This window comes from Centropristis striata, chromosome 6 (assembly GCF_030273125.1).
Source record: "Centropristis striata isolate RG_2023a ecotype Rhode Island chromosome 6, C.striata_1.0, whole genome shotgun sequence".
Lineage (NCBI taxonomy): Eukaryota > Metazoa > Chordata > Actinopteri > Perciformes > Serranidae > Centropristis > Centropristis striata.
In genome coordinates, this window is record NC_081522.1 from 10751740 (window position 1) to 11029734 (window position 277995).

The 277995-nt window shown below is 39.9% G+C and overlaps 16 protein-coding genes and 1 pseudogene across 23 annotated transcripts; 8 read left to right on the top strand and 9 right to left on the bottom strand.

The window, feature by feature from the left end:
• Positions 1 to 1318: 1318 nt before the first annotated feature.
• Positions 1319 to 13057, top strand: epx (eosinophil peroxidase). The gene is made up of 17 exons (XM_059335553.1): positions 1319 to 1415; positions 1502 to 1589; positions 5617 to 5713; positions 5803 to 5978; positions 7342 to 7474; positions 7581 to 7710; positions 7793 to 7999; positions 8522 to 8888; positions 8967 to 9127; positions 9199 to 9457; positions 9534 to 9704; positions 10737 to 10974; positions 11416 to 11627; positions 11711 to 11875; positions 12220 to 12303; positions 12398 to 12494; positions 12820 to 13057. The coding sequence occupies exons 1-17, from the start codon at positions 1398 to 1400 to the stop codon at positions 12875 to 12877; spliced, it is 2661 nt and encodes an 886-aa protein (XP_059191536.1). The 5' UTR covers positions 1319 to 1397; the 3' UTR covers positions 12878 to 13057.
• Positions 13058 to 13715: 658 nt separating this feature from the next.
• On the bottom strand, positions 13716 to 24994 carry rab3il1 (RAB3A interacting protein (rabin3)-like 1). Its single transcript, XM_059336038.1, has 12 exons — positions 24742 to 24994; positions 20009 to 20192; positions 19777 to 19872; positions 18828 to 18905; positions 18319 to 18555; positions 18039 to 18158; positions 16882 to 17010; positions 16695 to 16807; positions 16415 to 16438; positions 15254 to 15353; positions 15093 to 15159; positions 13716 to 14968 (listed from the first exon to the last, which is right to left on the bottom strand). Exons 1-12 carry the CDS (start codon positions 24957 to 24959, stop codon positions 14883 to 14885), a joined length of 1452 nt encoding a protein of 483 aa, XP_059192021.1. The 5' UTR covers positions 24960 to 24994; the 3' UTR covers positions 13716 to 14882.
• Positions 24995 to 26439: 1445 nt separating this feature from the next.
• best1 (bestrophin 1) lies at positions 26440 to 30444 on the top strand. The gene is made up of 9 exons (XM_059335847.1): positions 26440 to 26597; positions 27415 to 27509; positions 27603 to 27836; positions 28007 to 28161; positions 28286 to 28363; positions 28519 to 28671; positions 28962 to 29042; positions 29134 to 29285; positions 29370 to 30444. Exons 1-9 carry the CDS (start codon positions 26446 to 26448, stop codon positions 30442 to 30444), a joined length of 2175 nt encoding a protein of 724 aa, XP_059191830.1. The 5' UTR covers positions 26440 to 26445.
• A 612-nt stretch (positions 30445 to 31056) lies between these two features.
• fth1b (ferritin, heavy polypeptide 1b) lies at positions 31057 to 34847 on the bottom strand. Its single transcript, XM_059335849.1, has 5 exons — positions 34718 to 34847; positions 32977 to 33080; positions 32702 to 32848; positions 31857 to 31982; positions 31057 to 31683 (listed from the first exon to the last, which is right to left on the bottom strand). The coding sequence occupies exons 2-5, from the start codon at positions 33076 to 33078 to the stop codon at positions 31525 to 31527; spliced, it is 534 nt and encodes a 177-aa protein (XP_059191832.1). The 5' UTR covers positions 33079 to 33080; positions 34718 to 34847; the 3' UTR covers positions 31057 to 31524.
• Positions 34848 to 35947: 1100 nt separating this feature from the next.
• On the bottom strand, positions 35948 to 46105 carry incenp (inner centromere protein). 3 transcript variants are annotated; one of them, XM_059336132.1, is made up of 21 exons: positions 45948 to 46105; positions 44497 to 44645; positions 44256 to 44366; positions 43529 to 44139; positions 42745 to 42790; positions 42329 to 42398; positions 42097 to 42223; positions 41874 to 41910; positions 41669 to 41756; positions 41430 to 41570; positions 40880 to 40897; positions 39333 to 39442; positions 39124 to 39244; positions 38925 to 39026; positions 38551 to 38699; positions 38244 to 38364; positions 37549 to 37662; positions 37252 to 37287; positions 36877 to 36939; positions 36610 to 36760; positions 35948 to 36460 (listed from the first exon to the last, which is right to left on the bottom strand). In XM_059336132.1, the coding sequence occupies exons 2-21, from the start codon at positions 44634 to 44636 to the stop codon at positions 36285 to 36287; spliced, it is 2532 nt and encodes an 843-aa protein (XP_059192115.1). In that variant the 5' UTR covers positions 44637 to 44645; positions 45948 to 46105; the 3' UTR covers positions 35948 to 36284. The 3 variants fall into 3 exon arrangements, with proteins under 3 accessions (XP_059192115.1, XP_059192114.1, XP_059192116.1); XM_059336131.1 differs by having other exon boundaries at positions 37549 to 37665; XM_059336133.1 differs by lacking the exon at positions 40880 to 40897 and having other exon boundaries at positions 37549 to 37665.
• A 664-nt stretch (positions 46106 to 46769) lies between these two features.
• Positions 46770 to 52749, bottom strand: pgghg (protein-glucosylgalactosylhydroxylysine glucosidase). Its single transcript, XM_059334631.1, has 14 exons — positions 52492 to 52749; positions 51208 to 51516; positions 50927 to 51137; positions 50411 to 50846; positions 50193 to 50312; positions 49214 to 49345; positions 49024 to 49135; positions 48553 to 48625; positions 48309 to 48445; positions 48085 to 48218; positions 47718 to 47813; positions 47537 to 47634; positions 47228 to 47451; positions 46770 to 47088 (listed from the first exon to the last, which is right to left on the bottom strand). Exons 2-14 carry the CDS (start codon positions 51449 to 51451, stop codon positions 47012 to 47014), a joined length of 2094 nt encoding a protein of 697 aa, XP_059190614.1. The 5' UTR covers positions 51452 to 51516; positions 52492 to 52749; the 3' UTR covers positions 46770 to 47011.
• An 830-nt stretch (positions 52750 to 53579) lies between these two features.
• LOC131973005 (tubulin alpha-8 chain-like) lies at positions 53580 to 55534 on the top strand (annotated as a pseudogene).
• A 4018-nt stretch (positions 55535 to 59552) lies between these two features.
• On the bottom strand, positions 59553 to 75811 carry zmp:0000001167 (protein phosphatase 1 regulatory subunit 12A). Of its 2 annotated transcripts, XM_059334629.1 has the most exons (25): positions 75501 to 75811; positions 71020 to 71150; positions 70699 to 70817; positions 69234 to 69390; positions 68950 to 69094; positions 68774 to 68848; positions 68573 to 68652; positions 66071 to 66276; positions 65830 to 65939; positions 65547 to 65744; positions 65312 to 65394; positions 65125 to 65214; positions 64849 to 64950; positions 64658 to 64759; positions 64480 to 64570; positions 64258 to 64392; positions 64063 to 64165; positions 63878 to 63981; positions 63718 to 63777; positions 63612 to 63634; positions 63448 to 63502; positions 62997 to 63101; positions 61775 to 61825; positions 61525 to 61575; positions 59553 to 60128 (listed from the first exon to the last, which is right to left on the bottom strand). In XM_059334629.1, exons 1-25 carry the CDS (start codon positions 75774 to 75776, stop codon positions 60042 to 60044), a joined length of 2739 nt encoding a protein of 912 aa, XP_059190612.1. In that variant the 5' UTR covers positions 75777 to 75811; the 3' UTR covers positions 59553 to 60041. The 2 variants fall into 2 exon arrangements, with proteins under 2 accessions (XP_059190612.1, XP_059190613.1); XM_059334630.1 differs by lacking the exon at positions 65125 to 65214.
• Positions 75812 to 77505: 1694 nt separating this feature from the next.
• pnpla2 (patatin-like phospholipase domain containing 2) lies at positions 77506 to 85593 on the bottom strand. Its single transcript, XM_059336158.1, has 9 exons — positions 85064 to 85593; positions 83286 to 83518; positions 82287 to 82352; positions 81192 to 81401; positions 81033 to 81093; positions 80394 to 80618; positions 79901 to 80033; positions 79503 to 79625; positions 77506 to 78735 (listed from the first exon to the last, which is right to left on the bottom strand). The coding sequence occupies exons 1-9, from the start codon at positions 85248 to 85250 to the stop codon at positions 78447 to 78449; spliced, it is 1527 nt and encodes a 508-aa protein (XP_059192141.1). The 5' UTR covers positions 85251 to 85593; the 3' UTR covers positions 77506 to 78446.
• Positions 85594 to 87923: 2330 nt separating this feature from the next.
• On the top strand, positions 87924 to 99324 carry pidd1 (p53-induced death domain protein 1). The gene is made up of 15 exons (XM_059334672.1): positions 87924 to 88967; positions 89109 to 89522; positions 89650 to 89802; positions 90686 to 90737; positions 90847 to 91048; positions 91894 to 92043; positions 92142 to 92315; positions 92393 to 92540; positions 92619 to 92754; positions 93523 to 93673; positions 94637 to 94760; positions 94923 to 95038; positions 96365 to 96472; positions 96759 to 96955; positions 98178 to 99324. The coding sequence occupies exons 1-15, from the start codon at positions 88322 to 88324 to the stop codon at positions 98410 to 98412; spliced, it is 3006 nt and encodes a 1001-aa protein (XP_059190655.1). The 5' UTR covers positions 87924 to 88321; the 3' UTR covers positions 98413 to 99324.
• Positions 99325 to 99669: 345 nt separating this feature from the next.
• On the top strand, positions 99670 to 115863 carry slc25a22a (solute carrier family 25 member 22a). Its single transcript, XM_059334673.1, has 11 exons — positions 99670 to 99829; positions 106937 to 107116; positions 107211 to 107336; positions 107460 to 107515; positions 107769 to 107859; positions 108457 to 108511; positions 109198 to 109258; positions 109480 to 109624; positions 110331 to 110485; positions 110573 to 110648; positions 111775 to 115863. The coding sequence occupies exons 2-11, from the start codon at positions 107097 to 107099 to the stop codon at positions 111926 to 111928; spliced, it is 939 nt and encodes a 312-aa protein (XP_059190656.1). The 5' UTR covers positions 99670 to 99829; positions 106937 to 107096; the 3' UTR covers positions 111929 to 115863.
• Positions 115864 to 119403: 3540 nt separating this feature from the next.
• Positions 119404 to 211261, top strand: syt7a (synaptotagmin VIIa). 2 transcript variants are annotated; one of them, XM_059335809.1, is made up of 12 exons: positions 119404 to 119577; positions 154982 to 155085; positions 166549 to 166628; positions 168025 to 168159; positions 174820 to 175233; positions 181103 to 181234; positions 192228 to 192330; positions 195198 to 195465; positions 197186 to 197355; positions 197699 to 197813; positions 198469 to 198668; positions 200208 to 211261. In XM_059335809.1, exons 1-12 carry the CDS (start codon positions 119544 to 119546, stop codon positions 200310 to 200312), a joined length of 1860 nt encoding a protein of 619 aa, XP_059191792.1. In that variant the 5' UTR covers positions 119404 to 119543; the 3' UTR covers positions 200313 to 211261. The 2 variants fall into 2 exon arrangements, with proteins under 2 accessions (XP_059191792.1, XP_059191794.1); XM_059335811.1 differs by lacking the exons at positions 119404 to 119577; positions 154982 to 155085; positions 166549 to 166628; positions 168025 to 168159 and adding an exon at positions 171530 to 171590.
• Positions 211262 to 217001: 5740 nt separating this feature from the next.
• On the top strand, positions 217002 to 220746 carry saxo4 (stabilizer of axonemal microtubules 4). The gene is made up of 11 exons (XM_059335911.1): positions 217002 to 217141; positions 217250 to 217373; positions 218393 to 218555; positions 218663 to 218708; positions 218819 to 218919; positions 219727 to 219792; positions 219905 to 219994; positions 220079 to 220144; positions 220243 to 220337; positions 220439 to 220543; positions 220617 to 220746. The coding sequence occupies exons 1-11, from the start codon at positions 217042 to 217044 to the stop codon at positions 220633 to 220635; spliced, it is 975 nt and encodes a 324-aa protein (XP_059191894.1). The 5' UTR covers positions 217002 to 217041; the 3' UTR covers positions 220636 to 220746.
• Positions 220747 to 223680: 2934 nt separating this feature from the next.
• LOC131973924 (leucine-rich repeat-containing protein 10B) lies at positions 223681 to 225088 on the bottom strand. Its single transcript, XM_059336062.1, has one exon. It carries the CDS (start codon positions 225086 to 225088, stop codon positions 223904 to 223906), a length of 1185 nt encoding a protein of 394 aa, XP_059192045.1. The 3' UTR covers positions 223681 to 223903.
• Positions 225089 to 235697: 10609 nt separating this feature from the next.
• fads2 (fatty acid desaturase 2) lies at positions 235698 to 243489 on the top strand. The gene is made up of 13 exons (XM_059334525.1): positions 235698 to 235850; positions 236421 to 236698; positions 237711 to 237821; positions 238138 to 238335; positions 238411 to 238512; positions 239376 to 239501; positions 239587 to 239647; positions 239727 to 239803; positions 239953 to 240050; positions 241293 to 241389; positions 241480 to 241559; positions 241989 to 242114; positions 243022 to 243489. Exons 2-13 carry the CDS (start codon positions 236489 to 236491, stop codon positions 243071 to 243073), a joined length of 1338 nt encoding a protein of 445 aa, XP_059190508.1. The 5' UTR covers positions 235698 to 235850; positions 236421 to 236488; the 3' UTR covers positions 243074 to 243489.
• A 426-nt stretch (positions 243490 to 243915) lies between these two features.
• eps8l2 (EPS8 like 2) lies at positions 243916 to 272607 on the bottom strand. 4 transcript variants are annotated; one of them, XM_059334524.1, is made up of 21 exons: positions 272382 to 272607; positions 266734 to 266784; positions 266225 to 266271; positions 259587 to 259651; positions 254707 to 254868; positions 253776 to 253925; positions 252814 to 252893; positions 252572 to 252681; positions 252394 to 252467; positions 252159 to 252285; positions 250900 to 250988; positions 250741 to 250815; positions 248908 to 249056; positions 248664 to 248817; positions 248543 to 248577; positions 248346 to 248445; positions 247906 to 248025; positions 246423 to 246495; positions 246167 to 246326; positions 245814 to 245946; positions 243916 to 244465 (listed from the first exon to the last, which is right to left on the bottom strand). In XM_059334524.1, the coding sequence occupies exons 2-21, from the start codon at positions 266766 to 266768 to the stop codon at positions 244388 to 244390; spliced, it is 2016 nt and encodes a 671-aa protein (XP_059190507.1). In that variant the 5' UTR covers positions 266769 to 266784; positions 272382 to 272607; the 3' UTR covers positions 243916 to 244387. The 4 variants fall into 4 exon arrangements, with proteins under 4 accessions (XP_059190507.1, XP_059190506.1, XP_059190505.1 ...); XM_059334523.1 differs by lacking the exons at positions 266734 to 266784; positions 272382 to 272607 and having other exon boundaries at positions 246423 to 246492; positions 266225 to 266478; XM_059334522.1 differs by lacking the exons at positions 266734 to 266784; positions 272382 to 272607 and having other exon boundaries at positions 252394 to 252464; positions 266225 to 266477.
• A 1670-nt stretch (positions 272608 to 274277) lies between these two features.
• On the bottom strand, positions 274278 to 276799 carry LOC131973602 (transmembrane protein 80-like). Its single transcript, XM_059335641.1, has 6 exons — positions 276781 to 276799; positions 276563 to 276579; positions 276376 to 276469; positions 276198 to 276290; positions 275368 to 275569; positions 274278 to 274682 (listed from the first exon to the last, which is right to left on the bottom strand). Exons 1-6 carry the CDS (start codon positions 276797 to 276799, stop codon positions 274670 to 274672), a joined length of 438 nt encoding a protein of 145 aa, XP_059191624.1. The 3' UTR covers positions 274278 to 274669.
• Between the last annotated feature and the right edge of the window lie 1196 nt (positions 276800 to 277995).

Consider the following 277995-nt stretch of genomic DNA (forward strand, 5'->3'; position numbering starts at 1 on the left):
TATTATTATCACTATTGCTTATTAATACACATAGTGATACAAACAGAAAAATTTAAAAATATATATTACTACAGAATCATCCATATGTATGATTTGGGTCTATTTGTTGAGGCTTTGAGTGTTCAAAAACAGCTAAAAGAAATTGTTGTGAAGAGTTGGGATGGACGGGGGCACTGGTGCTTTTTTACGAACAAAAGATTTCTACACTTCAGATGTTGAGTGTCACATATAGTAGATGATGGGTAATGTGGGTCAACAGAGATAATACTAATAACATTGTAATGAAATGGGACTGATGACTCATTGATGCTATCACACACCTGGAGCATCAAAGGGAAGATGCGGACAGCCTGGTGCTTCACATTTAGCAGACAAGACCACGCTTTATGAGTCACATCCTCCACACTGGTTTACCCTTTCAGTCTAATCCTTAATGATGTCTTATTTTCATACTCATCACTGGTTCCTCAGACATTTCCCAGAAACCCAGGTACGATCAGATTGAAGGTTTTGGCATGTGGGGAAGACGCTGACGCACTTGTAATGAAAATGATCCACAGAAATATTCACTTTCATGTCATTGTGTCAGATTCTATTTAGCTGCTTAATAAAATAAAACGGTATCTTTTACATTCATTTCTAAAGTTGCTTTGAGATTCAGGGGGATTTTATATTATTATTTAGTTTTATTTTCAACAGAATGGAACATTCCCTGACATAGGACCTCACAAAAAGGATATATAGAATAAATAAATAAAAATAATAATCCTCTAAAATTGCATGGAGATTGTTTTTTTTTTCTTTATTATTATGTTTTAGTTTTTTTTTTAACAGAATAGAGCAAAAATACATATGAAGAAATAAATAAATAGTAAGACAGTCTTTTCATTCTGCTTTTATAGTTGCTCAGACATTCAATATTTTAACTTTTTATTTAATTTTTAACAGAATAGAATGTTGTAAATTCAATATTTCAGCTGCTTGTATTTGTTTGGTTGATTGTATCCACTGCTACGAAGATATATTCTCCTGAGGGATGGGTAAAAAAAAGGTTTGATTTAATTGAAATGATCCAAATATGACAGAAGGTTTTCATCATGAGAACAGAAGTAAATTTGATTTGAAATGTTATGAGGTCAAGGCAGTGAGTCCAGTGTTTGATGTTGGGTTCCTGTCACCAGGAGGACAGATAAGGGGATTCTGCACATACCTGTTGGCCCTGCTGCCAGTGTATAAATGGCAACCTCGACACTCTGCGCCGAACACACACTGACACACACAAACACACGGGTTGGCTCTCAAGATGAGTCACGGTCAGCGCAGTGGTAAAACACAATGAGCCGGATTAGTTATCTAAACCTGAAGTGTGTCTTTACTGCATGGACTTAAAGTTCTAGATGGACGCAACACTCATGGTAAGTTTCTGTTCCCTTTACGTTCATTTAATAGAATCAAGCAGCATATTTCCTAAGATATTGAGTGAGTTGTGTTCTGGTTTCAGGTGTCCGTCTCTCTGCTTGGACTGGCTCTCGTCCTGCTCTCCTTCCCTGAGCATGCTTCACTGAACAGAGTATTTGACAACACCTCAGGTAAGATGTCTGGCTTATTATTTCTGATGAGGCTTTTTCTCTTTTTTCCCCCAGTATATTTATTGGTGTGAATGCTGGAGGCATACACTGATACATTTCAGCTGCTATAAAATCCATTCAAACTTTCAAATGTTCCACATTTTTTCACAAATTCTTGCTATCCCATTAACACTTTTTTAAAAATAATCTACTTTGTTTGAAGGTTAGTAAAGTTATGTACGCCTTAACTAATACCTGATCATCTTAAATTATCTGTACCCTGGTGTGCAAAGGAAACCAATCTGAAACTAGGACTGCAAGCAGTACTGGACGGGCCCTCGCAGTACACGCCTGTCAGGGCATGCTGCCATTGGGGTGTGTGCGTTACAGGGGCCAGTCTATGCCACCTCTATGAATTTCATTGCCTTAAGTGTTATAGTGTGGCCACGGTACCAAATATGAAATTAGACTGCCACCACAGTGTCACCTAGGGGCCGATCAATAAAAACATTAAAGGGTTATCCTCAGGAGGGCATTGACAATAATTGTGCCAAGTTTTGTATAATAATGCACAAACTATCCCTTTAATCCTCATACAGTGTCTGAAGGAGGACTCTTAACTGATATGTATAAGTTAGAAGAGGCAGGTAGCAATGGTGGAAAGTAACTGTACATTTACTCAAGTACTGGACTTGTAAAGTAGTAGAGTAAAATTTTGAGGTACTTTTATGTACATTTTATGTAACTTTATACTTCTACTCCACTACATTTTGAGGCAAATATTGTTATTTTTACTCCTCTACATTTAGCTGACAGCTTTAGTTACTTTTCAGGTCAAGATTTAAAATGAAAAACATGATAAATTTAAAATGATTACCCATTTTTATAAATTAAACCACTTAAAAGTTTATTAGGTAGTTAAAATGAGCGGAGTGGAGTCATTTCACAGTGTGGTATTAGTACTTTTACTGAAGTAAAGGATCTGAACACTTCTTCCACCACTGTCTTTTTTACTTCTTTAATTTTTTTTAAAAACTTTTTTTTACATTTATTTTTCTTTCTTTATTTTATTTTTTTACTATTATTTTTTTTTAATTTGTGATTTTTTAAATTTTTTTTTAAATTTTTTTTTATAATTTTTTATTATTTTATTAATATTGTTTAATTATTAATTATTTAATTATTTTTCCTGCTACTGTGCATGCGCGGTTTTTTGCGGTTCTGCGCATGCGCGGTTTCCTGCGCTTCTGCGCATGCGCTGTTTTTCAGCTTCTGCGCATGCGCGGGTTTCGGCGCATGCGCATTGCCCAGAAAGACCGCGCATGCGCAGAACCGCAAAAACCGCGCATTCGCAGTAGCGCAGAAAACCGCGCAGAAGCGAAAAAAGCCGCGCATGTGCAGAAAAGCCGCGCAGAAGCAAAAAATAAAAAAATTATAAAATTAAAAAAAATAAACAAAAACAAATTAATAAAGAAAGAAAGAAAGAAAGAAAGAAAGAAACCCGCGCCGAAACCTGCGCATGCGCATTGTCCAGAAAGGCCGCGCATGCGCAGAACCGCAAAAACCGCGCATGCGCAGTAGCGCAGAAAAGCCGCGCAGAAGCAAAAAATAAAAAAATAAACAAAAATAAACAAAAACAAATTAATAAAGAAAGAAAGAAAGAAAGAAAGAAAAGAAAGAAAAAAAATAAATAAATGTAAAAAAAAATAAAAATAAAAAAAGTAAAGAAGTAAAAAAGACAGTGGTGGAAGAAGTGTTCAGATCCTTTACTTCAGTAAAAGTACTAATACCACAAAAGTCCAGTACTTAAGTAAATGTACATAGTTACTTTCCACCATTGCTACCTGCCTCTTCTAACTTATACATATCAGTTAAGAGTCCTCCTTCAGACACTGTATGAGGATTAAAGGGATAGTTTGTGCATTATTATACAAAACTTGGTACAATTATTGTCAATGTCCTCCTGAGGATAACCCTTTAATGTTTTATTGATCGGCCCCTAGGTGGCACTGTGGTGGCAGTCTAATTTCATATTTGGTACCGTGGCCACACTATAACACTTAAGGCAATGAAATTCATAGGGGTGGTATAGACTGGCACCTGTAACGCACACACCCCAACGGCAGCATGCCCCGACACGCGTGTACTGCGAGGGCCCGTATTTTTCTGTCTTCTTTTTTTTTTGCTATTCGTATTTTAGTTCACATCAATATCTAAGTATAGTCTGGACCTGTAAGAACTTTTAATTATTTTAAATTTAATATTACATTTTTTTATTTAACTTGCCATTTCTTAACTCCCACTGTCTTAAGTTGAATGATGTGTGATATGTGCCTCTTTTGTGCGTGTGTATGAGGACTCTATACTGCAAACAAAATCTACCTCTGGGTACAAAAAAAGATAAAAAAAACATGATAATGATAATGAATTTCATTGCCTTAAGTCTTATGGTCTGGGCACAGTGGCACTTATTAAATTAAACTGCCGCCAGAGCGCCACCTAGGGGCCGTTCAATAAAATCTTCAAATCTTATCCTCAGGAGGGCATTGACAATAAGTATACCAAGTTCGGTGTTAATCCGACCAACCGATTTGGAGGTATAAAATACTTCAATTTAAAGAGCGCCACCTAGTGGTCATTGCCCAAAATTTTGCAGTGAGCCTCGGGGGCTCATGGGGAAGTAGTAACCTGAGTTTCATGTCATTCAGACACACCAATGTGGAGATATGCAGCACTTCGTCTTTTGTGTTGAAAATAGCGCCACCTGCAGGAAGTTGTTATTTAATAACTTGAGTATTCTTTGGGTTATCAAAATTCTTTTGATAACTTTTTGTCATGAGGGTCCATAGATGCTGTGTGCAAAGTTTGGTGCAAAACGATGAAATTGCCTCGGAGGAGTTCCATTTCGCGAATTTGCGAAAAAAAACAAACTCTAGGTGAAAATGGGCGTGGCCTATATCACGAGATTCAGCAAAACTCAGTGAACGCGTGGATATAAGATTTTTGAATGTTCAATGAAGTATGTGGGAGTTATTAGCCAAAACGCACTTTCCTTTATTATAACGCAACCTAGTGGTGAAAATTCAGGATGACAATTGATTATAAAAAAATTTGCCAGGTGTGACTTATATTTAAAGTTTCATGAGTTTTGGGGTATGTTCAGGCAGTGAAAAATGCGATCATTTGGGACAAAGAATAAAAATAAAGAATAATTTGCAATACAATAGGGACCTCGCAGGTCGTTGCCTGCTCGGGCCCTAATTATACCTTTACAAAACAAAATGCAAATAAATGTATTACTCTGAAGCTGATGCATGAAGATAAGACCAACCCAAACCCAAACTTTCTATTAAACATTTGACTTCGACAATTTTTCAAAATTGTGAATTCCAAGGAAACATTTACATTTCTGACTTGACATGACATCATTCTGAGTGCATAATCTCAAAGAGATGAAATATGATCCACTCAAATATCATATAATGTAAGAAGAAGTGCTTTGGTGAGATGAATGGTTGATGTCTAGCAATGACTGACTTCACACTTACATTATTGGTATTCGTTAACGTTTTAATTACATTCCTGCTAATTTTACTCATTCTCATTATCCCACATATTGCTGTTACTTAACCTTTTACACATTTAGAGTAATCAGCTTTTCAAAAAACTTACATTATTACATTATACATATATACATTACATACATTATTCAACTTTTTTTTATGACATTCATACTAACAAAACCCATTCCCTTTCCACCAACTATTCCTACTACTGCTGCTTCTTCTGACACATTCAAGCCAGCATTGTATTGTAGCGTTGAGATATTCAGCATCCAGCATTCACACCACAGTTTTTTGGAAATTGCTTTCTCTAGTTAGTTTTTACTTTTACAACTATCATCTGAGATACAGATTAGAATACGTTAGGAAATCCACAGGAGTGACATAAAGTCATAGAAAGGCCCAGAGGCCCAGGATGAGGAACACTGAGGCCATCTCTGAGGAGCTTTTCTAACAGCGTCTTTGTTTTCCTCTGTGGAAAATAGAGTCAGGAACTGTGTATCCAGGATCTGTATTCGTGAAGGAGGCTCTCCAGAGGGCCATTGAGCTGACTGATGCTGCTTATGCCCGCACCAGTGAAAGGTAAGGAGGACTGGGTCACTACGGGAAGATTTCAGATCTTCTGCAAAGCATAAATCGTTATCTATAAGGCAGTGTGTTAATGTCTGCAGGGTGAAGAAGTCTCTGTCTGAAGGCGCGCTGAGACCCAGTGACCTGCTGGCTCAGTTTAAACAGACTGAAGCCAGAACCAGGACTCAGATCCGGGCTGCAGAACTGCTGGACAACACAGTGGAGCTGATCAGAGAGATGGTCTACACTCACACAATGGTGCAGCCCGACCCTCAGGGTACCAAACAGCAGCAGAACACAACACATAGAGGTGTTCCTGCACCTGAATTTATTAGGGCCCGAGCGGGCAACGTCGTGGTGCATCGTGCATCGTGCATCGTGCGCATGTGCACCACGCAGCGACCCGCGAATCTTTTATGTTAAATCTTGACCTGAAAAGTAAAAAAAAAAAAAAGTAAAGAATTAAAAAGGACAGTGGTGGAAGAAGTATTCAGATCCTTTACTTCAGTAAAAGTATTAATATCACACTGTGAAATGACTCCACTCCGCTCATTAACTACCTAATAAACTTTTAAGTGGTTTAATTTATAAAAATGGGTAATCATTTTAAATGTATCATGTTTTTCATTTTAAATCTTGACCTGAAAAGTAACTAAAGCTGTCAGCTAAATGTAGAGGAGTAAAAAGTACAATATTTGCCTCAAAATGTAGTGGAGTAGAAGTATAAAGTTACATAAAATGTACATAAAAGTACCTCAAAATTTTACTTTAAGTCCAGTACTTGAGTAAATGTACATTTACTTTCCACCATTGCTACCTGCCTCTTCTAACTTATACATATCAGTTAAGAGTCCTCCTTCAGACACTGTATGAGGATTAAAGGGATAGTTTGTGCATCATTATACAAAACTTGGTACAATTATTGTCAATGCCCTCCTGAGGATAACCCTTTAAGGTTTTATTGATCGGCCCCTAGGTGGCACTGTGAGGATTTACACTCTGGCCTAATTTTTGGGGGTTGCAGTGACCCATAGAGCCCACTGGAGGTCCCCCATTCAAGGTGTTGTAAAGATACAAGCTACAAACACAAAACGTCAGAAGCATGTTTTCTGAAATAAAGCAGGAGCAAATTATCTGATCAGTCACTTCAAACAAGTCATGGCCAGCTTTCTTTCCCTAAATATTGCAGTTACCATTTGTATCAGTGCCACTTTTTCATGTCTGATATAGATACCACAACCTGTCAGGTACTGATATCTGCAAACACTGACACCAATCCAACAGCACCTTCCCCCTCTTTTAAACAACTAAGCTGTTAAGTTGTCAAACTGTGAAATAAATATTCGTTCTAAAGAAAGAAATACAAAGCCCACAACATGACGAGTAAATCATTATGACTATGTTGACTATGACTATGATTAATTTATTGTGACACATCTCTCTTTATGGCATGTTATGCAAAGTTTTGTTAAGCATTTACATGATAGTTTAGGCTAATGAATCATATCAATTAGACATTTTTCCCAAATATCAGATTCAATGATTGTGGCCAGTGTTAGACCGATACGGATACTGAATATGAGATCGGAGCATTAATATTTGTATGATAAAGGTGTTGTGTTTACTGTGTGTTCCCACAGAGCTGCTGAGTGGAGCAGACATGGAGAATCTGCTGCAGGTGACTGGCTGCTCCGCTGAGCTGCAGAGACCCAGCTGTGACACCGACTGTCTGTCTGAGCGCTACAGATCATTCACAGGAGAGTGCAACAACAAGTGAGTGCCAACACAGAAGAGAACATGTCATGACAGAGCTGTGCAGTGATGAATGTTTTGGTGTTTATTAAAACCTGTGCATCTGTTGCACTCATATCCTGTTTAGACAGAATCCCAGATGGGGGTCTGCAAACATCCCATATTCCCGCTGGCTGCCTGCAGAGTACGAGGATGTGTGGGGGACGCCCAGAGGCTGGGACCCAGAGCACACCTACCATAACGCCACTCTGCCTCCAGTAAGTCCTGCAGCAGCACTCAGTCGTCCTCTGTGCCCGTCAGCTGCACTGACACTCACTCCTCACTGTGTTTGTTGTCCAGGTGCGGCTGGTGTCTCAAGAAGTGCTGTACACTCACAATGATAACATCTCTCTGGACTCCACTCTGTCACACCTGCTGGTGGAGTGGGGCCAGTGGATAGACCACGACGTGGTGCTGACACCTCAGAGCCCCAGTACAGCCGCTTTCAGGACGGGAGCTGACTGCACCCGCACCTGCAGCCAGGACACGCCCTGCTTCCCCATTCAGGTGCACGATACTACCAGCTGCTTCTCAGTGTGTTTGCTTTGCGGCTTGATGGTCACACATCTTTAATGTTATAAGATAAGACATAGCTTTTATTTTATTTAAATAAGTAAATATAAATGTCAAATAAATAAATCTTTTTTGTTGTCGTCTTTTTTAAATTTGTTTTTCAAAGGACTTCTTTTATTTTCTTCCAGGGGGCCTTTACTTCATTAATTATTTATTTCAGGTGGGTGTTGAATATTGTGTTAAAAAGAGCAATAATTATAATAATAAAATAAAAATAAATATGGAATTATAAAACTCCCCTGAAATAAGAGTAGTCCTTTGAAAAATATATTCATTAATTTATTTATATATATGTATGTATATATATATATATATATATATATATATATATATATATATATAGTACATAGTATTATATAATATGCATACATAAATGCTGAAATAAAATAAAACAAAATATAAGGAGAAAATAATTAAATTAAATTCAGAGAAATATTAATATGTCCTTTCTCTCAGATCCCTCTGTCAGATCCTCGCAATGGCTTCCAGAGTTGTATGCCTTTCTTCCGCTCTGCTCCCAGCTGTGTTGCTGGAGTCTCCTCTTTCCGCCACCGAGAGCAGCTCAATGCCATCACCTCCTTTGTAGACGCCAGTATGGTGTATGGCAGCTCCACCAATCTGGCTTCGGCTCTGAGGAACCACTCCTCTCCTCTGGGCTCAATGGCCCTAAACTCCCAGCACTCAGACCATGAGCTGGCCTACATGCCATTCCTGCCGCGCCTGCAGGCTCACCTGGACCCCTGCGGCCCCCGAAACTCCACCACCTTGGGAGTATTGGATCGATCCAGGCGCCAGGAGAACACCACATCCTGCTTTCAAGCAGGTGAGCGAGTAAATGCAGTGAGCTCTCTGTTATCTGCAGGCTTCAGTGGAGTTGGTGTTTAAGATTTTTGTGTCACAGGTGATTCAAGAGCTAATGAGCATCTGGGAATGATCGCACTGCACACACTATTTCTGCGAGAGCACAACCGGCTGGTGAAAGAGCTGCACCTTCTCAACCTTCACTGGAGCCCTGATACACTTTACCAGGAGGCACGCAAGATCATGGGAGCCATTCATCAGGTATCACTAGCAGCCATTATAACTCCACTTACAAGAGCACTCCCAGCACTCTGACCTGCTTCCGTTTCCAGATCCTCACATGGGAGCACTACCTGCCACGGGTCCTCGGTGAGAGCGCCATGTCTCGTCTAATGCCTCCTTACGATGGTTATGATCCAGAGGTAGATCCCAGCATCGCAAATGCTTTTGCAGCTGCTGCATTTCGCTTTGCGCATGTCACCGTGCAGCCGGTGGTGAGCAGGCTAGGGTCAGGCTACACCACTAACTCCCAGCATCCCCCACTGCCTCTGCATCATTCACTGTTTGCCTCCTGGAGGGTTGTTCAAGAAGGTAAAACTACAGAGCTGTCAAATATTCAACTTAAATTTAATGTGACCTTACTTGTTTCTATCACTCTCTTCTTCAGGTGGTATCGACCCTGTGCTACGTGGTCTGTTGTTGTCTCCGGCCAAGCTGCAGACTCCAGGTCAGATGATGGTGGAAGAGCTGACCGAGAGACTGTTTCAGGCACAAGGAGGGATGCCTCTGGATCTCGGGGCCCTTAACCTCCAGAGGGGCCGGGATCACGGCCTGCCTGGTACCTGCCTTCTCACTTCTGGCACAGTAGTGTTACTGCATCACTTTATACTAAAAATCTCTTGCTGACATTTTTTCTGACATACCAATGTATCGTCTACCTGTGTGTTAAATGGCTTAGAGCCTGGTACATAGAACTTGACCATAGGGTTAAGGGTAAATTAAACTTTAACAATGAATGAGAACAGTAACCCTAACCCTAACCCTAACCCAGACTTAAAGATCATATGGCAGAAAATAATCAGGCCTTTTCACCGCAAACAGTTTTACCTTAAGGAGTAAAAATGAATTTCAATTTTTACTTAATTCAACTAAAATCAGAAAAGACATAAATCAATACAATAAATATATCCACATTTAAATAAATCATGTAAAAACTATTACTTTTAATTTTAGATTAGGCTGCTGCCACAATCTAATTAAATATACTCAAAAAGTCAGTATGCATACTAAATAATGCAGTGTGCTTTTGATGTAATGTCCCACCATGCAGTGCACACAGGAAACAGAGGAGCTTCCTTCACAGCTGCATAAAATTTAAAATAATGTGGAGGAGGTTGGAGAGCAACAGAAAGGTTTTGATAGACAGTGACATTTACTGTTTGTAATAAACAGTATAGTAAGGGAAGCAGTTTACCTTGAAATAGAGTTTGATAATGCATACTGTATATAGTTAGTAAGTCAACATGTCCAACACCAGGCCTCTAGAACTTGAACACTAAACAAACGCATGTGTCGCTCATGGTGTTCGTTACATCTGTGTTTTTCAAAGTCTGCTGTTAAAAAAAAAAGTGTCGGTCCATGAACCAGTTCCAGATGTAGGAATGTGTGTTAAGAACTGTAGATGCCCACAAGTCGAGTATCAGTTGAGACCAAGTTGTTAGTAGTCAACTGACTTAGACAGGAGAATAGTCTTTAAATATTCGGTATTTGCTGGAGTAGAATGTCCCGTAAAAAGCTTAGTCACTAAAGTGTATTAATTAATCTGATGTTAGAGGTGGTTTCTAATGTATTTAATGCTCTCTCCCCTCAGGATACGGCTCGTGGAGAAGGTCCTGCAGCCTCTCTGTTCCCAACACAACTTCAGAACTGGCTGAAATTCTGAGTAACTTCACTTTGGCTCATAAATTCCAGCTCCTGTATGGGACGCCACACAACATCGATGTGTGGGTGGGGGCCATCTCTGAGCCAGCTCTGCCCGGAGGTCGAGTCGGGCCGCTGCTGTCCTGCCTGCTGGCCAGACAGTTCAGAGCGCTGAGAGACGGAGATAGGTAGATACTAAATCATCTGATGTAACACTGTGAGCAGAATAATTAGGACTGTTTGATTATGCATTTATTGAAATTTTAAAACAATTGTGGATTTTCCTGAACTTTTAACAAATAAATAAATAAATTATACTATTTATTATTATAATTGATAATTATATAGAAAAACATATATTATTATTATTATTATTATTATTATATACATTAAGATAAATATAAAATAATGAATACAAATAAATTAAAGTGATTTATTAGATCAGAGAAATTTAACCAAAAAAAGAATTGATCAAAAATTAAGTAGAGCAAATATGTTGTAGTGCAGTTGCACAACCTACTGAAAAGTCACTGGAAGCTAAAATCGCACTGAAAATAAAATAAAATGAATTAGCCAGCCCTAATTATAATGCAAGAAGAGAAATCTGAATCTGTCTTTTGTCTCCTGAGGTTTTGGTGGGAGAGGGAAGGAGTGTTCACCAGCAGCCAGAGGAGACACCTCCAGTCCGTCTCGCTGTCCCGCATCATCTGTGACAACAGCCGCATCACTCACGTCCCTGCTGACCCGTTCACCCGCACCGAGAGGCCAGAGGACATGCTGGCCTGTTCCCACCCGCTCATCTCTCACCTCGACCTCAGCCCATGGAAAGAAACAGACACAGGTCAGGAAGTGGAAAACAAAATTGTGTGAAATCAGGTTTGTCTTGTTGTGTTTTCACACGGAGCTGCTGACCCTCTCTCCCAGACCCCAGCTGTGGTCCGATACCCAGGATTCAGTCCGGCTACTCCCTCCTCTGTGACTCCGTGATTATGTATCAGTGTCACTCTGGTTTCAAGCTGCTGGGATCTTCGAGTGTCAGCTGTGATCCAAACAGCCAGCAGTGGAGCCCAAAACCCCCAACATGTGAAGGTATGAAGACTGAACTAGGGCCTTTAGACGTGACTGGAACAGTCATCGATAGATTTCTGAAGGGCAGTGCATCACATTATGATTTATGTGTTACAAATCACAATTAAACCTTTACTTCTGTTTCAGTGTATTTCATTTCAATACTGTGTCACACAAGAAAAACAAAACAAAGTTACCTTTTTCTCAGCTTGTATGTTCATCCTCCATTTGCGTATCATCATAAGAAAAATATCTTTAACCAAGATGTGATTTTACTGAAAGATGAGCAATCATTGTTAATAAGTGGTCATTAGAGACAAAATTAATGCGTCATTGACAACAGTATTTTCACCTGATTGTTACAGATATTAATGAATGTGAAGAACAAACTTCTCTCTGCCAACAAAACCTGCAGTGTCTCAACATACCAGGCTCCTTTATTTGCTCAGGTTGGTTCAGAACATTTCATGCTGTACTTATGTAAATAAACATAAAAGCGTCTTTCACTTCTGATCCTGAATGTTCTTTATGTTTGTGGTCCAGAACCTTCCTCGTTGTCGGTCGTCTCTATCGTCACTGCAGTGATCGTAGTGATTGTTGGCGTGGCTGCGCTGCTGATGATTATGTTCTGTTATCGAAGGTAAGTCATTGAAGGAGCACATTTATTTTATGCATCCAGATTAATTTGTACGTTGCATTTTACTGCTGATATGTTTAAAGTTTGTCCAAAATTAACTCCTTTATATACAGTTGGGTAGTTTAATCTACAGCAGTACTTTTCATTTGTACTGTTCTTTGTTACATGTCACCACTTCTAAAGCCACACATATTTATGAAACCAACAACTGAAAGAAATTAGAATGTGTGGGGTGTAAATGATACATTATTTATTTTTCCCTGAAACATAATAAAACATAACAGTTGTTTTAAAATGAAATATGAATAACCAAATGTTTATTTTGCAGATATTTTCCCAAGAAAGAGGAGTTAGTCACTGCTGGATGTTGCCAGGGGAAAAGTTAAAGAGTTTGGCAAATGTTTGTTCTAATTTTCTTCAACAGTATGTTATATAAACATTATCTTACTGTCTTAATTATTTTAAGGTGCAAATATTTGATGTGTGGACTTCCTGTCGATAGTAGAAGAATATTTTATCTTGTTAATTTAGAATTATATAACATTGAGGCTGGTGTTGTAATATTGTTGTAACTGGTAATGTTTTACATTAGTAAGTATTCCTGTTGTTGTTGTTGTTGTCATTGTCAATAACTACAGTTTATACCAATAAACCTGCTTGTGAACGCTGTTTTTCCTCTAACTACTCAGAACTGTCACTCATAAAAGGGATAGTTTAGTTTTTTTAAAGTGGGGTTGTATGATATACATCGTCAGTATATTACCTACAGTAGATGTCGTTCAGCATGCCACCCTCATAAAACCAAACTTCAAATAATCTAATTTTCCCTAAGACTACAAGTCAAACTATTTATTAAGTTTGTAATTTGTATGAAAACAGAATAACAAGCTTACAAAAGACCTTTCAGTCTATAAACCATAATCTTACTGGAATGTCTGCTCCAAAATCAGATTTTCATACCATAACGCCCCTCTGAGCGAGATATGGTCTCAGAATCCCAGTGTATCATGGTAACCAGGCTGTTCCTGCTGATGACCTAAATCTAAAGCCAAACCAGCGAGAAATAGGTCTCTGTGTCATCTGGTTGTTAAAATGAACTACAGTAATGAATCATTGTTCCCGAACTTCAGTCTAAACTCTTGACATCAAAGTCAAAACAGCCGATTCATTAATCTGTTATCAGGCTTTGGTCAGCCTAGAAATCAACACAGTACAAAGGTGATGTAGTGAGGCTACAATGCCTCGTCTTGAATGGAGCGATTTAATGATCAGTACACTGAGGTTACAAACCTCAAAGCCCTAAAGAAGGCTAAGAAGCAGTTATTGCACTTTCTGACACAATATTCTTCATTTTTACCTTCAACACATCGTTTTCTGTAAAAAAATTGCCATTAATAATAATACATCTATACTATGAAGTACAACCAATATACACTGTATAATATGGCTATGTACTGCATTCATGCAAAGTCATTTATGGCTTTTACTGTATGTACATACTCGTCATTGCAAACGTGCAAAACTACAGTTGTGCATACTGTAACCACTCGTATTAAAGCTTGGTCATTTTCTGACTATACTATGAAACTCACTATTTTGAGCTCAGAGGTGTTGTTACTAAGTCGTTAACAATATTTCTGATTATGAAGTGCAGGTCACACTGACATTAAGCAGTTTCATGTGTGTGTTTATATGAGGCATCTAGAACTGGTGGTGCATAGACAAAATTAAGGCCATGCTGAGACAAAAAGTCTGCGGCATTTGAGCCGACGACTGAAAGTAAGTGAACATTATATTTATGCAAGAATAATTGATCTGTGGAATCCACAGGATGGTCAATCTCACAGTAGAATTATTACATTACATAGTTATATAAGTATGTAATACTTGAGGTAAGAGACCAACTACACTCTATACTGCTATTATGAGTTGTGCTCATCTTTTCAACAAATGCCTGGAACATGATGCATAAAGTCCTGTAAATGTATCTTAATGTGTTGATTATTTTTATGTGTATTAACATGAGAAGTTGTGTGCACTCCACCGGGGAGGTTCAGAAACAGAAACAATTCTCCTCACCACTGGAGAGAATTACTGGAGGCCTGCAGTATAACAGAAGAATATATTTTCTGGAAATAACACTATCTTTAAAAAATATGTTTTACTTCTTTCTAGTTGTGCTGGTTCAACTCTGTCTTATTGCATAATAGTGGCACATGAACATTTTCTGCTTCCCTTGTTGATCGAACTCTGCTGCAGCACTAATGCTGTACAACCTCTGCTACAAAAAACTGATCCAAGACTTGTTTGTTACCACAGTTTAACCCTAACCTTGAATAATCAAAGTCCTGGGACCACGCTGTCCCATCTGGTGTTTCAGTGTCAGGTCTTCTAGCCCTGGTCAGTGAGGTAGAAACCTAACTTGGCCACAGTCATCTCTCTGCGGAGACGCATCACCTCCCAGAACATCTGCTCCGCTGGACAAACAACAAAACAGACAACATGTCAGCTGCCTGAATAAAACGCTTGTAGGCAAAGCAAGTAGCAAAGCATTAACACAAAGAAAATAATAATAATTACAACACGTTAGTTTTATCTTACCAGATTGTCTCACCAGGCCCTGCTGGATGTAGCGGATATAAGTAAAGAAATTGCAAACAGCTGTGATCTGGAAAGGTGAAATAAGACTGAGGTCACATGTAGCAACACATAACAAATAGCAGTATGTCTAATAAAGGTTACAGAGATAAAATGATAGTTACCCGTGCTCGGCTGGAAGGAGAGATGTAATAGTAGCTCCCCTTGTCACCAAGTTTAATGCGATGTCGGCAGAGGCGCGACATGCCACTTAACGCACATTTTCTACGAAGAGATAGATGTCAGAGAATTACAGCTAAAAGACGTGTATGTTGATTTTTGTCAAAAATTGTCAAATTTTAAAATGCCTAAAAATGATAGAAATGGCCCATTATACTCTGTTGATACATGCAGTAGTATAGTTTGTCCAAAAATAGTGAAAAAACACTATATTATGGGATGTCCAAAAATGACCCCCTCAAAAAAACTCATACTATATGTTGATTTTTGTCATAAATGGTCAAATTTTAAAATACCTAAAAATGCTAGAAATGGCCCAATTATATATACTCTGTTGGTACATGTAGTAGTAAAGCCATATTATGGGATGTCCAAAAATGACCCCCTCAAAAAATAAATTTTAAAAATAGTCAAATTTTAAAAATGCCTAAAATGTTTTACAAAAATTACAGAAAAACACCATATTATGCGATGCCCAAAAACTGAAAAGTCAGTTTTGCACAAAAAAAAAGAAAAAGAACTGGATGAAGTTATAGCAGAGAAAAAACAGAATCAGAATGGTGTGTAAACCTTCAAAAACATCTCAAATGGGACTAATGCAAGCTACTGCTACTGCTTACATGTTGGACTTATAAAACACATTTAGTATTTACGATACAAAATTTGGGGAGACTTCAATCCAGTTTGTACAGGATCCTTTGGGCAGCTAATCGGTTCAGGACCTACCCCTGCCCCTGTATAAATCGGAGGAGGGGCAAATCAGACCCAAAATCGTCCCAATTATCCTCTAGTGTGTGGCAAACATTAAGTAATGTTGAAATCAGTGATCATCTCTGATCACAAATAAGTGAGAACACATTCCTGGTGTAAATACACTTTAGCAGATAAACAGCAAACAAAATCACACAATATTACACAATCGGAGAAAGTTAGTCACTGGAAGAGGAAAAGGTTCATTAATATACATCCAGACACATGCAGAACTCATTAATTTACAGATTTGTTTACAACATTTCAGAGGTCTGGATAGGCAGACATAATTTCATGCTACAGTGCTTTGTGTTAGTGAAAAGCTGAACGGGTGATTGCTCCTTGAGAGGACTTACGTCTCTATTGCTGCCCTAAAGCCACTGGAAAGAAAAGAGTTTTAAATCAGACAGTGATAAGAAATGTGCCCATTGATTAAACCCCCGATCAGATACGTGGTCAATGAAATAAGAAATGAAAAAGACAATGAAAAACATTCAGCTATATGACCATTAATCATCAGTGGAGAATTCAAAACTACAGAAGACTGGATGGTAAGTGCTGATGTAGCCATGGTTTAGCAGTGAATGGTGAAAGAGAGGACAGGATGAAAAATAATGTGTAGATGTGATAACTCACTTTGGGCCGCCACACTCAACAGCCGAGGCTTTAACCATCGGTAACGCTGACATAGCCACAGGCTCGATAGTCAGAGAGTTGTTTTCCACTGCATTCTGCACTAGCTGCGACAGCTGTGGAGAACAGTGCTAAAAATGTTAGAATCAAACACTGAAATATAACAAACAGGGTGCAGTGAGATTCTGACCTCAGATCTCATGAAGGACAGACAGGGTCCGATGTCTTCTCTGTAGATGCGACTCAGGAAGGCAGAGGAGCGCTCTACACTTGGATTCTCCTTCCACATCAAAAACTCTGCATACAGAACGGAGTCCATCTGCAATAAGAAAATAATCCATCACTCACTTATTAAACTGCCTGTGGGATGTGAAGCAACAGCCCCCATATACCCTAAATATCCTGGTTAAATTAGAGCCTGAGCTGACAAGACAAAATCATATTTTCAAAATGGAGACGTGAACTGAGTAACTAATCTAATATAGTGCAAAACAGCTTGTAGCAAGACAGCAACTACTCCCAGCATCTTTTTAAATGATCATCAAATCATTGGTATTGATATAGATACGCCTACAAACATCAGCTGACAAAATGATTATGATGAAATGGTATTAAGCAACATTATTGTCAAAAAACATCCCTCGCTGCACCGAAAGAAAGATGCCATGTCTACAGACATGCTAGCAGCTCTGTGAGGCTGCATTCAGACACAGAGGTGCTTTTAGCTAAATGTTAACATCAACATGCAGATTTTAAGCAGGTTTAAAGTTTACTACATTCCCCATCCTAGCATCCCACCCCCATTATAAGGCTTAAGCTGCCCAAGCTGTTTTGAGCACGACCTAAGCCAAATAAAGGGGAAAATCAATGTGGAGTGCTTTAAAGCTAACAAAATGACAATTCCCAGATGGTCTAATGGTTGTAGATTGTTCTGTTTGGAAGTCTTTTGTCTTTAAGCTGGTCCAGACCAAAATATCCACTATAATATACAATAATACAACATATCTGCATGGATTGCAATGGTATATAGTAGAAACATAAATGGTTCCCAAAAGGAGATGACTGACAAGTTCAAGCATCAACATCAAGTCTTAACTTTAATTAATAGACAAAATCCATATCTGGCTCGCAGATACAAAGAGCAACACATTTAGTGTATGTCTTTCTGACCAACTAGAGCCTGATGCTCTCAGACAAATAATACTTTTCACCCCAGAGATACATTGTATTTTTGTCTCTTTTTACTCCGGGGAGGAAATAATGTGCCAAATGTCCCGTAAAAGCATAAAAACGGCTACAAGAAACAGATCCGTCTGCTAGCAGCTAAATCGGGAAGACTGCAGTTACCTGTCTGCTGTCAGTGCCCAGCCCCTCCCCCCGCTCCTGCCAGTAACGGTCAATGGTCGCACTGACAGACTGGCCAGGAACTAAGCAGAGAATCAGAGAGAGGAGAGCAGGAACAGCAGGCTGAGAGAGGAAGAGACACCAGAGACAAAAAGGAAGAACAAGTGAAGGAAGAGGTTAGTACTGAGAGAAAAGAATGCAAAGAAAACTTGGAATGAGGGGTAGAAATAGAAACAACCACAAAGGAGAAAAGGGGTAAAAGCACATGCTTCATTCAGGTTACCTCACGGTCTTCTTTAGCTGCAGGCTGAATGGAAACCGAGGAGGGTTCTGGTTTTCCAGGTGAGGATGGAAAGGCACCGCTCGCGCTCTTGTTGCGGACATGGCCCCCGACATGTTTGTACGCTCCTCTGGTTCCTGACGACTGCAGCTGTGGATGCAGCTGGCGGTTTGGTGAGGAAGGTGTTGATGTCAACACCAGAGTCTTTAGTGCTGTTACCTCCGCCTGCAGAACATCAATCTGGGAGCCAAAAACAGAAAAAGAACAGAGAATGAAATTGTGAAAGTGACAAAAGTCTGATGATTGGAGGAGAATTATTAACTTGTTGACATCAAATGTTTCTAAAAAGAGAATAGCAGCTGCCAGTTTTTAAGACAGATCAGTTCAATTCAAAAATAGTTCAGCTGCTATGAAGGAATTTTAATGGGACACAGGGTCATTAAAATCACTCTGCTAATGACACATCACCTTCAGTTTAACCTGCAGATCAGAAACAAAGACACATCACAAACCTTCCCCTGAGCCTCCTTCAGCTGTTTCTCCGCTGCTGCTTGTTTGACGTTAGCTTCATGCACCATCTTGTGAGCTTCCTGTTGTGATGAAGATTGAAACGTTAACACAAGATCTTTATTTATCAGGTTCTCAACATTTTGATGACTGAGAACCAATTTAAAGAGCCATCGTACGATTGTGGACCACACAGAAAAAGTGCACACAGAAGACATAATGATTAAAATATAACGCATGCATTTCTTGTCCCGTTCAGGGAAAACTTTGTACTATATTATGACTTTTATGATACTAACTTTAGTATGACATTTATTATGACTATTATGAAAAAAACAATACAAGAAATAATAATAATAATTATTATTATTAAAAAAAATATTAATTTATTTATTATTATTAATTGTATTTATTACTTTTATTATTTTATTTATTATGGAATCCTTTCTGACATACTATACTTATTTTACTGACATTTTATGGCATTTTTTGTGACAAACTATATTAGATTTATATGGGATTTGGTGCTTTCATTAATTTTATATAATTGTAAATTAAGTATATCTGGGTTTTAGACAATCAAAATAACTAGACATCTGGAAAATGTGCAAACATTTTTTCACTATTCTCTGACATTTTATTGATTCATTCATAATAAAAATGATCATTGAAGTAAACCCTTTCACATTACACATCGTTATTTTAACCCCTGACAATATAATGAAATGTTGATATGTGCAGCTGCTGGTTTTGTTTACTGAACCCTCATCCAAAGTTTGTAGATTCCCTATGGTGGAAAAACTGAAATATTACAGTGTTAAACTTGCAGTAAATGTTTTCACTGCAGTGCAAATTGTGATTTTGAAGACTCGTAATGCATCTCGTCACTTCCCTCATCATTATCTGAGTGTTAAAATTACAGTGTAGTCAGTAAAGAGGATGATTACTGCTTACTTCAAACAGACTGGCAGTCAGCTCCTCCAGCTCCTGCTCCAGCTGATTCCTAACCTGCGACAGACGCTCACACTCCTTGTCCTTCAGTTTCAGTTCCTGAAATGTGTAGGACAAAAGTTCACAACCACATTGAACAAGGAAGGACATTTGCATTGTCAACTTTTTTTCCCCTGCAGGTCATGCAATGCTTTGTCTTTTGTATGAGTTGTTAGCATGAAGTAGGTTACAACACCCTCTTTGCAGCGTCCAGTTGTTCCCTGAGGATCTCTGAGCCTTTTTCTCGGATTTCTTTTTCTCTGATCTCCAGTGAGGAGCTACGGAGCCTGGAGAGGTTGCCATGGTCCCTGCCTGAAGTGGGACCTGCCTGGCCTCCTCCCTCCACTCTGGATTTTGGTTCTGGATCCAGATCTACCAACCTTCCCATGGGCAGAAATATAATCAGAATTGTTAGTGAGAGACATAAAGATTTACTGCTTAAACTGGGTCACGATACAGACAGTTTAGAATATAGGGTTGATGGACTGATAATGACTGATAATAACCCCAAAATTAGCCTGTCCTGTGTGCTTTGTGTTGTATTGTGAGGGACTGCAGATGTAAATCAACATTTAAGATTACTCTGGTACAAACGTCAAAATGCTGCATGCACATGCAATACTGTATATCCTATGAACATTAGGCTTATATTCTTCTGTTTTGAGAGGCAATTTAGGTAATTGTAAGTGTTTCTAATATTTTATTAACCCCACTTATAGCCAATGTTTTAAAAACTGATATTTGCAGGAAGTGAATATCTGCCAATTCATCAGTCCAGATAATTAATTGATCATTGGGGCTGCAACATATATTTTTTATGGTTAATCTGTCCATTTATTATATCTAAATGAATTCTTTTAGTTCTTGTTGTATAAAATCTAGTATTTCCCAAAAACCCAAGATGTCCTCATAAGTCATATGTCAATGACATTTAGTTTACTTTTCTTTAAAAAAAAATAACTCAAAACAATTAATTAGCTTTCAAAATAGTTTAATTTTAATAGTAAACAACTAATCAATTTATCTCTGCAGTTCTTTAACATAATGATTTATTAAAGGGCTGTTGAGACTGCATTAGCTAACTATACTGAATAAACTGACAACTGAGTATGTTTTTTTTAACTAACAAGAATTAATCTGTTAAATGCACATTTTATAATGTTTAAAACATTAGGCTGTACTGAACAACAACACGTGACATTCCAGTATAAAGTTAATTAGTTTTCAAACAATCATTAGTTTAGACAGCTGATAACATCAACATATCTTCTTTCACAGCTTCTCATGATGAATCACTTTCTCATTTAGTTACAGTTAGTGAGAGAAATCTCTTGAGACCTATGAGGGACCTCGAACCACAGCTTTAGACCCTCTCTACTACATTAGCAGTCCAAACATTTTTATAATCATGAAATGTTTTGTCGTTTACCCACAAAGTCCATGCTGCAATAAGTACACATACACATTAACCAGGGCTTTTAGCTAACTAGCTAATTGTTAGCTACAACTTTTTCGTGTGGAGGTTTCCCCTCAGTATCCGCCCTTACCCTGTCAGTGTCCAGGACAGCACATATAAAACCTTCCACCTTGTCTGTCAGCTTCTCCCCTCCAGTGTCCTCCAGGTGTTATAATTATTAAATTAATAAATATCGTACTAACTGAGCTATCGTGAGCTGGTCTCACTTAAACTAATCTCAGCCGTTTTAAATCAGCGGAGGAATGCGGACGCTGACGTAGACAGCTGACAACAACAGCAGCAGCGGCGGTTTGATGGAACAAGATAAACAAGACTTAAAAGTAAAACGTCGACTTTGTTAACACTTTTCCAGCTTGTGTCCTTCACTGTTTTTCTTCTCATCCCCGTGTCCTTATTTCCAGGCAAGAAAAAAACGAGTCTCCCTGCTCCGCTGCTGCCTCTTTCTCACCGGTCACATGACAGGCGCATCCACTCCCAACGCCCTGACCACAGTCTACGGCCCGGACCGACACACGGCCGGAGCCCGCAGAGCTGCACTCCATAGATACATAATAACACATTTAAAAAAATTCTAAAGATATGTACTGTATATTATCCGTGTTTTTGTTTTTTTTAAAGGAAATGATCTGTAAAATAACTTATGGTTGTTAACTGTTGATGGTAAGTGGTTACTTTTGCTGCCAGACTTGTTACCATGTTTTTACGATTGTTATTTCCATGTTTTTACGATTGTTATTTCTGGCCCATTTCAGAATTGCGGGTACATTTGAAGTTTAGACAAAATAAGAATTTTATTTTATTTTTTTCCATAAAACCTTTTTCATTCCCATAGAGAATACTTTAAATTTAACACTTCCAGCATTTGCCAAGCTTAAGCATGTAAGATTTAAAATATTTAATCTGAAAATCATCGTAGTAACAGCAAAATCAGTCAACTCTGTTGCAGACAAATTAGGGTAAATATGTATAGTACTCAAATGTAATACAGTTTAAAACCATGTCTTTCCTAAGAGAACCTTTGTCTTTACATCCACTAATTCAACTTTAAATTTTCTAAGATAAAGATTCTTTTTTCAGGAGTAAAAACATTGACACATTTAATTGGAAAGTTGCCAAAACAGTTTGGATTTTCTCTAAATATTGCTCCAAAAATGAATGAAATGCTTTGAAATTTCATGTATAGTGAGAATGTTAGTTATGACACAGCTTCTGGTTAATTTGTCAACAATAAAACATATTTAATTAGAATTTTTTTAAATAAAACTGTGAGAAACAGAGTTGACGCCTATGTGAACAGAGTTGACATGAATAACAGAGTTGACAAACTGTGTAAAAGGCCAAAAACAGTAACTCTGTTATCATTGAAATTTTGAAACATGTAACAGAGTTGACGAAAACAGAGTTGACATTTTCCACCAGTTTGTGCTTTAACTCCACGTGCTAGCTTAAAACCAGATACCACATGTCATGAATAAAACCATACTTTTATGAATTTTCATCATGTAATTGTTTTTGTTTTTTTAATGACAGATTCACTAGAATATCATAGTAACAGAATTGACATATAATTAATCTACTGTTGGTGTATTCTCAACATTCTGTACAAGTTAATGAGAGAGAAAGTTTAACATTCCATAATTCCCTCCAAATCTTTTCTGCAAGAGGAAGTGACATCACTGGGTGCATGTCACATGTTTTTTATTTGAATGCTGTAGGGTTTTTTATATGGTTTTATAACAGAGATAACAGAGTTGACGTGATCATAGGGACAGATAAAAAATATATATTTTTAATGTTGAAATCCCATGTATTACAGAAAATAAATACTCTGCAACTGTAAGTACAAGTATTTATAGAATTAGCACAAAAAAACTGCTAATTTTAATGAATTATTTTATGTTAATTCAACATGAACATGTGAATCAAAAGCTGAAGACAGCCAATAATTGGTGGGTGGGAATCATTTAATTAATATTTTACATATAAATTGTGCCTAAAATACACACCAAACATTATTATTGGTGAACATTCAATATAATTAGCAATATTATTTAAAACAGATCCAGTAAATACTTTTTTAGGGGGAAATAATCAAAGGTTTTTCTGGGAGACGCGAAATGTACCCGCAATTCTGAAATGACCCATATATATATATATTCTTAAAAGGGACCGTTTACATCAAAATGTACCTGTAGTGATATTTATTAATCTACATTGTTTTGGTGTGACTATAGTTTTGGAGATATCACTTGTGGAGATGTCTACTTTCTCTCAAATATAACATATAAAATATAATGCAACTATATGGCACTTTGCTTGTGGTGCTAAAATTGCTAAAATAAAATAAAAAACACAATGAAAAACTCAACAGTAATGTCTCTTTTCTAGAAATCATGATCCAGTTAGTCAAGATAATCCACAGAACTTGGTGTGAGCAGTTTCGTGTACTGACTAGTTTCCTAGTTAAGGTGAACTATCCCTTTAAAGTATTAAAAGTAAAAGTACTCATAATGCAGGTTGGCCCTTTACAGAATGATGTATACACATTTATACACGGGTGGCAGAGGCTACCATGCAAGGTGCCACCACTTACACACTATTTGGGATTCAGTATATTGCACTTGCACACTATGACCTGTAGACTGCAGGGGCTGGGGATTTAACCCCTACCTTCTGATTAGTGGATGACAACTTTCTACTAACCACACAAAGGGTTTCAATGCAAATTTCTATCCTTCCACTCTACAAAAACCTTAAACACATAGAAGAACTTTGCAACACCCTGGTGGCTGAGGGGTTTAAGGCGCTGAATGTATTCTCATTGAGCCTGGTTTAAGTTTGGCCAGGGAGTTTTCTTTGCAAATTGTCCTTCATCTCTTTTTCTCCCCTCATTTCCTGTCAGCGCTCCACTGTACCATCTAATAAAGGCAGATAGTAAAAGCAAAACTAGTCCTGATCCAACCACGCAGACTGAAATCATGTTTAAATGTGTGCTTTGTTTGCTGCATGGATGCTCTTCACTACATGTTTGCTGGCTGTATTGCAGAAAGAAAAAAATGCATGCAAAACAAGCCTCAGATAACATCAAACATAACTAGTGACTAAATATAGATTTCTATTCGCTAGTTTACATACAGTGGTGGATTGTAACTAATTACATTTACTCAAGTACTTTACTTTTTTGAGGTACTTGTACTTTACCATAGTATTTCCACTTATGTAACTTTATCATTCTACTTCACTACATTTTACTACACTCTCCTGTCGATGGTACCAATATTGTAAAAACAGAAGCATTTAAATCCTCTATATCCAGCCATTGTGGTAATCTTTTAGGAGCTCATTAGTAGTGAAATGATCTAATGCTACACTTCAGGAAACACCTCCAAAATCATGGTTTTATCCAATCATATTAAGCTGATACAGGTATGATCATCTTCTTTGACACTCACCGTCCAACAACACAGCCCTCCTCCTTAGTTTCCCTGCTGCACTTGTGTCTGGCAGCTGTCTGTCTCAGGACATCAGGTTTGCCGAAAAACACCGTAGAGGAATATACTGCTATTCCAGATCTCCCTGTTCTGAGGACTTCATATCCTGGGTTGGCTGCTGTTGAAGATGGTGGAGAAGAGGAAATCTGGACACTGTGGATTCCCTCAAAAGCATCCATGTCTCTCTCTCAGGCAGTGAAGAGACTCAACAGAAACACTGAAGTTAATGATGCTGATGGCTGTGGATGTAAAGTACCTACAATGCAGAAAAGAAAGAGTTACATACTGCAATTTAAGATCACTTAAAACTAAATAAACAAACCTCACAGTCTTGCAGTAGTCAGTGCACGAGTCATGACCTCTACAGTGTTTGAATAACTTCTTCCCTCTTTGAATACTGCAGCGCTAGAGGCTTTTACTTAAAGGTTTTCATGCTAAAGGAATTTTTTTCTTCGTGTGATATCCAGTGTAAACATAACTTCAGCCTTCGTAAAGAAACAGTATCATGCAAGCACTACATATATGAGGAGCGCCAGAGACTTAATCCAGGGTGATTTAAGGACAGAAAAAAACCCACAGAGTTTACTCACCAAGGTGTTCAGAACTGATTCCCAGTTATTGCCAGAGCATCAAAAATCTGCAAATATTGCAGAAATTATGCTCAAGGTTGAACTCTATCCGCACTTCGCCCCACTGTGGGTCTCCTGGTTAGACAGGAAGGGTTAATGACTAACACCTTCTGCTCAGTTAGAGCCCAGCTGTGCACATTTCTTCCAGTAGAGGGAGGAGAACACACAGTCTCACCTGATCAAGAGTTTTCCATGAGTAAACACTGAATGATGCTTCAAATAGAAAATAATCAATTTCCTTTCCTAAGTTATTAAAATCAATAAATGAGAGCATTTTCAAAGGTGTGTGTTTAGCAAAAGACAGAGACAAATTACACTAAACACTGAAAAAGATGGTTTCATAGAGCAATATTTCCAAAATCTGAACACAACTATTGGTGCTCATGCCTTTAACCAACCTACTTGTGGCAGTGTGGGCGCTCTGCTGTCCTCAGATTTGTTCAGATTAACAGGACCCGGCCTCACAATGCAGCTTTGTTGCTGAAACAGATTAACACATCAAGTGACCGGAGGTGTAGGAGTCCCTTGCTCTCTTTTATTTTCCTGCTTCCCTTTTTCCAACACCATTCCAACGGACGCTGCCGCCAAACATCTCGGGCCACAGTGAATGTACAGTGGCCAGGCGTTTTCATATCATGTGGTAAGTTACAACAACAACTTCAGTTCCTTGTGTTTGAGTTGGTAAAGTGGAGCTTTTGGGAGCCTCACATATTGTATTTGTCTGTTGTAGCCCTGAAAACATCTCTTCAGGTGTAGTGATATATTTTAGACCAATAAAATGAGTGAAAATGGTTATTTAAGCACATAGAAAAGGGAAAATCAGTTTCAGCTGATTTAGTGCATCCAAACATATATCCAGATTTAACTGCTAACAGTCTGCTGTTTTACTTTTTATTTTAGATTTGTGGGAAAACTGGCCTTATGAGATCTAGGTTGTTTGCTGACGTTGAGCTCAGACGAAGCAGAGAGAACAACACCACACTGGTTTCCTTCATGTCCCGACACAGTCAGCCAGCAAGTTGGCCAGGAAGCAGCAATGACAGTAACATACTCTCGCAGGGTTGCTGATGCAGGTCTTGGGACCTTCTTTCACCTCCTTCTGCGATGGAAGGGAAGCATCTATAAACTGCTCTACAGAGAGCTCATCATCTTCACTCTTCTCTATTACTTCTTCAGCATCGTTTATAGGTATTCTCATTGTAGAACTCCTTTAATAATCTTTTTTGTGCTCCAGCAGTCTGTGGATAGAGTCTGACCCACACTGGACTTCAGAGGCAGATAACATTATATATTCTCAAATTGAATAAAGTGAAAATTTGTTATAGATATAGGTATATAGATAAATGCTAAAGATATATTATAAGAAGGATGTTTTACAGCTGTGTGTCAGTGTTCTCTGGTGTACAAACTACAGGACAGAGACTCTATTTCTAAATCATCTCAAATGACCCGGATAGATTTATCAGCTCAGTAGTAACATTACTTAAGAATGTTTATTTCCTCAACAAAGTCAGTAAGTCTAAGTGCTGGGATATGGTGACCAGTGGAAGTCTTTGAAGGGGTTGTCATGAGATTGATAGTTTACGGATAGTAAAATCCAACGTTAAAGATGCAGTATGCAATTCTGGAAAAAGATAGATTGTTGAGTTTCTTTCCCAGTTCAGTAAATACTGAAGCTTTGGGATGGCAGATAAGTTGGTATGATGTTTAAGCAGTAAAAGTTTCTTGTTTTAAAGAGATATGTTGTAGTTTGTGATATAACAAAATAAAACATGTCATGTTATCTTTGTATTAACAAATGTGTCATAGCAATATGATCTTGTTATAACACGAAAAGGGTCCTTTCAAAATCAAACAACAAAACATCATGACAAGAAATGGAAATAATTTATTTTATCAGTGGAAGCAATACGCTGCCATTTCTATCTAAACTTGTTAGAGCAGAAAGTGTCACAGGCCTCACCTACCTGTGTTTTCATTGTCAAGAACTTGTTTCCTCCACCAGGTATGTGTTTAATGATGACCAGAAGAGGCTTTTTGAGAAGCTGTCAATTTATTGTGACCGTTACGCAGAGCTCATCCCTGTGTCGTTTGTGCTGGGTGAGTTGATTGTGTTACTACTCTTCGATGTCCAGGTGGATCCAAACATAGAAACCATCTCAAGAGATTCTGATGCTTTACATCTCGTGCCAGGTTTCTATGTCACTTTGGTCGTGTCACGTTGGTGGGGCCAGTTTGAAAACGTCCCCTGGCCGGACCGCTTGGCAGCGTTAGTGGGCGGTCATGTTCGTGGAGCGGACGAGGCCTCAAGGCTGACCCGACGAACCCTGATGAGATACGCCAACCTCTCTGGCGTGCTCATCTACCGCTCTGTCAGCACAGCCGTCTACAAGAGGTTTCCCACCATGGAGCATGTGGTGCAGGCAGGTACGACGTGAAGACCACATGCAGCACAGCCACATCCAAAGCTGCTTGATCTGTTTGGATGGTTTAAAAGCCCTTGAGAAACTGTGTGAAGTGGACCAGCATGGCACTGGTTCAAACTCTATCAGTCTATATCTGTCTGATGTGGAGGTTTCTCTATTTATGCCACTCAGGTTTGATGACATCAGAGGAGCTGAGGCACCTGGAGGAGTTGCGCTCTCCTCACAACAAGTTCTGGGTTCCCTGCATGTGGTTCGTCAGTCTCGCTCTGAGGGCTCGGACTGAAGGTCGCATCAACAACGACGTGGCTCTCACAGCCATTCTCACTGTAGGTCTTCATGTGCATCTGTCTACAGGCCAACAACATTTTCACTTTGTGCCAATTTTAGGTCTAAAACATTTTTAAAACTTGTTTTTCTTTCCCCTCTCCTACTTTTCCCCTCTCTGTACAGGAGTTGAATAGTTTACGGGCAAAGTGTATGAAGCTGTACGGTTACGACTGGATCAGCCTGCCTCTTGTCTATACTCAGGTTTTGTTGATATGCTGTAATGTAACTTGGTGGTAGAACAAAAAAATCTACTAGTTTTTATTAGTGATGAATGGTTAGGTGTCAATGCTGATATTCACCAATATCTAAAAGTAGCAACTCAGTTGTTAAACACACCTGACATGTCTTTTAACTAGGTGGCCACAGTGGCGGTCTACAGCTTCTTCCTGGCTTGTCTGATTGGTCGTCAGTTCTTGGATCCAGCTCAGGGTTACCCTGGCCATGATCTGGACTTCTACCTGCCTGTTTTCACTCTGCTGCAGTTTTTCTTCTATGTTGGTTGGCTGAAGGTAAGGATCAACTCACTCAGTGATGCTGCCAACTTGTTCTCACTGCAAACTTGTCACATAAGTACAGACGGACTATAGATTGTATCAAGGGGAAATTGATAGGCTGTACCGGACATGTCCAAATTTGACGTGAGACATATTGCTAGAGCATCCATATCTGAAACTGAGGGGCAATGACCAAGTGTCAGTATCTGACAAGTTTGGAGTGAGGGTGTGTTGATGCCGCACAACTCACATTTTTCATTTCTCCCTCTGAGCTGAATCATTGTCTTCCCTGTTGGTGGTCTCAGGTGGCTGAGCAACTTATAAATCCTTTTGGTGAAGATGATGACGATTTTGAAACAAACTGGCTCGTTGATCGCAATTTACAGGTTTGGATTCTGCCTATTTGCTGCTTTTTCATCAGCTGCAGACAGAGGCTGTCTTCTTCTTCTACTTGCTGTGGTTTCTGTTGACTCCCAGGTGTCTTTGCTGTCTGTGGATGAGATGTACGACAGCCTGCCGCTGGTTGAGAGGGACATGTACTGGAATGAGTCTGAGCCTCAGCCTCCTTATACTGCTGCCAGTGCTGAACACCGCAAACCATCCTTCATGGGCTCAGCCCTGGATATCAGGTTCAGTACGGCGTTTATCTTTCTTAAATACCTAAACAAATAGTCTCTCAAACATCATATAACCATCTATTTCATCTAAACTAGTGTTCCTAAGGAGGAGATGGAGTTTCAGTCCAACCTGGAGCAAATCAAAGAACATGAGGAAGCTAACTACTCCACCCCGCTGCTCGGAGGCCTGGGCCGTCTCCTCGGTGTCCAGTCCCCTAACTTTCCCCGCTCCTCCCGGGTCCCTCTGCTGCGTCGCCGCCCTGGAGCTCCACTGAGTCGCTTCCCTCTTTACCTGCACCCAGAGGCGCCATCAACTTTGGGTCAAGGCCGCCAGCCTTTGAACCACGAGCGAGATCCAGACTACGCCTTCGGTATGCCCCTGTATGAGAGACCGGGTTTCTACAGCTGCCCACAAACACCCATCCACTGCGTGCCCCCTGCGGTGCCCCGCCCTCGACCTGCCCGGCGAGCTCAGAACGAATGGAACCGCAGCTGCAGCTCCCTCGCTCATCCAATGCTGGGCTCACAGCAACTGCCTCCCGACACCCCCAACCACGTCCCCCCACCGCCGTCCTCAGCTTTCCCCTGGCTGAGTGTGGATGGAGAGGTGCCGAGGTCCCCCACCTTCTCATTCCCCGACCCTCCACCCGAACTATGCCCAATATCTAAACTCAGACCCGGACACGGCCTGCTGTCTCGCCGCCCTCCACCTCCCCGTCTCACTCTGGACACCCTGCCCTCAGCTGACAGCCAGCCCGGACCCCCAAGTGCTCGGGCAGCAGGAAGTGGAGGAGAAAGGGTGTTTTCGTTCACTTCTCCTTCTCGCACAGCGGCAGCAAATCCCAGTAATCCCAACAGCAGCTCTAGCAGCATTAATGCAACAAGCACCAACAGCGCTGGCACGGCGGGAAGCCTCTGCAACGGTACAAGTCACACTAATTTTAGCAGCCATGGGAACTTCAGCACCAACATGAGGGCAAGCAATGGGGGCACCAACGGCGGGCTGAGTAATACCATGAACACAGTTTCCACTTCAGCATCTTCGCAGCAAGAAGCTAATCAGCAACACTCACCCAATGATTCGGGAATCTCATTGGCAGAAGGGGACCTGCTGGGTGTTTTGGTGGACAGTGGTGTGAACAAGGCAGCAGGGGGGAGGGAGCAGGACTGAGAAAAAAAGGTGTGACGGACTGTTTTTGAATCACATGTGGCATTCAAAATATTTCACACAAACAGGCACCGACTATGTTACATCGGAAATGCCCTACACACAATTGAGAAGTATTTGTCGTAACCACTGAGTTAATCTCTACTTTCTGTTAAGCTTATAGAACAATTAACCTACTTGTAACACAAAAAGCACCTTATGAGATTTAACCGTCAACATGAGGAGGAAAATAAGAAAGTCCTTCCAGTTTCTTATGAAACTCAAAGACAAGAAGCCAACATGTGTATATTCTTGAACAAACTAGTCTCCTTAGCATTGTTTCTATCAGTGTACTCTTTAATAAATATTAAATATCATATTTTATGTTGCCTGTTTTTTCAATAAAAAAATTAAAACCTAACATTATTGACCATTTCCTTTTATTATACAAGATGTGCACATAAGTAAAGATATTAATAAATCATATTGTACAAAAATATCTGAATATCAAAATGAGAGATTCAAATTTAAGCCTGGAAAACCTGCAGATCGGATTTGAAAGATGTGGAAAGACAGTACCATATGACTGAAATATTTGATGAAAACGATAATAGAGACAGATATTACAAACTGAAATGGTTTTCATGTATTTATATTTATTGTAAAAGCAGTTTAATATTACATTGGCAGAGTTCAGCCTCCGTACAGCTATTGCTCAAAGAGAAACAAATATTTTTAAAAGATCTAAGTTCAGCTCAGACGTTACAGTATATCGTAGTGTTTTAGCCACCACACTTTATAAACACTAAAAACACTTAAATAGTCAATAAATTATTAGGAAGTATGAACTCATAACTAGCTTATTTAAATGTTTTCACAGTCTTTATTGCTATAAATCATCTCTTAGGTGCATTGTACTCTGGTATGTAACTTGGAGTGAGGTATGCAGTTTAGAGAGCCATCTGTGCCTTTTGCAAAGTTTGCAATTGATTGACAGCTAACAAACATAAATACAGCAGCGTTATCTGTATTACATGTAGTACATGTCAGGGATAGGGCGGCATGCAGTGTCGACCAGGATGATCATGAGTGTCACAGTGTAGTTTAACTGCCCTCGTCGCCCATGGTGTGTTTGTCAAAGAGGTACTCAGCCATGCCGTCCTGGGGGGCTCCCATGTGGCGCAGGTTGGATATCCAGTCAGCGAGCTGTTTGACAGATTTGACCTGCTCATCCAGAAAATGGGTTTCTATGAAGTCACACAACTGTGGGGAAAAAAGACAGAATGTTGTATCTTATTAGACTGTCAGATCCTCCAAATGTTAGTGAGAAACAAATTAAAATGTATCATAATGAATGCTTTAAAGTCAGGTATTCTAGCACTGTCTAGAACGGCAGCAGAACATGTCCAGCAGCCTTGAAACAGTCTGCTACTTACATGAGGATCATTGTGTTCAGTCGCCATTTTTTGCAGGTCCAGAAGGGATTGGTTTACACTTTTCTCCAGTTGCAAGCAGCACTCCAAAGCCTCCAGCGCGCTCCCCCACTCATCTCTATCAGGTTTCTAAGATGGACATAATAAAGTCATAATGATTTCACAAAAAAACAACAACAGATTAATTCATTATTGCATCGTCAATCTGTACTTGCACCTGAAGTATCACCAAAAGACAAGGATTTACTTTGTGAATATACATAAATACATCCTGGTCCTAGCAACCAAATAATTACACTATTAACACAATATACACTACAGCTCAAAAGTTTGGGGTCACTTAGAAATGTCCTTATTTTTAAAAGAAAAGCACAATTTAAAAAAATGAAAATTAACAGACATACAGTCTAGACATTGTTAATATGGTAATGTGATTTTCTTATGAAATATCTATTATATTTTGTCAGCAACAATCACTCCTGTGTTCCAGTGGCACATTGTGTTAATAGTTACGTTTATTGTGTTGAAAGGCTGATTGATCATTAAAACACCTGTGCATTATGTTAGCACAGCTGAAAACTGTTTTGTGCTGATTTAAGAAGCAATAAAAGGATCCTTCCTCAGGCTGGTTGAGTATATGGGGGTAAAGTTGGAGATTTTTACAGGTTAAAATTATTATTTCTACCCTTGTCAATATCTTTACTATATTTTTGATTCATTTTGTAACAACTTTTGAATGAATAAAACAGTTTGTTTTCATGGAAAACAACACAGACATTTTCTGTGTGACCCCAAACTTTTGAGCGCTACTGTAATATAAATTAAGTAGAAGAAGTAGCAGTACATACCCTGATGTCATGCAGAAAAATTCTGCCTCCCCGCTGGTTCTGCAGACTCATCAGCTTCTCTGCATGCTTGCGCTCCTCTTTGGACTGTGCATTGAAGAACTTTGCAAAATTTTGTAGGGATTTATCATCCCTATCAAAATAGTATGCCTAAAAACAAAACAAAACAATAAAAGAAGAAAATCTTTCATGTCTTTGAGCTAACAAACAGCACTGAGCTGTGTGCACAGGGCAGAAAAAGATGCAGATTGCAGTGCTGGATAAAAAGCATTTCTTACCATGGAAAGGTAAACATAAGAGGCATAGAGCTCCAGGTTTATCTGCCTGTTAATGGCGGCCTCACAGTCCTGGTGGAAGTTTTGTCGGATTTGAGAGGTCATTTCTGTATAAATTACAGCAATGATTAAATAAACAAATGAACACATTTCCATGGCACTCTTCTGCAGGCAAATGCAAGTCAATATAGTATTAGATGGACACATTATGCAAGTAATGCTGCTGCTGACCTTACCTGACACATAATTCTTCTAAATTAATATCTACTTGTGTCACTGAATCTACTGCTAAACCTAATGGATTTCCAAAGGACAGCACCTTTAATGTAACATGTAAACCAATCAATTAATAAGGAACTACCATCCACCACTCAAAGGGTTAGTTCACATGAAAACATAGAAACATTTACCCATGTAAAATCTTTCCATATAGTTCATTTTGGATTTACTTGCCCAAATTTGACCTAGATCCCAATACAATGGAAGTGCATATAATTTCTAAAATAATTTACACTTAACTATTTAGTTAACATGTGTTTCAGAAGTGTCTATATCTTGTCACAGGCACTCTTCTGATCTTAAACATTTCGTCACACTGTTAAAATAATGGCCTAAGTCATTTTTTGTCAAAATTGTTTTTGTTTTTTTGTCAGATCATGTGATTTTACCCCTTTAAGATTATGGCCTATGTCAAGTGTGTGACTTAAGCGGATTTATTATGCCTAAGTCAAAATAAAATGTGACTTAGGCAATTTTTTGAACATGTCTTTGTGACTTAAGCAAGATATGGTAACACTTTATTTTGAAGGTGTCTACATAAGAGTGACATGAGCGTGTCATAAACATGACATGGGACGTGTCATGAACATTAATGACACTTTGAAGTAACATTAATGCTCATGATACTTGTCAAGTCATGTTTCTGACAGGCTTGTGTGACTCTTATGTAGACACCTTCAAAATTAAGTGTTACCATATCTTGCTTAAGTCACAAAGGCATGTTAAAAAAATTGCCAAAGTCATTTATTTCTCTTAAGTTACATAATTTACACACAGTGTTATTACTATGCCATAGCCACCCTTTGTTACATCCTTTTTGAGTGAAATGATCAATAAATGTCATATGTTACACTTTTGGTGAAGTTTGGTGAAGTGAACTTGAAAAAATGAGTTAGGCGATTATTTTTAACAGGGTGACGGTTTGGAGTCTCCTTTATCATGTGTCTCATGTCCAAATCCAGCACCTGCATTCTAACGTATCTGGGTAATTAATTTCATTGCGAATAGTTTAATTGGATCACCTGTACCGTATCAATAAATAAATTGTCCTAATACAAACTCCCTCCCAGGCCTGTGGAGGATGCTGATTTGGCTGCATTCATATTGATCCACACACAACTGACCTTCATCTCACAATAACTGACAAACAGACTGGAAATATGATAGCCAAGCTAAAAATAAACTCTTTAAACTGTTGTCTCACTGGCAGCTCCCTAGCTAAGATATTAAGTATTTAACAAATATATTACTAATGAACGCAGCTAAGCAGGGAACAATTAAAGCGGCAGCGAGGCGAAGATTGTTCATGTTTAAGGTTCAGGCTTGCTAACATGGTTGCTAACACCAAATTAAACAGGGACGTTGCCCTGATTGACGTTAATGATGGGACCTGATGCTAAGCTAACTACAATTTAGCTCCGTTGCCAGCTCGGAGGCTGAGCATCAGTCTAATATGTAAACGTACCTCCTGTGTTGATCTCCGATTATATCACAAAAAATACTGGTTGTGTAGCAAACTTAAATTTCCACCGACAGACGCAGGCTGGCTTTTACGTTCTATGGTGCCACAGTGAATGCGCGCTGCCCTCATTACGTAAGGTCACTGTGATGATATTAATATGAGCCGTTAAAGGGGCGGTTACAAAATGACGTTAATAAACAGCCATGTGCACAGTGTACTTAAGGATCATAGTTATTATTCTACACAGTATATCGTCACCCTGTTAAAATGATCGCCTAACTCATTTTTTTTTCAAGTTTTGCAGGAAACACGAAGGTGAAGGTGTTTGAAGGTGTCTACATAAGAGTCACACAAGCCTGTCAGAAACATGACATGACAAGTATCATGAGCACTAATGTTACTTCAAAGTGTCATTAATGTTCATGACACATCCCATGTCATGTTTATGACCCGCTCATGTCACTCTTATGTAGACACCTTAGAGTAAAGTGTTACCAATATTAGTGTGAACAATAAAACAGTGATAAACTAAAATGAGAACTAAACAATCTTCCTCTAGCTCTTCTTTGCTGGATTCTTATCTGATGCCTATGAATGTGGCAAATTGTCAAAGAAGTGATGATCTTAAAAAAAAGGGACTGTTCTGCTTTCAGTCAAATGCAACACATTTCCCTGTTCTGGGTTTGTATTTGGGCAGAACATTATATTGTTTCAGCATCAACATTGCACTGTAGGAATGTACAATAGTAAGATTGCAAAATTTGGTGGGTCAGACATCTGCTGGGTGTGGGAGGATTTTCTCTAGAAGTACACCTGAGTAAGAAATGTATCTTTAAAATGTACAACTATTTCCAGGGAGCATGCCTGTGAATGACTACACATCCGTCAATGCAGACACATTTCCAATTACTGCCTTTCAAAAGTAAATTTATTTAAGGTTTATGCCATTTTGTTATGGGCTGCTGGGTGTCATAAGATAATTTCAAACCAAAATGTCATAGCAGTAAAAACACAGGTATAAAAAAAAAAAAAAAAAAAATCAGCCACTCTACTCAGATTATACTTTTATCAGCCTTCTTTGTGCATGAAGTCCAGTGACCTGAGCAATGACCTGGGCTAAAATGACTGAAAACTAAGTCTGCGGGGACATTTAAGCTGCATAAATGTTCAGCTGTAAAAGCATTTTTCTGAAGTGTCATGCATTATTAAATCCAATCAAACGCTGAAACCTACTATTTTCAAACATTTTAATGCACCTGAATAAATCCCAAACATAAGAATTGTACTTCAAGCATTTACAGTTGGTACACGTTACCAATGAAAGTTTTTACTGAAACGGCAAAAACGTTCACATCCCAGTGGTTTATAATATACAACCAGTTTCAAGTCCAAGTGTGAAGCATCACTTAAAGCCATGATAATTTACATACTAGTAAGAATATTTCTAAAATGTCGATGACAAAACCTTAAACAGAAAAAAAACATTTAAACAGGTTACTTTATTGGACAAGACTTTAAAACAAAAATGATACTTTATACAGCATTGTGTATCTGTATCAGTGTACAGACTTTACTTGCTTCCAATCGGAGGAGAGTGCCACACAGCAGAGCTGGTGCGTTTAAAATAGCGAGGCTTGCTCTTGTAAAAGATGTTTTCCAGTTTTGGTGGTTCAATTGTTCCGAAGAAAGAGTCTAAATCAGGAGGGCTGAAATACTGCTTCATTATTATCTGCTGCAGATTGTGACCTGGGAGGGGAAAAAGTTTGAATGACATGAGACTGACATCACAGATTTTCAGGCATGCAACATTCACAGTTATATTTGGAACACTTCACATTATTACAATTGAATGTTCACTCTGATCATCGTAATAAATTATATCTAATTATTCATACCTTCCGCCCAGGATGGGATAGGTTTCCTTGGGGCTGATTCGTCATCAGTAGAGTCGTCACTGTTTTGGTCCATCCCGTAATCCTCTGCACTTTTGGGCATAATAGGTCTGTTGCCGCCCTTTGGAGTGATGGAGTATGATTGTGGGGATTGCTGAAGAGGATAAAAAGCATGTTATGAGGCTTTGCACTGATGAGGCGTTATTCCCATCATGCTTTAAAACATTTAATTCAATACGTGTCCAAAAAATAATCATAATTTAAATTTACCTCAATATCCACAGTCACATTGAGGCCACCACCTTTTCCTACAGGCGTGCTCATTACAGAGCGCTGTAAAGATGGAAAATGAAAATAATATTTTAGGAAGGGAATGCACTTGACATAAAACTACATAGGGCACTTTTAACAATCCAGAAGGGACCGAACCAACACAGATACCTTTAAACATTCAGGTACAGGATTTTGTGTATCCCAATAACAATTAAATTAAAAAAAAAAAAGCTATCTAACCATAAGCCTGCCTTACATGCACAAGTGGGGATCATTAGAAATAAGGTTCAATTCTAAAATGTTCACATTTATCCAACTGTACCACCAAAAGTAAAAACTGAATTTCAGAGTAGTTATAGATTAGATTCTTACCTCAATGTCCACAGTTACATTCAGAGCAGCAGCGGCCTTAAAAAGAGATAAAAGAAGAGAAGCACAGTTAGGCCCAAAGTGTGGACTGCTACAGTATTCTCTAAAGTCTGTTCATGCAAAGAAAATGTAGATACTCCAGAAAAAGCCACCACTTTTATAGGAACTATTTGAGAAAGTGTTGGAAAGCAAAGCCTTTGAATATTAAAGCTGAACCTCCCATTTTCATTTAGAGAAATTAACTTTTAACACTCCCTTATGTTAAACTTTGCAAAGCCCCATCTCCCCCTGCAGGTTTACCTTTGCTTCAGCAGCCTTTTTAGCAGCAGCTTCTCTCTCTTTAGCAGCCCTCTCTTCTGCAGCTTCTCTCTCTTTAGCAGCCTTCTCTTCTGCAGCTTTTCTCAGCTGTGCCTCCTGCTGGTACAAAAAGCATGTGCACAAAATAACACACCCAGAACTGCTAAATATAGTGACATTAACTTGCCGTTTCATGGTGGTAAACATGGACATGCAACAGAGGGGTCCTTGCGAAATTAAGTCAACAAAATAGTTCCCCAAAATTCACATTAAATCAATAGTACCTTTAAGTCATGTGGGCTTCTGGATGATTCACCAAGCTCAAAAAGTGATAAACCAATTCATTTTTCTCTAAAAAAAAAAAAGCACTTGGCCATTATAGTTTTTTAGCTACCGTACTGTAAAGGTCTGATGGCAATGACTATTTTTTGTCATTGCCAAAAGAAAAAAGGATTTAACGACTTTCTGCCCAAGCAATCCATTATCAGTTTATTGCTGTGTAATGTCATCCAACAGCCCGCAATTAGATTAGAAGTGTTTAAAAACTTCCATTACAGTCTGTGGGAAGTAAAGGAAAAATTAAGTTTTGGAGTCTATTTTAAAGTAAGGCAATGCTTTAAGACGCCAAGACCTTCAAATACCCTGACTAAATACTTGATTTTTTTAAAAGCCATTTGGTCCCAAACGTTTTTTTCTACCTGTCGTCTTTTTTCCTCAAGTGCCCTTCTTTTCTCCTCCAGTTCTCTCCTCTCCTTCTCTCTCGCTGCTCTCTCCAGTTCTCGCTGCAGGGCGATGGCTTTTTCTTTTTCCACCCGCTCCCTGAAAAACAAGAAATTAAGTCAGTAAAACACACTGAGTGAATACAAAACCTCTTTCATCGTCTGCATTAATGAAAGTTTCAATTTGATACAGATAGCATGTTAAATTGATGATCGTGTTACTTAGTTTATAGAGTAGCTGTTATGGTACTATTGTTAGTATTTAAGTATTCAGGAAATAAATAACCTTTCAGCAGCAGCTAGTCGCTCTCTCTCGAGCTCCTGCTCCCTCTTCAGCTCCAGTGCTCGGCGAGCTTCAGCCAGCTTACGAGCTCGCTGTTCCTCCTCCTCAGCCTTCTTCTTGGCCAGTAACTCCTGCTGCCTCTTCTCTTCCTCCTGAGGTTTAAAAACAAAACAAAAAAACATGAGAAAAGCCTAAATGAAGATGATAAGATTTACAAAACTCTTCCCAGTACATGACTAGATGAACATTTTTTAAGGCTCATTCTTGATATTTTGCTCTATGTTACATCTTCATCTGTACACCACACTAAGAGTAGCTAGAACAACAAAAATGTCACTTAACAAAAAAAAAAAAAAAAAAAAAAAGCATTTTCTTACCGCTTGCTTCTTCTTTTTAGCCTCTTCTTCCAACTTCTTCTTCAGCTCCAGCTCCTCTTGACGTTTAAGCGCCACCTTCTTCTTGGCCTTCTCGTCCATACGCTGCACAAGGAGGGACAGGAACAAAGATTAGGCAAATTGGTTCAATCTGTTGTTGAGGTGAACATACAGATTCAGAGTTTCTAAATCAGTTGTATACCTTATCGTTTTTCTCATCAATCTGAGCCATTTTTTGCTCAATCTTCTTTTTCTTTTCCTCCTCCCTCTGCTCTTCTTTTACTTTGGCCTCAAACACTCTTCTCAGCCTCTCATCCCTCTTCCTAGAACACAAAATTTCAAAGTTAAAACAGAAAATAAAAATAAATTACGAAACTGTTCGGTCAGTGAGTATAAAGGTTGACTGTTAACCTTTTAAGTTCATCCTGTTTCTTTTTCTTCTCTTCCTCCATTTTCTTCATTCTTTCCTCCTCTTGCTCCTGCTTCTTCTTAAGTGCCTCCAGTTTGTAACGCTCTTTTGTCTGAGGAAAGACAAAACAAGGATTTAGGAAACTTGTGTCGTCAGAAATCAGCAAATAAAAAAATAAAAAAACTGTAATAAGACTCAAAAGAATCCAAAACACCAGGTGGAGTTCATTCATGGGGAAACCATTCACCATACCAAGAGCTGATTGGATGAAGCAAAAATCCACTCTGATTGACTGTCTTTTTTCTATGGTCTTAAAATATAAATTTGACACATTTTATGTGGATGTCCAATCATTGCTGATTGTAATAAAGTCCACTGTATCAATACAATTCTCAGTGTGTGCTATATTGACCTAGAGAGCTGAGTCTTCCTGCTTGCAGAGCTTTGCTAGCAGTGCCTACATATAGTAGGGTGCATTACATGCAAGCTACTGATGCCCAGCCAAAACACAGTGGAGCTGAGGGTTATGAGTTGCACCCTTTACTCATGCAAATTAAAAAAAAACAAAAAAAACAACAACCTAGTTTGTGTTCACAGTTGACCTGCAGTGAGATGATGTAGAGAAAAACATAAATAAGACAAATACTACAAATTAACAGCCATATTTAAAGCCTTCAGTCCTTATAAATGAGTGATAGTCAAAGTCAAGATAGATCCCTTAAAATGCACTACATCGCCCAAAAGAAACATGGCTGCCATCATGCGTATGGTATCTAATGTAATGAATAGTATCTGACAGACAACATTGGACATTAGTCTATCAATAAGCTCAATGCTCATCTAACTACAAGAACAAATACGTTGTAAAAACCCAATCCAGACCCTAAAAAGGAGACAATGAAAGTGATTCCATTATTATCTCCTCACCCTGTAAATCTTAGTCCACTGACACACAGAACAGTTTTATGAACAACCTAAATATTGACATGGCTTCATGTTTAGATGGATTTTTCCTTCATTTTCCAGTTCTTAAGACATTGGGTTTCAACGTTGACAAGCAGTGATGTTACCAGAACCGTTTTAGGTGGTTTGAGGTATTGTTAGATTATAAGATTGCAGAGAATGAGCATTAGTGACATGTGGGATCAGAGACACCATCGACTAACAAGTGCAGTTTGGGGTGGTGTTGAAATCAATAGCCCCTTTCACAGATGTACCCTGCAAATTTGCGAGGCTTAAGTCAATACCTTCAGTCAATTACATGCAAGTCTGTATGGTTCTAAATATTCAGCTGACTGATTTACCCAGGAACATTGCTTCTTATGTTCTCAATAGGGACCAAATTTAACAGAAATTTCTAAATTTTAAAAAGATAAAACTGTTGGAGCCTTAATTTAGCATTTATTGAGACCAATGCCATTTATGTTTAAATGTAGAAGTGTGAAAGAGGCTTATCTAAGGTATGTGGTATAAGAGGAGACATTCAATCCAGTTTCACAATGGGATATTAAGACACCATCAACATACAATGCCTCCACATTACACTTACCACTATACCAGAACTCAACTGCAGAAAGGAGAAAAAAAAACATCCAAATAAGAGGACCACATAATTTGATAGCTTTAAATAAAATGTGAGCCACAATTTTTTCAAACTTAAACAACATTTTTAATATAATAACATTTGGAATATTTGGTTCTTTTTTATTTGCGTCATTGCAAGTTCCAATGTCTTCTAAAAGAATCTGGACAACTTAGAGGACAACTGAAATTCAGTGTTTCTCCTTCTGACCAGAAATATGGGCTTTGTAATTCCTTCCCGGTCTTGCACTGTTGGCTGGTAAAAAGCCCCAACTGATACGCATATTCTGAATGTTTACATGTCCAAAATATGCTCTTAAAACCGAAATGATACTGACAAATGTCACGTGCCTTGATCGGGAAGCCCTACATTCAGAATCTTTAAATTAGAATATGCTGCTTACATGACCTCTATCAAATTGGGAATATTGTCATATATGAGATTATAGTGAATCGTTTGTGTTCATGTTAACAAAGTCAATAACGCTGTTTTGCAAAGAGGTCAGTGTACAACTTACCTTTGGATCAATTTTCAGAGGAGTGTTGTGTTTGATAAAGGACTTGATAACAGCAGTCCGGCCGAGAGAATTTGGAGTCATCATTAGCATCTGATTCTTCTGCACAGTGTGGAGGAAAGATCTCATGTTGGGTCTCATTGCCTGTGTATTAATAACAAGAGATTACCATTAGATCCAATAATTTGATGTATATATCCTGATATTTTCTACTAACGTGAGCACGTGTGTTTTTGTCTTACACTTTGACTTTTTTTGGGAGGAGAGTGCCTCTTTGTGGGGCTTTCATCCACAGTATCCGGTGCTTTTCGTTTGGTACTCTGACGTGACCTGTAGACACAGAAATACATTTTTTCACACGACAGAATTTAAGCATCAGCCAACAAGTTAATGCATCCTTTAATGTCATTTGCACACATCAAACCATGCAAAGCAGACACGACTCACCTCTGACCTGATTGGGACGTCTGTTTCTTCCCTGCAACTGAAACACAAAAATGGATTTAGCACATACAGGTTACATTTTAGGACAAAACCAATATATATATATATATATATATATATATATATATATATATATATATATATATATATATAATTCAAGTTCACATTCAATAAGAACATTAAACTAAAATAAATAACTTCATATCAAAATGGTGAGTTCCCATACCTGTTCTCTTGTTTGGAGTGCTCATGGTTTGTTCTGGGACCGACAATGACGGGGATGCCATGGCGGCCGAGTTTGCAGCCACAGATCGAGTAATGCGTCCAGCAGCCAGCGGTACACTCTTTTTGATCTGAATTAATTACAAATAACAGAGTAAAAACATTAGCTGATCAATAACTAAATGATATATTAAATTTCGATTTGATACTTTAAATAGACAAAAACACATCAATACCTCTGGAGTTTTCTCCAATTCTTCAGATGCAGCATTATCCTCTGCGTCTGCACTTTCGGTTTCTAACATGCTACAGAGGAGTATACATTTATATGGGTAAGAAACATTGAATTCATGCAAATTCATGTGTGAGAGGAATTTACCAGTCACTAGCCATATTTTCATCCAGCCATTTTAATGTGTATTTGTACTCTGTTCACTGGCAGATTACAGCCATGTGCAGCAGGGACTAGAAACTTCTTGACAAAAGACACTGTAGCCTTGTTTTACCATGATTTGAATTTTTATACTGCAACATTTCAAACAACTGCTTGAAAACTGAATGGCAACAAAGTCACAAAAAGTTGAAATTATAGATTTTAATTTTCCATTTAGATGTCAATATGTTCACCCACTCAAAGAAAAAGGTTACTCACGCCTCTCTTTCATCTTCTTCTGCTGAGTCCTGTCCAGAGTCCTCTACTATATAAAAAAAGAAAATATACATATTAAGAACAACCATAGTGTAGAGGAATTTCTAATGTTTTGTATTCCATCTATACTGTCCTTCAAAAAACTGCTTTTAAGTTTTTTAACGTTTTATTAACTGGCCAGCCAAATTGGTTATAGGTAGGTAAGTGATATGACACTTATTTCTACATGTATCGATGAAGTAATTTTTATGCTAAAAAAAAATCAACGATTTGACCTTTGACCCCAAAAATGTAGTTAGTGCATTGCTGTAAAAGGTCCGAATAGAAATGCAAAAACAGTGCAGTAACTACAATGTTGTCTTCTTTCAGCTTTTATACTATAAAGTAATGTTATATTTAGTCTTAAATAATGTTATCTCACTTTTTTACTTAATCACAATCTAGATAATAATTTCCCTATCAAATAAACATAATAATCAAATTATAATATTTTCTATAATTCTTGTCTTCACTATTCAACACAATGAAGAAATACAAGGCTACACTGTATCAAAGTCAAAGCAGACTGTGGTAAGAGCAATTACTGCTGTCTGCTTTGGTTGGATTTTGTAGTTACTGCAAATTTTATATGATCATTCATCTGAAATAAAGCAAAATAGTAATCTAAAACAGACATCAAGGAGTTCATTTTTTATTATAACTCAATTTAGCCCAAAATTGTAGTCACTACAGTTGGGCTTTGTAGGGCAGTATATACAAAACAACCTTATAAAAGGGAATTTCTCACCATCAGCATTGCTGCTACATGTGGAGTTACTCATGTGAGAAACCTTCCTCTTCAGCATGGAGCGGCGTGAGGCACGGCGGATAGACTCCTGTGTCATACTATGCCGCAGACCAGCCAGCGAGTGACGTAGCTTTAGGGAGCATCGCACAGAGCTCCGCCGTGCGCCTTGAGCCGTGCCAGCTATTGCAATCTTAGCAGCTGTACGGCCAGGAGAGGCCTGCAGCTTTTTAGCCAACTCAGCAGACAAGCGGTCTGATTGGGAGATGCTGACAACAACCTCAGGTGAGGGTATCTTAGCTGGTGACTGGTTAGAGTTGGAGTCCTGCTCTTCCTCTGCACTGTTCACCTCGGTATGTTCATCCACCTCTTCATCCTTTACCAGCTCCGGCTTCTTGTTCTGCACCTCCTCAGTTTCACAGCTGCCATTTGATTGGCTCACATCATCTACCACATCAGACTTTCTTTGTTTGTTTTTACGGGTAGTGCGTTTTGGCTGGGTGGTGCTGTCGGGTTCTGAGGTGGAGGCCTCAGGAAGGGTCCCTTCTTCAGCAATGAAGTTCAGTGATTTGACAGAGGAGCCACGAAGGTTACTGCGCTTTCCCTTTGAAAATCTGGACAGGAAATGAAAATGAATTTAGAATTAGAGGTACAACATGTTTAAAGTTTCACTTTTCATCAAACCTGAGTAAATTTAGCCTTTACTAAAACAGTAATAAATGTATCAAACCTTCGCCTGGCTTGATTTTCTTCTTGGCGCCCCAAGGATACACGCTTCCTGCGACTGTTCTTTTTCTGTGATGGCGTTTTTGGCATCAATTCTGGTTCAGCATTAAAATCTCTGAAAGAAAAAGAAAACAATTTCACTGTAAAACATTAAAAACACAATTCTCAAGGAGGGCAACACATTTCTGAAGATAGAAACTTAAGAACTAAAATTTTATTCATTGGGTTTTTACATTCTAACCTACCTTGAGAACATGCGGTTGGCCTCTTGCTGGATCTCCTCAAGCCAAACCATATGGACATTTTCAATGTCACTAGTGAATTCTTGTACTTTGCCCTCAAACATTTGCATGAGGGATCTTGTAGATGATAGTACAGAATTCATGTTGATGGCCTGAGGGAAAGAATGCATGATAACATCAGGATCAGCTGGAACAAAATCAAGATGGCAAGTATAAAAATGAATAATTAAAACATCACCAGTGAATCCAGAAAGACTGGTTGTTTATGTTTGATTGTGTCTTTTGTAAGGATGTCACAATCCTCATAATCCACAATTGGATTAATTTGACTTCCAATTTTAAGGTTACAACTCAGTTTGAATATCTTTTTTGCACTGACTACTATGCCATTGTTAGACTATCAGGTCTTGATTCCTAGAGACAGATCATTGGTTTAATGCCTTGACAACTTTCATAAATCTTGCCGAAAAATATTAAAATTTTAATGCATCAATAAACAATATTGCCTGAGGGTCTGTTATCTACAATGGGGCATCTGGAAAGAGGTCCTTGTGTTTGAATGTGAATTGATACCAAAACATAATGCTTCAAACTGACAATTTAGATGGATAAAAAAAAAACATCCTCTATTCTATTTTCAGAGTAAATATTTCCGTAATCTAATATCACATCGTCTGTGTGGTCAACTGTCCTCTTGCTCACACAGACATATAACGGTGTTACAAGGATAACTTCAAACAAACAAGCAACCTTACCACAAACAATAAGTCAATATGTATTTAACTTGTAGCCAGTTATGGGTAAAATGTTGCCTGACCGTTTTATAAATGTTTTGACTTTGCAAAGCAGGGCCTGATTTTTTTCCTTTTTTTCATAATCACAAATAATTTAACAAATGCCAAATTGCCTTGTAATTTCGGCAGATCACTTATATCGGTCTACCTATTGCCTTGCTAGCGTTTCCTTTGTTTATTTTCAGTATTGTCTTTGTAAAAATCAAGGTAATCGGTGCAGCGCTGCGCAATGTCTTCTATCTTCGCGGAGGGGTCGGTATGGGCCGCAGCGTTGGCTATTTAATAACAATGTGGTTGACAATAACAATAGTTGTTGTTGTTGTTTTCATGCTGCAGCCACGCAGACACTTAGGGAGAACAACACGCCTGATATAAACTCAAGCGGTTTAAGATGTGAACAGAATTAGCAGAGCTAACGTTTCCCAGGGAACACATTAGCTTGCTTAGCTAACATGTAACACTCAAATACGACCAAAGAACATACGACATTAAGTAATCAATGTGCTCAGTGAACATAAGAGACATAGGTTAATTTAACAAAACCGGTGACAAGGTTACTTTTTTAATTTTATAACTGCCCTGCTGTCTCTTAAAGGACAACATCACGATGTTAGCCTAGCTGGCTAACACTGTCTACGACGTCTAAATAAAAAGCGTTACCTTTGTTATTCGAGTCTCTGAAAAGGAAAATCCGATGCTTGTCTCTCCGTTTGACTTAAAGGCTAAATCAGTCGCATGCTGACATAAAATATGCTAAAATATCTCCACTTTCAATTACAGTTTATGTGTAAACTCTAAATGTCCCTGACGGTAACTGCGATCCTCCCACTAAAAACCGCTGAAACCGTTTATAAAGTGTTTGAAACTTCTCCGGCCAATCCCGAGGCTCGGTGACGTCAGAGGCGGGGTTTGTTCGATGTGGGTCTGTGATCATCCGTCGGGGCGGTCCCTGCAGTATGAAGCTATAGCCAGTAATGTTACGGGGTGGTGTGTGAATACAAATCGAGAAACCCAACGAAAGTTCAGGGCGGAGTTACAGCGCTGCTCAGATTTAAATCAACCAATATTACTTGGCCGGATTTGCTAAACCCCGCCCACTGTTCTCAAATACGTTTGAGTGGCGTTATTGTCTTGTATTTATACAGGAAAACATCAATAAAATATATATTAAAATAAACCCTTAAGTTTAACTAAGGTCGGCCACTTTGAGAGGTACAAACAGTTTTTTTATTATAGGCGAATATAGATAAATGTGATGAGCTCTTTCTGTTCTTTGTCACATCCTCTCCTGCAGACTGTAGGACTCTCCTTCCCCTGCTCCCTCTTGTAAACAAAGCCACAGAATATTTAAAATTACACAACAAAGACTGTGGTGGCTCAGCTCACCAAGGTATTTGGGTGTGTTTTTTAATGTGTATTGTTTACTACTACTCAAATCCACAAGAGATGCAAAACAAAGGGAATTCAACTTTCCATAGATTGTAAGGAGTTTTATTTGAATATATTTCATTTACAATATAAACGGTTAATGGCTTTGTAACATGGCACATTACTGTAAGTATTTCTTATATTTTGTCCATAATTGCTCAAGTGAATAACAACAAAAACATTATAGTAGTGTAGATATGAAATAACTGGCTTGACATATGTTGTTTATATTGTGGGTACTGTAAATGTAATGATCATGGTCAATGGTCAGTGGTCAATGGTCATGGTCGCTTGTTTCAGAGAGGCCAACAGGAAGACTCCAATATCACTTTGCAAACAGATCCAGGCTCTCGAGGAAAAGTTACTGGCTGTCCTGAAAATACAGATTTATACAAGTAAATTAACAATAATATGTTGTCTTTTCTTGAATTGTCATTTGGAAGTGTTCTTTTTTATTGATATACAAGCCAGAAATGAGCTGCCACCACTGCATGTCTTTGCGTGTGTGTTACCTGGTGTGAGCGGGATTTTAGTTCCTGATGCCTTCAGGACAACCTGCAGATCACATGCCTTAGTGTTGCCTGCACTGTTTCCTTGCTTTCTCAGTATGATACAGACTTCATCTTTCCTCAGCAGCCAGTCCATCTGACTGCCCAGGTAGTTCACACCACGGATGCATAGCTCAGAAATGTCATTGGGAAGAAGCGTGGAAAATGCCAGACAATCCTTCTGAACCCTAGAAAACAACACAGCAAATCAATCTTTGTATCACTGCCTGCATGCTGTGTACAAATTGAGGTTCCCTTTTGTTATTAGCTGACCTGAAGCCAGTATAGCCAAACAGCACAGCCTGCAGGAACCCGCCCATCCCCGTGAGAAAGTTGACTGCACCAGAGCCATCTGATGATTCACTCCATACCTGCAAGGAGAGTTAACCACACAATTACTGGATATCCAGTTAAGAAGGTATTTATTAGCATTATGTGGCTTTGTGAGTCAGACCTGGAACGGTCCCTGGATGTTTTTGAAGTTCTTCTCCAGTAGGCGTTGAGCTTTCTCAGCCTCCCCCAGCTCCAGCCAGCCGATGGCGAACATGCCCTGACAAAAATAAAAGCAAAAGCATTGATACAAACAAATACTAAATAATAAAGACGTAAGAGCAAAAACAGGCTTTTAAATTCAATAAAAATGCGTTCTTCAATAAAAATCTAATACATTAATACAGTAATCAAATTATTTCCTTTATCTATATTTATATTTAGTACTTTGTTCTTTTGCACCAATACACCTAAGCAAATTCCTTGGATGTGAAAACCTACATGACTATAAAAAATTATTCTGATTCTGATACAAACATGCCGGGTCTTACCCACGTCATGGCTGGTCCATAAGGGTCTGTTACTGGCTCGTACGCTTCGAGGTCATTCCTCCTGATCTCTGTGGACATTTGTAATCCCAGAGGATAACCCAACATCACTGTGTCTGCCTGCTTCACTGGATGACCTGTGAGATGTAAAAAGACTTTCTGACATCATGTAATTTATGATTTAAATTTTCTGATGCAGGGCAGTGTCAAAAGCAGCAAGAGTTAACCTTTGATATAGCCATCAAACTCAGGATGGTACTGGGATTCTTTGTCGAATGGTATTTTGAGGTGCTCGGCCACTTCTTGCCATTCCTTTGGTGCAGGATGTTGGAGGAGGTTAGCCATTTCTACAGCAAACTGGAGACTAACAAAAAATAAATATTTTGTATTATTGGTAATCACGAGTTAATACACTATAGTATTATTATTATAGTAATAGTACACTGCAGGGAAATATTCAAATACTCATACCTGAATTTGGCCACTGCGTTCGTGTACACAGAGTTGTTGACGTTGTAATAATACTCATCAGGTGGCATGACACCTGAATGGCACACAAGGGAAATTCCTCATAAGGATTTTTTTAAATAAGAAATATTTATACTATTTATAATAACAATTGCATGCATGCCATACAGTTTGTATGTATTGTGTGCTTCCAAGTTGGCCACAAATTCTGTATTTATATCTCCTTCTTAGGTATCTAAAATGCAAATATAGAAGAAAGTTAATCAACAAAAGAAAAAAAAATATATATATTATTTTAAAAAATCAATAAAATAAGAAAAAAAAAACATTTAGAAACAATGATAACACATAATTCTATGAGATAATGATATTTTCTGTTCTGATCAATTTGCTTTCATTAAACAATTGGCCTGATAACCATGTAAAGCAAAATAAATTCTGTATAATTATCATCTTTCTAAAAAACAATTTCACCTAAGAGATGGTACATCTGGTCTTCGGGGTTCCATGATGCTCTAGAAACCCAGTAGTCAGCCACACCGTATATCACCTCCGCGCCCTGACCCTCTGTGAACATGGACAGGTCCTGCAACAAAGTGCTCCGATAATTAAATCCCACAAGATGAGACACCATGAGAGAATGAGCGAAGATAAAAGAGTGTACCTCAGTGAGGTGGAAGTAGTGTTGGAAGGCCAGGGTGACGTCTCCATTTATGTGAATCTCCTGTTGTCCATAAATGTCTTCTGGACACACCTCTCTGCCTGACACAGCACTCTCCCATGGGAACTTCAGGCCCTGTAGAGAGAACATATTTTCTTCAGAAGCAGTTTCATGGTTATTGTTAAAAAAGTAGAGCAAGAACACACTTAGGGATCATCTTGCAATGAAATCACACCAATGCCAAATCAGCGTGTATGGTGCGATGGAACACATGACAGGCAAAAATATAGTTTTTTTATGCACTAGTCAATTTTGACCTTTTTTTGTTGCCATTTCTCTCCCTTAACATGTCTTCTTTAAAAGTTGTGCAAAGAAAGACTCCAAAACAAACAATTAGGTGTATATTTTACTAGATTTGATCCATTTGCACCTGTAGAAATTCACAAAAAGTTATTGTCTATGAATGTCTATGTCTATGTCAATGTTTTTCTCATGTTCTGAGACATAAATCTCAACTTCATCTACACTTACATACACCTAACTATATTCTGTTTTTGTGTGGCTTTTGTCAGTATTTCCTGATATTGATAAAAGGAGAAATCCTAATTTAATTGTGTAAAAAAACTTTGAATCTAATGTATCAACAAAATAAAAAATAAAAACTGAAATTTGCTTTTTCCAATATTCAGATTTCTGTCCTGGATATATATGCATATTAGCACATATTTAATGTGTTCACACCCCACTAGCATATCTTAACATACAATTTATAAAAATATATTCATGGTGATATCTATAAGTTAACAAAACTACCCTATTCACCTGCAGTGTCTCCCCTTAATATGTCTAATTGCCTTGCAGATTCAACTGCAAAGATCAACTTCTCTTCCACTTTTGTGAGAAATGTTTTTGTGCATCTACATGCATAGTCAGTGAGGGCAGCAGAGCTTTGAGTGACACCGGAGTGACATCAACATCATACCTTAAAGCCCTGCTTTTGGGCGTTGTCTTTAGCACCGTCTATAGTCCCCACCCTGTACTCCAGCACAGCTCGGGCTAGCTTGGGATAGAAGAGTGCGATGCCAGGATACATCCAAATGTCCTGTCACAGGAAGGCATGGTCATTATGTGATACATCAAACCAACCCAAACAACATCAAAAACATGCAAATAACAAAACACAAATGCCCATAGCCTTACCTGGTCCCAGAAAACGTGTCCCCAGTAGTCCTGACCATCCCCACCATTGGACAGCCCGCCTGGACTGACTCCACCAAAAGAGCTGGAAGTATCATGTATGGACGGGAAGGCGCTGAGGAGGTAAAACATGCAGCCAATCAGAGCTTTGCTGAGGGTCTCTGACCCCGTCACCTCCACCTGGCTCTGCAGCCACAGTTCTTTCCAGGCCTTCTCATGAGACAGACGCAGGTTACCACTCGCCATCAGACTCAGGCCCTCATCGAAAATGGCCTCAGCGGTCGCCACACTGTTGGCCCCAACCAGCATGAAGCCCCAGCGGGCATCGCTCTGCTCGGGGGGCAGTGTCAGAGTGGTGGGTATGGGGGTCCAGATTAGGTGCACCTCAGGACAAGTGCCTCCTGGGAACTCAGCCGTGGTCACCTTTCCTTGGATGTGGCTGAAGAAGATGGAGGGATAAAGACTGGGTGAGATTTCATACTTTTACTATTTTATGCATTTTACAAATGTCTTTTTTACCTTGCTCCTTTGTATTCAGGACCAGCCTCAAAGACAATGTCTTTGCTTTCAGGTGTGAATGAAGTGAGCAGCTTAACAGTGAATGGATGCTCTGACGTCACCTGACGCACCAACAGAATCTCCATCACCATCAGGTTGGGGTAGTGTCGGTGTGAATACAGAGACTGTGAGACCGTTACACCTGCTGAGCTCAGACTGTGGGTAAAAATACCTGCATGAGAAGGTGAGACAATTAGATTCCTGCACAGATTCCTGCAACCAGTCAAACTTTGCAGATATACCTGTGTGGGTGTTCAGGCTGTAGGTGTGCTGGGCTGGTTCATCTGTCTCAACCGTCACTGCCAGAGGACAGGGGACATCTGCTCGGTGGCAGCGCCCTAACTCCCCGTTATACACACCACCCATGTGCATGATATTGTTGTACACCCTCCATCCCAGAAGCCCGTTGGCCAGTGGAGGGAGGAATCGGCGGTCGCTGGGTAGAGTGTCGGTGGAGAAGATGTAAGGGTCTTCTTCACGGGACATGGTGGTCTTTACTTGGTGTACTGGTTTCCCAAATGCAGTCAGGGTTCAGTGAGATGGTTCCGACTCTTTAACAATGAACATTTATTTCATTTACTAAAAGTTAGCAAATCTTAAAAACATCTGCATTCTGACATCAGTTCTCCATTTCTATTATACTCCCTCAAAGAGATTACAATGGTTATGTGCGGTGTTTATGCAATATTTCAGGACTAAACTAAAATGTCTGAAGTTGGATGAGACGTTAGATCATTGCTGGAAATGTTTGTGGTGGAACCACACACACACTTTTCACAGGTTCCTGTCATATGTCAGGTTATTCTTAGATTGTGTACTTTGGCACTTTTGTGTCACAAGATGTGTCATCATGGGTGGATTAATGAGCAGGCCTACCAGGCACAGGTCCCTTGCCTTCACCTAAAAAATGTCACTCAAAGAGACGCATAAAAGGCAATTGCATTATTATTTGATTTCACAGATTGTATGAAACCTGTAATACCCAATAAAAAGTTGGAAAAAAGACACATACCAACCAGGAAGAAACTCAAAACGACAACAAGGAGACACAAAACAGCTATAAAATGATGCAAACAGCTGCAAAGAGACACAAAACAACTGTGAAAAGTGGCAAAAAAAACATACAATGACTAAAAAGCAACTCACAACAACTACATAGAGAGACCAAACACCCACAAGGGAACAAAATGATTATAAAGAGATGCTTAATGACTTAAAAAGCGACAGAAAACAACAAAAAAGAGGCTAAACAACACTAAAGGCTTTTGTATTTCTATGCCCTGGGGCCCTCTGCCTCATAATCATCCCGTGTGTGTCATCCTGAGACATCATCAAGCAAAAGGTGAACAGATGTTTTTCAAATAATGAGTCACTCACTGAACAAAACAAAAAACACACACAAACTCCTCAGTAAATATGCACATGTAAAATTCTTCATGATTTTGCAGGCATTCATTGGTAAAAATCATAACCTTAGAGATAATCTACAGCGTACAGTAACTACAGTGGGAGTGAATCAGCCTCACATGAACAGGAAGACGCATCTGTTTCTGCAACAAAGAGAAATGCTGGAAAAATGCAAACTGAAGATAAAGTCTGCAGAAGTTCCCAAACCGCTTGTTCTGTGCAGCTTAACCTACAAAAAAACAGCTTGTGTAGTGTAATTCCGTTTAGAGTTCATGTCTACTGAAAGCAAAGAACTCAAAAGTTGCTGATAAAGTTGCTCCAACGCAGTAGAGTCGAGTATCATAACTGTGGGAGGACATGCAGCCCTCTGCTGCAGAGAAAACATGGACATGATTATGGGCCTGCTGGAAAACATGGCATGGATCTAATGCGGAGGATTAAGCAGTAGGCCTATGTCCAACTGTTTCTTTTGCAGGACATCAACACCAGTACAGACTGAACATGCTCATTAGAGTTAGTAGATTGCCAGGTGGACTAATGGTGTCGACCCCAGCTTTCAGAAAAAAAGGTCTTAACAATATAAATATACATTTCAGTTACAATTTTGTCTTGTAATGGCTGCCACTTTGTGCGTAAATTTTCACAATTAAAACAGCAGGAGCACTTGGCTGAGAGTGAAAATACTCTGCAGGTCACAGTGAGAGTGTTTACATTTCCATCCTATCCCTTCCAAGAAGAAACACGTCACTCTCTCCAAACTAAATCAAGTCATCTCCACTCTAATCTCTCCACTCTCCACTACCGGTCGCTTTAAACTTTTTACCTTTTTGCTTTAAGCTCTTATTCATTTTACTCCTTATACTGAACTTAACAATCCACATAATAATTTGGGACAAAGACTTTCTATTCAGGGAGCAGAGCCTCCACAACAACAAATAGGAAATTCTTTTTAAAACCTACTTTTATAGGAGAGCTTATTCAACTTGAATTTACCTGAGTAGTAGTGTTGGGTGATATTACTGGACTATCACAATTTGGTTACTTCCATATCCATAAAACTCATGAAAACTTTCTTCTTATGATTTTTTTTCTTTTTAGTAAATATGCATTTACAGACCTCCTCCACCCTGCAATTGAATCCAGTTTTATCTTTTGGGCTGTTGTAAACATGTGTAATCTGAAGCATTTGAGTAAAAGAACTGGCTAAATGTTTGACTTTGACTTTTTTTCCTCTCCAGCTGGGTGTATCTCAGTGTATGTGGGTACGGCTGGTGTCCAGATTGTAAATGCCTGCTGGGAGCTCCACTTCCTGGAACATGGGATCCAGCCTGATGGACAGATGCTGCCCATCGAAGGAGGAGATTATTCCTTCAGCACCTACTTCAGTGAGACTGCAGCTGGAAACCATGTCCCCAGAGCTGTTTTGGTGAACCAGGAGCCCACTTTCATCGGTAAACTCATTATTAAATATAGTTGCTGTTTGATTTTGGTAAGCCAGACCCTTATAATTTTTTATCTAACTTATTTCCTCAGTGTGAATTGGGGCCTACCAGCAGCTGTTCCATCCTGAGCAGCTGATCACTGGCAAGGAGGATGCTGCCAACAACTACGCCCGTGGCAAAGAGATCATTGACCTGGTGCTGGACAGGATCCGCAAACTTCACAGCAGGAGGGGTATTTTAATAATGAAGCCAGGAGCCAGTGATTATTTATTAATCGCAATTACTAATGTATCAGGAAAGTGCAAACAGTACAGTGAATGCGTTATCGACTCAGGCTTAAATTAAGCAGTTCACCTTTGTGTCACCAGAGGGCACTAAATAATTTAAATGTTTTTTGATAAAGGTAATAAAGGTGCCAGCAATAGCTGTCATATTAGACTAAAAAAGATAAGATAAGATGCACCAATGGCCCTGAGTTAACAATGACACTATAAGTCATAGGTACATTTAAGCTTAATGTCAAATTTAGGTTAAATTGTGGCTTTGACTCTATCTTCTGTTTACTGTTCAGCATCTGGTCAGTGTGAAGAGGCCTTTGTTTTTGTTTTGTTTTTTATGTGAAGGACTTAAGACTTACTTAATATTACTGTGTTATACTAGTTAATATTTTTTTTTTCATCTCAAGTGATTCTCATCATCTAAACTGTGTTAAAGCATTCTGTCTCCAGGTGGACCACCGCCCTGGTCTTCAAGGATTCCTGGTTTTCCGTAGCTTTGGTGGTGGCGTCGGCTCTGGTTCTAACCTCCCTGCTGATGGAACGTTTGTCTGTAGACTATGGAAAGAAGTCCAAGCTGGAGTTCCCCATCTACCCAGCTCCCCAAGTGTCCTCAGCTGTGGTGGAGCCGTACAACGCCATCCTGACCACCCACACCACCCACACCACCCACACCACCCTGAGCGCTCTGACTGTGCCTTCATGGTGGATAACGAGGCCATCTACAATATCTGCCGCAGGAAACTGGATATTGAGCGTCCCACCTATACCAACCTGAACAGGGTTGAAAAAACCTCTGTTTTGATGGTGCTCTTAATGTTGATCTCACAAAGGTCCAGACAAACCTGGTGCCGTATCCACATATCCAGTTTCCTCTGACCACCTATGCCCCTATCATCTCTGCTGAAAAGGCTTATCATGAGCAGTTAACAATGTCAGAAATCACCAACATCTGCTTTGAGCCATCCAATCAGATGGTGAAATGTGACCCTCGCCACGGCAAATACATGGCCTGCTGCCTTTTGTACCGTGGTGATGTGGTGCCCAAAGATGTGAATGCTGCCATTGCCACCATTAAGACCAAGTGCACCATCCAGTTTATGGACTGGTGCCCCACTGGTTTAAGGTGGGCATCAACTACCAGCCTCCCACTGTCGTTCCTGGTGGAGACCTGGCCAAGGTCCAGAGGACCGTGTGCATGCTGAGCAACACCACTGCCATCGCAGAGGCCTGTATGGGTTTGATCTGATGTACGCTAAGTGGCTTTTGTTCACTGGTACGTGGGCGAAGGTATGGATGAGGGAGAGTTATCTGAGGCCAGACAGGACACGGCAGCTCTGGAGAAAGATTATGAGGAGGTTGGAGTTGAATTTGTTGAGGCTGAAGAAGAGGGTTTTAGAAAGAACATGAGGCCAAGTTTAACAGGACAGTTAGTCTCATTGTGATTTTAAATACATTCAAATTTTTGTGCTGTAAAATGCCAGTTTGGATATGTTCTGAACAAAATTCCTGAAATCTGTTTGTTCTCAAGTTCCTGTGATAGCTAGGGCCAGAAAAAAAAAACAAGAAGGGAAAGAAAGGGTTGAGGGATTTAAATAGGTCCTGGCTGTGATCTAAATAAAGTTCCTGTGGCATATGAACCTTCTCATCTGTAAGTTGAATCTTTATTACTTTGTTCTTTTGGGTGATGAATGAAAATCAGTAGTTGATTAATTAGTCTTTCAAAATCCAAAAATTTTGAATGTAGTCGTAGACATGATTTTAAACACCTGTATATCTGAGTGAGCGTAGCATGCCACACATGCATGTTTTGCAGAATGTCTACAGTACAGTCCATTTAAAATAAGAGTTATATTTTGTAGTTTACATAGTCACTTTATTTTTATTAAGACATACCTCACCAGATTCACATTGATTTCTGATTTGAGAACTTTTGATTTTTACAAAAAACTGGAAAATATAAACATGTTAGTCATGCCATGGTGCACAATCCCATAGCTACCATACCACTTTACTCAAATAAGTCTTTTTCCCCCCATTCCACTACACAGGAAAGGGCCTTTCTGACTCTGCCCGATTCCAATGCTTTTGTACTGAAACACCAGTTTGGTTACGTTCAGAATAAAACTTATGAAAATGTAAGTTTGGATTTTCCTAAGTTACATTTTCCACTGAAGGCATTCGAAAAGCTGAGACTAATTATGTTAGTCTATAATAATAAACATGCACATTCTAAAACTGTTTTTAGTGAGAAATGAAAATCCAGGCTATTTGATAGAAATTTGAGATAAACCTGCACAATAATGAATGCTGTTGGATATTCAGATTTCAACAATAATGCCTGATTTTAGTTTCTTCCATGACGAACAGTATTTTTTGGCAATCTTTTAAAGAAAACATACATTTCAGAGGGCTGACGTAGTACACCTAGAGATTAAAGTGTAACAACATCCTCCAGTGAGGATCCTTTGCTGCATGTCATTACTCTCTTTCCTCTAATTCCCTATCATTTAACTGCTATAGCTTTAAAATGAAGGCGTAAAATGTCCAAGAATTACTTTTCCAAAAAAATGAAGAACGCAAATTAACAGCTTGTTTGTGATCATTTCATTACATTAAACATAATGTCATGATATTATGACATTATGTCATGATCAGGTTTTTCATCATGGACATTACTTCTGAGCCTGTAAAACATCTGTATGATGTCTCTCTGGGAATGTGGAGTTTAAAAGATGATGGCTTTTCACAGGCAAGGAAGCTATAAGGGAAGACTTAGCTGCATTGTGGGAATTGTAGGATCAGGCATTTGTAAGACTTGATATATACTCGGGCCTAAAAGTCAGGATATCCCCTTCTCTGCAGCTTCAATTCTTTTTAAAGTCTGACTCAGAAGAGCAGAAACAATTTGAAGGACTTTTTTTAAACTGTTCATGAGTTCCTACAGTTTATGACAATGCAACACCAAATTGTCAACTACCCCTTTACAGGATATGCACCATGTAAGCCGAATATCAACTGAAATATTCTAACCACCACCTTTCAGGCGGGGAACTGAAGCTATTATTTATGCTGTCTGTAAATCCATCAAACTAACAAAATGAATAAATTAAATGATACGTGCTATATTCTGCATTGAGAGTCAGGCCTGCTGTGTGCTGGAGTCCCCTTGAAGCAGCTTGACATCTGACCTCAGTCTTTTTTAGGAGTCGTAAATCTGCACCCGTGTCATGAAAGTGGATTTACAAGCCTGTCAGGGCCATATGGAGATGTTATGCCATGTTTGATAAAGTAAGCACCTATCAGTGTGTGTGTGTGTGTGGTATTCCTCATTTGGTGAGAGTTTATTGAAGCTTTTTTTCAAGACATTTTGAACACCAATCTGGTCCCCGGGCTCTCTTCTCTTGCTAGAGAAAGGGACAACTCTGTATGTACTCAGGTAAACTCTGTCCATGGTTTGTAGAGCTTTTCAAGGGTAAAATTCAAGCATTTTAAGTTACCATAATCAAAGATTTCCAGATTCTCAAAGCCTTCATCATCACATCTTAAGTGTTACTATATTTTTTTGATTTACATAAATTATTGTGTGGATGAAACACCTGATCATTTTAAAAAGCAATCATTTTGCAAAGAGTATATTTTAATTCAAACAATTCCTAACTTTAAAAAATATAACTGCTAAAATTAAGGAATTTCCTATTTTTTAACATTTGGTTCTAACCTTCTCTCCAGAATATTCTGTATAATCCAATACAGTTTTTTTAACACATGGCTCTTGTGTGTGTGTGTGTGTACACGACATGGTATTTCTAATTTATTGTCAAATATTCTTGAAAACTATAGCTGTCAAAATTATAGTAATTTAGCAAGTTCATTTTTTCAGCCTCAGCTTCAGCTCAACTATTGCATGTCATCAGTTCCACCACTGGGTGGCGCTGAGGAGCTGTTTGTGCAGCATCTGGCATCATGCCGGGGGTCAGAGCCACAAACCCTGGGAAAAGCAGTGCTTTGTCCATATAAGGCTGCAATCCATCCGCTTCCCTCTTCCTCCCTAGCTCCCTTCCTCTGTCTTTCTCAGACCTGAGGGATATTTACAGAGAGAGCGCCTCGGCCAGCCTGCCCTTCCTTATTAGGAGCTCAGCTTGTTGTCAGTACTTCTACCCTGCAGGACAGTGGTCCATCTCTCTGCTCTCAGATGAGACAAACAGATGGATGACTGGTGTTAACTGCACTTTAGAGCAAATGGACGGCAGCTAAAAGACAACGAGGCTCTCACAGCTTTTTACCCAGACGTCTACTGAGCTCCCGTCCAGCATAATGACACTCACTTCTATCATGTCAGTCATGATGTACTGTCCACCTGGGAGCAGCAGCAGATGAATGTAACAGTCCAAACATACTGTAAATACATCTGTATTGCCCTGTTTCTTCTGTTATGCTCACTGAGTTGCAGCTGTTCTGTTCGTCTTTTTTTGCTCCCCAGTGATGAAGGACATCTGGCTACCAGAGAACAGAACAACTGTACGCAGGGATGACACAAGATGAGTGAAACAGCAAAAAAGGAGGTGACAACAAATCTCAAAAGTGAGAGATTTGATGACTCTATCAGTCACAACACTGGATTCATTGTGGTGGATGGGAACAAAATCCTTGTCAAAGACTCAATAACACACAATATATTACTTGAAACAATATTTTTGTGGGTAAAAATTCTCTCAGTTTACATAATAAGAAGGCAGTTGCTACAAACACTTTTTTTTATTAGGGTGCAGACATCCATTCAATATATTAGAAAACCAACATGTGAAGAAAGGCTACATGGAGTTTTACTTCAAAGGGTATCATCAAGACTAATATTTATACACATATAATATACATAACCATGCTCCCTTGCACGAGAGTTGACGATGAAGAACTATGAAAATAATGTCTTTATCAATGGTAATAATTAAAACCATCCATATCGTGATAGGCTTTGACAGAACAGCATTTCTTTTTTATTTTATAATTGTGCAATGACCTTTGACCTTCAGTTATGGGTAACTTTTCCCCCCACTTGCTAGGTGAGAGGGTGCTGCTCTGAAATTAGTTGGAGGACGGGCAAAGCATCGCACATCTATTATTGCTTTGCAGAGAGTAAAGTGCTGTGGTCGACTGACCCGGTTCTGCGGTCATTTTTAAGAGCATGGAGTGTGTCTGTGGTCACAAAAATAATAAAAAATGTTTGTGGGGAAGTGCATAGGTGGAGAGGTAGGTGGGTTCAAACACTTGCATGTGGAAACAAAACAACCCAACAGAGTTTCGTGGACTTCCCCGTGTTGCCAGGACGGTGTTGAATTTAAAGACAGAGCCTGAATGTTGTTGTTTTTTAAAGAAATACACCAAAACCTTTACTGCTGGACAACACGTTAGATTTAAGTGGGGTAAATTCGTGAATGTGTGACGTGAGTGTGTTCACAAAAAAAATAAATACTAAGTGGGAGCTTTAAGGCCCAAGCTGCCTTGTGCGCTCGTGGAATGTGCATGGAGGAAGTATGTGATGCACGCATAGGAATGTGTGTGCACGTTAATGTTCCCCTGATGCACAGTCGTAGTCGATGTTTTTTGTGTGTTGCACCAGCCGTGGGTTTTCTGGCCGTTGTCGAGTCTCATGTTGCTACTGTGGGAGCCACTGACCATCGCCGCAGGCCTCCATGCCAGAGGTCTTCCTGTGACAAACGGGCAGTAAGGCACACAAAAGCCGCTCCAGCTGTTCAGAGAGGCATCACAGTCCAAGTCAAGCTGTGGTGTTCATGTACATAGGACATTCTGCTGCTTCTCTCCCCTCTCTCTCTCTCTCTCTTTGGCACTGGGAGGAATGTGTAGAAGCAGGGAGGGAGGGAGGGAGGGATGGATGGATGGATGAAGGGGGGTGGTGGGCGTTCCCTGCTCTTTGTGTCTTTCTCTCCTCGTCTATTTGGAGAGTTTGCTGATGACACGGATCAGTGCTCCATTTTCATCTTTAAGACGCTGGTTGTCTGCTCTCAGGTCGACCAGAACCTAAAGGCAAAAATTTAGTTTGATGATTTTATTGTTTTCAAGTTACTGAATTCTGAGGTACTGGATGTTAGCATTATATATTAAAGTCAGTTTTCACAGAAGACATTGGCCAGGCGACCAGCAGAGACAGAAGTTAGTTCTAGTCAGAGCCAAACTAACTGTTTACACTTGTTTCCAGTCTTTATGTTAAGCTAAGCTAAGCTAAGTTAACTGCCTGCTGGTGGTAGATTTATAATTAATTGAAGACATGTGTCAGACTTTTCATTAACCAGGGTTCTCACACTTTCTTAAACATCATATTCAAGGAGTTTTCAAGGACTTTGCAGGCCAAATTCTCACAAATTTAAGGACCAAACACAGCATCATTTTCAGGGTTTACAGAAGCTCACAGACAACCATGAAAAAGAGAGAGGCTGTGGGAGACACATGCAAATAGCAGAACGTAGTCTATTTATTATATAATATATCCATTCTTGCACAAATAAATGTATGAATTCAAGCACTTTCAACATCCATTTTTGACCCTTTTACAAAACCTTTCTAGGTCTTCGTTTTCCCCTCAAATTCACAAACCTACGGATTTCAAGGACCTTTGGGAACTTAACTCTTGGCAAGATGTCAAATAAACATTTTCTCCTAAGCATTGAACTATTCCTTTAAAGGTCCTGTATTGTAAAAAAAAAACAGAGATTCCCTGTTTTCTTTAATTATAAAGCAGTTCAGGTGCTATATGATACTATGAAAATATGAAAATTCTCAAAAAAATATGGTTTTAAACGAGCCATAAGGACTTGTAGGATTGGGATGTCACATATATTATAATAGGCAAAAAGTACGGCTGCAGTGCCATTTACAGTCATTTCCCAGCTGCAGAGATGCCAAAAGCACAGGAGTTGGAGACCTGGAAACGCTGACCAATCAGAGCAGACTGCGCTTTTTTGGGAGGGGTTTAAAGAAACAGGCGCTAAAACTGAGCATTTCAGACAGAGGGTGAGAAAAGGTAAATTCATGGAGCCAGTAGGAGAAAAAAATGTTTCTTTTTACACTAAGGCTTGTAAACATCTTCCTTTACAAACCCAAAAATACAAATATGAACTTGAAAACAAGTGTTATATGTTCCCTTTAAAGAAAAGGACTTCCCTATTCATTCTGTATGAAATATGTGCAGATATCAGATGGGTTTGAGGTAGTCGTTAGGTAGGCAAACAGAAACATTCATTATAGGGAAAAACAACAAAATGAATCACACAGAACAGAAAATAATAACCACACCTCCTGAGGTTAACAGAGGGTTTACTGTATAAACTCATCACTGCTGTCTGCACAAGCTAAAGCCAAGCTAATCAAGCAGAAGCATGCAAAGTGTCTGTGGCCACGATAACACTCGTCTCCTCACCTTTAGCTCCTCCTCCAGCTCTGCCATTCGCCGCTCCAACATCCTCCGGTCCTGACGGCAGGGGAACGTGGGGGGGAGAGTGGGGGGGGCAGAGAGGAGGTGATGTAAAGAAGTAGAAAAAACCAAAAGGTGAGTGAAAAAGGTGAAAATGTGGAGGGGAGAGAGGAGAGAGTGTCATCAGACAGCAGGGGTGGCAGTAGTGAGGCAGATGAAGCTAAGACAAGTATCACCATCAGCAGGGATTCATTACCTTTCTCTCCAGATCCAGCAAGGCTGAACAGTCAGTGAAGCGCTCCTGTCTCTGTTGGATACGATAAATCAATAACATTAACATCATCAACATAACAGCAGATTACATGATCACTACAAGGCCTGTGTGCTGAAAGATAGTATGGATATAAAGGTTACAAAACGTCTTGATAAGGATTCCTGTGTGCAACTGTGGCATGAGCAGTCATAAAGTTAACAACGTCTGTTCCACAGCATTATTTATGTTAGCTAACATTAGCTAGCATTAGCCACCACCAGCTACTAGTCATACCAGACCAAGTAAGGCTGTGAAGGCAGAACTCCTGCGAGCGAGGATGCACTGCTAATTGATTCAACTTTTCATTTATAGGAGGATGACTGAGTTACTTCTTCTTTCCACATTTCCACTTTAATATCACACATAAGTCTAGAACACTTTCCATGTGAATTAAAGGCAATTTATGGGAAAGTAACAGGAATAAAATGGAATACAGAAGTAATTTGCTCAAGCTGTGTTAAGTATGTTATATACAAATAGAAACAAACCTTTTATGTTATCATAAGCAGACATTCATTTACCAAATAAATCCATTCATTTGTCACACACATACAATCTGAAATGTGTCATGTGGTGAGTTAGCTTTCTAGCAAGTTAAGTTAATTAATAGGGAAATGTACTTTGAGCCAGCAGTGTGGGCTGTGTGCAAAGTTAGGGTTTACTGGTGTGCTGCTGAGGGCAGTAAATTGTTACAGTTAAATGAAATTACATGCTTTTATGGGAAAGATGCAATTAGATGGAGTTGCTTTTTAAGTGCATTTCTCTCAACTTTAATATTAAATTGGGCAAAAATTTAAAAAATCTGAGAAATGGAAATTTTTCCAACCCTTTGTAACCCTTATAACACAAAAAATATTTAACCAAGATCCAAATCTTGACCCAACTAACACAAAGAAAGAGATGTTTGTGTTGTTTCTGTCTTCAAAAACAGCAGTTGTGATAAACAGACTGAAGTTTGAGTGACAACTACCCAAACTCAACACAGAAACAGCAATAATAGTCTATACTGGCCACAATTGTAGAACCAGTCAATGACCAGTTTTATGCTTTCTTTCTGTTTTGCATAGAGAAGATTAATAATAATAATAACAATAATAATAATAATAATAATAATAATAATAATGATAATAAAAATAATAATAATAATTTATGTCTGTGTCGTCACCTGTGTGGCCTTTTCAAGGTCCAATCTGGTCTGGCTGATGACCCTCTGGGTGTCCTGCAGCTGAGACTGGAGCTGACTGTTTTCTCTGGAGACCTCCTCGAACAACTGACACACAAGAACACAAACGTTAGTGAATAACTGGAACAAACAAGAAAACACGATTTTCTGACCTCATTATTGGTTCTATTTGTTGACCTTCTTTCTCTTGATTGATTGATTTCTTTTTTTTATTTTGGCACAGCAGTTTATAATACACAGCACTAATCAGGACCACTGGGATTTACACACAGCCAGCCAGTCCTCAATTTGTGAAAAATGACCTCTCTTCCTTTTCTGTAGTGTTTTTTTTTGTCAATAGGCATCCATAAAATTTAGAGATGACACCCTTTTTTGAATAATTTTGGAAGGCATTGAAAAATATTCTCAGTACTGGATCGTCAACTCTGCTGACCTTTTTAAAATCCTTGGAGTCAGAGTCTCCTCCCTGTGTGCAGTCGTTACAGGACCTGAGTAGACAAGCAGAGGTCAGAGGTCAGAGACACAGCTATCACTGAGACTGTGCTGACAGAATGAAGAAAGAGGGAAAATCAATCAGGTCAAAGGCTGAATTCATACCTGGAACTCAAGTGTCGGTCTGTCTGTAAACAGAGAGGACAGGCGAACAGGTTATTTCAGCTGTCTGAGGTAACAGTCCACTGACAACACAAATAAACAAACACACCTGTGGATCCAGCCCACTGCCTGAGAACTCTTCCTCTCCACTGGGATCATTGTCATCACTCTGCAGATGACAACGCAACGTGTTCTTATAAAACACTAAAGACAATTTACAACTTGATTTGTTGTTTCAATCCAGATAAAAAGCTGTTAGTGGTGTTTACCTCCCCAGTCCTCTGTGCCTTCCTTCGGGCCCGTGCTTGTCTCCTCTCCCTGCGCTCCCTAGCCCATCGCTCCGTCTCACTCTCCCCTGTGCTGGCCTCAACATCTGGAAAGAAGCCAGAGAACAGTTGTTTAAGAGCAAATCGCACCACATTGTCAAGCTTTTGTTAGAAGTGGTGATGCGTACCTCTCCTTTCAGACGTCTGAGGCCGTGGAGTGCCGGCTGGCTGTGTGAGGCCCAGCAAGTCAGACTTCTGCAGACTGGCAATACGAGACCTCCAGCTCACTTCCTGTAAACACAGTATCCCCCGCTTTGTGATGTCACATGATGTTATATAAGAGCAGCCAACACAGGCCTATAACTCAGATATATGGCTCTCACCCCCTCCTCTCCCTTCTTCGCTTTAGCCTCCTTCTCTTTCGCCTCTTTCTCCTTCTCTTCCTCCTCCTTCTTTTCCCTCCCTTTGTTGTCCTTCATCGTCTTCTCTGCCTCCTGCAGATCTGTTAGAGTCACCCCCTTGATGTGAAAAAGAGGAAACACCGTCTCATGTAGGGATGTAACAACAACAGAAATTTATTAGGCAATACCAGGTGATGTTTGTACCTGAGTGGAGCGGCGGGACTGCCGTGCATGTCTGGAGCGAGCCTTCCTCTGTGCCTCGGCCTCCTCGTCCCGCACTGGTGTCAGGTAAGATCTACACAAGTCACACACTTTTAGATTAGACACAGCACCATCAGGCCCACAATTTTAGAAAAATCCACACATTAGAGCCTCGACTTACTTGCGCCTCTGCTTGGCCTCCTGTTCGCCTGTGGTCGTGCTGCGAGAGCTGGAGGTGGTGACCGCAGACTGATCCTTCTTTTCTGTCTGTTCCTGAGTAGGTCTTAGGCAGAAAGATAAGAACCAATTATCAGATCTTTCACGCAAATGAGGAAAATTAATAATTGGAAAAATTGTATAAAATTGAAATACCTCTGGGCCGAGACACTATTAAGGCGGCTGAGTCCAGCAGAGCTTGTTCCTGTGCTGGCTGAGGTCACAGTGGGGTCATCCAGTCTCTTTCCATAAGATGAGCTAGAAACAAGACAAAGCCCATTGGAAACACAAAGACATCTTTCACAGCCACACACACACAAATTAGTATTCACTGCTGGGGGATTGTAACAAGCTGTGACACAGCAAAAACAAAATCACACACAAACAGTAGAGCAAACAAATACACAATAGGCAGTGAGCAGCGTGACTGACCTGTGAAGCAAAGAGGGAGTGGAACTAGTGAAATCATTCCCTGATTGACTATGAAGGCGCCGGGTGTAAGAGGAGCTACGACTTAGCCAACTGAGAGAGAGACAGGGTGACAAGGGCACATATGCAGTGACTCAGAAAAACAGATACTGGTTTCACAAGCGCAGAAGCACATGAGAGCACGGCCCACCTGTTGGAGTTGTCAGGGCTGCTGTCTGGAATACTGAAGAGTCTTCGTGTCGGGATGGGCGGTACGCGAGCGAGCCTCGGCTCCTGAGAACGAGGGGTGAGGTCGGTTCGTCAGTTTCTTATGTGACTCAGTGAAAAAGAAGCCTTTATGTGGAGTCACATTAGTTTTATAAAAACAAAAGCTGGTTTCATGGGTGTATAAATCGTTGGATCATGTGAGCGGCTGCGGTGGGTACCTTGGTCTCGGCCTCGGAGCTGAGGCGAGGGCTGGAGGCGGAGCGGGTCATACCCAGGACAGTCTCTGGAGGTCTGCTGGGGTCCTGGCTGGTGTCAGACAGTCCGGCTGAGCCCAGAGTGACCGAGCTGCCAGCCTTCCTCAGAGACGTCCTCCAGGAGCCCGGGGCCTCGGGGGCTGGGGGTTTGCCTGGGTCCTGCTGCAGAGACAACACAAGTCAGGTTCTGCATGGTTCAGTATGATGCAGCTAAAACACACACTTGATGTTCTCTATATAATGTAACCTTTTTCACTTGGCTTGCAGCAGTACTCGCTGACATGGAGGTAGGAAGCAGGCTGGTGGTGTTGCGTTTGTTGTTCAAGTTGTTTATGATCTCTCGGTTTTTGGCTTTTTCTGCAACAGTGCAAAGGTCAGCAAAAATAAATCACTGGTACAATCATAGAACTCAATTTATAAGATTGTTTGTTCTTAAATGCAACTTCTCTTTCAAATATTATAATCAATCACAACACAGATTCTCTTACCCGACTCTGCATCACTCTCCGATTCACTCTCCTCCTCCGAGCTGGAGCTGCTGGAGGCCTTCCCCTGGCTCTGAGGCTGGCTCTGACCCGTCTGGCCTTCTTCCTCCTCGTCCTCGGCCGGGCTGCTCTGCAGGGCAGGAGGTGGGTGCTTCTCACGCTCATGGAGGCAGATCTTCTCTTTACTGCTCATACGAGAGATAGAAGTCCTGCAGGGGCGGGGCCAAGGTGGGGTGGAACAACAGGTGGCATGCAGGGAGCTGATCAGTGGGGGCAATCATTCCACGTGCAGCCAATTCGAGCAAGCATGCGCAGATTAACACATTGGTGGGTGGAACAGTGGGTCAAATTCTGTGATGCCATGTGTGTCGATGCCGTCTAATCACTAGATCACCATTTAGCATGATGGAACTTTAACCTAGAGCCCGACTGATAAGGGATTATTGAGGCCGATATTGTATTGACCTTTATAGTAAAGTTTTTAGCTTGAAGGAAGATAGACCCATTATATGTGGATGGAGCATAATTTTTTTTCTTCTAATTTTTCACCACTTTGCAAAGGCAACCAGATGGCTACTTTCTCAAACATAAACCTTTATAAAATAATATTTAACATCATTATTATACATTATAGAAACAACATATTAATTAAATTGTCATCCAATTATATAAATGATAACTGGGAAAAAATTGAATAAATAGGAATAAAATAAATAGCTTAATAAACATCATCACTGTTGAGTGTCAGTCAATTGCTGACTATTTAGAAAATGAATAGCTAACATTTCCAAATCACACTAATATGCCGCTACATATATTGTTTAAAAAAGTTTTGATAATGGCACATATCGGACAGCATATACACCGATATGCCTTTGATATTAGTCAACCGATATATCTGTCGGGCTCTACTTCAGCCTAAAGCAACTACAAGGAGTTTCTCACTGGTTGTGCAACAGTCAATATTTAATACTGATGCCTCAATATGACATAAGCAAATGAGCCCATCAGCAACGCAAGATTTAAAGTGATTTTAAACAAAACGATTTATGGCACCCAGACCAGAAGAGCCTATGTTTATGTTAGCCAGCTAACAAATAAAAAAAGCATGAGCGAAAAATGTAACAGACGGAGAGAATTGTGGGATTTTAAACTGATCTTCAATTGACCTTTTTCCTCCTCTACAGGTTTGTAATTTGGTGTGTAATTTATGTTGGTGAATACAAAAAGTTTACTCTGTTTCACCATCGTCATATTAGAGTTATTAATCTTACATTGCCTCATTCAGGATTCCTACATCTTTTACAAAGTCAAATTCAAGCATTTTTCAAGCATTTTAAGCCAGCATAAGTTACATTTACCGCAGCTATTTACAAAGTAGATGCTATTGTGCTATAAACAACCAAAATGAAAAAAACAACAACATCGTTTTCAAGTGCTCATCGCTATGCATCCTGCAAACAGGTGCGTTTAAAATATATAATAAAATACTATTAAAAATAAGTTGCATCTTTCTTTAACCCGCTTCCAAAACAAATGTAGGCGCTGGCCAGAGCAAGATCTTCACAGCACGAGGCGGTGGTGCTCATGGGAACACTAATGCTTCTGACTACAGCGGTCGCCAACTACAAAGCTCCTTGTAGTTGCTTTGGACACTTATCTTTTATAATCTGTGCTCTATATGTGATAATGCAAACTTTACACAAGGACGCAGAGATAAAATAGCAACAGAGCATTCACACAAATGTGTGTCCCAACCACATGCTGTACAGTATGTATATAGATAAGTCGTGCTTTGTACTAATTACATAGTGTACTACTTCGGCTTTCAGTATGTAAGAAATTAACTTATATTGTGGTTAACATTCTGAACTACTGCCGGTATAAAATTTGAAAACTTAACGTGAGCAACGCTTGTATAACTTTATTGATTTGTCAGTTATTTAATTGTCTTGGTAATTTAAAATGAATAATGAAGATTGCATTAGATTTTTCAGATGATTCACTAATTATTATTTGATGTTTTTTCCTAATGCATGTTTAATTTTATTTTACCTTTAACTCCCCCCCCCCCTCAAATTTCCCTCCTTTTAGCATCATTCTTTGTGTTGGCAGAGATGTTTTAGTGAGTTTGTTCTTGTTCTCCCTCTCTGTCGCACCATGGGACAAAACTATCCACTAAAACCACACTGGATTTGAGGTATTTTAGAGTGTATATAATATATATTTTTTATTTCCCCAATGTGTACGCATGATTATTGCAAACAGTGACATTTAGTATGAAACTGGGACGGAGAATGTCGCTGCCTGCTACATCTATCCAGTATGATGTCAGTGGATAGAAGCAACAAGGTTGAAAGGAATGCTGGGACTGTTAACATCATACCTGCATGCAAACTACTGGTACTGGGTTTACTGGGATTCAGCTGAGGAACAGCGTAGCGTGTGCCCACATACACACACACAACCACATGCCCACACACCAACCAACACACTGGCACTGACCTGCGTGTGCGAACTGGTACCATGGAGATTTGCGGGCTGGTCTCAATAACAGGAGTCTGTTTCTCTTTCTCGCTGCGTAACTGAAGAGGAATATAAACACACATAAACACAGAGAACATTTGCCGCTGTAACACTATCAATCATATCAGGTTTATCTAACTGAGTGAGATAGTTGCGCAGCCTCTGTGGAGGCGGACTCACAGCGTTCTGCTTCTTCTGCAGCTCCTCCAGAGTGTCCACCAGGTTCTCATCTGCAACATCTAGAGGTGTTTGGCCCTACAAGGACATCCACAGTGCATCGTCAGTCACGCCACAAATAAAGGCTTCATTTTACATAACAGTTTACGCAGAGGAAAGGTTGTTTCTCTCGTGCTCACCACGTTGTTGACGGCACCCATATCGCACATGTTGTCGGCCAGCAGGGAGCACACCTCCTCCTGCCCCCAGTGAGCTCCTGCATGCAGGGGCGTCCACCCGTCGATGTCCCTGCTGTCCACGTCCACCCCACACTGTAACAGCACCCTGACGAGAGCACGGAAACAAACAGAAGCTGAAGAATATCCAGGAGGAGAGGCTGTGAGTGAAAAGCTGCGATACCAAATTAAGACAAAAGCTAACAAGCTGTCATTGCGCTCTCATGTGTGTGTAGACTGATTCTCACTTCAGGACTTCGATGTAGCCTTTGGCAGCGGCAACGTGCAGAGCGGTTGCCTTGGTGTTCGGGTGAGGTGTGAGGGTGCCACTTCCTGCCTGCACTGCCATGGCGTCCTGGAGCATGATCCTCTCTTCCTCCTTCCTGGCCTTGTCCACGTCTATCGCTGTGAAGCACACGTGAATACACACAAACACAAAAATCAGATATCAGACCTTTGAAGACTGAAATGTCACCTGTCAGTTTGATCTACTGACATCTTATATTTGCCATCCTTGATTTCAGTTGCATGATGTATTTCAGCAATGTGTGCATTTGACAGTGATAAAGATATAAGCCTGGAGCCTCAGTACACTTCAGTACTGTGAAGGTCACAGAACATTTGGTGCAGTTTCTTGCCTATTTTTGTCTTCTCTGAGCGAGACATGTGCTCTGAACGTGACCGCTTGTAAAAACAGGAGGAAAATGCAAAGCAGGTTTTGAGGCTAAACATTTATGAGAATGATTTTGGAGTTTTTTAGCTTCACCTGAGGAATAAACAGCCATTTGCAAATAATAATCTGATACTTCATGTACATAATGTGGACATACTGTGTGTTTCAAAGACTTTTTTGTATAAAAAAAAAAAAAAAAAAAAAAGCATCTAAACGTCTCTTTAATTACTTACTGTATAATAATGAAACTTCTGTTCCACAATGAAAAGACTTGGAGCACTGGCCCATTACAACACATTATTGTGATATATTTTTTGACAGTATGGCATGTTGTCACTGGAAGTTGTACAAATTTTGGTTGGAAATGTCTAAATATAGCAAAATAAATGTTGTTCTATAAATAACTGATAAGAATACTGTAACTATTACAAGTGCAAATCATGGAGCCGTGAAAAACAAACAAACACAAAAGGCAGTAACAGGTTGTCAGAATTTAACCCTCTGAACCCCACAAGTAGCTGAAAAGCAAAACATTTATCATAGCCTGAAACTTTAAAGACCTAAATTATTGTAGGATTTTCACATGTTCGCTGGTCCTTGAAAGAAAGAATCATGTGAGAAAAACGCTTCCATCAGGAAACATAACCAAATCTGAGCTTGAAATAGTGACGTTTCATAAAAATAACTTTTTTATACATGTCTTGTGTAAAGATAAACCGTTTCCATGAACCAGATCATATCATGTTATCTCACATTTTTAGCTATAAAAAGTTACCCCTTTCATGTATTAAAAGTCAGTAAACATTAAAACATTTCCATGACAATGTCCTTGAGCCCAAGGTGGCATGTTCTTCTCGCTCTCTCCAGAACTTAAAGATATTCAGTGTTTGATGATATAACAGCAAATATATCACATCTGAGAAGCAAAACCAGCAGATATTTGGCAACCTTTTGATTGAATAATGACATAAATGATTAATTCTGATAATAGCAGAATTATTGTCTAAAGTCGGACTTGGTGTAAATGTTTGTATCCTTACCTTGTTTTTTGATTTCTCCCTTGAGAAGTCTCTCCATGGCGTCTTCTGTGGCCACGTCCAGAGGAAGCTCTCCTTCACTGTTCACCGCCCCGACACGCGCACCGTGCTCTATCAGGTATCTAAAAAAAAAAAAAACAGTAAGTATACAGCGACATATATTATATTTCTTTAATGTATAAACACTCACATCAGCATTGTTTGTACAAAGGAATATACATAATATGCATGATCATAACATTTTAATAGTGACTCAACTGTGGTGTAAACACTTTGGGTATTTAAGTGAAATGGCAGTGATGTGTCAGTGTGATCGACACTCACTTTGCAATCTGGATGAAGCCGCAGGAAGCTGCAGCGTGCAGAGGAGTCCAGCCCTCGTTGTCCCCTCTGTTGACGTCACTCCCGCTCTCCACCAGAAACTGCACCATCTCAGCATTTTCATCAATGCAGGCCTGCCAGAGGACACACAGCCACATGATGGATTGCTATTCAAGTGTTTATTGTTGGTCGTTTATTATGAGAATCCCCACTACGCACATTAAAAACAACAGAAACCAGACAGCACACGTCAGCCCGACTCCAGTTTCAGTACAGTAAAGAAGATCTTCACTTTATTTTGGTTTGTTGTGAAAGTCAAAACTGTAGACATTTCCAAAATCCATTAAAATCATCTAAAGCACTGGGGCTAAAACAATGACTACTGTGTCTACTTGTAATGACTTTCTGTTAAGTGGGCCGCTAAAAGCCCTCAAGTACTTTCCAAAACAGTCATTTTGTGGCGTGAGAGAAACACAGCGCATCTATTTAGCTGCTTTTCCTGAAGCGCAGTCAAGCTGAGATCTCAATGTGATCCGAAACAAGTCCCGAGATGAATCCCATGAGAACCTCATGAGATTATGTTATGATATGTTGTATGTAGAAAAAACTCAGAGGGTAGGATCTGTGAATGCTTCTTTTTTCAAGTAATCAGTTTTTATACTGCAAAAAAACCTCTGGTTATTAAATAAATCATTATTACATTTCCTGGACAAAAAGAGTTAAGACAGAACAAGACATATCTCTGCACAAAGGAAGCTGGTTTGCAGAAAAAGAAAAGACTATAATAACATTCCAACAGTGATCTTTTTTTTGTTTTACTTTAAAAAAAAAAAAAAGGAACTAAGAGTTTTACTCTTGAATTAACACCAAAATGACTTCAAAAAGATACTTTTTAAGAGCCAAAAGTAATGTTATCATATTGTTCATTTTAATCCATAGATATATGATGGAAATTATACATGTAAACAGCCAAAGCAGCAAATTGTCAAATTTGTGAAGCTAAAAACAGAGGATAAAACCGGAGAATATAAGCTTCTAAATGACTTTAACAATTGAAAAAATAGTTGAAAGATTATATGATAATTTTTGTTTGTTCACAAATGTATTTACCACTCATTCCTGCACTGAGCACACAGGTACTTTATTTATTCATTGAAGAAAATAAGGGTTTTAGGAATAAATTATAGACAGAAGCAAGAAAAAGAGTGTCCAGCCATGTTAGCAGCTCTGTGAGGCTATACTTAAACACAGTGGTGCTTTGAGCTAAATGCTAACATGCCAACATGTTCCCAGCGACAATGCTGATGTTAGGCAGTTACAGTGTTTACCATGTTAACAACCTCAGTTCAGTATGGTAAGCACTTAACACAAAGTACAGCTGAGACTGATGGGAATGTCAATAGTTTGCAGGTATTTGGTCATGGGACAAACTCAACGAGCTACAGGTGGGACGAGATAAAAAGTCCAAAGTTATTTTTATCATCCTGGAGGGACTTTGAATAACAAATTTAATAACAATCCATCCAATAGTTGTTGAGACATTTCAGTCAAAGCCACAAATTTAAATGTCATGGCGGTGCTAAAGGAAACGTCATAGAATCACCAAAGTCGGGATTATTTATCCTCTTTCAACTATAAATGTATGTGCAATATGTCATGACAATCCATCAAATGGTTGTCGAGATATTTCGACTGAAGAAAGAGTGGGAGTTACCAACATTGCCATCCATGGACTCATGCGGTTAACATGGCTAAAAATAGTTTGCAGTCTCAACCAGCAAGGAGCTCTAAAACAGAGAGAAATTAACTGGAATGTTAATAACAAAAATATTATTGGTTCGAAGATGAATCTGTACTGGTGTAAAAAAAGAAAAAGAAAAGGCAGGCAGGCACATAACTTACTATTATCTTTCACTGGGTTAAACCTTCATGTTTTCTTAATTTCCCACTGTATTATTAACAGGGAATAATGTTCTATGTTAGATTTCATCACAAACAGCTGATGAGATGACACCTCCTCAGAACAAGACTGCCTCCCCCTGATGTGACAGTCTCCAAGCCATTCATTATCATCAGTTACTCTTTGGCGTGTAAATCGCAGGTTTAATATTAGATTGACTCACTGGACAACGATACGATATTTGCAGATATCACAAAGTCTGCCGCGTTACAACTTCGATTCAGTTCGATTCATGGGCCATCGATCGATATGAGATACCATCTACCCATTTAAAACAACTTAATAAATTCATATCAACTCACAAAAGAACTAAAAAAATATGATATTAGTATTGTATTTCTGAGATCTTCCAGATATTTAAATGAAAAACAATCCATTCTTAAAATGGATCTTCTGTTCCCTATAAAGTGCCACATTTAATTTATGTGCAAATGTTTTATGGGTTAAGTTAAAGAGCCTGTGATGATCTTTCAATTTTGAACATTGGCCATTCCCAAGATAGGTTCTATCTGTCTGCTCAGGATACTTCCCCAAACAAAACGGAGATTGTCAAAATAAAAGCTGATGTTAAAGACTGTGATATGCATCAATGTTGGGGCATTGGATCGATGAAGTTGGATCGGTCACCAATGAATCGATATATCGATGTTTTTCTCACCTCTAGTTACTCTGCAGGATGTCCCAGCAGCAAGTGTCTGTAGTCTCAGAACCGTGTCCATAGTCTTAAGCCACATAAGAGGCTTTGCTTTTGGCTAAATCAACTAATCACAAAGCTGCTACAAGTCTCCACCCTCCTTCATAATATAAGATAATTAGTCAGGTAGTATGGTGGGAATAAGGTGGTCACTTTAAGAGCCTGACATGAGGCTCGTAGTACAAAGAAGAGCCAGAAGCTTGCAAGTCAAAAGCAGCGTTGACTGGCAGCAGAGGGGGATCCCTCCGAACAAGTGGGTGCTCCAAGCTGAATGAATGAACAGAGGGCACTTCTCGCGCCCTCTGCGTTACGAGGGTGCACACACAGCCTCCCAGCAGACTCCTTCACTGGGTCATCAAGTGACTCATTGTGGAGGTCGCCTTTGACAACAGCAGCTTGTGCTGTTTGAGGAATGTTTTCCATTTCTTCATCCGAAATCCCTAAAGTCCCCACCATGGGGAATTGGCAAGGGGGAAGGAGAACGAGAGACAGAGAGAAGAGGAGGAGGAGGGGGGCAAAGGAGAGAGAAAGCATAGTGGAGAAGACAGAAAGGCTTTGGATAGAGAGGATGGAAAGTTTGGAGAGTGTGGGCCTATATTTAATTCAGGTTGCCAGGGAACCGATGAGCAACAGGGGAGAAGGGGATGGCGGGGAGGAGAGGGACCACATTGGGTGACAGTCCAACATGTGGATCAACCAAAGGAGGGGACATTCACCCAACATCCAGGCAGGAACATGCTCACTTAGTCATCTGAACCGGTCATGGGAAGGCAACTTCATCAAATACACACAATTGGCTTAAATTAGGGGGAAAGCACCAATCATCTCCAGGCATGACATCACTGCAGCTGAACCACAATTCAGCTCCAGCGAGCAGGAAAATTAAAAGCACAACATCTTTTTATGTTGACAGGCTTGCCTAGATATCAGAGTTAAATTCATGTGACGGTGAGCTGAATGCACGCAAAGACAGAGGCAGAGCAATGTGTTTATGGCACGCGGTATCATAAAAGCAGAGGAAATACTGCATCAACGAAAGGCCTGTGTGACAGTGATGTTGTCCAGACTGCTCCTCTGTGTTATGACTGAAGTGAAGGGGAGGGAGGGACCTGAAGCTGAGCAGCATTAAGACATGCTCATAAGGAGTTCAGCCAATTTGGACCATGCAAAAGCAACAATCTGCAAACTTAGATTAAAAACAGAAGGTTCGTTCATGCTTTCTGATTCTGCCTCGTTGTTAGTGGTAGTCCACAGGCTTCCATTTTGCTTTCTTCCTTGGGGAAAAACACTAAAGACTTGTTGATCAGATGATGATAATCACCCACTATTTTACTGAGACCCCACCAGTGACTGTGTGAGTGCACTTTAACGTCTAAAAACGACCCCACAGACTCCGAGGAGAGCGGATTTTTACTCTCTGCTGCTCACTTCTCCCCCCATATGCACTGTGTGAAAAGCCTAAAAGTTACTAAACACAACAGTAGGGATGGCCCAGCCTTTCAACAGGCGAATAATACACAGGCCAGAAGTGCTGCTGCTGGGACATTAAAACAATATATCTGTATATCTATCTAGAGATGATAAAGTGATGGGATAAGTTTAAGATACAGTTTTGTGTCAAAAGCAACGACACTTTTTAGATTAACTGTTTCGCTTTTACCACTCACTAACTCCACGATAAGTTATATTGGTGCTTCTTCGCTGTGAGGATCACTAACAGATAAACCGTTGGTCGGTGAGCGACAGTTAGCAGCAACTCAACGGTTAACTCATTTAACACGTAAATCAAACGGGCCGTTAACGGTTAGGGAGTAACGTTAACCGTCCTACCTGATGAAGCGCTGTCAGTCCGTCTATGTTGGCGTGGTTGATGTCAGCTCCCTGCCGGAGCAGCGCTGCCACCTCCTCCCGGTCTCCGGCGGAGCAAGCGGCCATAAACACGGCTCCTTGGGCGAACCGGACTTTCGCCCGCCGCGTCCCGGAGCCGCCCGAAGTTTCCCGGGTTTCCGACCCCGTACGATCCGTCTCCGAGCCCAGCCATCGCTGCAGCTGATCCTGCCGTCGCTGTTTGGCAGCTTCGGACCGGGAATGGTCAGTGGCCGCCATCTTCCCTGGTCTGTCCCGGACAGATTCAGCTCATGGTACGAGGAGAAGCGGAGAGACTGGTTTGGATGGAGCCTGCCCCGGGCTGTGCCCCCTGGTGGAGACACGCTGGAACCGGAGCCATGAACTTCACTGCCAACTTCTGACTGAGTGGCAGTCCTGTGCTGCATTCAAGAGCTACTCGGAAAGTCATAAGTCAGTGGGAGGGACAGTGTATTTTCATCATAATACTGCATCGACAACTTCTTTTCTTTTCTTTTATTTATATATATATATATATATATATATATATATATATATATATATATATTTCCAGTAGGCTACTCTAGTAATAGAAAAATTACCAATAGCTTGAGATTTTAGAATATTACTCTCGATTTAACTTCATGTTTTCAAATAGCTTTAACAGCAATTTATTTTTGAATATATACTGGACCTTGGTGAGAATCAGAATAACGCCGTTTTCTTTAGTAGTGTCACAAAATTTCAAAAATGTTGTTTTTGTAGCTGACTTGTTTGATGCCAAGATTCCCTGAGTTTATCAAGGACACCATGTTAAACAGCTTTCGCAGCAGACCATCACTGATAAGACAGTGTGTGATGAGTGTTGTTATGATTTGTGAGCAGTATGGCTGCAGGGGATTCCCGATATGCGCCTCTAGTAATGACAGTACGGTACGGTGACTGTTGATTGACTGTCTCTAGTTCATACCTTTTGTTAAAGTGCCAACATTTGTTATAAAGTCAATAGATTTGTTTGTTTTAGAATCTAAAATTAATAACAACATAGATGACGCAAATACAAAACAGCTTCTTAAAACAGAAAAAAGTCCCACTATTCCATGTAATAGGCTGTACTAAACGATTTATTATGTTATAATATATCTCAAATACCATATTATATTATACTACTATACCGTATTATAGGCAACTTTATAATTGTAACATTTTATACTGTTTTATTCCTTTATGTTTCTAAAAATAAATTAACATCAATACTGACAAACACTAATTATCATTATACTGCTGGCTGTGATCACATAGTAACTTTAACCTTGACACCTTTGTCTCATTGCCTTTGTATGGTTTCTACTTTTACTTCTGTTCTTGTTTTAGTTTTACCACTTATCATTTATTTTTTACTTTCTTTATTTAACTACTTTTTCTTCCGTCCTTATGCTGCTGCAACAACCAAATTTTATTCCTGTGGATCAATAAATATTCATCTTATCTTATCTCCTACTATTTTATACATCTTTCTAATATCTATAAACAAAACCAAAATAGCTGTCAGTGTCATAGTATTGGCTAAAAATGTATCAGGAACTATTTCCACCTTGTTTTCAGCCTATTTCCAATTTTCAAATGTCACAGTTACCCATGTTACCCTTTAGTTACTGTCAAACTGTGTCCTGCAGTATATAAGAGCTGCAGGAATCCACAGTGGTTATTTGCCATTTTGCTGGGAGCATCTGGAAGCCTCCCAAGAACTCACTCAGGCCCTTGATTCATTGTTTGGTTACTGTTACGGATGTGTACTGTTCCCTGCTATGTGTGCACCTTTCACTATAAGTCACAGCTCTTTCTGGGTAATGTGACGATCACTGTTGTTCAACTGAGAATTCACAGAAATGAGAAAACACTCACTAGCTTCAGTTAATGGTAAACAGTACCAGTTGATTTAATGATCACATAAATATTATTCCCTGCAACATTGTAACAATATGAGAAATTTACCTGGAGATTCATTTATTTAGGTTCAAGGCACAATAGTTAGAACTTCTTGTGATACACAGTACAAGAAAAGTATTAGAACAGGTACGTTTTTATCTAAGAAACTTAGAAAGTGCAATTCAGATTAAAGTGATTCTGTTATTATATATATATATATTAATTACTGTGCTCATTCAAATGTAAAATCTGTAAAATAACTTCATAATCAAAGAAGCAGAAATTCAATTTAGATTCAGAATCTGAAAGAGTTGTAACTTATATGTAGTGTATCAAGATGATAAAAACATGATTCTATGATTGAGAAAAAAGAGCAGAGCAGTTTTCATATAAATAATTTTGGAGACATAGGAAATTGACAAACAAACAACAAACATAAAAACAATGTCTTTTTTCTCAGTACTGCATTGATACTTGCATCGATAAATGGAGTAACTTGCTGTAACAAACAGTTGGGTGCATCCACTGCTGGTCAGAAGTGACTCACAGCTCTTAACTGGATACAGGAGGAACACTGTGATTAACTACTGGTCGGACTACATTCCACTTAAACATAAACACTTGCTTATTTTAACAACGCTACTTCAAGTGTGCATTTTTGTTTCTAGCGTCCTGTAATTCAAGTTTGTACATGTTTGTGCAACATTTTAAATGCACTTTTGTAGTCTGACAGACACGTTGTGTCTATGGGTTTGCCTGATTGAAGTGTAGCTGAAGACTTATTTCAGTGTCATGCATTAGTCAAAAAATATTTTATACACTGAAGATGTAAATTATTACCATTTCCAAACACTGTACAAAGTGGCTGATTAGATTATAAATATCTTCCTGGCATCTTAAAAATATCTAAATGTCAGCATGTAAACAGATGATAATTTCTTTTTAAATTCCTTTAAAATTTTCTTGGATCTACAATGAATATATCTGAACTGTCAGAAGCTCTCAGAAGCTGCTGATGGTTTCTTCAGATTCAGCAGCAGGTGGAATATCAAGACAACCTCTGTCCCTTGCGATGCCTTCAGGTGAGAGGAGGGATGGAGGGCTCTTATCTGGTGACGCTGGTCCAGTTTTGAAGGAGCCTTGCATGTCCATGTTGATACACAGCAGCTGTCTCTTGTACTGGTCGAGACGCATGAAGACATCAAAGACTGAAGAACGTCTCCCGTTCACCCAGCTGGGAAACAAGGTGGTGGAGCTGATGTGGTGGTGCAGCTCCAGCTGCCAGGAAAACCTACAGTAAGAAGTGTTGAAGAGAAGCTGTAACGGCTTCATCTAGCAGCTATAATTCTTATTTTTAAAACAAAGTATCAAATGAGACAGTGTGAAAGGCGTTGCTTGTTGTGAGCGACTTACAGAGAATCATCACCAGAATTTGCTGGTCCCCCCGGTTTTATGTAGCTTTATATCAACATTGCTTGTCCGGTCATAACTTTTGTTAACTCTCACTACTCTGTTTTAACATCAGGTAGTTGTTTTCAGAGAAAAAAACTCCACTGTAAACTATCTAATCAGCACCAAACAGCTGACAGACAAAGTGAGCTACTAGCTCGTGATCACAGTGGAGCATTTAGCAGCTAAAGAGACTATATTTCCCTCAGGAGATGGTGGAGAAAACAAAACAAAAACAGAGCTTAAAGAATATACAGTATATATTCATAAGATGGTCATAAACACAACTCCAAACAAATGACAATGTTGCTCTGTGTCTGCCTGATGTGTAATAATCATCTGTTTGCAAACAAATTCAACTTGTTGAAGCAAGATAAAAGACTTGCTGTCCCTAAGTGGCCAAGAAAGATTTGCTGATTTACTGCAGGTTTAACTAGGTTGCAACCATGTTCCATGTTCACACACTGTAGTTAGTAGCTTGCAGCTAGATCATCATGGAGTGTATAGACTTGAAGTTTAATGTATCCTGGCCTAATTCCATGTTAAAAATTGCCCTAAAAACAGGTAAATGGCAGAAATGTCCATCTGTGTAACTGAACAGTCACCTACCTGGCAGAAACACGTTGGGAAAATCTGTTGGAGGCCTGGCGAAGAACATGCTGTAGGATTTTTAGTATCTGCTCTCGAATCCATCCCACATCTTCTTGCACATCTGGCAGCCACTCCAGAAGTCTACACACAAGATATGTCTCCGTTAGTCGACCGCACAGAGAGAATGTCCTTTTTTTAAATTTTCGAGCCATTTCTATGTATTTATGCAAAACAGTGTTTCTGCTACAGGACAATCAGTTTCAATAATCAATGAAAACATTTGAAAATTCTACTTAAAATATTAGAATTACTTTTGCCTTACACAGCTACAGCTGTAGCACTCAACTGTAGTACTGTTCTAAGTACTCATCAGATAAGGAGGGAATAAGACCAGATGTAATTAAGTCCTACAGCACCTGAGAGTCAAGGACATGGCAGACTCCAGAGGGATCGTGTAGGGGAGCATCATGGCCGAGGCCATCCTGACAAGAAGCAGGTTGCTCAGCGACCGCTTCAGGCTCCTCCTCTCCATGCAGGCCTCCAGTAGAGCTGCAGAGGGAGGCAGAGAGGGTCACAACTGTTTCCTTCAACTATTCACAGAATTAACTTGTACAGAACATGCATAATACCTTAAAAATATCATCAAAGTAAACTATAGTAAAATACAGGAAATCTCCACTGATAAACATAAATTGTGACCTAGTCCAAACAATTTTAACATAATTACCAAACTCTGTAATACAAACTCATTTGCAAGCATTAAGTCAAAAGACTATACTTTAGAACTTACTATTTTCTATTCTCCTAAATCTAAATTTAAATAACAATTAAAAACCCTTAGAATTATCAGAAGCCAAAACTATTACTTTTCTTGCACCTCATTCCATTTGTTCTTCTTTACCATCTTACCTTTGTGCAGAGTGGGTGGAAGGTGTTCAATTAAATGCTCCTCTACTGAGGAACTGCAATGAACCATCACTGCTCCCGCTTCCACACTTGGCTTTTCCTCCTGTTCATCACTTTTATTGACCTCCTCCTCCTCGTTCTCCTCCTCCTCCTCATTACAATCCTCATTTTCTTCACCATTAACCATTAGGGGCCTGTCTCTGAGAGGTTCATTAAAATTAAGCAATCCTGAAAAAAGAAGCAAAATGCCATAGTATTATTTTTTTTAATCATCCGTGATCAATGGTGAGGTCATTTCTTAATTAGATACATTTTTAAGTCATTTATAATAATCAACATATTAGTGAATGATGAGTTTGCCATGCCTTGTTGATTATGTGCTTACCAATTGCTTAAAACATAAATAAATAAACAAATGAGTAACTACAAGGAATAATGTCAATATAATCACAAGCAAAAGCAGTCTATTGATTTAGTGACATGTAGTCACATGATCAAATGTCCTCACAGCATATCAGAGTATGTTTTGATAAGAGGACAAACAAATCAATAAGGCTTGTTATGACTGACTACATTCTTTTAAAGCAGAGCTTAGCATTATTTGGAAAATGTTAGAATAAAAAGTAAAGCATTGTTTCTCACCATTCCTTTTTAAAAAGTGCAGAGCATCTTTATATCCCTGCTTACACATGGTCTTCATGACCTGCACTCAAAACAAACACATTCAAGAAATGCAATGAGTTCACTCAATTAATCTGTGCGTGTGTGTGGATCAAAAGGTTGTAATCAAGCATCAAGTACCATGGGGTCCGGGGGGAAAAGTGCCCTGGAGACTCTGTAGAGGTTGGTGAGAGTGAACTGGATGCTTGTGTTGGTGAATCGCAGCTCGTGTATGTTGGTGGAAGTGTCTCGTGGGCAGATGTCGCTCTCTCCGGAGAACGGGGACACGGAGATGGTGTTTTTCAGCTCATACTGAGGCAGGTTGTCTGAGATTCCTCCGTCGACATATCGCTGAACGACAAAAGATATGTATTAGCCTCAGAACAAATAGAAAAAGATCATAGACTACAGAATTGAATCCAAATGTTGACTATGAATCATAATTGGCCACAGAGTAATCATCACACAGGATATAAAAATAATAATGACATAACATCCTGTGTATTTGTTTTTTTTTTATTGAAGCTGAACTTTTACATCTAAACTGATATTGATTTTTCATTTTGTTGTGGCCCCAATCCACAGTCCTCCTGCCTGCTTCGACAAACTGGGGGCATGCTGACCACCATGACCACAAATAAGTACCCTATTTCACAAACATCTAAACTATCCCATTAAAGCCCGTGCCAACATGGTAACATCTGGCTCTGCCACTCTTCACATTTTGGCCCTGCACACACACAGGCACACATGAACTCTTAAAACCCATGACAAAGGCCACAGAGGGAGGGTGGGAGTGCTGGTATTGCACAATGATATTGCCCAGAAAACCTTTGCTCTAGAAACATGTTCAGCAAAAGAAAATAAATAAATACAAGTTCTGCTTTCCCTCTTTTTAGTTCTGAGATCTGTAACAAACACTCACTCTTGAGGAATTTTATAATCATTGTTTCCACACACGTGCCATTCAACAAACACATTCTTGAGGAAGGGAGGCCTCTGATGGGGGCAGTTACAGATGAAGAAAGTGCCAAATGTAACAACAACAACACAATGAGAGGAAATACAGTACATGCAGCAGGGTAGACTGGCCATTACACCTCTCCAACCTAATGTGCATTTGTTGATTAAAATCAATGAAAGTAATTAAGGTGATTGCTTTTCATTAGACTAAATACAGGATATTGACAACATAAGGACAGTGCACACATGCTGAATAATGCTGAATCTACTCACCACTCCTTGCAGTGTGGGAGGAATGAGGCCACAATAAACAGGGATGTAGGCACTGCAGACACATGCCTGGTTAACACAAGAGATAATATGAGAAACTTTGGTTTTATTTTGTTGGAATTGGAATTACAGGTGGGCGATTCCAGTATATTGTAGTTAAAGTGTAAAACTAATGTCTAATGACTAAATGCTTTAATTTGCCTTACCACATTTTGGTTTCATGTGCTAGTAGTTTTTTTGTGTTGTTATTTTAACAAGCTATTCAATGCTTTTATTATGTTACTTATGTTCTTTTATTCATGTCTTTATATTCATTTGATAATTCCTGTTTTATTTCATCTCTTTGCACAACACATTGGTCAGTGTTTGTTGTTTTTAAATGTGATCTACAAACAAATTCACTTGAGTTTTCCTGTATTTAAATTGTATTACAAAAAATGCATTACTGAAGCTTAATCACATAAACAGTCACTGTCTGTCTTAATCACATAAACAGTCACTGTCTATCATGGTCAGTGTTTGTTGTTTTTAAATGTGATCTACAAACAAATTCACTTGAGTTTTCCTGTATTTAAATTGTATTACAAAAATGCATTACTGAAGCTTAATCACATAAACAGTCACTGTCTATCATTAGGGCTAAAACTAACAATTATTTTATTTGTTCTTTCTTTAAAATGTCAGAAAATAGTGAGATGTTATAATTTTCAAGAGTTTTGGGTGTTTTTCTGTTGTCCAACCAACAGTCAAACACTCAAAGGTATATTCAGTTTACAATGATACCAGAGAATGTTTGTTTTTGACTTAATTGATTGGTCAACTCATCATTTCAGCTCTAAAACCAACAATCATATCCACATTATTAATGGTCATTCTCTGAAATGAAAGCACCCACGAGCCTCCCTGTCACATTATTAAGATAAATCATTTGTATTCTGACATGGTTTCATTGACATACATATACAAAATATTGAGAGTAATATACTCAGACTTGTTTCCCACCTGCACCACCTCCTCCTTGTTGTTGAAATGCGACACCAAGACGTTTTCTCCATCTGTCACTCGGGTGAGAGAGATTCCTAACCGTCCGTTGGCCACATGGTGGGAATCAGCTGGCAGAGTGCGCCGCAGCATGACACTCATAATCTTCACCAGGTTGAAGGAAGGATGCATGGGTCCGAGGAATCGCTTCCTCGCCTCTTTGGCTACATCGATGATGCCTGCTCCAGCCTCTCCTGTGAAGACATTGAGACATTGTTACTCGAAATGAATAAATGAAGATTAGATAAAACTTTTTGGATGAAAAGGTTCTTTTGCAGTCATACTTTGTCCACATTATAAAATTGGGACTTGCAGCTTTAATTAAGTAGATTTTTGATTACACATTGTACTCAAGTATATCTGGAAAACCAAGAATTTCAGATAGCCTAAAGTTATTCTGTTACAGAACAATCCCCTGTATAAGGCAATATTCAAACATGTTTCTATCTATCTATCTATCTATGTATCTATCTATGTATCTATCTATCTATCTATGTATCTATGTATCTATGTATCTATCTATCTATCTATCTATCTATCTATCTATCTATCTATCTATCTATCTATCTATCTCTTGACAAGCCCCACTGAACTGGAGAGGGCTTAGCTGGTATGGTATATTTATTTTAACATGGTTATGATCAGGATGCAACATGGGTCCTTTGGCAGTGATTTATGTAACTATTGGTGGTTGAAAGTAACTACGTTTTGGAAATATATTATTTTGCTCCACTGCTTTTATCTGACAGCCGCAGCAATTAGTTCACTCTGCAGATGAAAATATAAAACATGTGTTACATGTCTCAAGATAAAACTACTCAGAAGTATATACTGTAGTTTGAACAACCTCCACCTCGTCAAGCTACAACACTAAAATGTTGCTAATATGTAACTAAAACAAAAGTAATAATCCATTGCCACATTGGCTGCAGAATAGAATCTTACACCACTATGAAAGGCACAATTATGCATACAAAATCCTACCAGTACTTTGAGATTTGGTGGTAATGCTTCAGTTAAGGTGAGAAACTACAGGGAAAAACATATTTTTTCATGCACTAGTCAATTTTAAGATGGTGAGCTATGTTGCTTCCATAACATTTTTCTTCTGTCAGACTAATGGAAAGAAAACATCCCAAAACTATTTTTGATGTATTTTACTACACTACATGTATCACACCAAAGTTAGCATTAGATAATGCAGCAGTCTTTCCTGTCTCTTTCTTATCTTTATTCTGAAGTTTTTTCACAGAGGGATTTGTTTGTATATTATTTGTACCACAATTTATATAATATTTTATCCTAAAAACATGGCTTTTTATTGGCTGTCAACAGTATTTGATAAAAATAGATATAAAGACATATAAATTTCATTGCATAGACCTTGACTCTAACATTTCAACAAAATGAAACAAGATTAGCATGTATTCAATAAAATAAAGATATCATTCCAGAAAAGTTGCAATACAAAAACAATTGTCTAAATTTAAGTAATCAACTCGGAAAGTTTCATGGTGATATCCATTTTTTATGTTTGGCCCTATTCACCTATTGAGTCTTTCCTTAAGACTTTTACTGTGTGTTGTAAGTGTACCAGAAGTACTTAAAAAATAAGTTACTTGTAATTCAGCAGTTTACAGCACGAGTATTTTACACTTAATACTTGAGTTTACCACTCTAGTTGTCTTTTTTAACAACATGCTTTTCTCCTCTTGGAAATGTTAAGAGCAGATACCTACCAAGACATACTCCTGTGACCAGAGCAGTGGCAGTGAGAGCTCCAGCTGATGCTCCATAAATGTGCCTGGCGTTTTGCACCAGAAAAGGAGCCTGCTCCAGCAGACAGCTGGCAACACCGACGTGGTAGATACCGAGGAAACCGCAACCTGCAAACGAGATGTTCCACGGCGAGTCTAGAGGAAACATACCGGTGACCGTCCGCAGCTTGGAAGTAGTTCACACACAGATACTAACGGCTACAAAATCCCTGAAGGTCTGGAGTTAAAGCTGACCGGCGTTCATGTTTTGATAATGACGCCTCTTATCATGCTCTTTTCAGTATAGCGAACTTTGTCTGCTAGGCTAACTGTTTTTAGCTTTCTAGCTAACGGTAGAAGTAACTTTCTTCGTAACAGGTACAAGTCTGTAAATTCACATTATTTGACAATACAAATACTCCCTTATGCTTCAGCTAACCCCCGTTAGTAAATGTATGAATTAAAAACAGCCCTAACCTAGTTAAATAGCTGGTACATGGTGAGCCACGGGGAGTTGTTGTTATTTCACTCTCCATTGATGTGTATTGGGAAGAGGGCGTGGAGAAAACTAGCTTGTCCAATCATAATCAAGTCCACAAAGCAAAGTAACCAATCATAATTGAGGTAGTTGATACAATGACCAATCACAATCGACACCGCTGTAACTCCGTGAAGTCAATCAGCGGGCACTCCGTTCAATCTGACAGCTGTCAAACGCTGGCAGGACAATGCGTTTTGTTCATGTCCTTTCTAAATTTATCTGCCTGGTAGTGTTCATATTTTTTTTAATATGTTCATATTCACAAGGTTATATTGGGACTTTCTTTCAAAGTGATTGTTATCAGAAAGAAGAAGTATAGATTTCAGGCTATGCAATTTCGATGAGTTTAACTCATTGTTTACCGATCGATTAAAGCGAAACTGCGACAGTGCGCACTAATGGTTTTCTGTTGTTGTTTATTTCTGGTAGTGGTAACACTTTCTACTTTTTCAAGAAAGGACCTGGACATTTATTTATTTACACTTTTAGTGTAAATATGATCATGATCATATAGTACTTGTGCCTCATTTACATGTATTAATATTAATTCTTCTTATTATAACAACAACCATAGTAATAATGTGTAGGTTTTTTTTAAAGTTAAAAAAAAAAAAAAAACTAAAATTAGAGTTTCCAAAAAATAAAGGGTATCTTAGTTTGGAGAAACTTATTTGAAATGTCCTCCTTACAAAATAGTAAACAGTAGTAGGGTTTCCCAAGAAATAGTAATGCAATCACAAATCTCTTGCAATTGAAGTACATCCAACAATAACCATTAAATGTTTTTCTGGACCACTTCCTTGAATAAACTTTTCACAGAAGTAGGCTGTAAATAGTTCAGTTCTGCGGGCACTGATTCAGGTTCTGTTTAGGACATAATTCCTTAGTGAATATATTGTGAAACCACCATCAGCTAGGGATCACTGTCTTAAAACGAAGTACATTCCCACTCATTGAGTGCATTGATTACTGACAGTCGAAATTGGGGGCCAATTTCCACAGGGCTCCAAAAGTCTGCATTACTGTTACTATTAGTAACAACAAAAATCAATGATCTTAGCTTAAACTAAAAGCAACAAAAACGTAACTAGTTTTTAATTTTTAAATTAAGTTAAATGGAGATTTATTTTTTATATCATATATAAGCAGTTCAGAGTTCAAATACACATAGAAATGAATGCATACATAATGAAAAAAAACTACATACACACATGAAAACAAAAATAATGTACAAATAAAGTGTTGTACAAAACACCATGTCGTACAAAATGTTACGTTAAAGTTAACACATTGGTTCCAAATGAGGACAGCTGGACTGGGAGGAGAATTTTGTTATTGTACCCAAGTTGTCTATTTGAACCACTGTCTCTACTTGGCACAGTGTATCTGAATTGAACAAATGCAAATAAGTAAATGGTTTCCACAACAGAGATGAACTTTTGACACGTTCTTTTTGCCAATATGCAGTGCAGTTTGTACTGATGGGTCACAGATGGGTTCTAAAAAAAACTAGATATGTAACCCTTTAAAGGATTAAAGGAAGAATGATAATTCATACAAAATTATCAAACTCATGTGAGAACAATGTGTATATACAATATATATATATATATATATATATATATTGCTATTGATATTGATATGATGATATGCAAGACTAAAATAACAAAATAACCAAAATATTCCTAATTAAATCTTTAAATTAGGTATTTTCAATTTCAAGACAAATTGCAGAAATTATTTTACAAAAACTTTTAAATTAATTTTTTGTTATGTCTGCCTATGTCTGCCTATATCTTTTTTTTTTAAGACAGAGGATATTTTTGTGTAGGATGTAGACATTAAACTAATGAAAATACGCAAAGAAAGCATAACAAGCACAGTCACCAATGCTGTTCTTTATTGAAACTGTAAAAAATGTGATTCAATTTGATCTTTTCCATGTGCAAATAATGCTGGCATTAGCCCATAGACTGTATAAAAGCATTTGCCACAATACCAATATATATGAAACAGCGCCGCCCGCTGGCCGAGCAGGTACTGACAACGACTGCACACGTTGGCACAACTTGTCCCGCCCTGAGTTGAAACTTTGGCGGCGCCAGTATCAGAGCGCTTGGTTTTATACATAACAACAACCGGAGAGGCGGCCCTTCTTACTTATCGGTTTAGGTAAAGACCGTTAGACTCCACCCGTTTCCGTCGGCGCACGCTATACAACAAAACGAACGCCCAACAGTGACGCAAAGCTTTTTCTTTAAAAACATTGTTGGACACAAGGAAGTAAGAAAGCAGAAAGGGAGAGCGAGAGAAACAGGGAAGTTCAGAGACAGCTGTTACACATTTAATTTTTAAACAACACTACACTACTCAGTGTCAGTAAGTAGCATTGGAAACGGTATATAAGGATCACTGAAGTAGCCACTAAAGTCATCGGATATGTATTGTTTTTAGCTTATATTCACGTAAGTAGTAGCTAGCTAAAAGCTGCCATTCAGAAGACATGTAACGTTGTAGTAAAACAAAATAGTCCTCTTTGTTTTTCATGGCCGTCATTTAGCTCTAGCTGAAGTTAATGAAGGTTTATAGTGTAATGAGTGACGTTACAGACACACCATGCAGAAAGAAAACGGACCAGTACTTGACTAGAAAGAACCTGATGACTGGTAAGCTCTCTAGTGTTATAAACCGTCTCTTCAATGGAGAGAGGCAGCGAGGAGGAGGCAGCTGCTGATGAAGAGGATGGAGACCAGGCTGTTGGCTGGAGAGTGAAGCCAGGCAGGTCGGAGGATGAAGAAGTGTCACATGCATGTAACACATCCAGAGGTGGAGTACCAGACCCTTCTATGGACATTTTGGCCCTGAAGCTCTGCAGAGCACTTGTGTGCCAGAATCAGGAAAAATCAGACAGGGACACTGGACCAACAGTATCAAGTGGTGTGATGTCTGAGGACCAAGCAGAGCCAGAAAGGGATGCTCCGTCTTTGTCTCCGTCCAGCCTCATGGACACCTATGGTCTCTCTACATCAAGCCTCTCCTCCTCTTACTTCTCCACCCCTCACCATGCCAATTTTTCTTCATCCTTGTCGTCCTCTTCCTCTGTCTTGTCTCTGACTCCACCTTTGCCCCCCTCTGTGGATCTCTCAGCTGTGTTGACTGACACAAGGCTGACCCTGGATGTGTACCAGGGAGGAGCAGCTGCACTGCCTCTGCTTTGGGGGTCCATCCCAGGGCAGCTGAGGGGCCTCCAGTACCTGAGACTGGGCTCTGAGGATAAACCAGGCCTGGATGGTGCACTGGAAGTTTTGCCCCATCTGACAGAGCTGCGTTCACTGGCTGTTCGGGGTATTTTTCAGATTATTTCATGAATAAACTGCAGTAAATACTGTGTTAATGTATTATAATATGACGTTTTATTTATCTCTATTTTTCCTTTCTTTGCTCAAATCTTTCTGCATCTAACTGCATTTTTCTTTCTTAATCTAGGACACTGTTTTTATGACTTGCACAGTGACCCACTGCCTGGCCTCCTCACCACTTTGCCCACATCTCTGTCCTCCCTCTCTCTTCTGGTGCACCTGGATCTCTCCTTCAACCAGCTCTCCTGTCTGCCATCCTGCCTCCTCAGCTTGCCTGCGCTGTCCTCTTTGCTCCTCTGTCACAACCACATCTCAGCCTTGCCCCCTGATATAGGCCAGCTGTCCTCCCTCACCTACCTCTCCCTCCTGGGAAACGAGCTGGTCTCTCTTCCCCCGAGTCTGGGTCAGCTGAAAGCAATACAGACACTGGATATTTCACATAATCTCCTTCAGAAGCTACCTGATGAAATTGGTTCTCTGGAGGGGCTTGTTAAATTGGAATTATCCCACAACAAGCTGAAGCAGCTACCAGAGAGTATGGGTAAGTGTGTAAGGGTAGGTGGGTGTGTCAGTGCAACACAGTAACAAACTGGGGGTCTCATTTTATTTGATGCAAGTTAAATTCGCTGCATTAAAAAAAGGTTTAAATGTTTTTTTTTGTTGCCCAGGCTCCCTCCTGTCTCTCAGGGAGCTTGTCATCTACAGCAATGACCTCCGCCTGATCCCACATTGTCTGAACAAACTGCCTCTGCTGAAAATAGATGTGCGTGACAATCCTTTGGGACGACCTCCAACCCCTCCTCCTCTCCCTCCTACACCTGGTGAGGAGGAAAGAAAAGGGTTTCCATTTATTTATTCTTAAAGGGACAGTTCACCCCATCTTACCTGTAGTGCTTGTAGGAGCCAAAATGTATTTTTTCCTGTGTTGTTTATTTTGTTAGGCTGCACACATCTGTTTGGTGTATGTCACTTCCAGTTATGGGACAGGGGTGTGGTTTCACCCATTTACCTGGTCAGTTGTTGGCGGGAGGTAGAACAAAGAGGGTGAGTGTAGGCTTTGATATTTTTCTGTTGACCATCTCTGGACCGTCACTTTGAATACTCTTTTGAATCAACTTTTCTGTTAAATTTGTTTTATTTTTTGCTCATATAGCAAGTATAACTGCTTGTCGGTTAATTTTTTGTTAAAACCAGTTTAACGCATCAGAACTTCATGGATTCTTTGGAAGTATTATTTTGAAGGCGTCACAGTGTGGAGCCCACTTAGCCTCGTAGCGGCTTTTTTTAACGGATAGTAGTCGCTATAGTGCTATTTAGCAATCTAGATTACTTTGGTGAGTTGCTGACTGCTCAAGAAATCGACCGTATGTCTGCCTCTCTCGAATATAATGGGACTAAATGGCACTTCACTTGTCATGCTCAAAGTGCCAAAAAATTGATTTGAAAAAGTCAACAGCAATGTCTTTTGTCTTTCTGGTATAGTGGTGTGTAGTACAATTATATTCAAGAGAAGGCTTCTATTCTGCCAATATCTCAACAACACTCTCAGCTCACACCAAAACAATCTAGATTGTTAAATAGAAAATGTATTATTTATTTGGGGGCAAACTGTTCCTTTTAATCCTTTTGACTATTGTATTTTAACACTGTGTTTAAATTTGCTGTCAGGGTATTCACTGTGTTGCATCACTGTTCTCTTACCAGATCAAGCAGAAACAAAACTCCAAGAGTTGCACCTCGGATTAAATCAGCACAGGTACTCTCTTGCTCTCAGAATGGAAATATTACATATATTAATATATTTTCAGTTAAGGCGTTTGTGACTAGATTGAGATTGAATATGTCTCGCTCCTTTTGCTCCTTAGTTTCTGTGTGTCGTCTGCTGGATGTCATGTGTTTCTCCCAGGGGGGGCTGAGCTGCTGTTCCCCCCGGGCTGCCTGGCGAGAACCGCACGACTGAAGTGGGTTGAGAAAAGGCCAGAAAGGAAGTTGGTGTGTCTGCAGGAGCATGACATCTTGCTGAGTCGTCCACTCGAACTTCGTCCTCATGGAATTACGTTTCTAAAGGTATTGAGCTTAATTTGCCTGCTATGTACCACATCTGCTTTACAGTCACTTCATTGATTTTACACATAAAGATGAGTTTTCCTTTCATGTTTATACTACTCTGTAAAAAAACAGTATAATGTTGTCAGTGGCTCTGAAGGAGCTTTCACAAGTCTGAAAAAATAACCTTGATTGTTTGGGCAGATCTGTTACAGAAAGTTTGTACTACATACTTAAGGTGTGGGGTTTAAGAGACAGAAGCATTTACCAATTAGTGAGAATCATGAGTGATCAAAATCTGTGCTTCAGTCGTCCCTCAATTTCAAGTACAATGCTTAATTGGTTCGCAGGACTTCCCAGAGGAGCTGTGAGGCCGAGCTAGTGCTATCGTTTGCTCAGCTTGTTTCTCTGATAACTTCAGATCCAGAAGTTCAATGACTACAATTTTTCATACATTTAAAATATAAAAATTACCAATATCTAATGAGTGTATTGAGAAAAAAAAGTGTCTTAAAACTGAAAAAGGCAAGTTATGACAGCTTCTGGCAGACAACCACGTAGCTGACACAGGCGCAAAGGTGATATGACGCCAATGACTATTACCTTGATTAAAATTACGCCATTTCTCTGTTTTTAAAAATTGTTGGGAACATTTGGAATAGTGTAAGTACACAGAGGTACACAAGTACACATAGGTGTAATTGTTTCAAGACATTTTAATGCAGAAAATGTGCATACTATACTGTGAAGATTTAGATAATCATTTGTGTTTTGATCCTCATAAGTTTTTCTCGTTCTATCTTGTTACTGGGTTCTTACCTGCACTTACATGACATAAACGCACTTCAACTTAAAAATCCTTACAGCCTGTCGAGGTGTGCGTGCCATATCATCGGACAAAAAGAAGGGAGGTGGTGGTGCATAAGTTTGACGGACGGTCATGGAGCACTCTGGCCACTGTTCTGAGGAGAGGAAGCGAGAGCCATAGCAGCCACCCTGGTGGACGTCCAGCCAGAGTAAATTATAAAGCCTGTCGTAATAATGTTATTACAGGTGTGTTCAAGCTTTTTTTTTCGTAGAACAAATTATAATATGAGTGTTTGTGTCCCTGTAGCTGGCCTGCTGCTCAGTGAGCCAGTTCTCCTGGTTCATGGCAGTGGCCCGTCCAACAAAGGACAGTTGCTCTGTTACACAAGCTGGAGCCCTGCTGGTATCCAGCGCTGACCCTGGAGTCAAGCTCCACTTCCCTCCAGACTCCACCGTGCAGACCCGCACTGTAACCTTGCAGGTAGCTCTACATCACATGGAAGTCTGTATCAGTTTGTCATGGTTTGCAAGGTTTTCAGTCTTTCACTCTTTCTGTAGGTGTTGCAGGTGTCTGTGTCAGAGGTACAGGCACTGTGTGGAGATCCTCAGGCCAGAGTTAGCCCCCTCCTCTGCCTCTCACAGACTCCCAGCATGGATTTCCTGCAGCCTATCAAAGTTCAGGTCCCTCTGCCATCTGGAGTCACAGGTACAATATGCCTTCATTCTCACACATGCTTATAACAGAATGTATTAGCGTGTTTTAACATGTCTGGTGCTTCTGCAGGCCATACAGTTGATATGTCCTGTTTGCATCTGCTGCATGGAGACCCCACTGCCCAAACCTGGACTGACATTACATCGCAAGTGTCTCTCTACGTCACCCATCTGTATGCCATTTTCTACATCTCGCATTTCTCCTGGTAAGTTTTTAGAATATAGTCTCATAAAGTATGTTGGGGCTTGCAGGTCAAAAGTTAATAAACATTCAACTTTGACCTGTTGGTGGCGCTAGAGCTCTTGAGCTAGAGTTGCCTACACAGTATCACCACTTGAACCCAAGTAATGGGTGATCTGCTGTTAAATTATTACAATATTTGGGAATTATTACATTATCAGGACTTGCGAAATGAAGGCTAACCTGATAATGTAATAACCTCTCATTAATGTTATATTTTATTACATTATTGGTAAAAAGTGTATTGCATTATTGGGAAATGCACTTTATTACATTATCGGGAAGTTATTACATGATCAGGTTTTATTACATTTTCAATGGACTCAAGTGCAGATTTTTATTACATTATCGAGGTTATTACATTATCGGGAATTTGTTACATTATCAGGTTCTACAGCGCATAATAAATAAGTTACCTAAAAATAATAAAGAAAATTAATCACATCAAGATGAATAAGATCAATTAACTTAGTGCACTTCACAACCTACTGAAAACGATAAAACATATCTTTTTTTAAAAATGACAATAAATTTGACCAAAATAAATTTGATTAAAAATGTTGTTATTCAACAGCAGAAATATAATTGTTTTGTCTAGATTATCTTGTATTTATAATTGTTGGCAGTCAAAATCTCAATGGAAAGTAAAAATTGATAAATAGCCCAACCCTCATGTATGTTTAATTTATGTGATTTCATTGTATTAACACATCTTTGTGGGCATCCATCACAGGTACTGGCTGTGGTACACCACTCATCGCTGTGTGAGTGGAGTTGTCAGGAAGGTCTATCAAAGGCTAAAACAGTTCAAAGTCCAGTTCCTGGTCCTGCAGAGGAAAACTGATCCTTCACAAGTAATGCTGCAGTGTTTACCTGCTAACAAGGTTTGTAATTCTCCTCTCTATGATTTAACTCTGTTACTTTCATAGATATACTTACACCGAGAAAAGAGAGTATGAAAAAATTACGTTACTTATCCCTGAGGGGAAATTCAGTTAGTCTGGTAACTCTGTAGGAGCGAAGGATCTTTTGTATCTCTCCGTCCTGCAACGGAGAGAGAGGAGCCGTCCACTGATGTTTTTTTGGTCCATAAAGGTTTTGTGTAGCGGATGATCTGGGTATTTCAGGATGGCCTTGAACATCTTGACAGTGCATCTCTCCACAACCTCCTCCAGTGTGTCCAACCTGGCTCCAACCACAGAACCAGCCCTTTAGACCAGTCTGTCCAACCGCCCTGCATCTCTGTGTGATGCTGCCTCCCCAGCAGACTGCAGCACACTACCACCAGAGACTGATAAAACATCTGCAGAATCTTACTACAGATGTCCAGAGATCTGAGCTTCGTTAAGAAAAAGAGGTGGCTCTGCCCCTTTTTGTAGAGAGCGTCTGTGTTTAGCGACCAGTCCAACTTATTATCCAGCTAAACACCTAGATACTTATAACTTGGCACCACCTCCATGTCCACCCCACAGGTATTCACTGGCTGAAGAGGGGGCTTGAACCTGCAGAAATCTGTGATCATTTCCTTAGTCTTTGAGGTGTTCAGTAGGAGATAGTTCTTGTGACTCCAGTCACTGAAGGCTTTTATCAGATCCCTATATTCAGATTCCTGTCCATTCCTGATACACGCCACAGTAGCAGTGTCGTCCGAGTACTTCTGGATGTGGCAGGACTCAGAGTTGTATTTGAAGTCTGCTGTGTACAGTGTGAACAGGAATGGAGCCAAGTATATCAAGTATATCAACCCTCTTCTCTCAGCATTGCCACTGTGTGAGTCAAACTGATATATCATGGCATCAAAACATTTATACATAAAGTAAACAGTGATTGTGATGCTTCCTATCCAGGTGGATGGCAGAGTGCAGTCTTTGTCGGAGCAGTACGACGGACCCCAGCCATCAGACCTGTGTGACCTGCTGGAAGGAGAGCAGTTCTTCGCCGGCTTTGAGAAAGGCTTAGACATCAGCACAGGTCTGAAGTCCTCTTTGAGGCTCTATCTTAAATAAACAATTTTTTTCTCCTGCTTCCTTTCCTTCGAGGGTCTTATGATGTGCTGTTATGTAATGATTTTCCTGAAACAGCAATGTGTAAGAAATCTTCTCAAGATTGTATTTTCCTGTTTTTTGTCTCCAGAGAGCCCAGACTGTGTGGCGGGAAGACTGTGTTTTGTGTTTTACTCCAGCCTGAAGAATCTGAAGGAAGTGTTCATCTGTCCAGCTCAGGGTCAGGAGGGGGCAGTGAGGGGACAAGTAAGACCTGCATCATACTCAACAGACAAGAAAGTGCAGTGACTGTGCATTATGATTTCAGCTGGGTTTTCTGTTTGTACACATAGTGTTTATTTATCAGTCACTTTGACTATGTGGCAGTAAACATTGTACAAGAACTGCATACACTTATCTACATTATGTTATAACAAACAGTACATAACAGATTGTTAATATCACTCATAAATACAGTTATAACATTTACACTAACACCCCATTTAGACAGGATTGACATTTTCACCATTGGCAAATTGCAGAGATATGAACATTCATACAGTTTTATCTCATTCAAATCTTAACAAACAGACATGAAACACATATTGATGTCATTCAGAATTAGCTTTCACAAATTCCAGAAGTCAGCTTAAAAAGACCCTTCAGAACTTGCTTGAGAATCATTTAATTTAAAAAATTTCTAGAGTATCAAAGTAATACGGTGATACATCTGGAGTGAAATGCAAATGGAAGCTACTAATAGCAAATTCAGCCTACTTTTAATGGTGTCAATTTGAAAAAATAAAACATGAGTTTTAAAAAAAGAATATACTAATTGACAATTACCCATTTGATGAGCTTACAGGGTCTTGCTTTTTTCTGCTGTCATAGTAGTATTCAAATAGGCCGATTTCAGCATGTTTTTATCTATCAGTCGCATTTTTTTTGACTTACTTAAAAAAAAGTCAAATCAATCAGTGCTGGTTTAAAAAATCACAGCAGCTCTACCTGCAGAAAACACACAGAGATCCACTTTAAAACACAAACACGTTGCTCTGTATGGGATATAAATTACAGGAGGACGAGCGAGAAAGACACTGGGTGATTTAGCTGTAATCATTACTGTAATGTTAGAATCACCCAACGTCCCCTCAAGAAATAAATCCAGCCTGAATGGGACTTTAATACGATTCAAACCGATCCTAAATACTAAAACTATAAATATTACCTTTGTGATACTGTTTTATTGTATTGCATTTTGTGGTAAGGTGTTTCTAATATCTATGTTCATTCATATGTTAAAGAGTTTAAACCTTTCAAAATGATTCATTAAACTGAAAAAATACAACCTCAAATTGTATAAAAGAATTTAGTCAAAACACAAACATCTAAAGTATTGTTCTCTAATGAAGCCAATATAAGCGGGCATTTTATGTAAGTTTATAATTAATTAGTAGCATTTATTGTACTTGTCCACCACGGCTGTACGACTCAGTGCCAGTTAGAAATGCAGTTGTTATTTTGTCTCATTAATCATTCTGTAAGCATTGTTTGGACAACATATTAAAAATAGGTTTTGTACCTCTTTTACAGGTGTCTTTTTATAGAGGGGAGATTCCCAGCAACCTCCCAGAGGAAATAGCAAGAAAGAGGAAAGGACCCGACAGCCAGTGGCTGGCAACTTTACCACTGAGACTTCCTGTCAGTTGAAGTGACGGTTTTCCTTATTTTATATGATATCGCAGATGTTTTTAGTAGAATGTGTGAACCTGTTGTGCATTTGGATTGCATACTTATGATCTTAGAATATCAGTATATATAAATATATTTTTTTAAATGTACACTGTTCTTCCCATACACATTATCATTAAAGCAGATGCTTATTTCTTCCAGAAATAAAGAAACAAAATAGTGTTTGCTGCTACCTAGAATCTAAAGTTAAAAGCCAAAGGCAACACTGCATATATCATGTCTGTTTTTGTCATAGGCTCTAAACTCAGAAAATAATTTCATCATGGACGAGCACCAGTATCCTCCGCTGAACCTGGGTGACCCTGAGAGCGGCTACCTGACAGAGGCCAACCTGCTGTCCATCTCTCTTCAGATCGCACAGGACTGGCGTGTTATTGGCATCAATCTTGGCTTAAGCTACCAGGAGTTGGACCGCATCCAGTACAAGTACAGGTAGGAATGACAACCTGGGCCATGTCCAGCCGAAATTCCTTAGTTCCTATTTTCACATGGAGCACACAGTGCACGTAATGTCCTTATTGTAAAGCACTGAGCTGCAAGTTTATATATTTACCTATGTATAGTTCTGTGATATCGAGCTTGAAATTCAGTGCAGTTATGTGTTTATTTTCAGACCAAGACTCAAATTGTAACAGTTTAAATTCAAATTCACTATTTAGATTCTTTGGGAACCTGGATATCTTGACTAGGAATTAAAGTAAATGGATGTTGGAACAGCTCTTGTCAGTACAACATGATCATAAAGAGCTTAAAAGGTTGGGTATATGTTCCTATGAAAGCAGAGATCAATTATAATTGTAAAATGAAAATACATTTTTAGAATTCCAGTGTTATGTTTTACCTGTTTAACCTCGTTCGTTTTTTAGATGGAGTAAAATGTGTAAACCTGCAAGAGAAATTTAGATAAAATGTTCAGTTTAAAGCACCTCTAAACAAGTGAATGTCGTATGCAGTGCATGCACACACGTACGTTGGCACAGGCAAAGCCTCAAAGGGATGGAGTGAGATGTGACGTGACTGAAGGAAGCAGGCAGTGGGAGAGAAATGGTAGAGAATTTTGATTGTTTTAATCTGCACTGTCAGCCAGCACTAAGCCATCTGGGGCACTGCAGGAGATTACACACATACTGATGCTCATCTGTCCCTCCCCCCCGACTCCTCACGCTCAGAAAACCTTTCGTGACGCATCCAGGAGGTGGAAGTAAAAAAAAGGATTGCATGTTCTATTGATGGGTTTCTGTATAAGTTTTTTTTTTTAGTATTTTACTCACGTCATTTCTTGGTATGTGTGTTTGATGGATGCTGGCTAACAAATGTTTTCTTTTGGAAACAGGTGACACAAAACCTCGTAGTGTATATACATAGTTTTTTGTTACAGCTACATGGAGATACTAATATTACACATAAAAAGGCTGAGTTAGTACATTTCATAGAGTATGTTTTCCTGGAACACTATCTAGAAAACAAGTTTATGTAAGTGTGGTGGAATTGAAAGGTATAATATTGCTCATAGCTGGTAAAAATATTGGTTATGTGATAACTAATATTTTAAATCACAATATACAGTGTAATTACATTATTTATTTTTCAGTCCTTTGGTAGGTGACTGTAGTCAGTGTTTGATGTTTTGTGTATGTTCTTCTCTCCTCACCAGGGACAACTTGGGAGGCTTGGTGCTGGACATGCTGTTCCACTGGGCCCGGGGACAGAAGAACGCAGGACCAGGAGCGGCGTCAAGACTGGTGGCCGCTATGATCGAGAGCGACAGGAAAGACCTAGCAGAAGAGATCGAGGACATTGTCAGTATAGGAAGGAGAAAGTACTCTGAGTCACTGAAGAGGGTGGGCCTGGAAGGAGAGGGCTCCTCCCTCGGTGAAACGCAGCAGTAGATGAACCCACACTGGGTGCAGATGGCTGACTTACACTTGAGTAACCTGTTTGTTTATAATGTGCCCCTACCATCTCATCCAGCTGTCTAAACAAATGTCCTGGAGGGCAAAAAAAAATCTATATTAACATAATCATGACAGCCAGCTAACAGCTGGTGGCATCTTTAGAGGACCTTCAGAAGAGAGGGGAGATGCATAAACTGCACATAGATGATTGCTAAAGAAAAAAACTGTCTTGGTATGGCAGACTATTTCCACCAGGAAAATAAAACATTAATTAAAAGTTATATATTATAAAAATAAAAATACTCATGGTAAGTACAAATAGTGAAATAAACCCATAAATAGCTTAAATACTGCAGGGCTACAATGTCCACTAATTTGTTACACCACTGCTCCTAATTAGACTAAATACTTTTTTGGAGCCCTGCAGTGCAATTATTTGTTTATTTCATATTTAAAAGTCACTTTTATTTATTTTTTAACCAAATATTAAATATTTTTGCTTGGTATCTCAAAAATGTGATTATTTAATCAGGATTTTGTCTTAGTAAATTTTTTTTTTTTTACTCAGGAAGTCAGATCTTTGACTATGCTGTATTATTTTGACTTACCACCAGTATTTAAAAAAAAAAAAAAAAGTCATTTTTTTTCCACAATTCTTGGCACAAAGACTACCATTACCTGTTCAGGACAGAGTTAAAAGGCAAAGCTAACACTGAAACAACACTGAAAATGCAAGAGGAGGCTGTTTTTATGGTTGATTGAATTTCTTCCTTGTGTGCCTTTGGTCACCTAGAAACCGGCTTAGCTGCAGCACATATCAGTGACATATCAGGACCGTAGACTTTTTAAAATGTAGGAATTTCCACTATTTTCATCTCTAGTAAAAACTGTTATGTAAAAAAAAAAGTGCAAGCTGTGTTTTTTAAACTTGATGCTGAGAGTTGTGTAGTGAGTCATTGATGTATCAGACACTTTTGTAGCTGCATGCTGCACATCACCCCCAATATTTCAGCTGTAGCCATTTTTCTATTTTAGTGTTCAAGGTCATAGGGTTGAGATGAATCGTCACGATGACGTTGGTCCCCATCCCCCACCCTCTACACCTTTACTGCAAATAAAAAATATGTCTGTACTTCTACTACATACCACTAGAGGACCCCTTGTTTAAAATCTCTTTTCTATTTTTTTCCTCTTTTTTTTTTTTATCCATGTCCTACTCCATCGCCAGCCCGGCTGCTCCCCCTCCCTCCCTGCTCTAGCTCCCACCTCCTCTACCTCCCTCCACTGGACTCAAATCCTAGTAACACCGGTAGGTTAGCTATTGTCGGTCTGTCAGCCAAAGATACACACTAAAGGCTCTGATTTCACACTTCAACCACACCGGGGGAAATAACGGAAACGGCTCTATGTGGTATGTATAGATACCGGGATGCATTAAAGGTCTTGTTGTGAATCGTGGCGGTTGTCTTGTCCAGAAAATGTGTCTTGTATTGGTTGTAAACCGTTAAAATCTCACCTGGGAATAACGTGAAGGCGACATTTGTTTGCTAAATGTCCTATTTTATAAAAACATGGAGATGAAAAGCTAGCTTGTATTGTGATTGTATGTGTTATCGCTTCGATGTGAGAGACAGCAAAATCATATTCCGTTATGTGGAAACACTAGCATATTTTAACGCTTCATATGGTGGATTATCCATTAACGGCGGACTGTTCTACTGTAGACCGTTAGAATGTCAGTTTAAACGGTTATGAATGTGACCGTTATGAATCACGAATGAATAACGGTTTTACTCGGCTCGTTAATATGCCGGTTAATATGCCTTGTCATATATAACGTTACCCATAAAACCGACGAGCTGTTGCTGACAGGTGTAACGGGTATTTACTATCATTATCAGTTTATATGCTGGGTTTTTGTTACCGCACAGCAACCGGGGGCAGTTCCCGAATGTCTCCCAGCCGTACGAGGGGCCACTGCGGCCGCTTTCTGCCGGCTTCCGCTCAGTAGTAGTGAGGGTGTAATTATCATGTGGGCTCGGATGTTGGTAGTGGAGGGTAAACCCACTTAAACTGTACCCACCTCCTTTTTCATTGGTAGAGAAAACTGAAGGCGTTCGCCTCTGACAGGCAGACTCCGGCTAAACATTAACATACTGTGACTTCTTAGGACAGGATGAAAAGAAGGGCTATTTCTATTTTACCCACCTTGCTATTCTGTTTGCTCCTCCTCTCTGCTGAGGCCTTGAACTCCTCACAGAAGGGAACATTTAACTGCTGAGCAAGATGCCAAAGAGCTTTGAAAAGAAGTAACTTTTTAGCCAGTGTGTTGGGGAGGTTATGATGAGGCCAGGCAGTGTAATAAAGCAACCCTGCAGCCTTGAAATAATTGATGAGGTGAGCCATTCTTGGGTGTAGGGTGACATCCTGTGCTTTCCTATGGAATTGTTGTAGCTGTTTTGTAACACTGATCTTGATTTTCAAAGGCGATGAAAACATTGTGTTACTCTCATTCAGTAGGCAACCTTGTGCAAAATATTAATTCAATCTGCATGCAGGGCTACACCCACATAGCTTTTCCTTAAAGTATGCTAAATCCCAGTGGCGAAACACTGCTAAATGTCACTGGTTTATGGAAATGGCGTAAAAGCCATGCTGTGGGAAAATGTTGTGCCCCTGTGTGAAAGTTATAGTCCTCCAGGCCATTCAAGGCCTTACTGTAATCTGCAAAACTGTTACCAGATACCTCAATTTATCTTTCTTTCTAAAAGAAGTCCAGACACAGTGGTATCATTATTTTCCTATCACGGTTGGGGGAAAGCTGAGAGGTTGGAAAACAGAGGAAATGCTGCCCCAGGTGACTTTAAAACTGGGGCACCAGAGATACCTGTGGTACCAGAGGAGGGACTAAACACTACACCACCTCTCTGCACTGAAGGGGCATTTGTTCTGCTTGAAAGTTAAAGCAAGCTTGTTTTTTTTTATCTACAGCAGGTTGTTACAATGCATAACTGTGAAAGTTTAATGGCTGCAATGTGTAGAGCACCTGTAGTGGCAATGCATCACTGTGTATCCAGATCATAATGTGCACTCCACTGGTTGTAAATGGAGATTGCGAGAGAGCTTTCATAAGTAGGAATTAGGTTGATAATCCTGATGCTGTAGGGAAGAGGGAATAGTAATCAGATTTATCTGTGACACCACAAATTTCATCCCTTGTTTCCACAGTGCTGTAGCTGTCCAAAAATAGACTGCATCTCATAAACAGTTATTTAAAAAAAGCATGATAACAGCAACACAGCAGCTGTCAGGTTTATGTGAAGAACAGTAGACATACAGCTGTCGGTGCATAGAACTATTTAAAACCCAATCATATCCTACAATAGAATAAATGAATCATCATGCACACATGAGCAATATCAAGCTGGATAATACAAGCTTGTAGGAGGTATGCAGATTCAAATGTATGCTTATATAGAAAATAATGTCTCCAGAATGGATGTAAAAGTGGGCAGATTGAGTTGTATTATAGAGATCTGTGCTTTTCAGCTCAGAGAAGTACTTGACATCTGATAGAGGATTGCAGGAACACATTTGTCAGTGCAGCTCTTCTGTTGATGACTTAGAGCTCACAGCGTGTTAATCAAACCAGTGCATGTGACACAGATGGACTGGTAACAACAGACCCTTCCTCATTAGCTCAGAGCAAGCTGTGTAATTTTCCTTTCTCTCACAGTCACGTGAGCGAAGTGCTGACTACCCAAGTGCTTTGTCACCCTAACCAGCCGCTCACTTCCTCCTGTCTTTCAACAAACTGATTGTCATTTCTTCAGCAAGACCTTTACTCTGTTTGGCACTCAGAGACACAGAGGTAGCCAAGGAGCTGTGATGGTTAAGGTAAATTCTCTGGTTGATTTGAATACAAGAGAGGATTTTGCATTGATTTTTGCATTGGAAATTAACTGGCATGGATTTGTCTCCAGGATTTCAGTGTCTGCAGGGTTAGATTTATCTGTTTCTAAGTCTTTTGTCACTGGGATGTGCCTCGGAGAGATTAGTGGAAGCAGCTAGCAACATGCATGCTTTCCACCTAATTTCTTATTTACACGAGTACTGATCCAGTATTGTCAGCTTTGGAATGCACTACTGACATACTGTTGTGTATGTTTGGAAAGAAAAGCTTCTTATCTTTGTTTTGTGAACAGAGTAGATAAAGGCCTGTCACTCTTTCATTTAATTAAACGTTGGATGCTTAAAAATAAAAAATAATTCATTTCAAGAAAAAGGTTACATGAAATGTTACTTTTACCAGCTATTACACCAGTATAAATCTTAATTTCCTAAAATGCACAGTAAGGGCTTGATCTTGTTAATTTGAATGAAAAGTTTTTCCAGAAAAGATCTAATTGCTTTTGTTATGCATACTTTATTATTTGAATTTCTTTATTTCTCAATTACATAATATCTTAATTACACAATAATCAACTGACTTTTCATGTGAGTCAAAAATCAACTCATTGTCATCTTTGTGTTTGACACATTATTCTATTACAGTATTGCACTTCATATAACATGGTTTCATTCATAAATTATATGTAAAGCTGTTTGCAGACACACCCACTGCCCCTCCTGTAGAAGTGGTGGTGCAGAGTGAATCCCTCCCCTGAAAGGTTATGTGTTTATGGGAATTTGAAAGCCACTTCTTGACATTATGATCACCTGGAACAAATCTTGTAAGATGTTTACAATCTAAACTAAGCTTCTTCTTGAGTTTTGGTGAGGATGACTGAGCATAAGTAGCTGCAGATTTTTTTTGCTTTAAGATGCCCTGGTAATTGTTTCGTAATCACATTGTAGCCCTGGATTGGAATCAAATAAAATTGAATTGTGAAGTGCCTAGAGAGTCCCACTCCTTCTCCTCTGAAGGATTACATGAACTGGATCATTGCACACAATACCTATAAGCATTTACCATTATATAAGCATTGGACTGTGAACCTGTTTTTGATATTTCAAAGATTAAGTTGGGAGTTTTAGGGATTTAATATTCTAACATCTAGCAAAAGAAGATTGCCTGCTGCTTACTGAAGGTTTCAGTATCCTTGCCAGTAAAGCAGTGTTTATTGCCTCATTGTTCAAGTTGAAATGATGAACAAGGGTCAAAAACTAACTGTTATCTGTTGCAGTTAGTCCCCCCCCCCCCCCCCCCCTCTAGCCCTCTAATCAAGTGATTTCATTGAATGGCTCAGTTAAGTTGTTAAGTTCAAGGTTTTGCATGGCAGCCGAGTTGCACAATCACCTTGTCTATTATTTACTCATCTGTGCTTATCTGCTCTAGAGGTGAAAACTCAAAATACGACCTCTGTGTGAATGTATGTGTGTACGTGTTGTTGATGATGAAAGTCAGATGTTACAAGTCAGTTGTGGTTGGCCAGTTTGTAGGGCTGTACCAAATGTACCGTTTTTATTTTTTTTCCAAATTAAACTTCAGATGTCTGTCGTCATGTTTAATGATGCTGTTGGCCACTTTGGGAGAGGGATGTGAAGCCCCAGAGGATCCAGGGGGGAAAAAAAGAAGACAAAAATCACCCTCAAAAAACAAATTGGTAATGGTCTCAGCCAAACACGATAACTGAAATATTTGTTCAATTGTCAAACACTAATGCAGCATTTGAACGTTGATTTAGAATTTGACTGTTAATATTATGCTTACAGTTTCAAACTATTTGATACAGCCCTACTAGTTTCATAAAAAAGTTTTCAGTCCTTTTAAATTAGAGTTTTGTCTTGAAGTTAGGGGCGTAATAAAGTATTGATACACTTGAGTAATGCTATATTGCAAAATATGCTTTGTTATCCTACATTATGCATATGCTGGTGCATTCTTTATACAATGACAGTTTTCTGTAATATCAGACTTTTAAAAAATCGCAATATATGACCTTGCTGACAGAGTTGTCATATTGTAACCTCTGTATTATGACATGTATAATATAGACAGATTCTTTCCAATACACAAGCCTTACTTGAAGTGACCTTCCTCTTTGATAGTGAACTGAATTGAAAAGTGACCTTGCAGTCCTTTGCAGACTTTAAAGTGGTGTAGTGATTTGGCTATGTGAGGTTTTGAGAGAAGAAACAACTGTTTCACTGCAGTTTCCTGACAGTTTGTTATTTTGCTCTCCTGCTGTGCGAATACAAGGAATTCCTTGGAGATTTTGATGATGAGCAATGCCACTGTGCTGTGGACTCTGTACACTGAGGCGTGTTGTTTCCATACAGACTCCAATTGTCATGACAAGACAGTCCAGCCAGGCTATGACAGAGGGTCAAATAAATGTCCTGGTGCAGACACAGTGGTGGTGTGCATTAACTGAAGTAGACGAATAAAGCCGTGAGCATGATAGAGAATGAGGGAGATGTCGGTTTGATGGGTGACTCATGTAAGACTGCAGCGTTTCTCACAACCCATACATTATCTCCTCAGTCCCATTACTAACAGAACATATAGCTGTGAATTATTGTTTGAGGAGAATGAGTGTGCTGACTGTGCAGTTAAGTTCAGGAGGAAGTTAGTGGCAGGAAACAGGGAAACAAAAGTTGCATGCTCATAGTGAAATGGTGGGCTCCGTATCACAGCAGGATGAGAAAATAGTGAGGTTGATGATAGATAGAGGAGAGCTGTGAAGTTATCTGTGTGGAGCTCTAGGGAGGAGAGGGAAAACCCAGCCAACAGAGAGCAGAGAGGCGACTCTGTGACCTGCTCTGAATCCCCCTCTCCTCCTCCCTTTTCCACCTCTGGAGCAGCCAGCGGGGGCCTCAAGTCCCCATCCAAACCAAACATAGCAGACCACAGCTGCATTCATGCCTGGATACAGTTATCAGAAACCTAAACATCAATGCATACTGTGAAATCTCTCTGAAACTGAATCTGAGAAATTAGTGATGTTGGAGTCATATGAGCACAGATGCTCTCTATAAAGAAACCCACAAGTCAGCAACGATCTTGGACGGAAAAGCTTTATTTGTGAGTCGTGACTCGTGACTGAGGGAAATGATGGGGGAGGGCCGGTGAGGAGGAGAGAGGAGGAGGCGGGCTGCACTCGCAGAGGAAGGTTGTGATTGGTGGATGAAGGGGGTGGAGAGAATGAAAGGGGAAATGGGAAGCATCTTTTTACAATGAGGGCATTCTGTACCTAAAATATGGAGCATCTTCAGACATATTTCTTCTGTTTGCTCAGAAATGATTGTTTTAGCACGCAGCGAATAGAGCTTCTCCTTTTCAGTACGACTACCGCCTCACAATGAGAGAGCTCATGCATAAAACACGAGTGTTCAAGGACACACACAGATGTTGCAGTGATTATAGGTTTGTTTTAACAAAGTGGTCCTTCTACGCTGATCACTAACACTATTTTTAAGGAGCTGTCAATAATGTCGCCTAGTTATGCTGTGCAGTGGTTAACTATGGACATTTATCTTGTGCTGATGTCCCTTTTTTTGGATACATAAACATAAAGAGTTTTTGCTCATCAACTGTAGGACTGATTCAGGTGGATGATGGACAAAAAAATAATAGCAATTATTCAAGCTTCTCAGTTGTAAGGATTTGCTTCTCCCTTGCTTGGGTTTGATACTGCTTACCTGCCAAACCACCTGTAAGTCAGGGCTTGGTTTAGTCTACAGCACACATGGGAGGAGAGTCACGATTCCTTCCAGGCTTTAAGACTTAAAGGTATACTTCACCCTTAAAATGACCGTTCATATTGAAACGGCTCACACAACTCACACAAGACATGCAGTATAGTCCAAGTCTAATTTATCCATTTGTATGCTCAGTACGTAGAGCCAGAAAGGTCAGACCTCAACCCTCACTGGGAAGGTTTTCGTTTTTGCAGAAATCTGTCTTCCCTGTACACAGTGAAATACCAAGGCATTATTTGGGACTGTTTTGTGTGGTAAAAACGCGTTTTTATGTGGAGCACTGAAAAGAATCATACACAGTTTCACAGTGGGGTATCTTTTGCAGTACTTTGTGAATATTTCTTTTTGGATATTGTGTATTTTAGGTGGTAACTAGAAGCTACGTCCCGATATTTAGGATGGCCCTCATCCAGTGGTGTCGATAAAAACAAGTTAGGATTGATAACTTTCACTCTTTTCTGGATATGCAATAACATATAGCACAGAGAAGGAAGTCCATAAGAACATGTTTACCCAGCGTTGTCAGAACCCCTGAAGTGGAGTGTCACATGCCAAGTATGACAAAGGTATCAGAGTTTTCAAACAGCAGAAACTTTCCTCTCTCCTCACTGAGTCACGTCATTAAGCAGGAGCACTCCCATGATTTGCATGTGCGTGCCCAGCCTGCCTCTGCATTAATCTCCCCTGATGTGAGCCTTTCTAGATTGCTTTCATTTAACTTTTAACTCTAATATACCGATCCTTTATTTTGCTGTAATGTTTCTGTTAATGGAAACATAGAGTGTTTAATGTGACCTTTCATATTTCTTTACAGATATCTGCTTACTTGAACTAACACAAGTGGACAAAGCACAATCTCACTACATAATCCCACTTGAACTGCAACACACTACTGTAACAAACAGACAAGGACGACCACCGAGTGACAAGCTAACAGACAGATTGACACTTTGACCAGCCAGGGCTTCAGATAAATGGCTGACAAGCAAATCAGGTAAAGTGGAATGTGGAGCGACTACAAATACAGCATCACTGTGGCCTTGTTTTCATAACTTGACCTCATATTTCATTTTTTTTTTCTTGTCCAGTTTGCCTGCCAAATTGATCAATGGGGGGATCGCTGGCCTAATTGGAGTGACCTGTGTGTTTCCCATTGACTTGGCCAAGACTCGCTTGCAAAACCAGCAAAATGGATCTCGCCTTTACACCAGCATGTATGACATTTCTCTATTTACTTTTGCAAATAAACATATACACATACCGCTGGACTAAGCAGAATCACTCAGCTTGTCACCAGATTCCATACTAACTAACATACCATGACTGTTGTGTTTCAGGTCAGACTGCCTTATTAAGACCATCCGGTCAGAGGGGTATTTTGGGATGTACCGAGGTGAGTTTTTATTTTTAGATTCTTGTGATTAATGTGTGCGCTCACTGAAGTGTAAAAAAAAAAAAAGAAAGCATCAAAGCTATTTGGTAGCATAGGGTTCTAATTACTTTCAGCTTCATAGAAAAGCTTCAGACATCAAATACAAGGATTTGTGTCTCACTGCTACAGGCAATTATCGCTGACTCTCTTGCTCCCTTCTCTGTTTTTTTCCTTTTCTTCTTTGTGTCTCTCTCTTTCTTGCTCTCTGTCCCAGGAGCTGCGGTGAACTTAACACTAGTTACGCCAGAGAAAGCCATCAAATTGGCTGCCAACGACTTCTTCAGGCATCACCTCTCCAAGGATGGGTGAGGCATGAAAGTGCTGACAGGCACACACCAATTCCCCCTCATTTACACTGTGGTTTCACCTGGTGTGTTTACTAACATGTAACCTGACACATTAGCTGTCTATGTTCTCACTAAGGCTCCAGTAAATCCTCCACTGTTCCGTCCTATCTTCCGAGGCACTGGGCATTTCACAGTGCTTTGTCAACGGTCAGGTTTAAAAATACAAAATTGTATCACGTTACCAAGTAAAATTAGCACGTCAACCCTTAGCTACCATCATCTGGTGTTGCTGAAATCAATCACCCACCCATTGTCCCCCTTGAGCACTGTCTACGTAGATAAACCTGAAGGTTCCCAGGACATCTATCTCCATCTCTGAGGTGACAAACATGGAAGCTGATGAATGATTGACTTGTCTGGCCCTGCCGCTCTCCTTGTGAATTATTAATCTGCCCTTGCGCCTGACATGTTGATTTAGAAGACAAAGATTAGCATCACCAGCACAGGTGGTGACAACTCCTTTTTTCGAGGCCTGTAGAAATAAAGTTGTCTGGCTCTGTCAGTCTAGTGCTTGCTTTTATCTGATCTGATGGCATCTTTTTTATTTTCTTTCAGAAAACTTACTCTGGTTAAAGAGATGCTGGCTGGGTGCGGGGCAGGTACATGCCAGGTGAGTGAGTAAGTGAGGTGCCGCTTTAATTGTGTCCTCCTGTTCTCCATCTGGAACTGCTCCCTTTAGCACTGCCAGTGTCAGCTCACATACACACAACTGGGCCTCAGCCATCGCCTCATTTATCACTGCCTGCAGCTAGAATTAACCGCGAGCATGTTTAAATGAGTGGAGGTAGTTGCAGAAACATGCTCGCAGTTTGTCTCTGTAGATTGTCCCTGTTATCTGTGATCTGAGTGTGACCTGTTTTGTTTCATTTATATGAATGATTTGTAATCACTTAAAATGTTGTCCTGTTAGCAGCCGATACACAGGCAGCTGGATTTGAGTGATCAGATAAGACGCTGTGTGAGTGCTTGGCCATGTGCACGGAGTGAGTGAGTCAGAGGGAAATGCCTCTTGTCAATGAGGGCAAAGGCTTCAAGCTAAGGAACGTGATTAGATTAAGTGCAGCAGACCTTGGATTAAGATTGCGGCTGAGAACATGGCCATCTCACTCTTAATCCAGTTAACTAGTTACTACTGCATGGATTAAAGAGGAAAACAAGAGCTGACATGTAGCTAATTGATGCCAGTAGATTTAGACTGGACACATGTTTTGTCTGACACATTCAATTATCAGTTTTTGTTCACAGTGTGCAGAAGTTAACACCGTACCTGAATCCTTTATTTTGGTTTTGTTGCAGGTTATTGTCACAACTCCTATGGAGATGCTGAAAATCCAGCTCCAAGATGCTGGAAGAATTGGTAAGAGGAAATTAAGTCCAGATGGCGGGTAAGGGAATAAACTATAAGAACAGCGGCCTCGTGTGGTCATGTCAGATACTACAACAGCTTTATTCTGGATTCTTCTTACTGTTAAGCATCCAAAATGTCTGCCCACATAAATGTTCTTAATGTTGCATGTTTCTTGTAGCTTTGTATGGAGCTTTTGCTGTTAATGATGTTGTGTTTCTTTTGCTCCATAGCTGCTCAGAGGAAGCTGATGCCAGAGACGGTGCCAGCAGGTACTGTGGAGACAAAGTCCCCAACAGCCATGCAGCTCACCAGAGAGTTATTTAGGGAAAAGGGCATTGCTGGGCTGTATAAGGGGCTTGGTGCCACATTGCTCAGGTAAGACAGATCTGGCAACCTAGGGATGGGAATTAATATGATTTTATTGATACCAGTACCAATAATAATTCTGCTTATCAGTCTGATACTTTATCGACCCCCTTATTGATTCCTGATCAAGAAAAAGTATCCACACAGGTTTTTAGTGTCAGTGCAACGGTTTTAGTACCCTGTGGGGATGAAATTAAATATTTGTACAGCATTTGCATTCATTCAGGTTTTCTAAGTCAAAGTAAAATTCTTCTCAGCCTGCCTGTGTGGCAATAATTCTATCATAACAGGATATTATCCTTGGCAACAGACGTGCTGCTCTGCTGGGAAGCAGTGGAACTTGTGTGAAGTGTGTCAAATAGAGCCGGTGCTGCATGGAACAATGTTTCAGCAAATTGCTGCTGTTTCCACCCCTGCTTGAAATGATCATTTCAAAGACATTACAAGCAGCATTATTGTCATCTTTCTTCGTAAAATGAAGCCACGCTTTGTGCTGTTTCTTCCTGTCTGCCATGATTCCTTCTTTCTGCAAGAAAAACATGCCAGTCGCAATAAAGGAAATTGATAAGCTCGGCGGCACATGACTAAAATAGATCAATGGTTCTCAACTGGAACAACTTCTTCTTTCCCATCTCTAGTTTTACTAAACAACTGCAATGAACTACACGACTTTGTGTGAGATTGTCTCTTATCATTTTATTTCTTTTTTTTGTAGGGATGTTCCTTTCTCCATCATCTATTTCCCTCTTTTTGCCAACCTGAACAACCTGGGCAAAAGAGGCGTAGACGGGCCTGCTCCTTTCTACGTGTCATTTATATCAGGCTGTCTTGCAGGGAGCACGGCGGCTGTTGCTGTCAACCCTGTCGATGGTGAGCAGGGGGACTGTGAACATTGTTACAGCAATGTCTGCGCCTTAAGTTGATGTTACATATTCACCTGAGCTCTGTGTGTTGCAGTGATAAAGACTAGACTTCAGTCGCTGAACAGAGGGAGCACAGAAGACACGTACAGCGGAGTGACTGACTGTATCAGGTGACCTCATTATGTCTTTACTGCTGCAGCATGTGTGATACTGTGTGTGCATAGTCAAGTCAAGTTAAAATGGATTTAAAGGGCATTGTGACACAAGAGTATCTCAACACACAAAAAACAATGAAACCACAGCAGAGATAACAAACCCTTATTAAAACATTTACCAACACCCATCTACCATCTTTTAGAACCGTGGGTACAGGGTAGGTTTAGGGGTAGATAAAAGGTTTAACAGTAGATACCACATAGAAGTGGTGTACACATATGAAAGCTGAAAACCAGAAGATTAAAGAAATAGAAATAAAGATAATAAATGTATTAAATTAAATTGTGAACGTGTGTAAGAGAATAGAATCGTATGATGGAAGTATAAGATGAGCATTCTCATGCTCACTTATATAAGTTGTTGCAATTTTTGTTTTGTTGGTACCCATAGAAACCAATTTACCATTCAGATATCTTGAGATCAGAGGTCAAGAGACTCCTTTGAAAATGCCCACATTTGGCTCTTCAGGCCATCTGCAATAGCTCCCTTTGGCTGTGACAGAAAAGTTATACGAAATGAAACAATACATTTTTTACATTTCCATTTTTTTGGTGCAATTTGTATATATAGCTATCGCTAATACACGGCATACCTAGAGTCCAGCGTATAAAAATCAAATTTTTGCCAACTTCAAGTCCAGTTTTGAGTTTCCCCAGCTAGGCTAGCTTTCAATTGAAAGTCTCCTGAGATATTTATTTGGGGTCCAGCCTCTCATTTGCAATTGGGTCCTCACTGAATTCTGACAAAATTATATTAATGGATGCTCATTATGACCTATTAGTCATGTTGGTAGGCTAACTTAGACTTAGACTGTTTTATTTTCACTGTAAGGCTGAAAATAAGGTTTGCGACTCCATTCCGACATTGTTTGTTTTTTTATTAGTAAAGGTTGCAGAAGCCTGTCTTCGAGTTGCAAAATTGATCAGAATATTCACTGTAGCTTTAAAACTGAGCCCACTACAGCAGGCTTGCCATTAGATTGTTTAGAAAATACCAATACATAGAGAGAAAAAAATGCCATACAAACTGACACAGAACTAGTGCACTTTTAATAACTTTTATTTGTTTTTTGCTCTCTAGGAAAATCCTGCGTAATGAGGGTCCGTCAGCTTTTCTGAAGGGAGCCTACTGTCGAGCCTTGGTCATTGCACCTCTGTTTGGCATTGCCCAGGTGATCTACTTCCTGGGTGTGGGTGAATTTCTCCTCAGCTTGTTGCCTAAAAAAGACAACTAAGAAGCGCCTCCTTTCTGCCTTTCCCTCCCACAATGCTTCACCAACTGCGTGAGGACTCATCTCATTCTGAAAATGTTTTTTTGACGGGTCAGAGCACGGCCTGATCAGTACATTTTGTTTTAAATTTGTTGTGTTGAATGTTGAAATAGTTTAGGAGGGAGCCTTTGTTTGCCAAGCTGCCTGTGGTGGCACACAACAATCCAGTAGGCACGCTGAGCTAGCTCTCTGGAAATGAAGCCACAAATATCAGTTTTAAAGGAATATTGCTTTATAAATGCAGCATTTTTTAATATGATTGTCGAATATTTCAAAGTACATGTACTGCCCTTGGTTGCTGCACTTCTGCAAGCACTACACTAGTTTTAAACAGCATTACTCTCTGAAAGACAGAGATAATGATCTATTGGAAATTATACACCATATCTAGCTAAATTAAATGCACATATTTTAGATCTAAGATATTTGACGATTGAGAAAAATCTGATATTTACGGAAAAAAAAATGTATTCAAAGAATTCCCCCAGACCTTATGTCTTAAAAGATAGTCTATTTAGAAATAGAGCAAAATCTACAGTAGGCCTCATTTTCAGACAAAGAACACAGGGAATGTGTTGATGTGACAGCACGCCCCCTATAATCTTTCTTGAGAAGCCACTTCCCTTCCTGTAAGTGGTTGTAATGAACTCAACCATTCAGCTCCGAGCAGATTGCCTTGGCTTTTTAAGTAGATCAGGTTCCATTTGATATTTAGTGCTACCACAATGGTTGGACTGTTTTGCCTCTGTGAAAAGGATATCTCCTGTTGTAGTCACACCCTAGACTGAAGAAATGCTGTACAACATTTGGGCATTATTCACTGCAGAACTGCATGTGCACATTGTTTAAAATGGCCCCAATGCTTCTTTCTTTGGGTCAAAACTGTACTTGTGGTCACAGCTCAATCAGTGATGTCACAGCAGGGGTTTTCCCTTGAGGGTTGAAGAAAAACACCTGCTGTCACATCACTGATTGGATTGTGGCCAGAAGTGCTGCATGCTTTCAAAATGTTCAGTCCTTAGAGAGAGCGGAGCGGCAGCAGTTTTCTGCCCTGTGTGATTCATTGTGTATTCAGATGAAAGCTGTGAACACCAAAAGGCTGAAAAGTCATTTTAATAGAATGCCAGATTATTAGTAGATATTTAGTAATTAAGCTGACAAATGGCCAGACATCACATGCTGAGGCCTCATGAGTACAGTCATCCATTGTGGAGCCAGTAAAACCTTCACTGGAGCAGTTCAAATCCCTTAGATCCAGACATAATTATTATTGTTTACAGATGAGTTCACACTCAATTTAAATTCTTTGTCCGAACTTGAATCCAGTGGCAGGACCCAAAGAGCTAATGATAGACCTTTCTTTATCAGAAAATTAAACCAATGTGTTTTTAATGTTCTATGATTTTTACCAAACATCTCAGCTTGTTTGCTTTAGAGGTTTTGTTTGCTTTAAAGCTGCTAGGGAAAGCAGCCCTGTCGTATCTTGTTTATGCATCACAACACTGAAGCCCTGCTATTGGTTTATCTCACCGGAGATCAAGGTGACTTTGATGTGTACTATCCAATCACATTCCTTCCTCGCTCCCACTGTTCAAGCAGCTCGTCAATTGTACTGTTGCACTGTAGAAACGCGATGCAACATTTCAATGTATTATCATTTGTGGGAGTGAGATCTATTTATCTATATTCCTTTCTAATAGGCGGTATAGCACTATATATTTGTATGTGTTGTTTTTTCTGTGTCAAAGTGTCCACCTTAACTATATTGTACATATGCAGAAGATATGAACTTTATGTTTTAGGATTTATTGTTTGTTTTGTACATGATGGCTTATTTGCACACCTACCTCTCCAATCCCCCCCTTAAATCCATATTGTGGTGATTTTACTTTATGAAGGTGTGGACATATCAAATGAAGGAACGTGTTTTAATGCAACAAGCATCATTTGAACCTTAACGCAGCATATTGATGAGGGTTTTTTTACTGTATGCAAAGGGGAACACTAGTGTAGATCTAGAATGGTTCTGTGGAGGTGCCATTTCTCCTGAGCTATTGGTTAAGTTGGATCAACCTATTGTCCTGTTTCCTACAGTTTTAACAACTAGGACCAAATTGAGCATCATATAATGATGATAGAAACATAGTTAGTATTAAGTGAATGACCTTTGGCGCTGCTTAAACAGTTCTGGAAGTGAAATGAAATGTAATACAGCCTGGGAAAGGCCAGTAGGGACCTGCTGACATCTGACTGTAAATCTAACATGTCTTCTCGAATGGTGCTTCATTCATGAGGTGCAATCTGACATTGACGGCACTAACGACCAAGGCTGCGCCAACTGAAACACATGCTAGCTAGGGAATCTCAGAGTTATCAATGTCTTAACTGAAAGCCATAGGTCAAGGAGGGACAACAGAACTGCTAGACATCGACTGGCACCTCCAGCCGTGTTGACAGATGACACCTGAGCCACGGGAAAACGGCAAAAAACCACCTGTCGACTCGTGTGTGTGTGCTTGTCTTTTATTATAAATTACTGTTGTAGCTTTTCAACATTCCGATTGCCAGTTCATCTCATATATGCTGTAATTGTGATCAAAATGCCTATTTTTGTGTTGTTGAGATTATTGTTATGATTTTTGAGCCTTCCCGCCCCCCTTGTTGTTTTCAGATTTAAAAAAAAAAATCTGTTTCTTCGGTTGAATCTTGAAAATGTTGTGCAAATCATTTTGTTTAACTCAGCTGTGAATTTTCACTGACCTTGTGCATTTGGTTATGTATGTATGTGTGTGTCTGACTGTGTAGTGCTGTAGTTGATGTGTAGTTGTTAGTGTGACACTGCGGTATTTTTCTCTTTTATTGTCGGACCCACGTTCTCTCCCCTCTTTCCTTCTATCTGTCTCACTCCTCTGCCATTTTCTGTCCCTGGCATCCACAGCTGGGGCTGCAGGTGAATGCAGAGGAGCTCTAAAACACCAAATGTATGACTTAGAGTGTAAACAGTACAATCAAAGAAAGCACAAAGGATTATTAGGCACAAGAGAACACATGCCCCACTTTAAATATACTCAGACAGAGTCCTCAGAATACAATGTGCTGCTTTTGCAGACACGGATTACAGTCTGATTTATTTCAGTGGAGATGTCGATTGAGATTATTATAAGAAAGTTTATCTATGTCTGTAAAACTTGATCCATAGGGCTGAGACGAGAGGTAACAATAAGAGACCCACGCGATGGTGTCCACTATGTCACCCATCAGCAGTTAACCACAAAATGTATATCGCCTACATATTCTAAATCAGATATAAGAATGTATCTTAGATATTATAAGATGTATTATAATTATAGTGAAGAGTTTATTACATTTTAATCTAAAGATTTGTGCTTTACACATTCACTGAAACAATTCATGAACCAGCTCACTGATATGCAATAAGTAGAAGCCACACACACTAGAAAATATAAACACAAGAGACAAAAAAACACAATGTATGATGCAAGCAAGGACCTTGGAGGCCTTCTGGGGTGTCTTCACAGCCTCTGTTGTCTTCCTCCAAGAGGAATTGTGCATTATAGCACTTTAAAACTAATGAAGGACCCTCACCCCACTGTCCATCTACAAAATCTCTCTGTGGCCAAGAGGGAGTTAATGAATATGTGTGGTGAATGACACATTTGTCTGAGACATTGTTGACAATGTGACTGAAAAAAAACAAACAAAATATTGTGTTCCCTGTCACAATTTGCTGTTCAATAAACTGACTGTCCTGAAATTGGGTTACACCTTTTCCTTTTTTCCTTGCCATCACTGTATCTGCTTTCAAGGTCTAGCAGTCGTGTGACAGAATTCAAAGGAAGACACACAACCGTTTTTTTGTCTTAAATAGTGCTGTGAAAGCCACACAGTGGCACGATGTGTTTTGAAGAGTGCGAGGATGACGTTGTGGCTCCTCAGGGGCACAGGGGCAGCTGAGACTGTAGTGGCATGTGATGATCTGCCGCCTCGTGGAGCCACCAGGTGTCAGTGTGGGGTCGCAGGAGAGCCTGTCGCTGCTGCTGTTGCTGTAGTGGGAGTGGGGAAGAGTGTGAGCAGTGTTATGTACTACAGGTGTATGCTAAGCTTGGGTGGTGTGTCAGTAAATCACGCGCTCTGATCTCACTCTCTGTCAGGCTACCTTATTCTCACTCATTCTATCTCTTGCAGCTGTGATGCTGCTTGTGCACAGATGTGCCTCTGTGATCTGTGTGGTTTCACTCAGTAAACAAGCTGTTTCTGTGTGTTTATAAGTTGCATGGTAAGAATATGGAAATAGGTTTTCAGAGGTTTATAAGTCCTGCATTATTCCTGCACATTTCAGCAATACTGATGTTATGACAGGGGGTTATTCATTATTAATCTGCTGCTGTTTGCAATATATTACTGTTTAGCTATAGCTTTCCAGAATTATATTTTGCAGCATAATTAAATCTTAGTGCCTTTGTAAAACCCTGCACACACATGCAGCTGTCTTTCTATATATGTGCATCTTTGTATCCAGGTCTTATTTCCACCAGAGTCAGATTTCATATTGGATTTTGTGCCTCTTTGAGAGACTCCTTTCATCAGACTATCTACTCCAGTGTTTACACACACGGGAGATTAGCCAAAGGCTCAGTTTACCACAATGACAAGACTTTGAAATATAGCAATGAGCACCAGCCACTGTTCTTATGCTCCTTCGAATCCCTTTCATGTGTCATGACTTGAGCTTCCACCGCGCACTATTATTAGTCCTTAATGCTTTCTAGCAAGAGGAGGAGAGAAGGTGGAGGAAAAGGTAGTCTAAGTTGAGCTTGAAGGGGGAGAAAGATGGAGGGAAGGGGGAAATCAAGAGGTGGAGACAGTAAAAGGCCGTCGATAGAAGGAGCAGAGAGCCTGAGGAAGGGAGGGGATGGTGTTGATGTGTATATAGGTCACTAAATCAATGGGAATCAGGTTTTTGAAGGGGAGAGAAGGGGGTATTTATAGATACCAGTGGAGACAGATGCATCAGTGACAGGCACAATGATGCTGGGAGCACAGGAGGGGGAAAATCTGGGAATAGACTGTGGTCAAATTAGTCTGCAGAGAATTCTCCTAACAAATGGCAAAAGATTCTCAATAGTGAACAAATAGCACGGAGCGCAGCACAAAACAAAATATAATCAAATGGAAATCACTGCAGGATGCTTTGAGCAAATGACCTTCCCAGCTTTATTGACAAAACGCAGGCAAACTGTTAGTTGCGGTATTGCTCGCAGCATTTGCATCCACATTACGGCTCAACTCATATCCTTTTGAATTGTAATCTATGATATCAGAGAGCCACATGATTGAATGGAATATTAGCTTTCTAGTTTGCAGGCTTGTAAGGAGAAGCTGCATATTTATCACTTGGGAGAGCACAGAGAGCCACTGAAAGGCTGTGCAAAGTACAATAAAAACATTACAGACCACATGATAAAGATTTCAGGTCAGAGGTTATTGCTTTATGAGCCTGCTCTGCACTGATTTCCATTTTAATATCATAGATTAATTACAGAACTTCTGTTTAAAGCATTTCTACCAAATGACAAAGTGGTGATGCTGGCCTTTTGCTGTAGTTTTAATAACTGTCATGGCTGATCCCATTTATTTTATAATGTCCCATGTCTCCGCCTGCCAGCTTCATGTGACATGAAGTTCCGTCACAAATTGGACATTTGCTCTGAGAACAAGAAGGAAAAATAATTGGAGAAATTGTTTTAAATTGCTTCCAGACTGGATTTTTTCGAGGACTAAGTCAAGGTCACAGACAAACTGTTCCATCACCACTTACTGCCTGCGTGTGATGTAAGACAGCCTGAATACTGAGTGTTAAATATTCCCATTTCTGCATCTAATTTGGAGAGTATTTGCATAGCAGTCACATCACCTTGCATCAAAAACTGGCAGAGGACAGACACGCACAATTACTCCTTGTGAGCTCTTAATCTCTGGCCTGTGCCTAATAATGTGGTCAATAAATTCACACAGGCCAGTGTCGTGAATGCAGGACCATCTGACCACCATTTGTATAAGGGATGGTGATATGGATATGCAGCAGGTGGGGCATGAGTGAGGTGACACAGGGCCAGATGGGTTTGTCTTTTCCTCTCCTTACACTGTTTACAGACACAGGATGTTGCGTTAATGACTAATTTGTCTTTGTGGTTTATGAGAGAAAGTGTTGGAAAGTAACTCAATACATTTACTTTAATATTGCACTGAAGTAGTTTTGAGATGCTTGCATAATTGCCTCTTTATAATACTGTATAATGAAAAAAAAATAACTGTATCTTTATAATAATGTTCTACTCCACATTTATTTGACAGCTGTAGTCACTAGTTGCTTTACAATTCATCAATCAACAATCCATTAATCTGTTGATTTTTTTAATTAATCAATTCATTGCTTATTTTACATATTGTCAAGTAAGTAAAAAGACCCAAAACAACCATGCTGACATCTTCCTGCCATCATATATATTTATTATTTTATCTGACAAACGTGTTCATTTTTATAGTTCAATAAATCAGAGAGAAAAAGAACAACAACAAATCCTCACATGGCTGAAGCTAGTCATCCTTTGGCGTTTTTGCTTGATAAATGACTAATCAATTATCAAAATATGTGGCAATTAATCACAATTACAGTACACAAGGCAGCACAAATTAGCTCTACATTGACATTGTACAGCATTAAAATGCTAATAAGTGTAATAATAAAACTACTATATTGCAGTTGCATTGTGCGGGAGTTTGTAAGATTTTGTTGTTTAATTTCATGCTTTAAATGTTGTGACTGTCATTTAAAGGTGCAGCATGTTATTCTGGAAAAGCTGATCAGCTATCTCTAGTATTGCATAGTGCACCTTTATCATTTTGGGGCAACGTTGGAAATAAATAATTAAACATAAAAAAATATGGCAAAATAATTTCCTGCACATTGAGATCTATTTCACACTACTTTGAATGTATTTGAGTACTTTTGTACTTTTGCTTCACTTAAAAATCCGGATACTTCTTCCTCGACTAATGAGATTGCCAATTAAGCCATGCAACTCGGGTGCAAGCTTGGTCTAAATCCCACGGGTGGGCTTTAACTGCGCTTCTCATTACATGCAAAGCAAATGCATTACAAAGCCACATCTTTTTGAAAATGACACATGGTCCCAGTTGCTAAATCAGAAAATGCACGTGGCAGGAGAGCAAACAGACTCCTGAACAGCTGCAAAAAGTCACTTTTTCCCATTTTGTCCTCTGAGCCACAGTGAACCGGTGGTTATTAGAGAGAGAGAGAGCGAGAGGAAGAGCGAGAGAGAGAGAGGGAGAGGAGAGGGAGGGAGATAGTGAGAGTCTCAAACTGGTTAGCCCACCTATCCACTAGGAGGAGAGGAGAGGCTTTTGAGGAGCAACAAAACAATAAACAGCTACTACTACAAACCACATCAGCGGAGTTCACGATACACGCCAGAAGGAGTACCAACAAATAATTGAGACAACGCCATCGTATTTGCCTCGGAGTGAAGTAATAGCCATGTATCTGAACAGGGAAGAGGACAATAGCAAAGGTAAGATCCTGTCAAGAATTGCCACTCTTTGCGAAGAGCATCCTGACAGTTTCAAGGTGTTTCATTTCTGACCCGCTGTTTCTCTTTGAGGTGGCTGCCGCACATGACAAGGTGGGGATGTACTGTCACACCACCACGTATATCTCGTTCAAAAAACAAAGAAAAAAGAAAAAAAAATGATGATTTTGGCATGGACCGGTGATGTTGGTGAAAAGTGTGGGCTGTCATTATGTAATATCAGTGCAGTTAATTGCCTCCTGGGAGGATGCTTATCATTAGCCCAAATCATGAATGTATTCCAATGCACCGTAAACGATTTATTGTGAACCTGTTGTAGACAGAGCCACTTTTTAAAATGCATTATTTTCCCCGATGTGCATTGCCTTGTGTTTGCACTGTTTTGAACATTTACAATGCCTACTTAAGGGCACCATAACACAAGGTCAAAGCCTCTAGCTACAATGAAACCCAAGTGTATATAGGTTATTTATGGTGCTCCTCAGCTTCCGACATCCTGCAACAAAAATCTGGCTACTAACGAGATGCAGCTTAATGCTTAGCGGGGAGAGATAACCGTGCAGCAGCGAGAGGGGTAAAGAGGGTACAAAGGAGGCATATTTGAGTAATCTCTCCCACGTGTTTTTGAGGCGTGATTTCTTCTCTCATCGGGTGCCCAGAAACACACTCGTCTCGTGTTCCCTGCTGTTACCATGATGCATGAATAACTCTCAGGGGTTAAGAGGTAATGCTAATTACCACCTAAATCTTCAGGTTATAAGAGAATAACACCTGCTGCTACAGAGGACTGGGGAGGAGGGAGGGGAGGAGAGGAGAGGGGAGGAGGGGGGTGTAAAAGAGCAAAAGGCAGAGTGGGAGGAGCCATTTTTGTTCATTTCCCTGTGATGTGAGATAATGTGATCTCACCACACACGGACAACAACATGATACTGTACGGGGATGTGTGCGAGCAGCAGCATCCGTGGGTAGGAAGAGGACGGTGGCTGGCCATGAGAGCAGCCCATGTATGTGCTGACTGAAATACAAATGTGGTTACTCCTTCAGAAAAAGAAGCCACAGTCATTAGTTATATATATACACACGTTTAATTGGACTCATTGTAGGCTACTTATGTAAAGAAAATATCTTTTAATGGATTTTTGTTTTATTCAGGAAGAAAGCTCAGGAAGGTCACTTTAAACTGACCTACAGAAGTCCTGACACGAAGATTAAAGGCATAGTTTAAAAGTCCTCCTACCGAACATTACCTAAGGTCATAAAGCACTACTGCAGCTACAGATGAGGTTTCATTGTTGGCTGCCTTGGTAGATATTATTATAATAATGGTTGCAGGTTGTCACTAGCAATAAGGAATGGGAATCACGAAGCATTCTGGGGAGGCGGCGCCATTTTTGGAGGATATTGTTTGTAGCAAGTGTCAGGTTTTTCTGCATGCACTTCTTTTCTCCTGACCTATAGGCTAGCCTGACCTTAATGATTCAGAGTCAATGTTGGGCAGTGAAGGCATTATGCCATAAGAAGCCCCCAGGGACTTTGAAGCCAATTTGACATAGTGGCCAAACTGTATATTTACAACTTCTGTCACATGATGCTATGGGGCCCAAAAAGACTTTCCCAGATAGACTTAAATTGTGGAAGAGATGTCTATAAATCAACAGATAGGTACACCAACTTAATATAGCCCATATTTAAGTCCAACAACCTAAAAGTTGCTAAAGTTCACTAATAGCCCAAATCAGAACAATTTACCTTCCTCCGGTCATGTGAAAACGGAGCAGTTTGGAGGTGGGGTTAGAGGATCTACAGGTATTTTGTATACAGAAGTCAAACTTTTTTGGCTTCATGCTTCGCTGAGCAAGTTTCATAGGAATTAACTGGGCCCCATCTCCAACACTGTAGCTATCCTCTTTACATCCATGAACTGTATGGGCCTACTTCAGTTATTTTTGACACTTTACCTTATGACACTTTTAACCTTATCCTCCAAAAATGTCTGACTTGCTGTTGATGACCATACATTCCCATTCCCTAATTAATTTGCTGCAGCTCCCATTTCAGTTAGGATATTATATTACATTTTGTTGTTCCCCTGACTATTCCAGAGTTCATACCTTTTCTAGGATGTCTAGATCTATGATTACTTTCATCTGACCCCACCCAAATGCACAAACATATTCGATTGGATGTCTATCAGCCAATCACAGTGTCAAAACAGCTAAAGTGGACTGCAGTAGAGCCATTCCCCCTTCTTCAGGAAGCATGGCCGACCAGTGGCCAGTGATGCAAGGAGGAAGTGTAAGGCATGTTTTGATCTATGAATCATATTGCTGAAGGGTGACTGCGTTTAAAGTGAACCTGACTCATGAACAACTCCAAAGCTGAACTAATGTCATTTCCACCAGCTTGTCCTTTATGTTAAGTGTAAAGCAGAAAATGCTAACATGTTAAAACACTAAACTAAGACAGTACTTGCTAAACATAAGCATGCTAATATTGTCACTGTGTGCATGTTAGCCGATGTTAGCATGCTGTCATTAACTCATAGCTTAAAGCACCATAGTTCATAAGAACAGCCTCACAGAGCTGCTAGCACGGCTAGCTCTCTTCTTGTTGAAGGTCAAAGAAGGATGCAAAGGGAAATGTTTGGAGCAGAACACACTATAGTTAATGGGACTTGTTGGTTAGTAGCAGCTGCCAGGTGAGTGAGGAGAATCAGTTGTGAGCATTAGTGTGATGTGCCGAAGTAATTAAAGGCAAGATGTTGCAGGGTGAATGTGCCAGAAACCTGTTGTTAGTCTTGGTAGTTATGTGGTTAAGACAGAAGGCTGATTCCAGGGATTAATGGACTGCAGGTTAAGTAGTAGAGTTATGACTAGGCTGACTACTAATGTGTCGGGGCTACTCTTAAGTAAAGAGCTCAATACGTGATTGGAACGCCTCTAATTGATTTATGTGTGTGGGTGTTCCTTTCCGCTGGGTGTTTCCCTCGCCGCACTGCTGTGGCCTTTAAATTCACACCGCGTCTCAAGGTGGAGTGGCAGGGAGATGGAGAAAGGTCTACCAGGGGTATATCGATTATGGCCTCAGAGGATTAAAGGGGGGTGAGGACAAACAGGTTGATCATATGTGAGCCTGACAATCACACAAACTCCCGGCTACTGTCAAATAAACATCTGAAATAAGACTGGATGTGGGCTCCGATCAATACTGGACTTAAAAAAGTAAATTGTAGAAAGAAGAAAGGGGTGAATGCTGGGGATAAGTGGCACCCTACTATCGTCTCTTCAGTCTGACGGCTAAATGGCTCGTTATTTATACCCGCTGGAAAACATTCAACAACTATTTAGACTACTTACTGATGTTCAAAATGCAGCAGTGTGGGCTCCTGCAGGGTTTGATTGTGGGCCATTAACAGACAGCGTGGGGATTTCAGACCATCCCGCCCACACACAGCCAACTTTTTCTCATCATGGTGAAAATAATATTTCTAAAATAATATTTGACTCCTTAATGGGGAGTTTTATTTAAGAGGTTATGTGTACTCTACTCAGCAGATGCATTTGATTTTGAAGAAAACTGTCACTAAGCTAAAAATAACAGAAATAATACTTCTATTTGTGATGGGCGTGGTAGTCATTACTTACTGTTTTACCTTTGACACAAAGACAAATATACTTTTAGAGACTAAATGCTTCAGGATTTAGACATTATAAATGGTATTTCAGAGTACTGAAACACTAAAGACGTAGAACCAGTCACTATTTCAACAGAAAGCCCATGCAACAGTTAACAGCTATTTTGAGCTGGATTTTGTAGAGTTTGCATTTATAAAACATCTTTGGTGGCTTGAAGTATTGATTCTTTTTCCAACCCTGGTTCCAAAAAAAAAGATGAGACTCTGTGTACAATGTAAATAAAGAAAGAATGCATCAAATGTGTGTATATATTTGGAATAAAACTTCTCACAAATGTAGGTTGCATAGGATTTGCCAATCGTTAGCATCCTAACTTTTTTGGAATTGTAATTAAACCCGGGGTTTATTACCTATTCTACAACCAGTCAGCAGGGGGCGATCATTTTGGGGAGCTGTCATTTCTTCCATCTGTGTATAAAGTCTATGACAATTATGCTAACTGCTTTTCTCAGTGAATGAATTACTAGTCTTCTCTGAATCAACAATATAATTTTATATCAGTGGATTTGGTTTGTGTGAGGCTTAACACATGATAGTGTGTGTTTCTCCTTTTTAACCATCACCAGCACGTGTGAAAAATCTGTCAGGCAGGCGGCATCATCACCCCATACACAAGTAGAAGACCGTCCCTACTTGTGAAATGTCTGCGCTGCACAGACTCACTTCTATTCCTATTTCAGCAGGAACTTAAGCCAGATGCTCAAGGGCTTATTTCCAGTCGAAACACAGTGCAGTTTTCAGCTTGTCAAACAGCAGGGGACCAGTAAATGAAGAGCTTTCCAGCCTCATCTATTGATGACTGTTTTGATGAACTGACTGCAATAGATTTGTTGGACGGGAGCTGATGCCTATATTGATCGATTTTGCCGAGGGACAATGGCTCAGGTACAGGTTAGGTTTGGGCCCACGTGTTCTGAGAGGGAACCTGTGGTTGACTGACTTCATGTATTATGCATGTAATCAGCCTGATCTGTATAACTGACAACAAGAGGTGGATCAGTAAAACAGCTTTATGGCCTTTCATCTCGGTGGAGCAATGCCACCTCAGGACATTTTCCCCTGCAGAGTCCAGTCCAGTCTAGTGCAGAACAGTACATAAAAGTCTAAATATAATGAAGAAATCAGAGTAGAGCTTCAGTTGTTTTCCGATGCAGCAGTATTATTCTTCAGTGTGTCGACATTTTGTTATCTCCCTCCTCTTTGTGGTGCTAAGTCTGGAGTTTGTGCATCAGGGACAAATTGCCCTAAATTTATTTGATGTGTGGTCCTGTACTCTGTCTGGCATCCCACACTATCTACCACTTGAATATGATCTATAGTAAAACGTCAGGTCCACTATTGATTTAGGTGAATGCTAGCCTTCGATTTGGGCTGGACTCTAAATCTCCCGGCAGGGGTAAACAATCTAACTGACGTAACTTTGGCATGCGGAGCCTGCAATAAGAGAGATCCTAAGATTTTTTTTGGCATCTTGGCAGATAAATTGGCAACCTTTAAAATGACGGATATGATTAAAAAGAAGGAATACAGTGGATGTTAAAAAAATAAACTTTTAGAAAATAGTTTATGGACATTTTGCTCTGTTCCAAGACTGACTGAACTAATTCTGACCTAATTGCTCTGTTTCAGCCACACTAATGGCTCTAGAGATCACTGCTTTGGTCCAACTATTGGATGGATAGCCATGACATTTTGTATATACATTCATGGTCCTCAGTGGGTGAATTTTAATCATTTTGATGCTTCTATAATATTTAAATCAAAAGCCATCATCAGGTCAAAATTCAAATCTTTTATGACAAGAAACCATAAAACTAGCCTGGCACTTGAAGAGTGCAGACTTCCACCAAGGCCACCTCTATGTCACAATGTTAACCACAGTGAACCCCCTGGACACACAAGCCCATTATGGGCTCCGCCAATTGTCATGAAAATCATGCCAGGAGTCTTTCCACAATCTCGCTGTCAAACTGATAAACCTCCTTGGTCGAGCTAACTATTCACATCCCCATTAGCCTCAGCCGTATTTTGTGTTTACTGCTAATGTTTACTCTAGTAAACATTTTGCATGCAAAACATTAGCATTAGCAACAGTTCAGTTGTTGACATTCAAACTGTTAGTTCAGTGGGTCTCAAACTTTGTTTGCATGGCCTCCCTTTTAGTAAATAAAAGTATTTTCAAGCCCCCCAGCGAACGCTCACACAACAACACACTGTGGTCTCTCTGATTCATCATCTGCTTTACATGTACATTGCAGTCCTTTCACGAATTTATCCGTATTTTGCAAGCAATGCAAAACCACGGCAAAACTCCCCCTGCTGGGGGTTGTACCCCCCACTTTGGGAACCACTGGATTAGTTGTTTGAGTATGTTGATTTGATGAATCAACAGAAAATCTTTGGGGGTTTGGGACCGACAAAACAAGAGATTTAAAGACATGACCTGGACTGGGATGAACATTTTTTCCCCTATTTACTTTGAGAAAATAATTAACAGATTAAATAATCAAATAAAAAAATAAAAAAAACAATCGCTTGTTGCAGCCCCAGGTGGCAAACATTATGCCTGCTAAGCATTAGCATGTTAGCAGGCTGATATGCTCTTATAATCAAAGCTGTGGTTAGAGCCTTTGTATAGGTGTGATTTGCTGTAGCCAAGGCTAAATGAAATGGCCTTCATTATGTCCTGGTTTTTCTTGGTATGCTGGGTTGGTGGTGTATGACAATTCTTGGTATGCATCAAAGGATTTTAACTGCTTAGGAAATGAAATGTGAAACGGGGGGAATCGTGGGGAGTCTTTAACATGGTGTGAAGTAAAGTGTCAGCAGTAGACTGTGAGTTCTTAACCTCTTTGTTATTATTGCCCTGTAGAAATTGATGATGTCCTTCTGCTTCATGGCTGTTTTACTAATGTGGGATGGGAAATTATTTGGGGGGATTGCTGTGGCAGTCTTGTAATGTCCATGCCTCTTAGAGCAAAATGAATTGAAAAAGGAGCTGTGAGAAAAGGTATTGCTGTGGGCTTAACTGCAGCATTCAACAAGTCTATGTTTCTGTGATCAAACGTAAAAGGAAGATTACTGGAGATATTCATTCACGATGCCCTCTATTTTCTCTCCTAATGTTGTTTAAAGCATAAAGCCGCCGCCAGCTATTCTGTGGTCCTGTCAGCTCGCTGTATCGATATCAGATGCAGAGAAGAAAATGTCATATTTTACAGCAAATTAAACGCAGATTCAGGATTCAGTCTGTGAGCATCAGATTGGTGAACACAATCACAGCGGAGACCTTTAGAGATGTAAGGTACATAAACTGGCACAGGAATATCGTAATTGTAAAGCGCTTAATCAGCCTGTTTGACATTTAATAGATCGCTCCATCACTCGAGCTTAAGTTTATTTATCTCTGAATGCATAGTCAAACTGTTAACAACTCCAACTTATTATAAAGATGTATGTTGTGAACTGAGCCATTGGAAAGAATCTCAAGGATGACTGGAGTCAGAGGAACAGCTACAGTGCTGCCATGGAGGCAATTAGATGCTTTTGTAGGAACACCTGCAATGAAAGTCATATTTGGACCTGCTGCTTCACTGTTCCACTGAGAGAGCTCATCATCCTCCCTGGTGAAACAGGAAGCCGTATCAGCTGATTAGAGCGAAGCCTAATCGCACTTTGAATCATCAAGCAATATGCGCTGCAAAGAAATTGCATTTGTAAAGAATAGGGAAAAAATGACTTTTTATTGATTACGATACGATTTTGAGACCGATTCCAATTTTAAAGAGGAAGAATGAACTGATTACTGATACGGCAGCTTATGTGATTTTTGAGCTTGAATGAAAATAGACCTTTTCTGTCTGCACGGTGCACTGATTTTACACTAATATGAGTATGCAAAGGTACTCAGAAGGCTGTTTTCTTTAAACTAATGACTTCATTAAATATTTCATGTTATCATGCATTCAGTGTTTCACAACATCAACCAATTATAGAAATGAATGCTGAAAAAAAAAAATGTATAGTAAAATAAACACAAGTATGTTCAGTATCAGTCAGTTGCTGACCATTTAAATAAAGAATAAATAAAAATAAAATAAATAAATAGTACTATATGGTTAGTAATGGTCAATTGCTCACAATTTAAATACAAAAATACATATAAATAGCTAAATGTAAGTGTATGTTCAGTATCAGCCAATTGCTGACCAATTTAATAAAACATAATATAAATAGCTAATATTCCTATACCTTAAGCATCAGCCAGTTGGTGACCAAATTAAATAAATAAATAATAATAATAATAATAATAATATAAATGGCTAAATATTATTCCTTCTGTTTCATTTGCTGACCGTTTAAATATAGTAGAAAAACGAATAATATGAATAGCTGAATGACATAATTTTAAATCACCCCATTGCATTATATACAGAGCATTATATGTTTAAAAGGTTTTCATATCATGCCTATCAGAAAACAAATATGCCGATTCTAATACTGATATGTCGGTGGCTGATATCGGTCAGGCTTTATTGATCGCCCTGCAGAATAGTTGAAGTATCACACTTACATAACTTGAAGTAAGTCTTATGTAATGTGCAGCAATGCTGGATGTTAGAATTTCTTTTTTTAGAGTATTACACTTATTTGACCTCATATTGAATTAATGATTAAAGTCCTGTTGTTTATTTTTCCACAGTATAATTAGTAAGACAGGCTGCATATTTAGGACTTGTTGATACAGTTTTTCTGATGGTGGACTCTCAGCTGACTGGATTGCGGAGGAGGGGGAGGTCTCTTACTTCCCCTCTCTCTGCCATGTTCTGTCCCTTTCTCCTCTGTGTCTTTGGGAGGAGGAGGGTGAGGAGGAGGAAAAAGGACAGCGCCGGTTAACATCAGCCGGTTGGGGGAAGAGTGATAGAAAGCAAGAGGTAGAGAGGCAGACAATAGAGTGGAGGCGAGCGTGAAAAGATGGAGAGAGCAGGAGAGACAGAGGGAGAGGCAGAAGCAAAGAACAAGCCCTGGAGTGCTAGCCAGTCAAGGTCACACAGAGGAGAGGAGGCCTTGCGTGTGTGTGTGTGTGTGTGTGTGTTGAGGGAAAAACAGTGGGGAAGGGAGGCCTACATAGTAAAGAATGAAGGGTTGGTGACAGTGGATTGGTTTAGTCTGTGATCGGGGATTTTATGGGGGAGGGATGAAGAAAAGAAGCAGAGGAGGGAAAGAGAGAGATGAAAAGAGCTTGTAACATGGCTTCACAACACTCTTTTAATGCTTAATAGCATCTTCAGCCCTGTGTGTATGACAGGAACGGCTTAATAAAAGTGTAACTTTTAACATGTCAGACAGTGGTGGTAATGTTTATGATCGTGTGTGTGTATGTAGAGGGAACGTCTCTGTGTAGGTTGTTGCGTAATTGGTCCAGTCGTGTCGATCCATGTTCTCTCTGCAGTCTCTTTCTTTTATTCTCCCTGTTGCTTGACCCCCCCCTCTTAAACACTCGATGACCCAGCTTCGACTTTCAGTAGGTGCCACGACTTTCTGGTTAATGCAAAGCTCTGCAGGTACCACGTTTCTGTCCTCTGCATGCAAAGAGACAAGGGGAAGAAAACATTAATCTCATCCAGAGAACTTGCTCTAGTTTTGATTAGTGATAGAGAACGAGGGACTATTGCATAATGGATAGCCCGGTGCTTGTCATCTTAGGATCAAGTGTTTTGAAAGCAGGATTGTGGTTTGCTGAGAACATCCTTTATTCGGTTATCCTAGCAGCATGCAGGGAGTCACTTGGAAATGTGATCACTGCTGTCTCTTCAAACATATTAGCCCTGTTTGCATCTCACACCCAGGAGAGATTACGCGTGCAAGCAGTTGCCATAGTGTTTTGGAGCACCAAGGTGCTGATGTGAAAGATCTGAGGTGGCTCGCGTGCTCTGTGACATTATCTCTCCGGAGCAATGGTGTGTGGAGTTGTGATAACGTATGATGACTTTGTTTGCAGGAGGTCAAGAGTTCACCCTGTGGGTGGCCCCCTGAGGTCACTCCCAGCTCTTACTGTCATTGTTGCACAAAGCCTCAGACTTGATGCCCATTTATGCTATTTTATTTGACTTTTTTTGAGAAATCTCCCTTTATGTCATGCTGAGACGCATTTACCACCACTAATCCTCACATTAAACCCCCAGTGGTCACACAATCGCATTCAGTTGAAGACTCTCGGTGAATTCTTGGCAAATTATCCTGTTGACAGACATCATTACCATTCCAAGGAGTAATTAATCTTTCCACACCATGATTTTACACAGATGAAGAGTAATAGCTTCTGTAATAATGGGTTCAAAGCGTTTTGACAGCTAGAGACTGTAATTGTACTCATCTTGAACACTCGGAGCGGAGCTGACCTACGGTGGCTGCTACTGTACGGATGACCCTTCATGTTTGTATTATTATATTGGACAGCTGATTGAATAGAGACAGACAGAAAACTAGGGGAGAGAAACAGGAGTATGTTGTGCAATAAAGGTCCCCCAGCTGGATTCGAACCAGGGACGTCGCTGCCAGTACACTGTATCTTCTGAACCATCAACCATCCACAAGGGCATCCCGACTCTTAGCTTTGATTGGAGAAAAAAAAAATGCTCCAAGTCATTAAAGTAATACGCTTAAGGAGCCAGAATACTCAGTCAGAACTGCCTGTTGGATGGTCTAATAGTTTCTGATACCTCACACAGTCTTTAATGCACAGTATGTAATTTATGCTGCTATGGGGTTGCTCAATCAAAAGAATAATAATGAAGAACTGTTACTGAGTATAATATAATTATTTAAAAATGTATGATTTACAATTTGTCTCTGGTGCGTGGTATTTTCACGTAAAGAAATGCTCCATTTTCTTGAGAATATTATCGATTATCTGGGTTTTAACATTACTGGAAACTGTAGGGATAATGTTATTGCACAACTCAACAGAATATATAATATAGGTGTAGTCATTTATAGACATTTTAATGTGATAATATTGCATATTATCCCTTTAATGCTAAGCTAAGCTAACTGGCTGTTGCTTTTATATTCAGCTGGCAGACATGTCACGAGAGGGGTATCGCTCCTCTTATCTAACTATTGGAAAGAAAGCAAATTAGCATATATCCACAAAATTTTGACTATTCTTTTAAAGGAAAGCCAAGAAGCCACTTAGTTCCACTTTATTAGTGAAAGGTATAATAAGGAGGAAAGGTATACAGGAAAAGTGATGCTTGCACAGCTGTGTTGAGACAGGTGTGCAGGAAAAAATGAACAGTTTAAAGAAATAAAAGAAACAAAAAAAACCTCCCACACACTGTTGGAAAATTTATTGAGAACATAAGATTATAAAAAAGTGTTGACAGTGTTGAAGACCAGTATTTTGTGAAAAAAAAAAAAGAAAGAAAGCCAGGTGTAAAACTGTAAAGCAGTTTTTTATTTATTTTTTATACAAAGCAAATGTTTTTACTGGAGATACATCACGCTGTTTGCTTCAGTACAACATGTTCCACAAGTTTGTGTGTGTGCTTGAGTATTAATTCCTGTGTTTGTGTGTGTGTGTAGCCTCACTGTCTCTTGGTATTTAGCAAAAAAGTGTGTGATTTTGTGTGAGCCACCCTGTATCTGGCAAGGTAGTCAGACTGACAGATTGGGCTGTATGAGTGCCATCTCCTCGGCTTGGCTGCCTGAGCGTTTCTCCCCCGTTCCTCCTTCCTCTCTCCTTCCTCCGTCCGTCTCATCTAACTGTTACCCTGCTTCAGCGGTGAGCAGCAGGGCAGGAGATATTTTCCCTTCATTTGCCTTATCTAGCTTGCTGTATAGGTAGGCCCTCTCCCTGGATTAAACCCACTCACTGTTCCATAACTGTAGCTACAACACCTGATGGATCAGCCGTCCGGGCTGTCTCCCTGCAGTCGAGCCAGGGACGAGGCTTGTGGCAGTGTGAGGTTAAATGCCGGAGATGGCAGCGTGCGCTCTGTGTGTCCTTGCATTAGTCCTCTCCATTAGTGCTCAGGACTAGTTAGAAAATACATGCATACTGTAGATGGAGAAGAAGAAGAAGAGGGAGCTATTGTTCTGCAGAACTGAACAGACAGGAGGCGGACTCATTACAAGGACATCATGATGTCACCCATTGCTTTGTGGACTATGGTTCTGATGCCTTGAGTTTGGCATTTTGGCCGTTAGCATCTTGTTTTCTGGAGCCACAAGTGACCATATTTAGACAAGAGGCTGGCGCTGGGGAGGAGGACACTAGGTTAGCGAGTGTCCTCTCCTTAGAGTGTCTTTAAATTCAACGTAACACTGAACAAGACGTTTTTAGGCCACCAAAATGTTATCTTTCATGAAGTGAAAACATGCTGTGAAAGGGTCAGAGATCTAAGAATAAGCACAGAGCTCAGCATGGTCGCAAAATAGCCCCAACCTCTTCCAGTGGAATTTCGGACAAAATATGTACGGTAGTCAGTGGCGAGAAACTGCATGTAAATTAAAATGGTAATGCATGTCAAGAAAGTCAGTTTATTGTTGTAGCTTTTAATTTTGTGTGAAACTGCTCAGTGAACTTCATCTCAGCAAACTGTGACTTTCTTGACTTGCAAAATTATCTCTTAAATTGACAAACATCATATATGGTGGTGTAAGAACTATTCAGATCTCTTACTTAAGTAAAAGTTCTGATACCACACTGTGAAATTACTCCACTAGAATTAAAAGTCCTGCATTGAAACTTACTTGTAATGCAGTATCAAAAGTAAAAGTATTTGTTATGCAGAATGGCCCCACTCAGCTTGTTTATATATATACAATATTTATGTAAGCAGCATTTTAATTTTGTAAAGATAGAGTTCATTTTAACTAGGTTTAATTAAAAAAAGTCTCATCACTTTAAATTGTTCATATTTTTATGTTAAATCTTGACCTGAAAAGTAACTAAAGCAGGCAGCTAAATGTAGTGGAGTAGAAGTATAAAGTTACATAGGTAGTACCTCAAAATTGTGGTTACATTCCATCACTGATCATATGTTTAATTCATGGCACAAATCAAACACAGACTGGAAACTAGCATTTGAGACCATAAACTCGTTAGGAAAATATTTACTGAAGTAATAAATCAGTAAAAACTAAGGTGTGTGTGTGTGTGTGTGTGTGTGTGTGTGTGTGTGTGTGTGTGTGTGTGTGTGTGTGTGTGTGGTGAGTTCACACAAACTGTTCACACTCTTGGTTTTAGTTGAACCATAGTGACAAAGATAAAAAAGATGTTCAGCTGTCAGTGTGTCCTCATTTTGCTCTTTTTCATTTTGGTAAATTAAAATGAAATAGATAACATTTCAGCGGATGCATTTACACAGTTATTATGTTTCTCATCTGCTTTAGTTATATCTATCCATTTGGGCAGATAAGGCGTTTCAAAATTGGCTTCCTTTGAGCTTGTGGTTCCCCACTGGAGCTCCTTGTAGAGAATGGGATGGAGGGAGCATGGGGGAGTGGAGGAGGAGGAGGAGGAGTAGGAGGAGGAGCAGGCAGAGCAGGGAGTAATGAGCCCAGGCAGCAGGGACAGATGATGTGGGAAAACCTGACACAGACAAAAGAAATACACAGACAAACATGTCTAAACTGAAATATGGATTCACATGATTAGGAAATAGAAAACCTGTAGAGGGAGGGGGCAGATAGGGGGCTCCATCAGCTTAACGTTTAGCTAAAGAAAAGCGATGCTTAGCCCATTCACGGTGTAAGTGAGTACCTGTTATGAACACAAAAAGATCAAATTACTGATACCAACAGCTGGGAGACTCTTGTTATTGTTCTCTCTCCTCCCACTCCATCTCCAAAAATGATCTGGATTACTGTTTTCGTCGCTCCTCTTGATTCCCCACCCGTCATCTAACTTTTCATGCGGCCGCAGGCTTATCATCCTATGTTTGCCTTGGCAGCGGCGTGAATTGGTGCAGCTGGAAGAGCACAATGAATTGGATGCAAGCAATTGTGCATGCATGGGAGTGAGCTGAGAGAGCTCAGCCCCAGACTCAGTAGAGCTGAGACACACCAGATTGAGCTGGCTCGTCCAAGCAGTACATTTCTGATTGGTCTGGGCTACAAAGCTGAAATGTGCCTTTTGTGCCACTGGTCCACAAATCTGACATGCTATAGAAATATCCCTCACTGTTTTTCTCTCTCACGCTAATGAACAGCTGTGCTTTTTACATCCATAGATCATTTTTCATGGACGCAACAGTCATTGATTAATGCCAACCGCCCTGAGACCCTTCTTAGTGATTATAGCTCTCGGGCTTGGGAGGGGCTGCTGATACTCTTAATGAGTCATAAAAGGCGAAAAATTATACACTCCAATAGTCTTGACATTGGGTGATATTTCAATATTTGGTCACTCACTCTCGGAGTCTATTTGCCCACAGAGTTGGCACACGCTCAAATGCCCTCAGACACGCATTTGCACAAGTAAACAGAGAAATCTTGACTTTCCAGTCCCATGGTGTGTTCCATGCGCTCTGGATATTTGGGTACAGGCAGGCTCCTGCTGCACAGCCCGGAAAAACAAACATGCAGGTCAAACAGAGAGCTCCCAGAATGCACTGTGATTCAGCTCAGCTCACTCGCCACCAAAATAAGCATGTTGATTACATAATCAAAACAAGAAGCCTGAATGCCAAAAACCACTATAAAATAATTGTCATGCTATCATCCAGAGTGCTGACTCTACAGTGCATCCTGCCTGTGGTGATGTTCCTTCCTGGGTGCTAATGTGTGCGGGCTGCTATATGAGACTGATTGTGCTAAATTATGTTGTCTTATATGTGATTATCCACTTGATAATGACAATGCATTGTTTGCCCACCAGTGACGGTCAGCACACTGTTAACGAGATGATGGAGGTCTTCACTTGTTAATTGAGCTATCATAGAGCGGGATAATGCATTCATAGGACGTCATAGTATCTGCCTCTCACACCATCTTTCCCTGGGGTATATCTGTTCCTCCCTTGTCTCGAGTCCATTGCCCTCTAAAGCACACTGCTTAATTACAGAGCAACAGAGGGAGGAGGTGAGGACAAAGTGGGAGAAACGAGCAAAAGCCAGAAATACGCAAGAAGGGGCTTTAAGCATGGAGCTGGAGGAGGTCAAACGGGCGCACGAAAACAGCTGTGAGAAACCGATGCCGGATAGGGAGAGTGTTCATAATTAGCATTGTTTTAGGACTAGCATTTCTTAAAAAATTACAGTTAATATTTTTTGATGGCTGCACTCTGTGATCCCCACTGAACAGGCTCTGACTCTGAGGCAAACACACAATGACTGCACATCAGACATGGCTCAGGATTGACAGGCATGTGGCTCCCAGCTTCCTCCGACAGTCTTCCTTCTTCTTAAAGTGCCTGACAAACCTCATTAGGGCTGTTCACGCAGGCACTATTGACATGAGACATACCAAGGAAGGGTCATGGATAAAACATGAGTCGCCCAAGGTTAGAAAGCAAAGCCTACACATGGGTCCGTGGCGGTGAATGAGCTTTTACCTAAACTGTAAACACGCATGCAATGTATGTGTGGTAGATAAAGTACAATGAATATTCAATGTATCGCGGCTTGTCCTGCGTGAGATTTGGTAAAGAACTACATCATGAACATTGAGTATAAATTGTCACATATACTTTGTGTAAGCCGCCAGCATACACACTCCTCCCGCCCACCCTGACCACTCTCCTGGGCCAGTTTGTGTGACATATGAAGCGTGTGTGTTTGTATCTGGAGGGAAGCAGGAGACAGGGAAAGAGACTCTAGAGGGACAGAAGTGAAGCGCCAAAGCAAGTTTATATGTGATATTTTGACTTATCATAGTACAACCACTATTCCAAAAAGTTGGGAGCGCTGTTGAGCCACTTTTCCGTAAAACGTACGTTTGTCACGTCATCATGGTAACTACATCCCTTTCCAGCATTTACATACATTTTCTTACTTTTTAAACTTTCTTTTGTAACACCTAGCCAGGAAGTTTTTTGTCCTAAACCTAGATCAGCGGTTTGTATCCTAAATTTAACAAAACTGCAGCTGATCTTACTGATGTCTGGAGTGAGTTGGATATTGCTAATAAAATTTGCAGGATTGCAAGATCCAACTTCCCAAAAGTTCCTGTACGATATGTATGCAAGCCTGTTCTGAGCAGGGCTGTCACAGTTTTAATTATAAAATTAGAAATCGACTAAACTGAGCTTTTAATTTCAATTATCGATCTGCAAATCCCTGAATGTGACCATATGACCTTAATGTGTTGCATTCCAACAACAAATATGTTCCATAACACTCAATAACCATGTAGGCTATATTTTAAAAAGAAGAATTAGAAAAAGTAAATTACATTTGTCAGGGCATGAAACCATCATCTGATCATCCTGACGAATAAAGACTCTACCAATGGCAGAGCTTTCAATGCTGGAAAAAAGAGAAAGTTTAGGTGAAAATTACATAAAAAATAATTGAATTCTGACCTTTAAAATTGTCTAATAGAAATTGTGAGAAGCTCTAAGTGAACAAATAAAGAATTAAAATCTGCAGACCCTCTAGAGACATTGAGCTGTTCATTTAACAAGCCTGTGTGTGACATTACCTGGTTTGAATAAATACGCTTTTGTTAAATTAACTTGGTTGTGATTTGAAGTTTAAAATCATTCCAATGGAAACCACTAATGCATATAAACAAGAATATTTTAATGGATACACATGTTGCAGGGACTATTGGAATAATCCTACTGGTGTGATTGTATGCATCAAATGGTTATATTTAAATAAGAGATTGAGATTGAAAATGTTGAGCTATATATTGCTATAAAGCCTACAAATACTGCGATATTATTTATAGGCCATGTTGCCCAGCCCTGTGTGGTATTTACCGTCAGTCCCTGGTGCTGTGTTACATGTCGGTGTTTGAGGTGTAAAGATGATGGGTTCTGTTTTAATAACAGCGGGGATATTATCATTCTGTGCACTCCCCTCTGTTTTAGTCCAACTCCCAGAGCCACGTTCACACCCTCTCCTTTACTCCTCTGAAATATTAATATAATGTAATAGGCTGTTTGTATTAAATATTTAATTCTGTGTCATATTTGCATCTCATAAACGTCTGGTCAGTATTACTTGAGATTACCTTTGAAATTTAAAAACATGCAGGGCTGGGACAGAATAAGACTGGCGGAGGAGAAGAGGAAGGTCGGCAGGGGAGGGGAGCATGGAGTGTGTGAGCTGGGAATCGCTTCGGGAAGTTCACTGAAAATGCTTCTTGTGTCCTTTTGACTGCTCCATTTTCTTCTTCTTTCTCTAAACACAGCGCTCTGTGCTCTCCCTCCCTCTGTTTATTACCTACTGTTTGCAGCAGCACTTTGTGTAATGTGCTCCAGACAGATTTGACAGGCTGGATGTGGACCATAAAATACCTCCTGTTAGAGTACTATCTACCAAGAGATCTCAAGCCCAGGTACCTGGAGTCTGGGAGGTTTATGAGGAAGAGGGGAGAAATCAACAACAAGAAGAGGGACAAATGAATCCTGGTTCATGAGTAAACCAGGAAGTTTAATTTTATAAACTTGGCTTTCATTTAAGGTAGAATAGCAAAACTAGTGCAGAGCTCGTTCAGAATGAGACAACTGTTTGGCCTCTGGTAAAACTGCTTGCAGCTTTTTTGAGAACTGCTCATCCAAGCTAAAACACTGGAGACTGTAGTCATGTTTGATTTGCACGAGAAAAGCTTGATGGAAACACCCAAGTTTTACTAGTTTTGTTTTTTTAACACCCTTTTTATTTGGGTTTTCAGAGTTGTCATATTTGAAATATTTGGTATATCCATATATATTAATGACACATATAAACACCAAAGAGTACAAAACAAACAATAAAAAAACAAAAACGTGAGAGGCGACAGAAATGGAAGAGGGAATCGAATAGCTCAGTGCTGTATTCTATTAACATCAAGTAAAATTGCGGGTAGTGTTGGTTTGCTTTTGTTGAAGTTTTACTAGTTTTTACGCTCACTTGAGGTGTTTTTTGTCTCTTTTGAGAAAAAGTTAATGCGCTAAATGGGAGATGGAAACACTTTTCCCCCGAATATGTGAACAAACATTGAACTCACATGACTGATCAGCTTTTTATGAGCTAACATGAAAGAACAATTATAAGTTGTCCAATTGAATCCAGTTCCGGAAGACTTTTCCATTTTCTCTTTTGTTGTTGATTTTTCTCTCGCATAATCTCTTTTTCTTCTGTCAACTGGCATATTAGCCTACGGCAATACATGACACTGCCATCTTCATACAAAAGCACATTTATGCAGCTTTGTTTTTTCGCTCTTAACCAGCTGATGGAAACGTCCCTGATTCTTTAGCTTCAACTTTAATGGAAAAAACGGCTTGTGCTTCTTCAAGTGCTATCAGTGCTAGCATATGAGCATCATCTATTAACAGCAAGCTTTTTGGGGCCGGAAAACTTTTGAGAACAAAAGCGTTCATTAAGAAAGTTGCATGTTTGAGTATGCTACGATGTTACATCCCTCCTCTCTTTATTCATCTTTTCTTGAATGCACAAGTGCTCATAGTTCAGCGGTGGGGTCACCTTTATATTTGTCAAAACTATTGATACTTTTTTCAATATTCAGTGTTGATTCAATAGTATCGAAAGATTTAAGCTATTCAAAAAAGATATCTAAAATCAGATTTTCAACCCAAGACTGCACAGATGAAGCATAAGAAAATAAGCCATGTTAATGGGTTCAGTGACTTTTTTTTCTTTTCTGCAGGTTATTCACATCCTTTTATTTGTGCCTAGGACTTTTCCTTTCTTTGTTATGATATAGAAAAACGTATCAAGTACCATTTTTATGCCAGCATTGGTTTGAAGTATAGAATTATAGTATAGAGTCAACCTTTGTTCCCTTGACTACACAGTGTACATAATGCACTATTAATAATAGTATAACTGTAGATGTCTTTGGCTTGCATTCAACACTGTATGAAGATAATCGTCTGAACGGTTGGACAGAAAGGCAGACGGACAGACTTCTTTCATTTTAGTTGGAGTCTAATGAAGCAACATTTCTAATAGAAATGTCCACGCACATTAACTCTGAGGTTGAAAGAACACAAAAGCACAACCGTTTCATGCTGTGTTGTGTTTTCAGAATAACTTCTCATGAGCTCAGTGTCCTGAGTGGTTATATTGGACTGTGACCATCTTTATAGTACTGACCTGAGGTTATTACTGCGTGCAGTGATGAGGAAGGAAAACCTCATTGCGTGCAGCCATTGTCGTGCTGTTTCATTGGTTTGAGGCGGTGCTGTTGGATGTTGAAGCCTAATGTTAAGCGCTCGATGCGCCACCTGTTGGATGCTGCTCTGCAATCTGATTTGGGACTGGAGACCTGCACGTCTGATTAAGCCACATGTTGAACCACCTGCATCGTTTTCATTTACAGATGTTGCATTCTGCTTTGTACATTTTTATTGTATGGAATATTTAGCCACACAGCTGTACTGTTTGATGGCATTTTAGGATTAATTGGAAGAAACGTGGAAGCTGGAAGTTATAACCAGTCCTTGTATCGTAACAATTGCATTTCAAGGTCGCACTGAAGTATTTGCAGGAAACAGCTGCATGGCAGAGTTAATTTTAAGTTTGAAAACAGACATGGAATCACATACATGCTAATAATCCTGCAGGCATTCTTCCTCCTAAACACGAGTAGACTTTGGGAAGAATTTCCGAGAAATGCTGGGATCTTAGGGCTGGGCTTTTGGCTCCGTTTGCATTTCCAACCAAAATGCTTGTTATCTGATCACCAGCGAGCTCTAAACACAGGTGTAATTGCACCCACACAGCTTTGAGGCTCTTCAGGGATTGAATCGCTCAAACAGCATTCAAAGGGGGTCAGTGATGCATGTGACTGCATATTTAATGTAACGTGAAAGCAAGGGCCGAGGGGGTCATCCTCAAACTTTGTACAACATGCACACAGCACGACAAGTTGTTTGTTTGTGGCATAGAGCATGGACAGCGTTTTTTGAAGGGGATTCATGAGGGGAGGAACCAAACAACATTTGTTGTCTCTGTGGTTGAGCACAAATGTGTTTTTCTGTTCAGCAGCGGTTGCAGTTTCCCCACAAACAAAATCAAATGTGAGCCAGGAAGCAATGTAGTCACTTTTAGACACATTCTGATGCCAAGTGTGATTTGCAGCTCAATCTAGACACATTTTGTGCTCATAGTTGGTCTGAAGAGGGCATGAAACACATGTGGAAGGGCTGTTCTCTGACAGGATTATCGGCCACCAGACACAGCAATAAGGCCAAGTTGGATTTGTCAGAATAAGGCCAGCTGGAAAAGGTAGAAAGTACATGTACTATAAAACACAATTTTTTCTTTACCCACTTGGCAATCATTACAGTCTGCAACAACGTGCAAAAAGATTCACAGTCGGTAAAGGGGAGAAATGAGTGATATGAGCGATGAGTAAGCCTGCTTTTGCATTGAAAAGCTCTGAGCATCTGTAGGCCTGCATGCCCATACTCGCTCTCTGTCTTCCTACGGCCAGGCTACACGGCCACAGCCAGCCATACGCGTGGTCTCCTCTCCCCCTCTCCCCCCAGCCTCCAGCCTGCCAGCCCCCAACTAGCACAGCCTGGAGGTAGGGCATGCTGGCAGTCCTCTGCGTTTGATTTTTCTTTCTGGACTAATCCTATTTTGGGTGCTTTTTGAGCAAAGGTTTGCACAATCTCTCCAGGCCAGATGCAGGAAGGAGTGACAATTCAGACCCCTCCCCCCTCCATATTATTACATCATGCATTTGTGACCACTCATCCATACATCACGGAAGTGGCACTTGTTATTTTACCGGTCATTGGAGACGAGGGGTTGAGGGTCCAAAAGCGGAAGCAGAAATCTGTGTGTTGTATGTGCTGTTCCTCTTCCCCCATTCTCCCTCGTCTCAGGTCCTGTTCTCCACGACTGTCAGCCCACACAGGAATCCTCCAGAACAGCCTGCTGGTGAATCACCCTGCATCCACAGGCTAAGCACGGCACACGTTATAACAATTACACAAATAGGCATGGACATATACCCACACACACACACACACACACACACACACACACACACGCACACATACACTCACACACTTGCCCCTGAACCTTACATTTCATCTGTGCATCAATTAATGTTTTGAAACGGTATAGTGTTAGCCACTTTGCACATACTCGTTAGATTACTGTCAGGAATTTGTGTAAAACCATTTCATTAACTGGTGAATAGCCACTGAGGGAGCTTCTTTCTTTCTTTTTTTCTAAATATATAATTAGCATTGTGGGAGGGAGTCTGAGCCTTGGGATTTTCATTGCAAACGACGACTGCCTCTCTGTAGTTGTTGTGTGTTTGATAAATAAAGATCTTGAACTTGATTTTCAAACAGAAGTGCCGTGTTTAGTCACAAATGCCTACAAAGCACCAAACGCTTCATCCAATGTTTATTTTTCTTTTCTGATTTAATTGCATTGTTTTTCTATGTAAAAGTGGTTGTGATGAAGCATATTTTTATGCCTCAGTGCTGGCGACAGACATAGCCAGAGACTTTATGTTTTCTGGCCGTCCGTTTGTCCGTCAGTCTCATAATTGCGATATCTCAGGAACGCCTGGAGGGAATTTCTTCAAATGCGGCACAAAAGTCCACTTGAACTCAAAGATTGATTGATGGGATATTTGAGGTCAAAGGTTAAGGTCACTCTGACTTCACAAAAGATTTGTTTTGGTCAAGAATTCAGAAGCTAATTATGACATAATTTAACACAAATATTCACACATATTTCTCACAGATTTTTTTTTATTTCAAAGGTCAAAAGACAACTTGAATGTGACATCATAATATTTTGCAAAAACACTTTTCTGGCCATTATTTAATGCCATAACAAGAGGAGAATTATGGTCAGATACTGAAATGGTTACATTTATATTCTGCCTTGAAACTAATTATTTGAGTGATATGAGTTGAAGCATCCATTTTTATTTTTTTTAAGAATTTGTAGCATTGTTGTTATATCTGAAGCATTGTTTAATGTAACAGCTATGAATGAGTCTGGATAGAAATGGAAAAAGAAGCTGACTGAATGGTTGAGGCAGATCTGTTCATTCTTTTGGCTAAAAGCTGAAAGCAGGTATGATTTACCATGTTCACTTATAGTTTAGGGTGTTGGCATGCAAACATTTTATAATTAGCACAAAATACAGCTAAGGCTGATAGAAATGTAATTATCTTTGGTTTATGACCAAATTCCTGCAAGATCTAAAAAAAAAAAAGGAAAATTTTGATGATGCAAAATAAAAAAAGGATCCTGAGAGGAACTTGGACATGTGCACCAAAATTAATGGTAATCCATTCAATAATTGTTGAGCTATTTCTGTTTGAATCAAAGTGAGTGACTAACTGACTGATGCTAACAGCGTGGCTAAAGATGTCTTCTGAAAGTGGAAAAAACAAAAATGACCTGTTTTAATACAACCAAATCTCCTCTACCAATCTATCAGGAACCACTGTTTGTTCGTGGATAGCTTTGTGTTCTCAAGAGCCCCTCAATTGGCTTAAAGGTCAGGTTGCATACAAATCACACAATCGCCCTGTTTGTCCTTTTAGTAATTTAACAGAGCTCATAGAGACATGGGGCTGAGAGGCTGCTTCAACAGCACGCGTTATTCTTTGCCTTCTCCATCTGGCCCATTACACATAACGAGAGTTATAGCTCTCTTGAAGAGACTTAATAAATCAACCAAGGATCAGGTTAGTTCTGCTTCTTTGTTTTTCATTCCAATCACAATAAATAATGCTCGTAATGCCTGTTAGATTGTTTGTGATGAGTTACTTTGCATGTGCCCAGGTCAGGCTCGCCCACAACTCTCTGAGCTCCCAAGAAGGCACCAGGTAAATTGAGAAAGTGATGGAAAACAAAGCTGCAACGTGCTTTAATCATATATTTGTTGTAGAAATTTTGTGCTTCTCATTATTACCCTGCCAAAGAGACACTTGAGGTGATTTCTAGTAATAACTTAAATCTCCTCTCTTTCTCGCTCTCCTGTCTGAACTCACACTCCCGTTATTATTTCCCCCCTCAGCTACGCCTGCAATAGTTAGCCAAATGACATCCTTGTCATGATGTAAGGGTGATAATGTCAAGTAGGTGTGAGAGCTGCGCGTGTGTGTCACTCTGCTTAATGGCAGCAGCCAAGCTGGCCATTTATTCTCTGCTGCCCTGCCAGCCAGATGGAATACATCACTGTATTGGTGGACGTGACAAACAGTGACATCCTGCACGCTGCTGCAGGTATTATGGCCAGTCATGATCTCCGAGGTGATATTGACCACAGCAACAGCAGAGGCTCATATACAACAGCTACTATTAATGTGGTTGGGAGTAAGAATTAAGACAAGCTATTACAGTATGGAGAGAGGCTAAAATGTCCTCAGGTGCTGTGTAATTGAGTTAACGTGGAAGGAAAATTACAGGCTGCTCCCAGCAGAAGCGAGGGACCGGTAGTTGTGGAAAACTATATTTCCCATGAGCTCTTGACTGTATCCTGCTGCGAGCAAGCAGCTGCATGGCATCGTCAATATGTCTCAGTCTGCTGGGTACTACCCAGCCGTAAATTGCTGACAGTTATACAAGTGCACACATCAATGAGCAGTCAAGCAACAGACAGCAGTGCTGAAGGCCCGTCCAAAAGTGACCCTCTGCTTATGAAGCACAATTATGTTTATATAGAGCTGGCTGTCTGCAAAAAGTAAAACTTATTCTGGAGAGCGTATTAATTTAAAAAAAAATAATTATTAAATGTGTTTTTTGGAAGAAACCCACCTATGACTCAGAGGAAGCAGATACATTAAAACCTACAGTAGATGTTATGGGATATATTTCATTACTTTAATTTGTCCTTGCCCTGACATTGGCAGATGCTAATGAGAGTTATTTTCCGTGGTGTCTGTCCAGCTGGAGTCTAAAAGGAGAGGGGTATTTAAATCTCCTCCTGACACAGAGCCAATGTAGTGTAGTCCCAGGGGCCTCCGCTCCGTCCACAGCGCTGAAGAGGACAGGATCACTTCGAACACAGTGGAGCTTTACCGTTAATGCACAGCGGCTGACAAGAAAGGTCACCTGGGGAGGAAGGTGGTCACTGGAGGAATGGGATTTTCTTTTCCATCTGATGAGAACAGCGGCCACTGAGCAAATATAATGCACCCTGTAGAGGAGTAACTCTGCTCTCCTTTTGCACTCCTATGACAGTGTAAATTACTGTTCGGCAGCCTGTTGCACATCCAACACCAGACCCATTATTTCTTCCACAGCCACCTTTTGGCGTCCCTCGCTTAGCTGTCGCGCACTTGTCCATCCTCCCCTCATCAGCGCTCCTGACACCAGATGTGAGAAGGTTTGTGGTCACAGGCGAGGCAGAGCGATCAGTCATCACACCAGCCCAGGGTACAAGTTAGTCAGTGTGAGGTTTTGACTCCAGGGAAAGTGAGTGCCACTTGCAGAAAAGACAAAAAATATAGGCGTACATACAGACACTCACAAACATCAAGTCTTGTGAGGTCTCATTTAGTGGCTCTTTTATGGAGTTTTCAGGAAATGACTTTCGCTGAGTTCGTACCACTCTCACCTCTAGCTGGAGGCGAGGGTTTGCCATGTCCTGGCTTTTTACTGCCTGCTCTGTCCAGACAGGTAATAAAATGCTTTTTTACAAGCAGTCTTTAATTGAATAGAGCATGCAAAGGTAGAGGCCTCCAGGTAGTCATAAATCTGAATTAATTCATTTATGACAAATGGAGTCCGCCTGGCATTTCCACATGAACTTTGCCCGACAGATGTGTGTCAGTTTTGCTCGTGAGTAATCATGTAAATGTCTTAAGCTAAGCCCATTGTGTAGCTGCGTGGTGTTTGATGAGATTTCATAAAACCATAGCAGTGATGCTTGAGAGTAGGCCGCTTCACTGTCATTTGACTGTCATTTAACTGTCATTCAATTAAACTTGCACTTGTCCTGCCAATACTTTAATTACACCCTTAATAATTGTTTTCCCTTTTTTGAAGGAGTGAGAATATTTAGGCTGATATTTTCCTGTGAAGAGGGGCACTGGAAATTGGACATGGATACTAAAACATGCACACACACACACACACACACACACACACGCGAGCACACACACACATGAGCACACATACCATGAGTGCATGTGACTCTGCCCTGTATCCTTAGGCAAATACAATTGACTTTGACTTGGATTAGATTTTATAATGCCACCCACATAATACATCTGGAGCATCCGAGACCTCTTTGTCTTGGTTGATGTCACCAGCAGTGAGCTGATGATGTGGGCAGATGGGGACTGTAGGCCTGTATGCATATGCACAAGCTTCACAAATTGCTCCTCAATAGCATTACAGTTGAGTCGCTCTTCCCTGACTCCCACTCTGCTTTTTCCTGCACCATTCTCTCTCCACTTTCTTGGTTCCTTTACATTCCCAAAGCGCATGTGTTCCCACTCATGTCACCGTACTTAAGCTGTGTCAAGTGGAAGAGTATGTGTGCATTAGTGTTTGCAGTTTTAAGCACATGCGATGGTATCATTTTTCTTTTTTTACAAAGGCTTTTTTCCCTTAAAACACAACTTTGAGTGCAGATGGCAAAGGTGATACAGCAATGAATTAGAAGTTAGTGTACATTAGAGCTCAGAGGACAAGAAGGTGATAGAAAGTGAACATGGAGGGGGTCCAGGAAATCTGACAAAATGTTTGGCACAACTCTCAAGACTCAATTAAGGCCATCCATCCATTAGCTATAGTCACTTACCCATGAGGGGACTGTAGAGGCGGGGCACACCGGGACAAGTCGCCAGTCAATCACAGGGCTGACACAGTCGAAGTGGAAGATGTGGGACCTTTGCAGAACTTGCTAATCGGCCACTTGCCAAATGCTTAATGTAAAACTAAACAAAAACAAGAGCAAAAGTGTAAGAATGGATTATTCTGTGTGTTTATCTGCTCTAATGTAAGCTGCAAATGTTTGCACATCGGCCAAACTAACTTACTGCCAACAGTGGTTACTGGGTGTTATTTTCAAGGCCAAGAAGCGTATCATTTTCTGACTGCAGGAGGTTGTATTACACTGTGCGGTTACAGGTTAAAGATGATATCACATGTTTAGGCTAAAGTTAGCAGCTCTGACCTGCTCTTTATTGGATTATATTGGGAAGTTTGCTCTCCGACAAAGAGAGTTACCTTTGCCAAAATCATCCTCCTCGCCTTTCTCTTGTAAAAGTGATTTACATATTTCCTTTTAAACTCATAATGCTTTAACCAACAATGCAATACAATACTTTTTCTGTTTTTCATCCTGAGTTTTGCCAGGGACATGTAGCTTTATATTATGGTGAGTTCACAATTTTCACCTTGAGTTGGTCGCACAAGTTTGACCACTGAACCATACTGGCATCATTTGTGTTTATTCTCATTCAGTGTTTCACAGCAATGTTTCTTTATGTCATTAACCATGGTCGAAATAACCACTATTGCGGCTTTGAACCTGTTGTCCCAGATACTTCAAATCAAACAGCTGAGTGAATCTCACTACCTTCTCCAGGAGCTGTGTCTGGATGACTGCCACCACAGTGTTACTACAGTGGTGTGAACTCAAAATAAACAGATTTTGTTGTGATTTAATTGAAATAGATGGAGAGGAAGTATGCTGGAATAACTTAATCATGATAACAAAGTATAAAAAACTCTATGATCCATGCTTTCTGCATGTAATTTGGATCAAACAGGGCTATGATATGCAATAGGATCTCAACATTGATGGGCTTTCGTGACACGGCATATTTTTGTGAATTGAGTTGAAAAATATGTGAATGACCCAAATATCTACCTGTGTCTTTGCACTGACTTTGAATGTTATTGAACCATGTGAAAATATCGCTTCCTATTTGGTGTGAACACACCATTAACCTCAGTCTTTTAGCATGACATCATGCATGTAGCCATTAATTGTATATTAAAGACCCTTTTATAGGATTTTCACTTTAGGGTTGGAAAAAGAACCAGCAGTTTGTCAAAGGCAGTGATTTTAATCAACCCCTGTGCTAAATCAAACACCCATTAATTCAAAGAAGAAAGAATTTCAAGCAGTAAATCTGAACAAAAAGCTCCACAGGCACAGCAACATTAAATAAAGGGGAGCAGAGCTAAGCGAAGGATCAATTGTTGTAATAATGAACCTATGACAAGGTGGAAAAAGAAGGAGACACCAGGGCAGAAGTGTAGTAAAACAACTCAGTGAGGAGCTGTTTTATTGTGAACCCTAACCTTGCTCGCAACAAATAAAATAGACTATTCATAGGCAATTTAATGCCTGTGAACTTGGAATAATGTTAGTCATGGTTGACTTAGTTTACAGCTCACAAGCTCATTACCGAGACGGACACTAGTCTACCTCCAGAGTATCAACAGCCACCATGTGGACTTAAGTCAATAAAGTCAAGGGCATCAGTGGGACTGGTGAGTAATAGGTTGTTTTTAACTGTGTGAGGAGGCCATAACATCTTAAAGCTCTGGGGGCACTAAACAGGAGGAGCTCATTCAGCTTGATCAGGTTTCTGGAATAACAGCCATTTGTCCCCGTGTGACACTCAAGGCAGCAGGTGAAAGTGGGAAGAGTAGTTTGAGATGAGCAGAAAGGTGAAGCCAAGATGTAGAGGATAATCAGTGATCATATTTCTCAATATTTACCTCAGTGCTGACAGATCTGGCACAGCCAAATATGTAATTAGCTGGTAAACTGCACTGACAAACGTGCATCACTGAAATAATATCCAAGCAGGCAGATGAGTTAGCCTTTTCTAAAGTAGCATTTTAGCGTCATCTGGTAATATATGGCTATAATCCATTATTAATGTGTGTTTGATGAGAGCTAGAGGCACTTACAAATTGGAAAACAAGTGGGCCTGTGAGGAGGCAGTGGAAGAGTGTCCTTGGTAAATGTGTTGAGTCCTTTCTTGTGGCTTACATATGAAAGTCATCCATTTCAATCTGACCAGTTAATTCAGTCTTTGTGAGGCAGAGCTGCGGGAGACACTGATAGATTAACTGATAGATCAAGGCCGTGCATACTGTATAAAGTCCTGATCAAAGACATCAGGAGAATTAGATGTAATCAAAATGTTATCTTTGCCACTCATCAATAATTTAATTTAAAGTAGATACTATTCATTTACTTCCCACTGAGATTATGGCAGTAAAGCAAATTGGTGTGTTTTGATTTCTGTTTCTGGAAAGTGAGAGCATCACTATTTTTATTTTTTACAACAACACGTCACATATAATTAAATCATGGGGCTCCTTCTGAGGGACAGTAGCTGCCCAAAGTAGTATATATATGTGTATATATGTATATATATATATATATATATATATATATATATATATATAAATATGTGTGTATATGTATGTATATATATATAAATATGTGTGTATATGTATGTATATATATGTGTGTATATATATATATATATATATATATATATATATATATATATATATATATATATATACAGGGGTGATTCTGTACATAGCTCTTAAAAAATCCTGTAAAATATTCAGTAATCACACACTCATTATTTTTGCCGTATATCATTTTAACAGTGTTATGCAGCAGGACTTACTATGCAGAAGTTAAGTCTGTTTACTGAGCGTCTTACTGCAAGCAGCTGCTGGTTGTTTTTTTTGCAGACACTCCTCAGTATTTACCATTACCATACAGTTGATACGAAAACAGTATTTCTAAAATGTTTTATTAATGTGGATATTTTGTATGTTGAGACTCAAATAATTACATTAAAATGGTCAGTACATGTTGCGTATGTAGAAATGTTGCGTTCACTCAATTCACATAAGGATTTGTGTTTTCCTTTTCTCAAACAAAAACATCCTCATTTTAGTTTTAGAATAAAAAAATAAAAAAAGTAATGATGTGGATGTAGCCTTAGCGTGCTGGACAAAAATAGCATCTGCTGTATTTCAGTTACTTTTAATACAGTATATTAATATCAGCTGTGTGGCAGAGTCAGAAAAATAACTATATTAAAACATTATCACAGCTTCAGTTCACTTACACCCCAAGTGTCCAGATCCCCTTGGCTTTTCTGGGTGATTCACCCATTCAGTGTCAGAGGTGCTAATAAGATGATGGTGCCATTATAGGTGACACCAGGCATGTGTCACATGACGTCTTGCTGGTCCAGTTCCAGCCCGGCTTGTCACTGGGCTGAGATGGATCTTATCCCTCATCTGAGAGCAGACAGAACGTGGGTGGCAGTCCTCTTACTCTCACTGTGAAACAGCCTCTGTGACAGCACAGCAGTGCTGCAGCTGAGCCACAGGGAGCATATAGGGACAGAGGACGGGCAAAGCTCCCTGTAGCCTAAAGGGGATGCAAGAGACACTCACTCTCACCACAGGTGCTCTCCACCTGTCAAAATTTCACTAGTTGCTCTACACTTCCCTGTGATTTGCAACACATGGGGCTCCAGTGTCCATTGTGAACTGAGACTTTAAAGTGGTTGAAGGTTCATTGCAAGAATTATGTCAGTCATTTCCCTGTTTACTGCAAATTGCATAAACTCAACATTTCTGCCGTCAATTTCCTAAAGCGGGCCACAGACGGTTAGATGAATGGATGTTCGCTATACCTTCTAGATCAATTCGCTTTTCTGACCTTTGCTGCCAACATGCTTGAGATAGATAATCCATCACCGAAAAACATTAAATTGTCAATGTTGTTTCTCAAAATTATTGTTGCATGGTAATGTTGCAGTGACACCCGAGATTTAGTGGGAGTTCCCTGCCAAAGTCAAACTCAGGAGCACAAATGATAAACAGACATGAATGTGTTGTCACAGATCGTGCAAATTTGTAGATTCATGCATAAAAAAAAAAGTGAATGTACATTAATGCATGTCCAATCCTAGTTGATAATGGGCAGGAGGTGGGGTGAAGGTAGGACAGGTAGCTGTCACAGAGCTGACACATTTGGGCTCTCGTCCACACCTACAGGCAATTTAGAATCACCTGCTAGCCTAAGCTGCATGTTTTTGGACTGTGGGAGGAAGCTGGAATACCCGGAGAAAAACCATGGTGACATGAGGAGAACATGCCTCCACACAGAAGGGCTCTGAGCCAGGTCCCAGAGTCCCAGTTCATCCATGTGAGAGTTTAGGCTTGGACATACTTTCTGTATTCTGCATCTGCGGACAGCTGTGAACTCTCCACCGCTGTTTTAGCTGAGAGGTTGTCAGCTGCATGTCTGCCTGGCTGACCCTGTGTAGTATGACGGCCAATTTAACCCACCAGTCCTCATCGATATGGTGGCGTGTGCCACATAGTTTGTGAGCCAACTTGCATTTAGCACAAGTGGTTGCATGTGTGGCCCCTGTGAATAGTATTCTAATCTAAGTTTTGCTTTAAAAGTAGACAGCAATCATGCAAAGTATACATCTGTAAAACTGTCCACTAAGAATCTATTGAGCCCAACAACATGCTGTTACCAACCACCAACAAGCAACAGGAAAAGTTGAGAAAAAACCCTACCGGCTTGACAATCCCCTAACCTTGTCCCTCACAGTTGAAACTATGTGTTTTAGAAAATGAAGCATGACTCTGCAACTGTAGAATAGTTTAGAGGGTATCTGACATTTTCACAGAGCTGCAGTGTTTTTTGGGGTTGTAAATCAAAAACAAATACTGATGCCCAGTGGTACATTTGTTCAAATAGCTATGGGAAGGTTTCACAATGATGTCTGCATGGAGGAGAGAACTGTCAATCATTTGTCAAACATCCCACTTGAAGTGACGTTCTGTCTCAAGCAAACGCCTATTGAGCCTTGGCAGACTGGCTGGCTTTGCAGCAACAGTAAAAAGAGCTAAAACTTGCCAAAACAATAGCTCATCTTTGGAGCATGCCACATCACTGGTAGCTGCCACCTCTGAGCTCTCTGTGTAAAATGTCACCTCGTCAGTTTATTTGACAATGATGTTATTTACCTGGAACCATTGTAATTATTCATTTTATCCACATCTCCCTTCTTGAATCAATTTTACACTCTTCCCACACAAATTATTTTGTGCGACTGAGCGAGGCAGAAATATTTAGATTGAACGCCTTCAAATACATGTGCTGTTTACAACCACACAGTCTTTTGTCCTGAGAAATAACTCCAAAACTAAAGCAATAAACTGCAGCGTAGAATTGAGCCAGAAGGTAGATGGAAGCAATTTGAAACACTCAGTATCACAATATTAACTAGAAGCATATAACATTTTGCAGTTGCACACAGATTTTGCCTCATAGGGGACAGACTGTAAAGACATCTGAGTGACATCTGAGGATTACCCCAGCAGCAGCTCAGTGGCTATAAAGAGGGCAAAACCCAGGCTCCAGTACAACGAGGGGGCACTTTGAAGTGGCGATAAGGCTGTGAGCTTTGCACCCAGAGCTTCTGAGGCACTGCCCTCTCCACCTCAGTCTGAGCATAAAGATGCAATGTGGCAGCTTTGCTGACTGGACACTGCTCCAGTTCCGCCTGTCCAATTAGCAATTTCTTCTACCCCTGAGGACTGGTCCCTTTCTGCTTGGCTTAGCTCACTGCATGTGGGCCAGATCACCTACATGTACAGTCCCACTCTGTGTAATGCTTGTTGTTCTCAATGCTGCTATGCACGAAGAGGCCAACCTTACTGTCTTTAAGAGGCTGTAGCTTCAGTGAAGAAACTGATATCATATGAAAGAAGGTGATCTAAGGCATCCACCAAAGTCTTGATATCTTGTTTGGAAGTGTGCACAATAACTCTTAAGTTATGCCAAATGTTAGCAAGGTAAAAAAAAAAAAAAGACATGTAATTTTCAAAGGGGGCCCGTGACCTCTGACATTAAGATATCTAAATGAATAATGTATATATGGTTACTCTTGAGTCTCCCTTTTACAGGCATGCCAACTTCATTCTAACCTGATGCACTTTTTTTTGCAAAAATCTTTTGCATGCAGTATGAATGTGTTTTTTAAAGCCTATTCTAAAAATGGTGTATTTGAATATTTCTACAAATAAAGTCACTAAACAGTCTGTGAATTGAATAAATTGGATATCACTGTAAAGCTGAGACTCTTGTGGATTAATGAGCCAATTTTTATTCATGTGTGCAGATGATAGTCCCCATAGTAGCTGTTTCATTTAAATGAGAAGTCTTTTAAAATTGAGCTCACTTCATAGAATGATCAGTTGTGACCCGTATAGGATAATCACAAGCTCATGAAACTTTACAAACACAAACTACAGACCGAGACAGAGTTATATTGACACTAAGGGGGTTTCTCTGCATTTTCTAGAACAGAGGTAATTGCCATCCAGTCACAAAAGACCCTGTCACTCCCAAATACAAAAGACGCAGTGATTTTCTTGAGGTTCTGCCTCTACGTTACACTAACATGTTCATATTTAACCTCAGCACGTCTTGGCCTCTGTTGTCCCCTTTATTGCAAGCTCATTTACACTGTCATTGTCACTACTCGACCCCGTGCATAGTGCGCTTTATTTTCTCTTTTATGTGCATATAAAAGAGATGGCCACTGAAATCTAAAACAAACAAGCGACTTTCAAGTTCAAGAGTGCTCTGACTTCTAACGGCTTCTGATCAAAGGGTTCAATGGCTTGTTCAGCTTCACTTGTCAGTTTTACTGAGTCATGCCACTTTGGATGTGATTCATCATTATCCATTGGAAGTATTTCTTACTTCCAGTTAAATATAGTGAACATTACTACAAACACAGTTCTCATTTGACATTGAGTTGAATTGTCTCTTTATTCCAGTCTCAGCATGCAAAAACATTCTTTTATCTTTCACCTTACTAATGTGTCACCTGTTTGAGTATTTCAAGCTGAAAGTTTTGTTCTGTTCAAGGGGAAAGATAAATTACATTTCATGAGTGCTGTGATAGCTGGGTATAGTGTAGGCTTCTCTTACTCTAATGATGCCTCTTTTTCTCTACAACCATGGTGCTGAAGATTTGCATATCTCCCTAATACCTCAACGCAGTATTTTTCTCTTCCTTTTATCCGTCTGCACTGCCTGCACACAGTGCTTCTCTGCAGCTTCTAAAGGAAGTTATATTCCATGAAGTGAGAATCCAGCTGTCCGTTTACTGAGTGCACTAACGTGGCTCCTGTGGATGCAGCATTTTATTTGGAGGCTTTTTACTCCCTCGGCTCTTGAGACTGACAAAGATCATAAACCATATCCTTCACCCCACCCCCCGACCTTCAGAAAGAGCACAGGACACGGGCCCTGCATCAGCCGCTGGCTTTCACAGATCCACCTGACTCTCTAAGCCCTTCAGAAATCACAGCATCCATCACTCAGCCACTTAGCACTGATGCTACCTTAGCTAGAGACCAGCTCAGCCTTCCTTGTTTGGTTTCCATCGCTGCTCGTGCTGATGTCGTGGTATCTAATGGACTCAACTTTATTGACCTCTCTGTGAATATACAGTAACAGAATATAAAGCTTGTTTCTATTTATGAACATCCATGAATAGTGATATTCATCATTCAGGAGCTAGCTGTGCTTCACTGACCCTCTCATGCTGAGGAGGACATGGACAAGCTTTTTTACCATTTGCAGTTTTTTGACTGTAGAATTACAATCAGGGGGTCACTTGTAAAGACTATTTTGCTGATTATCACTCACTATCACTATCAATCACTAGTTTGCCCATAAAGTTGGAATACTTTTGTTTTTAGATACAATCCTCTGTTAATGATAGTTTCATTTTTATTGTGATATGTTTCGAAGAGATTGATTGATAACGTTTTGAGAAAATATACACTATATATATCAATAAAAAATCTTGAACCAGCTTTATGGGCAACCATGCATCAAAATTGTGATGTAATACACTTTTTTTCATTACATTATCAGGTTAGCCTTCATTTCGCAAGTCCTGATAATGTAATAATTCCCCAATATTGTACTAATTTAACAGCAGACCACCCATTACTTGGTTTCAAGTGGTGATACTGTGTAGGCAACACTAGCTCAAGAGCTCTAGCGCCACCAACAGGTCAAAGTTGAATGTTTATTAACTTTTGACCCGTTCATCCGTTTTTCACAAACGAGGTATCCATGACACACGAATGCATTCAAAAGCTTCTTGAAATCTAAAGGTGCTTGGTGTTATACTTTATTACATTATTGGGAAATGCACTTTATTACATTATCAGGAATTTATTACATTATCAGGTTCTACACGCCTGCATTTTCCTCCAGAGGGTTAAAACACCAGTGTGTGAGCCTGGATTAACAGTAGAGGTCTAATGTCTCCTTGGTCTGAACCGTTCTGCATGAACTCTCTTTTCTGACTGCAAGTGGCCTCCGGTGTCACATCGACTTCAAAACATCAGCTGAGCCTGTGTGAAGACTGTGGAACACATTGCTGATCTGGCTCATATTTTTCCATATGAAACACGTTTACCCACCACTGTTTCTCCCTTTTCAGCTAGTCTGTTCCCCGGGGACATGGTGTGGTGGAGAATAAAGCAAAGATCTGATGGAGGAGTGAGATGAAAAGGCCAGTTGTGACAAGCAAAGCAAAGTAAGGGAAGGAGACAACAATTGGGGAGAAGACAAACCCAGTTATTGAAAGGAAAGAATGGGTGTTTGTCAGTGTTTGTCACTCAGCGGTGAGAAAATGCATCCTGACACCCGTTAATCACTGTATATTTAGGAATCAGAAATGTTAGAAGGGAAATCACTGAATTTGAATACATTAGCATCCTCCCCGCTGTGCAGATATCAAAGCTCAATGAGGCTTTATATCCTTGTCCTCTAAAGTGAAGGCCATTGAATTGTTTAAATGTGTGCAACCTGAAACGCAAAGTGCTCACAAATTTAGACCCACTTATTGTTACAGTATCATGTAAACAGACGCAGGCGCACAGGTGCAGGCGTGAAATGTCTCACACACACAAACACGCACAAACTCGACAATAGATGATGTTTTTTTATGACTCTCTTCCAGAGCCACCTCTCTCACTGGGCATCTACTGATACCCATTAATCATGAGCTCTCTTGTATTGTCAGCCGCGCCTCTCCTCCCCTCCCCTCCTCTCTGCTCTCCCTCCCTCCTCCTCCTCCTCCCTTCACTTTCAGCCTGTCAGTTAACAAGCTGTGACACCATGACAGTGATGTGTGTGCAACTGAGTGATGCCTGGCTGCAGCCCTTATTGGAAAGGTATTGAAATGCTCCGGCACGAAGGGGATAGTGATGAGATTGTATTTCTCAGCTCCTTATGACAGAATGTAAAAATGGCAGCTCTGCCCAGCTATTCAATTACACATGGAGGCTTTGTTTTGGGTTGCCCCCTTGATGACATTATTTACCGTGGCATACGATCAGCTTTGTAGCAGAAATCCCATGTTTTTATTTCACACATGATGGAGAAAATAACCATGTATGCAAAAAAGCATCACTCATGTTTTCTGCTTCCTCTTTGTGTGTGTGTGTGTGTGTTTGTGTGCACAGGCTCAGTGTCCCTCAGTGTGTTCCTGGTCTCCCTCGCAGTGACAGTGTGTGCTGTTTGGCTGGTGGCTCTTTGTGGCGTCTGTGGTTGGTGTCAACGCAAGCTGGTGAGTTTACACACACACACACACACACACACACACACACACACACACACACACATGCACATGCACACATGCGCATGCATACAAACACACAAGCTTCATTAACAGATATACTGTAGCTTCCAGTCACATTTGTTGCCATCTTAACATGCTTTAATAATCAGAGAGCCTTAATAAACACTGTCTGCTGTGATTGTACTTGAATGAGACACTTTGGTGCACTGGAGACACAACAATGTGTGCAAATATTATGAAAATCTGTGCAAATATTATGTGCAGTCCTGTTAAACTGAGAATTTTCTGTCACACGACAGTTATTAATGAAGACATATTACCCGTGGTGGAAGAAGTATTTAGATCTTTTACTTGTGGGAAAATACCAACACAGTGTGAAAATACAGTTCAAAGTAAAAATCCTGCATTCACTCCAACTCAAGTAAAAATACATAATTTTAAGCAGCAAAATGTACTTAAAGTATCACAAATATAATAAAATGAATATTTGCTCTGTCGAAAAAATTACCCCTGTGTAGTGCCTCCTGCTGGGAGCCAAGAAATGTCTATTTTTAGAAAATGAAAAAAATATATAATTTTGTAAAAATGTAGTATATTATTTGGTGGTATTAGTACATACATTGATACAATATATGTATTAGAATTACTAAGCCAAAAGAACGACATTTATGTTAATCAACATTAGAATGAAGATAACATAAACTCGGCATGCACCTTAAATGTTGTTATTGCTGTGAGGAATGTAGAATTATATGTGATCTGTCTGTGGTGATAAGCCTTATCAAATATATGTTTTTATTGTATAAGCTATTTGTTAGAGCTGACTGTGGCCATTCGTAAAGGACTTGCGTATTTCTGTAGTGATATGTATATTTTGTATGAATAACTATAAATCATTTTTAGACAATTTTTAAAATTATATTTTATTAGTGCTTGGCTTGAGAGCCACACACGCAATGAAGAGTGTCCTGAGTATGGGAAAACAACAATGTGCATGCCCAAAGCTGTTGCCAATTAAAGCGGATGGCACATGGTTGTCGCAGTAGAGCACCAGCGCTTTATACCAGAACAAATGGGAGTGTCAGCCACACACATGCATCAGGACTCATGCACTAACATGCACGCACCTCTGGGTCAGCTACCAAATCAAAGAACAGAGAAGTTCTGATTATAACACACACAGAGCGAGCGGCGGTGGAGCTGCTTTTAACTACTTTATTTACAGTTATTTACAGTCCAAGGCCCCATCAAAGGGTCACAAGATAAGCCTGGGTAGTCGAGAGATGATTAATGAGGGAGTAAAGAAGAAAAAAGAAAAGTCTGTGCTTCACACTTTTTTGTTATTCTTTGAACTGAATCCGGGCTTTTAGTGAAACATTGGATAATTTGACCTCTTTGGGCCTCAAACTGTTACATAAATAGAGAGGTTTGGATGGGAAAATAAAATGGATATACACATGCTGAATATAATTCAGTTATATAATATACATTATTCTGAAATGGGACATTCTGTATAATAAATACTTTTTACTTTTTGTACTTATATTTTCATGCTTGAATTCTTATTCTAATTTTGAATGCAGGACTGTCCTTTTAAGTATTATTACAGTGTGGTTCTTAACTACAATTCACTGTTTTTGGCTGTATTATGCTGGGTGATGTGGGGACAGGTGGCAGACATAATGGTCCATAATAATTCCTACATGCACATCTTGGTCTGTTTATATAGCCTACATAACCTCACTCGTTATGATATTCTTGGAAATAATAACCAAGCTTAGCTATAAATCTCCATGTAGAGAGATGTGTGTGGCCACACGAGCACACCAGTGCTGACTCAAACTAATGAATCTCTCAGACAAACACAGCTCCAACATCAGTAAATGATGCTGATACAGCATCAGTACCAGTCCAGTCGCTGAGGGGAAACAGAACACAGATCAAGCAGACTGACCTCTAATAGAGGGCATGTCATTGTGATTATGTGGTATGAAATGTGATTGATTAAAGGGAGGCAACCACTCATTAGGCAGACAGAGCTGTACGGCTGAGTGCCACTTCACTTGACTGATTTCTTTTAGATTTGCATGCCTTTAAAGTTAATTGATTTCTGATTCAGCCTGTGCTTGTACAACCCAGGAACAAAGGTAACACAACTATTTCAAGTTTAGTGTTGGTTCCAACTTGTTCAAGCCCATCACTGCACTGCTGTTAGACTTACTGGTCCACAGAAGGCAGGATTTGGCATTACAGCAGGCTCTGCACACCACATGCCTCTCTACATTGTGTATTTTGCATTGCCTGAATCCCCAGAAGGTTATTGTATTTAGATTACTCGTCAGTGTCTCTTTAACGTATATGAACCGGGGAGGAAATGGTCGGAGGTGACATGGGACGGTTGTACAGCAGTCACAGTATTGTTTGCTTCACTGGAACGTCAAGTTACATTTGATATTCCGCTGTAAAGTCAATGGAGCAGTGAATGACTCGTGGCTCCAGCTGTGGATTGAGGTGCTTCTGCTGCCAGCACCATAACTGCCCCGGTGTTCTCCGTGCAGATCTGCTGTAAATGTATCTTATTTAAGTCCTGTGACAGTGTCGCGCATAGAGCTGTTACTTTAAGGTTACTAATCGATTTGTCCAGAGGTTCTCAATCTATTTTTAGCCAGGGACCCCTGACAAGACATGGAATAAACAGAGAACCTCCTCACGTGTTCTTGGAATTTGACGTAGCTTATTTTTACACTGAGTTGTCTTTAGAACAACTCAGAAGAAATGTATTAGATTTCTCCTGAGTATGTTGCAGATTATAAGAGTTATAGATGTTTTTAGTTAGTAGAATATAATAAATGAACTATTATAGATTTAGAAATGTAAATTTGGTTTGTTGAACTAAAAAGCCTTATTGAAAAAAAAGGAAAAAAATAATTACCAAATATTTTGACAATTGATTTATCACTAAAGTGATTTTTCATGCAAAAATGAAAAAAAATGTATGGAGATTTCCAACATTTATCTGTTTTATATCACATTAAGTTGAATATCTTTGGACTGAAAAGCTTAGATTTTAACAATAAACGAATTGACGTAAAAATGGCTGATCATGGTTTGTCATATTTTCATTATTATTACTGCTATTATTACTGAGAATACTGCTGTTACTATCTTTTTATTATATCCACTACTACTATTATTAGTCATATGTTGCATGTATGAATCTCCCTATCATTTTGTCATTTGGATTGTCTATACCATAATTTTATTTTGTTGGTCTGTTCTGTACAAACATCTATTGCACAACACTCCGCCCTGGGAGGGGGATCCCTCCTCAGATGCTCCGCCGGAGGTTTCTTCCATTTTTTCGCTGCTAAATTGTTTTTTTTGTGGGGAGTTTTTCCTGTTCCAAAGCAAGGGTCAAAGGACAGAGGCTGTCATATGCTGTACAGATTGTAAAGTCCTGTGAGGCAAATCTGTTATTTGTGATATTAGGCGATATAAATCACTCTAAATTTAATTGAAAATAATTGTTAGTTGCACAGCAGCCACAGAGCAGAGGGAGCCTGGGATAGGTCGTTGTTCTGTTGGCCTTGTGACCTTGTGACAACCACTATCAACCACGTCCTCCCACACAAGATGATGTGCTTCTAGCTCAGTGAAGATGCTGTGTGCATGTCTTATTTTTTATTTCTTATCAGTGCATCTCACCCTGGCTCCTTCAGGGTGTGTGTTTGTGTTTGTGGTGGTGGATGGGTAACACAAAGTGGCATTACTGTGTTAATTAAGCCCTTAGTTGTCTTCGGACCACTTACTTTGGGGAAAATGTCAGCCACCCACCGGTGTTAAACCACCTTAAACACAGCTGCTTAATGTACAAAATAATAAAGTGTGACTGAGATAAATGGCAGGCTTTTCTATGATCATAAATGTGTTATTGATGATGCACTGCACTTTGACAAAGCATAAATACTAGTAATCTTGTTGAAAACATTTCCTCACATTTATATCATCCTGAAAGTGTGATGCTTTCTATATGTGACTAACAACCATGAAGGCGCAGCAGCTATACAATCTGTTACAGAAACTGTCTCTATCTCTCACTTTGATCTCTGTTATTTTCCATGGTAGCAATACATTCCCTCAACACATAATTATAATATATACAGTATCATTTGCATAAACAAGGTTACTTTCAGTAGAGAAACTCTTATTATAGATGCATACTGTATTTAGTAGACTTTAAGTCCATGCAGGATGATTTACTATGCACAAAAATGTTCTCATTAGTTCAGAAGCGCTCAATGGTTCATTTTACATAATGCCACCACAAGCCAGGCCACATCTAAAACTTTCATTTATGATGTATTCAAGTGTACTCTTTGACAGTGTCAGCTTTCATAAGAACAAATGTTTGCCTCAAGCTTCACGTGTCAGTTGCGAGTGGGCCCATGCCAGTTTTGGTTATGATTCATAGGTTAATAGACAAGACATTTTGGGTGAGTGTTGCTTTCGGTGTTTTAGCTTTGGCAACCAGTGCGATGGGTTTTATTTTAAAAGTCCTCATGTGCAGTCATCCTGAAGCCTCCCTCCTGCTTGGCTTTCTGTTATCTAAGCCCCCTGGAAAAAAACTGCACATTGAATGCTATAGTCCCCTTCTGCTGCCTGCTAAGTCTGTTTGCTGATTGCTGTTTATAGATGCATCAGCATGAAATTTTTAGAATATGTGCAGTCGGGCTGCAGCCAACCAAGGAAAATCTCAGTCGACTGAAATTCTACCTACTCTTCAACCAATGGCAGAAAACAAATCTGCATCTTATCTCTAGATTAAGTAAATCAACCACAGTATACTAAGCGCAGTCTACCTGATTTGAATTGTTTGTCCACCAAAGCATTTTTTTCAATGAGCAAGCGTATTATTTGAATCCTTTGCAATGGGAGTGAATATGAAAAAAATAGAGTGTCTGTTCTGCACTGAATGCTGGACATTTGACATTTAAAAAATATATATATATTGTTTTGAAAGAAAATTTCGGGTCGCTTGAATTTTAAATTTTTTAAAAAATGTGTGTAAAAAGCTTTGCTTTGTCACTGTCCAATCACAGTAGAGGAGGGGCGGGGCAAATACCATTAAGATCAAACATCACATCCTACATGTACAAGTTGTGAGTACACTCTATATAAAGAAGTGAAGACACATGTCTTGAACGCCCCCTGGTGGTTGGCTGCAGAACAGGTCATAAGCCCCGCCCCCTCTATGTCCATGAACATGTACATGTCAAATACATTCTTCCAAAGATTTCTGTCATTTCAGGTATTAGATCACGCTGATGCATGTTTGAGTGTTTATTTTTCTGATAAGTTTGGTTTTAATTAGTTATTTTATGCTATTAAAGAGGGTATGATGTTATGATTGACAGCTGTGATTGATTTACAGTTGGTTATGGGCGGGACCCTGAAACCACGGCTCCATCAACTGATCTCTACTGCACAGACTCTCGCCCCAAATGCGCAAGATGGCAGCGCCAGTATCTGAAATATTTTGGCTTAATTTTTGTGAGGAAGTTATAGAAATTATTATTGCTGGCTGCATGAACTAGTGGCTGGTCTGTTCTCTCTTTCTACGTTCTTCAGCCTTCCCTTGATCCAGAGCAAGTTCTCTACCTTATATTGACATTTTTTACTTATGTGATTTACAGCAACCAGACCGAACCAAAACATCTTAGCTGAGTGCTTTCAGAAGAGCGCATTGTGTTTTTAGCTGGGGTTTGGTGAACCTTTTAAAAGTAGCACCAATGAGAATTTAGTCGGACAAAAGCATATCAACCAGGAAGCCCTAAAGTGCTGAGCCATATATTTTTAATTTTGCAAGTATTCATATTTATTGGTTGATTGTGTTTGTTTTTGCATGTCAGTCTTTATTCTGTTTTTTTTTTAATTAATGAGACCCAAAAGATGGCAACAGCAACAAGAAAACAAAACAAATGGTCACATGGTCGGTAAGCCGCTGTGTTGTGGGGCTGCTGATTGTCAGCAGGGGCTCGTGTTGTAGGTGTTGGGTGGGATTTTGAGATATCAGAGGTGGTGCAGCTAACATCTGTTTGAGCAGCAGTGGCTGTTTGGCATTCAGAAACCCTCTGCCTGCTCCTGTGAGCCCTGTGCTGTTTGATCCGTGACATAGTTGTGAGCGGAGTTGAGATTGGCCCTGACCAGATTCACAGCCTGATTCAATCCCTGTTGAGCTTGTATCAACAAGCTCCAGTATTTTAGTTGCATTAACTGGGAGTTAGGAGTTCACAGTTGTTTGGAGGATCATAGTAATTACGCCAATCAGAGGAGAGTGAAGATGTGAAAATCAATAATTACAGAATTTTGAAGGAGAATTGTCGCAAGCATTGGGAATATTATAATTCAAGCACATTATGTGGATCCAAAGCAGTGACCCGTCGATTTAAGTGACAGATAGTGTTGGCAGCGTTCCTGGTGATGTGTAAATTTTACGTCTGTGTGATTAAATGCTTCACGATGTCAGCAAGTACGACACAAGAACACAGGTAAATAAAAAAGATTGTTTTGACAGATGCGAAAAAACGAATGATCGCCTGATGATTTAGCAGCGGACGACCATTTTAATAGTGAACTCCTCTCTAATTATGGTGTGATGTGGGTAATATTGAGCGAGCATGTAGACTCTTGCTGCCTGCTAATTCACAGCAAACAAACACAGCTGGGTGTTGGAAGGCACTGCACTGCCAACTGAGACAGAGAGAGTGGTAGTTTCACTCTGTCTCCTCTCATGTCTGGATTCTTCAAGAAAAACCCTCAGCATCACCCTGGGCAGTCCAGCGCCAAGTCTTTTCTCACTCATCTCTATTATATATCTATTATATATTATCTATTTTATACAGTCTATGACTCATCTGCAGTCCCGTAGCAAAAAAGTCTGGGTCCCGTCCACATGGATCCTCAGCAGGCCCCCCTTCGACTTTTAATACATCATTAAACCAGCAGGTAAACACATTAATCTGTAGTGGTTATTATGGTAATCAGTAATTAAGTGTTTATAATTCATTAAAGATCTAAAAAAAAATCGAAAACCTTAGCGTATTTCAGCCCTCTTTTGTCAACACACTGTAATTACTGTGGGAGCTTCAAAGCATTTAGGTCAGCCCTAATCCATATATATATACAAAAAGATAGCCCCAGTGTGAACACAGGAAGTAATCCTTAATAGAGGAAGCATTTTAAATAATAATTTAGTCTAAATTATTAATCTTCTCTGATGCTGTTCAAGATTTAATCAGAAATGTTTGTAAAAACAATATTAAAAGTGATCAAGATGGCTTAAAGGCTTTGATGAAATAGCTCTATTTTTGGTCATAGTTTGCTTATAATGCTAATAAATTTAGCTAATACATCAAAATTGCAGCTTTGGATACTTCCTGTGATTCCTCTACCCCCCTTACACTACACCTGCTCATCTGCTTCACCAGACTTCACTGATGCCCACTGTCTTTTGGGGTTTGATTGTTATAAAATGTTAGTGGATTGTGTTTTTTTTTTGTTCAAGTTGAGGCTTGCTGCGATTTGTCTCGTAATTGGTTCATCATATCAGTTGGAGCTATTTTGAACTCATGGCTCAGAGCCAGACTGCACTGAATACTGTAATCGTGTGAAACCCTTTGTCGCTGCACAAAAAGACGGCTGGTTTAAATTAGACTTAAGTATTTTCAAGGGTGTTTGAGTCGAGGATTGGGGAGGGGGGGGTCGCTCACTCTTTCACTGGTGTGCTTTAACCCTCATTTGGGGTATTGAGCTGATTTTCTTTATTGTTTCTCGTCTTCAGAGCTTTGATATGTTCATCACTATGGATCCCTGCAGCCTTCACATCCCCCTTGAAGACACACGCAGTGTTTGTTATCCACTCTTGTGAATGAGCTGGAGGAAAGGTGCCGGAGATGGCTTTGAAGCACGTCTGTGTGTGTATGGAAATGAGGACCGTGGGACTCAATGCCCATCCATTTCTTGTTTTCACACGCAATCCACTCGGGACTTCCTGTCACTCATTGTTTCTCTCTGCTCACTTTTCGCACCTGTCTCTCCCTGCCATCTCTTTGTCTCACATACCGTCATGCACTGTCCTTGTTTTTCTCTCCCACCGACTGCCTCCTGTTTTTTTGTTTTTTAAATTTGATTTCTATTTTCAGCTCTCACCCCCTTCTTTCTGTACCGGACTTTCACTCATCGTCTGTGTCTTTCCCTCCTTCCTGAAAATTTTACGATAGCATTGAATGATACATGAGTTTCCTTTGATAGCTTGTCCTTGCCTGACAGAGATTCAGACAGCTTTGCCTCCCTAAAAATTGCCATACAAGAATACAGTATTTATTGTGGTGTGCTTATGGAAAACGTTTTTATTTTAGTATTGGGAAGAGTCTACCTCCTGGGCATGCAGATGATTTGAAGCTTAAAGGGTGGATTGTATGCATCTTTATAGGAAAAAAAAGGTAATTTAATGTATTCTGCAAATGAAAACAGCTATCGAATCCCTGAAGCAGACAAAAGATCACGAACAGCCTCTATAATATTGGCTGAGAACATGTTGTTCAGTATATAGACTTCCTTGTGTATGACAGTTTATAAAGAGACTGTTAATGTAGAAGTCAGTGTTTTAATGATGAGCACACCTCTTGTATGCAGCTGTTTAACTAGTCGTTCCTGTCAGATCTATGTTTATTCATTTGTTGACCTTTCTATTTCAGGTTGGTGCTGATTATACAATAGATGAGCGGTTTTGTTTCCTTGTGTGTGATGGATATCATTTTTGCTCAGTAGTGCCATTGTGGGCTTTATCACTTTCGCTCAGCTCGGCTATTGTCAACTCTGGTTTTGTAACCGGTCCAACAAAATCCAAAGCTACAATATCCAAGGTGTGGACTGTAGTTTGAAATGATCTGCGTGTAATCTGCACATTATGGAGTCAACGTCAGTGTGTCTGGTTCTGAAACCCGATATATAAGCTGTGGCACGATTTGCATTTCCATATGCTTCTGCTATTTATGAGCTTTGCATGCATCATACATAGATGTGAGTCAGTTCAGTCTCACACATAACCTCTGGCTGATTGCTTCTCTTCTTCCCCACGTTCAGTGCTCGCCTTGATGGGTTTGTGTTTATAAAGACAGGTTGAATATGGGCAGTTGTAACTGTGGGGAATGTGATGCATAGCCTTGAAGAGAACTGTGTATGTAGAAAGGACAGGTGGTCAGGAATATTGTTGCTGGTATCTCTTGCTCTTGGTGCCACAAGATGCTGATCTAGCTTTCACTGGAGGGGCAGATGTCTGTTCATGGTGCTCATTGATCTTTGATCAGGTCTAGATTACTGAAGGAAACTAAAACCAGAACCAGACCAGAACCTTATCTATACAGGCACCTTTAAAATCTAAACTAACTGGGTCAGATACTGATACAGCCCAATTGAAGACATAAACCCAACCTGAGAAACTGAGGCTTCATTTTTTTATTAAAGACAAAATAATGTGGTTTCTTGGATGGACAGTAAATGTTTTCTTAAAAATAAAAACTGTCAATTGCCATAAAAAAAAAATACAGCAGGCTTTACTAGGCCATAAGCACAAAACACATGCAGCCTAAGCTGACCACTAAGCTGACTTTATTAAATATAATAGCAATATAATATTGTGGATATAGTATAATATAGTGGAATGTAACTAAGTACATTTACTCAAGTACTCAAGTTCTACCTCAAAATTGTACTAAAGTATAATTTTAAGGTTATTGTACTGTACTTGGGTATTTCCATTTATGTAGCTTTATACTTCTACAGTATACACTATATATTGATGCAAATATTGTACTTTTGACACCACAACATTTAGCTGAACGATTTTGTTATTTTTCAATATTTAATTTTTTTAAGATTTAACATGAAAAACATGATCAATTAAAAATGATTAAACCTGTTTATCAATTAAATCATATTATATTTATTATGTATATAATACATACATATATTATTATGTGTATATATATATATATATATATATATATATATATATATATATATTATATTAAGTAATTAAAATTAGCCCTACCTGGACATCAGTAAAATGTTGCTTACATAAAAGTAAAATAATTTGCTTACATAAAAGTAAAATAATCTGATTGAGGCCATTCTGCATAATGAGTACTTTTACTTTTGATACTTTAAATATGTTTTGATGCTGATATTTTTGTACTTTTACTTCAGTAAGCTTTGAATACAATCTTACTTGGAGTAATTTTTACTTGGAGTAATTTACTTTTACTTCAGTAAGCTTTGAATGCAATCTTACTTGGAGTAATTTCACAGTGTGGCATTGGTACTTTTACTTGAGTAAGGGATCTGAAAACTTCATCCACCACTGGGTATAAGTAGCAGGACACTCAAACTCTCTGTAGGCTAACCTAGTAGGTTTTTGTGTGCATTTATTGAATGACATTGGAGCTCAACCAATCACAAACAAGGACCGGAAATTTCAGAATTGGAAATAAGCAAACCAGAGCATGCCACTTTTCATGACTAAACACACAGACCTGACATGTTGTTGCTGGGGTTGGGCCCGCGTAGCAGAACTCTAGTGAGGTCCGGTGAGGCTTGTCACGAAGGCTCAAGAGTAAAGTGGAGGCGGGGAGGTTGCATTCTAGTCCGAAACCTCCAGCCTCAAGCTCCATGTTCAGTCTCCAACAAGCAAGCCCCACCACAGGAAATTGCCCTTCAACTTAAGATCCAATTGTCTAAGCCGAGGCCTGGTAGCAGCTCTGGGTGTTTTCCTCCTGCTCATTTTCTGGGCCGGAGAATCCTCGCCTATCCTTGATGTGTATCAGAGCATCACTTTCAGGGAAGCCTGCGTGGTATTTGGGGGGGCAGGGCAGCTTTAGACTGATCCCCTTCCTGTCCTACTTGTAGCAAAGTGTCAATAGAGATTACTTGCATTGTGACACGTGTGAAACACCTCTAACTGTAATGAGCTTTTCCAGTAGAATGCGCCCAGCAGACCTCACTTTTTCAGCCTTTAAATTGCCATTATTTCCATGGCTACAGCAGGTCATGCTCTAGCTATTTGAAATCAGGCTGGTGCAGGTCTTTCTAGAGGCTTCTCTCCAGTACCCAGTGGATTACCTTTAAAGAGGCAATTGCCATGTAAATTTCAGGGTGGTGCGAATGATAATCATAGTCAGAAATGGCTCTCCACAGCAGATTTGATTTGACTTTGATGAGTGTAATCAGGAGACCATCAGGTAAAGGACTGATGGCACAGTGTTCCTGAGATAATGGGAGAGGCATTTACACTTGAAATTAGTATAGCAAAAACAGAGCTTCAAAGGACAAATCTAAGCTAACCTTTTTGTTTCTCTGCCTTCTCTGTCATCTCCTCCCTCCGCTTGGCTCAAGGGGAAGAGGAATAAGCCAGGAGTGGAAACAGCAGACACTCCAGACTCGGCACGTGGGCGAGGGGAGAAGAAAGCCATCAAGTAAGTGCCTGGTAACTGGTTGGGGTAGAATAATCTGGTGAGAATGAACTTGTTCAGTTTCGAGTCCCATGTTGGACAACACACAAAGAAGGCAGCAAATGAGGCCTGTTGTTTTTATCTTGAAGAGCACAATCTCTCCAAGAGCATGTTCGGGTAGACATTAAATGAAAGGTTAGTGATTTAATCAGTATAGATTAAATCTGCATTATCTTACCTGTGAAGCTTTTGGCTGGCCAAGCCTGCTCCTGCACTTATCTTATGGGTTGTAAGATAGTTCTCCCTTAAGTGCAGGCCTTCAGCCACGCCTCTGCATTGCTTAAAATGGAGCAGGTTTAAGTAAATGGTGGGAGGGAGGGAGGGAGGTGGGGGCTTGAGCACTCTTTGTGAAGTGTTTGGGAGGGTTTTGCTTTAACATTTCTTACAGGGCTCAAACTAAGATTAAGGTATTTTCTGTTCTCGATGAAACAAGGCTATAGGTCAGTTGCAGAAAATGTCAGCTTTGTAATGCTAAGTACAATACTTTACTGCACAAAATGCCTCTATTAACCTGCTCATCACCACTTCTCTTCTATAGCCTGCTGCTGTCTCAGCTATTTTTGAATGTCTCGTGTTGACTTTTTATTTTCTGTGCGGACAGTTATGAGCACTATGAGATGCACTCTGTGAATGTATTCTGACTTGAGTCCCTCGGTCTCTTAATTTTTGCATTTTCTTTCTCACTGGCTCCAGCAGCATTGGTGTGCTCGGTTGGTCATTTCAGCTTCAAACTCCTTTCTCTTTGTGCACTGCCTTTTCTCTCCTGCTCTGTCCCTGTGCTCTGACCACTGCTGTGTGACTTGTATGACATCAGTGATTCTGCTCACCTTTTCCTCCTCTACTTTGACTGTCTGCGATTTATCTCTCTGCCTTGTGTCTCATGCGCCCATGCGTTCTCACTGCTCACGCCGAGGATGGGTGGCCTGACTTCTTAATGTTTACTCAAATGTGTTTCATCAGTGGTGCCGTGCTAGATGAACAGAATGTAATCACATGCTGTATGTATTCATCAGATTATGACTTCCTCTTTTCCTGCTTCTCCTTCTCTATCTCTCTGTGTCTTTGCTACAGCACATTGCTTTATGAAAAGCTTTTGTGAATGCCTTTTCCCCCCCAGGCTGCCCCTTTTTTATTTTTAAATCAAAACCACTATGCTGATTTGTCAACTTCAGGTGGAAAAAAGTGACATTAATCTTGGCCTGTTTTGTTTCAAACTCCCGTTCAGTGCAGCTGTAAGACCAACCATCTTCCTCAAACCAAGCCATCGCATCAGAGCAGGAGCGGCTGTTGCGAGTGGTTGGTTGGTGCCCAGGCTGTCCATAGTTGTGTTGCTCTGACCTGTCTCTCTCTTTGGCCGCAGTGATCTAGACAGAGACTTTTGGAATAACAATGACAGCAGCACAGTGCAGCAGAGGTGGAGCTCCTATCCGCCCAAGGAGTTCGTACTAAACATTTCTCCTTATGCCCCATATGGAGATCCTCGCCTCACACTCAAGTGAGTCTTGGTCCAAGGTTGGTAAGAGACTTCCCCCTGAGCAGGGCTGTAACGAGGCAGGGGCAGCACCACTCTCCCTTTTCCCTCTTTCCTTTCCTTTAGTCCCTTCCTTTCCTTGCATTCCTTTCCTCCCACCTCCTTACACCATGCCACTCACCACCATTGGCCACTGACATCTTACAAAATCCACCTAATGTCATAATGTCAATTATTTTTATTTTCCCGAGGACAAAACTTTCTCATGAGTAACCGAAGATATTTAGCCAAAGGCCTTTTTTGGAAAAAGCCCATTCTATAAATGTCATAGTGCTGCAATATACACACAAACACATTTCTACACTTATTATAGTTGTATAATGTGATTTCCATCAACAATAGTAATAACGGCAACAATAACGACCCAACCAATGCTGGAACACTGGAGGGCACAAATGGTTACTAATGATTAGTCATAATCTGCTCGGAAAATGCGAGTGTAGGAAATGTCATACACGCACATTACAGCATCCGCAGCAACAGCCATTCCACTATTACTGCAGCGTCAAAGCAGCACAGCCCTGTAACCTCCCCGGGCTAATTTCTGCCGCTACCCCTCACATCCCGTCACCTTCTAATGAACACAGAGGCGCATGTTCAGATGCCCCCCCACTCCCTACAGCCCTGCCGGTCCCACTAACTCCTGACCTCTAACCTCTCACCTCTTTCCCATGGGGCTGAAACCATGGAGACGGACAACCCTCATAGCTTTTCCTCTCCAAAAGACATGTGTATACTTTAACCCACCTTCTCTGTGTCTTTTGCCTGTGTGAACTGATATTGTTGTTGTTGTTGTTGTTGTGGAGGGTTGACCGTTAAACCAGGTTGCAGTGTGGTGCCAGTGTTCACTGTGGTTTACATCCATCTGTGGCATCAAACTAATATCTAATGTGTACTGCACTAACATTGTAGCACTTGAACTGTGTCCACTGTCAATCACATTGGGGGATAAGGCAACAGTGTTTTTACTTGATGCAATAAAAGTAATTTTTTTCACTCACTAGGCTCTTGAATCCAATAAAGCAGTAGCAAGGTCATACCTATCTCCCTCCGGGCACCGAGAGGGCTCTAAGCTTAGACATCCTGCTACCAGGCGTCTGTCTGATAAACTGTCTAATAACTGGTCATCTTTAATAGACCTAGCTGTTGAGGACTGTGTGTTAAATTGCCTGGAGAAAGGAGGCAGCAGTGTGCTTATGAACACGGTGGATATATGGATTGCTGTCTGGAAACTCTGCCTCAAGATGATGGCTGCTGATCTCAGGGAACCAGCGTTAGACCCTAGTGCTTGTTTTTGAGCAGTTCATTTTTTTAAGAACCCTCAAGGTTGTCATTTATTGTTCATAAAGCTGTTTTTCAGAAGGTCCTGTCTTTCCAGCGGTAAAATAGAATAAATGAACTTTTCACCGCAGGAACGGTAAAAATGAGCCGTTTTATCAGGAGTGTGCGAGCCTGTGAAAATGCCGACATTCAATTAAAATAAGCAAACATTATGGAGATGTTTTTAACTAGGAGAGACAGGGGGCAACCTCCTAAAGCCATCAGACAGCTGGGAATTATTTCCTGTTTGAGATTCTCTCGAGATCAGCAGCTTTCAATCTCTATAATGACACTGGGCCTCATTTATCAAACAGGTTACCTTCCCGGCACAATCAATCTCCATGTTAAAGGATTTATTGGATTGGAGGTTCAATACTATCATTTTTCAATATTGAACTTGTTATATATGTGATGTCAGCAGCAGTCAAGACACAATCTTTAAAAAGTGAATTGACAGAAACCATTTTTCAAATTTACACATCAAGTATTTTAGACTTTATTTGATCCATCTGACAGCTATGAGATGAAAAACTGTCAGATTTTGTGGCTGTATTCCTTTTGTGAATAACTTCTAAGTTCAGTCAGAAACAGGATTGATATCTGATTAAAATCTATAGATACTCTAAGTGATTCATGGTACCATTTACTTACATGTTCCCACGTTCAATAAAAGGTAAAAATGTTCACCTTGTGCTCGATAAATGAGGCCCACGTCTCCTGTGTTGACCGTTGTTTCTGCGGTGTCGTCCATGCTGTTGTTGTGATTGATGACTTATCCACATCCACTGTCAGGTCAGTTGGTCAGAATTAAATGTGAAAGGTGACCTTCAAAGGCACACGATGCGAGTGTAGCAACCCCCCCAACCCCCGTGCTTACACCCCAGACGACTGTGTCTTCTGTGCCTCATATTTTGTCTCTCCTGGAGCAGGAGCACCATGCATATTAATGAAATGTAGTCATGTCACCAGAGGGCACTACTGTGCTTCATTTTTGATCATCCCTGCTTTCAGAGTAGATTTGACATTTTAAACCAGTTTTGAGAGCAAATCTGTGTAGGCAAGTGCTCTTATCAAGTATGAACACTGATTAATTTCTGTACCTTTTTAGGAGGTCGATATGATTAGATTGCCCTTATGATCCTTCCTACTGTGTGGTGCAGGTATTTCACTACTTCCTGTTGACTGTTATTGATGCTAAGTAGTGATCATATGACAAGCAGATCTTTAAAAAGTGAAATATTATACATTAAGGGCTAAAAATAGAGTGTAATTGGTGTTTTACAGGAACAAATGCACTTGTATTTAACTGTCACTCTGGATGACTTCCCAAATGAGTCGATTATTTGCTTATGAGGCACTTCAGCACAAGTCGTCCTTCAGTTGCTCTAAGTTGCTACCGTTGAATTGCCTTGTGTAGTAGCACATCTCAAGCCCCAAATGCTTAAATGAATGAGGGAATGAGACCTAAATAACCAGCGTCCACACACTGTTGCCACTAGTGAATGCTGGCAGCTGTAGTATTGGTCCTCCAGGCCCAAGTGAGTGACTTCTTGCTGGTTTTTCCATCCTGCACAGGCTCCTTGTAAATCCTCCTCCTCCTCTACCTCCCTGCTCTCCTCTCTCCCATCCCTCTCTTTCTCCTCACTGGGCTCCACACAGACCTTTTCATCCACCTGCCTCTCACTTGGCCTGGAAAACTAGACCTGCCCTCTCACACACTCTACTGATCTGTCTCATCTCTTTAGCCGTGTGGTTACTCAATCTATTTTTCTATATGTGTGTGTGTGCGCGTGTGTGTTTTTCTCACGCTCTTTGGTCTTTTTCTCCTTTGCCTGTCGTTATTCTCCCTCTTCTATACCTTCTGTCTGCCGTGGGACCTCCGCACTCTGTCTCTCTCTCTCTCTTAGTGGGGCAGTGTCAGGGGGTCAGAAGGGGGCAGCAACTGGGCATGGGGATGATGGGGGGGGTCCTTATCGCAGTGACAGCGTGAAGAGCATGGTGACAGAGGGAGTGAAGGCCGGGAGGTGGCAGACCGTCCAGGGCCACATGCAGTCCGGAGGATTGAGACCCAGCGAGTGAGTTCAGAACCGGGTAGAAAATAAGCACAAACATTACAGCAATTGTGAAGAAAAATGAACACATTATTACAATGCAATTGTTATATTATGTCCACACTTTCGTTTTAAAATGGCTTTTCGATCAAAAAACTGCCTCCTCGCTAACAAGCGTTTTTGAAATAATCTCTGTTTATACTAACACGCCTGAAAACGCATATCACAAACAGATCATGTACACTGGGAATGCGCATGCTGGTGTAAACACAGTGTAGGGATGATAACACTGCTGGACAGGCAAATTGTTGCAAATCGCTCAAATAATAGCTTTCTGTGCATGTCGCCAGTAGAACAATGCAGAACAAACTGCATAACAGTTAATAGCAAAGATAACAAGTTCAGCAACGGCGTTATACAAGTTGAATTTAAGGGGACCTATCATGCTTTTCCTTATTTACTTTTAGTTTTTTCAATCCTTGACATGACCTGATGTCAGTTCATGCAGGCTTTCTATATGTGGTTGTCTGATCCAGGCAGATTACTGCAGTGTTTACAACAATGATACATGTAGCTACATGCTAACATCAGGGATATCTGTAATCTTGTTTGCCATTTTTTTTTAATCACAGTAATGCTGAACATGTTAAATAATGTAGTTTTTGGTTTAAAAGTTTTTTAATTAGTGATTTAAAGCACTGCTGTACTCCATTACGGTCATTCCTCAGTCTGCCATGGCTGCAATCACCGTGGTACAGAGATGACAAGAGCACTGATGTGAAGACCCTGAAATCCTAACCATTAAGAGCAGACATGGCTTAAAGAGACAGGCGGTAAAATGGAGCATAAAAACCTGCAAATAAGCATAATAGGTCCCCTTTAAACCACTGGTAGTCAAAACTGATGTTTCTTTTCTTCCGGCAAAGGGTTTGCGTAATGAGTGGGAAGCAATTCAACAAAAGGATGTTCTGACTTATGAGACCCAATTAGGAAACAATTCTGGGTGTCTGCGTCACATTTTTATGTTCATTCTCTCAGTTTTCAAACTAAAAACAGGTTAGCAATGTTTTCAGAAGTTTCAGTTTAAGGGGTTTCGAAACGCTTTTGCTAGGTTTCTACCTCAGCAGCACCTATGATTAGATGAATGAATCCGTTCTGAATAGAAACAAGGAGAGTCAGGTCAAGTTCAGCAGGGAGGGACATGCAGCTCAGGTGTCAAGGTGAACATATGGGCACAGATCAGGGTGTGAGCACGGGGGAAATGTGAACTCTCGTCATCACGAGAAGATAACAATAGTTTGAGCTGTAAACCCTCAGCTGACACAGTCGGCCCAGCTGCATAATGTAGCCTCGTGTGTGAATCTGCAGGAGGGTGTAATTTATTTATGTGAGGAACTGCTCTGCCTGCAAGTGTACTTTCAGAAATGCAACACAGAAATAGTCTCATTTTCACACACTGACTGAAATAATGCCATGCCACCTTTTTAATTAAGATTTAGGCTGGAATGTGAGCTGCATGTTCTCCACTGCCTGCATGTGTCCCACACATGACGTATGACGTAAGCTATATTCAGCGTGTTGTAAATGAGCCTGTTAATTTTCAGTTCTTCCTGATTTTTTGCACCTTCCTCTGGCACCTTGTGTGATTTTCTCCCTCCACAACACATTTACGCTCATCACTACCTCACTCCTCATTCCCTCCATCTCTTCTCTTCTCATCTTTCTTTTTGCCCCCTGTCTATAATTGGATTCTATTTTCAGGCTGCTATAAGTGTCTGTGTCTCTTGTGTTTGTGTCTCGCACCCCATTTTCTGTCTCTCCTCCATCGTCACCCTCTGCTCTTATCGTTCCCATCGCTCTCTCCATCTTTCTGTCGCTGTGTAAAGCCACTCCTCTTATTCTCCTTTTCTTCTGTTTTGCCCACAAACAGTTTTATTTCTGCAAAACCTTCCATTACCCTTTTTATCCTTTTATTTGTGACGGTTAAATATGATGGACACTAAAAGCCTTGTGCAAAATTATGTTAGGTGAAGTAATGCAGAGCGGAGTAAACTGATGTGAATAGCTCTTTCATGACCTAATTCTTGTAGTCTGGGTTACACAGCGATCTGAGAGAGAGGAGGATATATTTGGTGAGTAGAAAATGATATAAAAAAAGATGATACAGGATACTGTAGCGCTCACAAAACAGGTGTTATGCATGTGTAAGGAAGTGAAGACATCTAAATTACATGTGTCACACCTTCATGTTGATGTGGTTACTAAAATATTTGAAAGAAAGGCAATGAGCCAATAAAACAGCATTAATAAAGGGGAGGAGTGGAAAATGAGAGAGGGAGGGAGCCGTACTGTAGGACTTGGTTGGCTGTTGGGATGTCTCTAGAGGCGCAGCATGTATTTAAAAGACGAAAAAGACTTAGAGACAGGAAGAGAGGCTATCAGAGATGGAAAAAGTTGACTGACGAGTAGAGGACATGGGGATCTCTCATCAGACCAAAAAACCCTCATTGAGAAGGCCTGGAACCTGCAAAACCACAACCCACACGCCTCGGCACGGTCACGTGGCGCAAAACCGATCCACGCCCGTGAGGACAGTGCACATCCGACCACTGCACACGCGAAACACACCCCCACGCAAACTGCACGCTCAGACCGCGCAGACACGGAACGTGCACACACACCTGACGCAGACACTCGGGGAAAGGTCGCAGTCTGCACACTGCTGCCCGGCGCAGCCTCATGAGCAGTACACGGCACACAGCGACCACTCAGGCTGCACCTTCTACTGCTATTTCTGCTACTGCTGTTACTGCTGCTGCCTCACGATACTCTCTTTCTCTCTCCTCCTTCTCCTGTCTCCACCTCCCAACGCTCCTCCCTCTGCATCCACTTTATCATCAAATGTCACTCTTCCTCTTACTTCCTCCTCCTCCTCCTCTTCCCCTTCACGATCATCAACTTCCTGTTTGGATGAACTTTCCTGTGTCTATTCTGATGTCAACCTGACTGTGTCTCCCTACTGCCCTGTGCCCCCTTGTCTCATCTCTGATGATTCTTTTCCTCTTTTCTACGTCTCATCTTCTGACCTCACCACTTCTGACCAACTCACCTCCTGCTGCCACGGCTCCTCTTCTCCATCATCTTCTTCCTCTTCCGTGCCATCTGACTCCTTCCTCCCTTCTCATCATCCTGTCCTCTGCCGGCCGTGGCCGTCTTCGCGCTCTCTTTCCTCCCTGCTCCTCTGCCCTCCCAGCTTTGGGGATCCAGTCTTATCGTATGCGTCCACTTTGGAGCACATCCCCACCCGGCCGCGGACGCTGTTGCGGCAGCAGAGTCTTCAGCAGCCTCTCATCCACCCGCCCGGCTCTGGTCTCGGCCATCCCCCCACCACATCCCAGAGTTTGGGACAATTACACACTGTACCTGAAAAGCCTGGGGGAGGCGGGGGTGCTGGGAGAGGAGAGGGAGGTGGCAGCAGCAGTGGAGGTGAGGGTGGGGGTGCAGGTACACGAGGCGGTCCCAGGGGTGCACGGGGCAGCCCTTCAGGAGCAGGGGCCTCTCGCTGTAGGGGAGGTGGTGCAGGAGGGCGAACACGTGGCAATCCTGGCAGCTGGGATTACATGATGGACCAGATGCGGAATCGTGGCATGGACGCCAAGTCCTTCCTGTGAGTCCCTACAACTCCTTCTTCATATCTGTTTGGAGTCTTTGTAGTGTCACCTGCTTAGGCCTCTCTCTGTGTGTCTCACAGTACATGCTAATGCTATGCAAGTTATTTTATGCACTTGTTTAAAGTTTTTGTCTTAGAATGAAATATAATGTATCTGTGTTTAAGTGCTAACTAACCTTTTTATCTTTGTTTGTGTCTCTTATTTGGGGGTATTTATTTCCAGTTTGCATCTGATATCCAGGGAAGGATATTACTTTTATCTGTCAAAACACACACAGTGTGCCCGTGTGCATATATGTATGAATGTCTGTTATGTAGGTGTGAGTTTTTGTGGTTCACTGCTATACAAGATTGTGTGTTTGGAAGCATGTGCAGCGTTTTCTTGCACAAAGTTTCATCATTGCTTTCACTGGCGAGGAGATATTGTATATACAGTTACAGAGGCAATTTAGTCCATGTTACAGCTAATCGTGTTAATGTAGGATGATGAAGATGAACGTAGATGAGGAGGCCAGAGGTTGGCTTAATTTGAAGAATCTATTATAAACGTTAATAAGTAGAGTTATAAATGTAAATTAGCTGTTGTCTTTCTGCTCTGAGCCCCGTGGTTGTGTGAGAGATGGATCAACATCTCATTTTATCAGGACGTCATCGATCACGCGCTGATATTAACAATAATACATTATGTTTATTAGATCTTAGTCTTCAGGGGGAGTACATATCGTTACTCTATATGATTTATAATCCTTTTAAATCTCATCTGAACCCGAATGTTTAATGAATGAATACATTGTGAACAATTATAGTTTTTTAACATTCGTTTCCATGAATGCACAGTGCTATATCAGTGATCAGTGCGAATGAATTACACAGCTTCTTATTGAGCATCCGTCTGAAAAAACATGCATTTTTCCTCATTTTAGACTGAATCACATCGTGTGCATGGAAAATGGCAAGGAAGTTGCGACATATTGTGAGCTATTTCTAACCCGTTCGGTGAAAAATTGTTCAGTGTTTACACTTTATGCTCTGCTAAACAGTAACATCTGTTTGGATGGCATTCAGCCTGCCTGCTGCAATTGTCTTTACAGGACAGAGCTGGTGGTTCTAGTTCATAATATTCATGAGATGGTGTCATAAAAAGTCACATTTTATATTCACGCCATCCCACTCAATTACATGATGTTATTTTTGAGCCATCCTTTGGAATGACTGTTAAATATCCTGCTTAGGAGACACACCAGTAGGGCTAATCCATATTTCATGAGTATTTGCTGCTAAAATGGCACCTCTTTTTTCCAGTAGCACTGTAACTTTTATGCTAATGGTGAATCTGAGTCTGCTGGTTGTGCTGCCGCTGACGTGTGTGTACATCACGCCGTCCACGTGTCACTGTGCATCAGTAAAAGAACAGGGGTTAAGCAGCTGTGTGTAGATTTGTGTTAACCCTGAAGCATTGATCTTATGTCAGCAGCACCATTTCTTCTACAACATATTGTTACTCCAGGCCAGAAGCAGAGGGAGGGCACATGAGGGAGAGAGGGGTGATGAGGTGATGAGGAAGGACACTGCCAAGGTACAACATGTGTTTAATGTCCCTTTGCACTGAATCCATTTTACAGTAGCTCTTCACGTCCGTTTTTCTTTTTTTATTTGCTGCTCCTGGCGTTTGAGTATGACACAGCTGAGCTAATGTCACCGGCTAACTGAGCGCCAAGGTCATTGAAAATATCGCCCATAATACTAAACTAAACTAGTGGACTCATCATTGTAAATGTGAGATTGAGGTCATATTTTATGATTTATTTCCTTCTTTGCAACAGCAACACCTCCTGTGATTGATGACGGAGCGGTCCAGTCATAGACATGACCCATTGTTCAAGCCGGTTAATTTCAATCTTGGCCAGATTCCCGATCTGTGTGAATCATTGCTCAATGAATGTGTTGATGTGATTGACACAGATATCTAGCCTTTGGAGCCATTTGACCAAATGGATATCTTGGGTGATTGGTCTTCATGCTTTTTGGCTTCAAATCAATAACTTATCCTCATGTCATTAATGTCTGTTCCCTCTCTCGCCTCTGTGCTTCCTTAACGTTTGCCGCATTAATTGAAGTGTTTTACCAATATTCTTGAGTGTAAATGCTTGTCCTTTAAAGGTGATGGGAGAAGAGGCATCCAATGCTCATTAACCAATAACCTATAAGATATCAATACGAGCACCATGACGTTAAATATATCACAGAGCAGTGAGTCTCAGCCAGGGGTATGTGTCCAGCTGCAGTAGCCAGGGGTTATGGGAGATATTGTGGAGTAGCGCAATAAATTAATTAAGATATTAATTAATATCATCTGATAAAAAAAAATCTAAATAAGCAGTCAGCTGTAGCACATTAACCTGTTGCAGAGTGTAAAAATGAGTTTAGAGAAGCTGAAACAGATGGTTCAAGACTTGAATGAACAGTTGAAAAAATAAGCTAAAAATAATGTATAAAAGTTCAGATAATACATACCAGACATAACAGGCAACCACACAATCTGTGTGAAAAGTTACATTAGACAGATCAAATTAACTCAGAGAGAGTAGGTTTTTTTTTCCTTTTTTTCTGTCTATTTCAGATTCAGGGAACATGCCTGCCACACATGCATACTTGAAGTCTTGGCAAAATTAAAATCCAATCAGCATAGCCATCTTAAGTTCCACCAAGAAGGCGTTTTCTGCCTCTGTCCGTCCCTTGGTGATGAATGTTGAAATTGCCGGCGTACCCTTCTGTCCCTCAGCGGCACGCTTTCACCTCTGGGAGCTGATATGTCGGCTCACGTCATTCTTTCAACCGTGCCCTATAAAATGCACTGTGCACAAGGCGAATGGAAACTGTTCAGTCTCACTCTGCTTAAATTTGCAGGTATATTTAGACTTTCTTAGAATGATGTCCTGTCCTAACAGTTTGACATCAGCTAAGTTAAGGCACCTGCACCCTTGGCTCGTGCTGTGGATTGCCAGGTTGCAGTGAAAGATATTGACATTGTATGCAGTGTGCAGATGTGTTTCATAGATGATCTGGCAACTTGGATGACGTCAGACAAACAACTCTTATCGATCCATGTATGATTATTCATACTAAAGTTTGAGGGCCATGTCAGTTATGGCAATTTCTCTGGAGAAACACCAAATGTGAGTGCACTGGGAGATAGAGAAAAAACCCAGGAAAAACAGGAAAGTTGGCAGGTATGGGAAATTTGGTAAACAGTAATGGAAAAATTGTTTAAAAAGCTAAAGTGAATAAAGAGGAAGGCAATCCAGGCACTCCAAAAGACACGGTTGCCCATAAAGTTGCAATACAATATATATATTTTTTTACCTCTTTCCATGAAATGATTGTATCAATGGGATTTATTCTTGACAGATAAAGTGTATATCTTCTCTCTTCCAAACTCTTCCAATTACCAGAGGATTGTGTCTGAAAACAAAATTATTTCAACTTTATGGGTGACCGTGTATAAGAAAAACGATCAAATAAAGAACAAATATTAATATAATAATAATTATTATTATTATTATAATTATTATTATTATGGCCATATCATAAAAAAGCCAACATGTTTCATTCACTTTTTTTCATTAGTGCTTTAGACAAACAGATATCACAGGTGTGACCTTATCTATAGAGTGACAGCCAATTAGAGGCGATCACATGACATAAATAACATGATGTGTGAAAGAAGTAGAAAATAGTGACATAACAAGAGATGAAATTGCCAGGGAAAAAAAAAATGAAGGACAAGTACCTGTATATAGGTTTTATTGTGAAAAAATGGCAAAGCCTAAACCAGCTAGTCATTGTTAGCTAAGAGTAATGGATAAACAGAAAAATACCTATCTAAAAGTAGTGGGAAAATTGTGTAAATATTCAGTAACTATTTTGACTCACACATCAGAAAAGTCCTGTGTTTATGTGTCCATTTGAGCTCCATCTCCAAAATCAAACCCATACTGTTACCCTGGAAAAAGTCATGCACACACTCATATTCTCCTGTCTAGATTACTGCAACTCCCTCTTGTCCTGCATCTCCCAGAAATCCCTTTCTTGCCTCAGAAGGCAGCAGCTAGGCTTTTTAATAGTTTTAACAGACGAAATCTCATCAGTACGATTAAATCATAAATCATCTTTGCACTGGCTTCCTGTTCATTTTAGGATTAATTTTAAGATTTTACTGATCACTTTTAAAGCTGGTTTAGGTCTGGCTCCTCACTATTTATCAGAATTATTAATACCCGCGTCCTTTGATCCTCCTTTAGAACGAGCTGCCCGAGTAGAAATCAGCAGAATCAGTAACTTCTTTTAAATCACTTCTTAAAACTAGCTTTTATTGACCTGCTTTTATGTAATGTTTCCTATAGTATTATTTTTTATTCTATTTGATTCTACACTCTAGTCATCCTTCTACATTTTAATACAGTTCTTATTACTTAATTACTCTTCCATTTATCTGAGATTGTCTTGTAATTGATCCTATGCTGTCTTTTATCATTTTTATGTAAGAACTGTTTTTTTTACGCCTTATCTCTCCTCTGCTGGCCTCATGGCATCATTCTCTTTTGTAATTAACTGCTGTCTGTCAAAGCACTTTGTAAGCTGTTGTTTTTAACAGGTGCTATAGAAACAAGCTATTATTATAAAAGTAGCTCATGGATAAACAGTTGAAACAGTTAGGTAAAATGAATGGTTAAATTGCTTAAGTAGTTTAATAGAAGTAATGGATAAAAGCTTGAAATACATTCATGGTGGCTGATGTTGGTGAAGTGGTGCTTAAGTTTATCGGAAAGTAGTGGGTAAGGTGGGGGGGGGGGAATCACTGTTATAGACGTATAACCGGGAGATTATTATACAAGGCTTTATTGTGCTGCAAGAAAAGCTTTTGACTGTATGTAAGAAAAATTATGTGAAGTTTATGGTGATATCTCTCCACAGCTTGGCAGCACTGTATTTTCTTAGCGGAGGTATTGTAACGCAGTCAGAGGCTTATAAGCTATAGAAGTGTGGGTGTGGGTGACAGGAAGCAGGGAAGGAGGCAGAGAATTAAGAGTAGAGGATAGCGATGAGGGGGGAAAGGGGATTTGGAGAGCAAGTGTAGCATAATAGAGAAGATGAAATGAGAAGAGTGCAACACGGAGAGTGGGAGAGCAGTGACCCAGAAAACGGTGACATACACTGAGCACCTCAAGATACTGTGTCACTCAAATAGAAACAATTAGTCCAGATCTTCTTAATGAGGCTTAATTAAATCTTAACTCTGGAGAAAGTCGACAGGCATGTTCGATGGGAAAGGTGAGTGTGGAGGGAAAGCAGAAGGCAGGTTGAATAACCAGATAAATGGCTGTGATTGGGTGGTGTGTGAGCGTACATACCAGGCTGCTGAATATCACATCCATAAACAATCATTAACTAATCACCAGCAGTTCCTTTAATTATTTGTTGTCTGTACGATGTGAACACAGCCGGCACCTGTTGTCAGCACCACTTCATTAAAATAATTATTAATTTGGCCTTTCAGTTTAAGGTTTCCTCCTAATATCCTTCCCTGGACAACGTGCTTACTGCTGGGGTGTTTTGTGGCGTTGCAGATTTCCCTTTATGCCACTTTTCTCTGTTACTGCCTCCTCTGTTTACTCTCATATGATCTCTTATTGTCCCGCCGCCCCTGTGCTTTCTGTCCACACCTGAAATGACCTCTCTTTTCTTCTCTCCCCCCTGCACCACACCTTCTTTATGTCCGATTTCCCTATCCTTCGCATCTTTTCTCGCCTCTCGTTCTATCTCTGTTTCTATCTCTTTATCGTATTTGTTTTTTATGGGGAGCCAGTGAAGGGAAGCTGGTGGTCCTGGCTTTGGCCATTGGTGTGGCCGAGCAAGATGACTTTGCCAATATCCCTGACCTGCAGGAAACAGCGCAGGCAGCACCACCAGCCAATCAGGAGCCCCCTCCTGAGAAGAGGTACCAGATAATGTATGAGTGGTCGGTGTGTGTGTGTGTGTGTGTGTGTGTGTGTGTGTGAGAGAGAGAGAGAGAATGATGGGGTGCAAATGAAAGGACGTGCTGTCGAAGAAAAACAGGAGATGATTCCGGTAGGTAGAGGAGAGTAGTTTTATTTTGTAGTGTTTTCGGTGAGTCACTGCACTTAAGTGCATTGTGCCACAGACCTGCACCTGAAATAGCACCAGAGCTCGACACTGTTACAGAAATAAAAATGAGAGCTGACTATGAAACCAAATGTGGAAAAAATGCCTGTAATGGTGAGATGAGTAAAGAGATAAAGCAATTTGGATGTTAGCTGTAAGGCAGTAATGAGCTCATAAATCACAGCAGTGAGATGCTCACTGGTACTCCTATCCTTTTTTTCTGCTTTCAAAAGGTAAAATTTCAGAGAATCAAATAAAAACAGTGTTTTCTCATGCCAGTGGTCTTTTTTTCCCCTGACCATGATAATTATCTCCCCCATCCCAATGACATTCTCCTCCAGCATTTCATCTCTATTTGTTTGTCTTTTCACTCCTGCCTTACAGAGACCTCCCATTGGTAACTGCCGATTTCCTTTGTATTGTCATGCTTTTTTTATCCCAGTCCTTTCTACTCCTGTGTGTTTTTTTTCTCTCCTGCTCATTAACTTCCTTCAATCACCCTCTGCTGCTCTGAGAGTCCCGTCTCTGTATCTCCACCGAGGGCCCAGAGAGCCTCCTCATTATTCCACAACATGTTAGTCACTTACATAAACACGCTGCTAAAAATAAACATTTTTTCCTTGCCAGCCACCTTACACACTCGAAGCCAAAATATTTCCAGTCATCTATAAGGACGCACGCTCTCATTCGCATCTCCCTATCTCCCAAAATAATTAGTTTTGCATTCTGTTTAGGAATTGGACCAATTTTTGTGGAACAGTTTAAGACTAACAAATGAGTACAGTGGCTGTGTCCTGCGAAACAAACCACTCAAACTGCACTGTAGCTGCTCATTTTTCCGGCCATGGATGGCGGGTTGTGGTTATTTATGCCAACATGTAACACCACAGAGCGACGAGTGAAATCCTGCGTTTAGTCCGGCCCTAGGCAGATGCGACACACTCGATTTCCTCTGCAGTCCAATTAGGTCGTTTTAACCTCACTTTGATTCTGTGACAAATTGGAGACAATTTGGAGATACATAATATGACACACACCTTAAAACAAAATGGCAGGGGAGGGTGAACAAATTCTGATTTACTCGTCACACCAATTATTCCTCATTCACAAGTGTTTCATCAATTTGACACATGATTTCAAACTAGAGCTCTATTACAATGCAGATGGTAACTGTTTTCTTATCTGGACTGCACAGCTGCAGGAGGAAGCTGCACATGTGGGCACACTTGCAGGTTCTCTTGTGTTTCTGAGCGTGATAACAACTGTCTTCCTGGAACTAATAAGCTCCTGTATTTATTATTCAAAAAAACGTAGCCTTTAGAGCGACACTACGTCAGCAACTAGTGAAAGATATTTGTCTCTTGCTTTGTCTGCCTCGTTTTAGTCTCTTGCCCCAAAGCATCCTGTGGCCTTTTCCTAGAGTCAACACAGCGCTGCATGGAGTTACAAACAAGCATGAAAATATTCTTTCAGCAACAATGTCGCCTTTGTGAACATCAAAACTATCTCCATTGTTCAGGATTAGTGTGAAACCCATAGAGCCACAGAGGAGTACAATTTTCTCTGTAATTTGCTGTGCACATTACATCTGGCTTTCCCAGCTTTTGTGTTCACCTGGAAACCTCTTTAAATGGGTTGTGAAATCCACTAATAGACTAAACAGCAAGCAGCAACAGCGGGCTGCTCGGTCCGGCTCCTGACCAGCAGGATTCACCTCGATTTAACGGTGATTGAGTACATTGTGATATTTTTAGATTAACCCGAGGTTCATTTAATTTCTTTCAGTCAAAGCAGAATGACTGGCAGCTTACAACGTGTGAACAATAGACAACTAGGAAGTTCAAAAAAAGATTTGAATAATGGAAGCTTCAAATGTCGCGGCTCTTTAGCAAGCTCCTGTGTGTCCCTCTTCTGAGCTGTAAACTAATTCCACTTGAGACTTGTTTTGTTTGTTTCAGGATAGATTACAAATTCAAATGTGTAATAAATGATTTAACCACACTTTAATTGGATGCTAAATATAGAGGCTTAAATAAGCATCATAAGTCCACAGTTTATTAGAAATGCAAGGTGTAAGCTTGCTGGGAGTATATCATTCCCTGTGGTGTTAGTGCTGACTTCACAGATGTCTGACCATGATTTAATCAATCATGCTCTTGGCATATTGCTCATTCTAAACGGGGCTCTGGAGCCGGGACAAAGCTGCACTTTCATTCGTCTCCCACTCCCCACACTCTTTGTATAGCCATATCAACACTCTCTGTGCATTTACATCAAACATGTCCTTCATGTGCCCATCACTCATCTCCATACCTGCATCACTCATGGATTTATTCCCCCAAATGGATCACCCCAACAACATGTGACTGGCAAATAATTTCAGTCAAATAAAAAGCCTCTGAAGTTAATGTAACTCTCAAACATTTGCATCATGAGTGTTAACATAAAAGGGAAATCTCTCCGCTGGTAATGAATATCAAAGAACTGCTCTGCACAACTGATATGTGGTGCCCTACATTAGTGAGAAAACAGTAGTAACAAAGTTAAGTTACTCCCTTACATCCTTTTAGCAGCCATTGTTAATAATTAAAGTCAGATCTGAGATAATAAAACAGTAACTTTTAAATACAATGCCTAATTTAAGATGAACTCAGTGGTTCCCAACCTTTGTGGCTTCTGACTCCTTAAAGTTGCTGTACACGACATTCAGAACATTAATAAAGCAGTAGACAACTATTTACTATGTAAGGTGTCGTGCAATAATGGCGTACTGACCAGAGGAGGAAGTCACGCTCCCTCTGTGTGTTTAAACTGTGTTTTTCTGTTCTTTGTTGACAACAAATAACAACAAATTGTTGTGGTTGCTCCTCCGGTTATCTGTGCATGTTAATGCATGCCAGTCCCCGTGTGTGTCTATCTGCACTGCTCTCACACGGAGGTTATTGCTAATAACGCATTCACGACCCATGGCATATTGTCGTGGAAGCTTTACTGTTCCCCCTCAGGTTACGCTGTTAGCTCTGCCCCCACTGTTGCCAATTTTAGGACTGTTTGTAGTGCCGTTAGCACCATTAGGATAGCTGCCGGCTCATGTTGGGAGCTGTGTGTAGCGAATTGATTTGCTCTGAAATCTGTGTACAAAACTTTAAAAAGTAATGTTTAGTTGCAAGCTCTTTGTCATGTTGCAGATGTCTACAAGCTGTTAGCAGGTCCACCTGAGATATGTTCCCCCTCTAAATATCTCACTGTATTTACTGTAACTGTCTGAGGCCCAAAATGATCAAATATTTTACAGAAACAAACATCATATATATAACTCCCCAAAAAAATTTTTAAAAGCAGAACTTTGTTTTGTATATGTTTCATGAGTTAAATACAACAGTCGTGTGTTCAAAACTGGGGCCATGCAACTGTTTCACAGCGTTAAATAAAAGGGTCATATGCCCCCACCCTTAGGTTGGGAACCACTGGACTAAACTACCAAATAATAAATAAATTAGTTAAAAGTAGCATGACTCTAAGCAGCTGCAACAGTAAAATGCTGCTTACACATTAATGCATCAGTATTAGCAAGCTAATAACGTGACATATTATAATAGATTTTTCTATTTCTAATACTTCTGTATGTTAAGTAAAGTAAGAGTATTTTTACAACATTCTCAGCAGATGTCAGTGCTTCTTCCACCACTGGAGATAATATAACTGTTGGCAGCCTTGCACCACAATTAGTAATGTTGTTAATGGGAACATGTATGTAAAGTACTTAAGGCACACAGAACAACAGAAGGGCCTTTTGTTTCCCCTTCAGCCATATGTTAACGCTTCATTGTTGCTTGGCCATAGTTGAAACAAACGCACTGTTATCCCCACTGGCGTAAGAAGGTGTTATAGTGCGTGATATTCATTACACTCCTTCACTGACCTTGTGTGCCGGATCGCTGGATAAAAGTGTTCTGGGTGGCCATTTGTTTATGCAGTGAGGAGGGAGCTGACTGACAGTGTGAACTACACCACAGTTGGTGGTAGTGATTGAGACTTTTAGACCAAGGTTACACTTTTTCAGGGGGGAGCGAGGGAGGGAAGGAGCACTGTAAGATTGTTTGTTGCTTAGATTCTGGGGCCACACATGCTGACGTGTTTATATCCATACTGGAGGTTGTGGATCTTAGAAAGCTTACATGTAATTAGGATGTCAGAGTGGCTCGCTAATGCCTCATTGGTCTTCACTCATACAATTCTGTTGCGATTCAGTGAACCTATACAGTAGGTTCTCCTCCAGTGTTGCTATAAAGAGAAGCCACAATCCCCGAGAGCTTTGAATCTAGATCTCTCTCTGAGCAGCCAGCGAGCCGCCCAATGAGGATGCAGCTTCAGGACAGAGGAGGCGGGATGTATCCTTGTGCCACATTAACATTCAATCCACTTGCCTGTGGTCTTTCAATTATTCATCCATGCATGTTACATAATATTGTGTAAGCCAGTGGAGTTTCTCCTTGTTTGAGAATACATCTTGCAGATATTGATAAATATAGATGTATACTCTCAGCCTCAAAGATGTGATGCACTCAGGGAGCCTCTCAGAGTGTCTGTTAATTGCCAAGTGGGCTATACAATATTGCTTCATAATTTATGAGCTTATTACATTGCTTAACTTGACATGAAAGACAAACAGAGCGTATGGCGGTTATGACCTTTAACCTAAATCAATATAAATGTGTGTTTATTTAACGCCATGGCTGTGTGTTTGCGGTCCAACTGCATGAGTCTGAGTAGGAGGAGTTTAGCTTTTGTGTGGTGGAGGAGGGTGTTTGTTTAGGGCTAATGCAATTTTAGGTCATTCTGAGGTCACAATAACATTTTACAGCCCAGTAGTCAGGAAAAATGTTGGCATTGTAGGTTTCTGCAAACGATGGATACGTTATATGAAACATATTTGGCCTTTAGCGTCTGTATAAGACACACTGGGCTTTCAACCAATGTAAAAACATCCACATCAATTTAAAACTCTCAGAGGAAGTGATCCGGAACGTCAGGTGACGTAATATAAGTCACATCACACTGCGGAAAGGGAAGAGGTTAGTGTGGGGAGAGATGTGGACTGGAGTTATTGTAACTTGGACGTGAGTCGACTTAAGTCACTGTTTTGATGACTTGCAACTTGATTTGACAGAAAATAAATGATTTGAAACTTGACTTGTAAATTAAAGACTCGTGACATGACTTGACCTGAGACATGATGACTCAAATGACTTGTGTGTGCATTTTAAATAAATATTTAATATAAAATACTTGACATTACTAGTGTCTTTGTGATGGTAACTGTAACTACAACATCTAACTTTGTTCGTCATTTGAAGACTCAATCGGATCATCCAGAGCTAGTTAACGTTTAACGCCTGATAACAATTGACATCACCAATCAAGCCAATCAGTAGGATGAGATGTTGGCATTATAATATGACGTATATAAAAATGTATGTGTGTGTGCAAACAGACAGCAGTCCCAGGAGACAGTGGCTGGTATCCTGTTCATGTCCCTGATAAGTGAAGTTCATGTGATATCCTAGAAAATAGCAGTTGCTGTATTAAACAATGTTGGTAGCGTTGTGAGCTACTTGGTTAGTTTTAGCAAAACGATTGGGTTAAGAACATAGCTTAAAAATATTATGTATAATCAGAACTACTGGACACAGTTACATCTTGATGCATCTGCGGTCTGTACGCTACATAAACAGAACAAAAATTTCTCTGACTTTTTGTAGGAATAACTATGAATTGTTCATGAGAACCGCTTGGATGAGAAAAGGTTGCAGCTCACAATGCTAACACTTTATTCTGGTGACATTTTAAGGTTGTAAATTTAAGCCTTGTTTTCTATGATAATCAAAAAGCTGCTGTTATAATACTTCCAGATGATATAATCTGTTTGTACATAAACATGTAAATTGATTATGTTATGCTCTGGTAGTCTGCTCCTCCTGTGACAGGGGCTTTATGGGCTCGGCTAATCAGCAGAGTCCTCAGGGGCTCTGCTTAAGACTGTCCCCGAGGCTTCGGCTCCCTGTGGCCACCACACTCATCCAGACATCACAGGGGGAATGTTGAGATCCATTCAGTTACGTGCAAAGAGGGGGTGGGGGGGTAGATAGCACTAAGGCGGAAAAAAAGGAGTCACAAAGAGAGGAGGCAGAGGGTTAGTGCATACTTACATCCATCCATCCATCCATATGTCAGGGGAGGATGAGGGAATATTCAGGCTCCAAATCCATCTTCCTTCCACGAGAGTAGCAGGAGGGAGTACTTATTGTACTCTGCACATCCATGTGTTATGCGGGGCTGACGGCAGCACTCTAGCCGGCAGGTACATGCTGGTACACATGCTCATCTCATACATACAGATAGATGGATGGTGACTGGGGAGACGAGCTATTTAGAGCATTAACCCGGGACCCTTGTGTCCTGCCTCGGAACAGGTGGCACATCTGCAGCAGCCTCCACCTCAGAGGCAATTTCTGCATCTAATCTGTATTGAAAACATTTGGCGTGGCTCGTGTTTGGAGTTCTAATGGACTTTTAAAAATGTTTTGATCATTTTGCTCTTGCTGAAATTCCCCCGGAACGATAGGTTAGTTGTTTTAATTTGGCTTGGAGACATCACGAATGCTAAATTGCAGAGAGTATTGGGAGACCGTAAAGGGAGGTGGGGCTCAACTGTTGGAGATAAGGCAGACACTAAGCTCATCTTCGGATTCAAAAGTAATCATGTTTGCAATGCTTAACCGTATCGTAGTCAAAAGGGCAATTGCCGGCCACCAAAGTTAAAAGTAGTGTATCTAAAATATGGCTTCTAATAAAATGAGAAGAGACAGAAAACGGTGCTTATAAAGATCAACGTTTGGCACACACTGAATTGTCTTGTGGTTTTCTATTTCTATTTGAAGAAGCAGATGCACAGAAGGCAGCATTTAGCACCTCCCTTGTTGCTTCTTCCTGAAATGGGATTTCAGTAAACGATGCTATTTTAGACTCATTTCCAGTTCCAACATGCAGGAAGTAATTAGTTAACAGTGAAAGCATCCATATTTATACGTCGCAGCAGAGATTTTGGTCGTAGCCTGAGAAGCGAAGCAGCAGGAATGACTGGCTGACTCTAGTGTGAATGTACATGTGTTTCATGTGGATGAGGAGTTACGTAAGCAGCGCCATGCCTCACTGCTGTGTTTTTGACTGTGTATGATCCTGGGAAGAATGTGGCCCCTGAAGAATGATAGATCTTGTGGGCGGCTATGAAATTGAGCATAGACATTGAAAATACATCACTTCATGGTCTCAGGCGAGCGTGTTTGTTTGAGTGTGACATGTTTGCAGAGGGGTGGGGATGAAAAAAAAAGAAAAAAAAGAAAAAAAAAAGAAGAGGGGCTGGGTTGGGCTTTCTTTCTCGCGTCTCTCTCCAGCCTAGAAGTGGAGTGTCTATCCCCCCCTCCCCCTCTCTTCGAGCTGCTGGCCCTCGGTCAGGTAACAAAACAGGATAGTATCACAGGACGGTGAAACCCAAAGTGGCCCCGCCTGCCTCCATATGTCTGTTCATGTGTGTGTCTGCGAGGTTCTCACCCGTACCTGTCATATATCCTAAACCTTATCTTCTTTGTTCTCAGTGTGTTTGCCTGTTTGCTGCACCCCTTTTCTAAACACACCCTTTCCCCTGCGCCCACTCCCAACAACCTCCTGTCACACACACCCCGAACCCCCAAATGTATGGTCTGTGTTTCTAGAGCCGTTGCTATGCCAACAGCCCACTTTCTGTGCCTTAGCTGTGGGAGAATCTGATCTGAACTCGAGTCCACTCTGCCTCCCACTGGACACTGTAGACAACTGCAGGCTTTAAAGCGTCAATTTCCACATCAACCCCCAAAGGGGTCGGACAGAAAAAGCATTGGCACCAGAATGTAGCAGTTGTAGTATTACCATCTGCCACAATTAATATTGCTTTTTTAGAAAATTAAATAAGCTGAAACCAATCTCCATTTTCAATTCATGATATACTGTAGGATCTGGAGGAAGTATCTTGTTGTTTTCTGCAACAAATCCGCAGCTCCAGCCGCTTTGTTTAAACAGCCTGGAGGCAGCGCTGGAGCAGAGGACCACCTCAGGTGCTGTAGAGCAGGGCTGGTAGAAAGGCCATTCCCCTGGCTGCACTAGCTCTTACCTGAGAATGCACTGAACCCCTGAATGAAGCATGAAGAAGAATGAATAATTGAAGACGTTCACTCCCCCATTGATAGTTGGGAGGTGGAGGAGGAGGGAGGTGCCTTGCTTTACTTCAAACCCGAAGTCTCTCTCCGTGCTTTAGAGCTCTTTTGAGCTGATCCTCAGATCTTGGATTAATGTTTTACCCAGCCTTTTCCTCGCCTCTCAACCTCATTGCCTGCAGTTTAGAGTCTGTGCAAAAGCATAAACAGGCCCCTGAAAATGCAATTACCTCCCTTGGCAACTAATACAACTAACACCAATTGATGAATATTCCCTTCCCTTCTCGAAATGGTTAACATCCCTCCTTCCCCCCCGTCTCGCTCTGGTTCCTTTGCTGGTTGAAGTGATTGTCTGTTTGCTTGTCTTGTTTGCTTGCCTTTTCTGTCTGTCTATTTGTCAGTATACTTTCCCCCAGTTCTGTCCTTGTCTTCAGCAAAAATGTACACATTATTGCATTCAACATCAATTCTCATCCAAATTCGCAGTTTAGCGCCCAACAACAACAACAAAAAAAAGTACATTCTCTCAGTGAAAAGCTCGACAGATTGCTGGCCAGACAGACAGACTTTCTAACGGCTGCTTGTTTTCAGCCTGTCCAGGGCATTGCCTTCACTCTCTGAGTGACAACTACTTGCATATATTATATATGCACATGTAGCCAATGCCAGTTTGTGCTTTGGCCCTTGTGTCCGCAGTCCACACTTTTAGAGTGTTGCTCAATGGTTGGAAAACAGGTTAAACGTAAAGTTACCTTCTATAATTTGTTCTTCACTTCTACCCTCTATTGTGACACTCTAAATGTGCATTTCCTCTGTTCTTACTATTTGTCCCTTTTTGTGTTTTCAATGATATTATGTTTTTGTACGGTGTATCTATTCTTTATTTCTCTTTTCATACCTCATTTATTGTTTATTTTGAGCTCTACACGTAAAGAACGATGGTTCTTGCTCTCCTTTTCCTGGTGATCAATTGTATTTATTGTCTTTTTCTTTTCTTCTCTGTGCTCTTTTCTCCCTTTAGCATGTTTGCCCCTTTGTCTCCTGTTAGAGATATTGTCTGTGCATAGCTCTTTTTTTTTGTCTCTTATTCTTTGATACTTATCAGACTGACCAAACTAAGCCTCTCTTGTGTTTCCAGGCTTTCCTTCCTTCATTCCCTATCTTTTCTTGCAGCTGTTTTTCTCTCTAATGTGCTGGTGTTTGTAACAATCTCACTCTCTGTTTGGTTTTGGTTTTCGTAACCTCACTGTTCATGCTATTAATACTTTCTATCTCTTCTAATACAGATAAATAATTTTCAGCTTGCTTTTCTATTTCTTACGTTCCTTGTTGAACCTTCTATCTTATCTAAAGTCTTTATGATTTCTGTCCAGTGTGTGTCTGCAACTTCAGCATCCTCTCTACGTCCGCTCATTTCTTTTTCTCTTTGTGTGTTTGTTCTTGTTTTTCTTCTCTATTTACTGTTTGTTTATTGCCTAACAGTGTTTCTGTGTTCAGCCTCTCCATGTGCCTTGACCAGTCATCTATGGAGTGCTGTGTGTCCAATGTGTCACATTACATTGGCCAGGACTTTCGCATTTGGCTCTTTCTTGTTCTATCTTTCCTCATTCTTTCTTTAATCTCATAATATTTATTCTCTTTTAATTTGTTTTCCTCTTTTGCTGATTTATTTTCTTGTTGTTTTCATGATGTATGAACATAGAGGTTTTTCTCCCAGAATGTTTGTCCCACTTTAACGTTATGTTTCCAACAATCCTCATGTGAAGGAACTAAACTTAACACCTATTAACATTTGTACCGAAGTACCAGCTGTGCCATGGGAGATCTCTGTTCTCTCTTTTATGTTTTTATTCATATTTTGTGTTGTTGATGCAGATCCTTAATAACTGAGAGATTTAAACGCACAAACACTTTACAAGACTGTTCAACATCTGTCCTGTTAAACGTCTGGTCCTCTACATGTTGCTATACATGTCTGTCTGTTGTGTCAATAGTGACGTCATGTTGCTATACATGTCATTATACATGTGTGTCTTGTTTATGTCTGTAGAGAGAATAAGGGTTGATCATAAACTCTTTGGGGATTTGAAGATAATGAATTGGTTTCTATCAATTTTAAATTTAGTGGTTCTGTTTTGTGTTCTGTCTGAAAATGTGTTTGTTTACTTGGTGGAGGTAACTTTCTTGTTAGAGATATGGATGTTTGCCACACTGGACATATGCATAGTCATCTCAGATTCCAAGTTTCATCAAACACAATTCACCGCATCAAATGTCCTCAGTTCTAGCGCCCATCGTTAATCTGAGGGATCTTTGGCAGATTTTTATTTGGCTTCGCTCATGATAGCTAGAGAAAGCACAATCCACTTTGAAGTGACATCTATCCAAAGCAAACTTGGACTTAATTGGTCGTTTCAGATAGGCGGTTTTCAAGTGCCAAGCAGGTGGAGGTTGGACTCCCTGTGTGCTCAGACATTCTCTCTTTCTAGAGACGAGTTAGCTTCTTTGCACATGTCCTCGCCGTTTTCCTTCTGGGTCAAGCTGTGTTTCTGCTTACAGGGGCAACAAGCCAGCTAACAGCCCCAAGGGCCAACCCCCTGATGCTGACGGCCACTCCTCCGTCACTGACCTGGCCAACTCTCTCACTGGAGACATGGTGATGGTAAGACCCTCTATCCCACCACACATCCACCCAACATAATCTGAGGATAAACTGGGTTAAGGCTGTGCAATTGGTTCAAATACTTGGCAAATATTTTGTTAAAGCACCAATAGAGAAGCCTTCAATATCGCTTCAATATCAATATACAGGTATTTGGCAAACACTATAGTGATATCTGATTTTCTCTATAACGCCCAGCCCTAAGGTGGGTGTTATTCTATACTATTTATTGCCCAATATATGCCTTTTAGAGCCAATGACTGAACTGACACACGCACATTGAATCCTACTGAACATGTAAGCCTTTAAAATTATCAGATAAAAAAGTTTGGCACTGTTACCAAGTGTGACTCAAATGGGAGTAACTAGTGAAACTGTATGGGACTATTTTTGGCTGTGGATGAAAATGTGCTAATTGGTAATTATGGTAGCAGTATGACGTGTGTGGGAATGACTCAAAGCAAACTAAAGGGCCTATATTTATTCTATTGAAAGAGCATGCAACCCAGTGCGACTCTGTGGCTCATTTCATGTATTTAATAGTTTTTCGACAACAATGCACCTCTATTGTGAGGAAGAATAAGCTATATGAGGCTTTAGCTACACAGACAACCATTATTAGGAATCAGTTCATTGTCAGTTTTTGGGCTTTTGTTGACAGTAAAGAAACTATAGCATTTTGCCAGACTTATTTATGCAGAGAAATGCTAAAGTGGCACTACAACGATTAAATACTGCACTTCCAAACATGGGGGACTCAAAAAAGACATAAAAAATAAATTGAAGCATGGAAAGACCATCAGATTCAGTCAGTCAATATATATAGTCCCTATTATGTTTCAAGTTCCAAAACACTAGACCCTACACCCTAAATGCTTCAGTTTTATAAATCCCCACCACCACCACCACCACCACCACCACCACCTCAGTTTATAAAGCATGCTTTAAAGTTATCTCAGAGTTTTGATAAGGCTGCAGTTAAAAAACACACACCAGTCCTCCCATTCATTTTAATGTGGGTAGGGCTTTGGCGGTGGAGAAAATGTTGAAACAGAACCAACTTTTGGAGAAATGCATCCTGGCACACTGTGGTGGCCGATCCAAATCGCCAAAAGTGATTAGAGTTACAATCAACGTGGCCAGTAAATGCTAACAGCATGAATGACAAAATACAAAGTACATTATGTTTTACGCGTAGTCACTCAACTTGGCCTTGCACCAGCTTAAAACCCACTGTTTTAGTGGACCCACATCCTAAATGTATTTTTTAGATATGTCGATGCAGACAGAAAGTCACTCACAGGACGTGGCATGCTGGCAGCATGGCGTGGGGAACACAACAGAGACTTCACCGAATTGGGCCATTTAAATGACATACTCACACCCTTGCACTAATCGCCACAACGCCTAAATTGGTATGAATGCAGCCAAACCTTGATGACATCATCTGGGTTATTGTCTCATGATTTAAAGAGCTCCCTCCACAGACATGATACAGCTGATTTCCCTGGCAGAGCAGTTTTCCTCATGATGAGTAAACTAACCTTGACATGATGATTCCAGTTTGGTGTGGAAGAACTTAACTTGTCTGCCAACACCATCCGACATCTTTGGTGATGAATCAGGACGCCAACTGTGAGCCAGACCTTATCAGCCAGAATCAGTGCCCGACATAATTAATGCCCATGTGGCTGAATGGAAGCAAATCCCTCCAACCGGCTTCCAAAATAATTTGGAAAGCCTGAAACCAGAAGAGTGGAGGAATCTTATCGATGCCAATGTTTTTTAAATGAAATGTTCAGTGATCACATACTGTATTTGTGTAATATGCAGTTGTCCGCATACTTTTGGCCACAGACTGCATGGGTTAGCTCTTAGTCAGCAGGTAGGACAAGTGTTGCCGAGTCATCCTCGAGCCAGGTTGATTTAAAGCTGCACGTGGTAATAAGAGAGCCATAATAGGAAAAAAACACACTGGCAGTTCCTACAGCGGCAATCAAGCGAGACAAGCCCTCCAAGGTGACTCACACTGTTTGATAAATTAGACTTGGAATATTTCACACTTGCTCTGCCTGTCACTTCTAAAACCCATATTGACAAACGCAGAGTGAATGAGTCTTTTTCTGCTTTGAAACTGAAGCTCTGACCTAAAGCACTGAAATCAACAGTTTCAGGTAAATCCCTGACAGACATGTAAACCAGACAGAGGGGTTCTCAAAGTATCAGAGCATCAGCATATCAGCACAAAGAGTTCTTATGAACGGCTTATCTCCCACAAACTCCTAACGCTTCATTCCAATCAATGCTATTGTTGCAGAGAGAGAAAAATGTGAAGGACAGAGACAGAAGGTGGAGCCACAGGGAGACAAGAAGTGACCACAAAGCCGAGCTACAAGTACAGAATGCCAGCCTTGAGCTGTGCTTTCGTTCTCTCTGTGCTCCCTCTCCTCTTCTCTTTCTGTTTGCCTCTCTCTGTCCGCTGCCTTCTATCAGATAGTGGCCTTTTAGTGCACAGCAGTGATAAAGCAGTCAGAGTAGCTGTGAGAGAGAATGGGAGGTCTAAAGCTCCCCTATCTTCAATCTGAGCACCTCCTGCCTCTTAAGAACATTAGAAAGGAAATTAAACTCTCTCAGTCTTCTTAATGTCAGACCAATCTCTGCCTTTGAGCAGCTGCTTGAGTACGCTGTGATAGAAATGCAGCTCTAAAATCTCCTCCCCTCACAGCTTCCCTCTGTCACGGTCTGTGTACACGTGCTTCTGTCAGAGAAAGTGTGTGCCCTTGGACTGAACTTTTCATGTGCGTGGCTGTTGCTGCATGTATTCATACTTGTTTGACTGTATTTGTTGCCCCTTGCCCCCTCCGCAGCTGTCTCCAGGTTCGGAGGATGATGACGGTGAAGGACCGATCAGTGAGAAGCTGGGCCGGATCCAGTTCAGCATAGGCTACAGCTTCCAGAACACAACCCTCACCGTCAAAGTTCTCAGGGGCCAGGAGCTCCCGGCCAAGGACTTCTCCGGCACCTCCGACCCCTTTGTCAAAATCTACCTACTGCCCGACAAAAAGCACAAGCTGGAGACCAAGGTCAAGAGGAAGAACCTCAACCCCCACTGGAACGAAACCTTCCTGTTTGAGGGTCTGTGTTGTTTCCATTCAGCTACTTCTCAATGAGCTACTGCAACTGTTGTTGCATATTTTTCCTTGAAATTTTGCCATACTACTAGAAACATCTCCTTTAATTCTATCACAACCTCTGAAAACTTGGTTTAAAATGTGAAAAATACCCTAAAAACATGAAATATTCATGACTAAATAAGCAAATTCAAAGTTAAAACTAAAGTAAAATAAATACATTATCAAACATGTATTAACAAAACACACAAAAAACTAACTCTTGAGTCTCTTGTGTCCATATAAAACAATATTTTTCCTTATAGGAGGCCGATTGATAAAATAGGTTTTCAGGATCTATTTAATTAATCAGTTTTGCCAGTTTGAGGAGAATGGTTGCAATACTTAGCTGTAAATCCTGTTTAAAGCAATAATTAGACATTTGACATTTGCTTTCTTGCTGAGAGTTTAATGAGATGATCTATACCATTATCTGTACGGGAGCAGCCATGGAACGGACTGCAAGGGCAATTGCGCCCTGTCAATGTGATAATTGCCCTCTGTGGGGACAGGGTCACAGCACCCAAAGGAGCACCACTAGTCACCTGACCTTGCAGCAGGTGGTTCACCCCCCCCAACACACACACACACACACACACACTCTCTCTCTCTCTCTCTCTCTCTCTCTCTCTCTCCTTCTCCACTCTTCAATTTGTTGCTCTTCATCCATAAAATCTGGCTCAAATAAATACAGGCGAATTCAATTGAGTGAACTCATCCACATCGTCAAAATCATCTAAATATTCAGCCATGATATTAAAAGTCTTTTCCATACCAGCTACCCTTTCTGTACTCATACACAACAAACTCTTTGCTTTCACCGTTTTCTTCAGGTGTCAAGTCACCTGTCATTAGTTTTTCAGACACTTCTCCTCTCCTCCTTAGACTAGACCAATTTGAAAAATTCAGCCACTTAGACACAAAAAAGTGGGAATATATGGTCTATGGTAAAAAAAAAACCCAGAAGTTTCCCTTCAAGCTAAGCTAACCCATGGCTATACTATAGAACTCTATTTAATGGATAAAATGTGAGTGCTATCGATCTTCTCCTTTGTTGCTGAAAGGCTTTCTGAAACGCTCACTCACATACCTAAGTTTACACCATCATTCCATTAAATGTTCATGGCAATGACAAAGAGTCATTTCTCAACGCAGAAAGCGCATTGTGGGAGCTGTGTGAAAATTCACAAACAAGGTGTGAAATAAAAAAAAATGCATTTATAAAACCTCCAACTCAAAATACTACAGACAGGTTTTGTTAAAAAACATTTTTTATATATCTACATAATTTCTTCAACGCTGCACACTGCAGATGTTTAGCAGCAGCCACGCAGAAAGCAGAGACGTGTCTCACCTTTGTATGATCTGAAGTTGTTTCATTATGACCATTGTGCCTGGATGACAGCGGAATGGTAAAATAGCCAAAAAAATGTTCAAAAGGCTCTGAAATTAGAACAATAGCCAGCACTCTTGGAAAATGAATGAGATAGTTCTTTGTGACTAGAGTATAATGATCCCTCTCAGTCATTTGAGAGAGCGCTGGCTGGTCCTGCAGTTTTTGAAATGCACTTTGGCCTTTGCCAAATTCATCCCTGTTAGCGCAGTGCACATTACACTGCCCTCTCTGTACTGTCAAGAATATGTTTTTCACTCTCTGTAACTATCCGTTTCTCTCTCTGTGTTAGGCTTCCCTTACGAGAAGGTGAGAGAGCGCACTCTATACCTTCAGGTGTTGGACTACGACCGCTTCAGCAGGAATGACCCCATTGGAGAGGTGTCAATCCCCCTCAACAAGGTGGAACTGGGCCAGATAAAGACCTTCTGGAAGGAGCTCAAGCCCTGCAGTGATGGCAGTGTAAGAGAGGGCGGGATGGCCATCAGGCCCAATCATGATGCGTCAAGTGCTTTCATTCAGATGTTGTAATTACAGTTTTATTAAAAAGTGATGCCATTTGTTGACTGCTCTCAGCATGTGAGCTTGATTGACGTAATGTTAGGGTGAGCAACGGGTTCAGCTAAGCCAGTCTGGTCACTGGACCATCTGTGTTTGGTGTAAGGTGTTAGAGCAGAAAGGCCAGTGATGTAAGATTACACAACGAGCTAGTGAGTAATCCCGAGTTTGATTTTCCCTTATGAAATCTGATATCAGACTGGCTGATTCATACGCCATTGTGTTTGTGTGTGTGTGTGTTCCTCAGGGGAGACGAGGAGACCTGCTGGTGTCTCTCTGCTATAATCCCACTGCCAACACCATCACTGTGAACATCATCAAAGCACGCAATCTCAAAGCCATGGATATCGGGGGCACCTCAGGTATGTTTGTTCAGGCTTTTCTTTTTCTAACCCTTGTTCACCCATCTGAAGCCCTTCTTACGACATTGGAAGCTTCATCTTCGTGTTCAAACATTTGCTGACCCGTCCGTGCAGAAGACGCTTGCCGTCTGGCTCCTAAGCCGGGGTTGCGCCCGTAGATAGCTGCAGCAGCAAGGTGACATTACATCAAGCATCTCTCCCTTGCCCTCGATCTTTCCGGCTCTCTCTCTCTCTCTTTCTGTATATCTTTGAGGATCTTCAGCCTCCCAGCCAAATCTGTGTCAGCTCAGTCTGGTGCTGGTTTTTAAAGTATCAAGTCTCGCTGTGAATTGCTCTCTGTGGCATATTTTTGTAAAATTACTGCTTCCTGTATTAGTGGCAGCAGTGTCTGTTAGTATTACAGAATATGATAATGCTCCAGAATCGGTAGTACAAATCCCAGGCCCTATTTCCATAAATACTTCCTCATTTGTATTTTTCCTAGCTCAGGGGATAAGTTGACCTTGAGCTCAAACTAGGTATCTGCTTCCCTGCTGCCTTCCCTGACTTTAACAATTAGGAGGGTAATTGCATACATGACACAAAACTTCACCTTCCGTGGGCAACTTCATCCTCGCTCTCATGTAAACTGCTGTTCTCTGTGTCCACGCTGCAGATCCTTATGTGAAGGTGTGGCTGATGCACAAGGACAAGCGTGTAGAGAAGAAGAAGACAGTGACGATGAAGCGCTGTTTGAACCCCATCTTTAACGAGTCCTTCCCCTTCGACGTGCCCGCCCATGTGCTGAGGGAGACCACCATCATCATCACCGTCATGGACAAGGACAGGCTCAGCCGCAACGATGTTATCGGCAAGGTAATGCTTCGCAGTACTCGTTACAATAAATGTGATAAATGTTCTTGTTTCTTCAAGGTCCTATGGTTTAAAATGACATTTCTATGTCTTTTTTAAAAGAAGAAAGCAGGTCTAGGGTTCTGTTTTAATGCCTTGAAAGTATCAAAAGAAATACACACAGACTATATACAGAAACTATGCCTAGGTTGTAATGTCACAGCTATACTATATGTAGGTAGAAAGTGTGGCACCATCAGGAGAGGCAAATCCAGCAAATGTTTAGGGTTCCCCTAAAAATGTTGAGAAATGCCCAGACAGCCACTCATATGACAACACCCTTATACATCCTATAAAAGCACTACACAGTGCACCATTTTACACAGCATCCCAACTTTTTTGGAATCCAGCTGTAAGACAAATTGTTACGGACTTGCCCTTTCACCTGCCTGCTAGTTATGTGTTTATGTAATACAGTTTTGTTGTGCTATCACCTGTTGCAAGTTTATTGATGTAATTATGTTATGTTTCTTTGATACAGTCTTTTAGAGGTGTGCTATTTTTTATTTTATATATATATATTATATAAATAAATAAATAAATATATATATATATATATATATATATATATATATATATATATACATATATTATTGGAAGCACATTTGGCCCACAGCTAGTGCTATACCAATAAAATAATTATTAAATAATTATTGATATTATTATTATTATGTAAACATGTTCTGGTAGAAACCCAAAATACGGGTGTGACAGGCATAATATGTCGCCTTTAAACTGCAACTAAATAAAGGGGCTTTAACAGAGCGAGGGGTCACCACTGAGGTCAGTTAACTTTGAACTGATTCATTCACTTGCACTTTTCACTGGGAGTAAACGAGCAGATCAATGAGGAACAGCATTAGCTTCGAAGTTCGATTATCTGGTCAGCAGCTAATTCACAACCTTTATTAGTTAGAAAATCTCACTGGATAAATCTTGTCTCGGTGTGAACCGTTTCCTCAGTTTGAAAGTAATAGTTTGACATTTTAGGAAATACATGTTTCTACTTTCTAGCAAAGAGTTAGATGAGAAGATTGGTGCCACTTTCGTGTCTGGCAATTAAATATAACGATACAGCCAGCAGACGATTAGCTTAGCTTAGCATAAAGACTGGAAGCGAGGGGAAACTGCTAGCCTGGCTCTAGTCTGGCTCTAGCAGTTGCCAGGCAACGAGCGGAGACTCCAGGGGATTTCCATCCAAGAAATAGGCTTCATTGATTAGGGCTTCAACTGCAAAATATGTTCTAAAATCCATAAGTGATGCAGCCTGTGAGAGAACTGAGACCACGCTTCCTCCTTCATTTCATTACCTTTCAACTCATCGCTGCTCTCGTGGACCAGATGCTCAATATCTTTCTGAAAAGGCACTAACATGTCTGAATAAAAGATAATGATAACGTAATTGGCATGTCTGAATAACAGAAAGCCAGTTTAACTTACCCACATACTCTGTATCTGAAGCAGGTTAAGATGATTTTACATGTCTTCTCCTCTCTCTCTCAGATCTACCTATCGTGGAAGAGTGGACCAGCGGAGGTGAAGCACTGGAAAGACATGCTCGCTCGGCCGCGTACTAACGTTGCCCAGTGGCACGCTCTCAAGGCCTGATCGCACCGCCCAGCTTCCTCCATGGCCCCTTCCCGCCTCTTGCTCCCCCGTCCTCCTCCCTCCCCTCCTCCCACTCCCGTCCTTATGCACAAGACTGACTTGCTGCCAGGCTGCGAAACACGGGTACAATTAGCCATCTGCTCTCTTAAACCTTTAAACTCTTTTCTTTTCAAAATCTCTATTCCTCTCCGACTTCTTCTCACTTCTTCTGTTGCCTCCCTCTTCATTCCTAGTTTCTGTGTCTCACCACTTTGCCAATGGTCCCCCTGTTTCTGACTGTCTGTACGTCTGTCTGTCCTTATGCACTTTGCCTGTGGAGATCTGATGATCAGTTTCTTTGTCGACCCCTTGGTTCTGAACTGCACTGCAGCCCCCCGACCCATTTAAGGTGCCAGTCCCGTGGGATCACAGAGAATCTTAAGTAACGATCTAATCTTATATAATACTATTGTAAGACTATTCCAGGTACACAATACTATACAGTATGTACAATATGTACATATACATATGAATATATTAGGCGAATAGATTGGCAGAACTCCCCCTATACACGTGATTAATATACGGTATGTTATCCATAGCCTGTCAGCTGTTTCCCATCTCTCCTGTCTCTTCATTTGTCTCCTTGTCACCGTCTCAAGTGAACAATATCCTCTCCCCATTTCAGTCCTCCCTCCTTTTACTCAAAAGTGGTTTAATGTTCAGCTGAAGTTGTGGAAGGCAATCAATACTCGGTGTGTGATGAAACCAGCTGAACTCAAGATGGGATTGTTGATACCGCTGTCTCTTTTTCTCCCTCCTCCTTTTCCCCCCCTCTCTATGCTCTTCTTTATCACTTTTTCCCACTTATTGTTCCCTCTTTCTCTTCCTCTGGCACAATATTAGTGTTTCCAACCCTTTTCTGGACCCCCGCCCCCCCCACCCAACCTCCCGTTGTCGTCTGTGTGCTGTGGGTGCTGTGCTGTAGCTCCAACAAAAATAGAGATTAAAAAGAAAAAAAAATAAACTGAACTTTCCGGAACTGGGAAAGCGGGAACACAATAAACTTATGAAATGGATCGCTCCTGATTTTACCAGACAAAAAGCCTTGACATGGAGAGAGAAAAAAGAAGATGAAAAAAACAAAAAACAAACTCAAAACCCCCATGATACGATGATGTCATTTTTCACAGCATCACCAACTGAAGAAACCAATTTAAAATCTTCCAATTTTAAGATGAAAACAGAAAGTTTGCGCTGTTTGTGCACACTTGTGTCTGTTTATCGATGCTATGAATTCTTTGTGCTGCCCTGTGCTGTTGTCTTGTGCTGATGGGGGTCGACCTCCTCCAGTTTCGACTGTAAGGTGTGCTGCGGTGATGTGTGCCTGTTGCTGTGTGTGTGTGTGCGTGCATATGTGTGTGTGTGTGTGTGTTCACAGGAGCAACACAATTCAGACTCGGCAGAAATCTTCTTCTCTTTTCTCTTTCTCATCTTGTGCTCTTCTTGCTCTTCTTACTGCCATTGTTTCCCCATCCTCCTTTTCTGCCCTGCCTTCTGAACGAAGGCACAGGGAAGTTCTATCTGCACTTTTTGAAAATGTAATAACAATAATAACGGTGATGACAGTTTTGATGATGATTACAGTACTGGTGAAAATTAAGGGAGGAGAATCTGAAAGGGTGAGCAGCAGTTGGGGAGAGGAGATGTCCGCTCTGTGATTTCTGGGTCTGGAGACAAAGTGGAGGACACAGAGGACGGATGTAGGGCTCTCATCCTCCTCTTTTCGTGCCTCTTTTGTCCTCTGTGTGTGTGTGTGTGTGTGTGTGTGTGTGTGTGTGTGTGTGTTTGTATGTCAGCTACCAGACTCCTGGTGGCAGGCTGCTAATGTCTGAAATGTCAGGCGAGGATGGAGAGATCAGGCTCGTCTGCTTGTCACACCGAGGTCTGGCCAGTACAACAGTGCTGTTACACGATGTGCTGATGAACAGCGAGCATGCACAGAGCTTTAAACAAGAATCTCCTGCATGAGTCTGTGATGCTGAACCATCGGTGCATGTTTGTAAACAGTGAGACAGATGTGCATTTTGGCTTTAACGCCGAAAGGAAAAAAAGAGAGGGCCTCTGTGAGTTTTTGTTGTTGTTCACATTAACTACGAGCAACTGTGTATCACAGACGGTGAGTGTGATATTAGATGATGGTCTGATCTGCCGCTGTGAGATACTGTAGAAGCAGATTAGACATTATCTCTTCCCTGAGTGCTTGAGAGCACCACAGAGTGTACTGGTAGCTGCCCTGCTTGTCAGGCACATTCAGCTCAACTCGATATTTCTGTAACGTAAATAAAACAGTCACAAAGCACCAACATGAATACTGTCAGCCATTAAGAGCTGCTCACACAGACTCTTTCTCAGTGTACTCCACTGTAACTGTCTGTCTGTCAGTCTGCATTTTCACATTCACAAAGTCTTGTGAAGCGTAATCCTGTAAGGATTTGTTTTTTTTTACTGGGAGCGGCTCAGTTTTTTATGTCTTAATGAGCATCCAACTTTCAAAAATCTCTCCTGTTAGACTGACTTAGCAAGCAAATATAATCAGTTGCTTGCTTTATACTCAAAGCATCACTGCCTCTGTTAATGCAGCATTTGTAGTTCCTGATAACTCTGACCGCATTAAACTCCACGCCTAAAATATTGAGGGCCCCACAGTGGATTTTATTTTCTCCTGTCTTAACAGGCATTAATCGAGAAAAATATCTTTTGTGCTTGTTTTGATTTATGATAAACTGATTATTTTAAGATTATGTAACTGTAGTCTAATTTGCACCAGGTTAGTCCTCGTCTGGTGTCTCTATAAGCGGGTCTGGGCAGCACACAGTGTGCTATGAACGCGTTCTGGGCAGTGTGTTTCGTGTGAGACTCGGTGCTGGCTGCCGTAATGCACTGATCCAGTCCAGCACCCTTCAGAACAATTGGCCAGCCGTGGAACAGGGCCCACTGTTTTGACAGCCACTGCCTGCAGTGTCACAGCACATTACATTCCCATTAGGTGGTCAGAAAGGAGCAATATCTGCTTTCATGGACCTAAGGGACTCACTATTTGCAGAGGTAATACTCGCTAAGAATAAAACACAAACTATGTGAGCGCTCTCATTAGTAAGCATGAAGATGATGGACAGGGATAAAGGCCCGTCAGTCAAAACGAGGAAAATAATCAGGAGGCGATTACTGCGTGAAGCTGTGAAAACCAAACGTGGCTTGAATGTGCAGGTGTGCAGGTGATGAGTCAACACAATACCTCTGCCATTTCCTTTCACCAAGATTATGTGTAGCGCACAGAGTGATAAATTGCCATGCTACGAGGGTTTACAAAGCTTAGTCATCAGTGACCCTGTAAACTGGAGGATATGGTTTTATTTTTAGTAACATGAGGCACAGCGTGATGTCGCTGATCCTCGAAGGTAGACTGCAGGGTTTTAAGACTTACTGACTGCTTTTGAGTACAGACTTTAAATGTAAATCTGATGCACGGTATTTTCTATTTTTAAAAAGTTAACTGGGACGGCCATTGAATAATTAGTCAGTGACACATGGGCAGGGGCAAGAGGTTAGCGAGCTAAATAGAACGGTGAAATGCCAGAAAATGTGTTTCTTTGTGTAATTTTAGGACCCATTGTGTTTAATTGACGTTGGCTTTACTTCCTCATTGTTTGGAGTCCCGAGGACACCACAGCTGTGCTTGTAAAAACAATAATAATTTTTGCAATTTTTCCCATTAAAGTGGCTTATAAAATTACAAAGTATCAAGTTACAATTAAAATAAGGATTTTTGAGAATGATCACCCAAATCTGCAGTTTCCCTCGAGAACTTTATAGTTTCAGCTCATTGTTTTAACTGTCTGGGCCAACAGTTTTTGTTTTAGGTCACTCTCACCACTTGAATGCCATCATTTTAGAGAAAAAGCTCTTAAAACTCACTGAATACTATCTGCTCATCACCAAACAACGACAAACACAGTCGACTCACAGAGACTCACTAGTGATCATAGTCAAGAATTTAGCAGCTAAAAAGACAGATGTTACAAAAACAAAGAATGTTGCATTTCCTCCTGTAGCTATTCCACATACAGTAGTGTAGTTTCTTATTCTGCCATTTTCCTATTAATCTCTCTATTAATCTCACAAGAAGAAATACTTCATGTGCTTCATTTTCATAAAATTAGAAACATTTATTAAATATTGAGCTGATAAAACAATGTGATGTATTCCTTGGACAAGCCCGTGTGCAAATATTCATTTAGCAGGTATCTAACATTTATCTTAATTTATCTACATAAAGAGTGTTTAAGTGACTATTCATGCTCATGGTCACAAGTTCACTATCACTGCTAAAAGGAACAAGAACATTATAGCGAAATGTGATTGTAAAATTGCTTTTACTTTTATAAAATTCAGTTTTAAAAGTTGTTTACTTTTTGGGGACACTGTGTACCACAGTGACATATGATTCATCACGGAGTACCCAGAAAGTTGCACAGAATAACCAGAAGTCTCAGACATTATGTTCTCTCAGCGCCAGCAGTCACCCAGCAGCACCATTAAAATGGATGGTGAGCTCAGAGCCAAACAGTATAAAGGAGAAAGCTATTTCCACATCCAAGTTTTATTATTCTGCCACCTGTCTCACACCTCTAAACGTATTGCGTTTTGTTGGCACCAACACTGTCAGCAGCGACCTTCAACAATCCCGAGCTCATGAATACAGCATGGCAGGGCTGCAGATGCTCCCAGTCAAGACTTTTCCAGACTAACTCCACTCCATGTACTTGCTCTCCTTGTGTTCAGCCTCAGCTCTGTCTTTCATCAGTGTTTCATTCCCCGGTGAAGCCACAACTGCTCTGTGCAGGTGTGGATAATTACAGTTTGATTACATAGGTTTAATTCAATGAGAGAGACACAGCCAACACTGCCCACAACTTTGCCACCGAATTAAGGCTCTTAAAACTGACTTTGGAGTTATGCAAATTACGTTTTTACCCACTTTATTAGATTTTCACTTGTTAGATTTCAATCTGGACGGTGTTTTCTAATTTCTAATTTCAGGTTTTCTGAAAACTTCTTCAACTTATGAAAAGGAACTTTAAATTTGTGTTGATTTTGGCAGCCGCTGTGGACAAAAGTGGTTGTAAAGTGTGTCATAAAGACCTTGACCTGGCTTGCACATGCATTGTTTTGGAAGTGAGTGAAAGAAAGATGCAACTTATTTTTACTAATATTTTTCTGAAAAGCATATGATTAATCTGTTCTATTCTATTAACTGTCACATGACTTTAGTGAAACAAAGTAAAGGTTGTTTTAGCCAACAACGTACATTGGTTACATCTCATTGTTCCAATGGCCCAAGAGTCCAAATAAGTGATTATTTGAACCCAGACCACTTCTTTCCCTGACTTTAACCAATTGTTATTTTTTCCCTAAAACTAACCATTACTTTATCACAGTATTGTCACAAGAAGCACATCAAAATATACAGTGGAACCAAGATTGCTTTAACTCAACTCTGTTAATCATTCTGGATAGTTGTAAGGCCAGCAGGCACTGGACTCCAGTGTGTGTTTTGTGTGGAGAATTGAGCCATCGGAACATTGAGCAGTCCCTGGTGCAAACATAGACTCTTCAGGTCTGCGGGTGATAAATTGTTTGGTCTAATTTTGGAATTCAACCTGGAGAGGGGAATCTTCTTTCGTCTTTTGTAGATCATTATATAATTGAGACTGGAGTCATGTGCATCAACGAATTTCTTTGTGCATTTTGAAGATTTGCATGAGAAATGCACGATGGAAACCAAAATTCTATAAAACTTAAATGTGTAAAAAGTTTAAACACTTGCTTGAGGTGGTTTTTGTCTTTTTGGAAAAATAGTTAATGCTCTAAACAAGAGATGGAAATGCTTTTTCTGAATAGGTTCTGAAGTAGCGAACATTTAACTCACATGACTGGTCAGCTGTTTCTGCACTGCCATGAAAGAACAATTATAAGTTGCCCAATGGAATCAAGTTTCTGAAGACATTTTCTCTCGTTGGTAGCTAAGCAAACTCTTGTTTTGTTGTTTTTTCTTTCTGTCGCAATCTCTACTTCTTCTACTGTTTACTGACGGATTAGCCTAGAGCAAAACATTACACTGCCATCTTCTGACACTATGTAAGATTATGCAGCTTTGTTTATTCTCTATATCAGTTGATGGAAACATCCCTGATTCACATTATCAAATCAAAATTTTGCTTAAAACACTTAATTCACTTTGACTCTAATGGAAACATGAGTTAGAAACTTTTTGTAGGTGCTTTAATTAAAGCCATTGTAAACATTATTCTAGCTAAACATCAGCGTGTTAGCACTGCCACTGTGAGCATGTTAGCATTAGCATTTAGCTCAAAACCCTGCTGTGTCCAAGTACAGCTTCATAGTGCTGGTAGCTGTCTCCAGCAGCTTTATTTAGTGAGGGAGAAGACTCATCTCCTGGACTTTTATCTTCTGTTTATTTAGGAGATGGGTGTGTCCAGCCCAAATTTATCATAGTCACTTGCAGCCTTCCCTTCACTGTTTACTTTGTAAATAAGTGAAAGCTTTATTGGCTCAAGGGGTCACGCCTGTTTGCCAAGGGATTAGCAGAATATTCTTCCGAGGCTGATATTGTTTGTCCTTGTCATTCTCGCAGCCTATTTCTTATTCTGCGACGCTAGTTTTCCTTGATGGATATGGCTTTCTTATGATGATCGTCAATGACTCACTGTATTGGAAAGGTGCCTGCTTTGCTGTAGTTTGTGCAATATTAAATTAAAGGTACACTGTGCTTTGTCTTGGAGAGCTTTAGGTGTGTGTGTGAGTTAAAATCAGACTATAGTAATCTCATCCTGGAGCGACCGCAGTTGATGTTTAATTCTGCTGAATCATATTAAGACGGCTGAGTCAGCCTAGAAGTATTCTGGGTCACCTTTATCATTTGTCCAGTGTGTGTGTGTGTGTGTGTGTGTGTGTGTGTGTGTGTGTGTGAGTCTCACCCTGTGCAGACAGACCTCACCTCCTCTAACTCACCCTTTCAATTGTTTTAAGCATCTGGTGAAAACCAATGTGACTCCTCCCAATCAGGGTTTGAGTAAGCATTATTTGAATGGTAACAAAAATGAATATGAAAAACAATAATGAGTAATAATATATTTTTCTTTCTGTTCACATTTGACTGTTGGTCAGTGTGTATGTATGTGTGTGCTTGGTGTTCTTGTGTTGGGTTTATTTCTTTATAAAAACGTGATAAGAAAAATCCTTCTGTTTTTGGAAACTTTATGTAAATATCGTTGGTGAAAATTAACATTTGTTGTATGCCGAGTTTTCATTTGTCACTTGAAATGATGAAGAAAACAATGATATTGATGAATAACAGTGGTGATGTTGATGATGCTGAAGCTGATTATACCTGCCCTTCTTGAATAAGGGCTTTTGATGTCCGCTGTATTTTTGTTGGAGGTGTCGTGAGGTCGGGGCAAGAGAAATAAGGGAAGGAGTGCTACCCAACACATCCCAGGCCCGCTGTAGCAACACTGCCACATACCTTTTACCCCCCACCCCCTGCACATTTTCAGGAAATAGACTGAATGATGTGTGGCATGAACTGTAGCCTGTCTTATTTACGCCATAAAACATCTTTGTATTTTTGTTACAAAAACAGAGGCTGTGTGAGAAGACTGTTCCCCTCCCTGTGGAGTCAGTCTGCCCCGGTCGCCTGGCATCACATCTCCCCCTGTCTGCTTATAGGCTTGGGGATTTACTGTAATGCCATTGTGTTAGACGGGGATTGGCCCTGTACTGACACTGATGATGCCTTCCTCATTGAATTGTGAGTCATTATTGCTTTGCTGGAGGCCATACATGGGGATGGGCATGTATGGAGGAAGGAGTAGACTCCACGTGGAAGGATGTACATCATCCGTCTGACCCTGTAAAGACAATTTGCATGCTTGTGATTCAGCCTCTTATTCTGGGGTTAGACTCATGATTAAGCACAACTGACTGCCGTGAACTCACCACATAATGTTCTTGTCTCCTGCTTAGTCAGATATTTATAAGAGCTCTCAAACTCCAGCAAAAAGAAACTGCGGATTAGTGCTATAAACTGGCAGACATCGTCGAAATATGGGGGTTTAATCATTTAAAGTAAATGAGGGAGAATAGTGGGAGATTGATTTTTCCAAATGACCAAAATGTGCCCTGTGCCTTCACGACAGACATCTATTCAGCCCACTGCTGCATCCAAAAAATAAAAAATGCACAGGGCTGTAGTCCAGTTTTTTTCACTGCAGGTGTTTGCACACCTACTTCCCTATTTTCCATATGCCACAGCCTTATGTATCTGGCAGGGCCTGTGTACAGTGCAGGGACGGAGCTTATCAGTTTCGTATTACTTTTAGGACTGTCTCCGCCGCAGACGTGATACGGTACAGCAGATACTCCCAGCAGCTGTCTGAAGGAAGGACAGTGGATACAGTCCTGCCTTCATTTGTAATACCATCCTTTAGAGGGACTCCCATGGGGAGCTGGAAAATACACACAGACGTACACAAACACATACACACATACACACACACACACACACACACACACACACACACACACACACACACACACACAATCTGTCATTTCTCAATGCACTGAAAATGAATTCTCCCTAAATCCAGATCCCTCAGAATACGTGTCTTTCCTTCCTCGCTGGTTGTAAATAGACTTCGGTTAGAGCAGCCTCTAACTCCTGCCATATTGTGGACATTTTTAATCAGGTAGGTAATAAGCAATACACTTAACGCTTAATCTTAACGCCATACACTGAAATATTACTTACCGAGTCCCACGGTGACTCTTTTTGCGTTAAGGGATGTCGAGGGTAACACTCCTGTTTCTCCACCTCCTTTCTCAACTTGCCATGGCCCACCTCTTCAACAAAGAGTGCTCTAACTTAAAACACACAATTGTGATGTGTACAATCTAATTTAATGTATTTATTTATGTATTTTTGCCAACTTTGTATAGTGTATAAATATCTATAAATATATGAAAAATGACAGTACTGTATAGATTTTAGCTGCCTGGTAAGGTTAATAGTATATACTTGGTAGTCTAAAAGAAAAAGCGTAGAGCTGTTCAAAAGCCAGTCATTGAGAAAATGCTTTCTGTAAAACCCGATGCCACTGGCTCTTTTTATATCCTAGGTTTCGTTTCTGGTTTATTTATTTTTTTATTGCCAGTGGGATCCAAAGTGTGTGTTGTTTCTTCTTTTTTCGTCCGTTTGTTTGTTAATCGGTTCGTTTGTTGTTTTTTCTTGACGAGACACAGCGAGGTTCTGGCAGCCAGGAGAGTGCAGTGGAACGCAGACTGGGACCCTGTGCAGTAGTGTGTGTATGCGTGTGTGTGTGTGTGTTAGGTGTGTGTCCGTCCATGGTAGTGCTAGTGCTCTCTGTGCAGTGCCTCCCTCCTCCCTCCCTCTCTGATGTAGTTTGTCATGTGACGCAGTGCGTGTTAAGGTGCAGGATGACTGTTGGCTGAAGCTGGCAGATGCCCTCTCTCCTCCCTCTCTCTCTTTGTGTGTCTCCTCATGTCCACTCTGCTTCTTCTTCATTACAACGCTTCATCTTAATCCTCCACCAAGTATAGATTTCCACTTCCTCTGCTCAATTGCTCATTTACTCTCCCATTCAGCTGGTAATGCATACACCACCAGAGTCTAATTTCCCAGTAATCCATGCTTCCTCATCTATCTGTGATTCTTTGTCCATTAGCAGCTCTCATCCGTCACCCTCACCTTGCTTTTTCCTCCAGAGCTCTGTGGACCAGAGAATGATTTAGCACAAAAAAGAGAGCATCCACCTCATCCCCTGGTCATACCTTCATGTCCTTTCCTCTGTTTCGCCTTTGACCCCCTCTCTGTACTCTCGGAGGAGAAGGGCGGCTGCCGGCTCAGCGCACAGAAACACAAAGCAGCCATATTCAGATGTCAAGCACAGAACTGTGACTCAAATCCATGTTGTGGTGGCTTCAGTGCCGCCCCGTTTGTAGCAAGAGAAAGAGAATAGCCTTAAAGATTGGACCAACTACACAAAAAAAGTAGTGGGATATGTGCATTTGTAGTGGACTATTATTACCTTCCCTTTCCCACACCAGATTTATTACTCAGTATTCCGACGTGTTGCTTGGTTGCTCTGTACATATCTGTGTAGTACTTCTGTTGATGTCCCTGTGTTAGGATAGTAACGGGTTCTTACTGGGCGGCCTCCGCAGACGTCCTCTCACCTCCTATCTCGTCTCATTTCCTCAAAAACTTCAAACATTCCATCTTGATCTCAAGTGAGAAACATTTTAAAGATTAGATTATCACGTAGGCTGGGAGTAAAACAGCAGAGGGACAGAGACACAGACATTTCCACTGGAGCCATGATAATAACCAAGACGTCTTGTCTGTGTTCACGTCCCTCTGAGGACTGATAGCACACTCAGCATAAAGGCCTTCACACTCGCCTCTCTGCTCCTCCAGAACCCACCTTCACGCTGACCTCACCGGGCGCTGACAGGTCAGCGGCTCACCGACCGGTTTGAGGAGCCACTGACCTCCAGCAGGGTGAGAAGGGTGAGGTAGGTGAGGAGGCGGGAGAGCCCTGGGAGGCGACAGAGAGGCTGGTCCCTGTGGTCACTTCCTGGGTAAGGAGGGAAGGGAGCGAGGGCGTCTCAAGGTCAAACCCAGTAGCACTTTGGTTTTGCGTTCCATGTTTTTTTAGCCTCTCCTGTTTTTTGGCCGAGCGGACTGTGATCTTACTGGTTGATTTTCTCGTTCTCCTCCACCCATCAGTGTTACAGAGTGTGTTGGGTGGACGGAGCCATGGAGCTGAGCTCTGATTTTGTTCCATATTAAAGAATCATTTTTACTACACCTGTGTACAGAGAATTAATGGTCTCTCTTTCTGTGTTTGGTTTCTTTTAAGGTCAGTTGAAGAGTAATAGCCAGTGACACTGGAGATACACTAATGGCCAAAAGTATGTGGACATCCAAACATTACACCTTTATCTAATGCTGAAACCAGGAGTGTTAACATGCTGCTATAGCTTCGTCCTTTTGAGTGAAGTTAGCGATGGCACCCATAGACTTGCGAACTACAGTTTTGAATCTTTGAGTTTGGCTTTTTGGTTGTTGCATCTTGGTTTTTGGCTGTCGCCATCTTTGGGTTTTTTTTAGCAAGAAGTGACCATATATGGTGAGGGGTGGAGCTAAAAATGCAAAAATCAACAGCAGAGTCTTAGGAGTGTCTTGGTACACTGAGCAAGACATTTTAGCCAACCAAAATGGTCCAATTAACTTTCATGAACTGAAAACTCACTGTGACTAAAACACATAAAAACTGTGGTAGTGACTTAGTAACCACACGCCCTAAAGCAGGCCCTGCTTTATTGTTTATTTCACTGTAAATGGGATCCTAATTTACAAAATAAACACCATGCTGTATGAAAGAAAACTTGAACCCAAAACTCATTAGGAAAATGTTTCCAGAGGTAATAAATCAAGTGAAAATATTATTTATTTCTCTCATTGACTTGACTACAATCAGACGTCTTTTTAAAACCAGTGGAGTCGCCTCCTGTTGGCTGTTTGAAAGAATGCAGGTTTAAGGCACTTCTGCATTGACTTTACTTTTCAGACCCAGAGATTGAGGCTTGGTGGGACCACTTTGGTGCACACTGGATCATCTCAACAACTGGATGGATGGCCACAAAGTTTGCTACAGGTCAAAATCATTATTTGTCCAATACTTTTTTTATGACCAAATACTTGCAAAACCAATGATAGCTTAGGCTAAGTGTTAACATGCTAAACTGAGAGGGAAAACATGTTAAACATTAAACCTGCTAAACATCAGCATTGTAGACTGTAGCAGACTCTGTCTTGTTAAAGCATTAATGCCAGAAATATATTGGTTCCAGCTTATTAGGACTATTTGGGTTTTTTTAGTCTCTTATGATAGCAGAAAGTTTTTTTTAGCTGTTGGCTGAGCAAAAAAGACTCAAAGATTTAAATAGGTCAACTTAGATGTAAACCGAGTTTTCAAGTCCAAAATATATATTAACATTTTCCTCAACTGGAAGTAAAGCTTCAAGCATCAATATGATAAAGAAAGTGCCCACAACAAAATGGGGTGTCCACATACTGTACTCTGGCCATATGGTGTATCTTCAGGGTTTTTTTCAGACACTCATACACATGCAGTGTAATTAAAGTGCAATATAAATAATTAGAGACTGTAATGACACCATTCCAATTCAACATGTTCCACCATTTGCTGATAGAGGCAGTAATTTGCAAAGGTTGTTTTTGCCTTTGAGTGCAATTAAAAATGTATAGTGGAAAGCTTCTGCTCTGAGCAACACATTAGTCAACATGAAGGTAAATGAATCGCTCAGCTACATGTTACACTCTGAGGGAATCTTTCATCCTATTTTCAAGGATGATGACAGATTTTCTCATTAATTAGCTTTTGCATTGTTCATACGGTTTGTTTCGCTTCTGACACTTCAGTTCAACAGCTGTGTGTGTTTCAGCTTCAATCCATCAGACATCATAAACATCCAAAGGGTGTATCTTGCAACATCAACATGATAATGCAATTGGTTTTCTTTAATTTAATCTGCTTCTCATCGAGTCTGCCTGGTACATGTCAGAAAATGTACACGTTTTGACTTAAAATATCTTATTTTATGCCTGAATCCCCCTCTGCTCATCACAGCTTGCCTCTTTAGCATTACACGCACCAAAGCTGACTGAAACTCAAAATGGAAAAAGATGACAATGCAATTTACTCCAAACCTTCCGTGCCAGATTTGCCTATTAAGTACAGAAGTCAAAAAGGAAGCAGGAAGGAGATAAGACCCAGAACAGTGAGGCGGTGAAGCAGAGAGAGCACCTCAGAGACCTGACACACAAAGAAGGGTCTTAACGCCTGAGCTGTCTCTTTATGTCTCCCTAAATATTAATTCCATGATATTCTATGGCAGACATAGAAACAGGTTATTGAACCGACAGAGAAACCGTCGAGATTCTCCTCCTGGTGCAGCACAGTATCAGAGTTGGGCAGGAAACACAGGCGAACACAGAGCCAGCCGAGCTCCTGCAGACAGGGGCCGAGGTTTCGTCCCTCCCTGAACTACAACAGACGGCTGCAGGCGAGCCAAGCGCATCAACTCGACGGGAGACCCGTGCTTGCATCACCTCCATCTATTTTTAGAAACACTGCACCCACCTTTTTTTTTTCGTCTTTTAAGCTCCCTCTCTATTCTAAGTGGTACCTCAAGTGTAAACTGTTGCAGAAGGTGTCGCATTTTGTCTTTTCCCTTGAGTATTATTATCAATTTGATCAAGAATGTGGCCTGTAACTGAGCCTGGATGCAGCACAGTGGTGTGAATTATGCAGATGCAGAACAAACACAGATTGCTGTACTGAAGAGATGAACAATCACATGGAGAGTCTGCAGGTTTTCCTTTGAAACAGTGTACAGCAGGTGCTTCCACTGATCAGTTCCTCTTTTCTGGCTTTCTGGCTGAAGTTGTTCTAATAAGTGAAATCATCTGGTGTAATCTTCGACTGGAATGAAAATAGGCGACTGCGTCTATTCCTGCTGTATGGATCCCAGAGAGTTTATAATTAGAAATGCCAATAATGTGCACATTGTGTTTAAGAGAAAAGAAGCAGGAAATGAGACTGTCAGTTTCAATGATGCAGGCGTTTCCCTGTAGTTATTTTTTGGAGAAGATAATGAACAGTCCCAGGCTTGGCACGACAGCACGTCAAGCAAGAAACACTGTGGAACGGCAACACAAGCAACAGCTTGGTAAAGATAGGCTCCTCCGACTGCCAGCGTTGGACAGATGGAGGGAGCAAGAAGTGATGTGACAGAGGTGAAAATGCAGTGCAAGTCCAAGGAAATGAGATGGAAAGAGAAGGAGTAAGAAGTGAGAATTAAAGGGAATGTGTGGAGATGGTGTGGCGTCGATGCATTGTCAGATTTAGCAATCCACCAGGGTGAGCAGGTTGTCATGGAAAACCCAGTTACAGTTTTATACTGTTATTCCCACCTAATAATGAGACAGTGAAGAGAAGCACCCTGTTTGAAGTGTTCATACTGTGTGTTCTATTAGTATGAGGGCTCTTTGATATGAAGCAGAGGTTGCGTAAAAATATCACACTCTGTCACCCCTTTAATTTAAAGAAAAAAATCTTCCTGTTGCTGGGTTAATTAGTAAGAATGTCTGCATCTTGAAAAAATAGCACCAGTGTCCAGTTCTTACTCTTTCTCCTGATGTCCTAAATACACCAGGATGTGAATATCCTCCAGATTAAATTGAGATGCTCATGTAGATGTGTGTACTGATGTATGGACACTGTACGGACATTTTCTCCTGCTAACAGCGGTGGATGATAACTCCCTGTCTCCCTGGATGGACGTTTTTATCAAGATGTCATGCAAATTTCAAGCCATCCATCAATTTTTACATAACCTTACGTCTTTTCTGGGCTAGACTGAAGCCATAGTCTCTGTGGCATCACACTGCCATCCGATGGACACATGGAGGAACTGTCTGGTCTGCTGGGGATGTTTGGTACAAGATCCGGCTAAAATTATTTATTTATACATCATAAACTTGTCCCAAAAGGCTGTACAATCTGTACAAACAAAGCATACAACATCCACTACCCTGAAAACAAAAACATTAGGAATTATCTGAATAATTTTTATTTGTAGAATTATTAGAGAATTATTATTCTAGAATAATATGACTACATATATGAATTGTGCAATAATAATTGTTATTATGGTAGTTCAGGGAAAGAAAAACAAGTCGGACAGCTGTGACTACTAAATATATATATATATATATATATATATATATATGCCTAAAATACATTAAGGTATTTCGTTTTTTTGTATGTGCAATGTACTGTATGTAATATAAACATTCTAAACAATAATGGTTACGGTTAACATAAAACCCTCCTATTTAGCATTAAAAGCATTATATAAACATTTCCTGAATGTATATTACACACTATAATGTAACTGTAAGCAGATATAAGAACTTTTAAGTGTTTGTGAACAACTTAAACTCCTTCTGTGAAGCATCCTTAACTGGATTCTGGTATAAAACACATAATGAATGACAATAAGATATAGTACATAATAGGTATAGGTATAATAATGTAAAATAGTAGACTTAAAATGTCCTAATGTTTGCTTATAACTACATTGAAGTGTGTTTTATACAATTATATGTTTACATATGGCTTATAAATTATCAATCTTAGTGCTATGATAATAACACAATAATGTTACGAAGCTTATGTAAAAGAAAGTGAAGAGAACAAGTAATAGTTATAATGTAATACAGTGTTACTTCTATTATAAGTCCCTCTAGTAATAATAATAATAATAATAATAATAATAATAATAATAATCATATAATATATGGCTGAAATGTCCAGCTTCTGCCACCCAGAGTTGTTAGAATTACAGGTGGAAGAAGTATTCAGATGCCTTACTTCAGTAAAAGTACTAATACCACACTGTGGAATTACTCCACTACAAGTAAAAGTCCTGCATTCAAAACTTAAGTAAAAGTACAAAAGTAACAACATCAAAATGTACTTAAAGTATCAAAAGTAAAGTAAACTTGTTACACTAAATTAAAGCATTCATTAACTACTTAATATACTGTTATGTGGTTTTATTTATCAAATACAGTAGCTAATCGTTTTTAAATTGATTGTGTTTTTCATGTTAATCTTGACCTGAAAAGTAACTTAAGCTGTCAGCTAAATGTAAAAAATGTAATGGAGTAAAAAGTACGATATTAAAATGTAGCAGAAGTATAAAGTTACATAAATGGAAATACTCAAGTAAAGTACAAGTACCTCAAAATTGTACCTAATGACAGTACTTGAGTAAATGTCCGTAGTTACATTCCACCACTGGTTAGAATACAAACTTAAACAAAAGAAAACGTCCTTGACATTCTATAATTGTTTTGTCTTGTATGAAAACAGTATTGAAACAATATCCAGTTTTATGGATTTTTTTTAAATGTTATTATAAAATGCAGAGAAGAAGCTGAATGTTTTCAACAAAATGAGACTCAAACATCCAGAGGATGCAATCTCATTTTGTAAGCATTAAATAACTTGCATAGGACAGAAATAAAGACAGAGATCTGATCTACAGTAGAAACATATAAGCAGCCAACCTTTCACTCTGGAGTCACTCTTGAGCTGCCCTTGTGCTAAATCTCCTAGCAACAGGGACTTGTTTACCTACAAAACCACCTCCAGACAGAGAGATGAAGAAGCTGCAGGTAAGTCTGGGGAATAAGTTAAGCTTTTCTTTTTCTAGGGCAATTTATATCTGGTGTAAATAAAGATATCTGTAGCTGAACTGAACTGTTCTCTCTCAAACAGCATTTCATAAAGGGAGCACGTCTTGCATTATTTGCTGCAGACTCTGTAATCACTTCTTCTCAGAGCTCTGTAGGGTTCTGTCAAAGTTCAAAACAAAAGAGTTACTCGTTGGTTGCTGCTTTTGTTTGTGGTTACAGCAGTGTGCACATGCCCAGAGGAGTTTTGCCATCCATCACTGTTGTCAGTAAGGGTTTCCATTACAGCAGTCACAGATGGCTGAGCAGAGGAGGATAGTCATGCCGACTGCTAGAGCAACAGGCAGCAGGGGACGACTGACCGGCGACACAGTCAAACTCAACAATAAGACTTATGGTGGTGAGTGCATAAAATGAAAGGATTACATTAAAGGAGGTTGTTAGAGAGCATAAATAACTTTTATCAGACTGAATCTGATGGCCAACATGTGTATGACTGTCTCAGTCCCAGGCAAGGTGAACTTCACCTCTTACCTCGGATATTCCAGTGGGTCGGGTTTCACGTCAAACCAGAGACCAGCCATATATTACAGGCCCAGTAAGGACCACATTGACAACCCTCAGTTTGGGTAAGTGTCAGTACTATTAAAATGAATATGACATGCTCACCAGTTGATTTCTAGTCAGCCTTAAAGGCTCAACACACAAGGTGTTTTCACCCATCTGATTAGACCTGTAGGAAGAAGATTGAATAACCAAATCTATTGTTGCATTCAAACACTCACTACAAACAAGAAGTGTTACTGTTTAGATATTTTTATATGACTGCTTGAGTTGTTTTAGGGAACTTACTAATCATTAGTGTGTGTGTGTGTGTGTGTGTGTGTGTGTGTGTGTTGAGCTCATTTAAAGGATCAGTTCAGTCAAATCACTGCATGTCTTAGTAGAAAAAGCACAGGTGTGAATAATAAAAGTAATGAAGGATGAATTCCATTTAGCTGCTTCAGTTTCAGGGTCCTGGTAGTTTGCATGCTGGCTCACTGTTACATCTTACTGGAAAAGGCATCATTAATGTTACAATAGCAGGGACATCTGTGGTTTTCATACTATGACAAGTTTCTGCTGTGAAAAAATGCCTGTTATATAGATGATATTTGTTCAGGTCCAACAAAGCCAACAGGATAGTTCAATATAATGTCAATTAAACACTGTCTGTACACTCTAACACTGTCTTGAGAAGACGTCTAATCAATCACAGTGATTAAAAAACCTGTGTGCATTTAGTGTGCAGGGATATTGTCCCTGTTATTCAAGATAATGTACACATTTAACTGTAAATACTTGGTTCACACTTTCTACCAAAGCAATAGTCCCAATTACAGTATCAGTAGATATGTAGCTTGAAACCACTAGAGACAAGATAGCGAGTATATATTTGTTATTTCTGTGACACCTTAAGCCTCTCAGTCATAAGATTTAAATAGATGCAAGAACATTTTGACAGCACGGGTTCTCCTGTCTTTGCATTCTTGTAAACCAACTTCCTGAACTGATTTATTTATTTGACTGTGATAAATAAAACGACTGTTCCTCTCCTGCTTCAGAAAGCCTCTTTCGTCAAACATAGGTGTATTGTTTTTGTCTGCAGACTCCTGTTAGCTGACAGTTTCACGTCTCAAACTAAACAAGACTACCAGCCTCACATCCGCTCCCATTTTTCGGGGTCTTTGCCAAACGTCATTAACAAACCCAGAGACATTGGCTACCTTCAACTGAGGACACGCCAAAAGACAGACCCTGTGGAGGACAAGGTGGAACACAGACGGATAACATTACTGTGGAGATGCTGACAAGTGCCACATGTGTGTACATACTGAGTGATAAACTTGTCATTATCTGTCTCCATATTTTTCTTCAGACAGAATACCGAAACTCGTATGTGCCACATCATCTCACACCAGCAGGTAAAATCATAAAGAGCAGAGTTTGTATGGGAAGACAGAATCAATATAATTATGTTCTAGGCTGCTGTAGTTGCCATGATTGGGAGGATGAGCGTTTCTTCTTCCTCCAGTCTCTCAGCATCACGTGACTGTTGGTCCAAGACGAGAAAGCGGTTTCACTGAAGGAGCAGACCTTCAACTTAACACTTTTCAGGAGAAAGAAATCTGCATGGTAAGTTTTGTAAATGATGACTAGTCATATTTACATCTGTCATCGCACACCAGTTTTTTCTTTAAGTGCGTCAGTCTTTCAAAAACAATTTTCAGGAACCATTTTCAAAACCGTTTTCTTTCCTTTGTTTATGACTCAAGGTATTGCAAAGATCTTTTTTAGTTGTTTGTTTTTTTAAATCTGTGAAACAGTTGAGGGAAAAACTTGTTTTCCTGACAAACTTGTTTTTGTCAGGATCATTTTGCAAACTGCAAGCGAGCGTTGCAACAGGGAACATCAGACGCTCTCTTTCTGCAATGAATCCATTGAACATGCATTTGTCTTTCATCATGCAATCCAACCATGCACCTATCAGCTGTGCACTTCAGATAAGTCTGGAGATGTAACCAGATGGTTGATGGAAGATGGGTGATTAGCGTCTTTGCTATATTCCTACATTTGCCTTTTTTTTCTTCCAGAAAACAGATGTTTTATATTGCAATAATTACTGGAAATTATAAACAATATATTGGAGAGCCATTTAGACTGCCTTGATAAGACTACTGGATTTTTCTACCTGACCAACTGCTACCTCATTCACATTTCTTGTAGTGTATAGATAGCTGCTTCTTTCAAAAATTAAACAACTTAGAAATATCCTGGCCAAACTTTTCTTTTCACCTGTTCTTAAATTAAATCATAGACTCAAGAAAGAAAACAACTTAGATCAGACTAAAATGCATAAGCAGGTTTTTTTTCTTACTTGCCTCTCAGGGCTTCCATATATTTTCCAGAGAAACATCTACATTCATTTTTTGTCTTGTTCAGGTTCAACCTCAGCAGACTCCCAGCTCAGTGATGAAAAATGACTTCACAGCACCGTCCTATCTGCAGGTTGATCCACTGAACCTAATGCCCTGATATTTGTTTTGAAATGATGCAGTTTGTACCTTTATTTCCAAGAATCTGTAAGGTTTAACACAATCTTTCTGTGCTTGTGTTTGAGGACACTGAGGCGAGGCCAAACATGTGCAACAGCAATTTTTCTCGAGAAACAGGATTCACTAGAGGTGCTATCGCTCCCTTGGCCTGCCCTGTGAGTATTGATCTCCTTCCAGTCAGCTGTAGTAGATTTTAATGATCGCTTTAACTTTAAACACCCTTCTCTCTGCTCTTCTAGACCTCCCTTCTGCCATCACTCCAGACCAAAAGCAATGCACCTATTGAGAAAACCATAGGAAAAAAGGTTTCATACTCATAGCTTATAGTTTTTTTCCTTTAATCAATTTGATTGTGTTTGGAGCTGTATTTTGTCATTTTGAGCCTATATTTTGTGTTTTCTAGGAGCCTACAGGTTATCTTCTCAATACTTCAAACAACCAGGCTTTCCCTAACACACCTTTTCATTTTTCACACTTCAACACACATTATAAAAGCACGTAAGTGTGTTTATTACTGCAGATAATGCTAAGATACAGGTTATTATCCAAGCACCTGTTAAGATGGCATACATCCAGCTTAAATATATTTATTTTTCCAGATTCTGTAATCAGTTTGATTATGAAAAGCTGAATTCTGGCCCCAGCTGTCCCAGAATCATCAGTGGGAAAATGGACAGCGGCTACAATCGCCGAGACATGGACAGGTACACAAATAATCTGCACATGTGAAGTCCCATCATGCTTCCTTCAGACACATGACCTACTTTTATTTCACAGGTTGATCTTTAGGGGCTAGACCGTCACACTCCTGAGATGGTACCAGCATGACTAAAAATAAAATATGGGCTTTCTTGTGAACACATTTCTCTGGGTGATTTGTGCAGAAATAAAAATTGTTGATGTGTGAGAAAGAAGTGTTGCAGGATTTCAAAACCTTCCCCTGTCTGTGTTGTTTGACAATACTCCTGTCAAAAAAAACGGCTCATTTTCAGCTCTTTGTGAAGCCCTTTATGTGTGAGTTGAAGAGCTGCCAGTCAGCCAGTTGTGTGAAGTGAGTCGTGTGAAAGCCAAAGAGGGAGTGAAGGAGATGATGCATTGTCTTTGACTGACCTACAGAGAATGAGAGGAGTGTAAACTAATGAGCAAAAATAATTATACTCAGACTCAGAGTATGGCACCGATTCCCATCCACGTCTGCGGTGTGTCAAACTGTTTTACCACCCACAGCTGTGGAACGAGCAGCAGAGCACGGACCGAGGCAGAGGATCGAGTTTCAAAAAGCGTCACATTATGTGTCGTACGCTGTAGCTCCATACGCACCCAACTCTCACAAACTGCAGTGGTTTTACATTGTCAACACAAGTCAAATAAACAGAGGATTGCTGTGTCAAAACACGAGATGCATAAAACCACACAGTCTGCATTGAAATGTCGATGTCAGCAAAATACAGACAGTAAATCATGTTTAATTAGCTGCCTAAGTTTCCTGAGGCAAACAGTAAAATAATGGAAATTTACACCATGCTAGAGGTTGTATTGATGGCAATGTCAGTCTGTCAGTTAGTTCACCAGGTCCAGACCATTGACTGTATTAAAATATATTTTTTATACAGTCCTTACTTCAGAGTAAAATATATCAACAATCACTGGATGAAATTCAAGGGATCTGGTTCAGACCTTCAGGTTCCACTCACCAGTAGAGTTAAGTAGGTACAATGGGGCCTGTGCACGCTCGTTACAAGTTATAGAGCACACACACCATTAGGTCTACATACACTCAACTTGTCATTAACACAAATATCTAATCATCCAATCACATTGGAAGCAACTCAATGCTTTTAGTCATGTAGACACGGTGATGGTGACCTGCTGAAGTTCAAACAGAGCATCAGGATGAGGAAAAAAGGTGATTTAAGTGACTTTAGCATGGTTGTTGATGCCAGATTGGCTGAGTATTTCAGAAACTGCTGATCAACTAATTCTAGGGTTTATAGAGAATGGTCCGAAAAAGAGAAAATATCCAGTGAGCTGTTACTTGGCTATTTTGTTGGCTAAGTCATTAGGTCAAAGAGAAAGCCATCAGAACCATGGATAGAGCTCAGATCGTTTATGTGCTGCTCTTTCAGCTTGTAGGTCTTGACAAATATTGTGCCTAAACTAGCTTTTATATATTGAATCATCTTGTTACAGGATCCAATTGAACATTGGACATCAACACAAGTGTTATCCAACAATCATCATTGTAATTTCATAAACAAAGTTTTTTTTGTAGTTTATTGTTTGTGTAGAATAAGCATTTATAACAAATTGCATTTTTTTCTTTATAGAACATAGTTTTATTTACTTAGTTTTTATATTGTTGGGCCTGTTCTCTCTTTCACTACCCTTCTCTCTACTTACCCAGTGGTTTGTAGACTGCTGCTTTGAAACCTCAAGATCAGCCTTTTGTCCGTTGCCATCTTGTTTTATGGCCTTCACCATATTATTCTTTTGCATCCAGTGCTTGGGCAGAACAGATCAGGAGCTGATAGACACCATGTGATCAGCTAACGGTAGCTCTAGTTGCTATTCAAAATGAACAGCCGAAACCTTAGAAACTCTTTTAGTCCAAGCAAACATTGTACAGGATATTTTGACCAAAACGTTACAATGAATTTGAATGACAACAAACTGTGGAAGGGTCAAAGTTCAAAGACAGAAACATACGGTGCACTGGGAGCCACCTGTCAATCATAAAGTAGCCATGCCCTTAATCATAAACGGCTTTATTACCTATTTATCTCTAAATGGGACCATAATTTACAAAATGAACAACATGTATTGAAGAAGACTTGGAACCATAAACTCATGAGAATGTTCACTGAGCTCATAAATCAAGTGAGAAGTAGCGTCATATTTCTTCTGACATACATACAAACAGACGTAGGAATATAAGAAAAGCAATAACCAGTTTGAGTCTGTTCTCCAACTGTTTCCCTGAGCTCAGACGCAGCAGTCGAGACACACTGCCACACGAGTATAAGCATAAATATTTCAGGGTTGGGATAAATATTTCACTCTTTCAATGAGATGTGAGAAAAAGATACGTGGAGAGAAAGAGGATTGGATTACATACGAGCCCCACATGAATAATGAGTGCAGAGATGAGAGGAGAACAAGGGCCGGACCGCTTCATGTTAGGGACAGAGGTAGAAAAGGTGCAGCCACCGACAAAAAGGAGTATACAAAGGTCATGGCGGACTGGAGTCTCTGACCTGCAGGGGGCTTCAGGTTGTTTTATTTGAACAAAAATCTGATAATGATATTTTTGTGAGTCTATTTCATGTTTGGAGCCTCCCTATGGACTTACCTTTTATGGTGAGGCAAACCCAGCTATTCACCCCTCCAATAATGCTGCTCGCCTCCGTCTCTTTCTTGGCACTGACGCTCACAGGACTGCTTACACAACACTGACAAGGGTTGAGGGGGGGGTTTGTGTTTAGCATGTCATAAATATTTTGTAAATCTAAATCCAATACACACATTTACATGCACACACACGGCCTCGGTTTATAAAAATAGCGCTGAGTGGAGCCGAGGTGCACTGGCACATAAAACAGACACTGACCATGATGTGTGGAAATACTACAGAGTGTCAGTGAAGTAAACAGTAGCTGGTGCGTTCTCTGGCTCCCAATGAAGACATACCTTCCCATAAATGATTGACAATGACTTCATCAGTTAGTTTTTAATAAGGGAAGAATTCATCTTCTATGTACACTCAGACCACAACCCTAATGTAAAACACTCTGCACACACACACACACACACACACACACACACACTAACACACACACACACACACACACTCCACCTGAGTCCTGCTCGGATTTGGTCATGTGCAGCTGATTGAGATGTCACAGGTGCTGTCAGTTTACAGTTTCATAATGCCTCAGTGCTCATTCATTTTCACAGTTAACGATAGATTAGAAATTAGCAGCACGGCTAATTTGTGTCAGCTTCTCTTCAGTCATCCACCTCGGCCTGCCTGCAGATCATCTGAGTCTGGATGTATGAGGGGTTTTTCATGCCCCTTCATCTTGTCTCCCCGTGTCCTCCAGCTCCTCATACTCGTAGTCCATCTGAGCCCTGTCGTACTCCAGCATGTCCCCTTCATACTCAAACCCCTCTCCCTCACATATCAGCTCCTCCGTCTCATATTCAACACCCTCCTCATCATATTCCAGCTCAGCCCCGTCGTACTCAGTGACAGGCAGCTCCACATCCTCCTCCTCCTTTGCCTCTTCCTCCTTCATGTCTCCGTCCTCTACAGTCACAGCTGCTTGTTTTGAGCTGCTGCTGTTCTTCAGGATGCCGTGAATCACCGGCTCCTCTTCTGCCAGAGCCAACTCTTCGGCTTCTTGCTCCGCGGCCTTCCGTAATCTCTCTTGTCTGGCCTCACGTGCCTCTAAGAACTCCGCAGCCCCTTCCCCAACCACAAGCACCTCATCGCTTACTCTCGGAGGCGCGTCCACTGGGTTGTGGTCGTAGGAGAAGAGGCGCAGGGCGTGGAGACGCTTCAAGCTGGGGAACTCTGATATCTTGTTGCGATCCAGATCTAAAATCTCCAAATTCTCCATGCGCAGCAGGACCCTGGGGAAGGTTTCAAAGCGGTTCCCGTAGAGCCATAATCCCCTCAAAGCCTCCATACGCCAGAGGTCAGCAGGCAGCGTCTTGAGCCGGTTGTCCCCAATCTGAAGGGACTTTAGGTGGGGCAGGTCGTAGAGCTCCCGTGGAAATCTCTGGAAGTAGTTGCTCTCCACCCACAGGCAGCGCAGACTCTGGAGGTTCTTCAGCTCGGGAGGGAGGGTCATGAGCCGGTTGCTGCCCAAGTAGAGACGAGTGATGTTAGTGAGCTGGCAGACGGCCGGGGGAACGTCCTCTATCTTGTTGAAGTCAAGGGCGAGCACCCGCATACCTTGCAGCTGGGAGATGCTGTCCGGCAGAGTGCGCAGGCTGTTCCCGCAAACGTACAGCTTCTCCAGGTGCAGCAGTCCACTAACCCGTGATGGCAAACGCTTAAACTTCCGGTAGCTCAAGTCCAGCACAGGATCTCCACTCTCGAACAACTCCTCCACCCCCAATGGAAGCTCTTCCTCCACCTCCACCTCCTCTTCTTTCTTCTTCTCCTCTGTGATATCTGTCTCATCGCCATCCTTCGCCCCCTCCTCTTCCTCTTCTCCCTCTCCCTTCCTGGAGGAGTTACCCATGCTGTGGCCTGCAGCCCCTGACTCCTATGTGAGTCAGGACAGAGTCATTTGATGAGGCAGTGTCTGTGACAAGTTAACCCTCCGCCTGGGAGCTGCTGCTGTTTTGTTGTTGGACCCATCGGCTGCAAAAGGCACTATGTACCGGGCCAATTAACACTCCTGCAGCCATGCTACAGCAGTTTGTCAGGTGTGCTTCATCAGAATGAAAATATCTAACAAACTGTGGAGTAATAGTAATGATAGTAGTAGTAGTAGTAGTAGTAGTAATAGTAGTAATAATAATAATAATTATAGTAATACTGCTGCTGATAGCTGAGCTCAACACAGTAGAGCTGAATCTTTGCTGAAATTGAATTATTGCAGCCCTTACCCTTTCCTCTCCTCTTTCACTTCCTCCAGGCTTTTCAAAGAAAGATAACGCGCAGCTTTGAGGTCACCTGTCCACGTGATCCAGTCTCTCTATCAGAACAGGAGAAAAGTGCCACTTTAGGACTTTAAATAGTCAGTTTAGTGTCCCTCTCCCTGCCCGGTGTCGGTGGATAAGTCCCACGGTGCGTGCGCAGCTCGGTGACCTGGCCGGCGGCAGAGAAAACCAGTTAATGGAAGTCTGCTCACTAGTTAATGCAGCTGCTCCCCGTTAGAGGCCGAGGTCTCCCGGAGTTTTAATCCGCGCTGCAGAAAGAAATTTCACATTTTCACTCACTGACTGAGAGAGTGAGTGACTCTGCTCCTGATGTTGGCCGCTTCTCTCCATCAGTGTGAAGGTTTACATTGAACCGCTGCCTCCCTCCTCCCTCCCTCTGTAACCGGAACAGGGGGCACTCACATCACATGGTCAGTGTGTGTGTGTGTGTGTGTGAGAGGGAGAGAGAGAGAGAGAGAGGGAGAGAGAGAGAGAGAAAACTTTATCCTATTACGTTTTTTTTTACGCCTTTCAGGGTTAAATAAATGATTATTATTTTTTATAGATTTAAATGTTTTTGTGCAGTTATAAGTTTACAGTTTTACATGGGCTGTTAGATTGGGTTGTTAGAATAAGTGTCTTGCATCTACATAATAATAATAATAAGTTTAGTGGAATGTAACTGAATAGGATTTACTAGTACTACTAGTAGTACTAAGTACTGTCGTTGGTACTTGTACTTTCCTTGAATATGTCCCCTGTATGCTTCTTTATACTTTTACTACACATAGTTTCATTTTAAAACCTTTTTTTAAAATATATATTTACATTTTAATTTATTTGTTTATTCGTGTTTTTATGCAGTTATAGGCTTACAGTTTTACATAGGCTACAAACATTCACATCCTTTTTCATGAGTTGTTAATAAATGTCATCTACATAATAAAAAATAATAAACAATTACAATAACAATAAGAATTATTATTATTATTATTATTATTATTATTATTATTATTATTGTATTGGGATGTATTGGTGCTTCCTGCTCCACAAAACGCCTACTCCACAATATTTCAGAGTAGAAAGTTAAATAAAGTAAATATTATATATTTTTTATTCCTTTAAATTTATCTGACAGCTGCAATTACACTTTTCAGAAAGATTTTACAAATAAAAAATCTATATGATACTGTAATTTTTTATAATGGTCAGGTAATGTAATGAACACTCACAGTGCTCTGGGTGTCCTAAAGGAAGATATAAAGGCTTAAACAGGAATCAGACCAACCTTATAGGTGAACAGAATTAATAACAGGGGAAAAGTACTTGCAAAAGTATTATGTAAACTGTTCATCTGCAGAACGGTGACATTCATTTTACAGATACCCCCAAGTTTTCTTCTAATTATATTGTATATGTTTTTTGTACACTTTGTCGAGTCAATTAAAAATTTTGAAAATCACCCAAAAAAATCAGCTAGTACTATTTGTTGATACTTTAAATGTATTTTGCAAATGACATTTACTCTCATTAAAGTAACATTTTGAATGCAGGACCTTTACTTGTATGTTTCCATTGTAAAGGATCTTTACTTGTTCCACTACTGTAAATGCATAATGATGCATACATTGTATTTAAGAAAAAACATCACACAGTGTCTGGACCCCCAAAGATGGTAACTTTAGTGCTGTTTTGTATCAAACTCTACAGACATTAGCTTCAGCAGGTTTTTATAGACCAATTAAACAGCTGTGTGACGACAGCCTTCAGGGAACTTTCTGCTTTGACACAGAACAGATGCGAAAATAACAAAAATAATGTGTAAACTGCTGCCAACACTCACTGTGTTCAACCTGGGACCAATGTAAGAGTTATTGATGCATTAGCTTGTAGAATAAGCAGTATGGTGGAGTTAAAGTCTCACCAGATGCCAATAACAAAGTAAAAGTTTTACTTACAGGTCTACAGGATTTAATTACTCACCACCTCAGACACAAAACAAATCCAACTGAAATGCAGTTCAGATTGTCATGAAAGTGACACGACTAAAAATTATTCATACACTGTGGCTCGAAATAGCTCCAAAATTCAGATGAGCCCAGAGCAAGTTTTAAATAACAGGGCAGTTACAGCACAAGCTAACTTTATCCAGTGGAGGATTATTCACGTCCTCTCCCAGTTAAAACTGTGTGCAAATACTCTATTACAACTGCATACTGAGAGTATATACTTGAATGCAACTAATTAATTTTAGTCAAGTACTGTACAAAAGTACAATTCTAAATTATGTGTAATTAATTTGGGCATTTCCAGTTTATGCTTCAGTTCTTTGTACTGTAATTGCAATACTTATCAGAGAGAAAGACTGTAAGTTTTTACTCCAAAATCAGAAACAGGTTTATTGTATTATAAAAACAGCTTTTCACTTACAAAGAGTTAGCATTCGTGTTTGGTGCATGCAATTAACTCATTAAGAGAAAATAAAAATAAAATAAAAGTGCTGCAGCAGTCAGGAACATAAATGTAGAAAAGAAAAAACGACAATAAAAAACAAAAAATATTAAAAAAATAATAAATATGTACAATGATACCGTTTTAGAATGAGAAAGCTGTGCAGGATGTGCAAATAGCATACAGTAGGGGAAATGTACAGGGATAATAGTAGCTGCATTTATTTGGATTTTTCTGTAACTAATTTTGCAGATTAAGATTTTACAGACAACATATATATCACATTATCATAGACCTTGACCACCTCGTCTGGTGACAACATTACAATGCTGCTTGCAAGGTTATGCATCAGTAATAATAATCAGTAATGCAGTAATAAAAATAATAACACTGATAGAGGCAATTCTGCTGCTGAATCAGTACTTTTGCTACTTAATTGCAATTATGCATTTAATTGCTAGTAAAGTAAATCTGTTTCTGCAGTGCTACTTTAGCTGTAAAACTTTTTATAGTTTAACTATTAAAGGTAAAACTACTTCTCCTTACTTATAGAGGGAGTTTTACTTGTAATGAATATTTAAAATTGTGGTTTCTCTGCTATTTTTACTTAAGCAAAAGATCTCAATACTTTCTCCAAAACTATAGAACTAAGAGCCATATGTATTTACATATCTAAGGTCAAAGTAGTCGTTGTAAATTAGCACCTCTTATACAATTATAAATGCATCAATGTGTTAATAGTGTTATAGCTTCAGGTGCAGATGATGCAAAAACTGAAACCACATTATGCATGTTCTTTAATCTGCAGCAATGCATCATATTTAATAAGGTTCATGCATGCTTAGGATTTAATATCTTACTAAAAAAGTAGCTCTAAAGTTTTAGTCAAAAGATAAATGTAGTGCAATAAAAATGTGTGTTTGAAATGCAGACCGGAAAGTCTGTTAAAATGCAAATACTCAAGTAAAATACCAATACCATAAAAGTGTACTAACTATACATATTTACTTTATTGAATTCTTGACAATAGCAGACATGTTTCTGATTGACGGCTGTTTTGTTGGTTGTGATACTGAAGAAAAGCCTGGAAAAGCTGCTGGGGTCAGATGTGCAGCGTTTCTGTCAGCCTGATGAGCTGTGGCAGAAGAAGCGGACAAACAGGGAGACAGGCCGCACGCTGCTTGAGGATAATCCTGTCTGATATGCTGAGGACCAAAAGAGCTGATTTGCAAATTTCTGCATCGCATTCAAACGACCCTGAAATGACACAATGGACTGTAAGCAGCAGACAGACAGACAGAGACCTCGGGCGCTGAATGGATGTGGCTGCTGAGGTGAATGCTTTGAATGCAGATGAAGCTCTGCATGACCCGGCCAGCACTGAAAACATATGGAAACACATATGAAATAAACATATGAAAAACACTGAAACAAATAAACTTCAGTGGTTAATATTCTGCCAGCAAGGAGCAAATCATGAATAATGAAACATCACATTTGTGTTATGTTACATTGTTGCATGTATTTCTGGATGATGACAGCTGAAACATGAGACATGATACCTGCTGTTGCATCCTCGGGGTTAAATGAGGAGAAGGAAGGTATCTGGTGGAAGGACACATGTACCCCACCTGCTGGTGGAGCACGGAACTACAAGACCTATTTCATAATATATAATGTATGTTATGTTATGTGACTGCTGACTGCAGTCAAACAACATTTTAAGAAGATGTTGATTGCTTTGACACACAGAAAATACATTTTAGATTCTTGTAAATATCTTTCAGGGTATATTGTCCCCACAAATATGATACAAATTGATCTGTTAAAAGACATTCTTTAATTGAGTGTACTCAGTAATGTGTTTTAAGTGGTGCTGTTTTGTTGAGGTGCCACAGGGGGGCGCAGGTCTGTGGGTTATGCCCAGAGGGGGTTCAGAGTTCATCTGTATTAGTTCTGCCTTCATGACTGAAGAAGGGTGTTCTCAATAAATATGCTAAAAGGGGCTAAAGAGCATTATTGCCTCCGTTAATGATTTCTCGAGTTCAACGCAGATGAAGCTGCAACGCTCAACAGGTTATGGGCCCAGGAGGATCTCGAGGAATAGTTATTTTTCTGATGTTTAATCGCCGGTAGAAAGTCGCGACCGGACAGCGTGCTATCGGCTAACAGATAACATCATGGAGTCACGAGGAGCAAGCAGGTTGCCTCGACTCATGTTTGACGGAGACGAAACCAAGTATGAACTGTGGGAGACCAAAGTGTTGGGACATCTACATTTATTGGGATTAAAGAAAACGCTTCTGAGGAACCTAACAGCGAAGCTGAGTTAGCGGCCGACGGTAAGAAGAACGCAGATGCGTACCGAGTTGATTCAACTTTTGGATGATAAGAGCCTCTCATTAATTATGAGAGAAGCGTCTGACAATGCAAGAAAAGCACTGAAGATTTTGAGGGAGTATTATGCCGGGAAGGGGAAGCCCCGCATTATCAACCTTTACACCATGCTGACATCGCTTCAGAAGACGAGCAGTGAGACGGTAACGGACTACATCATCAAGGCAGAGACCGCCATTACGGCGCTGCGCAATGCAGGTGAAACATTGGGAGATGGTCTGCTTATTGCTGTGGTCTTAAAAGGGCTGCCTGAAAGTTTTAAGCCGTTTGCGGTATATGTAGCAAATAATGAGGACAATATAACGTTCGCAGAATTCAAAACAAAGCTGCGTAGTTTCGAAGCCACAGAGAAGTTAACGCAGCGGGGTCCAGTGTGATGTGATGAAGACTGTGATGAAGACTGTGGCGAGAGCAGGACGGAGGCCCGCCAAGTCAAGTGCACGGGACAGGAGTAATGAAGATGCGGACATTGTATGTTTCAAGTGTGGCATGAAGGGTCACCGAGCAAGAGCATGTCGGCGAAAGACATGGTGCAGTATTTGTAAGAGTGACACCCACAGCGATGCCACTTGTAGACGTAAAGATAAACAAGATGGAGCGAGGAAAGCCGCAGATGAGAGCTGCAACGGATCTGAAACAGCAGGAACAACGGATTATTATGCCTTCAAGATCAAAGACCCAGGTGTCGGGGTTCAGCAGCGGCCGGCGCGCAGCATCAAGGAGAAGGGCTTGATGGTTGACTGTGGCGCTACTTCCCACATCGTTATTGATATCGCCAAGTTTAAAAGCTTTGACAATTCGTGCTGGAGACGCACTGTGTGGAGTTGGCAGACGGCACTCTGTGCAGAGGCGTCGCTCAACGTAAGGGGAATGCAGAGGTGCTCCTGATAGACAGTACGGGACAACGACGCAGAGCAACGCTGAGAGACGCGTTGTTTATACCGTCTTACCCCCAAGACATTTTTTCGGTGAAATCAGCCACCGAAAATGGGGCAACGGTCACGTTCAAGCAAGGAGAGGACACTTTGACACATAAAGACGGTACCAAGTTTAACATTCATGTGTATGGCAAGTTGTATTATTTGCACACTGAGGTTGAGGATAGTGATAAGTGTAATACTTGTCACGACATACAGACGTGGCATGAAATATTAGGCCACTGCAACTATGAAGATGTACTGAGATTACAAAATGTGGTTGATGGTATGCATATCAAGGGGAAGGCTGTTAAGCCTGATCAAAAGTGTGAGGTATGTATTCATGGAAAGTTTGTGCAAACTCGAAATGGAGATCCTGATACAAGAGCAAAGGCTCCCTTACAGATGGTGCACACAGACCTAGCAGGTCCAGTAGCTAATGAGTCTATTGATGGGTACAAATATGTGCAGTCATTCACTGATGATTATTCAAGTGCTGTGTTTGTATACTTTCTTAAGACAAAGAGTGATACAGTGCAGGCAACTGAAAAGTACACTGCCCCTTATGGAAAAGTAAAGTGTATCAGATCTGACAACGGCACATAGTTTATGTGCAGGGACTTCCAGATACTGTTAAGAAAGAATGGCATCAAGCACGAAACTTCAGCCCCATATTCATCTCACCAAAACGGTACAGCTGAACGGGGCTGGCGTACTCTTTTTGAAATGGGCAGATGTATGCTAATTGAAAGTCAGCTACCCAAATGTCTTTGGAACTATGCTGTTCAAATGGCAGCCATAGTACGAAACAGATGCTTTAACAAGCGAACAGGGAAGACCCCTTATGAGATGCTTACAGGTAAAAAGCCAAATTTGTCCAAAATGCAGAATTTTGGGTCTGTGTGTTACACATACAAACAGAATAAGGGAAAGCTTGATTCCAGATGTGACGTAGGATTTTTTGCCGGTTTTGACAAGAACAGTCCTGCTTATTTGGTTTACAATCCTGATGCTGAGAAGATTCAGAAACACAGACTTGTTAAATTTCTGGACAAGTTAAATGTGGAAAAACAAACACAGACAGTCGAAACAGAACCAAACGATGATGAAGACAGAGTAAGACATTCCGGGGCAGATAAAGTCACACAGGAGGTCTATGACAACACAGAGAAGTCTCATGAGTCAAGGGTGAGAAACAAAAATGTACAAGGTAGTACATCTGATGAGGAAGATTCATGTGGGACAGGTAGTGAATCTGCTGGTGGGAGGTATCCTGTTAGAGAGAGGAGAAAACCAAGTCATTTAAGGGATTTTGTAACAGACAACAGTGATAGTGATGGGGTACATATTACCATGGATTACTGTTACAGAGCAATGTGTGGTGTACCACATACATTTAAAGAAGCTATGGAGTCACCTAACTCAAAACAGTGGGTTAAAGCAATGGACGAGGAGATCCAGTCATTAAAAGAAAACAACACATTTACTCTGGCTACTTTGCCAAAGGGCAAGAAAACAGTGGGGGGTAAATGGGTTTATTCTGTTAAGAGTGACACTGAGGGTAAAGAAAAGCACAAAGCAAGGTTTGTAGCAAAGGGTTACAGCCAAAAGATGGGAATAGACTATGGTGAAACTTTCTCCCCAACAGCAAATTTGACAAGCATTAGGGTATTGCTACAAAAAGCAGCACAGGAGAACCTGTTAATCCACCAAATGGATGTAAAAACTGCTTATTTACATGCTCCCATTGATTATGAGATCTACACAGATCAACCTGTTACAGTTACTTTCTCAGTGTTTTTTTACCATTGTAATTGTAATTTTAAGAACGTTTAAATATCCTAAATAAATAAAACAAACATTTTTTTTTTTTAAAAGGGCAGCATTTATTTTGCGATGTAGCAAACTCCACTTTCTTTGAGCGCACAGCGTTTATATTTACTTTGTCGACCAGTGTTGACTGTCGGGACGAAGGCTCTGCATCTCCAGGTGCAGTTTTTTTCCCCAGCTGGGAAAACTGGGTCGGGTGGTTCTGCTTTAGATGGGCATGCAAGTTTGTTGTGGTGGCTTTTTTTGTTGCCACCACTTTTGAACAAATTGGGCATACAGGCTCGTCCGTGTGTTGATGGGCTCACCTTTTTCATTCGGTTTGAAACCGACATATTCCCACACTGGGGCTGTGGCATTTGGCTTTGCAATCATCTTTTTTCCTGGCGTTGCTCCGCACGAGGCTCACCTGCTGCACTCTGTGTGTAGCCAATGCTAGCGGCCCAGCCTTCCCCACAGAGACAAAGAGACTGGATGACTGACAGGAGGGTTCACTCCGCTCATTCTGCTATGGAACAAAAGAGATCCAGCACAGAGTGAACCCTCTTGTTATCCAGCCTGCTTGGAGGCAACAGACGAGGAAAACAAACACGCATGCGCATGGCGATATATCGAGGCCGGCAAAATTATTGAGTTCATTTAATTTATCGTGCAATTAATTGATTTATTGATTATCGGCCCAGGCCTATTCTGTTGCATAGTTTTTATATTATATTATATTATATTATATTATATTATATTATATTTAGCATAAAATGTGTCAATAACGTCCAAAATATACTATGTGTATTAATGTAACACTTATTTGCACATTTCACAAATGAAAATTTTCCTTTTTTTTGGTTCACATCATTGTATCAAAGTAGTAAATTTAGATTATCTTGTAGTGATTTTCACTTTGACATTAATGGGTCGTTTTTGTTGGTCAGTGTAATAAAGGCCCCATTAAAACAATTTTTTAAACAAATATGAATAAATTAATAATAATAACATAAACAAAAAAATAAATACAAATAAAAAAATAGAATTAAGAAAATAAAATAATATATAAATAAATACAATTATAAACTTCCCCCTCAGATTATTACATAGAGTGTTTTTTTTTTAATTATTAATTAATAAACAAAATATACAAGTGAATAAATTAACTAAAGTAAAATTCAATTCAATTTTAATAAATAAAATTATAAACTTCCATCTCAGATTATTAGATACAGAGGTGGACTGGGACTGTCTGAGGGGCAAGGGCAAAAAAAAAGGGCACCAACGGCCCGCAGTGGCACATGGGAGGTTTCTCAGCATGTAGAGCAGCGTGCACAGCTAGAGGGCACTTCATCACTCTTACATATTCCTGCTAAAAGTCCTACATGCTATATTTCTATCGCCAAGAAGTGTTCACAGTGAGGTTTGTATCACTGAAGTCACTAGGCGTTCATTCTGTAAATTAATGTCTGTAAATTAATGTCTGTAGTAGAAACAGTGGCGGTTCTACACAGGCCACAGGCCACTGCCCCTGTGAAGAAGCCCTTGGCCCCTGCTGTTGCCCCTGTGTCAAATTAATAACAAAACAATACATTTATAATGATGATAGATGGAACAATTCTGACCTATTTTTTGTTCAAACAATATTTCATTGTACACAAAAGGAACCCAGAATGTGTACATTGTGTAATAGTTTAATTGTGCAATAATAAAAAAGCTTGTGTAAATAAAAAAAAAAGATCATGCTTGCTGTACTGCACTTTAAAAAAATAAATAATAATAATTGTGCACAAAAATGAGAAATGTCATTGTCGTACAAAAATAACATGTTGTTGGTAAGTCTCATTTTTTCAATCAATGTATTTGTATCTTCCAAATAGACTTAAATGAGCCAAAATAAAGGTTTTGAATGCTTAAATATCATCTTTGCTGTTTTTTAATGTGCCCCTCTGATAAAACATTGGCCCCTCCTTGGCCCCCACAGTAAGGTTGGTCTCGGACCGCCACTGAGTAGAAACTGTATCATGTGTGCAGACTCGGAGAGTGTGTGTCACATAAACTAACACAACTAATTAGCTTATTCTAAAACCTGTTTGGGCTCTGCATTTGCTGTGCACAACTGCCACTAATGACAATGATGCCATCTATGGGAACAAATTTATCATCAGCTCACACTACACCAACCACAGAGTCTAACAGAATACTTCTTTACGATAAGGAATTTTAATTGTCCTTTTGTAATATTTTAATTTATCTATGGAGTGCCCCCTTGAGTCCACCAGTGAGTAGATGTAGAGGCTCAATGCAATGGAGAGCCATACCAACAATAAACCACAATATAATGCAATGCAACTGTAAGAATATAGAGTGAGCTACAACCACGACCATGATGAATACTGTGCAATAATAGTGCCAGGTGTTATAATATTAAATAAATATGAATATGATATAATGGAGGATGCTGTAAAAGCGGCTGTTTCCGTGTGAGCGCACAGACTGAGACTGTGTGATATTCAGACGAGCTGCTTGTTGAGCCTATTGCACATCAGCCAGCGGTCCAGGATATACTGTACGCCGATTGGCCCAGAAACCCTCGAATGATCGGCTCGGAATTTGTACTGAATGAGTGGGTGAATGAGTCCGTGAACATATTAGGGAAGACAAGAGGATGAAATTTGGGATGTTTACTATTTGAAATGGGTCTGAACGGCACGGGAGCGAATAAAGTGAGCCGGTGTTGTGAATGTGACTGAACCCCGGGGAGAGTAGCCAAAATCTGGATACTGTAAGTATGAAATATATATTTTTTTTATTGATGTGGCGGGCCTATACAGCCTGCCGCCCGCTGTTTGCTGTAATTATCCAACTAATCAATACACAGGCGATAAACGTTATTCGATAGGCTGTTAGCGGTGTGATGGATCTGTTTTGCGTCCTATTTTCGCACATTAAATGCACATTATGGTGAACTGCGACTACATGCGCTACCTGTGAAAATATAAAGTCGCACACAATCGCACTTGCAGGCTAATAATAGATGATTAACAGTAATTTGATTATGTAGGGATGTGCATTTAGCATAAATGGTGAGGGTAAATGTCGATACAGGTAAATGATGTTAACTCCATATGTGAAAATCCGCCCTGCTTCACCAACAGCCTCCTGGTTGTCGGATTTCATCATCAATTATTAGTGAAGATGTTGCTTTGCTCTTTGTCTGACTTCACTTGTGTTACAATGTGTTGGGTGTAAAGAGAGCAACAGGTTAAAATCCTCTCAATGCTCCTCCTCCTGTGACTGCACACTCTGAGAGGAGCATTAAACACACTTTCTTTTTTTTCCTTTTTACATCCAGGTGTCAAAGTTTGTGGCTGACTGGCCTTTTAGTGTGCAGGTGGACCCAGGCCAGACACAGCAGTGAGGATGGGAGGTGGAGGCCAGCTGACGGAGTCAGGAGAGCCAGGCAGCGGGCGAGTAGGAGGCGTCTACACATGGGAGGAGGTGCAGAGCCACTGCAGCAAGAATGACCAGTGGTTGGTGATCGATCGAAAGGTTTACAACATCACACAGTGGGCCAAAAGGCACCCAGGAGGGATCCGGGTCATCAGCCACTATGCTGGAGAGGATGCCACGGTAATGTGCTGTTTATCTGCAATATAATAATGTACACCTGAGAATATAATCAGATTTTGTTGGTGTGGTGTTCATATATCTCAGTGGTGGAATCTAAACCTATTTTCAATTTTGAGGTACTTTGCATTTTCTATTTCATGCTACTTGATACTTTTGCTGCACCACATTCAGAAAAATATGTGGTACCTCTCTTCATTTATCTGACAGGTATAGTGTCTAGTTACTGAACAGATTCATATTTTACATTTTAAAAAGCATACACTATTACACTATGATTAAAAAATCTGACACATTGTTGAAAATTAAAATCAGTGGTTTCCTTTTTTTGGCTTGTGACAAATACAGTGTCTAGTTGCGACTCCTTGTTACATTTCAAATGTCTATGAGTTGTGAGCAGTTTTCCCAATGAGACATTTTCCATCAAAACTTCACACATGGTCTCATTTATGGTTAAGGCCGAAAGGACCTAATATTTATCTGAAATGAATAACCAATATTTTACCAAAAAATCAAGTAATTATTATAGAAAAATCTAGAAACAGAGTATTCAAATCTGTGTAGCAGAATCTTTTTGTTATATTGTTTTCCATCAATCTTCTTAAGACCCCTCAGATTTATCATGTGTCCTTTCGGAGGAGCCTTGACCCCTGGGTTGGAAACAGCTGCATGAAACTACCTAATATTATATAAAGTTATTAAAATTAGCTCCACTTTAACAAGCTATGACATAAAAATCTGCTTACACATTGATGCATCAGTATTAGCAATCTAATAATGTCATATATATTATCATAAATAATTTACAGGAGAAAAAACACTTTTGCCTTGGATACATGAATACAGTTTGCTGATATTACTTCTGTACTTTCACTTTAGTTAACTGTCTGAGTGCTTCTCTCACCACTTATAAACTTTTAGGTGACAATTTATTTGAAAGTGTGTGCATTCATGTTAAAATAAAATGGCACTGTTTTTTATTTACTGTCACTGACAGGATTTCTCTGTTTTCCAGGAGGCATTCACTGCTTTTCATCCCGATATAAAGTTTGTACAAAAGTTTTTGAAGCCTCTGCTGATTGGAGAGCTGGCAGCGACAGAGCCCAACCAGGACCGGGACAAAAACGTGAGATCCTTCAAATTAAAACAACGTCTCATTATTCATGTGGCAGCTTTAGTCTCAGTGGGACAACATTGCAGGATGGATACCATGTAGAGAAACACCTGAGGAAGAAGAGTAGGTCAGACCATTCACAGAGCTGCTTTGCTATTCATGAGTCTTACAGTGTTCAAGCACATCTGAGATTCTGGACGCTCATGTTTCGTTATCTGTTAAATAACTCAAACTGCCTTAATAGCTTGTTTGTTTTCTGATGCTGCATGTCCTGAAATGCTTCAGCCGGATGCTCAGAACGTGTCTTTTTCTTCCTCTCTGCTTTCAGGCAAGAATCATACAGGATTTCCACACTTTACGTGCTCAGGCGGAGAGCCAGGGTCTGTTTCAAGCTCGGCCTTTGTTCTTCTGCCTCCACATGTGTCACATCCTGCTGCTGGAGGCCCTCGCCTGGCTGATCGTCTGGGTCTGGGGGACTAGCTGGACACTGACGTTTCTGAGCTCCTTCATGCTGGCAACCGCTCAGGTGACTCCACTGTCATTACCTCATATTGTTGTTGACGAACTGTAAGTCAATGCTCATTTCTCTTTTTTTCTTTAGTTGCAGGCTGGATGGCTGCAGCACGACTTCGGCCACTTGTCTGTCTTCAAGAAGTCCAGCTGGAATCACATATTGCACAAGTTTGCCATCGGTCATTTGAAGGTAGCTGTTTTCTGAAGTTTTTACACAAACATACAAACTTACACTCCCGTACCACTCCCTAATTTTGTGTTAATACCATTTGTTCAACATATTTAGAGATAAATTTAACAATTTTTTCCACTTGAGAACTGATAAATATGCTCTTAAATACCACATTACAACACAAAGATCTGTAGAATCACCACAGAAAAGTCATGCTGTGATTTGGTTTAATACATTTTTAACATTTTGGAGATTTATGCAAGCATAGCATTTTTCGATGATTGGATGGCAAGAAGCTGAAAACCCCCTTATTCTCAAAATACCTAGGATGGCCATACACCCCTGGAAAGCTCCAGGTTTCTTGTTTGTGGTAATAAAGTTATATGAGGCTGTGATTATCTTAGAGGTCACAACAGGTCATTTTATACAGCGAGGTCAGGTTTAAGAAATGTTCTCACTACAATGAAATAAAATTGGGATTACTGAATCCATAAAAGTCTCAGATTTCCTGTGATATAAATGTATGCAATTCCATGACAATTGAGGCACCCCAGTATGCAGAACTATTCAAATACAACAGGTGAAAATAATACATTTGTACTGCATGCTAAAAAACTTAATGGTTTACCTCAAACTGCATACATGGTGCAAGTGTACATGTCTGTAAAGATGTGATTCATGGGTACCCATAGCATCCATTTTAATGAAAATATCTTGAAGTCAGAGGTCAAGGAGCTTCTGTGAAAATGACCATGCCTGTTTTTCCCTCACCAAAATGTAGACTAAACTTGGAGCATTATTTTTGAGACAAGCTTTGGTTGGTAGCCGGCGTCCTAGTGAGTCCTAGTCTAAGAGGAGAAATTAAAAGATTGTTTTCTCAGGGAGCGTCGGCCAACTGGTGGAATCACCGGCATTTCCAGCATCACGCTAAACCCAACATCTTCAGTAAGGACCCTGATGTCAACATGTTGCACATCTTCGTAGTTGGAGCCACTCAGCCAGTGGAGGCAAGTAACTGACATGTCTGTTTTCTCTAAACAGCTAATATTTAATCTTCAGCTCATTCTGACTCTGTGTTCCTCTGTGTTACAGTACGGCATGAAGAAGATCAAATATATGCCATATCACCACCAACACCAGTACTTCTTTCTTGGTATGTTTGTTGGAGTCATTTAACAAGTGGGAAACTATGAAAACGTCACATGAATAATTGTTTTATTTTTCTCTTTTAGTTGGACCGCCACTTCTCATTCCAGTTTACTTCCATGTTCAGATAATTCGCACCATGATTTCCCGCCATGACTGGGTGGTAAGATGCTGTCGTCTGTGTGGTGCAGTGCAGATTATATGTCAGGTTACATGAGGGCTGAGTAAAGATCAGAGATGAGTTTCAGGTCAGTCATGATTTTTAATAAAAATATATTGTATTGATCATATTAACCGTCCTTTCTTGTGAAGGATCTGGCTTGGTCTCTGTCTTACTACCTGCGCTACCTGTGCTGCTCTATACCCATGTACGGCCTGTTTGGCTCAATGGTGCTCATCAGCTTTGTCAGGTAACCAACACAATACACACACACACACACACACACACACTGACATTAGACTTCACACACACCTCCTGAAACATATGTGGCCACTCGAGGCTGGCTCCAAAAGCGACTCAATCCCCATAGACCCCCGTGTTAAAACGCCCTTGTTTACAGCAGAAATCAACATGTTTACAGCCTGGTACGTAAAATGTTTTTGGTCTCTGTTGCTAATTTCCCCATTCATGATAACTGTAAGGGCATGATTTTTTAAGCTATATAACGGCTTAAAGTTATGCATAATTAAGGATACAACTTATTTGACATAGGTAGGTGCAGGCTTCATTCGGCCCACTCAGCTCCATAACTCTGCTGATTTTCAGATTAGACAGGAGTTGGTCAGGCTCTGCCAACATGGCGACGGCCGGAGCCACCACACTGAGCTTCTTAACGGCTCTTTAGAAACCTTTGGGTGACGGCATAGACAATACATCCATGTTTTAAACAGTCTGATGATGATGATGATGATCAAAGATCAACATTAATTGTCAGTGAAACTTACAGAAAAATAACTAAAAAGAATTGGCAACCTGAAATATCTTTTAAATCTTTTACAGATCTATAAATCATTCATAAATTACTTGCTTACTTCAAAAAACAAAATGATTTTCAACTTACAAACCTTTCAAAAAACAACAATTTGGGGCGTTCCCGGTGGTACACCTGGTAGAGCGCGTACCATAGGGTCCTCGTAAGCGGGCGACCCGGGTTGGAATCTGACTCGGAGCCCTTTCCAGCATGTCTTCCCCTCTGTTTCTCCCCTTAACTCTGTCCTATCAATAAAAATGGCCCAAAAAAAAAATCTTTAAAAAACAACAATTTGTTTTTCTGTACGTAAATGACACAAAAAAAGAAACATTCATGATAACATAAAAACAATGAGGTCATCAGTGAGGTTTACAATGTCATCTTAGATTCACATTTAAGATTTGATAAACAAGTGTGTAATACCTGCAAAAAATGTTTTATCTCAACTATGTCAAACTTCAGAAAGTATCTGACATTTAGCACAGGTCTACATGCATGCTTGAAGTTCTCACACCTGTCTTACTTTGTATATGTATTTGTGAATTATATGTAGCATTTTGCTGCAAGCACTAAACACAGAACATCTGGCCCTTGTGCATAAATCCATGTTACAATTGACACCTTGATGACACGGTGCAACACATTGTTCAGTCTCTACTGTTGTGTTGTTGTGAATGACAGGTTTTTGGAGAGTCACTGGTTTGTGTGGGTGACTCAGATGAATCATCTGCCGATGGACATCGACCACGAGAAGCACCAGGACTGGCTGTCCATGCAGGTATCTGCTTTATTTTCAAAGAGCCCACAGTCAGCTGTAGGTGCTGCTGACATACTACTGACCCATCATTTGTCTCATCCTTTCCTTTAGTTACAAGCCACCTGTAATATCAAGCAGTCCCCCTTCAATGACTGGTTCAGCGGACACCTCAACTTTCAGATCGAACACCAGTGAGTCACTGATTCAGTGCAAGGAGAACGTGTGTTCACCAGGTCAAAGTTTGTAGGAAAAACAGACACAAAGCTCCTGAAATTAAATGAGAGATAATCATTCACTGATAAAAAAAATGAATTTCCAATTCCAATAATTTACAGTTTACATTTATCCATATTTATTTATCCTTTCCAGTCTGCAGTACACAGATATAAAAAAGCAGTTTTTTGAATCATACAGTGTCTTCCTCAAATTGCCAAAAAAATAAACAAGACCAAACTTCAGCAAAACCAAACTTCAAATAATTTAGTGTGAACTGGTTAGTTGAACATTTTAAAACATCCATCCCTCTGCATAATGAACAGTTTAAAAAATGTATTTATTTAGAGCACAATTGTTGAGACATGTTTGATGCTGACGCCTTTTCTTTCTTTTGTCTCCTGAAGTTTGTTTCCCACGATGCCGCGCCACAACTACCACCTGGTGGCCCCGCTGGTCCGTGCACTGTGTGAGAAACACGGGATTCCTTACCAGGTGAAAACAATGTGGCAAGGCATTGCCGACGTTTTCAGGTAAGTCCAATAATAAAAGTAGTTTATCATCTCCTGCAGAGTGAGACATGTTGAAGTAAAACGAAAACAACACCCATTTCAGTCTGAACCAGAAAGGGAAGAAATACTCAGATCTTTTACTAAATACTCTGTTACAAGGAAAATGCATTCAAATGTTACCTGTTTCAATGTTTACAATATACTTAAAGTAAGTCAAGTAAGTCAATTAAAAGTACTGTTTTAATGAAGACTGGCCCATTTCAGAATAATGATTATGTTATTATTGATTATAATTATTGATGCATTAATATGTACTTTATTGTAATGTCAAAGCTGCTAAAGGTGAGTTTTATTTTTTTACTATATGTCCTTCCAGGTACCTCGTAAATTTTCCCTTGGAATGATCTCTAATGATATTAATCAATAATAATGCATAATAATGTATGGGTTGATTATATTTTGTATAATTGATGCATAGTCAATTCAGAATTAATTTAGTGGAGTAAAAGTATAATAAAGTTGTAGTGCAGTAGAGTATAATTATCTCAGAATAGCACTTAAGCTATATGCTTAGTTAGGAAAAAAACAAATATATGAACTTAAAGTGTAACTGACAGACTAATGAATAGAGAATTTAGTGACCTTTTTGCAATAAACCAAAATAAAAATCACTGGCAGAACAAAGTTGAGTGATGAACCCCTATTTAACTTTTATGTATTTGCCAACATCGGAAGAAGAACTTGATGTTCAAAACGTCAGTTGTGGGAGTTAAATGAATGTTAATTGGAGCATTATCAGCATGCAGACTGCAACATCACTATGTTGTCCGTCTTACATCGAGCTCTGAGTATTTATCCTCCAGATGTGCATGCCTTTGTAAAGTTCTGTGTGTATTATTATTAATATGTTATATATGTTCTCATTCAGGTCACTGAAAACTTCAGGGGACCTCTGGCTCGACGCATATCTCCACAAATGACTTTTAATCTCCACACTGTTGTTAAAAGGAGTGATGTTCTTTTCTCCTCTTCTGCATCATAAATCGATTGTATCTGTTTGGTTTTATAATCCAGTTGATAGTGTGGGAATGATCTTTTCTTAGTGTTGGTGTTATAGTTTTCAGATTCTTAGTGCTCACAGGGTTTTTATGAATTGCCTTACAGTGTCTTGGACAACAGTAGTATGGTGTTATATATACAATTGTGAAAACTGATTGTGAGGTATATAAAGTGATGTTTTTTCATTATCTTATCATGTGATAGTTATAAAATAAAACACACAGACACATCCTGTGTAATCGAGGATGAGTTAAAGTTACTGTACTTAATTTAACTTATTTCTTTACTTGCAATTCTTGTTCTGATCTTACAGTATAAATAAAGGAACTGTACTGACGTTCCTCCACCTCTGGTCTTATTAATCTGGTGACAAACACAAGAATCATAAACAAAAAAACATGGGATATTAAATATTTACCAAGTTTATTTCTTGATCATTATTTTTAAACACCATGTCCCTTTATATTTACAACCCTTGAATGTTTTTGTCTAAATCTTCATTTAATTTCTGATCTCAGAACATCTCATATATTCCTGTCTGAATATCATGCTGCATAAAACACGTTGATGACAGCATCTCACTGATATTGACAATAACTTCATGCAGGATTATTGACAGTTTCTGATTATAAACAGCAACATTATTTATCTTAATACTTCTAATGCTGATCTGAAGTTACCAACCAGGATGAGACTATTTTTGACATACTGTACATAGAGCGCATTTTATCATTTATTATAACTGTAAACAGTAATGTGAAAATAATTGGCTATATATCAGAAAATGTGTCAAACATTGTGGCACAGATTTAGATATGCGATAGCTAAGATCTACTTATTTAAGTCATTCAGTAAACAGCTGCAATATCGACAATGAGCAGAAACATTTACCACACTGCCCGTACAGATTTGTACGTTACATGCATGTTGTGTTTACACATGCTCCCACACACACACACACACACACACACACACACACACAAAACTGTACATAGATCCATATGTTCCTCTTTTCATACAACAACAAAATTTAATGAGACAAAAAGCAACATGATTTGATAAGAAAACACTGGAGTACATACACAGTGGATGATACAAAATAAATATTCAATTAAAAATGTATACAACATTCCAATATGTTCTACTGTAAGCCATAATTAACAGTAGACTGATTGAAGAAGCTGTTGCAGTTGAGAGAGTGAAACCTCGTGGAGGGGTCGTGCTGCTCGGCAGGTTCAGTCTTTGCTGCCCGAGTTGATCCTCTCCTGCCGCCGCTTCATGATCTCCTGCAGCTCTGAGTCTCCACTGCTCTTCTAGAAAGTAAATACAAGAACATGTGTATTAAAGTAGTACAATATTCAACGATTCCCCTGTTAAAAAGACTGACAGAGGCCCCGAGCTAATAAATAAGCCACAAAGGAGCTTTTAAAGAACTGCACCATTTAGTCATACATTTTCAAAAACAATAGCAACAGATTTTTCTTATCTGAGTACAATAAAATCCCGAGGTTCTTTGGATTAAGGGATGTGGATCATTAAGCTTAAAAATTGCATGAATAATTTCCCCGTGTTCAATAAATAGATATCAAATCCAATTTGCACATACATTTAAAAAGTCTACAATAGATAGACTTACAACCTAACATTGTCTTTGTTAATATAATAATAATAATAATAATAATAATAATGTATTTGCACCTTTCAAAACAGTTACAAAGTGCTTCATGATAACAAAAATGAAATTATGATAAAATAAAACCGGAATAAAAGATAATAAAATATACGATAATATATAAGAATTAAATCATATTGCAAGGGTTAAAAATGAAATATAAAAGAAGAGAATAAAACAATAAATGATCATCTCAGCTATCAGGAAATATGTGCACGTACTGAGAGAGAGAGAGAGAGAGAGAGAGCAGATGAGAAGCATAATCTTCAAAATATTATATTTTTATTAATATTGGACAGACTTAACTCTTTATCCAGACTGAGGCTTTTAATCATCTTTGACTGAAATATCCAAAATACTCTTTGTTGCACTTTTTTCTCTCCTTCGTATTTTCTCCACCACTCAGGCGTTACCTTGGTTTACTCTTTAATTAATGCAGTCACATAAAACAGCCAAGGACACGGATAATTTTACATTTAATGAATAATATCAAAGGTCATCAATTATCTTTGTAGTTAAAATCTGCAATTCATCTGCTGTATACTGTAACTTTTTAGCGTACTGCGTACTTTTAGCGTACTGTATACTGTAACATTTTAGCGTAACTGCGTTTTCTGTTTTAATTTATTCAGGATAACTGCTTGTTAAAGTAGTGGAGTTGTTAAATCATAATAATCCTACCTAGTTAGTCCTGACCTGATTTCAGCATGTACACACCCTTTTTGGACTGCACCTATATTGATTATTATATGACTCTAATTGTCTGACATCTGACACCAACTTTTTTTATGACTTGTCTAATCATGCCCAGGGCCACGTAGGTATTATTCATAACCATTAAACTTTCTAAACAGTTCTTTGCAAACAGGTACACTCATTTGTTGTTTGTTTTTTACTTTTTCTTTTTGGTTTAACAGTGAATGAAATGGCTTTGCTGTAAGAGGCGTGTGAGCAGTTTGTGTGCATGCTTAAATAAATGTTTGACTGACCTCGAGCTGTTCTTTCTGCACGGTGACCTGTGAGAAGACTCTGCGGCCTTCGTCTCCGCACACCGTCATCAGTTCTTCTTTGTTGAGGGAAAAAAGTTGGGCTCCAGTCAGGATCCCCAAACATTCAACAGTCCTGCAGAGTATACCGTCCAAAAAAGATTGATTTGATTAATAACAACCAGATGCCTTTGGGGAAAATTAACCTGTTCAAAATATCAAGGGGCCTCCAAAATCGACACCTATGCTCAATCACAATCACAATCACAATCAAGTAGGGTTTATCTTCCTGCAACCATAGAAAGGCAGGGAAAGTTATTTTGATTGTCTGGATTGGTGAGCGTCCGGTGACTTACGGTTGTGAGAAACCTTTTGCGCGGAGCCATGCGGTCACCTGCTCTGGCTTTGAGTCGAAGGGGAGCGGTATGCCGGATGATCGCTCCACGTGGTACTTCCTGGCCGGCTGCTTGTTTTCAGTGATCTTTTTTAATAGCTCAGTGTTCACCTGATCCATCACTGCAGCACAGAAAAAGCAGACATCAGAACGACAGCAACTAATGCATATCTTTAATTCCTAAATCTGACTTTGTTTACTTTTGTGCCTTCACTCACTTTGGTCTTTGGGTCCCTTGTTGAAGCTGTCTCCATGGCTCAGAGAACCAGGAGGGGACGTCCTGTAGCCCTGCTGCGTGCGCACACACACATACAGAGAGACAAAAAAACAAACACAGTTCATGACAACGCAACCGCAGCCACTATTATTGCAAAAACAGGTTTGTCTTTCATCTCACTGGTGGTTGATACATTTTTGCCCCGGAGCCAAAAGTGAAAATATGTGTGTGAAAGTATTTGACACCAGGAAGAGCAGCTGCATGCAGCACCTAGCTCAGGGCGTTGGTGAACCTGCATGCAGTGTGTCTATGAAAATGTAGGTGAGGGTGGGAACTTATTATATGTGTATGTGTATGTGTTGGGTTTCAGCAAGAGCTGATCTAAGACCAGTTTTCAGATGATATAACTGCAAATAAAATGTTCCTGTAACACTGTTATTTAGCTTGTTATCTGGGATGTTCAAATTGATAAACTTTGATTTAAAGTTAAATGTTTAAGTCAAGTCAAAGTTTATTTGTAAAGCACATTTAAAACAACCAATAATTGAACAAAATGCTGTACAATAATTAAAACATTAAGTTTTTATGGGGTTTCGAATGACGCTTTGGGGTTAAATGAGTTAGTCCTTTTTATCAAATTAACTTTCCTTAATCAATATAACGTTAGTCAAATTAATATAGTCAGTTTCTAATAGGAAATGTTTGGATCACATGAGTCGGACACAGTTCAAAGCAGCCACAGCAACAACATCCATATTTGTCTAATCTTTATAGGCAACTACTAGTATGAAATAGTAGTCTAAAAAACAGAAAATAGACATGCTAAAATAAAAAAAGGTGTGCAGCATTCAAATGTTGATGTCAAATTCAACGTTATAAATGAAGCTTCATAGTTTGAACTATTTGGTACAGCATCACTTTGTAGCAAATGTGTTATCTGTTTGTTTTCTAATGATATTTTGTACTCTAAACCCGGATGCAACAATTCCCTGCTGCAAGACAAATTTATCCCCAAGTAGTGATAAAGAAACCTTGACCCATCTCATTACATTACACTTTAGTAAGTGATTGCTTACATTTCCCAGAATTCATTGTGACACCTCTTGACAACACGCCTGAGGTTGTGCAGCTGAGATAAGGATCATGACTGTAGAAGTAAATGAAAGTGATACTGACACTTATTATATGATACAAAGATACAAAAGGCTGAAAAATGTCCTGTGGCTGCATTGTGGTCTGGTCGACTTTAATAGACAAACTGGTATCTTAATTCTGCCGCAAAACAAAGAGTCTAAAATATTTTCTTTGTAGCTGCTGGAAACTGCCCGTGGGAGAGCTAAAAGTAGTATACATTTTTGTACAATGCTATCGGGGGAAAAAAAGAGTTGAAGTGAATCTTTTCCTTCCATACACAGCTAAAGTTTAATGTGTGTTCATCAGAGAAATTTAATTTTAATGCGCTGCATGTAAACACATCGGGGCACCTGGCTGTAGATGGCCCCCGGCTCCTCGATCTTCACGACCTCCAGCATGTTAAACGGGACGAAGCCGGTCTGTCCGCTGCGATTCCGTAGTTTCCACCACTGTTTGTCATCCTCGATCACCTGCGAGACACATTTCACATCTCACTCCACAGCACTGCAAACAGCAATAAAACTCAAGTCTTGTGTAACAAACAAACACACACACTCTTGACCTGGATGCAGGTGAAAATGCTGCGGTGCTGAAAGTGACATTAGTTTATCTTTACAATTTGTTTACAGCAGACACAATCACTGCAAAGTTAAAATGTTTAACTTCACAGAAGTCAATGTTTAATTAGCCCTAGAAGGCTCTGGAATATGTAACATCTACATTTAGTTTAAATTAATCACTATGCGTCAATCTACACATAGATGGCAAGATATTATGAGTCTGTTTGTACCTCGAGGATTTCGTCCTGCAGCACTGACAGCTCGTTGGCATTCCGTGCGACAAAGTTGTAGCAGGGTTTGGCAAATTTGCGGGACATCCCATTGTAGGACCTGTTAATAAGACATATGGTATCCTCCCATCAGTTTGACATGTTTTTTGGACATTCGTAAAAGTGACGCAAAGAGTGTGAAGGACTTCATTACCCACCCATTTGACGAACTTGAGGAATGAGTTCCATAATACTGCAAAAGCAGACAGATTTTTCAGAGGTTATGACTTGTAATCATCGCTACATTGACCCACAGTGGCTACCAAACAAAACCCTTACATCTTTAGCTGAGTGCCTGGTGGGAGACCCCAGTGGTCCCATGGGCCCCTCTGTTTCCCATGAGGCCATCCTGAGGAGCTCAGCAGGCGGCTCCCAGCCATTACGAAACTTTGGGTGATAAGGAGGAGCGCACTGATCCCTCGGCCACTCCGCTCTGCAGGAAGAGGGACAGGAAGGTCAAAAAGTCAGCTTAAAGCTAAACACCAGGATAAATGGGTTGTATAAATGCAGCCATTTTGAATACCTGGGTTTGGTCCACCCTTCCCCCAGCAGCTCAAAGATGGTCATCTCTTTGGGGGTCAGGTGTCCCCGCAGGAAGTCGACAGTGTCTCTTGCGAGGTGAGGGGAGATTATTGACCGCGCCAGGTCAGGACTCCCACAGCTCTGCAGCACCTGTGGACAAAGTTTACTGATCAACTACACACGAGTGATTTGTTGTCTTAAGGAGGAATTACAAATTTTCTGTATCTATAGTACCAGTATGAAAGAAATACTTTTTTAATACCTTGTTTTAAAGAATATATGACACCGTTTTTCCACAAAACTCTTAATGCAAATAAATGCTTTTTCCATCTACAACTGCTACGTGATTATTAGGAGTTGGTTAATCGAGACAAGAAGTAAGTGGTTCCTTTGACACGATAACATAAGTCAAAAGAGCATCAGTTAAACCTCAAATTATGAAAAACAATGTAGAAAACTGGAAATATGTCATGTTTGATTTTTTCATGTATTAATGTGAGAAAGTGTACATCAGATCAGTGTGGAGCAATGAAGAGGCTGTTACCTATGAAACCTGCTACTGTTTTTCATCTCTTCATCAGAGCAGAAGCTTCAGTGGAAGTTAAAGTCACATGCTTCATGTAAGTCATCATTTATTCACTAAATCTGTTTCCAATGCACTTTTGACGCATTTAGCTTTTATTCCTACACCAAGTTATCCACCTTTTTGCAATATTTTAATATTTTTTATTTTATTTCTGGCATTTCTTTTCAGGTTTTCTTATGTGCAAATTAAAACAGTTGGATGGAAGAAAAACAATTATTAATCTTGTCTTAACAAGCAGCTGTGAAAAAACTGTGTTTAAAATGAACATGTTTCCTTTTAGCGTTCCCTCCTTCTTTGGTGTTTGCTGTCATTTCTCTTTTTCCAATTTGCTTTAGCTGAATGTAACAATTCCCCTGAATTGATTGGAGGGTCATTCAGATCATCTGCTGTGCAGGGTGTGTGGACCGGCTCCTAAATAACAATTGAGAGCAGCTTCAGGGTGTGACGAGGCCCATTCTTTAGAGCTTATGAGAGGAAGACAATTGCATGCCCAAGGAATTCTGATCCTTCCTCGGCTTAATGCAGACCTCATTTTGGCAGTTATTGTTAGCCAGAGGTGTTTAGGTCCTGTTAAGACTTCTTTGCCTTCTCTTGCTTTGTGAAGATCTGGCTGAACATTCAATCCAGTTTTATTACTTGAAAGTTTCCCATACTTGATGCTCCAGAGAAACTTTGGCTCATCTTCCAACATAATAGACAACAAACAACATGAGCATCCTGGATAAAATATTGACTGTTAACTGCAGGACAAATCTCTTCATCTAATTTACATTGTAAAACAATTTAAACTGCACATGTGTTTAAAGCTGCTGCATGCTAGGGACTGTGGGGCCACTTTGAATATTACTGCTTTATCTCGACCTTATCAAGGAAATCCATCATGTCCAGAGGTTACTGCACCATATCAACTGGCAGAGCCTAATCACAGCTCTGCGTTTCTCTCCAGCAGTATCGAAGGTGTGGCCCAACACTGCGGCTTGGGAAACCAACATTACGTAAGTGTGGCTGCACCTGAGTCAGAGCTGAAAGCCACGTCGCTCCAGTCTGGTGAGAGTTTAGCAGAGCGGTAGTGGGTGTGGTGCAAGAAAAATCAAAAACAATAAGAGGAATGTTTGATGCCGACAATGGAAATGCTAAACTGCTTTGATTCTGTGCAGTTAAAAAATTTCAGTGTATATCAATCAGAACTTATTTGCATGGATTTAGATGTTTCAGAAAAGTCTGAACAAACAGATTTGTAGCTCTTACCAGCTCCAGAGGGCCGAAGAGGAAATGAACCAGCTCAGATGCGCTTGGATTCTGTATGTGCTTCCTCAGCTTGGCCTGCAGGGGGCGCCATGACAGATACACAATGAGAAAGAGAGGACAGCTGATGAAGAGGAAAGGTTAGGAGCTGTGATATCTCACCAAGAGGTTGAGGGCCAGCTTCAGTTTCTCCAGGCTATCAATGAACTCTGCTTCAGAGGGGGGCTTGGCTCGCAGGGTCAGCATGCCCTCTGTAAACAACCAGAGCCACAATGACCACACACAGACTCCAGAGTTACCAGTCTGCCATCCATACAGACATATTACAGACAGGATGCAGGTTTCACTTACTGGCCACAGTTTTTTAGTGAAATAAAGGTTAGCAGAATAATAATGGTTCATTAATAAACAGGTTTACAGATGAAAAATTCACCATGACCAGAGAGTAAAAGCCCAAAAAAGAATGTGCCACATCAGGGTTTCTCAACTTGTGAAGCCAAAGGTCCCAAAATTCCCACAACCCCAGAAACTAGTCATTTAATATGAATTTTCTGTTATTTTATATCACATTTCGGGAGTATGCTCAAATTGGGTAAAGGTTGTGATATATCAGACCTACTGATTTAATTTAAGTTAAATGACATTTTACAAACACAGCCATCATTACTTGAGGCTTGCCAACTTTTTGATCAACATACAGTATATGTGACCCTACATGGGATTCTGACCCCAAAAGTTGTGAAACAGATTCTCTAAGTAGAGAATTCATCATTGTCAGCACATGTCTGCAGAGTCAGTCACAACACACATTCATGTTACTTATTATCAAATGATGAATATAGCTCTTGCATGAACTGGCATTATAATTCTATTATCATTATGTCAGTGGCATAAAACTGTCCTAAAAAGACAACACTATTGGACAGTAGTAATCGTAACAGGCACTCAGAAATCAACACATTGTTTCTACGTCCCACTGCACAGCGTCACACCACTGTCACTGTTGGGTGGTTAAACATTACTCAGCAAAATGTTACAGTGATACTGTGCAGTCATAATTAGGGGAACAAGCTTTGGCTGCATCTCAAGCCAGCTTTCATACAAAATTTTACTTCCCTGCTTCCCTTTTGGTTTTGCCAATATTTCGATTTTTTTCAGGCAAAGACAACACTGATAATATATTAATATCACCAACATGACAGAAATACAGCAGAACAGCACTCCCAGGGAGTGAATGAGAAGTAATAATATCACCTCAACTGAGCAATGAACCCCAAACTGTTCCCGTGCTACCACACATGCAACTCTGGATGACAGTCCCGGGCCACGGGACACAAAAAGGCAAAAACATGGTGATGTGAGCAATATGAATATATTGTCACTGCATTCATGCCACCACATCAGAAGAAAGGGAGACAGACCTGCTGGTCCTTTCTTCTTATTCTTCTTACTCTTGTTGCGATGGTTGAGCTGAGAAAAGGCCTCTGCTGCCTTTTGCAGCCGTGCTACAAAGATCTCTATGTCATCCAGGGCACAGTTGAGGATTTGCTGAGGGAGACAAATCCCGGGGTTTAGCATGAAGAATAAGGCATTATGAGACAGTGAAAGCAGCTGTGTAATGTAATGACAGGTGTCTGCAGAGATCAAAACGCTCACCACATCCTTCTCAATGCGCTGGGCCAGCTTTTCATGTGACTCTGCGTCATTTTGTCCAGAGGCTCGTGGATCTACTTCAAAACACAGAAAACAATATAAACGCGTCTATTGAATAAAATGTGAGCTTTGTATGTGAAATGTCCTTCCATTTGAATGCATGTGCAGTTTGTCTTCTCACCCTGTGTGTTCATGGCTGCAACACGTCCTTTTGCAGCAGGTGAGGGGCCCTTAGGAGCTGAGGGGGGGAGGATGGTTTCCCTGTGACGCTTCATTTTCTCCTGGTTCACCCTGCAGGAAGAGGAGGAGGCATAGAGACTTTCAGCATCCCAGTAAGCCATCTACTAATTACAGACCAGTGTAACATTCTTCAATGTGTATTTTACTGCAATAATATGTATGTTTGTGTGTGTGTGTTCTCACTTCAGAGTCTGAAGCCTCATTTTCTTTCCATGTTTGTTGTCTCCAATGGCACTGTCTATATCTGCATGAACCATCTCAGCCTGCAGAAAGTGACGAGAGATAAATGAAGTCAAACTTAAAGTTTGCACAGTTTAAAGGCTTACAGTAGTTTCACTGTTAGCCATAGTTAGTGATGTAGAGCCGAGGTCAAACTGAATGTTGAAAGTTTAATATCTCATTGTAAACTGACATGTAGGAACATGCTGTTGGTCTGCATGGTGAGAATTGTTTTATTTCCTGTTTCTGATATTCTGTCATTTTAATATCAATTCTTGAGTTACATATTATCCATTCATATTTGCATTTTTTTTAATCTATGATGAGTAGCTAAAGGAAAACTGTTACTCTAACAACATCCTAAGGAAATCATTATAATAATTTTATGCAACTCATTCTTTGTCTAAAGCATCCTTGAATATCAATTTAGGTGGTTTTATGCAACCAAGATGTGAACTTTTTGCATCTAAACAGCGACAAACAGACCATTTTTGGTGCTTAATTTGTCCATTTGTTTGTTTATGTTTAGTTATTATGCGATCTGTGAAGCTTGCGCTACAAAAGTGCAAAATAAACGTAACTTACTTGCTGTAATAAACATATTTAGAAACACTAAAAGGTGGTGGCATTTTGTCTCAAAACTACATCTTTACGATTTTGAACAAGCTCTGATCCTCAACTATATTTTTTCTGTGAAGACAAAGGTGAGCAACATGTGATAATCCAAAGGTAGTAATATTCTCCCGAGTCAGAGTTTATGAGCCCAATATGATGATCAACAGTTTCTTGTAAACTTTTATTTTTAAAAACACACAAAAATGTGACCTCCAGCAGCAGCTTGGATTTATGAATGACATAAAACACAAAGCCAGCCAATCATGCAGGAACAATTAAGGATGCAAACTGAGCCAAGTCTGTAGACTCACCTCCACCTCATCACAGTGGAAGAAGTGGATGTCAGGTTTGTGCTGCTCCTTGTCCTGACACACCAGCAGCAGCACGGAGGGGTACCGTGTCTGATTCAGGACTGTCTGGCTCATGTGGATGGTGGGGAGAGGGAAGTTTTCCAACTCCTCCTGCAGGAGTACAACACAGGGAAGGGTAAGAGAGGAGGTGGAGGGAGATGAAGATACTATCTGAGTAGGCAAAGTCCTCGGTAAGATTAAACAATACAACAGTCTTCTACTCCACTCGAACAAAATTCCTATTCTTGTGCCTTAAAACTCACTAATTCACTCTAATTTTATATTGTTTGTGTAAGTCTTAAAAGGCAAACTTTAAAAAAACAAAAACATATGGTTTTATGTGGAGTTTTGTGTTTTTTTCTTCTTTTTTAGCTTTTTACAAAGCCAGGATAGCTGTTTTCACCTGCTTATAGTCTTTATGTTGAGCTTAGCTGAAATCTGCTGGTTGTAGCTGTCATCAAACTTTCAGCAAATAAACAGCCAAGCAAATTCCTTCCAAGGCTGTTTAACCTATGAACGGAAGTCTGCAAAAAGGTATTTATTTTTTAATTTAATTGTACCATATTTAATTAAAACTTACTGAGGATTAGAATTTTAGAATTACAAGTTGAGAGACTTCTGAGAGACAGTTTGAAAAAATAATGGTCAAAAGCAATGCACCGAAAGCCATTATATCTTGACATTTAGCTCCAAAAACATTGGATCCCACATTTCCCATAATGCCTCATCATAGCATCTTTTATCAGTTGCTGCCTGGTTATCTTCCAAACTCCAAACCCCCATTGTCTCTCTAATGTAGGTTTTCTTCATGTGATGTACAGTTTGGGATGCTGCAGATCACAAACACACATCTTTGACATTTACTGTATGTTAATATAATCTGCTGCTGTACCTGTGTGTCACAGTCCAGAAGCCTGACCGCCTTGTCGGTGACCTGCAGCAGCATCTCCTGGGTCCAGATTTTGTCTTTTGTATCAAGAAGGACCAGTTTCTTGATAGCATCGTCGACTGTGACAATGGACTCTGTCTTGTCCATAATGAACGTGGAGAGATGCTGAGGGAGAAAACAGTGAGTTGGTAAATGATAAGAGATTTTTGGCCTTCAAGGGACTTTGACCTGGTCTGAATTAAAAACAATGGCTGAATGCTTTGGAAAATTGAAGAAAGTAATTTGAAATACACATTATTTCTAGCTATCAGGCTGTATCGAAGTAATAGTTTTACATTTTTGTAAAAATATTTTTTTTGTTGCAGAGAGTAAAATGAAAAAAAAAAAAACATACCAACAGCAGTCATTTAGCTTAGCTTAGCTTAGCATGAAGACTGAAAACTGGGGAAGCAGCAAGTCTTCCTTTGTCCTACTATCTTTGTCTTACTATCACTTAAGCTCACTAATGCACAAGTTGTATTTATTCTAAAAATAAAAAATAGTAAAAATATAGTATACTGATTTTTAATTAAAAGTTTACATGCAAAGATTAGTGGCAGACAAGTTGCACAAAAAGTAGCTCCGTGATGTTGGATATCATGGGACTGTGATAAATGCAAATACAGACCCAACTGTTCTGATTTAATTAGAAATGTATACCAAGTAAAACATTTTCTCTGTATTCCTCCTTCCTTCCTTTTTTTTATGGCAATATTCCCTTGTTTTATTTTGTTTTTTTATTTATTTTTTGAAACACATTTACATACAAGACATACAAGTAAACAAGGATACTAAGGATAATCATTTAAAAAAAAATATGTGGGAAGAGCAAGTTGAGGAACCAGACCAGCAACAACTCATGCACATCCATCTACACCCACCCCGATGGAGAGGGGTCCAGGCTGCTGCATATTCAGCCCTATTACCCAGACCCCTCTCCACAAAGCGGGCCCTGATGGACCCGCATTAGAAACCTGCATCCCTAAATCGCCCCCATAAAGATAAAAGACAAACATAAAAAGGCATACATATCTTGAATGTATAATGTATAAGCCATTTCCATTTTTAAACTATTAACTCCATGACAGCCAGAACAGAAAAATAGGAAAATATATGGTAGCAATAGAAACGTATGTCTAAAACATTAAAATTAAAATAAAGAAAAAATTATTGATCCTTATCCCAATCTTTTATAATTTTGCCAACCATCTGATTGTGGCTTTCTTTTATTTTTTTATCATAAACTTGGTCAATAAATAATTATGTTTTAGGGACATAATGAATGGTTCCAATTTAATATATTTTTCTTTTTTGAAAATAAAAAATTTCCCCAGAAGCACAATGGTGTTTAGCAACATATTTTGTTCTTCTTGCAAACCCCAAATTATACTGATTGGTGATGATGTTAAGACAAGTCCTTGCTCAGCCAGCCAAACTGTCTCCTTGCTCCAAAATAGAGCCACATCTGGACAGTACCAAAACAGATGTAAGATGTCTTCCTCTTCTTCTCTGCAAAATCTACACATTGTCCTCAGTTATTCTCCAATTTTTTTTTTTTTTTTTAAAGATATTTTTTTGGGCCTTTTGTAGCTTTATTGAGAGAGAGAGAGAGAGAGAGAGAGAGAGAGAGATATTGAGAGTGAAAGGGGAAGACAGAGGGGAAGACATGCGGGAAAGGGCTCCGAGCCGGATTCGAACCCGGGCCGCCCGCTTACGAGGACTGGGCCTCTGTGGTATGCGCTCTACCAGGTGTGCCACCGGGAACGCCCATTCTCCAAATTTTTAACATTTTTTTTGTTGGTAGAATCTTGTAGAAAATTTTAATTTGAAAAGCCCATAAATGGGATGAATAGGATGATTTGTACAAATTCTTAAAGATATTTAACCAAGGAAGCGGTGTATCAAATATATTTTTCCAGTAATCTTGAAAATAATATGGGGAAATTGCTGCATTTTTAGAGGATAAAAAGAAATTGTACATGTCAAGATTCATTTTTATATGTCCCAACCATTTATAGTTTTTAATAGCCGGGCAGCATACACCTAGGTTTGTATTTGGACCAAATAGTGTTGTTTTCCAAGCTGGAGAGATTGCTGAAATCAACTGCAGATACCGTAGTTTTGGACAAAAGTCTCCATACGTTGAAGTAAAGGAATTCTCCTTTATCATCCAATAAGTCATTTACATTTACATTTATCTCTGATTTATTATTTGGTGTAGAAAACTGAAAGTAAAACCACAGAGACAAAGAATTTCTGAAAAAAGGGGAGAGATTAGGGAAAATGTGATACAAGTTTGTCTTTGAGTCTTGACCTGGTTGGAGAAATTGATACAGTTTACCTATTGATGTATCACATTGAGCTATGAATAATTTAGATGAAAACCAGTGTTGATTGTTATACAATCGTTGAATTCACGCACCTTTTAAGGTCATATCAAGTGTTGCAAGACTCTACAGTCCTAAACCACCATTTTCACGTGAACTGAACACATACGTGTGTTTTATTTTGTCAGTTTTACCATTCCAAATAAAATTGAAAATTACTTTTTCGTATGTTTTCATAAACATTGCATCAGGTGAAGGTAAGACTTGCAGTAAGTATGTTGATTATGAAAGTATCAATTAGTTAATTACTGTTACTTTTCCATAGATAGAGAGATCTATGCCTCTCCAGGCCTGAAGGATTTTATTCATTTTTTGGAGTTTTAGCTCAAAATTGATCTTTACAAGGAGCTTTTTTATCTACTGGTATATGTATTCCTAAAAGACTGACAGGTCCATCTGAGCATTTTCAGAGATCCTATTCTAAGGATAGAACATTTGTCATAATTTGGTTTTAATCCAGAAAGTAAAGCAAAAGAATCCAGTAAATCTGGTTTTATATAAAAGGAAGCATCATCTGCATAAAAGGAAGATTTTGATACAAAACCATTAATTTCTAATCCTTTAATACTTGTATTATTTCTTATTCTTATGGATAGCATTTCAATTGAAAGAATGAATAGATAAGCTGAAAGGGGGCAACCTTGTTTCACTCCTTTTGATAGGGTAATTGTGTCAGAAATATGCCCATTATTAATTATTTTACTACAAGGATTTTGATACAATACATGAATCCATTTAATAAAGCTCTCACCAAGGTTATACATTTTTAAACATTGACATATGAAATTCCAATTTATTGTATCAAATGCCTCCTCAAAGTCAGCTACAAATATCAGGCCGGGGAAATTTTCTTTATCATAATAATCCATTATTTCAAGCAGGCGTCTAATGTTATCGCCTATGAAGCATCCTTTCAAAAAACTAGTTTGATCATGATGTATTAAGTCCTGGATGACCTTTTTATTCTAAGTGCTAAACATTTGGCCAAAGTACGTGTATCACAGCAAAGAAGTTTAAGGGATCTCCAATTTTTTTATTTCACAGGGTCTTTTTCCTGGCCCTCAGCATCATTTTTCAAAAGTAATGAAATTAAACCTTCTTTGTGAGAATTTGATTGACAGCCAATATCAAAAGAAAAATTGTAGCATGCCAGCAAAGGAACTTTAATTTCTATAAAGAATGCTTTGTACAAATCCACCGGTATTGGTGGATTGGTAAACTGTTGGTTCCCGCTTCATATCGATCATAGAGTGGAATCAATCTTCTTATCTAACTCTCAGCAAGTAAGCAAATAAGGATTCTCCCAAACTCTTTCTGGAACTGAAGCTGTTAACTGAAATGTATTTTAGACATGTTTTCTTACTGCTATTACCTGTAAAAATATTTGACTCAAACCTTTCCCATGAAGCTTTCAGCTGACAACGTTACTTGGCTTTGTGAATGACTTCTTTGATCTGATGTCAAAACTGCAATATAACCACAACAATAACTCTTTGTGCATGCAACCGCTGCCAGTGTGGCTGTTATCTGTAAATATCTGTGTCTGGGTGATAATGGGGAGGCATTTGCAGAAGTCCAATCGGTACAGAGTCGGGACAACACTATCCCTAACCTAAAGCACCTCTATGACTTCCCAACATCAGCGCTCCTCTGCTGCAATCAGAGGTCCGATTGCTTTATTATGAAAGAGTCCTGTAAAGATGTAATCAAGAGATTGCCTCAGCTTTTATCTCTTGCCAAAAGAACAATACACCTTAACATTTACAGTTAGTGCTTTGCTTTTATCTCTTTTTTTCCCATCATGGTCAGTGACCTTTTTAAAATTATAAATCTGCACAATCGTGGACATGAAGTATAAGATCTTATTTCCTTTTAAGTTGTTTTGTGTTTTAACTTTTTTGTGCAGTTTACAGTAACAGGAATTGTGGATAAAAAAGTGAGGAATGAGTGAGGAATGATTAAAACAAAGGTCCACATATACATTAAATCTGGAGACAGAATGGGGTTTAAATCCACAGAAATACCAGAACTAGAAACAGATTTTTTTATCTGAGTTGCTCATTTTTAGACATATTTTAAAATCTGCTATATTTATTTAAAAAAAAATCATGTCTGAAGCCTTTCTATATCTCCCCAGTCACAGGACAGGCGGACAGGTACCACATCCATTAAATGCAACAAAGCAATAATAATATGAAAAAATGAATTAATGAAAAAGTGAATGAAACATTTAAATAATACAGAATGATGACGCCCAATGCAGGATTTAGGAAATTTCCAATGTCTGTGATCTCTCATAAAGAGCTTTTGTTAATTATGAAACATTAATTATTTATTCAACTTTAATGACAACTAAAAATATTATAATACACGCTGCATAATAAATCCAGTGGTTAAGATTAACATTATAACACAAAACTTTACTTTTTCAAATAACAGTAACAGAGCGGATCTTACCTCTACATGATACTGCGACGTCTCATGCATGATATAATTGGAGTTGGAGTACTTTTTCCTCTGTTCTGTTGAAAACAAAACAAAGACATAAAAAGTGAAAAACTGAGAATCCACCAAGTCCTGTATGCGATCTCGCTGTATATACAACTATGTAAACAGCCAGCAGCGACACTGACCTAAACTCCACATGTTGCACGCTTCAGCAGTCAACAGATGAAATGAAACATATCGTGCGAGCTGAAAGGATCAGCAGGGCAATAAGGAAGAGATAAGAACACGTAATGTGTGTGGTTTTTTTTGTGGTAGACATCCCTGTCAACTACACTGCTAGATATTCACATAAATAGTATATGTATAGTAAGGTGATACATTTGGACACATTATAATGTATTTTACAAAAACTACAGAAGTACAAGTACAAGAAATGGAATACTTATATATAATTAAAATATGCTAATTGAACTTGTGATGTTGCATCTTGTACTGCAATTTTGTGTCAGAGAAGTTAATTATTAAATATCATAATTTGATCATTTGATTTCACCCCTCCAACATTTTATTTTGTTCCCTGTGGGCATCAAATCGCGCTTCATACAGGAAACCAATTAGAGGCACAGATTTACCACAGGGTCAAAGATCAGTGACGTTACTTCGGGACAACACCGTGCTCACTTCCTCATGTGTGGCACAGTATTGTAAACTGTCACATAACTGTAAACTAGTTTGTAAAAATGATGTGATCTTAGCCTGAAATTCTCTCAGCTTTATAACAACCTGTTAGGTGGTATGGAAGGTGAAAGTACCATAGATTGTGACATGTTGAAACCCATACACAGTCCATGATGCTAAGAGTGATTTTAACAGAGATTAAAAATAAAATCACCCCACAAATCCAAATCAAATAGACACCTCTCAATGTCAAATACACTACATACATGCTCTACATAATCATTTGTGTCTGGACACAAACAAAAGATGACAACATCCATCAATTAAATCACTACTTTCGGCTACAGCCCTCAGGGAAAAACGTGTATAGAAAATACTTTGGCCCTGTTTCCATAAAATATCAGTAAGCACAGACAGTTTTTTAAGCCAGCTTTATCCATCAGCAGACAGCAGTTTATATCTATTTATTTAAACTTAGTTCAGTCCTCACCATCGTGTACCTAGTTCTCCTTTTACTGTAATGGAGCTTCTGTTGTGTGTTTTTATGTATTTTAATGCATGCATTTTAATGCACCCTTTTAAATAGAAAAGACAAAGTCATTTCTTTTGTAAGACAAAAGTAGAGAATAAAATATTGTCTCTTCTACTTGTCTTTCAAAACAAAAATTGTATCACATATTCTAAACTCACATCTACTCCTTCTCCCTCATTTAAATCTCCACAATCTACCCGACATTTGATAAATCATCACCTACTAAGTTGATATGGCAATCCTTTTAGCAAACAGTTGCTTATTTACACATCCAACTGTTACGGAGCAACAATATCATTCATTTGGAGTCATGTTTCTGTCCACCTGGTGGAAGTCCAATAATCACTCTCTCTTAGCTGTTTTTAGCCTGACAACTCCTGAGGGAAATATCTGTCTTTTTAACTGCTTAATACTCCTCTATGTTTACCCACTATAGTCTCTAACTGTGTCTGTCTGCTGTTTGGTGTTGAGCAGGAAGTGCACATTGGGATTATGAGTGCTTTTTCATTGAACAGCTGTAGCCTTTAACATCACTTTGAGAGCAGTGAGAGTGAAATAAAACAGTGAAGTTGCAGCAGGACAGCAGAACGATGAGCTGAAGCTGAGGGGATGATTCTCTAGGAGTGTTTGAAGTTTAGAATACAATAAAAAAAATCTAATAAACTGAACTTTTTTTAAAACAGTATAATATATAAGAAAAAAAACTGATTTGGATCAATTAAGTTATAATGTGGAGACCTGTTAAAAGTTTGAATGACACTCGATCTCACTCCATTGTTCACAGCACTGCGTGTACTATTGGCTGGGACAAAGTATTGTCTATAAACAGGCCAATGTTAAATGAGTGTGCCAGTGTGCTCATTGACCTATTTACCAGCTGAATAGTCTGCAGGTAACAATTACGGTTAAATGAGAGCATGTTCCTATCAACTTCACTGCCAGATCTCATATCAGATCTCTTTCTGTCCCCCACCCAACAAAGTCAACATTTTGATGCCACACAGGTTTTTCTTCATATAGCCGTTCACCCATATTTTGTTTTATGTGCTTTATGGTAACAAAAGCTCTGTTGTTTGTATAACACTTAAAATGTGTGTCAAGCCTCTAAAGTACATTCCAATATTTGAATATGTCTACAGATGATTCAATGTGACGTAAACATTCTCCATAGAGCTCCGACTCTTTCGTGTTGTCAGCACCTCTTTAATCCATACGACCGCTGTCACTGTCCAGATGACGCAAACATGTTCCTGCCATTTCCTCTTTGCTGATTTGTTCCTGCTTGGCTCCCCACAGGTGAAACACAAGCGTCAGGTGTCGTACTGAAAGTCGAGCTCGCCCCATGTCTTATTAATGGTCTGACATTTATGCCAATCAATTCACAGCGCTGCAACAGCTTGCAATAAGAGCCACTTAGTAGGCAGATGGGCAGATCCTCGGGGCTCTCAAGAGTCAGTGACCAGGGATAAACATGGCTGCTTGGCAGATTATCAAACCAATACATGACCCAGATCAATCAGACAATCTGACCTCCCAATTAACAGCTTTTAAACAAGTAAAGATCTGACATTTAACACGGCGAAGACAGTAAATCTGATACAATGTCATAAGACTTTTTTTTTTTTTTTAATTAAAGCGATACTATTCAACTATTTTACCTTAAAATATCAGCTTCAAAGTAACTTTGATGCTACACAGAGGCAGAATGGTTGCTCTGCTGTTCCCACTCGGCACCTCAAAAGAATGTTGTTGCATTATGTAACTTTGGTTCCTGGGTAAAATTTCAGCCTTATGCAAAAAGTGCATAAGGCTCTACACCACCAACCATGTCACTACTGGATCATATTTTATTGGGAAAATGTTTTCTGGTTTTCCGTCTGATGGATGGAAAGCTTTACATTGCTTTGTACTGCTCGGAGAAGAAGGTTTTCAGGCCCAGGCTGTGGGTGAATGCTGTCGTAAAGTGTTGCTGTGTCGTACTTGAACTGGAGCAGAGCAACTTGGTTCATCAGCCTCTATGAATATCATGAGGTAAAAAGACAGAAGAGGACATTGACGGAGTTAGCTAAGAAGAGAAAAGGAGAGGGTGACCGAGCAAGAGGCCGCCGGAGCATATCTTGGACAAGTAAGTAATATTAACTGACTTGTTATGCCTTGTGTTGCTGCTTTATATATGGCTGTGTTAGCAAAACTTTCAACTTGTTAGATTTTGATCATAAGTAATGTAATTACAGCAAATGCACATGTACAGATGTCCATAATTATGGACAGTTGCCATTTCTTACATTATCACACAGTTGTTTTAATAAAACATATAAAATCATGCCTGTATTGCAACATAAAAAGGCTGAATGAGCCACCCAGACAACTCAAACAATAAGCATTGTTGAGTGTTGCTGCTTTGTACACAAAGATTTGGCTATACTATGTCACCAGAAAGTATCACATCGACACACCTCACAGCCTGTGTCACCACAGAGTTGTCCTCTCAAACTAATATAAAACAAATGAACGACCACATTCAGAGGCCAAACATGTAAAATTATTCTGTTAAATACAGCAAATGATAACTCTGCTTTAAATTACACTAGAGGTAGTGGATCCTACACAGACATACAACTAAATTTCATACATACATAGTCATTAAAAAAAAAAAATTGGGGAAAAAAGTGAATTTCCACCTGTTAATTCTCCAAGTCTAAATGCTTTTTACCTGCCAGAGATATGTTCCTCAACCACAAACCGATAAACTCAGGAAAGCTGCCAGATGGTCTGAAGTCCAGGGATGATGAATCTGATGTGGCACCTGTCTGCTCTCCCCCAAAGCTGCTGATAACAGATCAGGTGGGAGGACCTGTGCATCATTTGCATCTATCATGTGCTGCCCTGCACTGTGTGGATCACCGGGAGTTTTGCATACAGGAGATTGAGATGGGACTTTAGCTGTTTTTTTTCTCTACATGTTTATTCAGCAGCAGACCTTTATCTATCCAAATATCTCCCACTGTTATGGATGGTGCACAATATTGTCCTCTCTGCTTTGGGAGGACAAGCATGCTGCTGTCATCCTGCAGCGAGAAGGTAGTGGTGACCATCTGCCACACGAGATGAGGCGAGCCAATGAAAAACAGCACAGCCCCGTCACACATACAGTGGGATATTTCACAGAGATCACAAGTGGGTGCATCCTGTGGCTATTTGGATGACTTATGGCACAAAAATATTTCACAGACATCAAGGTACAGAGTCAGATGCTTTGGGAACATCTTGCAACCCTGCAATACCATCATCTGTCATTTCTATATTTGGAACAGTGCAGCCATGCACGAGAGCAGGTTATCCTGTCATACCTCAGTTTAAGTTTTTATCTGTAGCTATGAAAAACCTTACAATGTTCCTTTTTATGTTGGCAGCGTGGAAGGAGGTGCTAGCAGGAGTCAGTGAGCTAATGTCTGAGGCAGCTCAGAGAGGGCCAGATGTGAGTCCACCTCTTCCTTCCACTTTTCAATGCGTCTTTTATTCACCTGCAAAACATGGGCATCTCCACCCTGTTCCAACCACACATTAAAAACAGGCACACCCTGAACTCCCTCCTACTGTAACATGGCATATTTCAGACACACATACTCACACACGCCCTAGCACAAGTATGCACCAGCTAAAATAAAATGTATCATGCCATAACTGACAGATCAATCAGAGCAGCCTGACGATGCAGATATAAACTGAACCCTACAATACCACAAACATACCACAATTAAAAGTATCTATAAAAGACAGCATGAATACAAAACTGCACACAACATGACTACAAAGTGCAGACAACCAAAATCCTGATGCATCTGTCAAAAGTCCCTGCATGCTGTGTAGGCCCGGCACAGAGCTGCAGACTTATGTTCCCTTCAGGAGCCCTGCCTCCCTCCCGTGTCCCTCAGTGTCTGACAGAGGTGTCAGCAGCCCAAACACAACAGGGCCCCTCAGCAGGACCTTGGCCCCCTCTTATCACTGTGCGTTCGTAGGAGAGGACTGTGATAGTCCAGCAAGGCCGCAGGGCTGCAGCAACACGCTGCAGAGTAGGAGAGCTGCAATTCCTGACTAAGTCATTTGCATAACAAATTGAATACTGTTGTGATTTGAAGTAATTACAGTGCTGATTCAAACAGCTTGACTACTGACAGTTTGGAAATGTTTCAAATGACAAAGCAGACGTTATGTACTAAATTCCATTTGTGATTTGTTCCTATTGAAGATGTAAAAGTTTAGAAATGAGTCACGCATATACTTCAGTTTAAAAAAATGAAATCAGCTGGCCACTTTTAACAAATGTTACTCAAACAGGAATTCATATTGTATTTTTGGGGACTATTTTCAGCAGCAGGTTAATACACATTTGCACTAGAGTTATGTGGGATTGACTCAAAATAAACCCCATAATTTTCATTGTTCTTAATTAGGTAACATGTCATCTAGTGCGGCTCATTTATGTTTTTAATAATCTATCAACAACAATGGAGGACAACAATCAGGCTCTGCCTACACAGGCAATATTAGTAGGATAAATCATTTGTAACCTTTGCCAACAAGGTTATGTTTTTTTGCTTGGTTTGTGTGTTTGTTTGTCAGCAGGGTTACGGAAAAAATACTGCCCAGATTTTAATGAAACTTGGTGAGAGGATGTAGCATAGACCAAGGAAGAGTCCATTAAATGTTGGAGCAGATACGAATTACAGGGTGGATACAGTAATGATGAGGCATTTGTGCTGCAGTCATGTAGTGTTGGAGTAATCGGAAAATTTTGCTTTGGACAGGTAAAATTCACATGAATGGCCTTAAAGTAAAAAACAAAACAATTGGAAAGTCGGCAGAAATCTTGGTGCACATTTCATGGCTCACTTGATTCATTTCCATTGTTCTTTGTTGTCATGGAAATGCGGAAACAGCTAACAATGTGATGTTTAAACGCTCAGAGAATACAACACAACTCATCTACCTTGTATGTCGTTTCCACATTACAACATTAAGCTCAAGAGAACAACAGAGGCGGAAGAACAACTTCCCAACTCTTCCGAGGAGCATGTAAAGGGGCACCATTGGCCTTGGAGTGCTCCATTATAGTTGATTTTGTTTTCACAGGATATTTTGACAAGATGAAAAATATAGAATATCATCTGCCTTTGCAGTAAAAGAATAATTAGGGATAAGGAAGAACATACTTTGTAAATAGCGTTCATAAAATTATTCCTTGACAATTAAAAGTGTACAAGCTACTAAATTATCGGCTGCAAACTGTAAACTGTTTGTCGTGACTCATGCTACTGAAATAAGGCCAGGTGTAATTACAGGTGAAGGGCATGTAAAGGCAAAGTCTTGAAAACAGGCCAACAATAAAATACTTCTAACAAGGACAGAGACTTCACACTTCCATGCAGTCACTCACCATAGAGGGCCTTGGCGCTGATCTTGCTGTCCGATCTGGCCACTCCACTGCAATGACAAGAAGAGGAGACTGGGTTACGCTGCATGCTCTTCATCTTCTCTCCTGCACCTCTGGATGTCAGTGTCACAAACCCTCTGAAGCTCCCACACTGTTACTTCTCATAAACACAAGCCCCACACAATAGGAGTGATATACAGCGAGCGGACTGGCCAGCACTGGATGAGATTAGCCTGAGATTCTGAGCATATGGACCAGCCAGGGTGAGAGAGAGAGAGTGGAAAAGGGAGAGAGAGGGGAGGGAAAGAGGAGGTGTGTGGGGCTTGGAGGGAGGCTAGAGCCAGGAACCCAGGCAAAGCAAACAACTCTCAACAGAGCCGCTCTGTGCCCGAGGTCCCTGACCCACACCACCTTCTACATACTGGGTTAGTGATTCTCTCGCGCCTGCGTGACAGCCAAACGCAGCGAAAGGTAAACATGTGAGGGGAAGCAGGAATGTGTGCGACACTCACTTGGCTTGCCTCGACTGAGGTCCCGCGACGCTCATGATTTAAGGCATCCACCTGAGGGGAAGAAACGGAGAGGATGAGAATCAGAGAAAGAAAGAGAGTGGCAGTTAATGAAAGAGTGAGAGAGGGAGGTGGCTGCTGCTGCTGCTGGTGAAGGAGGGCAAACATTTTTCCACCAAGACAAACATGCATTATTTATCCTTTTAAAGGCCATTTTAAAAGCCTGTTGTATCAGCTACCTTTTCATTTTTTTTCTCTCATTTCACTTGGGTAAGCTCTCATATCCAGTCCATTGTGTTAAAGCTTATTCAGGGCTCCTATACCTTTAGCAAAGTGAAATTCAAGCACTTTTCAAGATTTTCCAGCACCTTACAGTTGTGGTAAATTACATCTTTATATACACTACATGCAGCATATGCAGCGTATCCATTAATTCACTTCCTTGTTACATTAAATTAGATGTTATTTTAAAATTATGATTGTATGAGTGGTGGCAAATAAAAGGAAAAGGAAGATTACTATTCCCAAATGTTACACCTGTTTGTAAGTAGTAGGCATCCTTAAAACCTCCTTTTCAATAAGCTTTATGCACCTTGTGCCAAATCCAAGCACTTTTAAAACCTTCAAAACTAAATAAAAGTAGTTTCAAGTTTCAAGTTTCAAGTTTCAAGTGTTTCCAGCAGCTGTAGGAACTCTGCTTATAAAGCTGCAGGTAGTTCATTAAGGTTGTAGATATGGTATGCAAAGTTGAGGCGTAGTCTGCTAAACAGCCTGTTCTTCCACTGTGGCGAGCCAGGTGTTGGGCCTGTACTGCTGGCAGTCTGGGGACTGATCTGGGACAATGGCAGACAGCAGGCTGATATGCACTGTGTAATTAGATCCACTTTGTTGATGCCTACATCTGTATAGCTGCAATTAATTAATTTAGTTGGGTTATACATTCAGCCAAGATAACTATTTGATAATTAGCATGGAGTGCTACGTCTGAATCGGGTTAATGGGAGCAGGAAAGGAGAGAACAAAACTCTCCTACACCTTTCTCTCTAGGCCTGGAGACTTTCTTTTCTGTCGAGGCATGGGCTGACTAGGTTATGTAATGTATATTAGATCCACAGCAGGTAAACACACTGCAGCTAGTTTAACTGCGGACCCTAAAGAGCGGTTACACAACAATGTGGGCTCTGCTTCCTTTCTTTTAAGATCATTTTTACTGCATTAAATAAACCGCTGATAAGTGTTATTGGCTAAAGTCAATTGTGCTTAACACTGGAGATTATAATCACCTTTAACCTCAAGTGACTCCAAGGAGCCACGTACCGCTTTAAACAACCAGTTCAGTTTGTATTATTAATTGGTGGCAAGACGTTTGGCTCCTGTGTCACCAGAAAGCATTGCAAGTGTTCTGCAACAACAACTGACCTCATGTCCGTTCCTCACACTCAAAATGCATTAGCTAGGAATATTTCCATATTGTTTACTAACCATGCAAAATTACATAGGATATATAGGATATGTATTGTTAAAATTATATAAAATTGTCATACATTTTCTATATCATTTTTATAGGGATGTTGAAAAAAACAGCGACTAAATGTCTCTATGTCAATATTTCCGTCATATTGGCACTTCATGTCTGATCCTTGCACATGGGAGTGAAGCTGAAGTGGAGTATGAATATATACTAATACACAATACAGTACTGTGCAAAAATTTGAGGCAGGTGTGAAAAATGTTGTAAAATAAGAATGTTTTGAAAAATAGAAATGTTAATAGTTTATTTTTATCAATTAACAAAATGCAAAGTGAATGAACAGAAGAAAAATCAAAATCAAATTAATATTTGGTGTGACCACCCTTTGCCTTCAAACCAGCATTAGTTCTTCTCGGCATTTTTCACACCTGCCTAAGACTTTTACACAGTACTGTATATCATTAATAGCCTAAATGATATGACCACACAATAAAACCTATTTTGTAGACTCCTGTGTGAATTAAATACTTGACATATAATAGGTACTGGAAAACTTAAGTTCCAGCTAAACACTGACTGTGTTTACATGTATACAACTTAGTAGTGATGTAAAGTGTGATGTTAAAGCAAGACCGCAATCTTCTCATGACATTCCCTTAGAATATTTCACATCAGATTTTCTATGAAATTTAAGTCACTATGTGCTTGTAGAATATGTAATTGTGTATTACATGATTTCATTATGATACACTGAAAGAAGATAAATTATCATATATATATAATATTATTGCTCAGGCCTTGTATGTAATATACAAAACTAGGCTTTACCATGTGGTTATTTGATATAGACTAGATATGTATTGAATTACCAGTAAACATGCTATTACATGATATCTATTATCAAGATATGAAATGACCTGATCAGGAGAAAGAGATTTTGGCCACATTACCCAGCACTACCAGACACTTACATAAGTTTAATTAGACAACCATTTCCTCATGGGATGACCTTTCTGAAGTAATAAACAATTTTTGCATAATAACCAGCAGTAAACTACACACGGTTAAAACTGTGTATGACAGGTTACAGGTGCGGTCACTCAAGCTTATCTCGCAGCAGATCATAAACATAATCGCCCTCAACAGCTAATCTGCTCCTATCTGCTGAAACAAAGTGAGGTCAAATCACAACAACAGCTCTCACAGATATGAACCAAAGTTACTGCACACAAATTATGATTTGTTCACACATGTAGCTCTGTGCAACCGGTTTAAAGGATGAGCTACGATATAAATCTCACTGAGAAATGCAAATGAGCAAAGAAAACTAATCCTATTTACTTTAGTAAGCCTGCACAAAAGATAGACTTCCTCTTTCTGTCCTTATCTCTCTGGTCATCATCCCTCTGCGCTATTGTTCCCTGCCCTGGCTCACAGCCAGGTTTCAGGAGGGAGGTGAACAGGAGCAGGACAGGCTGGGTGTCATGTGTTGTCAACCTCATGGCAAGAGGCCCTCTGCACACCTCTCCTCCACTCAGCTTAAGGTGCTTATTGTTCAATACTGAGAAGCCTTTATTCAGAGGCAATTACATGGTATTAAACCAATAATTAAACAAAAATAGAACTGAGTGTGCAGGACGCTTATCTTACTCATAAAGACAGGTATGTTTCATATTCCATTCAGCCCTTTCTCTAAATTACTGGTAATATAGTTCCATTAACATATTTAATTGGAATGAGGTTAGACAAGTGCTGTCATGTCCATACCACTCTCTGTGACAACAAATAAGTGAAGAGCAACGACAGTAACAATGATTACTTCACTTCAGCCCTCATTTACACAGTCTCATATTTTAAGCTTGTGGTATCAATCATGTGAAATATGTTGGGATTTTCTTTAACATGTTAAATCTAATGTGATTTCAAATTCCTCTTTTTGTCATCCAACAGTAAAAAAAAAACACACTAGGTGCCATATCACTCTAACATGAATTTCTGATAAATAGAGTTCCATAATTGCTAATGTACTGCAACCAGCATCCTTCATGGTTAGCACTGGTCAGTGTATGACCAGAGGCCAGCTTTAAAAAAATCAATATCAGTTGAAGTGTATGCTGTATTTTGAATATTTTCACCTCACGGACACCTCTCTCAGTATGTTTGTGTTATCGCATGACTTTGGTGATTACAAACTAACACCAAAGTCATGCAGTAAAATAAACAAACTAAATGATTGAGAGAACCGTAGACCTGCAACTTCTGTGTTCTTCAAGTTAAATGACTGTTTCTCTTATTGGAGTCTGTTGGCTTTGATGAAACCAAAGATAACGGCTTTAGTTCCCCCCTTTGTATACATAATACACTGATTGTGTATAAGTTCCTCATACAACCCCACTTTAAAACATCCAAACTATCCCTTTAAGTCTGAAACATATTTAATGCCGCACATAATAATTCATCAACACAACTACACATTTAGCTGCCCTAATAACAAACAACTCTAACACATTGCACAAAACACAGACAGGTCACATCAGTTTCAACACCTTTGACAGTGGTAGCTAATGTAATGTGTCTGAAAAAGTATAAACCTGCTGATATGAGCAATCTGGACTTTGCTCCACACTCTTGAGTAATCATTTTGTAAGCCAAAACATTTGCCATATTTCATAGGAGGCCACACAGCCATCTGGCTGAATCACAGTGCATTGCAATGATATATGTGATGATGTTACTGGTTTATTCTTGGTATACAGGTCTATGAATCAGGTCACAAAGAACCGGCACAAGACTAAATCAGGTCAGATTTCACAGATATGATCCCTACATAACATTCAAATAACCCTCCCAACACATGCAGGACAGATAGGCTACTATGTGCCAGGACTAAAAACTACTAACAACAAGACTAGGAAATAATCAATAAGCAATTAGTGTTTCTCATTTGGTGGTTAATGTGTAGCCATGGGGTTATTCCTAAACGTAGCGAACCCAAATGAAAGCACATTCCTCTCAACACAGAGCTAAATGCTGTAATTAAGGCTGAGGGTGACATCAGATTTAAATGTATGCTGGCAACGTGTACTTTTCTGCTCTCTTTCCACAAGAAGAACCAATACCAAAGTAATACAGCACTTGAATTACTCCATGAATGAATCATGAATCACTGGATAATTTCAGTGTATTAGTATTACTTCAAACCTGCAGCCTTTACCACAAAACATTAATAATGTGCTGACGAGTAGCCTAGCAGACATTTTCTAAAAACACTATAAATCATTCATAATAAATAGATTTTATAAACAAATAAGTGCAACCAAGCTCAACTTTTAAACCAACATGAACGCATTAATAAAATCCTGCATCTAATCAGCAAAAAGCTCAAACTGCATATAATTACTTCATACCCTGTTGGGTTATTTAACACATTATATGTGAGAGGTTCAGGGACACCACAAGCTAAAAACTCCTAAGCTCTCATGAGGTTAGGCCCAGATATCTAATAGGTCATACAGGTGTGGCTGCAGGATGTAGAAGGTATGTGGTGACTTAGTAGAAGTCAGCATAGTTTTGGCATAAAGCATATTATTGTTACTCAGATAGGCTTTATTATAAAACAAGCCCACCATCAGGGAGGTTCAGAGAGTACAGGTGACCCTATGGGGCTCATGCAAAGGTCTCTGGTGCTGGGGTGGGTGTGGATCAAGGGCCCAATTTGGAAAATAGTGCCCCCCTATCCAGAATTCCTAATGGTGAGCTAGATTATAGATGAGGACGAACAAAAACACTTTTTAAAGCCATGTTTCAACTGATGTAGCCACATGTTAAACAAGCACATTTTCACACACACACTTCAAGGTGTTACATTTTCAAATGAGTTCTTAGGTTTAATTTGAGTATGACAAATATTTTAATTTTAAATATTAAAGAAAAAAAAACGCAAACACCAAAAGAAGGTGGCTATTAAAATGTCAAAGAGCTCACAAAGCCATAATTATAAAGTCGAACAGCAATTAGGGAACTCCACCTGCTGAGGAAGCTCACGATACGACTGTAAACTCCAGAGCAGTTACTGGGTGTAATTTGTGGTGAGATTTGTCATGTGGAAAGCATGTTTTTGTGAATAAAAAAAGTAGAAGAAAATTAGAAGTATTTTCTACCCCTCGTAGCGTGAACTCACAGTGGTGTTTTCCGGACGGGATGCTCGGGGTGACAAGCGTGGGCGATACAGCGCCTGGAGCATCAGCCTGCCATCGCAGCTCGGGACAGGAAAGTCCGCAGGAAAGTGTCAATAATTTTAACCAATTGTTTTTAAGTAGAAAAGCTGTAATCCAAGACTATAAACTACACAGTTGCCGTCCTACACAGAGCGCAGATGTTTGTTGTCGGTTCCCTGAAACACAGTCTCTGAGGAGGTGAGGCGGGAGCAGGTGAGTGATAGGTGACTCTGCAGGTAACTCAAGCTGAGAGGGGAGGAGCTCCACGGGCACGTTCCTGCAGGGTGGGCCGCTCGCTCTAAGCTTTTCACACTCAAATGGCAGTGAGTGCTTTGGTTTGGATACATGCTGGTGATGCAACTTACTCATCTGTTTTATTAGCCTGCTCTACATAAAGCAACAGCACCCCACACTGTGCAGCTTCATTTAAAAACAGCAACAGATCTATATTTATTTGTGGCGTCATATGACAAGCTATGTTCTCTTTGGATAAATTATGTTTTGTTATAATAATAAAATTAATAATAATAATAATAATAGCAGTATTAAACAAAGAAGAAAGCACACACCAAAATAACAGGATAGTGAGGAAATTATCTTAAATGACATAAATTACTTTTTTGGGTGGGGAGGTTGTTTTCCCTTTTTAAATCATCTTGTAGTACATTTTGTGTTTTCCATTTTTTAATCATCTTGTGAAACTCTGATTTATCTCCGGACCCTTTGGGGAATCCTGACCCTACCTTTGGGAACCACTGCTGTAAAGCACAACTGCCCCAAGAACACCTTATATGAAATTCCCTGAGTGGCATTACCAACATTTATACAATTAAAAAAACAAACAGATTTCAGAAAGGTTGTTTATGATATACAAATGCAATACATTTTATATGAAAGCTCTTATGTTGTGGTATCATATTTCATTTCCACAGGTTTCACTTTGTGCAGCAAAGCAGTGGCCGGTCTAAACTAGTTGGATTCAACAGGCCGAATGAAAGAGGAGCAACAGTGTGGAACACTGCCCAGGTTTCAGTGACACTGGCTGGTAAGAATGACCACTCTTTGTCCAGCAGTAGTGAGCTGTCCCTGCAAAGAAAACCATTAAGACAATGCAGTTGCCCTACTCCAGGTATAATCCTGTTTGTGAACAATGACCTGAATGATTGTGTTTGAAGAAAAATGCCAAAACAATGAACACACTCTGCATGAAACCAGCAATGAGAGGTGATTAAACAGAGGGAAATATAAATTCTTGCACACAGACCAGCTTGACCTACAGTCAGTGACTTGCACAACTGTTTGTCCATGTGTTCGGCTGTTGCTCAAGCGTAGGCATTCTGAAATGTGATTTGTTTTGAAACTGGTTCCTTTGGAAACCTTGCCATTGGGTTTGATCATTAACTTAAGCTGTCAAGGGTGAGAAATCACCTGTTTGAAGAATGTGGGGTCAGAAATTACTAAAAGTTACAACACTAAAAAACAGACCATCCACTGGATGAATAAAGTGCAAAGGATCAGAGTTGATCTGACATAAAATGTGCACAATTAAAAGTCAAGGGAGCCAAACTAAAATATTAAATCTCAACCTACAAATTGTTATTCAGGTGACATTTGAGTCAGTGCTGGGTACTCATAAACACACTACTAATCACACAGCAATCGATCAATAGGACTATTTGAAGGTTATTTGCATGCATAGTAAAGTGTGACCACACTCTATCAGACCTGAGTTACTGACTTATTAAAGCCCAGAAATGGAAGACATGTTCTTTTTTCAGTAATAAAATCAGTGTTGCCACTATTCAATTCTTAACTAAATCAATTCTGCCCTCTACTGGACAAAAACTGAACAAATATGAAACTTTTAAAATGTGGTATTTTTAATATACATGATCAATAGTAACACAAATATAGATATTCATCTTTAAAAATGCAATATATATACATATAGGGAAATGTTACATGAAAGCAATCTCTGTTAGTATGTCTCTATATCAAACAGTCCTGAAAGCACCAAAATGAAATCCCTGAGGTATCTCATAGCACAACCATTAAAAGAAACATTTAAAAAAATATATCATCCCCACCTTTAAAGTATTCTACAGTTATAGTTAGTCGGTTATAAAAATAAAAAAAGTTTAAACAAACAATCTTCATCCTGCAAATATTAAAAAAGACAAAGTCACTTTGATTTCTGATTGCACCAGTTCTGTGAGTTCAGCTGTAACATGAAGATGTTGAGGAGGCTTCTTCATGAATAAACACTGAAAGACACAAACAAGAGCAAATAAAAAACTGTTATTACTGTACATTCAACTGTGCCTGATTAAACCTAAAGTATATGTGACAAAAAAAGTGTTTAAGACAGTGTTAGTGATCTAAAATCAATCAGTATTCATCCACATTGATTTATGAATGTATTCCAGCCATTATCCACCTGAAAAAATATCCTTCTTTTCAGATTAAGGGATTGTATTATTGTCTTAGATCTATCTTGGGAGGAAAATGTGGAGGATGTGACGACATTGTAGAAGGTATACAGTATCACCTGAATGAATGCCACCCATATCAATAATTCAAACAAGTCCTAAAGAGAACCAAGGGCGTTTTTCATTCATGGACAAAAGCATGAACAAAAGAAAAGCTCAGTGCAGTCAGGTATTTCACAATGCACATATGAGATGCTAATTACGCCGACATATCTTGTCAATCAAAATAAATGGAGGCTTTAAAATGTAGGCCACTCTCCTCATGTGATAATGAAGTATGTTATCGATGTATGACACCGGATTTTGTAATTTACCGGCCCGTCTATCATTTATAATGACAACTTTAAAAAAAAAGACTGCTTGTGATCTCACATGTCACATAATCCAGTGAAGCCATCTATCATGGCAGATGAGGTTTAGTAAACTTCCTGTGATGAAAACGTATGAGAGTGGGACTGACCTGGCCAGTCGGGCTAAAGTGCTGAGAGCCATTACTCCATCTAAGCCGTAGACAACGAGTAAGATACTGCTGATGATTACGTCTGCCCGCATCACGTACGTCTGCCATACCAGGAAGTAGATCGTCAGCAGGATAGCCGTCCCAGTCAAAACGAGATTGCCCAGAATATATTTCTCACTCTCCGTTAGGTTCCCCTTCACACCTGCAGACAGGGTCACAGGGTCAATTTTTCCCCTTCTGTCGAATGTGACTCCCCTAACATTATGGAGGTGCACAACTAAGTAAGTGGCATGCCCCTTTAATAATAATTATTGTACTCAGTGCACTTGGGATTGTCATGGAAGATCTTAAGTCATGTGATTTGTAATTTCCGAATACCAACAATTTTCCAAAACATATCACAGGTTTTCAGAATTGCTATTTGCCAAGCAAAAGCAGCAGTAAAACAAGAAAGGCATGTACAAGAATTATGCACAGTAAGAATGATTTTGTTTTCAAGTGCTTTTGCTTTTTCTTTTTTTTTTGTTGCAAAATTATGTTGTTTGTTTACATGTTTACATTTTCCCCCATGGAAAGGTGGAAAATGTATATGCATTTAAATGGTGTATCTTGTGTGTTTATCTGACTTTACAGTTTAATAATTGACAAACAATGTAAAAAGTGGCTGTTATGAAGGTCAAAACACAGTCGTCGACCTTAAAATATATTATATGCTTTAGGAAATTGATGGTAAGCAATGATGTATGATATTGCAATAAAGTATATATGAATTGTATGCAAAAACTGGCATGGCTCAGGGCTGTATGCTGTGATTCTGTCTGATCACTCACCACAGAAGAAATGGAGGAACTCCAGAGCAGCCAGGAGGAGCAGCAGACAGACATCACAGGCCAGATCATCAGCAGGATAAGACAGCACCAAGCCTGACAGCGACACACACATTCACTGCTCTCTTCGGGTACATCAAAACAGCTAAATCTGGGACTGTGTGACATATTCAGCACTCACTCTTTCTGATGATCAGGCTGAGAGTGAACAGGAAATAAAAGGCAAAGTAGACTGATGTCAGTTTCAGCAGCAGCTGGAAAGTAACAGATGACAGCTGGGTGCGGAGTTAAGGTGTCATTCATCATCATCAGTCAGTGACAGAGGGAGGCGTATGTTCTTTGCTTTAGAGATTAAATTAAAAGGATACTACATTGGCTGATCTTCCTAGAGCGAGGGAGGGAAACAGAAACGCAAAGTTAATTCGTTTTCTTCACATCATTGAATGAACACAATGAACCAAAATACTAGTATTGATATCTGTTCTATTTAAAGTTGTTGTTAATAACAAAGCGTTAGCGTTAAATGACGTTTCATTGACTTTGATGCAGCGCCTTAGTTTATAACCATAGCAACGCGTCCACCTACCTGGTCCTGGCATCGCCATTTTGATTTTTTCCCCCTCAGCTTTTTCCACTTACAGCCTCAAAGATGAACGTCTCTACCTACTGGCTGGAGGATGAACTACAACTAGGGGCAGTGGCTCTGAAATGATGGGAGAAGTGCACGGTTAAAGTGTATAAAGTCCCAGTTGTCTGTAAACAGGTTGTGTGAGTACCGCATGGATTTTTTTGTAGTTTAGCCAGAAATGCTACATTTATATACAATGGGAGAAATTTAAGTAAACATATTACTGAGAGACATTGGCGGACAAAAGTAGCCTAAAATGTTGAGATGATGCTCACATGGAATTTTTAACATTGTGTTATTAGGCTCTAATCAAGGCCTGATTAACCACATGGGCAAGTGGGCAATTGCCCAGACCTCTAAAGGGCCCAGGGCAATGTGGGCACAAGCAAAATGTCTGGTTATCTCTCGCTTGTATGTTAAACAGTCCATCGGAGCCGTTGCTCAAAAATGAATTTTGAGGTGACAGGGTGATTTCTGTTTAAAATGAGCTGAGGACCAAAATGCTACTTGATTCTAGATTCTTGATTTTTGTGTCTTGTCTTCCTCTGTGATGGCTCTATCAATTCAATGCATTTGTGCTGCTGGGAATAGGTGTTGTTAAATAAATATTGGATGCTTTGAAAATGGTTGCTTACTTATTTTTTTTGTGGAAATTGAGGACACTTCCTTTCCTATCTTTTTCTGTCTTTTTGTACAGTGTCCTTGAGTGCCAAGAAAGGCACCTTCCAAAGAAATGTATTATTATTATTATTATTATTATTATTATCTCTGTACACCATATGTGAGTGAGTGGCCTTGACAAGAGGACATTGTGGTGCATTTGTAGTTCTATGAGTGTTTGCACATCTGTACATGAAAATGCACTTGATGACAGTTAGTTATTGATGTATCGAATATATTAACTGTATATTACTGTAATTTATTCTGTATTTTGCCAGATTATGGTGATTCTGGGGTCGTGATGATGGGGCCCTTGAATATTGTTGCCTAGGGTACAGCAAAGTGTTAATCTGGCCCTGGCTCTAACTATATTTTTAATATCGTATTGTTAGGCCATTGACGGTTAAAACTAGGGAATGTATTTAAAACTGCAGGTAACTATAATGCATACAACATTTGTTAAATGTATTTGTTAAAACTCCACTCAAATCTACCTTCAACAGCATTAGGCAG

Excerpts from the sequence above, each read along its gene's own strand:
- epx (XM_059335553.1), top strand. Across the intron at positions 1,590-5,616 it reads AGTATTTGACAACACCTCAG|AGTCAGGAACTGTGTATCCA; the intron begins GTAAGATGTCTG and ends TGTGGAAAATAG. Across the intron at positions 8,000-8,521 it reads CGCCCTGCTTCCCCATTCAG|ATCCCTCTGTCAGATCCTCG; the intron begins GTGCACGATACT and ends CCTTTCTCTCAG.
- rab3il1 (XM_059336038.1), bottom strand. The coding sequence starts at position 24,959 with ATGGATGCTTTTGAGGGAATCCACAGTGTCCAGATTTCCTCTTCTCCA. Across the intron at positions 18,159-18,318 it reads CAGCTAAAGAAGACCGTGAG|CCTGCTGTTCCTGCTCTCCT; the intron begins GTAACCTGAATG and ends TTCCTCTCTCAG. Across the intron at positions 15,160-15,253 it reads CTCCTTCCAGCCGAGCACGG|ATCACAGCTGTTTGCAATTT; the intron begins GTAACTATCATT and ends TCACCTTTCCAG.
- best1 (XM_059335847.1), top strand. The coding sequence starts at position 26,446 with ATGACAGTAACATACTCTCGCAGGGTTGCTGATGCAGGTCTTGGGACC. Across the intron at positions 27,837-28,006 it reads GGAGCATGTGGTGCAGGCAG|GTTTGATGACATCAGAGGAG; the intron begins GTACGACGTGAA and ends TATGCCACTCAG. Across the intron at positions 28,162-28,285 it reads CTCTCACAGCCATTCTCACT|GAGTTGAATAGTTTACGGGC; the intron begins GTAGGTCTTCAT and ends CTCTCTGTACAG.
- fth1b (XM_059335849.1), bottom strand. The coding sequence starts at position 33,078 with ATGACCTCTCAAATCCGACAAAACTTCCACCAGGACTGTGAGGCCGCC. Across the intron at positions 31,983-32,701 it reads TTTTTCTGCATGACATCAGG|AAACCTGATAGAGATGAGTG; the intron begins GTATGTACTGCT and ends TGTCCATCTTAG. Across the intron at positions 31,684-31,856 it reads CTGAACACAATGATCCTCAT|TTGTGTGACTTCATAGAAAC; the intron begins GTAAGTAGCAGA and ends TTTTCCCCACAG.
- incenp (XM_059336131.1), bottom strand. The coding sequence starts at position 44,636 with ATGAATTCTGTACTATCATCTACAAGATCCCTCATGCAAATGTTTGAG. Across the intron at positions 42,791-43,528 it reads ATGTAGCAGCAATGCTGATG|TAGAGGACTCTGGACAGGAC; the intron begins GTGAGAAATTCC and ends TTTTTTATATAG. Across the intron at positions 42,224-42,328 it reads AATTGGAGAAAACTCCAGAG|ATCAAAAAGAGTGTACCGCT; the intron begins GTATTGATGTGT and ends TAATTAATTCAG.
- pgghg (XM_059334631.1), bottom strand. The coding sequence starts at position 51,451 with ATGTCCCGTGAAGAAGACCCTTACATCTTCTCCACCGACACTCTACCC. Across the intron at positions 47,635-47,717 it reads ACATCCAGGGACCGTTCCAG|GTATGGAGTGAATCATCAGA; the intron begins GTCTGACTCACA and ends CTCTCCTTGCAG. Across the intron at positions 47,452-47,536 it reads TTTGGCTATACTGGCTTCAG|GGTTCAGAAGGATTGTCTGG; the intron begins GTCAGCTAATAA and ends GTTGTTTTCTAG.
- zmp:0000001167 (XM_059334629.1), bottom strand. The coding sequence starts at position 75,776 with ATGGCGGCCACTGACCATTCCCGGTCCGAAGCTGCCAAACAGCGACGG. Across the intron at positions 70,818-71,019 it reads GGCTTCATCCAGATTGCAAA|ATACCTGATAGAGCACGGTG; the intron begins GTGAGTGTCGAT and ends TTTTTTTTTTAG. Across the intron at positions 61,826-62,996 it reads ACCTTGAAAAGGCCACACAG|AGACAGGAGCGCTTCACTGA; the intron begins GTGACGACACAG and ends CGTATCCAACAG.
- pnpla2 (XM_059336158.1), bottom strand. The coding sequence starts at position 85,250 with ATGTTTCCTCTAGACTCGCCGTGGAACATCTCGTTTGCAGGTTGCGGT. Across the intron at positions 82,353-83,285 it reads ACAAGGAGGAGGTGGTGCAG|GCATGTGTCTGCAGTGCCTA; the intron begins GTGGGAAACAAG and ends TGTGTTAACCAG. Across the intron at positions 81,402-82,286 it reads CTCCCACACTGCAAGGAGTG|CGATATGTCGACGGAGGAAT; the intron begins GTGAGTAGATTC and ends TTTGTCGTTCAG.
- pidd1 (XM_059334672.1), top strand. The coding sequence starts at position 88,322 with ATGGAGAGAGGCAGCGAGGAGGAGGCAGCTGCTGATGAAGAGGATGGA. Across the intron at positions 92,044-92,141 it reads CTGGTGGACGTCCAGCCAGA|CTGGCCTGCTGCTCAGTGAG; the intron begins GTAAATTATAAA and ends GTGTCCCTGTAG. Across the intron at positions 92,755-93,522 it reads TACATCTCGCATTTCTCCTG|GTACTGGCTGTGGTACACCA; the intron begins GTAAGTTTTTAG and ends CATCCATCACAG.
- slc25a22a (XM_059334673.1), top strand. The coding sequence starts at position 107,097 with ATGGCTGACAAGCAAATCAG. Across the intron at positions 107,860-108,456 it reads CATCACCTCTCCAAGGATGG|AAAACTTACTCTGGTTAAAG; the intron begins GTGAGGCATGAA and ends ATTTTCTTTCAG. Across the intron at positions 109,625-110,330 it reads CTTGGTGCCACATTGCTCAG|GGATGTTCCTTTCTCCATCA; the intron begins GTAAGACAGATC and ends TTTTTTTTGTAG.
- syt7a (XM_059335809.1), top strand. The coding sequence starts at position 119,544 with ATGTATCTGAACAGGGAAGAGGACAATAGCAAAG. Across the intron at positions 119,578-154,981 it reads GGAAGAGGACAATAGCAAAG|GCTCAGTGTCCCTCAGTGTG; the intron begins GTAAGATCCTGT and ends TTGTGTGCACAG. Across the intron at positions 197,814-198,468 it reads GGATATCGGGGGCACCTCAG|ATCCTTATGTGAAGGTGTGG; the intron begins GTATGTTTGTTC and ends TCCACGCTGCAG.
- saxo4 (XM_059335911.1), top strand. The coding sequence starts at position 217,042 with ATGGCTGAGCAGAGGAGGATAGTCATGCCGACTGCTAGAGCAACAGGC. Across the intron at positions 219,995-220,078 it reads TCGCTCCCTTGGCCTGCCCT|ACCTCCCTTCTGCCATCACT; the intron begins GTGAGTATTGAT and ends CTGCTCTTCTAG. Across the intron at positions 220,338-220,438 it reads AACACACATTATAAAAGCAC|ATTCTGTAATCAGTTTGATT; the intron begins GTAAGTGTGTTT and ends TTATTTTTCCAG.
- LOC131973924 (XM_059336062.1), bottom strand. The coding sequence starts at position 225,088 with ATGGGTAACTCCTCCAGGAAGGGAGAGGGAGAAGAGGAAGAGGAGGGG.
- fads2 (XM_059334525.1), top strand. The coding sequence starts at position 236,489 with ATGGGAGGTGGAGGCCAGCTGACGGAGTCAGGAGAGCCAGGCAGCGGG. Across the intron at positions 237,822-238,137 it reads ACCAGGACCGGGACAAAAAC|GCAAGAATCATACAGGATTT; the intron begins GTGAGATCCTTC and ends CTCTGCTTTCAG. Across the intron at positions 239,648-239,726 it reads ACACCAGTACTTCTTTCTTG|TTGGACCGCCACTTCTCATT; the intron begins GTATGTTTGTTG and ends TTTCTCTTTTAG.
- eps8l2 (XM_059334520.1), bottom strand. The coding sequence starts at position 266,318 with ATGAAGAGCATGCAGCGTAACCCAGTCTCCTCTTCTTGTCATTGCAGT. Across the intron at positions 259,652-266,224 it reads CAGCGCCAAGGCCCTCTATG|AACAGAGGAAAAAGTACTCC; the intron begins GTGAGTGACTGC and ends TGTTTTCAACAG. Across the intron at positions 252,286-252,393 it reads AGCGCATTGAGAAGGATGTG|CAAATCCTCAACTGTGCCCT; the intron begins GTGAGCGTTTTG and ends TGTCTCCCTCAG.
- LOC131973602 (XM_059335641.1), bottom strand. Across the intron at positions 276,291-276,375 it reads CAGCCTGATCATCAGAAAGA|GCTTGGTGCTGTCTTATCCT; the intron begins GTGAGTGCTGAA and ends TGTCGCTGTCAG. Across the intron at positions 275,570-276,197 it reads GTTCCTCCATTTCTTCTGTG|GTGTGAAGGGGAACCTAACG; the intron begins GTGAGTGATCAG and ends CCCTGTCTGCAG.